Consider the following 288358-nt stretch of genomic DNA (forward strand, 5'->3'; position numbering starts at 1 on the left):
GGCAGGGGTGGCACTGGGTGGGATTCAAGGTTTCTTCCATCCCAAACCATCTGGGATTCTGTGATTCCAGGGTTCTCCAATGTGGCAGCGAGGAATCCAACTTCTCTGCAGTGGGAACACGTTTCCCTGGTGGACAGGAGGACCCATTTCAAGAGCTCAACTGTTCTGTTCTCTGACCAAGCACAATTTTAGGTCTTGGGAGCCTCAGAAAAACCCTCTATCTTCTCTGTGTGGAGCTGAGATCAAAGGGAGTTCCTCCGCTGAGAATATTTTTCTTGAGATTTTCTTTGGGTCTTTCTTGTGTCTGCAAAGCTTCCACAAAACCCCAGTGTGGATCTCTTTCAAACCTGAGGATTCCTAATTTTCTTCCAGCATGACAAATCCTCCCGTTTACAAAACAAAACTGTGTTTGTGGAACCAGTTAAACTGTAAGGAGAGATTTTTTTGTGTTGTTGTTTTGAGAAGCAAAACGATCACATTAGAGAGGAGAAAATAGAGATGTTAGAGATGGGCCCATCTTGCTGAAATGAAAAGGCTCTTGGCTAAGTTTACACAGAAGAACGTTCCCTCATGGAGGAGATGCTTGTGCCAAACCCATCCACTGCTTCAAGCTCTCTTTTATCATTTATGCTCTGTTTTCTGCTGCTGCTGCTCTGCCTTTGTACTGTCAGCTCAGCCTCTTCCAGGAGCTGACTGGAGGGCTTGGAAATCTTGTTAGGAACATAAAATCCTGTATAAATTGTCAGCAAGGAAATATTATTTGTTTGTTTAAGCATGGGAGTCCTCTCAGACAGGCAGTCCAGCAGAACCACACTGCAGCAGTTTCCCAAGCCCTTTCCCCTCTGCCACTTGTCGTGGCTGGACCTTTCTGGCTTTGCCTTGACTGCATCTCTGGCAGGTTTGGAAATGAAAGATGAACAGGAATACCTTCTTGGCTGCAGGTGGTCACTTTGAGTTTCTAATTATTGTAGGGGTTTTGCTGCTCTGGCTTTGTTCTAAAAACACTTTTCCACTTCTGGTGGAACTGGTGTGGGATAGTTCAGCTGGAGCTGCTATGGATGAATCCCAGCTTTGCTCTGAGTTAGAGCTGAGCACCAAAAACTATCTTTGCTGAGTGGCCTTGCTTCCCAGTCCCTTCAGTGAGTGACTCAAACTCTGTGTTTTTAGAACCCTCACCAATATCTCATGTTTGTTTTGCTTCTGCCTAGAGCACAACCTTTCAGATCCCAGGGCTCTGCAAGGAAATTGGAGAAAACTGGTTTTTCTTGAGTGCCATAGGTCGTTTGTTCTCCCCAGACAGGTCTATTCAGCAACTTGTAGTCCTTAACTATCAATTACTTAAGAGCTGTTACACCAAAACCATTCTCTGGTGTCCTTAGCATAAGAACCGTGAGGCCCAATACAATAAAAGACAGTAGAGAGAGTCACAAGATATAAGAGTATAGGTAGTTCATAAAAGCACAGTGGAATTCATAAATCACATTTAGACAAGTCCCCCCAACTCGTCACACAGCCAAACTCTGCTAAATGAGATTTTTATATTGGCTTGGGGGACTGAAGTTTGGAGCTTCAAAGGAGGTGGTGTTTGCTGCTGTCACTGCTGACCTGAATCCTTATTAATAATGAATACTGCATGAGGCCTTGATGGCTCTGCAGTTGTTGTTGCTTTCCTCAGAAATAAACAGGGATTTCAACCAAATGGGGTGTTTTCCTATGACAGGAGACAGGGAACAGCCTGAATTTGGGGAGACTGTGCTTCTTTGTCTTGGAATTAACTCAGTATTACCCCTGATGCAAAACGAGAGAAGTAGGAATAGAATATCTGTTCCAGGAATGAACTTGTCCATAAATATTTATATCTCTCCTTAGAGTGGCAGCCAAGCAGTTTGGTGTTCAGGAGAGAAGGTTATCCCAAAACACCAATAATTCCTTTAGAGTGGAGCCTCCCAAGAGAGCAAGAACTTGCAAAACCCAAGTGCCCAACCCAGGATTTTGCGCACAGAGCAGCCAGGCATTACTGGAGGCACTGAGGGTGATGGTACAGCCTTCCTGTGGGACTGGGAAAGGAAACAGGGCTGCTGAAAGGCTGCTAAAGAAAACCCCCCAAACCAGCCAGCTGAATTGTGCCTCGAAATGGGAGTGAGCCTGCATCATAATGTGAGTTTGTTGTCCCTTGACAGCTACAGCCAGAGCTCAGTGCAAGGCAGAATGAACTAAAATATGTAGAAAATGCAGCAGTGCCCTCAGCATCCTTTGGGCCAAAGAGCTGGAGCTGCTGCCTTGGGATGAGGCAGAAGAGGGAGAGTTTGTGCAGGGAAATGGAGAAAATGCAGCTTCTCAGAGCTCTGTGTTAGAAGGAAATAAAGGCAGGGCACATTCACATTTAGATATTCACCCCCTTTACCTGGAGTTACCTTTCTGCAGACCAGTTCCTTCAATAAATTCAGAAACCAAAAAAAAAATCTTACTAAATGTGCTCTGAGATGTGTTTGAAGCTGTTGGAGAGATTTTTTTTCCCCTTGGAAAGTTCCTCTCCACCAACAGGGAGCTGGAGAGACTGGGCCACAAGGAGTGTGTCTGAGTGCAGATTTCCTTCTCCTTCAGCAGCACTTATCTCTTATTCAATACTGTCTCCAGATCCAGTCAGTTTTATTGGCACTTGGCTGTGGAATTGCTTTGGTTTCTTCCTTTTATTGTCATGTGTCTGCCATAGGGAGCACAGAGGGGTGAGGCCATCCCTGAGCTTGAAGGCTTTGCAGGATTCACTTGAGTTTGCACTGCATGGTGTGGTCTCAAAACTCAGAAATTAAATCCATCAGATTTCCTGGAGGAGTGTGCAGAGAAAGGGGAGAATGGCAGATTAAATCTGGGGGGAGCAGAGGTCTCACCTCAAGGGATGCTTCCATTGCTAAACCTAAAGAATGTGTGCCATGTATGTGGTGTCCGGTGTTACCTGTAAGTATTGTCATGAAAAAAATCCCTGAAATCATTTAAAAAAAGAAACATAGCACAGGCAACAGCCTTTTCTGTCATTTATTTTGTGGGCATGTTAACCTGCAGTGTGCATTTACAGTCTTTCCCTCAACTGCTTCTTCCTGAGCCAAACCCCTGAGCTAAAAACCAAGATTTCAACCTCATCCAAACGGACAAAACTCAGTTTTCCTGAGGTGGCTACTGAAATTGGGAATTGAGTGGGCATTTCTTCCGGTCACCCCTGCCTTCAGCATTGGAGGAGGGAAAAACACCCTGAATTTGGGGGGAAAACACCCTGAATTTTGGGGAAACACCCTGAATTTGGGGGGGAAACACCCTGAATATGGGATGGGCCCAAAATTTGAGGGGTTTTGGGGGATCTTGAGAGGGTTTAGGGTGATTCTTGAGGGATTTTTTGGAGATTTGGGGACTTCAGAGGGAAGGATGGAGCAGGTTCTTGTTGCCTGGTTTGTGTCAGGTTTGGTTTCCTGTGGTTTTGCTGTACCAGGGCTGTCCTGTCCCTGTGACCGTGGTAAAAGTGACACTGCTGATGACCTGGGCAGGGTAATCAGGCCTGATCTCCTCCTCTAAACAATAACCTGCTTCATAATCATCAAGTGTTTTCCTCCAGGTAACCTAAAATAGGGAGGGAAATGAAAATCCTGGCTTTAAGTTATGATTCCTTAAAGAGCAGTGGGTGCAGAATGTGCAGTTAAGCTGAAGATGTGATATAGGGATAATGTTGCCTTTTTTTTTTTTTTTTTCCCAAGCAGCAAAATTAACTACCGAGTGCCATCATTTTAAGACTATAAACCAGTGTAACCTATAAAAGATTTACTGGGAATCTAACTCTTCTTTTCGATATCCTAGTGAAAGAAATAAACATAAAACTGAAATCAGATGCTTTAGGATTTATGAGGCTGATTCAATTTTTTTTTTTCCTAGTGACTGTTTTAACAGCCTATTAACATCTTCCCCACAGCAAATATATAACAAAATTGATATTACAGAATCAAGTTGGGATGGGTCCCATGAGTGTACTTAAATATACCGTAAACATCTAGAGCTATTCATCTGGATTATGGACTGGGTGTATAAAGTACATCTCTATAAATTCTCCTCAAGCAAATTCTTCCCAGTTCCTTTTGCAGAATAAAAAATTAAAGCTCCGATTCTGCGGAGGGTTGAGTGCTCCTGCTAAATTCCCAGCTCCCTTGTAAAAGGATGGTTCTCACTCGGTGCTCTCAGGGCTGCTCACAAAAGACTAATTTTCTCCCTCGCAAGCTGAAATCAGTTGTCACCGTGTTAAAAAGTCTTTTTTTACAGATGATTTGTGTCGCGCTAATTTCTTAAGCGTCAGCCGTGAGCGGCTGTAACTCACGGCGGAAAGTGGCAAGGCCATTAAATGTTGCTAATAAAAGGAACGCGAGGGGTGTTGTGCCCAGCCTTGCTTTGCCATTTATCTGCATCCTGCCAGCTCTGCTGTGTGACAGCGTGGGCTCGCCAGGGTGGGTCAGGTTTTCATCGTGCCTGTTGGGTTTGTGCCTCATCCCTTAAAAAGGCAGGAGGAAACTTTTTAATTAGATAACCCAGGACCTGGAAAACTGCTGCTTTTTTTTTCCGAATTTCTTGCTGGAATTTGAAGAGGTTAAGCTTAGGGACAGTGTGTTAAAATAATGCCAAAGTGTTGTTTGCATCGGTGGATGATTCAGTGCCTGCCTCGCTGCTCTCCTTTACCTCCCCTGTTTGTTCTGTACCTTTTACTGAGCTCAAGAGAAAACAACCAGAGAGCACCAGAGCTGTTTGGAATAGAAATTGCTGTGCTGCATCCAGAGTGGCCCAGTCGAGTGTTTGGAGGAGAGGATTTGTACAAAGGATTTAGCTTTGGCTTAGCTAATTCTGGCATTTCCAAACAGTATCTTGATTTCTGTGCAATTAAGGCAGGATAAATTCTGAATCGTTCGTATTATGATGTCTCAGTTCCATTTTATAATTAAAATTAAACTGCATGGCTGAAGGTTTCTGAACTTGGGGTGGTTTGTGTAGTAAAGCTGAAAAACTCCAGGTTTTTCTCTGAAAGTAAATTCTGAATGGGAATCTTTCCCTGTAGCCAAAGTAATTCCATTAATTTCTTCAAGTGTTTTTCTGTAATACCCTGTTAAATTTGAGCATGGCCTTCCAATGAATTCCTTGCAGTTCAGCTCTGATCCGTTGACCATAACAGAGTGAATTTTGAGAAAAGATTAACTTGATTTGACAGAGTAAATTAGTGACTCAGTTGGCACCAAAGTCTATAAAGTACCCAATGAGGTGATTTTTTTCTGTGCAGAGTAAGTGTAACTATCCTTGCAGCTTCAAACAGCGAGAGAAAGACACTACAACTTAAATAGAAATTGATTTATTCACTTAGGGCAAAAAATTGGAGCCTAAAAGCTCCATACTCTGAATAAATTGAGATTTATTCTGGGTTTTGAAGTGAAAACACATGGTATTTAAAACCTGGGGACTTCAGGGAAGTGTTTATAATGAATAGGGTAGAGTAAAGTGTATTGACAGCAGAGAATGCATCCAGTGGGGAAAGGCTGCAGGCCATGGATCTTTCATCAGTTGTATCCTCATGCCTGGTCCCGTGTGGAGTTTCCTCGTGATGTTCAGCCAGCTATGAAAAGGTCAAGCAAACCAGAGGAAGGAAAAGAAAAAAAAAAAAAGCTGAAAAGCTCCAGCTGTTTGTTGTCTCATTCTTTTTGAGTTTTAAGTGGAGAGAGCTGAGTAGTGGGACTTGATTTCCTCACATCCGTCTGGTGAGGCAAGGGAGCCTTTGCACCATGAATACTTCAGTACAGTTTGGCAAAGTTACCATGGGAGATGTTGTGAATTTAGTTTAAACCACAGGATTTACCCTCCGTAAGGTTTGGATTAAGCACTGTACCTTGGGAAAGGACTTTTGTGAGACTGTTCAGCAAGGAAAAGTTAAAACGAGCCAAGTTCTAGAAAAATACTTCACAGTAATTCTCCAGGTATTGATGCCACAATTTTTTCTGCCTGCAGCTGATACTTTAGCAGCACCTGCCCTATTTTCCAAATGCAAATTTTTGTGCCATTGCCTCAGAATGATGTTATTTTGCAGAGTCTAAAAATATTGTGATGTCTCAGTATTCACTGCAGCACAAAACACCCCAAATTAAAACAGCAGTAAAATGGAGATAATAGCTCCGATTTGACTATTCTTAGTGCTTGAGAATGCCAGAAAAAATGAAAATTCCAGTAACAGACACAACCTGTGATTGGATTGAATTTCCCCTATTCAGAATGTTCAGGTGTTTTATTTTGGCAGTGATCACATTCTCACACCACTGCACTGTGGCTATGACAAGGTGCTTTAGTTTCAGGGCATTTCCATGGAATCACAGAACCATTACAGTTGGAAAAGACCTCGAAGATCATTGAGTCCAACCATGACCCCAACACCACCGTGTTCACCCCTAAATTGTGTCCCCAGGTGCCACATTCAGGGATGGTGACTCCACCACTTCCCTGGTAGGGCTGTTCCGGTGCCTGACCATCCTTTCAGTGAGAAAATCTTTCCTAATATCTGATCTAGGGGAAAAAAAAGAAAAAAACTGAAAGGGTGGTCAGGATTTTGAGAGTCTGAAATCCTCCTGGATTTGGTGGCAGCTGGATTTTGGCAGGAAGGGTGGGGAATCCCAGGCTGTTTCACATGAGGTTTTGAGAGATGGAGTTCTAGAGATGTTGCAGGCATCTTTTCATGAAAATCCTTTCCTTAGGATTTTTTCCTCGTGAGAAGCTGAGAGGCCTCAGGAACAAAATGCAAACAATGGTTATCTGCTGCTGTGGGATGCAACAGGTGCATCTGGGATTGGTCTCATGTGGTTGTTTGGAATTAATGGCCAGTCACAGTCAGCTGGCTCAGAGTCTGTCTGAGCCACAAACCTTTGTTATTCATTCCTTTCTATTCTTAGCTTAGCTAGCCCTTCTGATGAAACCTTTTCTTCTATTCTTTTGGTGTAGTTTTAATGCAATATATATCATAAAATAATAAATCAAGGCTTCTGAAACATGGAGTCAGATCCTCGTCTCTTCCCTCATCCTAAGACCCCTGTGAACACCGCCGCATAGAGACACCTGATAAATTCCTGTCCACCACTCCTGCTCTGCAGCAAATGTGGAATCACTCCCAAATCCATGGAGTTTGCCCTTGACCCCTTCCCATGGATCATTTCTCAAAAGCTTGGGAGATCCCTCACTGAGTAAAAATGTGCGACCAGGGTGGCATTATTGTCACACTCGAGCTGCCTGTGCTGGCCATTCCCACTCCCCTCCAACAACAGAGGGTTTGTAATTTGGGATTACAAGTTGGGACCCAGAAATAGATTGGAAAACCAGGCAAACTAATCCATTTGCAACATGTACTTGCAATCACTCTGGGAGGGCAGGCCGAGCTGGATTGCAGCAGATGGCTCTGAGCGTGGTCCTGGATTCACCCTGCATTGCAAAACCAGGTTGTGTAACCACTCCAAGGTCACCAAATGACTTCTTCCCAAAAGGTAATGAAGGATTTGCCTCCTCCACCCTACAACATTTATTTATTTACAGGAGCCAGCCCTCGGTGATTGGAGGCTGCAGGGGGAGGCAGAGGGGGATTAAAGCTTCGGGAAGGCAGAAGTCCAGAGGGATTAATCCTTCATAACCATCATTTCTGTTATCCCTAATCTCTCATTTGCTCTCTCAAAGCAAGGTCTGGGGGAGATCTGGGTGGATACAAGGTGTGGTGCTGGTTTGCCCTTGTTCCAAAGACTTTGACAGCTTCATTTCATGCTCTTGTGGCCAACAGGAGAACTTGGAAAAAGCCTTTACTGGCTCACTTGGAAAATCCAAGGGAGGAAAGCTGCAGCTGTGTCAGCAGTGTTGTGGAGGAAGGACAAAAGTGGTCAAAATAATGGTTTTACTGCTGTTAGGAGAAGAAAGGGCCTGACTGAAATCCATTCTGTTAAAAACATAAATTCTTGTTTAGATTTTAATGTTTTACATTTCAATATGCCAGATTTGGCAGAGAAATGAAACTATTCTCTTCCCAATCAGAATAAACTTCCAGTTCCTCCCAGTTTTCTGAAGCCTGTGATGTATCAATTCTTAATTTCCCAGAAAGACATAAACCCTAACACGATGAAGTTTTCATTTCTGATGTCTTGTTTCTGATCTTTTCAGAACACACCTTTTACTCTGCTATCTGAGCACGGCTCAGTCTTTAAATGTATTAATTTTTACAACAGTCAGGGATTATCTTTATTTCACAGAGAAGTCCATGAAAACACCTAAGATCTACATTTTCAAAATAATCATTGAGCTGAACATGAAGAGCTGTCAGCTGCAAATTTCAAAGGAGCTCTGGTGCATGAGACCTGTCTGGAGCCCTGCAATGACATTTATTTGCATACGTGGTTGCTTGTGTATCTTTAATTATTTAACTTTTATTACTTAAATAAAAGCGCCGATGCTAAAATGAGTTACTCAGGGAGCTCCTTTGAAAGTGCTTTTTGCATTTCTAGTGCCAGGATTCCTTGGAAGATTAGGCTCAGATGATTACTTTGAATAGAGGTGACAGAATCCAGCTTGTTGTAAAACGTGGAAGGAATTCAACTCCCATGCAGGGCTGCATTTCAATGTTTGATGTGCTTTCTGCTAAAATTAAGGCTCAGATTTTTTTTTTCCTCCAAGATTTCTAAATGATTTCAGACAAAAGGAAATAGCTCATAGAAAATGGAAAGTCTCAGTGATGTTACCAGGAATGTTTCTGCACTGTGGATTAAGGGGTTGTTTGTTGTTTATCTCATGAAATTGTAGAATCCCAGAATAGTTTGGGTTGGAAGGACCTTAAAACTCATCCAGTACCACCCTGCCATGGGCAGGGACGCCTTCCATGTCCCAAGCCCCATCCAACCTGGCCTTGAGGCCATCTCCTACAACCATCATTGTTTTAGCAGCACATTGATTGATAAAACACACTCCAAAGACACTTTGGCAAATTCCAGCAAATTCATAGTGGTTCTTGTTAGGTTTTTTTGAAAAAACAAACTCAAAAACTTTTCATTATTTCTCATTAGATTTACCATTGACTCAATTAAAAAAATTAAATCTGCTGCTTTTTAATAAGCTTCAGTACATTCTTGGAAATGATATCACCATCAAATGGGCTTTATTTCTTCCAAGTAAATGAGAATGCTTTCTGTGAGGAATTATAAATCCCACAGGCACATTCCTGGTTTCCACAATGGCTGTATTGTGAGTCCAGGACAACATGTTAAATCTTTAATCACTGACTGCTTTATGTGGCTGTAACTGCCTCACTTTATTGTGAGTGCTTCCTGAAATTGTTGTTATGGAGTGTCATAAGCTGCTTCATCCTAATTTCAATTATTAAATCCAGGGAGTTCTGTTCTGGTTGGAAATTTATCATGGTACAACCTGAATGGAGCCTTGGAACAGCGCAAAACTCCAGAACACTCTGAAGCACATATTGAGATTATTTCTGAAGGAAAAACTGAATCTTAGCTGGAAATCAGGAAAAAATTCTTCATGGAAAGGGTGGTCAAGCATTGGAACAGGGTGAAGTGGAGTCACCATCCCTGCAAGTGTTCAAAACCTGAGCAGATGCAGAACTTTGTGATGTGATTTAGTGTGGGTGTGTTGGGTCCAAGGCTGGGCTTGATGATCTGGGAGATTTTTCCCAACCTTAACAACTCTAAGAACTTTTATATAAAAGATTTTAGCCAAGGTCAAACTGAGCAGCCTTAAGAAGCAGATCTTTAATTTCTTGTTTATTTTCCATGAAGGTAGCAAACATGGCTTTATTTTATCCCTGAAAACAGAGATGGGCCCCAAGCTCTCCTGCCCTGAGGTTGCTCCATACACTTTCCTAGCTTTTTGGGTTGCTTTGTGATGGAAGCTTTTCATACAATCAGGGCATGTTTTTGTTGTGGTAGCAGTGAGATGGACTTGACAAAACATTCCTTGGTGCTGGGAGTTGTTTTGAGGAGAGACTTTAAGGTGGTGATTGCATGAGCAAAATGCAAGCTTTTGAGCAGCTCAGTTGAAGACCAAGGGGAAAGTTTTGGGGATGATTTGCAGAAATACTGAAAGATTAGCCAGATGAAACTTGTAAATTTAAGGCTGTTTGCACTTGCAAAAATAGACCCTGTAAATGCAGCGTGTGAGGAGAGCTGTGATTCATCTGCCTAAAAGGTGATGAAGGATTTTGGTGCTGTGGTGAGTGCTTCATTAACCTGCCCTGATCTCCTGTCAGCGTCTCAGGCCCATCACTTTGTCAGCCATCAGATTTTTCTGAGGAGATAACTGCCCATCATCGTCCAATCCATCAAAGTTACCCTTTGGAATGACAAGGATTGTTTCACATCCAGTTTTTCATAAGGCTCCAATTCCCTGAGGGACTTGGGGCAAATCCCACAGCTAATCCAGTCCTTGGAGCAGCTCTTGCCTGTTCTGCCAGCTGCTGTGACACTCCCTGCCTGCTCCTGGGGAGGGTTCCAATGCAAATAATCAATGCAGAAGCAAATAATTAATTAATAGCAATAATTAATTAATTAACCAGCAATAGCATAATTAGCAAATGCATAATTTCCCAGGAAGCTGTGGCTGTCCCATCTCTGGAAGTGCCCAAGATCAGCTTGGATGGGGTTTGGAATAACCTGGGGTAGTGGAAAGTTTCCCATGACAAGGATTTGGGACTGTAAAGTCCCTTCCAACCCCCAAAATTCTCTGATTCTATGAAAAATGTGTAGCAATGAGGAGTTTGGTGTTTCCTCCCAGAACAAAGCAATCAGCCAAAACTCCTGGTAGCAAAAATGATTCTAGTTCACTTGTAAAATCAGAGCTGCTGCAGTTTATGTGAGCTGAGGATGTGGTACATAAAGAATGGAAATTGGGAAACTGAAGGCAATTATAAAATATCTTCCTTTCCAGTGGAAGGTGTCCCTGCCCATGGCAAGGGGATTGAAACTCGATGATCTTTAAGAATCCTTCCAACCCAAACCACTCTGGAAAAGGACAGGAGAAAAGGCCCAAAACATTTTGATATAAAAGCTGTAACAGCCACTGTAGTCACAGCTCATTTATAAAGAACTGCAACACTGAGCGCACCCTCTAACGTATAAACCATTTAATTTTATTTATGAATTAAGCTTTTGAGCTGTATAACAGCCATGTTCAAACCACGTTTTATGTGACTGAAATACAGAAATACAGGCACTGCTGGTTGGAATGCACTTGCCTTTATCTGAATAAAGAACAGGATTGCTGACAAATCCCCGTGTAGTTAGGGTAGTAATTAGCAAAAATACATGTAATTTAGTTACCTTTATTTACCCAACTGATTGGTGCGAGTGCTTCTAACATATTTTGCTTTTTAATCTGCAGCCAATTAGATGGAAAACAAGGTATAAGCCACAGCTAAACATGAAAGAAAGGTTTTAAGTTATCTTTTCCTCTCCAGTCTCCCATCTCTCCTGCAGAATGTGTAAGAATTTGGGATTTTGCCCTGTTTTTTGAACTTGTTTGTGCCAGATTCTTGCAAACCTTTCTGAAATTCATTGTTAAATGGAAATTAGAGAATGATTTAGGGTGGAAGGGATATTAAAGTCCACCCAGTGCCACCCCTGTGGAGTAACAGAAACATGTCATTTTTGGGCCAGGAAACAAATTCAGGATGAAGCCAGCTTCAGAATTAAGATGTGGACACCAATCCCTAGAACACCAGGGTCTGGATAAACACCGAATTTGGGAATAACTCTCTTTGTTATGTGGGAATTTTGGGGTTTATACAGAATACCTGTAGGTATTAGTCAAGTTTTCTTCCAGATCAGACCCATCTTCTAAGCACAGAAATTAACACTTCTAAATTTGGTGAAAATCTTCTCTCTTTCCCCAACATATTAAACAAAGCACCTTAGAAAATGGCATGGAAAATCACAAACTTACTATTTGCCCTCCAGATTATAAATATCTTTTTCCCATTCAGTGCAGGGGTTCAGGGCAGAATTCTTTGCTACTTGCTACTTCTGTTTACTTGTTTTTCTTAAATCCAGCAGAATTACCAAAGCCCCACCCAGTGTTTTATTTATTTTTTTCCCTGGCAAATTCAAAGAGAAATTTACTTTTAATAAGTAAAATTAAAAAGTTTTTATCATCTCATGTGTGGCTTGGATATGGACAGTTGCGTTTCTCCTTGCTGAGCACAACTTTCTAATTTAATTTATCTTTATGTTGTTAAAAAAGTACTCCAGCTGTTGAGGGCGAAATGCTCCTGGAGGAAACAAATCCCTTTTTCCAAGGACAAGGAGAACAGAGAGCAGTAATCTGTAAATGCACACGCTGCAGGTCTTATCTCTGCTGTGGGAAATTGGCCAAAGAATCAGGTGGAAAAACTAATTTCCTCAAATATTTTTTTTTTTTGGGAATGGGAGCTGCTCTCTGAGTATCCATAAAGAAAGGAGACAGGTCTTGCTCCTGGAGTGGGTCCAGGGCTCCTGGATTGTTTTATTTACACCTGATATTAAGGTGCTTTCCTGTGAAGAGCTCTCAGCTCTGCTGAAATCTCTGTAATTAATTCCTTCCACCTCAGCACACGGAGGGGAAGTTCAAGCAGCAGGAAGAAAAGGCATTTGGAGGTGTCCTGGTCCTGTGGGAAAGGCAGGATTCCCCACCAGGCTGCTGCTGCCTCCCTGCGCCCTGTTTGGGGGACAAAGGGTGGCCAAAATCACAAATTTTCAGATTATTTCTGACCCATGGCTCTGAACTGGAGATTCAGGCAGCCAGACCTGCCCAGTGAAGCTTCCCAAATTTTAAGGCACACTGTTGTTTCCTTAGAATAGAATTATACATCATCTTTTTCTCCCTTGGGTACTACAGCTCTGGGGATTTTATCAAAATAAGATAGAGCTAAATATGGTTATTTAGAAAGTCACAGAATATCCTGAGTTGGAAGTGACCCACAAAGATCATGGAGCCCAATTCCTGGCCCTGTTTATTGCTCTGCATTTCATGAGGTAATGCCTTAAATTCAAAAGATCTTAAACTCTTGTGGGGTTGTTTATTTATTTTTTCATTGCTGAGCAGTAGAAAAGTGAGGTAGGAGCCAGTGTGGGCTGGAACAGGAGGTAAATTTGGATCCATGGAAGATGCAGGTAGCTGAGAACACACCTGTGATGGGAGGGCTGTGAAAACATTGAATCAAACCCTCCTTGTTCAATCCTTTCTGCAGAGGAGCTGGGATATGATCTAAAATATCAATTACAATATCTCTGACATGGGGCTCCAGCACTCACACCAGTGCATAATTCTGTGTTATGTCCATCCCATTGTGTGTCAGGAGCTTTACCCTCCCAAAAGTTGAGAATGAGAAGGAGCCTCTTGAGATGGTGACCTTGTCATTTTTGGGGTGGCTGTGATCCACAGCCCTTTCTGGGTGAATTTGGAGATTTTCAGTTGTTGTGCTGATAAATCTGAGATCTGTGATCTGTCTGTGCACATCCAGCACAGCTGCAGGTCCCACTGGATATCCTGAGCATTGAGACAGACAAAATGTTTTGTTACAACACTTATTAAGGATAATCCTGATCTTTCTTTTGCCTGTTCCATGGAGTGGCTGAATCATAATAATGCTTTTAGGCTCAGAAACACAATTTGTAAAACCTTTTGTGAAGCTTGCGGAGTGCTGCAGGGTAACTGCATGATCAGCATCGTATAAATGTTGGTCATTAGGGAAAAAGAATAATAATAATAATAATGATCAGCAGTAAAACAGCAGTTAGCTGTGGTACCTGCTCACCACTCCTGCTCAATAAGCTGGGGATGGGACAGGGGCTGAGGCTTTGTCTGAGCTCCAGAGCTGATCAATAATGGGAGCAGAGCAGTGGCTTGCATTGACTCCAGCAGGTAATTTGTGTTCATTGGGCAGGGCTGCTGCATCTGAGCAGCAGGCAGAGCAAAGTGGCAGCACATCAACTCCTGCTGCTGGCTGGGGCCAATTACTGGAATTAAAATAACCCCTTTCAGACTGCTGCAAGATGAGCTGTTGACCCTGCTGGCCTAATGCAGGTACTATTATACTTATTGTTATCATCAGTGCCTTTGCTGCCTGAGCTGCTGAGTCTCTGTCATTGAAGGCACGGGCTCTTGTGTTTGTTGTTGGTGCTGCAGCCACGTTCCGGGGGTTTGAGAAGTGCCAGGAACCCCTTGTAACAGAGCTGGAGGATGTCAGTGCACAAAACAAAGATAGCAGCTCAAGATTTAGTGGACAGAGGAGGAAGGCCACGCTAAGGCTGCACTCAGTGAGTCCAGGAAGTACAAAAATCTGAATAATTTCTGTGTTGTCTAAGGTTTAATTAATATATTTTCCTCTGTTTGTAACACTTTCTCTTCCTGCTCCATGCTGAATGATTTGCATGTAACTGCTGAAATTTAGCACAGACCATTTGAAACCCTGCAGAACCAGTGCTGATCCATGTTCCATCTGAGGAGTCTGGAATGTGGAAATCCATGTTAATTAATGAGGCCCCTCAGGGACTCCCTGGCTCAGCCAGCCCTGTTCAGAGCCCTACAGATTGATATTCTGGATTGAGCTAAACCCACTAGGAATACCTTTCTCTTGGAAGCTTTTGCTGTGCTATCTATTCATTATTATTGTTAATTTGCAGGGAAGTTTTGTCCAAGGTGTTCATCAGCCCTGGCCCAGGCTCACAGTGGGATTGTCATGGCCATGGCACAGCCAGAGCAATGCTAATCCCCAAAATCCTGAGTTCCCATGGTTTACTGACCCGGGGACATGCTCATTGTATGGCTCCAGTGAGGATGAGCCACCTCGATTGCCTTCATGTAGAAAATCAAATGTGTGTTCTCATTTCTACAGCATGCTTTGGAGTTGAACAGGAGAGGATTAGGGATTTAAATAAGATTTCCACAACCACTCCACAAAACCTGTTAGGATTATGGTGTGGTATTTTCAGAGTTCCCAGGACAAAGGAGGAATTGAGAATCTGACTCCGTGTTCTTAGAAGGCTAATTTAGTAATATAATATAATATAATATAATATAATATAATATAATATAATATAATATAATATAATATAATATAATATAATATAATATAATATATTGCTGTGTCTTGGGGACACAGCAATAGTTGGACCCATGTCCTGTGGATGATGAGTTTTCCCTGCAGAGGGAGTGATGCCAGCTAGGACTGGAGCCTGTGCAGAGGGCACCAGGAGCCACTGATGCCTCAGGATTTCAGATTTTCCATTTTCCATCTATCTGTAACCCTGCAGTTCTTCAGTGTGTAACTCCAAACCCCACACTCAGTGTGTGCTGCTGCTTCCCCATTTGGGGCAGACACAACAATTCCTCTGCAGGCCTGGCAATCAAGGACACCTCACTGCCTCAGGGCCCAGAGATGGGAACAAAAGGGAGTTGGGGGAGCAAACTTGGGGTCAATGACTTCATTACCTGCAGCTGGAATTGGCAGATGAACCCCCAATATGCAAATGGACCAAACTTATAAAAGTGTGCAAACCCTGACCCATCATCCATTTTTGGATGTAGCCCCTGGGGGACTTTGCCCAAAATTTGGCCCTTCAATAAATAGAACAGCTTTTTACTCTATTAATTCAGTCTGGCCTCTGCTTTTAGGCAATCCCAAAGGCATCACTGGGAGCCTCTGCAGAGCCTGTGATGTGAGGCACCTCTGGGAAATGAGTGAGCACAAGTGCCAGAGGGGCTGGGAGCACCAGCAGGAGCTGGAAACTCTTCCCCAAAGGGAGCTGCAGCACGGCCCACTCCTGTAAGAGGAATAAATTCGCTGTGCACAGCACCCAGCTGCAGGGAACAGCCAGCTCCTGTGTCATTAGGCTTGAATGGAGTGTCTGCTCTGCTCTTGGAGGATTGGATGTGGAATGTCACTGAATGAAATGTTGGGTTCTGGTTTTTTTTTTTCCTTTCCTCTGCAAGAATAGATTTCTGCAGAGATGTTTTCCCAGCAGGAGTGTAAAAGCCTTTTAGAAAAAAAAAAAAAATCATAGCAAATAATAACTATTTATTTTCTGACTCACGTAACTCTTGCTGTTTCCAGCCTCTTTGAAAAAAAAATTGCATTTAGTTGAAAATGGAGGTTGTAATTAATTCTAGCACAGAGTTAGCAATGTGATTTGTAAAAGAGGGTCATGCACTTGTAGCAAATTTATCCTGGAGTATTATTTCTTGAGCCAGATTCCCTGAGAAGATGGAATGGAGCTGTTGGGGCTGCAGAAATGTAAATGCAGCCTGAGTGAGGGCTGGCACTGCAGCCTGGGATGCTGTGCTTACGTGGGGTGTTTGACAGAACAGCTACTGAGGAAAATAAAGAAGATGAACTATGCAGAACAAGCAGATGAGATTAAGAGTACAAGGTCAAATTTGATGAAATAACTCAAGTCAGGCATAATAAAAAGGAAAGACAGAGAGCATAAAATGCTTTGGAGGGACAGGATGTTGGAGAGGACTGGATGTGTGCTAAGCAGAAACCCAATAAACCCAATTACTCTGGTTATTACTGCCTTCAGTACTGCTACAGAGGCAGCTCAGTGCCTCATTAGTCATTCCTTGCAGAATTATCATCTATCATGGCCTCATCTTTTCCTTTCTCCCTTGGGAATGCAGGAAGGAAAACAAATCCATAAGCTGTCCCCTCCCCCTGTCCCCAACGAGCTTTAGAGAAGCTTCCTCATCCTTCAGAAGAACAATCAATATTAAGCATCTTTTACTTTGCCAGCGATTGATTCTGTCTCATTGCCCATTACTCATAAAAAAAAGGGACATTTGGGCTCAATTTTATTTGTATTTAAGAGATGACAGGGACGCAGGTAGCTGAAAAATTCATGGAAACTTCCCTGGTGTTTCTTGTAGAGCAACCTCGAGGGACAGGAGTGCCTCAAGAATGAAAAGTTCTCTCCAGATCATCCTCTAAAGCCCACGAACACAAATAAATATGGCAAAAGCTTAAAACTCTTAGAGAAATGCTTCTTCTACAGAATGTTGCAGTTATTCTACTTGTGGGTTGAAATCTTAGGTACTTTAAAAAGTATTGCTTAAAAACCCAATCTTTTGGTTAAAAATATGCAAGGAGTGTTGTCTTATTATTTATAATTTTTATTTTAATCAATACTGAAGTATTACTTGAAGTAGAGCTAAGCTGGCTCTTGAAATTAGTGTGATTTTCAGATGGTTGTTGTGTCAGTATCACCACACAGACACAGGCTAAAAGAAGTCCTTCAATTCTAATTATTCTGATTTTGAAATTTCTCCCCCTGGAAGGCCAGGGCCACAGAGCTGAACAGAAAACCTGTGTGCAGCTCCTGGATAATTCCAGGGGCTTGACAAAAGATGTTTAGTTCAGAACATGCCCAGAGTCAGCAGAATCCACCCCAACATTGTTGAGTAATGTCAAAACCTTTAGTAAGTCCTGACAAACGCCACCATAATTTGTCACAGGAACAAGAGAACGCCACAATATCAAAATTCCCTGTTCAGGCAAGAAAAAAACTGCCTGTAAATTGTAAAGAGTAAACTGTACCTTGCTATTGAAAAGAAAACAAAGAGCTTTGAGACAAACTCTGCTTTTCTGTCTTGAGAGGAAATTCTCTTTTCATCTTCGAGCAGCAATAATAAAGATAATAAAGCAGGATAAGCAGCCTGCTTTTATTGAACTGCTTCAGAACAGAGTCCTTAACAACATGTTTCCTTCCATCCTGTGATTTCTTCTGACTCCAATAAAGTTAAATCAGAGAGTCTGGAATGTAGTGCTGGGGCTGTGCAGTTATTTCCTCAGAGTGTCCCTGTGAGTTAATGCCGTTTGAGGGAAGCAGCTCTTGAGCGCTCGCAGAAGATTTGTGTTCACTTCTGCTCGTTCAGACGCATCCTAGCAGATGTCTGATTAGACTGATTTGAAATTGAATGGCGAGGAAGGAGGAAAAAAAAAAATAAAAGTTTGCATTCATTGAGAATGATTGAACAAAAGATGAGAAGCGTGTATGTCTTTGTTTGCTGAGCGTGGGGGGTGTGTGTGGAGCTGCTGAGCGCGGCTCCCTCCCATCCCCTGCTCCCCATTCAGCAGAACCCACCCAGACACCAGGCTGCACATCCCCATTGCAGAGATTTATTTTAAATAAGCAAACACTCCGAGTTAAACAAACATTTGATGAACGCAGCACTCTGGGATAATCAGAGGAATTGAAAATAAGGAGGCAAAGATGCTCTTTGCTCGTCCTCCTCAGGCTGGAATCCCAGCTGCCATCGTGGGCTCGAGTTCTTTGGCAACATCAGAAGCCTTTCCATGTGTTTTGAAGGAAATCTGTATTTCCTCATGTTGTATCTAATCCTTTTCTGGAAGATGTTTCTGTGACTTGGAATTGTTTGGGCATTATTTGGGGTTTTCTTCTTCTTTAGTGTTGAGCTTGGTTTGAACAAGTTCTGTCCTACAGAGAGCGCCTGAATGAGGAGTGGAAGGTGCTTGGAGTGCTCCACTCTAGATTTGCCTCTTCAAAGATGAAGAAAAGGTACAGGAAGTAACATTCTAAACAGGGCAGATATTCTGGATAATTTAAAAATACCTCAGAGTTGAAGTTGGGGTTGGGTGGTGATGCTGATGGTGATGATGATGATGATGATGCTTTGGAGTTGAAGTTGGGTTGGATGATGATGATACCTCAGAGTTTGAAGCTGAGTTGGATGATGAGGATGATGATAATAATTATTATTATTATTGTTGTTTCTTTAAAGGGATTAATGTATGTATTTAAAAAAAAAAAGGGCATTTTCAAAAGTTCCTAAGCAATGTAGCAAATTAATTGTGTCATTAAGCACAAAGTTCAAGAGTTCCTTTTAAGAGGATGATTCTCACTAGAGGTCAAATACTTCTGGTGCTGGGTGATGTGGTGAGGGTGGAAAGGTGAAATTTTTTGTGGCAAGGCCCATATGATTGATGCGGCACTCGAGCAGCAGTTGGTGTGAGAATTGGGGCTTGAGAAATGCCACCAGCTTTTCTGTGTGCAGCAAACCTCTGTTTGTGTTGGGGCAGGGAGGGGTGGTTTGGATTTTCCAGCAGCTTCCTTGGATGCTCATTTTCCCACCTCAGCTCTCTGCCCCTCCTTTGCCCTGGGAACAGGGTTGGGATGGGTACAGAAGTGTTCCCCTGCTTGAGAGAGACCCAAAAATGCATTTACAGGGGGAGCCAAGGTGTCCAGAGTCTCCAGACTGAAACTGAGGAACCTGACAGCATTTCTGGTTACAGGGAACACGGCTCTGGCTTTACACAGCTCCTTAGGCACTGGGGAATTTTGATCTTTTGAAACCCTGATTTTGAATACCTTGATGTTTGCAGAAAGGCAGGTGCACAGGAAGCTAAAGGAAGTCATTACTGCCCAGCAAATTTCCAGCTCTTTTGGCACAGGACTGGAATTCTGATTATTTTTAGCTTAATTTTACAATTTTTCTGCTTAATCCTGCCAAAGGATGGAAGTGCTCACACAGCTGACCTCCTCCTCCACCACATGAGACAGAGAGGAAGTGCTGTCCCATTTAAATGTTTGGACACATTTGATTTTTTTTTTTTTTTTTGGTAATACTTTTGAAGGAAAATGTCTGATATTTTTCCAAGCACCCATATTGCAGCTTGAAAATCCTTCTATTTTTAATCTGGTGTCTGTCAAGGGTGGACTCAACAATGTTTTCATGACAGCCCATATGCTTCCAATGTCCTTCCTACAGCTCAGACTTTGGAAATTCCCTGTCAACAGGCCCAAACCCATTGGAGTTTCACTCAACAGCCAAAAGTTTTTAGTTTTCCAATCTGCTTTCCCATGGTTACCTCTGGAAGTTTCTTGGAGCAGAATTAAATGGCTGCTCCATGCTCTCAGTATATTGCAGGAATATTAAAGATCTACCTGCAGTACCTAAGGCTACAAACATAATGTATGCAATTAAACCCTAGATAATAACTTTTTAAACTTGCCTTTAATATCCAGTAAGTTTCAAATTAAAATGGAATTTTAGCCAATATAGCCTAATTTAATATATTAAAAAGTTCTGCTGTATTTTATTTTATTTTTTTTTACTGTAACAGATGCACATCTCAGCTCTTATTTTATACCAAAAGTGCTGAGATTCTGTGAGGAAGAGATTTTTATGAAGAGCAAATGTTTCCTTTGATTGCTTTGTGGGCTGCTGGAAGAATTAGGGATGATCCAGCAGCACCAATTCTTGTGTTGGCAGTTTTCTGTGTGGATGCACAGGATGAACTGTTATTTGAATTTTCTCTTCTTTGCTACCTGTTTTATCCAAAAAACAGGGATTGCAGAGTCCTTATTCTCCAGCTCTGATGGTGAACTGGGGTCATTCTACATGAGCGATTTGAGGAAAACTGGGAGTGTTGTCATCAGAGGCACAAATTGAGGAGAGGGAGACTTGGAGAGGTGAAGGTTTATTTGGAGATCATTTCCAAGAGATGTGGAGGGCAAGACTTGTGCTCTAAATACGTTCATTTCCTTGTGGTTAATTCGGGGCTGTGATTGCTGGGCTGGGTCTCCTGATCCAGGCTGTGGGAGCTGAGCTGGCTCCTGCTTTCCCCTTGTGCCAGCTCTGATGGCAAATGGAATTTTTTTTAACAGAGGGAGCACATTTTCCCTGAAGGAGAATAGTGGGACAGCTAAAATCCACAAATCCACCTGTTCCTTCATCAGGCAGAGCAGATCCTGCTCCATGTGTGGTGCCCTTGGTTAATTTTAGCAGTAACCCAGGTGGCATTTTCTAGGGGAGACAGAGTTCATGGATCAGCTCTGCAAACTTTCCACCCTCTTCCATCGGGTTTGAGCTGCTGGATTAGGAACAGCTGGCTCAGGCTGGGTTTGGGGAAGATGGGAGTGATGAAGCTGAGGGAGGAAAAGTGTTGGGACCCAGGACATTCCTCTGGGTGATTCAAAACACTTGGCACAGAGTCAAAACCACCTGTACCTTTGATTTTAGTCCATAGAAAAAAAATATCAACTTTGTGTGAGGATTTACAAGCCACAGAAGTTTGAGTAAAATAATACTTAATTCGTCACAGGGTAAAAAGGTAGAATTTTAGAGTTTTAGAATAGGGGTTCAAGAAGCAAGATGGAGGAATCTGGGTGTGTCCTGTCCTTCTTCTCCTTCTTGTCCTCCATCTTCTGCTGGGATGGTGACACTTTTGGATTGGTTTAGAGACAGACTGTCTAATGTAGGTGATAGGTATTGGAAAATTATTGTAAATAAAGTACACGTTGTTCTTAGTATAAAAAGCTAACACCACCCCAAGGGCAGTGACTGTGCCCCAACCCGACCTGCTGGACAGAGCTCAGCAGGTCAGAGAAGGAATGGATTAGATAAGAGAAAAAATAACCTTGAAAAGCAGAACTGACCAATCTCAACTACTTCTTCAGTCGCAGGGCTAGGAAAAAACAGACTTTCTAATATCTCAGGAGTGATCTCAACCACAAAAACCCAAAGAAAAGTGCTTTGGGTACTCAGCAAAACAGCAGAGCCCAGGCTTTGCTCCTCGAGGGCTGGGAGGGATTCTGGAGAATTATGTGGCACCAGGTTGGATAAATGCACTCCAGGAAAATTTCACCTCTTCTTCCAGGTGGGATCTCTGCACAACCACCCACAAATTCATCATCTTCAGCCCTCACCCAGCACTTTGGGATCACCAGGTATGATTTGCTCCTGGTTTCTGCAGCCCCAGCTCCACGTGCCTGAGGAGAAATTGAGCTTTTCAATCAGGCTTTCCATGGAGCTCTGGGGTAATTCTGTGTGACACGGTTTGGAAATCCCTCCTTGGGCACATTGGAGCAACAGCCGGGTAATAAACTGGACAGGAAACATAAAGAGTGAAATAGAGTTCAGTTTGAGAGGAAACAAGAGCACTGCTCCACTCTGTCCTGGGAGAATCTGTATTTATGTCTTTGAGGGCTCCTGCAAAGCCAGGAATGGGATTTGAAGCTTGAATGGCTAAATGCAAATAGGGGGTAGATGTTCCTCCAGCTGCTTTCCTTCTGCTCCCCTCTCCTGTAAAAACAAGGCATCAAAGCTGCAGTGATCCCCCAGGCCCCCAGTTTTTAATGCTCTAGGACAACTGGTGCCTAGAGAAGACAGATCTGTTTGGCAGCAACAGTAATGATTTTTAGTTTGCATTTCAGTGCCCAGGTTATTGCATATATAAAACTTCAATTATGACTTTAAAAGGCTGTTTGGATGTGGTCCAGTGCTGGAGGAGAGGGAGCAGCCCTTGCCCCAAACCTGTTGGTGCTGCAGGTGCTGCTTTCCCTCAGGAGCCAGCAGGAGGCAAATCTCGGTGTTCCTGGGATTTTGGGATCAGATGTTGGTATCTTGGATGTTTTACAGGAGAAGGAAATGTTGTTACCCAAAGGAGGAGGAGGAGATTTCCACTTTACAGTTAAATGCAGGCTATGCCTTTCCAAGGTGGCCTCGGCAGAGATAAAGTGCTTTTTCTCTTTTTTATTCCCCAGTGTCATTTGTTACCACGTGCTCTAGTTTTGATATTATAAATGCCTCTATCTCCCCTTCCCCTTTGCTGGGATTGGATTCTAATTTGAGATAAGTGGATAACAGTGAGACCTCCTTCTTCTTAAAGGCTTAGTGAATCCATACGTGGGTATCTCAGCTTTCCAGCACATCCTCCAGCGTATCTGATGGACAGCAGAGTGTGCAAAGCTATTTTCCAGAAAAGCAGGGAGCAGGGAAAACATCTTCCACTGGTAGTTGTGGCACTGAACACCGATATTCACTAAAATAATGCTGATTGCAATGGAAATGTTTTTATTAAGTGGAGGAAGATCACAAGGTTTATGGGTTTTTTGAAAGCTAAAATGTTTTGTTAAAAGGCTTTTTATTTTGTGTCCATTCTGCCACGTGTGTCTCAGATTTCACAGATTTTATGCAGCAGTAAAAATCAAAACAAAACTCCATTGTGAGTTCCCACATTGTTACAAACACCACCCTAAATAAATAACTCATGAGGTAATTAATACAATTAGGATTTTTCATAAAGCAATGTAAGACTAAATCTCGATGCTAAATGAGGTGAAGATATTTTTATTTAGACTAGAACTGCAGAACTATCAAACTCCCAAAACTCAGGAAAATAAACTACTAAAATCTAAGAATATTTAAAAAAAGAAGAAGGGGAGGGGTATTAAGATGATAATTTCATTTTTATGTTTGATTAGCAGGAAGACCTGGAGGAATTTAGGTCCTGATTGAAACTCATTTTGTGAGCTGCCCATCAGAAGTTCATGGAGTTGTTTTTATTATTATCATCACTGAACTTTGACTGTCCTTCAGAACCTGAGGCAGAATTGAGTTGGGATTTCCCTCTTTTTATATAGAATGTGGCATTTTATTTGTTATTTAAATATCACATGAAACAAAGCTGAGATGACCAAAAAATCATGTCCAGATGCAAGTTGCACTTAAAATTTAATATTTTGTTTGTATCTACTACATCCACATCCATTACATTCCTGATTTCAACTGTTTGAACAGGGAAGGAGTACAATACCTTATTTTTGTGCTGAAAGTAATTATTGGCTTGAAGTTTCAACAAAACTATCTAATACACAGGTCATGCTGTGTAATTAGTAACTACAAAGAAGTAGGGTGGAGATGTGCTAAGCAGCAGTGAGCTTGAAACACATTATTCATTTATAAAAAAGACTATTCCAGACTATTCCATTATGTAACTGGAACCAAAAAAGAGGATATTTAGTTTTTTTTTTCAGTTTTCATACTGAGCTAATTCATGAAGAAATTTATTAATTGAAAATTATTATGAAAGACAGGAAAGACTGAAAATACTGGGATTTAGAGCAGTGAAACACAGTGTCCTATTTTAAAAATATCTTTTAAAATTAATTTCTGGTTAATAATGGCATATTTCCCTCTCAGAAGCTGTTTGTGTACTCCAAGTCTGTGACACACAAATGGAGGTTGATGTGTCAATATGATTCATTAATAAAAATTATCTTGTCCGTGGGTACAAATTGAGGCTTTTTGCAGGCATCTCTAAACAATCCCCATCTGCCCAAATGGCTGCAAATGTGGCTGTGAACGGATCTTAAACCTTCACCACTCAAATCACAGGCTGGAAAATTCCACATTTTTGCATTTAATGGACTTGTAGCAGATGGGGAACTTTTCAAAGTTGTGCTGTTCAAGACATCCCTGTGGAATGCACTTTTTCTGGATATTTTTTCCTACAGATAAATGGCAAAATTGGCTTTTGAGAAGCCCAACTCAGCAACAGTTCTGTTTATCAATATAACAGCAAGCCTGCAAGTGAGCACAATCAGAGTTCTCACAGATGTTTTTCCTGAAGGGCAATAATAATAATGGTAGACTTTGAGCAGCTTCCATACCTGGGAGCTTCAAACATCCTTCCAGAAAATCTCCTCAGCTGTGCCACAAGTGCTGTGGCACCTCTGCCAAAAAGATAAGCATAAAAAGAAAAGATAGGAACACAAAGCAGGGACTTTGTGAGTGAATTCTGGAGCAAATTCAACATTTGAAGCTTATTCCATCCCAGCTGGATCCCTGACCTTTGGTTTGTGTAGGGGCTGTGCTGATGGAAAACAGGGAATCTGGTCATTTATTTTACCTTTTCCCAGTGTTGTTTTCCCAGTGCTTCCCAGATTGCCACCCTCTGCTCTGCCTAATTAAAACCAGGTGAGTTTTTTTGTGAGGGTGAGTGAGATAAGGGTTTGTTCTGTGCCTCCTCTGCAGATCACATCTGCCCTGATCTTTGGAGCAGTGTGGTGCTTGAGTTACTGAAATTATTTTTGTAAATAGTTTTGCTCACCTGTGTGTTTGGGGAGGGGATTTCTGGTTGCTTTTGTATTTTTCAGGTTCTGTGCTGCTTTATTGTGTGGGTCTGGGATTCACATCAGGGCATGGTGAGCTCTGTGCACAGAGCAGGGACACAAAACAATTCCTACTCCAGCTGGGCACCAAGGACAAATGATCCAAATCTCAGCCCAGGAGCACAAACCCCGTGGGCTGGAGAGAGAAAAACAAGCAGGGTGGGACTGCCTGGGCTAAAGCTGCAATGGGACAATGAACTGCAAGGTGCAAATGGAGCAGAACTGATCCCAGGGACAGAGCCCGTGCCCGGCCGTGCATTTTGGGGCCATTTTGGTTCATCTTGGGAGCAGCCCTGGCTGGGCTCTGGTGCTGCCCAAGGTGGGTCCGTGGAGGAGATGCTTTCAATAAATCCCTGCTTTATTCTGTGACTCTGCCCAGCCTCTGCTCTAGGCCAGCATCAGAACCATCTGTGGGCAACGACCACAAGTTCCCAAAGGATTTTCCTTCTCCAAGCAACTCCAACAGAAAACAAACATCTCACAGAGAGCCCTGAATGTACAGGAGGTGGGGATGAGGCATTTGGCACCTGCAGTAATTCCCTCCATTTGCTGGAGAGGAGTAAGCCAGCAATATCCAGGTTTTTCCTAGATTATCACTGCTGCAGTAATTTCTGAGGCAATGCAATTCTTAATAAATTTCACAGATTTGAGCAGTTTGGGGCTGCAGTGGCTGTTCTCACCCAGCCCCAGGCTGAGCCGCTGTGCTCTTCACTCTTCCGAAAGTGAGGGCTCTGGCACAGGAGTTGTTTTTGCTGGAATTAGACAAATGCAGGTGGCAAGGAGAGTTAATTATGTAACAGTGGGAATGTGAGAGCTCCTAAAGGATTTGAGCATTTTCCAGTGATCCTAATCTGCTTGGGAGCAAGTAGCACCTGTGACGGAGCATTTCACAGGAAAATGGGGCTTTGGAGATACACGTGGCCTTGTCCCAGAATTATTTTTTGTACTGAATTTGAGCATAAAAGGGGGAGAAAACAGGTGGACAAGGACTACAGAAAGTGGTACCACAGAGAAAAGCAGAGAAGCCTTTATGTCTGCAGGAAAATAATCTAAAATTAGATTGGGAGTGTCCAAGGCCAGGTTGGACAGGGCCTGGAGCAGCCTGGAGCAGTGGGAGGTGTTCCTGACCACTGGATGGGGCTTTATGGTCCCTTCCAACCTAAACCATTCTGGAATTCACCTCAGCAACTGCAGAATCAGCGCTCCAAAAGCTGCTGTGAAATAATCAATGTTAAAGCAGTAAAAAACAATTTTCATGTGTATAACCTTGATAAGCAAAAGCCAAAGGTGATCAGAAAACAGGAGCTGGCTTTTGGTACAGGTAACAGAAGGGTGGTTCCACCTCTGGAAATAAAAACACCTGGAAGTTTGTGACACTGACAGGAAAAAGCCTCTTGTGCCAGTGCTGGCTGCCACTGTCCTGGTTTGTTCAGGGTCACTGAGTGTCCTCACCCCAGCATCCACTCCCTAAATCTTGTGCTGTGCAGCACCCCGTGTTTTATGGCCCCAGCTCTGCCCTGGCAGTGGCTGTGTGTATTTGGAGTGTATTTACAGCTCTGGGCACTCTGTTCCAGCAGCTGATGAATGGCTGGGTGCCAGCAGGACCCTCTGGGGTCAGCGCTGATTGAAGGGAGTCCCTAAATTAACCTGGCTTCAGCAGCTTTGGGACATCTTGCTGCATCCTGGTTATTCCTTCTGCTTGGAGATCTCAGACCTTCCATCCTTGCTGCTGCTTCTGACAGAATCTCCATTAGATATGAAAATGAGTGCAGGGGGATGCTGGGCAGAGGTGCCCCATGGGCTGTGGTGTCACTGGGGGCTCAGGGTTTGTGTCACCTGCCAGGGTAAGGCTGCCCCCCTTTGGAAAGGAAATAGGAAATTATCCTATTTCTCTTAGGATAATTGTCTGGTTTCTGCTTTGCCAGTACATAATAATGATGGGAAAGTTGCTTTTTTGGATTATTTTTTGTTTGGGGAAGCATTGCTTCTGTTGCCTCAGCCTGTCAATGACAGTATGGCACATAATTCAGCTTTTGACTTTCAGAAAAGGAGCATCTTGGGATGCAGAGACAGAAATTCAGAATTAGACCTTTTTAACCCATTTATCATAGAAATGCACTTTTTCCTTCACTGCTATTTTTTTTTTTTTACAGAAATCATCCCCCTTTTGGCACCTGTTTTTCATGCTGGAAGGAAGAGTCGCGCCAGCTGAAAGGGAGTGTAAAGTCACAGCTAAAAAATGGCTCTGCCTCCTGTTCAGAGGATCCTGATCATCAAAATTCTTCCCAAGAGCTCTCCCTGTCTTTAAAACACTTTTTTTGAAAAGCTGTTGAAATCTACAGTGTTTTTTCCTTAGACCCACTGGGGAGATGGACCCTTAATGGTGTTAATTTCATTATCAGGACTCAAAATGCATTCAAATCACAGAATCAATAAGGTTGGAAAAGTTCTCCAAGACCATGAAGTCCAACCTTCAGCCAAACACCATCATTCCCACGCAGAGATTGGGAGCACAGGGTGAGTTCTGCCAGCAAATTTGTTGTAACTTCTTCTGAACTGTCATTTTTCAGGTGCACAGAACAAGGACAGAGGTGACCAGCACTTAAAAACCACTTAAAGCCTGTGCTCAGCCTTCTCCTATAGATACCTCACACTCTGTGTCAGGTTTTTTTTATTTATTCACATTTTCCTCAAAACTTGAGTTTACTTCTTGATCAAAATGAGTAATTTGCTTTTTCTGGAAGCTCTTGGAAAGCTCTTGATGTCTGTAGCCCTTTGGGAAGCCAAAACCTCCACACAGCCTCTGCAGAGGCAATTCCAGCAGCTCTCTGCCCTCACTCATGAGATTCCTTCCAGTTGGATCATTCTCCCATTTTCACAGGGAAAGAATATCCTTCAGCTGGTTCCCCAAATATCTTACAATGAAAAAAAAAACAACAAAAAAAAAATCTTTTGTTGATTTTTCTAAAAGTTTGAGAGGGGTAAACATCCAAACTGGCGTAGTTTGAAATGGGCTAAAATAAATTTTCCTCCAGCACTGTTTAGTGGTGGCACATTGTGAGGTCGGGACCCCAAAAGGTCCCAGATAAGAAGTGGGGGACACCCTCCCCGAATGCACAGAGCCAAGTGTGCAGTAATAAATATTAGATGATATTTCTGGCTAGGAGATGATTTGTATTCCACGGCTGCATTTCTTGTATTCGAGACAGAGAAGTGAATTTGTATCCCATGGAGATGTTTTATTTGTGCTTCCTTATTTCCAAACTTGATAAACACACACCCCAAACTCAGAAACGTAGAACTCCTCGTAGTTAATCCAGCTTTTAATGTAATTTTGCTAGAATTAATAATTTGAGGTGAAAATAGAAAAAAATCCCCAACTTCTTGAACTTGCCATAGTTAGGACTGGAAATCTGTGGGGATTTTAGCATCCACTAAAGACCAGACAACTGGAAAGGCCAGGAGAATTTTTAAAATTCCATACTGCAGAGAAATGGGGGAAATCTTCATTAGATATGAGTCTCCTCACAGATTTTGGGTTCATTGTTCAACTGAAAACCTCAATGGGCTTAACCCTGTGTTACCATATTGCAATTAAGAGCAAAACACATAAAACCAATTGGGTCTGGCATCCATCACTGGATGTGCTCTTGTTTTAAAGGACATCTCTGTTTATAATATGTTCACATGGACATGATGTTCATCCCTGGTTTTCAGGGAAATCCTGGGGAATATTATTCCCAGTGCAGCCTAACCCAAATATCTGGCCCCATCTTTGAAACTTCGTGGTTCTTGAGTTACTCTGAATATTTTTGTAAATAATTTTGCTCACCTGGGTGTTTGGTGAGGGGATTTCTGTTTGATTCTTCGTGTTTGAGGTGTTTAAACCATCTGTGGACAATGACCACAGCAGGGCAGGGACGGACATCCCAGTTTGACCCGCTCCACTGGTTCTGTACGATGGGAGAAGTGCTCAAGGTTGGACCTGGAATAGTGGAAGGTGTTCCTGTCCCTGGCTGGAGTTTGTAATTAGGTGATCTTTAAGGTGCCTTCCAATCCGAAGCATTCTGTAATTCTGTGATATGAAGAGTGTTTAAGGGATTTCTTGCTGTTGTAAGCTGTTCCTGGTGTTTGGGGGTGAATAATGACAAATAAACTCACTGGAAAAGAGGCTGGGAGCTCAGGGAAGGAATGCTGGCAGAGGCTGGAGCAGGAAAACCTAGTGCTTTTTTTTTTAAACTTTTTAGGACCTCAGATTTGAAGATCTGGCACCCCTCAGCTGCTGGAGACCCACAGAATCACCTCTTCCACATTACAGTTCTCCTGCAAAGTGCACCAAGCACGGCCTGTGTGCCTCCAGGTTCTGTGGGCTGGCTCTGAGAGCTCTCTTGGCTGCAGGGAGAGGCCATGGCTGGGACTCAGCTGGCCCCTGATTGCCTGCAGGTGGCTTGTTTTCCAAAATATCCTCGGAACTGGAGCCTGCAGATGCCTGATACAGCTCCCCAGTTCCAGTGATGCTCTTTGGATTCCCATCCAAGGTGAGGATGTGCACAAGTAGTTGGGAGGCTGGCCCAGCACAGAGTGGAGATTACTTGGAAAATGTTGAACCATTGGTCATGTGGAATCCATCCCATTCCTAGCAGGGAGAGGCAGAACAGAGAGCTCCAATTAGCTGCTGCTCGTTTGCAACCGTGTCAGTTAATTAGCTGAAGCCCGAGCAGATGGGGAGGGATTTCTCACAGAGCTCTCAGAGGCACTTCTTGTTGCCCAGTTTCCAGCACTTGGGATTTTAATTTTTTCCATTTCTCCAGGAGGTTGGAGAACACAGGAAGGGAAATTGAGCTCCCAATCCTTTGTTCCTTTTGGAGAAGGGTTGGGTTCTCCTCAGGCACTGGTGGAACCCAGGTGACTTTGTGTGAGCAGAGATCCAGCTCTGCTCTGTGTCATCATGGATGGGAACTGGGAGTGGGTGGGAATGAAGTCAGGCCATGGATGGGAGCTGGGAATGAAGTCAGGCCATGGACAGGAGCTGGGAATGAAGTCAGGCCATGGGTGGGAGGTGGGAATGAAGTCAGGCCATGGATAGGAACTGGGAATGAAGTCAGGCCATGGATGGGAGCTGGGAATGAAGTCAGGCCATGGATGGGAACTGGGAATGAAGTCAGGCCGTGGATGGGAGCTGGGAATGAAGTCAGGCCATGGATGGGAGCTGGGAATGAAGTCAGGCCATGGATTAGAGCTGGGAATGAAGTCAGGCCATGGATGGGAGCTGGGAATGAAGTCAGGCCATGGATGGGAACTGGGAATGCAGTCAGGCCTTCAGGTCTGCCTCTGCCCAGTGCCTTGGTGATCCCAGAGGCAGACCAGGGGTCCATTGTGCATTCCAGGGCCCCTCTGTGATACAGGTGGGCACAGAGCTGACCAGCAGCACTGGGGCAGGATTTGGGGGTTGCAGAAGGAGCTGGAACTCTGTCTCCTCTTTCCTATTCCAGCACAGCTACAAGGACCTTGGAGGAATGGTTATCTTGGACTGTGGATGCAGCTAGGTGAGTCCATGTCCTAAATTATGATGATAACATGAATCGAATGTCACATTTGGCAGTGGCACCCACTCTGATAGGAGTCTCCAGGAGCACTGATCAGGCCTTGGCCCCCAGGCAGAGACCACCTGCACCTTCCTTCCCCATATTTGCATTTTTAGAGATCTCTGTTTTGCAGTCTGTGCCCTGCTTCCCCAGACTCTCGTTTGTGCCTCCCTCGTTCAGGCTCCTCCACTATTCCTGCTTCCTTTGACATTTCTTTTATTGCTCTCCCGTGCACCAGCTCACGTTAACACGTGTTAGAACAGCAGCATCTTTTTGTAGCACTGCTTTTAATTAGCCTGCAGCTTCCCCTGGGATGGCTGTTTGCTCCAAAGCTTCCTGCAGGTGCTGTTCTGTGCTCTGTGACTGCATTTCCTGGAGGTGATACAATACAGGAGGTGGTTGTGTTTTAGGTGACTCCAAAAGTCCTCCCCAGCGTGCAGAATTCTCTGATCGTGGCTGATGAAAACCACTGGCAATGTGGAAGAATGTTTTTAATGCTGAGGGAAGGGAAAGATGAAGGTGAGCAAAGCCACTTGTTCAGAACCCACTTGTTTGAAAGGGAACCAATGTCTGAGTGCCATCAATGTCTTTCAAGGATTCTTTGTTTCAAAATACCTTAAGAACAGGACTGGAGGAGCAGTTTATGGGATCAATAAGGCAGGAGCTGATACAGTGCAAATGGGCTGCTTTATCCACATTTACAATGACTAATCCAGGAGTAGCTGCAATGAAGTTGTATTAGTTGTGCTACAAGGACTTGCACTTCTCTCTCTGAATCTGCCACACCACATTTTCCTGTTATCATACCCTGCACAGAGCCTTTGATAACTTCCCAGTTGCCTGTGTTTTGCTGGTGGTCTCCATAAACCCTGACTAATTATTTTTACATCCTCCATCTCCTCATTGCAGCATGTGCCTGACTCTGTGCCCTGCTGCTCACAGTTCTGTGAAACACATCACACCATCAGGAGCTCTGCTTCCCCAAGCCATGGAAAATCCAAAACCTGGCCCTTCTTCCTCAGTTTGCTTTCTAGCACCTGGGATCTTGAGTTTCTTTCTGTGAGCTGCATCTTGGCTCATTTAATTACTGTTTGTATGGAGCTGACGATCAGAGTATTATTTTTATTATATATATTATAATAAATACTCAGAGTATTTATTATAACTGACCATTTATCCCAATTCTGTGCAGGATTCCAGAATGGTTTGGGTAGGAAGGGACATTAAGCCCCATCCAGTGCCACCCCTGCCATGGCAGGGACACCTCCCACTGTCCCAGGCTGCTCCAGCCCCAATGTCCAGCCTGGCCTTGGGCACTGCCAGGGATCCAGGGGCAGCCACAGCTGCTCTGGGCACCCTGTGCCAGGGCTGCCCACCCTGCCAGGGATGAGTTTCTTCCTAATATCCAATCCAAACACGATGATGTGAGATGCTGTAATATCTCATTATGCCAAATTCCTGTTGATTTGAGCAGGATTTTCCACTGGATTAGATGAGGATACACTTTCTGCAGTGAGTATGTGGGAACAGTGAAGCTGAGTTGTCTCTAACAGAGCTTGAGTTGTCTCTAAGACAGAGCCACAATGGCCAATATTTCCATTGAATTTTTGCCTTCATGAAGATTAAGGGTGGTTTGAGGCAGCAGTGCAATCCTGGTTTGTTTCTGGTTTAATTCCTAATTCACCGTTCCTTTCTTGCCTGGTGGTGCCTGCTCTGTCCTCTTGTTGCTTCCATGAAAAGCCGATGTGAAAAGCAAAGCCTGAGGCTGGAATTTGAGTCTTCACTGCTGCTCCTCTCAGCATTATTGATCACTTCCATTAATGCCCTTCCAGGAATGAGGCCTGGAAGGGCTCAGAGCAGCAGGGACGAGGCAGAAATGCCCATCCCCAGTCCAGGAGCTTTGGTCCTGCCCTCCTCTAGGAGAAGGAAACAGCCCCACATGTGAAGCATCCCCCAAAAAAGCATTTTGTTCTTCTCATTTCCTTGGCATTCAGTGCACACATCACGTGGGGAATGTGCATTGAGCTGTTGCCTGCACAAGTGCACCTTGGAGATACTCATTCAGGAAAATCTGCAATTTAGGACCCTGATTCCTGAACCTACACTCTGACAGATTATTCACTTTGGATGTGTGAATTAACTGTTAATTTATCAATTTAACTATCAATTTAACTATTGATAAACCACCAGAATGTGCTTTGGGCTGGACTGGGGTGCAGGGAAGTTGTGAGGTTTGTTATGAAATTCAAGCACCAGCGATTTTCCTACATCCTGCTGTGTGCAAGAGCATTCTGGCTGAACTCCTGTGCCCGATTTCCAGGCTGGCTCTCCTGGCTCTCAGGAAGGTGGCTTAGCTAAAGCTGCATTGTGTGTCCCCTCCACAGAGCTGGAAAGAGAAAAGGCTGCCAGCAGACAAAGAGTGGAACAAAGAATTAAACAGTTGTGTCATTAAGCCTTCAGCGTTTGCAGACAGGGCTTTGGCACAGCTTGGCTTCCCAGTGCTAAGCACTAACTCTGGTTTTGGTCATTTAGTGACTTATTAAAGCCCTCAAAGCTTTTCCAGGATTTCTTCTTTTGTTAACTTCTGTAGCACAAAGTGTTTCTAATGCATTTCTCTCGTTTCCCGTATTACAGCTCTGCAATATTCAGATTAGGTGAGTGGAGAGAGCAGCGATTTAATTATGGATGTGGAAAAAGAGTTTGCAGGAGTTCCCTGTGACAAACAGACAGAAATTTTCCTGACATGAGTGGAACATTTGTCAATCTGCTGTTATATTTAGAGGTAACCAAACCTTTTCAACTCAGGAAACCTCAGCTCAGCTCCACAATTGTTTTTGTGGGAAATAATCTGTCATTTGAAAACCTTGCAAGTGGAAATCAGTCCACAGTAACCCACCCAGAGTCCAAAGCAGGTCTGTGGCTTTTTAAAATACCATTTAACTCTTTCTGTGATGGGAATTGATGGGATTTTGTCTTTGGGACAGTGCCCACCCACATTATTTTTTTCATTCATACAATTAAACACCATTTTGCTGGGACAAGAGTGCAGCTGAAAGACTTAGGTGGTGCTTCAGTGATTCTTCATTAATAAATGCAGTGATTCATTAATAAATGCAGTGATTTGTTAATAAATGCAGCTGGGATGGGCCTGTGAGGGAGGTGAGAAGCTGAGAGGAACTTTGCCTGTCTGGGTTCAGTGGGAGCAAAGCCAACCTCAGGTAATGGAGAAACTCTCTCTTCCTGTGATTTCCACCACAAAAAGCTTTGCTCCCGCAGCTCTGCTGCTCTCCAGGTGAGGAGGGGTGGCCCCAGGGAGGGGTTTGGATGGCTCAGGATGAGTTATCCCTGCTCAGGGATAACCATGGATGGCTCTGCCTCCATCCTGGTCCATCCTGGGTTTCACTCTGCTGGGACATTGCAGCCACGTCCCTGTCACTGCCTGCTGGTGGCCACCACCAGGTGACACCTTTGGAGCATCACCCTGCTGGTTTAATAAGGATATTTCACAGATCTTGTTCTGTGGTCTACAGCGAGCGGAAAAAAAAAATTCACCTAATAAGTCCAGAAATATGATATACTAGGTGTTTTAATTAAAATTTTTATTTATTGCATTTTAGTCCATTTGAAGTGTTGAGAGTAGCTCTGGGTTTAATGCAGGAAGGATTTTTTTTAATCTACATATTAAAAGGAAAAGGAGCGTGGTTGTTCTAACATTTTAACTGCATTTATACCAAGTATAAACTAGAATCCTGGGTTTTATTTTTTAATGAAACTTAATTCAGCCTAGTTAGGAAACCAATAACCATATCTCCTAATTCAGTTTATTAAAGTAATAAACACAGCTATTCCAGGAAATGAAAACATTTCAGGGGATGAAATAGAGAGTTCTCTGAAGAAGATACTCAAGTGGGGGTACCAGGCATTTCACAGCTATTCCGGTGCTAATCAGAGCTTTCTATTTCTAAAGATGCTGGGCATCACCTGGGGCTGTGGATGTTGGAGATTTTCAGCATTTTGAGAACTCCTCTGGCTTACTTGGGTGTGTAAGGTGGATTTAGGTGTCTGATTTTAAGCAATGAGACATGCAGGTGCTTGTCTTGGGCCCTGACTTTCAAAGCTGCATTAAGCCTGACAAGACAGAGCTGGAATTATGTTTAATAATGGACTAAACTCCTCCCAGGCTGCAGAGCGGGAATAGCAAATACAGCAGGGTGGGTAGGAGAGGCCCTCAGTCACTGCAGCAGGGTTTGCTCTTCATCCTCATCACTGGATTCCTGGAGATGGAGGAAAGGGCAAAGCCGAAACCACAAAAATTGGTCTTTCCATCAAACTGGAATAGGAATGTCTGGGTTCTTTCTCAGCTCATGAACTTGGAACCATCAAGAATGGGTTGGAAATACCTTAAAAGTCACCCAGCTCCTGCCATGGTGGGGACACCTCCCACTCTCCCAGGCGCTCCAGCCCCAGTGTCCAGCCTGGCCTTGGGCACTGCCAGGGATCCAGGGGCACCACAGCTGCTCTGGGCAGGTCCTTTGCAGATTTTGCTTCTTTATCTCCCAAGTCACAATGGTGTTTAACTCAGGCTGGGATCTTGGAGCTCAAAAAGAAAGGAGAAAGAAGTCCAGGGCTAAGGATGAGATGAAAATGTTTCTTTAGGAGCACAGGCAGTTTTAACCTGCTTTCTTATAAATCAGCATACTGATAATGGAGATGAATCATATGGCTATGGAGATATCAGACAGCATTTATGGACCCATATTGATTTTTGAGCATTGATCCCAAATCAGCCAATTCTTGCTATTTCCTCCCTTCTTTTCCTCTTTCTCTCATTCCAGTAATCCAATCATCCTCGATGGTGACGCTGCCGTTTCTTCTTCATCAGGCACTTTACACAAAAAAATACAAAACTACAATTAAAAGTGAACTATGAAGAGGGGGATTCCGTGGTTATTGAAGAAGCTTGTGTTCAGCAGAGGTCACTTTCACTTGCCTTTTCGTGTTTTGAGGAACTGCAGCACAGAGAGACGTGAGGTTTCCCAGGGAAGCCGTCCCAGTGCTGCCGTTCCAGGTGGCTGATCCTTCACTTCTTGTCTCAGCAACTGGGCTGGCCTTGACAACCTCCCATTCCCCAGGACCTACAGGAGCTGTGCTTAATTAATCTCCTCCTTTTTTCAGAGGTAATTACTCTGATTTGTCATGAAGGATTTTTGGAATTTTTTTTTTTCCCCGACGTGGCAGCGTTTGATTCTGGGAACCCCAGCATGGGAAGAACAAGGGGCACGGCTTCCATGTTACAAAGGGCAGGGTTAGGTGAGATTTTGGGAAGGAATTCCATCCCTGTGAGGTGCCCAGAGCAGCTGTGGCTGCCCCTGGATCCCTGACAGTGCCCAAGGCCAGGTTGGAGCACCCTGGCACAGTGGGAGGTGTCCCTGCCATGAGTCATTTTTTAGACCCCTTCCAAACCAATCCCATTCTGGGATTCTCTGGAGTTCTGAGCTCCCCATTCTTTTCTCACTCATAAACCTCTCTTGTTTGCTCTTCTGGCTCTCTAGGAATATTGGTTTCCTTTAAAAAAAGAGAAGAGGGAAAGGGAATGAGCAGCTCTTGCCACAAGGCAGCAAAATCTGTCCTGGCAGTGCAGGGTGGCTCAAGAAACCTTTTCCAGCTGCAGGGAGCAGAAGAGCTCAGCAGAGCTGTGGATTTGGATCATCCAAGGAGACTTCAGTTATTTCCAGAGTCAGTTACCAGCCAGGAATTTGTGTTTTTATGGCAGTATTTAGGGATTCAGCAGCTTTCTCTCCCCCTCCAGGCAGAGCAGATCACTTGAGTGTGCTGGAGAGGAGCACTCAGAGGGAAGTGGGAGCAGAGGCAGTCACGAGGAGCAGGCACTTGGAGAAAGGCTTTGGAGAGAGCTCCCAGGGTAAATGATCCTTTGTCAGCAGCTGCTGGATGGCTCAGCCCTGCTGCCAGGCCCCAGCACCTGCCCTGCTCAGGGCTGTGCCCAGCAGTGTCACTCCTGTCCCTGTGCAGGGAGGGGATGCTCTGCTTGGACTGCACCAGGAATTTCATCTGGATCTGCCTTTTCCTAACCGGAGCTGTCTGTGAGCTGAGCTTTGCCTTTAACCCCAGCACTTTCTAAAGCCCCACACTGAGGTCACTCCCTGTTTGTATTTGGGTGTTTCTGGCAGTTTATGCTCTAACAAACAGCATTAACGTGCTGTAATACCTTGGAATAAAAGTGCTTTATTTCCTACTGGAATTTCATGCTGCTTGTGGACTTATGAATTGGATTTCCAAGGGATAGTGCTAAGCTCAGAGCCACTTTCAAAGGGGCAGGCAAAAAGTCATTAGCAACACTTGGATAATAAATTCTTCCTGTTCTGCATCAGTGAGATTTGTGATCCCCTTTACATGTATTTTATTATGATCATTCATTGGTTATCTTTCTGGCACTATTAAAGTAATCTGGAGAAGTATATTGCATATTATGACCACTACTTTTATTATAGCAGGCTCCTAAGTAGGAACACAGGAACACTGAAGGGGAAATAGAAGAGGGAAAAGATCTCCTGGGCTGGCACATCCTGTCTCCTGCTGGCACATCACATCACATAATTCCTGTCATAAATACAAGTAATCTACAACTCTGGGGTTTGTTCACTTTGAGAAGAAAATGTTTTCCTGGCGTGTCTAAAGAAGATTAAAGTAAGCCAATCATAAATGTAATTATTGTGAGTTATAAAAGATGATAAGATTTTAGCCCTGTGGTTGCTGTCTTTTGGGGTTTGGGGAGGAAAGAGTTGGTTCTGTGCTGTTTGGGTTTATTTCTTTCTCTGGGAGAGCTGTGTTGAGGGTGCTGCAATAACCTGGATCATTTTCTTTGCACAGGCTGGCTCTGGTGCAGTCAGGTTCCTGCAGGGCTGCCTGGGGAGGTTGCAGCTCCAGCCCTGCTCTGTCCCATGAAAAATGGAATTTCCTAGGGAAGAATTCTTCCTGTGGCTGCCCCTGGATCCCTGGAAGTGCCCAAGGCCAGGTTGGACAGGGCTTGGAGCCACCTGGGACAGTGGAAGGTGTCCCTGCCCATGGCAGGGAGTTGGGATAGGATGGATGATTGGATTAGGTCTCTTCCAACCCAAACCATTCTGGGATTCTATTATTCTATTTCTTTCCTATTTTCTGAGATTATTTTTTTAATCCAGAAGCACAAGTGATGTTTATTACCAAACAAGCATTTTTTGCCATTTTTTGCTGTTGCCATTTTAGAGATGTTAATAACATTAATTATAATTTTACTTTGGTGTGCCCTATCACCTCATTTTCATTCAAAAACACAACTTTTTTTTTTCATTTTCTACACAAAATTCAGGTGCTGCCTGCTAAGCAACATCCCATCCTGAAGCTGAAATACTCTGTGCCATTCTGCAGAAGCCTGAATGGCAGCAGGAAGGCTGAATTCATTCTGTCACCACACAATGCACAACACCATCCTTTAGCTTTTCACAAACCTGATAAATCCTTCACAAACCAGCCCAAAATAGAAGCAGCAATAGAATTCTCTGAAGTTGTCAGCAAGATTTCTTGAATGAATTTTAACACATCTCTCCTCCAGGAAAAGGTTTCTACAGCAAAGGTTTCTGCAGCAAATTCCAGCTTTCCACTGCCTATTAAAAATAACTTGTAAATATGTATATTTATATATGTACACACTTATATATTGACATGTCATTGTTGAGTAATTCACTTTTTGTCTTTTTTATTAGAGTAGCTTGCACTTAAAAAGCCAAGTCTGGATGATCCCAGTGCAAATGCAGAAATCCAGGAGGTGAAGAGTTACAGAAAATATCAGTTGAATTAATATTTTTCACGTAACATTAACTCCAGCTGTCGGTTAGCATTTTAAAAATAAGTTTCTGAGCAGCCAAATGCTCAGACACACAGATAAGCACATGAATAATTCTGGTGGTTACAATAAGGAAACTAATTAAGGATGCCCAAATCCAGGCTGTAACAAGCTGGAGCAGCAGTGATCATTACTAAATTAGTGTTGCTTGATGGGGTTACAAATAACTCAGTGGTCACCCTCCACAAAACATGAAGGGAGACACAAAATTCAAGAGGAAATTAGCCCAGAATGGGGGATATTTTTCTAAATTGCTCCTAGAAGCAAGATATGGTAAATCTGAGCTCTTAGGTGCACTTGAGACATTGAGCAGCTGAAAAAAAAATCAAAATAAACCAACACTAAAGTTGCAGCTCCACAGAAATTAGAAGAAAACACAAATTTCTGCATTTCCATGATGTTGTGGTGCTCCATGCTGGAGTTACCTTTTCTGGTGAAATGTTACAGCAGACCCAGGGTTTCACTGCAGGTAGGTCCAGCACAGGAGTTAAATTCACCTCAAGGCTCGGTTCTGCACAGGGATTGTTCTTCCAGCCCTTGTGTGTGGCAAAATCAAGTCAAAAACTCTTGGGATGTGTATGGAATGTTCAGGGACTCCCTGGTTTCAGGGTTTTTCAGGATCAAAGCAGCTGCTGATTGCTGAGAGCAAATTGATTGTTCTTGATTTGTCATTTCCCATTCAGCCTCCAAACCTAAAGGAACTCAGATAAATCAAATTAAGGGAGAATTTTTAATACATTTAAGCTAAATTTCCTTAGTGCAAAGAAGAATCAGCCAACATTCTTTTCATAGCATTAGGAACAATATTTGAAGCTCCTTTCCCATCAGCTGCCTTTTCATTAGCAACACTTGAGCCCAGTTCTGACCAGCTGGGATTGTTCTGATCTCACAAAGTGGGTGCTGTGTTTTTCCTGCTGCAGCTGCAATTAAACTGCTTTAATCACTTGATGAGTAACCTCAATATTGGGGGTGACAGAGGCCTTTAATGGTTTAATAACTCAGAGGAGCCCTGGCTTTTGAGGGAAGTTCAGAAATGTGCTGTGGAGTTGGAGAAGTTCCTCCAGATGAATGTAGGCCATAGCCTTGCAGGATAAGGAAAAGCAGCTTGAACAGGGAGATGCTCTGGAGAAATAAAATTTTGCTTGGGATTGTTTATGTTATCACAGCCCCAGATGCATTGCTGCTCACAACAGATCTATTCCAACCTGATGCTGAATTATTTTGGCTTTTCATGCTGTCAGAGGAGACAGAAAACTCCTACCATCAGAAAAACTGCTTTTCTATCCCCACGTGTGAACATCTGAGTGCGTGTGTACTCCAGACTCTGAGTAAGGATGAAAGGACATTTCTGAGTCTGCATTTCTAGCCATTATCTATTATTTAATTCATAAATTATGCAGCCTCTGGGTATTTTGAGGATGTTGCTGCTGCTGGTGCCGTGGCACAGGGAGGATGTTCATGGTACAGCCACGTTGGGTTGGGAGGGACCTTAAATTCATCTCATTCCACCCCTGCCCTCTGTTTAAATAATAAATGCAATTTCTAAGTTCAAATGAAACCCTTCACCTCTCTTTTTCCATGTTACTGTTCCTTTTCCTTGTAAATCTCATCTTACTCCACCCAATCATCTTGATCTTGATAATTTTGTCAACAAATGGAATGGTCAAACAACCTCTGTCCATGATGTGTTTCTGCTCTGAACAGGGCTGTGCTTTGTGGGGTTTGCTGATCCCATTTGTTTCAGTGTCAGCACTACAAGTAGTTCTGCTTCCTCTTTTAAAATAATTTAAAATATTTTTAATTTTTTAATATTTTTAATGACGTATCAGAAACCAGATCACAATGATTGTGCTTAGTGACGTTTTGTTTCCTTTTTAACAGGAATTTTTCTGTTTCATTGACAACCTGATCTCTTTAACCTCCATTTGCTTAAAGCTTCTGTTCTCTTTTATAACACACTGTGTTTGGTTCAGTGTGTATTTGCAATCTCAACCTGCGTACACATATATTTATATAAATACACATACAATGACCTATGCATATGTTCATATATAAATGTTTTGTACAATTTCACAGCACAGTTCTGGAGAAGGCCAAGCACAGAGCAGCAGAGCTGAGCAAGGTCAGAAAATTGGATCCTGTGAGGCAGCTCTGCCAAGCTGCAGATGGGGCTGGACCTTTGGATGAGGGGATGGGTTTGGAGAAGACTCAGGAGAGGTGAGGTGCTGCAGGGGATCAGCTGGGGCTCACCCTCTGGGTTTGTGGCTTTCTCTCCCAAATGAAGAGGGATAATTCCCCAAATCCCAAGTTTTTCAGCTCTTTCTGTGTCCGATACACATCTTCAGTTATGCTATGTGCACCCTGTGTTTTACACACCCTGCATTTTACACACCCTGTGTTTTACACACCCTGTGTTTTACACACCCTGTGTTTTACACATTTTACACACACCATGTATTTTACACAACCTGTATTTTATACACCCTGTACTTTACACACCCTATGTTTTACACCCCCTACATTGTACACACCATGTATTTTAAACACTCTGTTTTACACCCCCCTTTTTTTTTACACACCCTACATTTTACACACCTTAAATGTTACACCCCTGTATTTTATGCACCCAATATTTTACACCCTCTCTATTTTACGCTCTGTACTTTACACACCTTACACTTCACACACCCTCCGTTTTAGACACACTACATTTTACACCCCCTATGTTTTACACCCTTTGTATTTTACACACCTTACATTTTACACCTCTTGTATTTTACACTCTCTGTACTTTACACACCCTACATTTTGCACACCCTATATTTTACACTCTCTGTTTTACACTCTCTGTATTTTATACCCCCTACATTTTACACACCCTATATTTTACACCCTTTGTATTTTACACACCCTACATTTTACACACCCTATATTTTACACTCTCTGTTTTACACTCTCTGTATTTTACACCCCCTACATTTCACACCCCCTTTATTTTACACACCCTGTGTTTTACACCCTTTGTATTTTACACCCCCCACATTTCACCCCCCCTGTGTTTCCCCCATCCTCTATTCTCAGACAATTTTCTGTCCCTTCCAGCTCCTCTCCACAGGCTGGGACACTGCAGCACCTCCCTCCATCGCTGGCTGCGTCACTTTGCTTTTGAATCTGCATCAGGTGAGTAAAGAAACATCAGAGAACTGGTTCTTTTCTGGCATTGCACCAGGTTTTATTGCTAGGAAAATGGTCATTTTATTGCTTGTAGGGCTGTGATTCTGCCCTAGGGATTGTCCATAGGAAAATCTCAGTTAGCCATGGGAGTTTTGTAGCCTAAGGACAGCTGGTTTCATGCCCAAAAGACCCCAAATTTATAATTATATGGGTTGCAAATGTTGATAAATGCCAGTATTCCGCTTTCCCCCTCTCTGAGGTGTTCAGGAGAAGATCTTGTGGAAGTCAAGGGATGTTTAGTTACTCCTTCCATGATTGGCTCCCAATAAATGGGGATGCATGGAGCCACTTAATTGGGAAATCTGAAAATTAGACATGATCTCTCCTTTAACTTCCTCATCACTCCAGCCCTTCTCTAAGGCAGACAAAGGGCTGGATGGGGGCAGGTGGTGTTGTCATTGCGGTCTTTTTTTATTATTTGAAGGGCCCAATTTCCATAGGTCATTGATAGGAAATCATCCTTTAAAGTGTGGGTATTGATGGGTGAGTAAAGTGAGTGTTCAGGTGGATGGCGATGCAAAAAAACCTCATAACTTTAAAAAAAACCAAATTATGGGTCAGATTCTGGTCTCACCCAGGACACTTTAAATCTGAAGTCATCTGGAGAAATCATTGGCTCCAGGGTAAATGAGTTCCAGGGTTTTATCCTCACAGAGCAGAAGAGAGCAAACCAGAATTAACCATTACTCTGCCACAGTCCTGATGGAAGCAGAGAGAAAAGATCAGATCTGTTTGAAAAATCCCTTTGGCAGCTCCCTGCTTCACCCAGAGAGCAGGGATTGTGGTAGGGATTATTTTAAGGTATTTCTGGAAGTTCAGTATTGTAGGGATTATTTTAAGTTATTTTTGGGGGTTTAGAGACAGGGACAGAGGTGAGCTTTTCATTTTTAGTTTTGAGACCCACTTAGATCTAAATATATAATTTTAATAAATACATAATTTATCTAAATATCATTTTAGTGCTTTAAATACATTGGAAAATTGCATATCCCCAAATAGGTCTGGCTGTTTGATATTCAAATATCATTTTTACATGAGAACAATCCCCTGCATAAAAATAAGACCAATCTGTACTCACATTTATTATGTGCTTCTATTATTTCTGTGAGACATTTGTGCTTCTGTGGTTTCTATTAGGCCTTGAGAATATATCAATATATTTTATTTGCACATTATTAATAAGTATTTATATAGATATCATGCAGATTTATAGAAATAATACCCTCAACAAAATCCTACACAAATTTTTAGAGCAAATGTTTATGGCTACTGGAAACTCATGAAGGATGTAGTTTGTAATATTCTTGTGACACAGCCTCAGCTGTCAGAGCACGAAAAATCACCTCCCTTGCACAGTGAGACAGAGACAGAGAGAAAAAATCAAGGAGAAAAAAAGAGGGATACAGAAGTGAGATAAAAAAGAAAACACGACAAGTCAAAATAAAATTTAGCCAAAACAAAAAATTTAACCAAAATAATGATAATAAAAAAAGAGTAGGTCGAGTTAATCCTGAGAATAATTTATAGCCCCAGCTATAAATTATATATTTTATATATAATTTGTATTATATATTTTATAAATATATATAAATTATATATTATATATAATTTAATATAAACTATATGTAAATTTATGTATTTTTAATATGTTATATATTAATATATATTTATCTATATTTATTTATATTTATTCATATATATATTATAAAAATAAATATATAATAAATAAATATACAATAGATAATAAATATATAATATATAATAAATATATAATTATATATAATAAATAAATATATAAGTATAATATATATGAATATACATTATATTTATATATAATATTTATTTAGATGTATTTATTTATATATTTATTATATATATATATAAATAAAAAATATATATCTATATATATATATAAATTTATATATATAAAAATTTATATATATAAATTTATATATAATTTTATATATAAATTTATATCTCAATTATATATAAATTTCTTCTCCTCTCCAGGCAGAGGAATATTATAAATGTGCCAACCTGCTGGTATAAAATCTTGGATCAGTGATGGGGGTGATGCTGCTTGATCGCAGTGCCAGGGGGATGGAGGGCAGGGTTTGGAGTGGCACCATCAGGAGAAGCTGGCAGGAGCAGGGATTGTCACCCTGGCGAGTGGGGACAGCTGGGACAGCCTGGGAATGCTGAGCCAGGAGCCACCAGCCCCAAAAGAGCAAAGAGAGGGAGCTTGGCAGGCACTGAACTGATTATTCAGCCAGCAGAATGGGTGCAGATGGAGTTAAAGCAGAGATAAAATCCAAACCTACACCTCCCCAAGCTCCTCCTTCCCAGGGTGGGTTTGGAGCATCTTCCCTAAGAAAGAAAAGCAGGAATTATTTTAATGAATTATATCTTTCACCAGTTTGTGGCCAGGGATAAAATCTAAACCTGCACTTCCCAAGGCTCCTCCTTCCCAGGGCGGGCTTGGAACAACTTTCCGAAGAAAGAAAAAAAACCACAAATTATTTTAATCAATTCTCTTTCACCAGTTTGTTGCCACAGAGAAAATTTAAACCTTCACTTCCCAAGGCATCTCCTTCCCAGGGCAGGTTTGGAACAACTGGGCTTGGTAAGGCAGGAAAACATGAATTATCTTCATGAATTGTTTTCCACCAGTTTGTGGGAACTCCTCAAAGACAAGCAGGGGATGCTTTCAGGATTATTTACTACAGGACATTTCGGTTTGATTCTTGGAGCAACAGATTGTGCCAATCTTTCAAATAGTTTTGAAGAAAAACTCCAAGCTTTTCTAGAATGCACTAGTTTTATCAGCACTCCAGTGTTTCCCTTCCAGTAAAACTACAATTTCTTATTAATGTTGAGCAAAAACCTACACAAAACTCACAATTATATCAGGTTTTTGCAAGTCAAAATTTACTTAGGCTTAAAAAATGCTTCCCATGTAACAGTTGCTTTGCAGAAATTCACTTCTCCGAAACAGAAATGCTGGTTCAAATGTAAATAGCTTTTTGTAGTAAGAGGGAAAAATAAATATAGATTGACTGTTTTACATAAATGTCTCCCTTTTACTACAGGGATGAAATTTTCCCACAGAATCTGGTCAAAGAGCACCCTGTATTTTATACCCTAACCCTGCACCTTTGTTGTTCTTAGGAAATTTGATTTTGGTTACTAAAAAGGATCTTTTGCCCATTATTGTGCAGAAATTCTTCTGTTTTGTAGCTGCTGATGCAGAGCTTGTCTGAAAAACAGGAGTGACTCAAAATGTAACAGGGAACTGAACTCAAGAATTGGATTAACAGCATTATAATTTTAATTTGATTGTGAATTCAGACTTACCATTGTTTAACAAAAGTAAGTAATATTTGATTTTAGCTTTCTGCCCAGAGGAGATTGCTTTTGGTCATGATTTTGGTGCAGAATCACCTAAATTTGGGCTGAGCTCACTCATCACACACTTAGCACAACACCTGGAGACAAGCAAGGAGCCTGCAAGCTCCAGTTCATTTACAACGTGACTAAATCTGCTTTTCAGGCACCTGTAAATGTCAGCAATCTTATTTTGCCCCAATTTTGAATATTTCTGTTTGAATTAAGCCAACTGAGCCCTCTCACAGGACCTGGGCTGGCAGTGGCTGAGCTCTCCAGTGAGAGCTGAGCTCGAACAGATTTTGCCTCCCTGAAGCCTGTCTGGAATGCCTGGATACTGATTATTATTTTTATTATTCTTGGGCTGTGTCGTTGGCCTTTTCCCACTGACACATTGCTGGGAGTGCAAATAGAAACATGTGAAATGTTTAACCTCCTCTCCAAGCAAAACTCCACAGAGCTGTCTCCCATTCCCACCCAGCTCTCCCAGCCTGTCCTTCACACCTAAACCATCTGTTTGTCATCTCTTGGCTCTGCCACAAACCAACCATCTGCTGGGAGCCTTTCAACTTCTATTTACAACCCAGGCTCTTTTATCTATCTTACAACTCCTTGCATATGTCAAAATTTTAATTACACAGCCACACATTAGGATGTCGTGGGCTCAGGGGGCTTTTTCTATCAGTGATGGCTTTGGAAATGTGGTTTTATGGCTTGTTGATGGATGGTGTTCCTGAAGAGTGCAACTGGTTTGGAAGGGAGGGAATAGCTGATGCATGAAGTCAATAATTGTTCCAAGATACCTCCAAGTAATTGATGTCTGCATAATTCCATAAATGCCGTGGCTTTATTAAAATACAATAACAATATTAATTTATATGAAAATTCGCCCTGGCTAGCAGCTAATGCATTTAAATTTCAGATAATTTAATGCAGTCCTTTCTCCTGTTGGGGTAGGGGGGGAAAAAAAGATGATTCTCAGTAGAAATTCTCTACATGCCTCAGATCTCATAAAATAGAAGGTTTGAATGACTTTTATAAATGCTATAAATATGATTAAGATATCCCCCTCCCAAGGCAGGAGGGTGAAATGGATCTCACTGAACAAAATCCAGCCAGGAACGTTAAAAATTACCATTTCAGTTATGAATACTGTACATAATACACAGATAAAAACAAAGCCTTGCCTCTCTCCTGCCAGCTGGAGGGACAGAGGATGAATCCCCAATTTTTATCCACAATTTGGATGCAAATTGCTGAGGAGTGTTCCCTGTTCTTTCAGGGTGAGTTTGCTGAGTCGATACCATTTTAGGACACAGATTATTTTGCATGGAGATGGAGGATGGAAGGGAATTTTAATAACACAAATGACAGAGGAGAAAAGAGCAGCAGGACTTTTGCCACATGGTCCACAAGAAAATAAGGGAATTATTGAGGATTAGCAGAATCAGATCCCCTTTCCCTGGAGCTCCAGGGCTTTGCTTTTGTCTCTCTATTCTGCCTTTTCTGGTCAACTTCTCTGTATAAACAAGGATTTTCCATGCTGAAATCCAAGAACACATGGAAAGCAGATTGGTGGGGAAGTGTTGTAATCTCTGGCTTTGAAAAAAACAAACTAAACAATTTTGAGAGAGCCCCAAGGAGGTTCAGCACCATCAGAAGGCTGGAGCTGGGATTCTGGAGAGGGACAGAGGCAACAGCACAAGTAAATCCCTGAGCAAAGTCCATCTCTTCCCTCTCACTTCCATTTTCCCCTTGGCCCTTTGCTGCAAAGCCTTTCCTGGTTTTTTTGAGAACAGGGGGAGCTTTGCTCAAGGCAGGGAGAAAAATGAAGCATTTTGATGCTTTTTTTGCCTTCACCCACCTCTGCACGCAATGGGATGCTTTTTCTTTGTGAAATTTTATTATCTTGGTTAGAATGAAGAGCTGTCCTAAGTCTCAAATTACACAGAGTATTGGAGCAATTCCAAAAGATCTGTTGGAGGAGACAATCCCACCTTTTTTCTTTTTTTTTTTTTTAATTGATTAAGGTAAGCAGCTGAAGCCTGCTTTCAGCTGAAGGAGCCCCTTTCATTTTAATTAAACCTCTTTTTAACAATGAAATCAGTGCTGGAAAGTTTTCTGCGTGCACCTGATGCTGCTGTGGAACATCCCTGCGCTGAGAGCCTCTTTACAGAAACCAAGGTACCCAAACTCTGAGAATATTTAAAAAAAATCCTTTATGAGATTAGCCCTCGTGATCCCTCAATTTACCAACTGGTCTTTCTCCACCAAAGCAGGGCTGCACAAACTGAGAGCAGCTCTGAGTCATCTCCAGGCACTGAGACTGCTCCTCTCCACCTCGTCCAGCAGTGGGGATTATGCTCATCATGCAGATCAATACTGGCTGCTTTAATGCTCTGTGTTCACTTGCTCTCAAATCCCCAAATTTAATCATGCAGCCTGAACGAGCAGCTTCGTTGTTTTGGAGGAATTTCAATGGTTTTGAATAGACACATTGGCTTTGGAAGCAGGCTTGAGGAACAAGACATCACATAGAAGTTGTTGTAAATTCTTCACACAGAAGTTGCTGTAAATTTTCAGCTGAAGGGTTTTAATGTGGCTGTGGTTTAAGTGATTGAGCTGGAACTGCTTTCCTGGTTTTCACTTGTTGATAAAGAATAGGAGACAACAATGAAATTTGATTTCATTCAAGGTGGAATTGTATGTTACAGATCCAAATGGAGAAAACCCATTAGACAATAACTCTTCCTGTGGTCAGCATGTTACCCAGTGCTTTTTGTGCTGTTCCAGTCCCAGAAAACAGTTTAGAATCAATTGATCTATATTTTCTCACCAAAGATGACACAAAAATATGATCTGCTGTGATATATCTGTTCTCCTTTTGCTGGGTGTATACAGTGAATTCATACATATTTTATGGAAACCTTTCACCAAAAGCTCCTGCAATCCTATAAAAATTTCTGGGGGATGCTGAGGTGCAGGAAGATTGATATTTGGAAAAATGATTGACTTCAAAAATAACTTTGGGTTCTCTGAGCTCCTTCCTTAGTTCAGGGAGGGGGCAAATTCCAAGGACGGGAAGGTGGAGGGATGATAATGGAATGAGCACAACCCTGGTGAGAGAACATCTCTGCTTTTAGAGCCTCTGTCTCCTGTTTTCTATTTCAATCATCATTTATTAGTTTTCCTGCTTTCCAGCACTCTGTGATCAGAGAATCATTTGTTATTAATGTTTTTTTTTATTCCCAGACATTCAGGTTGCCACAATAGCTCCATCATCGACAGGCTTGAAGGAGGAACAATTAGATCCTGATTTTCTTTAAGCCTGTCCCTGCCATCACAAAAATCCAGCTGTGTGAACAAAATACAGAATCCTCTTGCAGAGCAAATGGTGTTTGCAATCTCACAATTTGCAGACTAAAAATTTAAATGACTATTTTTATCCTTCTTTTAACTAAATTTGTCAATGTTAGCATGCTTAGGATTAAAGTTTTATTGACTTTCTTTATTTTATTTTAAGGCAAACTTTAAGATACAGCACATAAAGTTTTCCAAGCTGCATTAGAAGAGTTCCTGGCCCAGATTCCAGCTTCCAGTTCTGCTCCTGATCCCAATCCTGGTGACAGCTTCAATCTGCTGCTGCCTGGCTCACAGCTTGGTCACAGCACCCAAAATTTGGGCTCAGGAAAAAGGAGAAGTGAGAGAGACAGAGCAGGAGAGAAACTTCTCTCATGGGAAAAGAAAATCCAGTGGTGGAAATCATCCAGTTTGATGGGAATGGTCCCCTGGAATCATTACTACAGCACAGGTTGGAATCGTGAAGGAAAATTGGTCCTGGGTTTGTTCTTCATGCTTCCTCTTCCTTCTTCTCCATGGGTTTGGGTGGCATTTTGTGGTTGAGCAGAAAAGTCCCATTGCAGCTCTGTGGGATCAGTTACTGGATTAAAAGGGAAAATAATCCACGTGTCAGCTCTTCATTGGGTAGTTTAGTCTTAAAAGACCTTATAACAAGAGATTGTTGGCCATTTTGTGCCTTCTAATGAAAGGCTGCCCAACTCACAGCAGTGAGACTGTTTTAAATAATAAACACCTGAGTCCAAACATGAATTACTGTTTTAAGTGCCTTCAATCCAGACCCAGAGAAACCCACAACTGGAACTACCACAGGTTGGGAAGGGAACTTGCCATGAAATGATCCCAGTCTCCATTTGCAGCCCTGCATTTACCTCCTGGTGCAGCTGGGAGGGGAGCAGGCAGCTCTCCATGCAGCCACAACATGTCAGGAGCACATCCTCAGCCACAAAGCCATCGTGGAGCCTGTTTGATTTCCTGGCTGCCTTATTTGTTTACAACAATGCTCTTAAAATCGTCTCTCCCATCTGTGTAGTTCCTACTTGTCTGAATGAGAATGAGATATTAAAATGCCATCCAGATGTCTGGATGCATATCAGCATTAACATATTATGCAAATTGTCACCAGGATGGGTTTTTTTTTTTCCTTCCTTAAACAAAACAATATTTGGAGGTGGAATGTAAAGAAGGGAAGCTGTGAAGGATGACAAGTGAAAAAAAAAATAATGCACTGAGCATATTCAGCTGAACTTTTCAATCACTTTGGATGAAAGGGTTATGCACAAAGTGTCCTCAGTTGTTTTCACTGTAAATCTAGAGAAGGACAATTGGATGAAAACAATCTTGAAAAGCAAAACACATGATAAGCAAGGAAACAACACCAAGCCTGAAGAGTTCATAAAATTAATTCAACAAAGGAAAATATAAAAGTTGCCTCTGATCTCATGAGAACAGGACTTTATAAACAACAGAAACAAATATGTGTTGGCTACTGGGCATTTAATTTAAAGAAATCTTTGGCTCTGCCTCTGCAGAATGAGTCCATGGAATTAACAGTGTAAGATCATACCTGAGCCTTCATTTTTCTAAAAGTAAGAAAATTAAGATCAATATCTTTAATTGAGGTTGGGTTTGAGGGGATCCTTCCAACTAACAATAAACATGGTGTCTCTTGAGTTTCCCCTAACAAAACATAAACCACCAAAAATTTTAGATTTATTATTTGGCCCCAGATATTTTAATTACTCCAAGCTTAAGCTGGATGTCAGGCAAAAAATCAAAATGGAAATGTTGAAAGCAGGGATAATGGAAAAAGATTTTGAAATTAAGTCACCCACATTATATTTATCTCAAGGTAACATAAATGAGACTTCAGTTGTGTCTGGCAGGTGTCTGCCTAACCTGTCCTTCCACAGATCCTACACTATTTACTCCAGACCCCATCTGGCCTGTAGGTTGGACATTTCCCTGGTGTTTAACCTGAATTTCCTTTACAGTTTCATGACTGAAATTCTCCTATTCCCTCCTGATGGCTGGACACTTCCCAGCCTTCCTCCCACAGAGGACAGAGCTGGAGATGATGCTGTGGAGGTTCTAAAAGAACTTCCCACATGTGAAGATATTTCCCCTCCCTCACCATTCCCTTTAGCTCCATCCTTCACCCAGCCAGGCTTCCCTCATCTCCATTTTTTCTGTAATTTTGTCCACATTCCCCCCAGAATTCCCTTCAGTCCCAGGCAGATATTCCAGCTGTAGAGTTAAGTAGCCTTGAAGAATTGCGCCACATTGAAGATGTGCTGTTCCTGCTCATTTCTCCTGATTTTCTCTCTGTTTCTCTGTGTTTCTAACCCACCAGCACAGCCCCTGCACACATCTCCCCTCCTTCCCCACCCACCTTATCTGCAGAAGGGAGCTTGATATGATTTGTTCTCAGAACATCCATGCTGTTTCTTCTCTTATCATCCTTTATCTTCTGAGTGCTTCAGTAGATTGGCTGACTGTTTATCCTGGCATCTTCCTGGGCACAGAGCAGGAAATGATCAGCCTGTTATTCTTCACCATTTTTAACAACATATTCCTTCATTACTGTCATTTTTTTGTCTACTACCAGAGGCACATTATCTTCCCAGAGAGTGTCTATTATTATGTGTGTCCCAGGGTTTAATCCACAGAGGGATGGAGAAGAAAGGATTGAATTTCGGCTGCTCCTGAGTGAGGATGACAATCCCAGTGTGCAGGGGATCAATGATATCACAAAAATTGATCTTTAATAAATAGAGTGAGAGTCTGAGTGTATCCTGTAGCAGACAGTGCAGGCAGAGGCTCTGTTATGTTATGTACATTATGGCAGGGGATATGCACAATCCCATGCTGAAAATAGATTTGATACCTTTCATTTTCCTGCACTTCCTGGGCTTCAGCTCCAGAGACTTCTAATGATAATTCTCAAATGCCTGTCCAATGGCACAAGAGAGCAAAAAGAAGGAAATCTATTCACATAGTTCAGTTCCTTCAGTCATTAGACCAGGAAAAAAAATTGCTGTTTTGAGGATTGCTAAGCAGTCAGAGAATAGATCTGTTTGTGGATTATTAATTGCAAAGTAAAAGCCAATTTTGCAATGGGTGAACAAGATCTGCTTTTTGTGTTGGTGGTTTTGGAGTGCCTGGAGCCAGACCTACAAACATTTGTAAACCAGCCCTGCATCCTGCTTTATTTTGAATTCCTGAGAGTTAGGAACTAACACCAAGAGGATGATGGCATCAAGGGAAATGAAAGATTTGCTGTAATCTGGAGACCAGTTTAGCTAAAGGTGGACAGTTGGTGTTGGAGCCGTGCAATATCTGGATATTTTGAACACCTGAGGTGATATTGTCTGTTTCACAAAGCTGTGAATCTGCTCATTTAAGCAGATCTGGTAATAGCAATCATTTTAGTGGCATATTAAGAAATATTTAATTTTTAGTTGGCCCTGAGTCCTTCACAATGACTCCCCTCAAGCACATCAGTGAGCTTCAGGTGCACAAAATGTTCCCAACACACTGGTTTTAGCTATAAATATTTTCTCTGAAGCTATTTCCTAAATATTTCTCAACTGCCACCTGGGGAGGTAGTATGAGACTTTCTCAATTTGCAGCACAACCCGTTTGGATGGAGTTACCATGAGCAGATAAAATATCAGCTGGTTTGCTTCCAGGTACCATTCAAGAAGGAATAGTAATAAATCTAGTCAGGAACATTTCACAGAGTAAAAGTGAAGAAATTAGGTTAATACATTATTTATAATGAGTGATTTGCTGGGCTCTATGCAAAACAGAGGAACATTTTTAACCAGTTGAATCAGGAGAGGTGAAATCCATTGTTTCCCTCGTTTTTCTCATTTTCCTGGCAGACTGTCTTAATTACTTATTAAGCTTTAGCTTTGCCACTTGTCGTGTGGCAGCTGACAGTAAAGAGCTGTGCCTGAACAGATGAGCAAACATCTGGCCAGCCCTGGGAGCAGTGGCTCTGCTGCCTGCTCTCACTCCCTTTTTTCAGCCACAAACTCCTTTCCTTGAGGTTCTCCTGTCTCCTCTCCCCTCTCACTCCCTTTGTACACGGTTCTAACAAAGGAATTGCAGCTGGAGGAGCGCTGGAGTGCAGAGTGGAGAATGGATTCTCATTAATCATGCAGGTACAGCTCACTGGATAATTCATAGCACATCTCCCTGCCACATGCAGGACTTCAGAAGTGATTAACCAGCCGCTCTCGCTGCTGTCCCACCACATAAGAAAGCGTGGCAATAAAAGAGGATTCAGCTTCACAGCACCACAGAAGCTTAAATTTCCCTGATAATAACAACAACATGAGCATGGAAATGGGAGAGATGGGGAAAATATCTCAAGGAAGGGAAAGAAGAAAAAAAAAAAGAAGAAGATAAGAAAACAGTTCTTCAAACCTGAAAATAAAAAAGCAGGAGAACATCGTAGCAGGAAATGTAACAAATTTCCAAAGAGACGCTGCAAGAGAAAACACTCCAATCCCACAAGAAGCAATTAGAAGATCCTGTGGAAATGGTGCATTAAAAAGATGAGTCTCCAAAGGAATGAGCTGCTTTTTCCTCATCTCTTTTTTTTATTGTTGTTCCAATGGAATTCATCTGCCTGCACGCTGTCTGCATTGTTGGAACAGTGCTCTCTCCTTCCAGAGGATTATCTGGCCTCTCTTATCAGGGGCTGTGAATAAGCAAAAGCTTTCAAGGCTGCTGAAGGGGATGAAGCACGTTTTTATTTCTCTTTGTAGAACACAAAGCCTGTAGGAGGGAAATTGCAAAATATTGTTCCTCTCCAGCAGGCGTTAGAAGCTCTTGGTTTATTTACTCGTCTCCCACCTGAGCCAACCTCCAGCTTCATTTCAGTAAATGAGCTCCCACTTCATGGTTTTTTATGTGAGGAGTGGGGCAAAGAGAGGAAGGGAAATGAAGGGAAATTGTTTTGTGGAGTGGATTGTACCTCTCCCTCTTTCTCCTTTTTTCCTGCTGTTTCTCTTGCCTTGCAGAAGGGCTTTGACCTGAAGGAATTTGGGTATCTCAGAAACCAGGGCACTCACCCCTTGGGCTCAGACATCCATCACCTTCTAGATCAGTTCATGTTGGTTTAAAATGCAACTTCCCATTGCAGTTCTTCAGCCCCACTCGCCTGGAATCTGAAAAGGCCTTTGCAGAGCCCTGCAATCCTCGGTGATTCCTGCCCTTCCTTGGAGGGAACTGAAGGCAGCACAAATCTGAGTTAATGGCTTTTATGATCAATCAGCTCATACCTGTCCTATTAATAATGCAAATGGGATAGGATTATTGAGTTATGAGGAGCTTATACACAAATATTAACCACTAATACATTCATTAAGCTGACTAAAGTATTAATTAGCTTTGATGCTGCTGGATTGCAGACTAGCAGATAGTTTTACTGAGGCCTGCTCAAATTGATTAGAGTGATCCCATGCTGTGCACTGTTTCCACAACAGAATTGATCTTCCTCCTGGATGTAGACAAACAACATTCTGAACCACATCTGGGGATCTTTGTGACTAAGCTTGGCTAGGGAAGTCAGGGATGGAAATATCCTGCTGGAGTGGTTTATCTGGATGGGATCTTACTCTGAAGGTAATCACTTTAAATTCGATGTGATTGGGCTTAGATCCAGAAGAAAAGCAGAATAAAAGATTTTCCCATTTCACTGGGTACTGTAGAGATTTAGGCCCATGACTAAATGAGCTTTAAGGTCCCTTCCAACCCAAACCACTCTGGGATTTTTGCTCTCATCCAGGAGAAATGAAGGCAAAAACCCTACAAGGAAAATCATCATCCTAATGAGGTGGGCACTGTGGATTTCTCTGCAGGTGAAAATCAGAATAAATTTGCACTCTCGCCACAACTTCAATGCAGGCACTCAGTGAGAAAGGTGTAAATATTGATACTTTTACATTACAGGGGTTTAAATAATCATTATTGATTTTTCATGTATCTTTGAAAGGGTCCAAGACAAGCCTATGCAAGATATTTTAAAAATACCACTGGCCTAAACTGCCATGGGGTCATTTTACTGCATGTCTGGAGGGTTAGGAAAGTCCTTCAGGGCTTGATGTGAGACAGATATTCTCAAAAACATCATGATCAAGGCAAATTTCAGTTTCCTTACAGTTTTTCTCCCCAACTCTGGATGCTGTTTGCCTCTGTGATATTTTCTAATTTCTCTGACTTTTGAAAGTGCCTTTTCCCTTGCATCACTTCGCTGACAGTGAGTGGCAGTTGTTCATTAACCATTATCTCTTCTAATTTTCTGTGAACTAATTACAAGGAGCATAAGAAAAGCTATTAGAATAGCAAAGCTCTGAGGGATAAGAGGAGAAAAAGAGCAGGTCAAGATCACTGCAATTTACAGCAATATTTCTTTCAAGAAATGTGGGGGTCTGAAAGTCAATTGTTAAAAAGAAAGCAGAAAGAGACCTGAAAATATCAATTCAAAAATCAATAGAAATGTCCAGTTTGATACGAAGTTTTACAACAATTTCTAGGGAAAATACTTACCTGATGACATGACAAGCACCTTTATTGCATGGGGTAAATGAGCCAGTAAAAGCAAAAATATTGGGAGCATATTGGAGCAGAGCAGTAGGACAGAAAAACAGGAATACTCAGGCACAAAGATAACAGAGGGGATAAAAAAACCAACCAAAACCAGCCCACAAAAGAAACCCCATGTGAGGTGATTCTTGCAGTCCAAAGCTGTTTTCTGAAAGAGGGAACAAGCTTGGTAATCAAAAGGCATCATTATCTGGATAATGTTTCCCAGTATTTGGAAAGAAATAGAAATAAAATTATTAAAACTACCACAGGTTATGAGCACAAAGCAATTTTGCTCCTGTCTGCGTTGATGTGTAACCCCAGCAGGAGATTCCTTACAACATGAGCTGCTGATGATTATAAATCATCAGCTTCATTTCTGTATCACTCACGGTTAAAATTCACTTTGGATAGTAGGGAAGGAGGGTGGTGAAAATTGGAAATTAAAATATCTGCTCGAGCTCTTGTGTCAATACAACTCATGATTAAAAAGGTAGAAAAACTTCAATGAATGTTGCAGAAAGAAAAATTTCCATGTTTCTCTGTCCTAAAATTGTGACTAATAGGTGGATGTAGCTTGAAAAAAAAAAACAAGAATGGTGAAAAAATATCTGCACTGGTCACATGCAGGCAACAAGTGAGATACAGGAACCCTCATAAATCACACGTACAGCCCGAGCACAGACGGATTAACAGGTGGTGAAACAACAGCTGACACATCCACTGTGATGGGCAAGAAATATGGCCAGGGTGAGGAGTTTGGACAAGCTTTAATTCAGCACAGCACTCCTTGGGAAATGGATGGCTTTTCAAATAACCTGAGAAGGTTTCTGCCCTCCTTTGGTGCCCCCTGGGGCTGGGGATGAATCCAGAGCCATTGTTGGGAGAGCAAAGAGTGAGGTTGAGCAGGTGCTGGTGACCAATGGAACCAGCCTGAGATGGTTCCCATGACCAGTTATTGAATTACTCAATCAGAGCTGTTCTGACAACACCACCAGCTCAGGAGTTAAAATCACATAAGGGAGAGGATTGATTAGCATGAACAAATCCTCCTGCTTGGGTGGGGGACAGCAGGGAGGGTATTCCTGAATTCCTGGGGGATGAGAATAAAAAACCCACCTCAGTTAGCCTTGGAGCAGCTGAAGGGCAGGTAAACAGAGCACCAGAGAGATCTGTCATCAGAAGGACACAGCTCTGCCAGCTTGGTAACCTTCAGCACAGAAATGCAGGATGAGGTGGTTTGAACACAGATTGGAAGAATTATGGGATGAAAAGTTAGTTAAATAAATCAGCAGGCGTGCCAGGTGATGCTCTGCAGCAGAGATGGATGTTTCTTTTTTAATTTACTGAAAAGGCACAATCCCTTGGCTTGGACTCGAGGCTCTTGAAGGTCTTTTCAGCCTCAACTTTTCTGATTCTCACAGGGACTGCAGGTTCAAGCAGCCACCTTGAGAAAGAATGAAGTCTTTTTCTGCCCTTACTCCAAAGAGTTTATGAAGACTTTGTAGCAGCTGAATTCATGGAAATTTAATAACTGTGAAAGATCTTCAAGAAGCTGATGGTGACCTGGTCCATGGAGGACACCCATGGAAGGAATTCCACCCTCCCATGAATCCATGGGTTGGATCCCTCAGGAATCACAGCTGGGGCACTCTTGCAATGGCTCAGGCTCACCTACATGGCCATGTAACACCCAGTGACTCCAGGGCTTGGTGGCATCTGAGCTGAGGCTTTGATTCCCTTAATTGAAATATGAAAATAATTGAAATATTGAAAATATTGAAATATTTATTACTGAAAAATTAAAAAACCCACAGTTAAAATTACTGAAATCCTCCAGGGGATCTAGCAGGTGGCACTTAAACTATAAAAGTTTCTCTTCTGGTGATGCAAGTAATACAGATAAAAATTAATCCAAGAGAAAGGGGTGGGAAATCTGGCTGGGTTATTACAGTTATTTTCCAAGTCCTGCTGCAACTCCACATTTTTATGGAGTTCATTTTATTTTCCACAATCCATTGTCAATGAAAATCCAGGCTAGCAAATTAAAATAAACCCACATTATCACTCAGATTTAATGATTTCCTGCTGGCCCTCTTTAATGTTCAGGACTGACCTTTTTTTAAATACTTATCAGCAAATTTGCTGTCAGTCTTTGGTTTCTTCTCCCCTGGAATGGTCACCTTTTCCTGCCAGGTGAGGCTAAGCGTTGCCAGCATGAACAATTTCTGCCTCTCCTTGAGCTTGGGGTTTGTAGCTCTGTGCAAACATTGTCAGCCCTCAAGTCCTGCAGCAAGGGGAATATTCAGCTCCAGAAATTTCCATTCCAGGTGGTATGAACTTGCTGATTAGCCCTGTGAATGAAAATAAGTGTTTTAGTGGAGTGCTGAGATGACAGCAAATGAGAATATGCCTTAAAATACAGCAAAACCTGCAGGAAATTCCAGGTACCTGCTGAGGAAGCAGCGTTCTCTTGAGCTGAAATGTTTAAATTAATATTTTTGACTCTTGCCTTGTTCTTCTGGGGTCCACGTGGTGGCCATGGCACCGAAGTGCCCCTATTAATCTGGATTTTCTGCTGCCTGGCTGCTGGCAGTGAGGACAGTTAACATCCCAATATCACTGCCCCTTCAAGGATACTGAAGAGCATTGGAAGCATTAAGCTCTGAGGTCGGTAATTCACTAATGAGAAAACTGATTCAAAGAGAAATTAGGAGCTGATTCTCTCCTCCACTGAAGCCAGTGGAAATCACTTTGTGACCATGTGTGGCTTGGAAAGGTCACACAAGAAATCACGGGAGAATGGGACCTAAATTCCAACCCCTTTTTGCTTGTTCAGCACAAGAATAATTGTTCCTTATCTAGAGTCTGAATCCTTTGTACTGAACCCCTTCTCCTTAAAGCAGTTCAGAAATATTTCAATAAATTCAGATTTTCTAAGCCTACATTTTCAAGATTTTGGAAGTAGTTGAACTTCATTAAAAAGCTGCTGCTCTGTATTGCTGAGACCTTTCTGAGGTGCTCAGTTTTACTGAAGAGACACAACTGAATTCTCCAAACTTGCTGCTTTAGAGGTTGTGCTCTCCAGGGGGCTGATCCAAAGTGTTCTGTACTCAGCAGCCTCGAGGATCCCTGAGATGTTTTCCCTCTCCCTGGCAATATTTCCTGGAGTTGCTTTTCTGTTTTCATGCACTGCTTGTGTGGCTGGAAACGTTTTTATACCAAGAGTGCAGATAAATGCCAGTTCTGCCATCATAATACACCTGAACACAGGTAAGAACCACAGTGTTGTGTTTAGAAATCTGATTCATGCAGGGCCTGGAGCTGCAGTAACTCAGGCAGAGGGGAGTTTATGCACAGAATCAGCAGAGCATACACAGGATTATTTATCAGCATGGCCTGTGGAGAGAGCTGGCCTGGGGCATTAGCACCCACTTGACAGAACAGGAATAAACATTTCCTGAAAGGGCTCTGGGAAGGTTTATCACAAACACAGCTCTGTAATGAACCCATGGAATATTTATGCTGTACATTCCACATGAAATATGTGAGAGCTGGCCAAGTAAAGCCCTCCCAAAACAAGGCAAGCAGGACACTTTTATAATGGTGATAAAATTGCAGCAGCATTTCTGGACTTTTATGAACCTTATGCTTCCTATCAGTGTTCCTTCAAATTATTTATCACTTAAACACCATTCCAGCACAAATGAAATTAATGTATTTCCATGGCAGACAGAGCAGACTGGAGATTTTGCTCTGCTCTGGGCTTAACAAATTCCAGTGTGCAGTGAGTGGCAAAAGTATTATTCTACTGTGTCATATAAAGGATTATTTCAGATGTTTGAAATAATGCATACAGTTAAAGGTTATGGGAGAATAATGTTAAAGAAATTCATTGTTTCAGGCTTGGCTGGTAATCTGAATGATAAAAAGGTGATGACTGTTACAGCCTTGAAGCATTACAGTCATTTGGCTATGATAATAGTTCTCAGATTTGGTTATGGCCCTAATATGTTACCTGAAAGTTAAAATCAGATTCTCAGCTCTGTTGGCACATAATGATCACTTATTGTCTAGAATGTAATTTCTGAAAGAGAATAAGAGTTGATCTTGAGGATAAATCCTGGTTTATTTTATGGTTTTCCTTTTCTTTCCCCTTTTTCAGAAGAGCTAAACATGGAGTTTGTATTTCAGAGGAGGAATCAATTCAGGATCATCATTTCTTGAAATACACTGAGATAAATCTGTCTCCTGCTCCCTGCTTTTATAGCCCTTTGTTCCAAGCTGTTATGGACCATGGGCAGGCAATGTTTCTGCTGCTGGAAGCAATCCCCCAGAGCTGGGAGATGACAGAGCTTCAAACCAGACCCTACAGATGCTTTGGGATTTGCTTTTGGGGTACTTTAAAAACACAAGTACAAAGGAGCAGCTCAGAGAAATCTTCCCTGGTTCTTGGTTTTGGATGGGGGCTCAGTGGGAAGGACAAAGCTCCAAGGTGAGTTTGGTCTGAGTGAAAGAATTTCAGAATGGTTTGGGTTGGGCAGGACCCTAAATCCCATCCAGTGCCATGGTTTGGGTTGGGAGGGACCCTAAATCCCATCCAGTGCCACCCCTGCCATGGCAGGGACGCCTCCCACTGTCCCAGGTGCTCCAGCCCCAGTGTCCAACCTGGCCTTGGGCAGTGCCAGGGATCCAGGGGCAGCCACAGCTGGGAATTCCAGCCCCTCCCCACCCTCACAGGGAGGAATTCCTTCTTTACATCCCACCTAATCCTGCCCTGTGGCACTCTGAAGCCATTCCCTGTGTGCTGTCCCTCCATTTCTGCTCTTTCAGCCTTTCCAGGAGTCCAAACCTTCCCCTTCCCTACAGAAACACAGCAGGAAGGAGTCAGAGTCACAATTTTCACTCCTTTCCTGTAGCCATGATATCTTCTGAAAAACCCAAAAAACAAAAAAGGAAGCACAAAAAAGCCCTCCAAAATCAAACCCCAAAAAACCCAATCAGACAAAAAAACAACCAGAAAAACAAAAAAACAACCAAACAAAAAAGTAAAAAAAAACCCAACCAACAATGCCAAAAAGTCCACAAAAACCAAAATCCAAAACAACCCAAGAAATTCAAAGAAAAGGACAGAAAATAATGGGAATAATATTCCAGGAAAAGCTGCTTCTAGACAATCTGAAAAATAAATGAAATGCTGTCACAATTATTACAATCCAAACTTTAAATTCAGTATTTATTCTGCAATTTGTTCTGTTTTGTTTTATGGGGCTGGGAAGTGTTTGATCAAAAAGGGGCTGTGTTTGCAGGGTGTATTACTCTTTTCTATATTATTCTTTCCCTTTTATAACTCAGGGTAGCCCAATAAATTTCTTAGCCCAGAATCTTCCTTATGTCCCTGTATTTCTGGAGCATCACAGGGATGATGATTGGAAATCAAACATTCAGGGGAGATCCTGCAGTTAAGTATTAAACCTGACAGCTTTTATATGGTGAGTACAATAATTGATTTCATGTTATGCTAACCTGCTCGGCAGGTTAGAGCAGCCAGGAGAGCTCCATCTCGTAGAGTAGGCACTGAATTATCATTTTTTTAAGGTTTTAAAAGCACTGAGTCAATTTACATTTCAATTTTCCTTTCTAAACACTCACATAGATGAAGAATACAGCAGGCAGGAGGACAAATTCAATCCTGAAATTTCCTCTGAGGGAAAAAAACCCCACTGAAGTAGTAAACAAATCAGGAAAACACTGAAAATAAGTCAAATTCTTGAAGGGACTGGTTATATCTTTATTTGCTGTCTTTGTTCTGGTCTATTTAGCACCTGCTGGTGGCATTTTGGGAGTGGAAAAAGCCTGAGGGACTCTTGAGTTTTCAGAGTTAAAAAACTGACACTCTTGAAGAATATGGCACCAAAATCCACTGGCATAATGTCAGTGCTGAAAAATTGTGAAGTCACTGACTCTAAATTTGCTCAGAAAGGGTCCAGGGAAAAGCTGATACCTTCAACACCCTTGGTAATTGTCCTGGATTACCAAGAAATTGTATGCTATTTGCTATCTGTATGGCAGCTGTCTTCTGTTCAGTGGGCAGTTTTCCTTATCTCTTCCACAACTGGGCAGACACCTGCTGATAACAGCTATTGAATGTCCCTGCATGGCTGATAAGAACTACAGCATCCCATTGGGAGATGTGAGCCCAGAGGGAGGAGCCAAGCATTCCTACCTGGGTATAATCTGGAGATTCTGGAACACCAGCCAAGCATTCCTGCCTGGATATAATCTGGAGATTCAGGAACACCAGCCAAGCATTCCTGCCTGGATATAATCTGGAGATTCAGGAACACCAGCCAAGCATTCCTACCTGGATAGAATCTGGAGATTCTGGAACACCAGCCAAGCATTCCTACCTGGATATAATCTGGAGATTCTGGAACACCAGCCAAGCATTCCTGCCTGGGTATAATCTGGAGATTCTGGAACACCAGCCAAGCATTCCTACCTGGATAGAATCTGGAGATTCTGGAGTACCAGCACGGCTTCTCCACTGGATTCCCCAGAGGAACAGCAGCTGCCTCTGCTCCTGGATCTTCAGAGGCAGAGACTGCACCTTTCTCCAGGATCCCTGCTCCAGCAGAACCAGCCCTGACACTGCAGGAGGGCTGAGCCACAATTCCAATGGGACTGCTGCCAACACCCTGACCCACAGGGTGTCAGGTTGGGTTCTGACTCTGTCAATATTGTTTTAGTTTACTGCACTGTTTATATTTTTAATTTTCTTCCCTATTAAAGAACTGTTATTTTCTACTCCATGTCTTTGCCTGAGAGCCCCTTAATTTAAAATTTATAGCAATTCGGAGGGAGGGGGTTTACATTCTCCATTTCAGGGGAGGCTCCTGCCTTCCTTAGCAGACACCTGGCTTTCCAAACCAAGACAGCAATGCTCAGACTGGAGTGATCAGTTTGTTATCATGGCCCCAAAATGGAAAATAACCTGTGTTCTACACCAGTGCTTTTTTGAGCACTTATATTAATATAAGGAAATAAAGGTGGGACCCACAGAGTGTTGGTGGATCTGAAGGTTTTCCTACTTTCCCTCTGCTTCAGATCATCTCAGGCAGTCAGCACAGGCATTTAATATGTCTCTTATTTTTCAGGAAGTCCCTAAACTGGAAATAAAGAGCTCTGGGTTGAAGTGCCTGTGACTTTCTCTGCTGTTTCCCTTCATTTACACATTTTACCCCTGGAACAGGGAGGTGTCTCTTGTGGGCAGCTCTTCCAGGATTCACATCCTGGTCCCACTCCAAATCTGTGCTATGCAAAATGGAAAATCCTCAACTTCAGGATAAATTTAGGAGAATCCACCTTTTTACCCACCTTTAAGGGTTATTGCCATGCCCCAGTGCCTGTTGAGGAACAGAATTTTCAGTAAGGACCTGCTCATGGTCAGAGTTCTTTTTCCAGGCAGTTTTTGCAGTATTTATGGCGAGAAATGAGTGTCACTGCCTTGCTGCACATTAGGGCTGCTGAGCTGAAGAAAATGGGTATAACTTTTCTCTTAATTCTATAATCTTATTATCCCAGCTTCAATAAAAACTGATAATGAAATCTGAGGATATTGAGAACTTGGATTTTTTCCATCAAGTTTAACTTGGTATTTTTTTGAGTGCTGTGGTACTTACCATAGTCCAACTCTTTTTAAGACCATCCAGGGAAACATAAACCCTTGCAGCGAGCCATTTTCTGTCAAAATTACATCTGACCTGCATATTTTTGCAATTCTCTGATGCATTATACAGTCAGATCAGGTTGTTCCTTGACCACTTGTTCACCCCCATCAATTGCATTAGCATTTAACGTGTCAGTTTAAATTACAAAGGTAACAAAGGTTTAGGAAGGTTACAATAGATCCAATCTCATGCAGAAGTGGGGGAAAATAATCTTAAATCATCCTTGCATGGGAGTGTTATTTTTTTTCCTCCTGACATGCATTTACTCACCTTCAGAGCATCACTGGGCAACTTTTTATGGTGAGGACTCCATGGGATCAGCACAGCCTGTCAAAGGAGAGGAGCAGGGATATTTTATTTGAACTTAGATTGCATCTCCTGTGTCTTTACTAATTTTCCCTTCTATTCTTCATCCTTTTTCAGGGCTAAATTCCCTTTTTTCTCTATCTGGAGAGAGTCTGCTCTTCACTGTGGCTGATCAGTAAATTAGGGCCTATTCTGCAGGCACATAAGAACATCATCAAGGATTGGAGTCTTTTAAATTCTTAATCCTTTAGCCTTGAACAGAATCAGGGAATCATTAAGGGTGGAAAAGACCTCTAAGCTCATCAAGTCCAACCATCAACCCTAATCCCTGTCCTCAGCTGCCACATCCCCGTGTTTTCTGTGCACTTCCAGGGATGGGGACTCCAGCACTGCCCTGGGTGGTCTGTTCCAATCCATGACAAATTTTACAGGAGGAAATTTTTTCCTGGGATCTCATCTGAATCTCCAGAAGGGACAGCAGTGCTTCTCCTCAAGCACCCATCATCCTGTACTGTGGATTTTTACCACTCTACCACATCACGGTTTGGGGGTGTATCAATAAAATATCAACCTGGAATTCCAATAAATTTAGGGAAAACCTCTCTAAAATAATTTCATACACTTGCGAAGATCTGGAGGTCATGTTAATTTTACCTGGGATTTTTTTCTATTTCTACAATGGCTTAGTAACACATGAGCAGTGATATCAGAATTCCAACTGAATTCAAAATATGACAGAATTCCTCCCACATGCACTCATTCCAACCTTTCTGTGCCCTCCCAGCACCAAGCCAGGCAGCTGAGCAACATAAAAACACTGCATGGCCTTGTGGAAAAATAAATCAGCACATGATGGGCCAGAAATGCCCCTGAGTGAAGAGCTGGAAAAAATCACAAAAGCAAAATTCTGATAATTTATAAATTTATGTATTTATTGATTATGTATTTCTATATAAATGCATGTGTTTATAATACACTATGCTGATGTATTTATACATCATGAAGTGCATTACAAATACAGGTATTCCTTTTTTTTTATAAAGGTGGAACAAAGAACTTCTGCCAACAATATTCACATGCACAAAGCTGCCATCAAATTTGCCTGCATGGAAACTGCAGCTGTAAGGTGTTAAAGCAGCAAAATTAAAAGTAAAGCCAGATTGTGGCTGTAACTGAGCTCAGGAAGCACAATTATCAATTTAAAATAAGCAGATATTTTTAAATTCTTGATTCCAGTGTGGCCGGAACGTGTTAAAAGGCCCTAAAACAACAGTGCCTGCATCTTAAGTTAGAGCAATAGCTGAAGGCTAAAAATGCCATTGAAAAAGGAGTTTAAGGAGATGTCTTTGCTGCACAAGCAGCAGCATTTCCCCGTGCAGCTGTGGCCATGGAGTGTGCTGTGATGAATGGTGTTTAATAAGCACGAGAGCAGAGCTTGGCCTCCGTTTGGCTGGAGTGGCTCCTCTGCTGGGGTTGGGATGTGCCACTTGCATGTCCCCAAATGTGCAGTGCAGCAGCTGGGCTGCCTCCCTGCAGGAGGGGCTCTGGATTGCTGGAACCAGCTGGATAGAACGAGCCAGATATGCAAATGTATTTAAATGTGTGACTGAGAGAAGTGCAGGGTGAGAAGGGACCTCAAATCCCACCCAGTGCCACCCCTGCCATGGCAGGGACACCTCCCACTGTCCCAGGGACACCTCCCACTGTCCCAGGCTGCTCCAGCCCCAGTGTCCAGCCTGGCCTTGGGCACTGCCAGGGATCCAGGGGCAGCCCCAGCTGCTCTGGGCACCTGTGCCAGGGCTGCCCACCCTGCCAGGGAAGGATTTATTCCAAAAATCTCACCTGAATGTACTTTCTGTCAGTTTGAAGCCATTCCTTGTGTCCCATCGCTCCGTCCTTTTTGAACAGTCTCTCTCCATCTTTCCTGTAGCTCCTTCAGGTCCTGGAGCTCACCCCAAAGCTTCTCCTGTGCAGGTGAACAATGCCAGCTGTGCCAGCCTTTCGTGCCAGCCTTTCACCCCAGCAGAGCTGCTCCATCCCTGGACTCACCTTGGAGAAGATTCCTGAAGTTCATAAACTTCGGTCCTGATCTTTAAATCCCAGAGAAAAAACAAGACATTAACTAACAAAAACCAAGTACAAGCATATTCAAAAGTTGTGTTACCACATTTTGGCTGAAGCAACAAGAATTGCTCTGCCTGATCAGAGAACTCTTCTAAGAAAGGATGAAGTACTTCTCCTATTTCAGATAATATTCTGGGATATTTCAAAGGAAAATGAGAATTTAAATAGAGAACAGGCCTTGTAAAATAATCTCTAAAATAATCTCATCAAGACCTGCACCATAAAGTACTTCAGGACTTTTTGAGCCCCAATCTGTGTCCAGCTTCTTTAAATATCTTCAGCAAACACATGTGGAGATTCCTATACCTCCCTTTGAAACTCTTAATTCAAACTACTCCTTCCAATATTATATTTTCATAAATAAAATCCTCAGTTGTTCCATTTCTTGTGGCATAAACCCAAACACAGCCCCCAGTGCTACCAAAAATAGCCCTCAACACCATTTGGCCTGTTTTCCCAATGAATATTTATAGCAGCTCAGGTGTCAGAGGCTCCTTTCAGCTTAAGAAAGACCTTATTCAGATTTTATTGATGGAGCTCACGATGCTCCTGCTCCTGCAGAACACAAGGTCAGGCTGAATTTCGATGTCACACTTCATTAAAGTGTGCACTGGGCACCCTTGGCTCCAGGTGCCCCCTGACCCCAGCACCCTGTAGTCCATGAGCATCAGCAAGCCTCTCTCCTGCCACATTTGCAGCGTTTTTGCAGAGTCAGCCAATCAATATTTTTTAAAAAACGACCCCAAAGTTGCCAGCCTGTGATTATCCTTGCAGCATTCCCAACCTGATGGTGCTGGCAGCTCTGGGTGCAGCCTGCACCTGCCTCTGATAGGTTGAAGTCTTGCTTTGGCTTGATTCACAGCAAGAGATTGAAAACAGATCTTTCCTGCCTTATCCAGGGAAATAATCCCGTTTGGAGGATGTTATCTTTTAAGCAGAACCCATGAAATCATGGATCAGAGAGCTGGACTGTGAAACTTCCAGCAAAGCTGAGAAATTTACACAAAATGAAACGGTTTTATTTCAACTATGTCCTCTCCCTTCCCCAAGAAATAAATAAATAAAAGGGGGGAAAATTTTTTCCTGTATCTCCCATTGCTGCTGTGTTCTCAATGCCCATGGAATGAGGTGATGGATTTGATTTGGCACAATTTATGGGTTGCAATCAAGCTGCAAGCTCAGGAGTTCAGTGCCGCTGTCTGTCATCGAGTCAAACTGAGGCTAAAGAACTTCACATCCTGAAATTTGGTGCCCTCCAATTATTGCTGCTTTGGAGAGCAAGGCCCCAGCTGAAGGCTGCAGTGTCATCTGTGAGCAGTGCTGACCTTCCTTTGAGGCATTGCTGGCATTTGTCACCCTTCTGTTCACCACTGCAGACTTTTTGCAAAATCAGAGAGTCCCAAGATCGTCAAGTCCAACCTTGAGCCAGATCCCACCAAATCCTATCCCAAAGGGCCACATCCAAAAACCAAAAGGGGTTTTCGAGCAGCCTCCACCACTGCCCTGAGGAGTCTGGAATGGAGCTGGCAAAGGGGGAAACCCGGACGGGATTCCAGCTGGAGTCCAGCTGGAGCCGGAAAAAGGGAAAATCCAGAGAGGATTTCAAGCAGAATCCGGAATGGAGTTGGCAAAAGGGAAAATCCAGAGAGGATTTCAGACAGAGTCCGGAATGGAGTCAGCAAAAGGGAAAACCCGGATCAGATTTCTCCCAGAGTCCGGAATGGATCCAAAAAATAATGAAATAGTCTTATTTTCTTAATCCTCCTGGTAATCTGAAGTTCCTGTAGGCTGTATAGAAACTCCTCAAGCTGAAATTCAGCAGAGCTGATGTCTGGAAATGCCTGAAGGGTCCAGCAATAAAATCAGACAACAAATTTAAATATTTTAAGTGATTTGGGATGTCTCCATTGACAAGTGTCTATCAAGTCATCCAAAACCTTTTTCTCAAAAATACCCCTGTGGGTAAAGAAGATTGTGCTTAAAATAAACATAGAGATTATTGCTCACAATTTCAAAAATTCATCGTGTTTCAGAGAACCACAACTCCCAAAACAGAGATCTATTTCTAGTTAAATATATAAACAAGTTTCAAACTGACATACCTTGTATGGAATTAACTGAATTTGGTGGATTTTACACCTCATTAATGAACCAATATAAAACATGGTGCAAAACTCCTAATTCAATTCCAAGCTGGATTTGTTTGTTTTAGGAGATGTACAAAGATCAAGAAAAAACACCCCTGGTCCTCCACTCTGTCTCCAGCTGATATCTTTATATTAATTAAAGTAATTGGAAAAGGAGATTCAAATAAGTAAAATTCCATTTAGAAAAAGGCACCATTTTTCTATTAAAATGTTTCAGAGAAATAAGAATAATACTGGGAACAGAGAACTGATCAATATTCCTCTCAAAGTGGACTGGTGAAGTGCACTAATTAAATTAAAAATCCTGAATTTTAGAGTCTCAATAGCAAAACAGAGTTTTGTCCTCATCCAGCTGCCAAGGTGTGATATTTCTGGGTAACCTCAGGGATCAGGTGCTTTAGTCTCTTGGGAATGGTAAAGTACAAAGGAAAAAATAGGAAACTAAGGAAAAAATAGGAAAATTGTGAAAAGAGGCAGAGAAAGTAAAGCAATAATTTCTGCAAAGGGGGAAACAACTGTTCTCAGGCAGAACTGAAATAGATAAAACACATGTTGGCATCTTAATGCTTAAGTTTTTCTTTCTTCCCTTTTCTTTATCATCAAAAGAAGGAAAGCACTTCTTCTCCCATCTCAGATCAATCCATCAAACAGCAGAGCAGGAAAGCTGTGTCAAAAAAGAAAAAATATTTCCAGAGCAATGGAAATTCTTGAAGAAATACCTATATATTTTTTGCTTGATAAATTATTTCTTCATTTCTATATCCATACAAAGCACATGTATTTTCCTGCTCTGTTGAACAGAGAAATCCTGTGAGTTCCCAGGGAAAGCTGCTATTAGGTTATTTTTCTCTGACTGAAGAAGTTATTTGCTGTGGTTTTCAAACCCTGGTAAAAAGCTTTGCTGTTCTTCCTGTGCCCTGTTGAGCACAGGTGCAAATTAATTTTTTAAAATGTTATTTTAAATGGAAGATGGTTTCAAACTTTAAATTCAACCAGATTGATTTCAGACTAACTTGATAGGATCCTGATGTTGCAGCAATGCCAATTTCAAGCAAGGTCATGATTAGAAATGGATCAAATTATTAGAAATTATATTGCTTAGCACAAAAATTTGGTGTTCAGTAGGATTGAGGCAAAAAAGGAGGATCTGAGGAAGATCCCAGCAAAGCTAAACAGGATTGGGGATGGGCTGGAATTTGCTGAGAGGAGATGAGAGACAAGCAGGACCCCAAGCTCGACTCTGCTGATGGAGACAAGCTGCTCTCAGGAAAGCAGATGACACCAAAAAGATTTAAAAATCCAGGCTGCTAGTGCTGATTTTCCCTTTAAACCCCCCAGTTTTCCCCAAGTTTGGAGGATATCAGCAGTGCAGCAAGGAAGTTCCCCACTGAGTGAGGACTGAGCCTGGTTTTCCCACAGGTTTTCAGCAGTTTGCAGGGAAGTTCTGCAAGAGACAGGGTGTAAAGCTGTGATCTCACATTGCCACCCTCCAACACTCCTCCTGTTTTGTTGGGGTTTTTTTTTTTTTTTTTATCAGGTCACTCAAATTAATTGGTTTCAACTTCCCTTTTTTTTCAAGTGGAAGTTCATTAAAATGTTGAAAAATTGCCATCACAAGGAAAAGCACAATCTCCTGTTAACAGTGTCAACCTGCAACTGCTCTGGCTTCTTTTTCTTCTTAATTGGATCTGTTGAATCAAATTCTGCTTAGCAAACAGCTTGGATTTGGGCAAATCAGCACTTTTTTCCTGTGGGGGGGACAAAAAAAAAATTATGGAGAAATTCCCAACCATCCCAAATAATTTTCCAGATGTGATATCTTAATAAAGTCGTAGCCTATTTAAAACTTGTTTCTTGCATGCTGAAGTTCTTGCTGAAGTGCCAGGGGACAATCAGTCACCACTTGTACTCAATAAACTGGGAGATGATACTTCAGGAATCGATGCAGCTCTGCAGACTTTTGAAAGATGTGCATTTATTGGAGGAAGCAGTAAATAAAAATAAAACCTCGCTGGGATTTCATTTCAGTGCCCAATGGGTGAGTTTGTACTTCTGTGCATGTATAAATAACTTAATTATAAATAAAGATGCAAAAGGAAAAGGAAAATTGTAAACTTAGCAACTATTGACTAATATGCAAAAAATAAGACCAATGTCATCAAGCTGCACTCTGCTATTCTAATTCTGCATTCATTTGCATAAAATCCTTGCTGATTTGATGCAGATAATTCCTGACTCTCTTCTCCATCAAGAAAAATCGATTTGTGGCTATTATAGACTAAATCAACATTTTCCTGGTTTTTGTTGCCCACCCCAAGCCCCACTGCTCTCACAGGTGAGTTCCAGAGGTGAGAGGAGCAGAGCCTGGCACTGTGAGTACACAGAAAGCACAAGGAATAATCTCATCGCAATATTGAGTTAATACTATTAAAGCTATTAAAGCATTTTAAAGACTTCTTGGCCAACTCACAATTAACGCTTCTTCAATCTTCTTAAATTATCAAGCACTATGAAAATAGACAAGGTCATTGTTTTATCTGCAATAAAGTCAAAGGAATTGCCAGAGACTCTTACACATATAATTAACAGTGTGCAATTTATTCAATAAAGCTCTCATTTAATTACAGGAACCTATTACACTGAGTGATGTGTTAGGGGTGATTTATATCTCACATGTAAATATTCAGAAAGAGGCCTCCCATCACGAAAGCAGCTGCTCCCTGCTCTCCATCCACGTTCAACTTCAGTGTGTTGGTACAATATAGAAATTAAATTGGTACAATATAGAAATTATTAAATATTGGGAAGAAATTGTTGCCTGGGAGGGTGGGGAGGCCCTGGCACAGGGTGCCCCTGGATCCCTGGCAGTGCCCACAGGGTTGGACATTGGGGCTGGAGCACCTGGGACAGTGGGAGGTGTCCCTGCCATGGATGGGGTGGCACTGGGTGGATTTTAAGGTCCCTCCCAACAATTTCCCCTGGGACTCTGGGATTAATATTGATACCAGGTCCTTACAAGCTGGCAGTGATTATTTTGGGAAGATTCAGTGTCACCTGTTGGAATCATGGCTGACGCCTCCTTGGTTTTCCTCAGGAGTGTGGCCTGGAGCAGCAGCCACAGACACAAGCAGCTGCTGAGCTGTGCCAGATGTTTCATCTCCTTTTCTTGGTGTTCCTTCCACCAACAGCAAAAAAACTGAAGTCTGACAGCAAGCCTGTGCTCTTTCTGCATCCATAAACTGGGAATCCACACGAATTTGCACTGTTAAAAATACAAAAGTCAGTTTGGTTTTCTTTTGCCTTAACATAAAAAAAAAGAAATATTCCTGATACCTAGTAATAAATTGTTCCTTGTTGGGATGGGATTATGCACTTGTACCTTTCCTGGGCTCCCAGGGCCTGTCTGCCCTTGGGTTATCCAAAATCCAGAAGACATTCTGCACAAAGCTTTAAACCCCAGAGCTTTTAAACTGAGAGACATTCAGAGCTGCAGTAAGTCACTGCCTCTGTGTGAGCTACACCTGTGCTGTTTTAGCACCCAAAGCACAGCAAATCACCCCATTACTTAAGTATTTTCCTCCACATATCTCAGAGCTTTCACAAAAAAGCGGCTGAATGAAGCCGTTTATGTGTGAACAGAAAACATTTTTCAACATCCATTCCTCAAAAAGCTCTCACTTATGTTATCACAAATTTAAACAACAACAAAAACTTCAAACCCAGTCAAAGGCAGCGGTGTCAGGCTGACAGGAGTTGATGACACTCATAAAAGGAACAGCTTTCTAAAGAGACATCTCTCTCGTGGAAAGTGTTAGCCAATTGATAACACGGGTAATATTCAGCACTCCAGATCTATGCTGATGTATAAAACTGCTGTCAAAACCACTGCCTTTATTGACATCAGCATGAATACTTTGCTCCTGAGGTAAAGACATTATTGTCAGGAGTAGCTGAAAACATTAGAGAAGCTATTTCTCAGTTTAACTATGTAAAAAGTCTGTTGTTAAAAATCTTTACGAGTCCTTAACATCAGAAAAATTGTGGAAGAATCCTGTTTACAATAGAATGCCTTTCTTAAAACCTTGAAAGGGTATTTTAAGTGGAATAAACACTGTATTGGTGGCACTGGTCACTGGCAAACCCAGCTGTGCCTGCCCACACCACATTTCATGCCCTGTGCAGCCCTGCCTGGGGCTCTGGCAGGTTTGGAGTCCAATGGATGGAAATTTCCTCAATTTGTGAGGAAAATACTCAAGAAGTGATTTCCAGGGGCCACAGTAAGGAAGTCAATCCAGCTGCATAGATCCCATCACATGGAATACTGCAGCACATCCAGTGTCTGGGAGCAACTGGGAACTGTGGAGGGACAAAACAAATCCTGCTGTGCCCATCAGAAAATGGATTCATTTTCACAATGGATTCACTAAATTCCCTGAATTGGAAGGGACCCACAAGGAGCATCAAAATGCAACTCCAGGCCACCCCAGGAATCCCCAGCACATACCTGTACATAAAACATAAAAAAATGAACCATTTTAAAGCCTGCCTCTTTAACCTTGCTATAATTTGGCAGAAAAAGATGAGTGCCTAAAGACCAAATCTACAAAAACATTTCAATTTGCCACTGAGTGGAACCAATACCCAGAGGCACGGGGATGAGCTCACGTCCCTCTGCTGTCGCCCTGGTGTCCCTGTGCCCCACCCAGAGCTCAGGGCCAGCACCTGCTGCCCTGTTTGTCCCCACCACTGTCCCCAGGACATCTCACCCCGCTCAGCCCTTCCCTCCAATGCAATGAGACCGAGATGAGGGAACCTCCTGCTCTGCAGAGATCGATTCTCCTCAAGCGCAGCACATAAATGAATATTTTACAAGCCATATAAATATGCTGCCCTCTCCATTTTTCCTGTCCAGTTCTGCTGTTCCAAGGCAGACCCTGGGGCCAATTCACAAAGTTCCCATCTCAGGAGCAGGCAGAGATTCCAGCCCCTCACCGACCTCCTCCTCGGAGGTTTCCCTCACCAGCTCCAAAAATAACACATTTGGGTAATTCTGACAGAATTCCAACTCCTGCTGAGCTGTAACAGCTGATTATTAAAAATGTGAGATATTCTAGAAAACGCCTTCCTGAGGTCCTGGGTGTCGGAGACCTTTTTGTTGGGAAAACTCAAACTGCACCAGCACTGCTGAGTGTGAAACCTTCTCCAAGAAGAAAATCCTCTCTATTATGGTTGCATTCTTCAGCACCCAGTGGTCAATAGCTAACATGCTGTCCCTTAAATGTGGCTATAGGGAATTAACACTGGGCACCTCCAGATCCTGCTGCAATGGCCCTTTGCTTCGGACTTCAAAGGCAATAGAAAAGTAATATTGAGATCAAAGGCTCCCAGCACAATCACACTTTTTGAAGTTTGCAAACCATAGAAATTGGAGGCGTTTTAGTTCGCTGGCTCTTGTCATTTTTTTTGAACTCCTGAGCACTTTGAGCCACTGTTCAAACTTTTGATATGCACTCGTGTTTTGATGCACAAGGATCTGAAGATGGCAGGGAATTCCAGATTAATCCATGCTGACAGCAAGGGCCCTCGTTACCTTTCTATTGATTTTGCAAGGTCTGGAGAAAAAAAAAAATAAGCAGCAGAGACTGTTTTAAAGCTTTCCTGTGGCACAGGCTGCATCACACATCCAATCCTGGCTCAATTACCATGACATGTCCATGCCTAATATTCCAAAGTATAAAACTTCAGTAGCAAACATTTTGATCAGGCCTTGAAACCTGTTTTATTTAGAGATCCAAAATCACATCAGACAGTGCTGTAAGGCCTGAATGAGTCAAATTCCTCTTGAGAAGCAAAATATGGGCAAAGCAGAGAGCCGGGCCCTGAAGTGTGTGGAGCAAAAGCTGTCAGCATTCCTTGTTCAGAATTCCTGAAAATCACATCACACCCCATGAAGTGCTCAGCTTGGAACCTAAATTGCTTTTCCTTTAGGAGGGATAATTTTTGCACATGGCAGAGATCACTGTTAACTCTGTGCAGGGGACTGTCCTGGGCAGGTAAAGTGATTTCAAGTCTTGGCAATACTCTGAATATCCAGGGTGCTGGAGGAGGGCAGCATCCTCTCCCTGCACTGCAGGGCCCTGGTGAAGCAGGCTCTGTACAGCAATAAATCTGTTTATTTTTGTTATGGTTCTCCCCTTGCTCTCTGGCTGCTTCTGTTTTCTCTTCAAAAGCACTTGATTGTCCCATTCTCTGTCTGTTTGCAGCATCATAAAGTGAAATTCACTTCATTGATCAGAAGATGACCTCCATCCAGTGCCTCTTAGATTAGAGATAACAGCAGGCTGCTGTCTCACTGAGAAATAATTTCTTTGGCTCCTTCGGCTCCTCTTTATTATGATTGCTTCCTAACATATCACTTAAAAGCTGGAGTGGAAAACAAATGAGGATATCTTCTCCACTGTTTGTATTTTGACTTCCCAACAAACACAGATGCACATACACTGCAGCACTTGGTGCTCTAGAATAATTCATATTTTCCTGTGGAAGATGAAGAAAATATTTAACTGCAGACAAATGAGCTGAGGAAAGGGGTAAAAATGGATTGACATAAAACCTACATTTTGCCTGAGAGACTTTATGCTTCAAACCAGGAAAAATGGGAGATGTACACTCATGTGAAATTTAAACTGTGCATATTCAGGAACAGGTTTTTAAATATCAGCAATAAAGATCATGTTGGAATACATTATCACATTCTGCACTGGAGCATGTGTTACATATTTATAACAAGGAAAGCGTGCAAGACTAATCATACACTATGAATAATGCCATGTTTTTCCAGGCAGATTTGCAAAGTGTTATCCCAGACATTCCCTTCTGCTGGGGGCAGAGGAAGCAGAGGCTGCTCAGCATCCTCTGCAGAGGATCCCACAGCCAAGCGAGAGGTGTGGTGGCATTTAGCTGAAAATAGGCAGAAATATCTGTATTATTTGGCTATTTCAGGCCTGCTGCTCAGCTCAGGAGAGCTTCAGTTGGCAGCATTTGTTCCCAGGGCCCTGCATGGCACTGCCTTGGCAAAGTGCTGGGATTTCTGGAGGGCTTGTCAGCCTCAGGAAAGCCCCCGAGCTTCAGTCTCACCATCCTCCACTTCCCCAGGCTCTTGAGGAATAAAATAAACTGCTCTTTTATCCCCTCCCGCAAACAAAACTTGGAGTGCCTCACACACTGGAATGGGCTTTTGACAGCTGACCTTATTATACCAAGTAATTTATAATTAAAGCTCCATAAATTCAATTGTGTCAGACACTAATACAGCTGCAATACTACACGGAAAAATCACCCAAACCATTTCAGTTTTATGAGCTGTTTGCCCTAAACACGAGCTACTCAGCACCAGCCCTGTCCAGTCTATTGAGCTTTTCCTCCTTTATGGAAGCACAGGGAGCTTCCAAAAGAGGGAGAGTGGAGAGGAAAATGTGTTTATTCCTGGCTGTGCTGTGTGCCAGGGCTGCTTCACGGGGTGAAACTACCTGCTCCATTCTCAGGCATCCACATGGAGATTCCTCTGCAAGAAATCTCAAACTGGGATTAAAATTCCAGTTCTAGCTGGGATTAGAATCCCAGCCTCAGACTGGGAATAAAATCCCAGTTCTAGTTGGGATTAGAGTCCCAATCTCAGGCTGGGATTAAAAGAGTGAGCAGGAAGACAAATGCTGGTGGTAGTTCTGGCCCTGGGTTAGTGGAAGGTCCTTGCCCAATGCAGGGGCTTGGCATGAGATGATCTTTAAGATGCCTTCCAAACCCACCCATCCTGTGATTCCATGGTGAATTCTTTAGGAAGGGGATGTACTCAGTGGGATTAAGGATCAGATACCACAAAAGTTGCCCATAAAGATCTTCAGTTTTTATCAATATTCTGCACCAGCAGACAAAAAAGCTTTCAAAAACATTGATAGCACACCTAAAATGAGCCTTTTGCACTTGGCTGGCCAGCTGTGACTTGGTTCAAACTTCAGTTTTGTAAACAAAATTTAACTCACCCAGGCCTCAGGACCCAGCACATTCCCAAGAGAAAAGAGCAGCTTTTACCAAAGGTCGTTCTCAGCCATAGACTGGAATGGAATAAAGAAAGTCTAAGCATCCTCCATCTAGGAAAACACCATCTGGGAATCAACATTTTATTAAGAAGAAAGGCCTCTCCTATGCTGTGGGGTTGAGGCTCTGCTGTAGATTTGTTCCCTGATATCTTATGGAGCAACACCAAGGTTAATTCAGGAAATGTTTGTGTTCAGCACAAACCTCTCTGTGCCCTCAAGCATGGAACGGAGCCCTTGTGCTCCCTTTCCAATAAGGGATGGATCAGGGCCACCTCCACTCCCCTTTGGGTGTGAGGAACCCAAATTCTCCCATGGCCAGAGCTGTTTGGAGCTGCCCAATGCACAGGGCTGTGACAGACACGTCCCAGTGCAGCCCTGCTGCAGCTTCAGACAATTTTACCCCATCTGTGATTTTCAGAACTCCCAAAAACACCCAGCTAAATTGACAGACACATTTGCTGTGTGACAGTGGCTCTGTGATGCTAATATTGGCTGTTGCCTGACATTTTATATAACAACATTTATATAACAATTTCGAGGCTCTGTGATGCACCACGCAATTCCAAACCAGCCCTTCCATTTGCTCCCCTTATCAACGTAAAGCTGGTGCTGTATCAAGTAATATCAGAGAAGATAAATTATGCCACTGTTTATTTACAGTTTACATCGCTGCAGTCAATGTACCTGATGCAGGAATTGACCTGTGGAAGAACTATAGCAGCACATTATTTGTGCAGCAGTAAAATTGATGGAAATTGATGATGCCTGAAAAACACACAATTATAGTGTCTTGATTAAAAATGGAGCACATTTCAATGAACTTTTTCCCTTCTTCTCATGATTATGATACACAAGTACTAACATTAATGGTATTTTTTTATATAATGAACCATAAAATTACAGTTGGCAGTCAAGAGCACTCTAGCAGATAAGTAAGGCAATTTTCCTCATCATTTTTCCCTTTGTTGTCAATCTTGTTGCATAGCCCATTGCCTTTTCAATGAGCTGTAATGTGAATATTCAAGATCTTGCTTTTCCCCAGTGTATACATTCCAGTTGAAATAATTCAGTTTCATGGCACCTATTTTAATATGTTTTATTAAGCAAACTTCATATTTTTTTAGGTTTTCCACTTGTACCAGAACTTACCTGAGCATTGACAAAGAGAATAATGGCATTTAGATTGTCCAGGTTTCAGGCAGATCAGCAAAAGTGTTTATTGAGCTTGCTGTGCAAACAGGCCTAAAAGTTTGGGTTTTGATTTTGCTCTGACACTGCCTGTCTCTCTTTCCAGGAGGTTTTATGAAGTTTAGACATGTTTGAATACTTACCTGTGTAAGTATGACAATCCAATTAACTCTCAGTTTAGACCAAACCAAGCTACAAGGCACACACATCACAAGTATTAGCTCTCTATTGAAGCGTTTCAGGAAATATTTATTTCATGCTATTTCCTGTGATCTGGCAATTTACAGCTCTTGACATAAATTATTGTTGCTGTAGGATGAGAAATAAGTGAAATGTTGTATAGCCTCCTCTGTGTCTTACTTGACATAAAAAGGCAATAAAAATTAATATATTATATAGTTTTGAGCTAGGAAAAAGAAGATGGGAAGTGCTCTTGAGAGGAATTATCATTCTCATTTCTCACATGTAAACAAGGGACTGTGGTCCCTGCCCATTAGTGTTGGGACTGAATAATCCTTAAATTCCATTCCAACCCTTCAACTTTCCATGATTCCATCAGATACTCACAGCTTCCTCTGGCTCCAGCATGAAGGATGAAATCCAGGTTCCACTGAGGAGGGTGTGGCTTCTCCAAAATCTGCAGAGCTGGGTGAGATGGATCTTTCCAAAACAAGTTAGAAAATAGAATCTTTCTGTGCCTTTACTGCAGGATTTGCCCAGAAGGCTCAGCAGTCAGGGAAGGAGATTATGCAGATAGCTCAGACATGATAAAATCAACATTTTATCCTCACAATGCAGGCACAGTCATGAGAAACTCCACTTGTGGACATGCCCAGACTTTGTGCCCTTGACTCTGATTTTAGGCTCCTACAAACTGATCTGATTCCCATCAGGTCTCTCCTGATCAGCTCACTAACCTTCTTCTATTATTTGGGATTCATCAAGGGCAGATATTTTTTGTTTTTTATCCATTTAGGGATGAAGAACCATAAAGGTAAATAATCAGTGGAACAAAAATCCAAATTTAGGAGGAGAGCCTTATTTGCATTTTGGGTGTCTGTCACCATGTGAAACACAACATTTATCCCGGGGAGAGAAAAAGCCCTCCAGGGACTCCTACGTGGCTGATTAAAGTTTTTTACAGTTTTCAACTTGATTGATTTAGGACTAAATTCTGTAATATTTAAACATATTAAAACATCTCTGACTTCAACTGCTTTAAGCTCTACTTGAATAACCACACAGAATTCTATGGCACCCAAAGATCTCTAACACAGGACAAAACAAAAAGAAAGAACCAGCTTTAAAAAAAAATAAAAATTATAAAGCCATGAAAATAATCTGCAGAGTGAAAATGAGCCATCAGGAGTGAGCAGCAGAGACTGGAGGGTGAAGTGCTGCGTTTTCAGGGCTGCAGCTGTGATTCCCCCATTCAAACCAGAGCATCTGGCAGGCAGGCAGCTGCTGAGGCTGCCACGGACCTCCCTCCCCTCCACGAGCTGCTCTTCACCCCAGAGCTCAGCCAGGGACGAACCTCCCTGCTGGGATCAGCTTTCTCCAACGCAATCAACATTTCTCTTTTCACGTTCCCTGCGAGCAGCTGATTCCCAAATGCTTTGGGTTTGCGCAATTTACCCGAGACCTTTCCAGGCCAGGACGTTTTTTCAGGTTTGTGAGTTAGAATGGAAAATGAGCCGGTCTGGGATCCCCTGTGAGCAGGGTCATTGTGAATTTGGTTTATTTGTTTGTTTCTTGAATAATGTGGGGTTTTTTTCGCCCCCCATAGGTTCCTACCTGCAAGAAAACCAGACAGGCAACTTTTAGTGAGGCACAGCATCATTCCTTTGAAGAGAAAACTGCTGTTAGAACTTCCTGGTGCCATTAATTCCCATTAGCAGCAAAGATGAGGCTCAGCCTTTGAACGTGCAAAGTTTGCAAGAAATTGTTGTGAAGAAGTGAAGCCACCTTCCTGCTGAAAATAAAACAGATGCCACCATGCTGGTGCCTCCCCAGGAGGCTTTGGAACAGGGGTTACTTTTATCCAATTTAAAGTGAACATGGAATAAATTCCAAACACTCATGGAAATACTTACACAGTTGTATCAGCTTTAAATTCCTCAGTTTTCAGCTCCAAAGCTGCTTCCTTTCCTAAAATGAGGCCAATTTTTAGAAGAAGCCACCAGGATGTCCTTCACAGATAACTTCTAATCATTGATTAGCAAGAACTCACTGCTAATTTCAATGGCCCAGATTTCAAGTGTAAAAGTTGGTTTTAAGCCAGACCAAGTCTATGAAATAAATCAGAGTTAAGACAAATAGCAATTAAATTTTGTTATGCGGTATTAATGGTGAGATTTCTGTTTCTGATCTAGACTACGAGCTGGTGCTAAGAGGGAGCGTGAGAAAGAGAGAAAACCCTGTATGATGGCTTTTGATACCTGCCCACACAAATTTCACAAGCAGCTGTGGCTAATCCAGGCTCAGAGAGCTTGGAGCAAACCGTGGGGCTGAGAAATGAAGAGTGTCAGCTTTGCAAGGAGCTAATGTGGCACAAGGTCAAGGTTGACAAACCAGCCCCAGCCTAATGCCTCAAATATGTCCAGGGCTGCGTTGGCCGAGAAAGACAAATGAAGAAACTGTCAGCCAGCTCCAGTCTAAACAATGGAACAATTTCAACTGGAGGGAATCATAATCCGAAGCAATTTGTTTCATACTGTACCATCATGATAAAGAAAACCTCAATTTTTCTCCATCAATTTGGGGTGTAAATGGGAGTCTCAAGCAAAAAAAAAACCTTTCATCAGAAATAAAAGTCACATTTCAAGGTATCCATAAGGACAAGAGCCACGTTTAAAGCACAGTGGAACAGCAGATGTGAAAAAACAATTTTGGTTTGTGAGGCTAAATAAAGTACTGCCAGTTGTGCTGTTTGGAGGGAGACAGGAACATGAAACACAAGATGTGGTGCTCAGTAACAATTCAGGACATTCTGGAAAACAAAATCATGCACATCCCCTGATGAGGTAAATTATAGTTGAAATTTGTTTCTAAGAGGAAGAGAGGGACTTTGAGCTTCTAAAGGATCCCTAATCAGAATCTCTCCTCTTTTGGGGACAAAGTTAATGAAAGAGAGGTCAAAAATCATTATTTCTCATAGATTCACTAGCACTGGTTCTTTTCTCTCAAAGACACCAAAGGGGCTTCACCTTGAGCTGCACAAGTAGAATGAGAACACACCCAAAGAGAAGACCTTGCAAAAATAAATTGGAATAAATAGGTTGTAACATGTACATTTCTGCTCCATAAAAGTGGTAAAGTAACAGTGTGTGATAAAGCCACAAAGTGAAAGAAATTGAAAGTTAAAATTCTCCCTGATCCACTCTCATTTCACACTTCAGTTAGAGATTTTTATTTCTGCTCGTTCGGGAGTCTCATATCTTGAGATTTTTCTCTCCCATTTTCCAGATTTTAATGAGTCTATCAAGACATTTGTATAACTCTGAGGAGAAGGTTATGCAAAGTTTGAAGTAAATTCAAATTGATTTTGAGTACAAGGCACTTTAACTTAATATCCATCTCCCGCTCCTAAAATGGTGTTTTACCACCTCACATTTCTCGTTATATTTAAATAAAACAGGTTCAGGTCATGTTATGTTATAGAATGGACTTGGTTGAGGGGATTTTAAAGCTCCCTCCCACCTTCCACTATCCCAGGGTGTTTCAAGCCTCAATGTCCAACCTGGCCTTGGAAATTTCCAGGGATGCAGGGGCACCCTGTGCCAGGTCCTGCCCACCTCAAAGGGAAGAATTCCTTCTTAATATCAAATCTTTTCATCAAATCTAATATTCATCATAGAATAAATAATCCTGGGGATGTTGAAATGCCAATCTCTTGGGGTCATGAAGGGTGACACTCATGTGCAATGTTCCTGTTGCTTCTCTTACATTTAAAAAAACAATAATATTTTTTAATTCATATTTTATCTTTTCACTGCTCAGGCACTCCTCAGTACTGAAGCAATATCATAGGCACAAATATTTTGGAATCTGGTATAATAAAAAAATACAAGTAACAATTTCTTATATTATTTTCAATATTTGTTTCATTTCAGCTTCAAGCATAGGTCAGAGAATGACAAAAACAATCCTTGACAAACCTGTACATAATCACCAATGTTTATGGTAAAGTTCTAGGTAGTACTAATGAAATCTGTGAAATTACTCACATGTTTAATGAGATGCATGAAATTAAGCAGGTTTTTGGATTGGGGGAGCTCAGATGTGATGGAGAGAAACACCACAGTCAAGTTCAGAGATGCTAAAATTAAATTTCCAGTCCCCAGCTGACAAAGCTCACTCATCCTTGGGCTCTGACCTAACTGACATTTCCAGGTGCAATATCCATGCAGATTTTATAATTAATTCTATTTTCCTACGATTCTTCAAGGAAATTGCACAAAGGGCAAAAAATCACTGGCAAAACCCAAAACAACAGAAGCAAAAAAGAGCACAAAAAAAAAAAAAAAAAAAGGAAGACAGAGGAGTCTGCTGTGAAATCAGCCTGTGTTCTAAGGCACGTCTCACAGAATGATTTGGAGGCTGTGGTGGTGTAAACCAAGCACCAATATTGACAGAAGGATGAGAGATGATCAGCTCGGGCAGGGAAGGATCCAACCCCTGCACATCTCATCCCTCTAAGGTTACAGAGAGTGGAGTCTATAAAACTCAACCTAAAAAGCTTATTATTTCTCAGAGGACACAAATGTAACAAGCTTCTCCTGATGGCAAAAATCCAATTATTGTGGTAAAGGTTGTGCTCAGTTATTTCTCACTTCATGTCAAAGCAAATTGTAAAATGAGGTGCCTGGGAACTCTACTGCTCTACCTTTACTGGTACATAAACTTACACTCTCCCTTTTTTGTTGTAGTTAGAGGAAAACAGAAGGAAAAACTGAAGGGGAATGTCATCAAATACTGGCCAAGAATGTGATATATAGATTTTTTTTTTCATTTTTATTTCTCAAGAACTGCAAAGAAAAGTTTAGTGTAGATTGGATCAAAAATATATTTTTCTTTGCTGACAGAAATAAAGTTATCTTCATCTCTATTGGATTTTTTTTCCTTAGATAGGAGTATATGTTAAACCAGTCCAAACTGCTTTTTCTATTTGTTTGGCAGAGGAAAAGAAAAAATTCCACTCAAAACTAAAGGCTAAAGCAATTATTCCTGGCTGTATCTTTGTTTTCTGGGAAATGGCAGTAGGGCTGGCAAGGAAAAATAAGTTATTTTTTAGGAAATCACATACAGTAAGAATTGGTGCATTTTCTCCACTGGGCATTGAAAATGATGGATGCCACAATTCTCCCCTTCAAACGTGGAACCAGTGAGGTTGGAAAAGATCTCAAAGATCATCCAAAGAGTCCCAGCTGTGCCAGATCCACACCTTGTACCCAGCCCAGAGCACTGAGTACCACCTCCAGGATGGGCACCCCAAACCTCCCTGGGGTCTCTTTGGGCACCTCCCTCACATTCCCAACTTAGAGACATTCCTACAGTTGCTGTAAAGTGCCTTTTTCCCTTCTTTTTCTCCTTTTTTGCTTTCCTTTCCTATGGTATGAGGGCATTTCCCATCTGGTGCTTCCAGGATGGGCTCCCATACCTGAAACACAAAGTTCTCTTCTTTTCGGATAATAATAAAGATTTTTTTATTGCTTTTGGATTCTGACATACAGAACGTTGTTCCTCTTTCTGCAGCAGCAGATATTTCAAGGTTGGATGGGGCCTGGAGCAGCCTGGGCTGGTGGAAGGTGTCCCTGCCCATGGCAGGGGTGAATGAGATGGGCTTTAAGGTTCCTTTCCACCCCAAACCATTCCAGGGTTCTGCTGTATCTGATAAACCCCTCCCATGCATCTCTGCTCTTCAGGATTTCATGTAGTGTCTACATTAAATTTTCTGCTCAGGCATTCTAAAGCTGGGCTCCCTGCCTCACTCACACTAATCAAATATGGAAATCCACCTCAGGAGGGATCTCACACACACTTTGGGAAAGTCCAGCCCAGATCCTGCATTTGGAGCTAAGCTGGGGAGCAATTCATGGTCACAACCAGTGCCCAGGAGCAGCTGCAGCAGCAGAAAATCCTGGGCTGCCTCCCTTTGCCAGGAATGACCTAAAACACTGCTTAAAATCAGGGATTTTTCTGGGCAGTCCACTCTGACTGACCTCACTGGAGATGACCTAACTCAGTGCAGGAAATTCTTTTTTGGCATTTGCTAAACAAGACTAAATCAAACAAACAAATCAGAAAGCCACCACATATTAAAGTCTGACCTGCTGCCTGTCAGACTGAGCCAAAGCCAGATTCTGCTTCACATCCAGACTCACGAATAAGTTCTCTGTCAAACTGGCATTGCTAAGCCACATATAAAATGTAATTAAACACAAAATCCAGCTGCCTTCATATTGAGGGAATTAAACAGCATCCAGTGTAAGAAAAGACAGAAAAAATGGGCCCAAACCCTACATTTAAAGCAGTTTACATAAAAAAGTTATTTCAAGAAATGACCATGTAATGTGAATATTGTATTTTGAAAAGTAGTTAATGCTCACAAAGCTTCACTCCCATCAACAGGGAAGGTGCTACATCTATATTTGAAAAGAATATGTTTGAACATATGAAGTGGGCATCTGTCTTCAGCTGGAGAGCACTAATTTGGTTTTATTCTGTGGAAGCTGGCAGTTGTTTGCTGCCTGCTAACAGTATGACCTGTATTCAGACAGGAATTTCCCAAAACAAGCACTGAACATGTTGCTTTTAACATGTTTTGGGAGGTGGGTAACCCCTTCCTCTATTCAAGATGTTTTCCCTCTTTAATTGTGATTAGGAAACGGCAAGAAGGGCTTAAGTGTCTTCACTTGGGTTTAGCTTTGGGGTTTGATCCCAAATAGCTCAGAGCGAGATCCCTTTCCTAGTTTGAGCCTCGATAATCTGTAACAAACCAAAATCCACCTTCAGTAACAGGATTTTCCCACTGAAAGCTCTTCCTAAACCAGCGAAGCAGCCAAATCCCAGGAAGCTCTGCAGGGTGCAGTCACACCTGCCACGATGCTCTCAGTAACACCAACACAGCACTGACAATAAACCACAGCGTGCAGGCAGCCAGGCCTCAAGGCTACCTCCTCACAAGTGTCCTTTGCTCGCCCTGAAAGGCTTTTAATAACGCTGTGACACTGCAGACGTGCTTACAGCAGCTGATATTTATTTACTGACCCCAATCCCGTGACACAGGTCGGGGCTCTTTGTCAGACACGAGACGGGGCCTTGCCCACCGGCTGCTGTCACACTCCTTAAGTCTGTTTTCATTTATCTCCGCAAAAAATCTCGCCCAAGTCACGAGCTGCAGGGCTCGACTCGCAGAGTTTAGAGCAGGTTCATTCCTCAAATTAAAATTTTATAGGGCCCTGGCTGTCAGAGCAATTTGCAGACACGCCAAGCTCCATCAGGGCTGCTGACACCCTCTGCCCCCAGCCCTGTCTGCAGCCCCAGGGCTCCCCCAGCCCTGCTCTGCCCCGGGCTGGGCAGCACCAGCAGGAGCTCCTGGCCCTCTTTGCCTCCTCCTTCACCCCAGCACATCCTTGCTGGCCTTCTCCTTTGCATTTCTGCCATGCATTTTATGCAGCCAGGTTTATGATGGCTATTTATGCCAAGTCTCCGTGGTGGGTGCATTTATCAGCTCGGCTGACAACAGGTATAAACCATTCCTTAAATACACTTGTGAGTGCAGAGCCTATAACAATACTGTAATCCTGAGAAGAAAGCATCTTTTTGGAGGCAAACAAACCCAAAGGAAAGGGACAAGTTGATTTGAAAGTAAACTCTGAAAAATAAAATGATTCCCGTAGAAAACTCCAATAATCCGGTTTTAATATTTAGGCTGCTTTAAACAGCATGCAGATTAAATTTGATATAGATGGAACTGCAGCCTCTATTTATTTGTATTCATACATACAAGAGCAACATAAAACCCTCAGGAGTTTGTGGAGGAGTCTGTAGCAAATTTGCAAATAACCATATCTGCAGCAGCAGACTATAATGGACCAGTATAATATACTGGGAAACTTGTCACTTGTTTGGCAATTAACACTGATATAGGAGGGAAAGGAATGAGAGGATATTAACAGATTAATCTTGGGGCCGTTTAGACTGCGCTGAAGTGAAAAGATGATTTTTCTCCCACTCCTGTTAGATCAGTGCCCTCTGCTGCTCAGTGCCTGGCTCTGGCAGCTCCACTCTGCAGCACACAGCTCAAACCCACACGAATTCAGGCTGGGATTTACACTGAGGAAAGAAACTTGCAGGGATTTGTGCCCTCAACACCATCTTTCCAAGGAAATACACAAAACAGGGATATTTAGCCACAACCTCTCCTGACAATATTGGAACTATTATATTGGAAGCATATATTGGAAATACATTGAAAATAAAACATCTCTCCATATCATAAAATAATTTCATCATTTTATATCAGAAATAAAACCACTCTGGTTGCTGCTAAACTTCATATTTTTTCTCGGTTTTGATCAAGTGGAACGTTTTTAATGCATTATGAAAAAGAGATTTGCATGTTCATATTGCAGCTGTACACTGAGATAAACGGTCTCACTTTGAGCAAACAGCCCCTGCCATGAGACTTGGCTGCTCCAAGAGTGAGGAGATTCTTCAGGAGGGCAAAACCAGCCCAGGGATTCATAAAGAAATTGTCCCTAACTTGCTTTCAGCACTTCTTACTCACAAGTCAGGATCTTACCTGCAATTGAGTGATGTCACAACTGGAAAAAGTCTGCTGTGATGAAGATCCTATTAGCATAAAAGCACACAAAAACCTAAAAAAAAAGCCCCCAAAACCAAACTACAAAAAAGCATAACATTTACAAAAAGAGAAGACAAACAAAAATAATTTAATTAGGAAGTTTGACAGCATGCTGAGTTTAAACACTGACTGGAAAAAGAAACACTACTCCATAAAGAATACAAATGCACATAGGAATTACTGGAGTCTATTAATAAACTTTCTATTTCATTCCTTCTTTTTAGATTGAATTTTCACCTTATAAGCTCTCTACAACTCCCTGAAAGGAACTTGTAGGCAGGTGGAGCTCAGGTCTTCTCCCAGGTAACAGGGGACAGGATGAGAAGGAACTGCCTGAGTTGTGCCAGGGGAGGTTTAGATGGGATATTTGGGAATATTTCTTTACGAAAAAGATTTTTAAATGCTGGCAGAAGCTGCTTTGGAGGGTTTTAAAGCATGGGGACACGGGGACAATGGTAGGATTGGCAGTGCTGAAGGAACACTTGGGCTCAGTGACCTTGAGTGGGCTTTTTGAACCTAAACAATTCTGTAATTCCCTCCCAAAACATATCTAGAAAATAGAAAGGGGCTTCATAATTGTTTTTCCCAAGCTTTGCTACTTCTCAACTCCTCCTGTGCAGGGTCCTGAGCACTTTGTCACTGTTGTGCCTTCTGTAATATGAGAATGGCTTGTGCTTGCTCCAGTGGGGTGTTGATATTGCTTAGGAAGCAATCAGGAAAAGAATCACTGTCCATTAGAGTGAGGGGTGGAAATGAGGAGCTGACAGCTTCTTTACCTGTCAGGAATTCTTTTAAATAGAGGGAACACATGTAGCAAGGACATTGGGATGCAGGGATGAGTCTCAGTTGAACATCACGAAGAGCAGGCCCTGACCCACCTGAAGCATCCCAGCATCAGGGAAAACTCAGCAAAATACAGCTGGAGGGACAAAAGGAAAAGATCTTACACTTCTGGGAATAAATGGGAGCTCCACATTGGGCTCTGAGTGTCCTGGATGTCACCAGCAGGCAGGAACGTCAAGGGCAGGGCCACAGCCTGGAGCCGAGCCAGCGGCTCCCAAATAACACATCCACAGCATCTGTGGGGAAACCTCAGGAAAACACAGGAAATTACCTCTCCCCGTGCTCTTTTGTACAACATGCCACTTTTCCCTGCTCTTCCATGCTAATTAAGCTCCTGGCTGTGCCTCTTCCTCCCCGATCCTTCCCCTTCCCTGAGTGAAATGTCAGGATTAGCGCTGATTCAGTGGAGCCGCGCTTTCGGGAGCTCACATTCAAACACAACCCTGCTGCTGGCAAGGCCCTCCCTGGCACAAAGAGAGCCAGAAGTTTGGCAATTCCAGGCCAACATGGGCAGTAGATGTTTTTAATGCCAGCTTCCCTCTAATTGTAAAGCAGCAGCAGCACAGCGGGAAGGGAGAGCACAATAAATCTCCAGCGCTGGAGTAGCCCACGAGCACATCAATTGTGCCACTTGTTAACAGGATCTGCTGCCAATCTCCGTGCCCTGTGGAGGAGTGCAGGGTGTGCAGCCCCATCTGGCTGCCTGAGGACAGGCACAGCCAGCTAAGGCTGGGCTGGCAGGGCCAGGTTGCCATGAAACTGTTCCTGCCCCATGGAAAATGGTTTGGAGCACATGGGTGAATCCTACAAAGAGCAGAGCCTTGGTGCCAGGCACCTCTGCTCAACAGCACAGGGCTGGCACATGGGATCCATATTCTGAGGATGCAGCAGCCCCAACAGCTGCTCCTTCACCAGCAAATGAAGCTCCCAGTGCTTCTACAGCTGTGAGGATTGAGTTGATGGAAAAGTGTTCATCCTACAAACATGACTACATAATTCTGGCTTTCTGCCCTCACTTCCTCCATGCAGCTCCTCTCCTCCATCCCACCGTGCAAACAGAAGCTGTCCTGGGCGCACAGAGGCGTCCTGGACCCACAGGAGGCTGGTGTGGCTCCTGTAGGACCAGCCAAGCCACCTCTGCTCCTGCCCCAGGGTGCAGACCCTGCTATTGATGTATTTTCACAGGGGTGGGAAACAATTTCCTCAGATTTTTCTACAAAGTAAATCGATGGGATGATATTCCTCATCCTCAAGATTATGGCATCAGCCTTGCACATTTTTTTTTTCCTGGCTGGAGACATTATTGCAACTAATGCACAACTCCTCTCAGGAGCACAGATGTCCAGGAACATTCCCTGCTCCTTGTGCTGCTTTCTCTAAACATTAAGGGTTAAACCACCAACACAAAATCATGGCTTGGAGCTGACCTGGAAAGCAAAGTTTATGAAACATTTATTTGCTGCTCTGACATCTGGAGGGAGATGCATCATTTAGGTCATGAATTTTTCTCTTTGGATCCAAGCTGATTGCTCACCCAGCCACACTCCACCCTCTGCTCCCCTGCACCTTGCAGCACACAACTAATTGTAAAAAGAGGGGAGAGGTTGGCCCTTAGGAAGGCTTGGAAAATAAAGAGTTTCCTTTTCTTTTTCAAGCAGCAGGAAACAAGACTGCTCACTGGAAGAGAAAAGGTAAGGAATGAGCATTTGAAGGGTGAGGAGTCAATAGGAAGGAAATAAAATATTGTAAATTTATGAGTAAAACGACAAGGTGCCCTTTAGAACCTTGCAGCAGAGGAATCTGAACTGAGTTAATCAATCACCAGACTATTGATAGGTTATAAAAAAAAAGATTTATCAGTAAGCAGGTGGCAAAGGAGGCAGAGGGAGAGTGAGACACACTAGTCTACCTTGTCCAAACTACCCAGGATACATCCAGCCAATTTAAATCCACATAGCAACATCCTGCTCAATACAGCTAAAATCAATCCCTCAGGCTAAAGACATTTTTTGTCCCACTTTTATTATCCTTGTTTATAAAATTGAAGGATTAGGACTTATCTTGCTGTGGTCATTGTCACTGCGAGACGTTCTCTCTTTGGCAGCAAGGCACTCCCAGCCCCCATAAATGTTATGGGAAAACTGGAAGGGTGTTTGCAAAGGAAAGGGTGAAAACTGCCAAAAAAGTCAAATCCCATCCACTTCTGCCTATTACAGTGCTTCCCAAGACAGAATCCCCTCAAGGAAGATACTGTGTGAAAACAGGAGCTGCTTCTCTGACAGAGAGCGGATTGACAGATTCTGTATTTATTTTTAAAAAACGCCTAACTAAGCATCATTAGTCACCCATCATGCATATTTCTCTCCCTAAATGAGAGTGCACAAAGTTACAGAGTCCCCAGAGAAAGCAATTACAATATTAATTTCAACTAAATGACAACTAGGAGAAAGAAAAAAAAGAATCAGCTGGTTTAAGGAGTTCTCTTAGATCCTGATTAGGAAAACAACTTTAGCACTGAAAACCACCAATAACCAATTTAATCTTTAAATGAGCTCCCTGGGAGGCACTGAAAGGTGCAAGATCCATGTAGGAATACATTTCAGTGGGAATGAGTGTGCAGGTTTTTGAGTCTGAGTCACAGGGTTTGAGCAGAAAATAGGCTGATCCTGGAGGTGGGGACCAGGCACATGTGCTCAGTCAGGCTGGTGATCCAGGGAGTTCTGCTGGAATCCTGCCACTGAAATCCAGGGAAATTTAATTTATACCCTGCTCCTGGGTCTGTGATCCCTTCCATGCAGAGTCTCACTGAAATCCCAAGTGACTCTTGCCATTAAAATCCATAAACTCACAGAAATCGTGGCTGGAAGGGACTTCAGGAGATGACAATTTCCCCATTCACAGTAAAGCTCTTCCTGCTGGGTTAAGTGCAGCTTTTTTCTAATTGAATTGTGAAATTCTCCAAGGATGGAGGTTCTGCAGCTCCCTGGGAGAAAATCTGGAGAAAGGTCTTCCCATCCTTTCCTAAACTGGAGATCTCAATAATAAGAGACAATTCTATACCACCAATATTTCCCTTGTGAGTTTTCCTTCTCAAATATTTCTGTGGTCTCCCATCCTCAGAACAACACCAAATATTTATCCCAAATTTTTAGCTGCAAAATACACCCTGAAATATGTTCCTGCAAACATCAAGACTGATGTGATGCTGTATTTTAACAACACTGACTGGTTCTTGGGCTTGCTGTTATTTTATTTTTCCCCCTGGCAAAGTAGCACCCACTAAAACCAGGAATAATTCTAAAACAGTCTGGAAAAAAAAAAAAAAAGAAAAAAACCCCAATAATTTTGAAATAATTCAAGGTATTTCCCATTTCAGACCAGCCTCTTAGATCACCAAGGTCTGCTTAAAAGTTGTCTTAAAAAGGAAAAGCCAACAAACGAAAACAGCCCTCAGCCTCAAATTATACCTATAATTTGTTGTGAAACTCATCCTTCTTTCCAAAGACTGCAAATTCCTCAATTCCTCTCTCTGCTGGGTTAAATGACACCTGGTTGAACACAATTTCTGGGACACAGTGCAGCTGGGAGAATTTCAGGATTTTTGCAGGAGCTGTGTGTTATTTGCTGTTGGCTTGGAAAAAATAAGTGAAAAATCTGTTTCATTCCCCATCATTGTCATAGAATATCCCCTAAATGAAGGAGCCAAATAAGAGCTGTATCCTATTTCTTAAAACTTCTCTCTGTGCCTTCAGATGTGGCAAATTCAAGCTTCTGACTCCAATTAAGCAGCTTCATCTCCACGTTTCAGCCCAGGAAACAAACAGGTAGAAGGGGCCACCATATGTTTGGGGTTTCAGTTCATTAAATCCTTGATCGTGCAAAACATTTTGAGAGCTACGACCCCATAAAATTCACGCAAAGCTATAGTTTGAGTTGTTTGGGAGAATCTTATTAAACATTTTCTCCAAAGAAATATTCCAGCCTTTTGAGAATCAGCACGACACTGCCATGAATTATTCACGCAAGGCTCTGCAAGATGGGCAAGTTCCCTGCCAAGACGTGCACAGTGAGGCGTGGTATAAAACTGAAATTGGAATGTGGAGAGAACTGATGGGGAAGATTTCAAAGATCATCTCTTTTGAAGCAAAAAAAAAAAAAAAGAAAAAAAGAAAAAACAAATCACAACTTCACACCTTTAACCTTGTTCCTTCACAGAGCCTCCCAAATGTGCTGCTTCACATCCACTCCCAAATTCCTCAGTTTTGGGCTGTGCTCACACACAGATGCTGTTAAATGGTGCCACAGAGTGATGGAGATGGGATTGCTGAGATCCACTGGGCAAAATTCATTCCAGGGATTCTTATTGAGGCTGAATCCCAGGAAACTCTGGTGAGGTTCCTTCTATCACCTTCATGTCCCAGCTGTGGGTGCTGACCCCAGCAGGAAAGGGGGGATCCTGCCCCTGTGCCCAGGTGAGCCCCCACCTGCAGAGCTCAGAGAGCCCAGAGGAGGCTCCAGGATGGTGCCAGGGATGGAGCAGCTCTGCTGGGAGGAAAGGCTGGCACAGCTGGCATTGTTCACCCGCACAGGAGAAGCTTTGGGTGAGCTCAGGGTGGCCTTGCAGGGCCTGAAGGGACTGAAGGAAAGCTGGAGAGAAACAATTGACAGGGGATGGAGTGATGGGACAGGGGGGAATGGCTCCCACTGGCAGAGGGCAGGGCTGGATGGGATATTGGGAATTAGGAATTGTTCCCTTTGAGGGCAGTGAGGCCCTGGCACAGGTGCCCAGAGCAGCTGTGGCTGCCCCTGGATGCCAAGGCCTGGTTGGACGTTGGGGCTGAAGCACCTGGGACAGTGGGAGGTGTCCCTGCCATGGCACTTGGTGATCTTTAAGGTCCCTTCCATCCCAAACCATTCCATGACTCCCTGATGGCTCCACAGGGCTCTTCCTAAATCACCCCAGCCATACAGATGGAGAACCAGAAACCCAATCAGGCCTAAATCCAAAATCCAGTCACATTAATTGAGCCTAACAAAAAAACTAACAGCTAGAAAGAACCAAATGAAAACTATAGTCCCAAACTATTATTTTTAGACTGATATGTCCAGGTTTAGATGCTGATGCAAACAAATCAGGGTTTACTTTGTCCCCCCAAATGCACTGCACTGAATAACTGATGAAAGGCACACTTTAAATAATACAGGAGGCAGGAGGAGGTTTGGCCATCACTGATGCAGAGCGAGCCAGCACCACCTCTCTTTGTTTTGGTGGTATTTGCACGGGGAGAGAAACAGCCCTGTAAGCACTGAGAGTTGATGTGAGCGATTGCTGAGCACATTTTAATAATTAATTCCACAAATAAGTGAAGTCTATTTTAATTTCACCTTAGACAGCATTGCTGTCTCAGTGAAGGAAACTGCAAACTCTCCTGTTACTGTACCCAACACTGACACTTTGGAAACAGCAGGAAAGTAATGAAAAATATATATATATATATAGTGCTGAAACTTCTGAGCTATCCAAAGTGCTCCTGAAGATCCTGCAGATAATCTTTAGGGAATAATCCCAACGGCTTTGTTGTACAAAGTTACATTAAATGACTGAACATCACGCTGTGATTGAAAAGTCATGCCCAAAAATGCTGATCAGTTTGATTGGACATGGATTCTGTTCCAGTGCCTCAAAAGGCCTGTAAAGAACAGCTTAGTAAAGAAAACCAGAATGACTAAAGCCACCAAAGTGATCATGCTTGCATGTTTCAAACAGCAATGTAATGGAATTATTTATCTGTGAAGGAACTGCTGAGAGGATCGAGGGGAGAAAGAGTTTGGAAAACTCTGTTTTCCTTCAACTCAGATAAAGCAGGTTTGTCCTGTGCTTTGACTTCTGAGGAGTTTCTATAAAGGCCTTTGGCATCATGGCTAAAACCACAACAGTGCTCTGCAAAGCCCTGACGTGTCCACATTTTGGTCAAGAAGGATTTCATGCCCACTGAGTAGCTGAGGCGAGCACTTCTGAAAAGAGAAGGTTTCTACGTTTTCCCAAAGGGGAGTTTGGAACTCACAATTTCCAAACGTGGGCCCTTTTCTTATTTGGTGAGGAATGATTTTTTCCCCCCCTCCTTTCTCCCAAAGGAAGTGGAGTTCATGTTGGGAAATTGCACATTTTTGGGGGAAAAGCTTCTTCACCAGAGCGAGTCCTGCTTCCAGAGGGAAGGGAATCCACTTTTGGAGAAAGTATTCAAGTATTTGATAAGTATTCAAGTATTCAAGAAAATACTTGAAGAAACTCAAGTATTTTCACCAATTTCACTTTTCAATGAAAGTATTTAAAGTATAAGGTCACTAATATTGTTTCTCTGATACCTGAGAATTCCTGGCTCTCTTCCAGTTTCAAAAGAAGAGTGTCTGTGTACTCACCACCCATGAGCTTTTCTTATAAGAGAAAAGCTGCATTTTCTTACAAATTCTTTGCATTTTGAGCCAAAGGGATTTAGAAACTTATTATTATTGTGTCAGGTAAAGATAATATTCCCGCCACTCTGAAAAGTTGCACTTTAAATACTCAGATTGTACTGGGGACCCTTGTCCTTTTTCTGAGCTAAGACCTCTGGCATTTCTCTGAGATCAATCCACACAAGCCAAGGATGTTATAAAGGTGTTACTGAGCACTCCCAGCCCATAATATATTCTGCAAATACATCTCCTGGTTCTGTAAATAAGGTTACTACACATAATCCCACAGGTTCCAGCATTATATGTACATAATAAAGCTGCAGATCTTATTCAATTTCCAGGTATTTTGTGAGGAGAGCTACTGGCATATCCTCAAGGGCCAAATATTTCATTCAAAGGCAAGGAGATATTATCATACTCTGAATAGATATAGTAGTTAGTTTGTACAGCATCTCATAAAGGGGTAATTTGCAGACTTGAAGAAAAAAAAAAAGAGCCGCTTTAAGGAACACAGGGAATATTTATGTAGCTACACAAATTACTTGGTTGAGTATTATTCTAGAGACTTATTTTAGAAACTGAAATTACTCCTTACAATGTAACTTTCGCCATTATTATTATCTCTTGCACTTAAAGATATTAAATCCTTGCCTTGAAGTTTGGCTCTTGAACAGGCAATTATGATTAAAGCACTTCATCTTCTTGGCCCCTTAATTCATCACAGCAACTAGCCAAATTCCTCACAAAGTCTGGGATAAATGGAGCTGGCCCAGGCAACCTCAGTGCAGCACAGCAAACCCAACCACAAGGTGAGCACATCCTTGTTTTTCTTCCAGTGACAACATCCCTGCTGCTTAAAATGTTCATTTTTGGATCTCAAGCACTACCTTGCAAATAGCTGATCAATCAGGTTACCTGGAAAATGAAGTCATTTTCCCATTTTTCAAACCAATGGTGAAAATAAACTTAATTATTCATGTGAAGGAAACAGGTTTTCCTCAAGCTTAGTCCAAATTTTCATTCCTTCTCTGCTTCCCCGTCTCTCAGAAGAGCATGGAAAATATTATCCTGAAGGTTGTATCATTGGAAAACTGGAATTAGAGCTCAGTGAGTACAAGATTGAAATGCTGCTGCTCACACAGGGAGGCAGAGGGGCTGCAGGACTCAGTGTTAATATGTTCACTTTAATAATCAAGTTAATGAAGGCCATTGCTTCAGACAAGATGTGCCTATCACAGTTGTATCTTATCTATCTTTCATACATTTAGTCAATATACAATGATGCTGAACATATCTGGGCAAACGTAGCTAATTTTTTACCCTGAAAGCTAATCAATAATATTTCCTTTAGCAGGTCTCAGTTAACTCTTGGAAACAAGAGGCTGGAAACACATAACTGCTCCCTCCTCCCTGTCTGGCATCTGGGGGTTCTAAATCCATATTGAGATTGTTGCTGAGCCTCGTGGTGACACCTCTGCATCATGCAAAAAACCCTAAAGCTGTTCTGAAGATATTATTGGGGAGATATTTTCTCTGCATGAGGCATTTTAGAAGATTGGGATGACCCAAAATGGTTTTTGATCAGCTTGCAGTGCCTCACCACCCAGGAGACAGCAGGATCAGTCCACAGGCAGCAAATAAAACCCCAAAATCTTCAGCCTAGAGAGCAAGAAAGAGAAGGCTCTCCAAAAATACCTCTGATTTGCATGGGAGCTTGGATTGGGAATCTGTGTCCTGGGCTGCAAATCCTCTCAGACCATAGAGGTGAAATACCCCAAAATCCAGGTGGTGCCATTATTTAATCTGTGCCACAGCATCCATGGGATGCTGGAGAACACAACCTGGGGAAGTGACTGGACTGAAACCCAACAAAAATCCTAAAAATGCCTTCACAGCTTCCCCCTCACTGCTGTTGTGCTGGCCTCAAACAGGAATTGCAGGACAGAGACCCTGCAGGAATTCTTGTGTGAAGAACATGAAACGATGCCATCGATTGATAATGACTGGAGCAGGACCATGGAATAATGACCCCCATGAAATAATGACCCCGATGAAATAACGACCCCCTCCTAGGCAAAACAGACAACAGAAATAGTAACTGACAGGGCAGGAAACAGAAGGAATATATCCATGGGTGAACGAGAGCTGTGGCTGGAGCCTTTGAGCCGAGCTCACGGCCCCGGGTGTGCTTTGATCAGCAGCATCCCAGCCCTGGGAGCCTTGGCTCTGCCTCGTTTCAATGCCACATTTCTTGCTCAGCTCTTTCCTGGCTGAAGCAGATGATGAGTTTGATCATCCCAGCCCATCCCAGCAAGCAGCAGAGGGGCCGTGGTGGGACGTGCTGCAGGTGGCCAGGACACAGACAATGCCCCGCTCCTGTTCTCCAGTTTACGGCTCTGAAACGCCACAGTTCCACAGGCAGCACCACAGAGATGCTGCAGGATTGGCGTTCCTCAGAAATCCCTTCCTGGTGATCAGTGCACCCTGGGAAATAATTGTGTTTTATTCATTTCTCTGGGTTGCACTTCTCCATGAGGATAAATAGTACCCCAAACAAACAAATAAACACAACTAAACCAGGTTGCATGATTAAAGCTCAGTATTAAGTTGCTGGTAATTTCCTCCCAAGTCACTCAAGTGGAAACCAGAATTCTTAAATAAAATTACACCTCCTTGGAATTAACAGCCATTTACCAGCTAATGTTTTATTGCACAAACACCAACAAAAACCAACCAAACACTCAAAAATATGGACATATTACAATAACAAAATTTTCATTACAAACCCTATAAAAAGAGCTCTCTTTATATTTCACAAGAACTAGGATGTGTGCTCATTGATCCTGTGCTTGCCCAGTTGTAAAAATCACATTTGGAAATATTAAGAGTTAAAGAGGACATTTTCTCTTCTTTAGGACTTGGAAACTGAGGAGGATCTGTCAGCTGATCAGTGAATATTTTTTTGTCCACAGTAACCCAAAGCAGCCCTGATTTGACAAAATTCTCTCCAAAAATAACCTTGAAGGTTGCTGCTCTCATTGGGAAATGCTGCAGTTGCAAAGGCACTGACTTTTGGCAGAGCTTTCTTTAGTGATAAGAACAAAGAAACACTCATTAAAAAACCAAGCCAACAAACCAACCACTGCTAGATAATTAAAAGACTGCTTGTTTTCTTAATTTTAACACTAAAGAGCTGCAGAGCACACTAAGAAAAACATTAACATAAGATTTGTAGGGTGGTGAGCAGTCAGAAAAAGAACAAAGGTGTTTGATAATGGCTTTGGATTAAAAAGTAATGTTATCCTGCCAGTTGTACCCCATTGAGCTGCATCCTGTGGATTAAAAGTTAACTTAGAAATCTGACTTGGCTCCACCCAAATCAATAGAATTCCATTTACTTGCTGGTGAAATATTGATAATCAGGCTCATTAACTTGAAATGAGCAGAAATTGATTAACCAGGCAGGAGGAGGAGCCAAACCAGACTCCCAGTCCTTGGAACCCTCCTCAGAGAATTAAAATATTTGTTGGGTTCCTCCTCCACATGGTTATTAAAATATTTTAATAACCTGACTATGAATTAAAATATTTTAATAATCTGACTATTAATAAAGTGGGGAAGCTTCAAATTATTATTTCCCTGGAGAGGGGGAAAACTGGAATTTGGAAGGGAGGCAAAGAAAGAGTCAAAGGAGAGTCTGACAAAGTGAATTTTTGGAAGCCAGTATATCCTAGAGGCTGCAGCAGATGCCAGCCCAGCGCAGCAGAGAAAGGAAAGGGTTTGGCAAAGCCTGCAGGAGCTGTTCCCTCATCCAGAGATCCACATTCCAACCCGACTGTCTGCTGCTCCCAGGGAATTCCACCTCACAGAGTGGTTTTTACTCCTAGCTAGGTCTAGGAAATAAATACTGGCCTAGTTTGTGAGAAATGTCAATATCAAATTTCAGCTGCTGAGGAATGAAATGAAAGGTTAAAATCTTAACCTGGGGGGAAACGGGAAAATGGAGTGGGAAAGTTCTACTGCAAACACTGCAGCCTGGAATTTTCCCCAGTGAATGGTTTGATGGACTTCATTTAGGTTTCACCATCCAAAAGACAGATTTAAATTCCAAACCAAAGTTGCCATTTAAACCCTGAAAAGCAGATCTTAAATAGAAAGTCAAACAATAATTTAAAAATATGGGGTTTTAACAGGGAAATTTGCCAAGAGCAGCTTTATTCCCACCACACCATTTCCACATTTCCTTAACTCCTGGTGGGAAATCAGGGTGAGAGTACCCAGGAAGATCCAGCTGCTCTGCAGTCTGCAGAAGCCCTTCCACACTCAGTTCCTACCGGACTGTAGGATTTTAATGTCTTTTTTTCCATAAAGTCATTGGCAGTTTCTTTGAAGCACAAACAATTTAAAAACTCAACATTAACTTGCAAATTGTATTGGTAATGCACAATCCAAGTTCCCAAAACCCATCAGCAATTTCATTCAGAAGATCCAACAGCCAATTAAAGGGGAAAACCAGGGCAGATATTGTTGTCACCAATGTGGCACTCAGGGTTTAGTTGAGGTGTTGGGGCTGGGTTGGACTTGATGATATTTAAGGTCTCTTCCAACCTGGTAATTCTGTGAATTCTGTAATTTTGTCAAATAAGAAGTTAATCTGGAAAAATATAGAGACAGCACAAGGTTTTGATGGTTGCATTAAAACCATGCAGCTCACGAGTTTTTGAAGAGAAAATAAAATTAATAGAACCTTTCCTCTGTGGCTTAAGCAGACTCCAGTTTTATATGGTGGACTACAAAATCTTTCATCATTCTGGTGAATTTTCTCTGAATTCCCAAGTGTTTTTGTGACCTGCAGACACAGAACCAGCCAGCAGCATCCCTTCATGGAGTTTCCCATCCCGGAGTGAGGGATTCTCCCCAGCCCTGCTCAGCATTCTCCTGTTGCTCCTCAGGATAAGATCTCCCCTGCTGCCTGCACCAGCTCCATTCATTATCGCTGGATAGATGACCCTACATTTGGTGCTATCAAACACATATTGATTGCACGCTCATCTGACAGCCTTGTAATTACTCAGGTCAGCCCATTTACCCTCTTTGAATAATGGCAGAGCACCAGCTTTCCCCCAGCCTATGGAACTTCCCCTGCGAGACAGGACTTATTAAAAATAAACATTAACGATCCAAAGAGCAGCTCAGATGGCTCTTAAAAATTTTAGGTGCCAGTTAGGCAGACTTACTGATTTAACAGAGTCTGATGAGAGGAGCTGCTGTTTAACTGCCTCTTAATCACTGCTGGGAGATCAATTATTGCCTCCTGTGAGGCAGCAGCATCACCCTCCTCCCTCCAGGGACACCAGCAGCCCTGGCTCTGCCTAAAAATGGGCTGGTGCACTTCTGCTCTCTCCTATCACACTCTAAGGGCATTATTTAATAAGTTTAAACTTGTTGATCATACGTTTTTTTCATGCTCTGTATCCTCAGGCTTACCCAGCTCCTCACTTCCCTTCCCTGCCATGGGCTCCTGATCACCCCATTTGCCATTTACAGAGTGTTTTGCCAGGGACAGGAGAAGGGTGGAGGAATTAGGAGAGTTGAATTGTTTTCCTCAATGTGAAATTGGATCTTTGGGAGAACAGTAAATAGAGAATTTTTTTCCCTGTTAGCATGGAGCAGACACAATCAAAGCGAGCAGCCACTAATTTTCCATGCATTGATCAATTACTCTCTTGCTGTGGAGGTGGGAATCTAATCTGGGGCTCCATCCTGCTGGATGTGATGCACCTTCAATTAGGAGAATATTTTTAGAATATTTTTAGAATATTTTCAGAGTATTTTCAGAGTATTTTCAGAAACACTCAGGGCAATCTCCCACCAGCTGCTCCAGACCTTCTGTCTTGGCTTCCCAAAAGTCCCATGGTCCTTCCCCAAGGACCAGCTCCTTCCACCCTGCAGAACCAAAGTGAAAGCCTCCTGTGGGGATTATTTCCCAGCAGCCATGGCCCAGTGCCCCATCCTGTGTTCCAGCTAGCAGAAAGCTGCCCTGGAACGCTGATGGCTCATTTGTATTAATTGTCTGGGACTGACAGGGGCACTGCAGGCTGCTCCAAGTGCCATTTCCCTGGGCCTGCTTCCTACTTGCTGCTCCCAAAAGGGCACAGAGAGCCACTAATTGTGATATTCAATACTCTCTCTTTCCGGCAAGCAATAGCAATTTAATTAAATTTACGTGGTTTTAAGTGACCAGCTACGACTCCTCTCATCTGTTTATGCAGGTCACTAGAATTGATAAATCTCCATTTCATTGCTGACATCTTCTTTTAAGTGCTCCCTTATTCCCCTCCTGACCTTTTAAAGCTGTTTGCCACCCTTCCTGCCCAGCTGAAATAGAGTTTGAAATAGAGGTTCTCTCTTTCCCTAGGAGGCAGGACAGCAATCCATAAACCCCCAATCCCATTGTACACCAGGGGATTTTCCTTAACACTTTGAGTGTGAAGTGTCTTTGAAGAGAAAATTTGAATATTTCCCTTTTTTACCCATTTTAATTCCCTTAGAGCCATTCACAGGTGAAACCAAAACCCACATTGCCATTACCCTCTACAGAACCCATCATCATCATCATCTGGCGCTGGTGATGTCCAGCATGGCAAAAGCTGAAATAACAGCACAGAATTCTATTACTGTGAGCCCCAAAGCAGGCAGGATGGAGCTTTCCAACCCAAACCATTCTGGGATCACAGTGCCACCACCTGAGACCTCCATGACTCCTGCAATTTACAGGAACAGCATTTTCTTGGGCTGTTTTGACATATTTTTCACAAGATTCTATGTTTAGGTTTTGGTTATTTTGGGGCATAAGGGAGAAAACATCAGCAACACTTATAAATCGCTTTAATCTTCAGGTTTTAAACCATTTTTGCAAATCTCTGACCCCTTTTCCCTCACCTGCGCAGGGAGATTGAATTCAGAGTTCTCCACCAGCCTGGAGATGTGTTTGATACGGAGCAGACTGATCATCCCAGTGCTCCATATGTGCTCAGGCAGAGACAGAACTCAAAGCAGCCAAAAGGCAAATCTGGCCCAGTTTCTCCTCTTTCCCTCTGGGGAGAATTCAATCAAGAATTGATTAATGCTTGAATTCTCATCAAGAATTAATAAGTTCCTGATGTGGTGAAAATGAATAGTCTCAGGGAAGCAGCTAAGCTTGTTGTTTTGTACGGGGGAGAAGAAAAAAATTCCATTTATTTGGTAACTGATGCAGTGGGGAAGTTAGAGACGGGGAACTCTGAATTCCCTGACTCCTGATGACATTTTAATAATCTGATGAATGGGTTGACTGAAGGCCAGCTCTCAGAGATGACTCGGGCTGCTCCCACCACTTTCCTCAAGCTTAGGTGCAATTCTCAAGCTCCACACCAACACATCAGATGGGGAGCACTGGGGGTGCAGCAGCTCAACACCACCACCACAAAAAATCCATTTCCTTGTCCCCAAAAAGGTGTCCCCAAAGGCTAAAAGTAAGAAAAAGCACAAAGCCAATCCTTTCTCATCAAACCCCTCCTCAATGTATCTGTACAGATTGATAAAATGAGACTCAGCAGGTACTTATAGTGATAAAGGTAAGGAATATTTAGTGACATTTTTATAGTTCCTTTGATGGGCTGGAGAGCTGAAATACCTTTAAAAAAAAAAGAAGAAAGAAAAACCCATGATGCTCTAAGACTAATTGAACCAATAATCAAAGGCTGTCTCTAATTCCTGGACCAGGAGGTCAATTACAGAAATAAATCTGACAGCAGAAAGATGGGAACAGTGTGCAATTACCAGTTAAAGACTTGATAATTATGGCAAGAATTAGTCTGCATTTCCAATGGCAGCAAAACCCATCAGTTCTTTGCAGTTATTATCTTGATTGGAAGGAGAAATGGGCTCAGCTCTGTCTCAGGCTGACACAAAGCTCCAGGAACAACGGGAGATGAGAAGGGACTGATGAGCCCATGGAGCTGGAATTTTCCTTAGCTGCAAACTTCAGTGGCAGAGGTGAGAAAAAATTAATATTCAGCAAGGAGAGATGTGGAGAAATTTAAACTCAGACAGAATAGGGCTGAGAAATGTGTATTTTTATGAGGTTTGCCAAAATGAGCCCAAATATGGCCTTTTCAAATACTCAGTCTTAAAAGGCAGAGTCAATGGGAGAGTAACAATCCTGAATATTTAAAGAATTAGCACATTGTTCTTCCATTCCCCCATGGCATTATGTAGCCAAAAGGAAGAGGTTTTGTAACTATTTCTTTTCAAAAAGTGATCTGCAACGTAAAGCTCTCAATAAATCAGACTAAACTTGATGACCTTTACTCTTGAGGTAGGCTGTACATATATTTTCTCCTTATTGAAACAATCTGAAAACACAACACCTGAGTTCTTCCTCCTATTGTTAATTCTGTCATTCTGGGGCTCCAGGAGCTGGGAAGTTCAGAAAAGTTGGAGCCAGGTGAAGCCAAGGAGATGCTGCTGCCCTGGGACAGTGAAAACCTTGGCAGGAGAGTGACTGAGCCCAGCAGAGGAGAACAACACCCAGAAAAAACCCTCAGAAAATGAATAAAACCTGGCAGCCAAGAGGCCTCAGGACAGGAAATAATCTGCAGCCTTGGAGTCATAAAAAATGCACTAAAAAAGTGAAGATGTTTGGGTTTTCAGTAAATGTTTTCCAAGAAACCAATCAATACATTTTAAGTTCTCAACAACCGATAATTGTGGGAAATGAAGCAAAGGGAATATTTCCAGCAGACAGTTTCCTCCTCAGCTCATCCTGATGAGGAAACAATGAAAATGAGTGGCTTTAGCAGCTTCCAAGGTGCTCTCCCACCTCTCAGTATTCCAGAGCTATTCCCACTCCATTTGTCACTGCCACATCCCTCTGCTGACACCTCTCTGCAGCAACTCTTTTCCCTCATGATTTTTTTTTTAAATTAGGTGAATTACTGTGTCAAATGATCTGATTTCACTACATTTTATGTAAATTTATTTACTTAGTGGCCTCTGGGCTCCATGCTGAGCTTGGAAAATGTACATTTCAAAATGATAAATAATTAACCAGAACTCCGGCACCACTGGAAGTTGCTACTCCACTCTCATTTTAAATAGTCCAGGAATATTTTTTTAATGCATGTTTCACATAAATTGCCACTTAGAGGAAAATAAATGCTCAGAACGTTGGCTGCCTGAAGTCATAAAGGCTTACACATAGCAAGGTGATTTTTATTAGAAAGTGCATTTATGCTTTTCATTATTTAATAAATAACCATAAAAGGAACTCATTTGAAAGCAGCAGCAGCCCCATGTGCCCAGCCCTCTGCAGGGATGCACAGGAGGGAGCAGCAGCAGCAATTCCCAGGATAAATCCCAGCCCAGGCCCAGGACCAGGCAGGTCCCACACCAGAGACACACTGGGGAGGGCTGAACTCCTGCCCACATCTTCTCTTCATCACCCAGAGGAGCAAATGGGAATTTCTTTGGACAAATTGTTGTGTTTTTTAAAAAAACAAAATTGAATTTTTTGTTTTTTGAGAAAGGCTGGAAGTTCAGACACCTCCATCCATGCCAAATTCAAACACCCAGGTGCAGCTGCCAATGAAATACAACTTCCCCAAAGAGATGAGGGAGGTACAGGTGATGAGAAATATTCACAGGGAAGAAGAATCCTGAACACGGCTCAGACACAAAACTGGCTGGAACTTCTCCAAGGCCAGAAATGGAAGAGTTGAGGGACCAACCAACACAGATAAATCCTGATGGTCAGGAGGGGGAAGAAAACAACCAAGCTTGTGCAGGAGAGGCAGCCTGGCTGCCTTAGGGACAAAAAAAAAAAAACAACAAACCCTTTAAACATTCTAAAAGAAAGACAGCAGAGCAGCCATGGGAAAAATGGGGAAAACCAGCCCTGGGACAGCAAAAACCACTGGGAGGGACCACAGCCACCCAGATCTGTTCAGCAGGGTCCTCTGACATCCTCTTCCAGGTAAAGCAGCACCAAAGCCCCATTCCCACTGCTGGTTGCTCTCACCTGGTCCATCTTCCCATGGAGTTCCAGCAGCTCCAGGTCCATCCCAGCCCAGGAAAGGTGTGGGAGCCACAGCCTCTGCTCCTGCTGCCACATCAGGAGCTGCAACACCAGAGCTGCCCCATCCCAGAGCTGGGGAAAAGTCACTTCTCACCGTGAAGGTCATTCCATCCCAAACTGGAAGGAAAAGCTGATTTGCCCCCAGGATAATTAACAAAGAGGTTCCTCCTGTAGCTCATTTCCTGCAGGAGGAGGGATTGGGACTGACCCAGCTCTGGTCCTGTGCCACAGCTGCCCCTTGTTCCTGCTCCTCCTCACATCCCTGCTTCTCACCCCATCCCAGCTGAAGCACAGCCACCAAAAACATCCATTTTTAGAGTTTTAAGTCAATAAAACTACTGCAAACAAGTTTTGGAACTCTCAAACCAAACCAGATGTTAAAAGCAAAAAAAACCCCACCCAAGCTCAAGGTACTGCTGCATGCTTTCTGGTTTGAGATACTCCTGCCCCAATGCTCCAAACAAAGGGTGAAGAACATGCTGTAACCCCAGGCTGGGAGGGATATGAAGCATAGAAATACAAATTCTACAGAAAAAAAAAAAAAACCTGAAATGCAAAGAGTGGTGTTTTTTTACAGAAATGCCCATTTCTACATCCAGGGCATGGGTGGGGCTCCAGCTCTCCTGGGTGGGTTCAGCCACATCATGTGGGCTTCAAGCACAGTGAAAACACCTCCCAAGGCTCGTTAAGTGAGGTTGGAAATGTGCAGAGCTGAGACATTTCAGCAGAGTGAAATGCTGGTGTTTCCCTGAGGGGCTCCTCTGCGTTCCCAGCTGATGAACAGATGCTGAAGTGGAGAAGTGATGACATTTCCTTGTGAACAGAGTGAAATGTTTGAGCATTAGAAGGAATGCTCAGCCCCCAAACCAGGTCTAATAATGACAACTTTGTCTCAAAAGCAAAATATATAATATTTATTAACATTAAATCATAATTAACCAGAGCTCCTGCACCCGTGGAAGTTATTTTACTCTCATTTTAAATAGTCCAGGAATATTTTTAAATGCATGTTTCATATAAATTGAATTTTATCCCATATTTTATCCTTAAACTTCTGTGCCATCTGCTCCCACACACCTGCTGGTGGCAGCAGCACCTTTATTCTCACTCCAGTGAAGCACATGATTGTGGGACTTTCTCCTCCCCATTATGCTATTGAGAAAAGTGTAAATCTCATTATTCCAGGATATGAATTCTAATAAAACCTTCTTGGGATGCCCTTGATGCCTCCCTGAAAGGTGAATGCCTGTTAGCACAGGCCTGCATTCCCAATGAGGGTATTCAGTTCTTGCAGGTGAAGAATGCATGAAAAACGTCCTGAAGTGAAGCAGCTAAAAACATGTGGCAAAAAAAAAGAAAAAAAGGAGAATTTCTTTCACTGAAATACAGTGAAATACACTCAGAATAGCACAGAATGAAATGGGGCTCCAGCTTTCCTGGGTGGGTTTAGCCACATCATGTGGGTTTCAAAAACCCCACTCAAGTCTTGTTAAATGAGGCTTAGAAATGTGCAGAGCTCAGGTATTAGTGAATTATGAATTATATATTAAATTATATTCTATTAATATATAATAAATAATAAATAATTATTATTTATATATTATATATATTATATATTATATATTATATATTATATATTATATATTATATATTATATATTATATACAAAATTATTATTATTATTATTATTATTATTATTATTATTATTATTATTATTATTATTATTATTATTATTATTATTATTATTATAAATTATACAGTGAGATACACTCAGAGCAGCACAGTAGCCACACCAGCATCAAGGGTGATGCTCTTGAGCATCAACCAGATTTTTCAGATTCCTGTTAAATACATCAAAAAATGGATTTTCCAGCAATATCAGCTGCCATGGATTTGTCTGCTGTCTTTTCTTGAGTCCTCACTTTGGCTGTTCCAGGTATCAGGAGAGGGAATTTGTGTTTACCTGCAGAACCTTCCCATGGACAGACAGAGTAGAATTAATCCTAGAACAGAGTATTGGTGATGGGCAGAGGGAAGGGATGTTTTCCTTGGCAAACAAAGCCCATTTGCTAAATTCCTGTAAAATTAATACATACAGATTCCAGACTTTAGGCACAAGTGTAGTTTTCCCTAAAAAAACAACAAAATAAGGTATTATTGGGTTGTGTGAGCCTGGATATTGATAAGATTACCAATATTCTGGTGACCTTTAATGAAGAGGAGTAGAAACTCTGTGTGCTGGGAGGTTTTGTGCTGATTAAATGGTGAGTAAAGCCTGTGAGAGATACTAACAGTGTACAGGGTGAGTAAAGTCTGTGTGAGATGCTAACAATGTACAGCGTGAGTAAAATCTGTGAGAGATACTAACAGTGTACAGGGTGAGTAAAGTCTGTGTGAGATGCTAACAGTGTACAGGGTGGGTAAAGCCTGTGAGAGATACTAACAGTGTACAGGGTGGGTAAAGCCTGTGAGAGATACTAACAGAACACAGGGTGAGTAAAGCCTGTGAGAGATACTAACAGTGTACAGGGTGAGTAAAGCCTGTGAGAGATGCTAACAGTACACAGGGTGATAGTTTGGCCCAGGAGAGGATCTCATGGAATCAATGAGGATTTAAATTCAGGCTGTTTGCAGGCCAGCTTCATCCTGCTTTGCTGTCATATCTACAGGGCTGGTGATCCATGGTGTCCAGAAATCCCAGTGAAAGCCAAGGGCAGCTCAACCTTGGTGTGAAACCAAAAACCCCCAAAACCCCCACACGTCACAGCCCAGAGAGGGCTGTGAGTCCCAATTCAATCAGATTCCCAGCAAATAAACAGAGTCAAGTGAAAAAAGAATCAAACAAAACCCCCAAATCAAACAAAAGAAACTTGCTGATTGCAGCCAAGGCTTTTGAAGATTACATCAAGTCAAACTTTTATTAGCAAAGTTGTATTTCATGTAAAATGAAAATATCTTTTCAAACCGTACGTGCACATCTGCGTGGTACAAACAGCAACTACAGTACAACACGTTTCTCTAAACTTTAATCAATGCACACTAACATTTAGCTCCCAAAAAAGTAACATTGTGATGGTGACACCACATTTGCTTTGATCTTTTTCTCATGAAATTACAAAGTCTCTTGTTTAAAGTCAGAACCATAATAATAAAAAACGAACAGACAGAATGCTTTGGCTCAAAGCCCCCGAGGGGCTCCTGCCTGAAAACAAAACAAATCAGTGCAGATCGCTTGAGATTTGACATGAGAGATCCAGAGCTGCAATGTAAACATGTCCTGCTACTCCAGAGTGGTTTGTACCTTGATTTTTTTGTCATAAACACTGACAGAGATGCAGCTGAGGGTGTGATCCATTGGCAAACAAAGGGAATTCTCCATGAAGAATTTCCTTTCTTTCTATCTGTTCTTACAGATAAGCAAAATAACCTAAACACACTTCTCATCTGCAAAACAATGGCTGTTAAAATGATGCTGAGGTTTCCTCTCAAAAGCTCAAGGAGCAGTGAATGTTATTCTAACTTTTCTTTACAAAATGTGGTCACTGTTAAAAACTCTACCTTTATTTTTATATATATAGAAAGATTGTGCTACTATTTGCTTTCATGTCAAAAATAATATTGGCCTGAAAACTTTGATGAAAACCTCTCATGGTCTGGATTGAAGCCATTCAGCCAATGGAAGCAGTTCCCAGGAAAAGAGCTACTCACTGGAATTTGTGCAACATCAACACAGCAGAACAAATACCCATCATTAAAAAAAATCATTAAATCACTTGCTAATTAGATCCATTTATGATGTGAGTTACAAGAAAGGTTTTAAAATTTTTTTCTACATGAACACATGATTTTATCCAGAGGGGGAAAGTAATTTCCTGATTTGATTTCTAATTCTTTTCCTAAAGATTTGATTCCTAATGCTCTTCCTACAGATCCAGCCCCAGCAGGGCTTTGATGCCCAGGGCTGTGCTTTTATCCTGCTGGAGTGCAGAGCCAGAGGGTTTCTGGAGGTTGGATCCTCTAATTTTGACAGAGAGGGAAGATGGGGCTGTTCCTGCAGGTACTTGATAATGTAATTAAATTTTAAAATATATGTATGTGTATATGTGTATATATATACATATATGTATGTCTGTCTCTGTGTGTGTATATGTGTATATATATATGAAATTACAGAAAAATTATCAATATTATGCTGCTCTGGGAATCCAAACAGCTCCCCTGGGAGAAAGGACAGAGGGTTTTTCCCCTTTATTTAGGAAGAGCTGATTTTATTCATTTAATCTTATATTTAATCTTATGGACAGTCAAAACTGCACAACTTTTTCAGCAAGACCCATCCCTCTCTTCTTTCAGAGGTTTTTAAATCCCCAACCCTGGATTTGTGGGGCCAGGGAAATGCCTCCTCCCTGATGGGTGGAATTACATCCTGGCCTGATTTAGGTATCAAATCTGAAAGCGCCATTTCTCCTCTCATTTGTTCTGAGGCAAAATGTGCCAGAACCAATTGGCCCAACCTGGGATGGGATAATTAACAATTCCCTGCTCTGCTCCCATGGCTGGACTCCCTCCTCCCAGCAGGCAGGCTGGAATTCCCTTCTAGGTGTTAATTAATGAAATCCCCATGGATTTCCAGCAGGTAATTTTAATAAACACCCCTGGCCAGAAAAAGAAAAAAAAAAAATCCAAAAAAATCCCAAACAAAGCAAGGCAAAGATTTAATGCTCAATGCACTATTTCAGAATAGGGTGTGATTTTGGGGCTGTTCTGTGCAGGGGCAGAAGCTGGATTTGGATGAATTTGTAGATCCTTTCCAAGTCAGGAATTTTCTATGAACTGCAGAGCAGTTGGTGACACTTTTAGTGAGCTACATGGTCACACTTCCTCTCAGCTTACACAAACCATGACAAAAACACAGCCCAGCTCCCTGCAATGACAAAAATCTCCTCAGGAAAACCTCAGCTTGCTCTGTTAATATACTTTTGAAAAAAAAAATCTCTAAAAAACCATCACCAACTAGCACTTTTCAGGGTACCTTTACAGCAGAAAAAAATCCCAGTGCAGGGAAAAAGGGAAAATAAATGACTGGGGAAGAGAAAACAGCTCAGTGAGTGAGATTTCCTGGGAGTTTGAGCCACTTGTTTAATATTCACTGGGCATATTCCTCAAAACCCATGTTCAAAAATCCAGGTTCCATTGCACATCTCTTCCTCCCTGTTTGATTTTTAGGTCCTGAGGCATTGTGGAACACCACCATCAAGATTTAAGGCTGTGAATTAAAATCTGAGTGGAAAAAGCAGCACCACCAGCACATCACAAACACCTCTGAGCAGCAACAGAGCAGGAGCTGCACGGGGGATTTATATCCATTATTGGAGCATCTGACACTCACTAATATGGCCTGAAACAGGGAAATTTAACATTGTTTAACACAAGCATTTTCTGGGATGAGGGATCTGTTTTATCTGCAGTGATAATGCAGGAAAAGGTGATGGGTGTGTGCAGGAACAGCCCCCCAGCCCAAAGTCAGGATTTGGGGGAGCCCACCCCAATTTTATTCCCTAATTTTCAAAGATATTTGATCACTGCAGATGATTCCCAAAGGAAATACATGAAAACCAGCCTAAAGCAAGCAGGTTGTCACAAGCCTAATCAGTCCTTAGATTTTATCTGGTTCGGGCTGCAGCAGACACGAGTCAGGAGATAAAGATGCTGCTGGGAAATGTCTCTGTTGATGAAATGCCAATTTTCACATTTCTATAATTGTGCACTCCCTTTTTTGGAAAATTACTTTTCCCCTCCAAAATTAAAAGGCTTTTGGACCTTTTTTGGTGTTTGGATTGAGTGAAATACAGAAAATATCTATAAGTAATAAAAAGTGAATAATGTGGGTCATTGATATGAGATGGGATAATTTTTAATTGAGGGCAGATTTCCACTCACCATTTTATACTCATATCCTGAAAGGGGCTTTTGGGGTGGCTGTTTGGTGTTTGCTTTTCCCAAATAGAAGTTACACAAAAAGCTCCAATAAAACCCCAAAAAGAGGCACAGATAAGCAGAAGCTTTAGCACCAAAGGCTTCCAGAAACTGCCAAGCTCTGAGGAGCAGCCCCAGCCTGGGGGGAGCTGTGTGGGATCCACTGGGAAAAATCTGAATTTCCCTGGGCTTAATTGTAGCCCTTGCTGGAAACTCAGAACCATGGGAGTAATTCTTGCTTCCTCTCTTTCTTCCACTGAAATTGTGGAGGAGCCATTTGGGGAAATTTGCCTAATTGCTATCAGGATGCCAAACAGCTTTTAGGGTCTATTCCTCCTGCAGGAACTACTGGAAAACTTTCATAATGGGAGTGACAGAAGAAATGAAGCCACGTTGATGCTCTACTCAAGCAAGCAGATTGAAAAATACAAATGCTGTTAAAAAGAGATTCAGGAGATTCCAATACAAAAAGACCAAAAAAATGTGCTGTACAGCTCGGCTGAGTTAGTGTTGGAGAGGCAAAGAACCAGATTTAAACCAGCATTCAGTCAACAAAATAGGAAAACAAACTCTACCATAATGTTTTCTCTTTGCTTTTGTTGTTTTTTGTTTATTTAACAGTGAATAGGCTGAAAAGAAATGAAGTCTTGAAATTCAGGTAGGTCTAGTTTAGGTGCTGCTTGAATGGTGAGAGGTTTGGATGATTCCTATACACACAACTCCTTCTGGAAACTAATTCTGCTGGTCCAAATCCATATTGAGAAGCAAATCTACTCATTCCTACACAGCTATACAGACCCATGCTAGCAACATGTCTCAATTCAAAATAAAACCAGGCTGCTCTGGACTTGTGTCAATATTAATATCATATGTACAACGTCTCCATGAAATGTTGGCTAGCTCACAAATATACAGATATGAGACAGACACCAAGGAGTTTGCTTAGAAATGCAGCTTGCAGCTGGGAAAAATTAAAAATATTTCGAGTGATGGTGGATGGGAACCCTGTTTTGCCTTGCCACAGGAAAGAGCTGCAGCTTAACATATTTAAGGAAATAGTGCCAGCTACTGGGCAGGAGCTTCACCCACACTCTCCTGTGGGTAAAGCTGCATTTCTAAGTATTGGAATTGACGTCAGCTGTAACCACTAAAACAGTTTTGTTTTTTTTTTTTTTTAATATCATACACAAAGGGATTTAATTCTTTAGGAAAAAAATTATACAATATATAGAATATATTTCTCTGGTATTTTAAATCCTAATTTTCCTCGTTGTGTCACTTTACAGAGTAACCTGGTTTTGTTGGTGCCATAACCTTGAGGTTGTAACCAAGGCCATGAGGGAATTTTAAACACATACCTGTGACAACAGCCATACAGGGCAAAAATACTACACAGAGAAACATATTCCAACCTGGAGCAGCAGGCAAGGACACAGATGTACCACCAGAGCAAACTCTGCTCAGACTAACACATCGTGTAGAAAAAAGAATTACTCTGTTTTATTCAGAAGAAAACACATAGAAATTAGGATGGAAAAATCATCTTTTAGTGGCAGTGACTTGTTTTTATATTACCTGGATGTCAGGATTTTCCTGGCTGGCTCAACTGGCCCCCAGCTCCCCAGCACAGAGGTAACTGTGGGGAGCTGACCAGGACAACACCACAATTAAACACCAATTTTAGGCGTGGAGAGGAAAAGTCGCCGTAGAACTCCCAGTGCTTTCCACTGATCCTTTTTCCTTAGATCCAGAATAAGCTCCAATAAATGAACCATCTTCATTGAACATGCCATGCTCCCCTTCTCCATAATCTACCAGACTATCAGCACTTCCAGTGGCTTTAATGTCCCCGTTAAGTGACTGGAGGCTGCCCTTCAGCGGCTTTTCATCGCTGTCACTACAAAATAAAGAGATGCCTTTCCAAAAACCTGCCTTTCCAAGCACCTGCCTTCCCAAGCACCTGCCTTTCCAAAAATCTGAGTTCCAAAAACCTGCCTTGCAGTGCTCGAGGGACACTCGAGGGATGTGCTCCCGCCTTGGGAAGGGGAGAGAGAGAGGGACATGTGGGTGGAATAGTGAGGATGATCTGATCTCTGAGTCCTGCCCTGCTCCTCACACATCTGAGCTCACCCCCACATGGGGTTCTGTCATGATTCCAACCAAATTAAATGGTTAATGGGAATTATCAGTACTCATTTATTTGGATTTTTTCCCCTTTTTGCCTTGGGCAGACAGAATGGACAGAGAGGGAAGGGGAAGGAAAAGGGAATGCTGGAAAGGATTGGAGGGGTCTGTTCCAGCCACCAGGGCTGATGGCAAATCTTTGGAACCTCACTTCTCATTTTACAAAACACTGGAAAACATTCAGAGCTTATTTATTTAATTTTCCTTTTGAAGTGGGTGGGTTAGGTGATATCACTTCAGGGGTAACATCTCATTGCTTTGGGAGCATCCCTTTGAGTTTAAATGACCAATAAAGGTGCTTTCCTCCCTTTTTTTTTTCCCTGCTGTTATTTTATTTTACCAGAGTTTATCTCACTGGAGTTTGCCCCTGGTAAGGGGGAAGAACTGGGAAAAAAACAAAGTAGAATGAATGTCTGCATCTTTTTGTCTTTGCAGTTTTTGTCCAGTGAAAATTCCAGGGAAAAGGGGAAGAACTGGGAAAAACCAAAGCAGAATGAATGTCTGCAGACTCTATTCACTGAAAATTCCATAAAAAAGGACAGGCCCACCACAAAAATTCTGGGAAAAAAGTGGAATTTCAGTAGCCATTCCTCCTAATGGCACCACAGAAGAGGAACAAGAACAGGACATTTGGGGGGATTGGGGGAATATTAAAAGATTATATTAAAAAAAATTAAATTAGGCCTCTGATTTAGGGACATAATTACTCAAGGAGAGCCCTTGCTGCTAATGCCAACTCAGGGTCAAATCTTTGGCAATTTTATCTAAGGAGGGACAGAGAAATGAACCTGAGCTTCATTTCTTCAGGATGGACTCAATATAAGTAATAATATATAATAATATACTCTGTGCATAAACAACACAGAAAAGAAAATCACTACTTTTCTGCACAGGGCATTTCTCCTCAGAAAAAAAGACAAGTTTGGATTTCAGGGGGAAAGGAAGGGGTCAAAGTTATTAACCTCAGGGCTTTCTTACCTTTCTAAATATTTGTCCCATTAGAAAGCATTAAAAATTAAATAAAGATGAAATTATGCAGAAAAAAAAAAGCCCTACTCCAGTACAAATAATGTAGTATATATAAGTGGGATTTCAATAGCAATTTTATGCCCTTAAGGGCAGCAACACCAGTTTTCCAGCATGGTTCTTATAATTATGTATTTTCCTTCATATCACAATTACATATTGCTAGAAGTTTTAGTTATTTTAAAGCAACCAAAGTGGTTATTTCAATTCTCCTACAGGGATTTCTGTAGAGAGATGTTTGGTTTTTTAATATTCTTTACCATATTCCAAACTTTTCTTTGTTTTCTTCCCCAAAATTCCCCATATTACATGATTTGGGTCTGTGTTTCAAAAACCCACTGAAGACATAGAATTCAATCCATTGACTTCAGTGGGCTTTTCAGCAGCACCCCAAATTATCCTATATATTTACATTATTCATACAATGCTAATTAAAAAAACAAAAAAGTGAAAAATAACCATCAATACATCAGCATTTCCTTATATCCCAGCTTGGATGGATTGAAATATACTGGATATACCTTTATATTCCTACTCTTATCCACTCCTATGAGGTTTGCTTTGAAAATGAAAAACAGCATTAATTGCATGCCATAAAAATGTCCCGAATAATGATTTGGAAACAAACAAAACCCCAAGAAACACAAAGCCTTGTGAAAGCAGGTCCTATTTACCTATATTCCCCAAAGATTTCATCTTTTATTGATTGAGCTTCGGGATCTGGATGCAAATCTTCTTTTTCTTTCACTGTGCAAATAAAATAAAGGACAGATCTCTGTGTTGTGTTCTGCCATGGATTTTTCTTTTCCCGGGGGCAATGGGAAAACAATCTGCACTCACCTCCAGGCTGGGCTGGAGCTGGCTGGACACAACCTGGGAGCTTCCACGGGTTTGGGACCATTCCCTGATTTATTATGAGCAAGTATTTATAGAATCATGGAATAGTTTGGGTAGGAAGGGAACTTAAATTTCATCATTGCCACCAGGGACACTTTCCACTGTCCCAGGGTGCTCCAAATCCCGTCCAACCTGGCACTGAATGTTTTCAGAGATGGAGCAGCCACCACCTCTTTGGGCAACCAGATTTTGACCTTAATACATTTACCTAAATCCTTACTCACTGCCTGGAAGGTGACAGAGGTAATTTTTAGCAAAATATTCCACTGTTAATGTGCCTGTGGAAGTTCTGTCTGTGTGTCCAGCAGCAGTTCCCAGGTGGAAAGTGGGGCAGCAGCAAGGATCTTGCTGGATTAAATGCTGGAATATTCCAGGAGTGCTGGGAAAGGCCTTTGCAGGCTCTGTGAGCAGCACACAGCACAGCTCCACTTACACTCATTACAACCCCTTCCGTGGATATTTATCAAAAGCTACAAATCCTAATTGGATGTTTGTGCTCGCGGCCCTGCGGCCCCCAGAGAGGAACCTCTGAAGAATGCTAGTTATTAACATGTGAGCAGAGGGAAAGGACAATAAATCCATTTACCTGAATATTTGCCTCCTTTATTTCTTCTGACAAAGCAAATTGTCAGCAGCAGCAGGGTGAGCAAGGCGATGGCACACATCAGCCCGATGAACCAGCCCTGGGTGGAAATCCCCTCGTAAATGCCAGCGTAGGCTTGGGGAGATGGGTGAGGAGCAAAAAGGGAGAAAATCAATCAGAGGGAAACGGCAGCACCCCACAATAACATAAACACATCATGGTCCTCTCTGGATTGTAATGGAATCAGCCTATGGCTACTGATGGTGCTCAGCTGCAACAGGAATGTCCAGAGTGAGACATTTGGGACTGGAGGGGAGCGTGTCGGGGACAAGGGACAACACAGACACTTGGCAAGGTGGCTCTGAGAGAGCAGTTGAGTCACAGGATTAGCACCACACAGGAAAGCTGAGCACAGAGCTGTTAAGCCTCTCATGCAAAAGCAGTTTTGTGAAAGAGAGAGAGGTAGAAGTGCCCCCAGTACATGCAGATCACCAAACTGGCCCCTTATGGGCTTTATCCCACTGCCCTCTTACATTGCACAGATTTGGGATTGTTCCAGGCTGTTGTAAAGCACAGGGCTCAGCCAAGAGCCTGGGATGTGTTTGTGCTGCCATGGGATTCAACTGCAAAGGGCCAACCTCAACCCCAGAGCACAGAACAATGAGTTTGGGACACTCACAGTGCACAGGAACCTCAGCATGGATTCACATGGAAAAACAAACGTTCAGCGCCTCGAAGGGCTTCGTGTCTCACCTCTCCCCCTGGTCTCAATTACATCTTCAAAAATGCTATTGTTATCCACCCAGTTCTTAGTCACTAGGCGGATTGTGTACTCAGTGCCAGGCTCAAGGGCCTCGCTGGGCTGAAACTTTGGGGTGGGCTTTACCGCGTCTGCAATCCTGCCGCTGCCTTTACCTACGGAATGCACACAGCCAAGGCACAGGGTTAATGGCATTCGTGGACAAGGAGCCTAGGAAATGCACAGTTACAAGTAACACACGAACACAACAAGGAATTTTAAACATTTGGCATCGGGCAATCTGATTTTCCAAACATTCCCCAAACATTCCCCACTGACTTTTAACGTTCCGTCAGATGAAATCAACGGCGGACCAGAGTAATCCTGATGTTCAGGAAGGGGTTTGTTCATCTCCCAGGATGAAAGTTAATATTGATGGGGGATTATGGATCTGCTTGAACTAATGCCTGCTTAAAAAATTACAACTTGCAAATGGGCTTGCTTTGTATGGATAATCTGGGGTTTGATGCTTCTCCCATTGAACTGAACTCAGCAGGGAAGCACAGACAGCTTGTTAGCTGGATATGGATACTTATATGTCTCCCAGAAAAAATTAACAGTGGGATTTGTGCTTGCTTCTCTCCTGACAATGATTTTCTGTGTCCTTTTAAATTCCACAATGACTGCACAAAGCACTGGTTTAGAAACAACTCGACAATTTGCCTGTAAATGGACATTTAGGCATTTAAGTGTTGCTGATGAGTTTAATATTTGATTAGGAAAAGGTAAATTCCACTACTTCTGTTAATGGAACCTTGTTATTTGCAAAACACCTCCTGTAACCCCATCTGCATTCAGATTGTGGGCATTAAATGAGATTTTTCAGAACAGCTTTTGTGGAAAGCAGGAGAAAGGACATTACAGGAGTTGAAAATCACTGCCAGGACATGAACAGCCCACTCAGCAAATTCAGAACTGTGTGTGACATAGAGGGATCTCTTACAACATGTAAGAAGTGTCCTCAATGGCAGGAGAAAAATTTGAGGGGGGCTGGACTTAATAAAAATAATTCCTGAATTGTTCTCAGTCGCCTGATTTGCCTGTTTTGTCCAAAGCCATCTAAACTAAGGCTTGAGCACAAAGTATAATCTGAAAACTGCTCGGCCAATTAGCACTGACAGGGGAACAATGCTCATTAATACTTCAACTAGTAAATAAGCAAAGCAAGAAGCTGCTGGAGATTAAGGCTGAGTTGACAGCTGAAGGGAAAAAAAGAAAAAAAGAGATTAAGATAAATCCAAGCACAGTCAAAGCAGCGGTTCAGGATAAGTTTTTAAGGCAGCTCTCCACGTATTACAATAAGCAGTTAAATGAGCAGACCACTGGGACCAGAGAGAACACATCCAGCTGAAACACTGCTGATACTGAAGCACAGCTCATTAGCATAAATTAATCCATCTATGGGTAATTTTTGCTAAATGAAGTATGTGAAACCCAGCTATAGTTTTTAATCAAACCGAAAACTAGGCAACAGGATACCACAGGTACATTTTAATTACATGCTCTAAAATCAAGGCATCAGAAAAATGGGGATATTATCCATAAAGGAACAGGAATGAACACAAACCTTCAACCCAATGTCTGTTAAATACCACTAACACTTGTGCATGACATGGAAAATACATGACCCAAAGTGTTCACACCAGCAGCCTCCTAAGGAAGAATTTCTCCTGAATTCCTGGGAAGTAAATCCTAAATCTTAAGCTCCTGCCAGGTGGTTTGTGATGCATGTTCTTAAGCCAGCATTACCAGTCCCTCTCTGCCTCCTGTTTATTCCCAGCTTGTGGGAGCCTTTTCTGAACCATCAGCTCTTTAGAGAAGCAGAAAGAGGGAAGTGAAAAAATCCCTTTTTCTGCCCACTCATTGCTCAGCTCTGTCTGATGCTGCAGCTGCCCTGGCACATGGAGCAGCCCAGGGCTGGGATGGAGCTCTTGGGATGAGGATGAGCCCAGCCTAACCTGGCACTGGGGATTTACCAACAGCTCTCCATCTAGCATCTCCTAACCCAAAATACTTTTTTTTTCCCTTTAAAACTCAGAAAGGTGTCCAGAGCTGGGTGATTATGAGGTTTCTTTCCATGCCTTTTCCTCCTGGTCTGTGTGGGACAGCCAACAGGGGCCCTACAGGGCAGAAAAATTTGCTAATGGGGCGGGTATGGTGGCTGGAATAGAAAAAGCAGTGTGACCTCCTGAAAAATAAAAGCAAAGTTACACAGATAAGGCAAAGCTCCACATTCTGGAAGGCCAGGAACATCCTGAAAGCTGCAGGAATTAGCTGCAGAAAATTGAAAGCAGTTGGGTTGGGTTTTTAATCTCCAATAAGGGAGAAGGAACATTAGTAATAAAGGCATATCACCAGCACTTCTCATCTTCCCCCACTATTTATCAGCCACACCATGGGACTTGCATGAACATTAAACACTGAACTGCAATTTTACAATATTCCTACTGGGCTCCAAGATTTATGAGGAGAACAGAACACACATTTTTTATAGAAGCTTATGGTATAAAGGGAAAAACAATAGAAACCACCCCCAAAGATTTTCCAGAGTGTTCTCCAAAAGTTAGCACATCTTTTATAAAATACACTTATATAAAAAAAAATCTGGCAGTCTGAGAGCTAAATACTAATTGTGGGCAGCATCTTAATTTATAACCATACCTGTCTAAATACATCTGCTGCAATAAATGCAAAGCTGAACATCCATTAATTTCCCCCTGCTGCCTGGCTGTTAAAAAATGTATAAATATGCAGCACAAGTATCCTTCACTTTCAGGGCTTTTCAGTGCAGGAGGTAATTCATGTTAAATTTGGATTATTTTGTACTACAGAGATTAGCAAACCTGTTGTATATAAATTTTATTGAGAAAAAAATTATAGGGAAGATGATGATCAAGCAATTTGCACTGATTTAATTAGATTTTCTAGATTGTGAACTAAAAATTAGGTTTGCTGCTAACAGCAGCAGTGGTTACATTTGGAAAAGTATTTTATTTTTCCTTTTCCACTGTGCCCATGGCAAAAGAGAGCTGAACCCACATGTGTTTGGTCCTGAGGGATAGGGACCTCGCCTAAGATTTTCCAAAATCCTTTGGGAATTACGAGCCAGCAGCCACTGGAATGTAATGAAATTGGTGAACTTTTATTTCCTGGCTTCTCTGGAGAATAAACCTACAACTGTGTGGCTTCATGTGGATGAATTTCTCATTAATGCTTGGATTTCAGGACACACAATGATAATTCTCAACATGTAATATGTGTTTGGTAATCCCCAAGCAGCACTGGATGAAAAGGAGCTTTGTGTTAAAGAAGGGCTGCTACATTAAATTAATCTTTTCACTTCTGGAAGAACATCATTTTGTGTTATGTTTCTGAGGGCTAATGATCTTGGGGAAATTGACATTTTCAAGGGGAAAATTAATTAGTTTGGAGGTAATTTAAGACATACTGCCTGAAAATATGAAGACAGAGATTACAGTCATTTTCTAGAAGGACAACATACCTTCTTCTGTGCAATGAAACCACAGAAATTAAGCTGTTATTTATTTTTCAGTACAATCCAAGTCCCCATTTGCTCAGGTTCAAGAGTCATTTTATCAAGAAATGATAAAGATCTTCGGTTGCCCATAAGGGTTTCATTTCTGAGTTATTTTCCCTGTACAGATTTGTTTTTAGTGGTACTACATGAATCCTCACACATATTAAATAAGGAAATTCCCTTTTCTTTCTAATTCCAGACAACAGTAGCAGGGATAGCTGCAAATAAATTAAAGCAACAACAGTGATAGAGATAAGTAAAAAAAATAAAATGTGAATGACTCCAGAACTGCCACCTCAACATCTCCACTTTCCTGGCAGATTGCGTTGTGCAATTCTGAAATACCCATGGCAAAGGCTGAATTGCAGCACTGGAAGTTTCCAAAGCCTTAAAATGAACAACGAGAGCTTTATGGGTTTATTATTAAACTGGAACAGAGTGGTTATAGAATCACTGAATCAATCCCCAAAGAAACGTGGAGTGCTCCATCATGGAGTTTCATTTCAGAGGGCACCACGTTTTATATCTGTCACTTACATGGGTCATTTGAAATGATAAACTTTGACTTCTGAAATCACTCCCCTCCTTCAAAAAGAGAGATTGTTTTAATTTTGAGCAATTGCCTCGGTCCCCAAACCACAGTTTGAAACCCCAAGGAGGTCACTGAAAAGAGTGATTTTTAATTTTTTTTTTTCAGCCTATCATGTTTAGGTGAAAAATATCTGAACAATTTAGCCAACAAATAATGACACAGAACTCTAATGGCATCTCAGTGACAGATGCAGTGCCCTAATTTAGGGTGGCTTGAGAAGCAGCAAGGAGCACACATAAATCATAGAACTGAACCCTTGCAGCTTTCATTAATTATACTGCTCTAGTCTAAGAAATATTTCACAAGAATCAGGTGTTGCCACCACTGAAACAGAGTTTAGGAAAGTAGAGAATGAGAACAAAATCAATGTCAACATCTCTAAACCATGACAAGGTTATTTCAAGGAGTCAAAACACATTATTCTGGTTGCCCAATGAAGGCGAGAAGAGGCAGCTAATGAGGGGAAATGGGGTATTTTTATCTTGAAAAAAAAACAACTTTTCTTTTCTTAATGAATAATAAATCAAGATGATTAATAGCTGCTACCAGTGAGTACCTGTATCCTACAGTGAGACTGGAGGCCAAAAGAGAGTTGAGAAAGAGTTTTGCTACTTGAGAAAACAAATGGCAGTTCCTGACTGGATGTGGAACTGGGACATGAAGGTCTAAAACACATTTTTCCTGTTTTACCAGCAACTGAAAAGAATTCTGCAACTTAGAAGTCCAACAGCACATGGGCCATTTTTCTATTTTCCATCAACATTGCTGCACACTGTTATCTTTGCTAAAAATGATGCAGTCAGGACTCTTTTGCTTATCTCATTCTCTTTTCTCCTTCCCCGGGGTAAGTGCACAGCAATGGTTTCTGATGAATAGCAAGGAGCTGCTCCTCAGTGCTGTGGAGTTCTCAGACTTGCTGAGCACAGTACATTTTATTTCATTTCAGCTGAAAGTGAAAGATGAGCTATCATAGACTGCTTGGGATTTTTTTCTAAATCACTGAACATCAGTGTTTCAGCACAGGGTGTAAGTGGCAGACAAACACTTACTCCTGGTCTCTGATAAAATAATCATAAATAATGGAGCAAATGCAGTCAACTTGATGTTTATCTGGATTTTCCATGTCAAACAGCTGACCCTAATGTTGCTGGCAGTCCCCCATCTTCATGCACGGGCAGAATTTTTTTTTACAGTATTACTGAGAAAAGATTATCTGCATTTCCAATTTTCTGTTTGTGCCTGAATGCAATTCACTTATTCCAGCATGGCTTAAGGAGTTGATGGGTGGGAACTGAAACAGGACTGCACAGCAAAACGAAACAGATGAGCTCTGCTTCCCTGAAGAACACCATGGCCACATTAAAAAGCCCATTGACTGCTCTCATGGCAAGGAAAACAAACTTACTTCCCCTAATTACAAAGGAAATGTCAAGCCTGGATTATTCCCAATGGATTTTTCTGTTACGAAGCAGAGTAATGCAGAGTCCCCAGGCAGGTGCAAAGGAGGGCTCTTTACTGCAAAAACCAGGCCTTTTAAAGCAGTTAGGCCATTATCAGCTGCACTCCATTTAAGCACAACAAATGTAATTCAACCAACTACCATAAACCACGATGTGAGCACGTCATGGTTCTAAAACTTGTTTTCCTACCTCCAATTCAGCTGAGTCACTTTCCCATAGTTCTTTTCCACTTAGCCAAAGCAGCAGGCCCTAGCCATGATTTTACAAGGGTTGCTAATTTTGTAAGGTTTTACCTACATACAGCATTTTTCCCGCTATTCTCAGAGCTCTTCCACACCAACACGGATTTTGTGAACTTACTGCCTTTGGCCAGCGTCAGCTCCAGTTCAGCCGAGTCACTTTCCCACAGTCCTTTTCCACTTAGCCAAAGCAGCGGGCCCTAGCCATGATTTTACAAGGGTAACAACACCCTCATTTTGTAAGGTTTCACTAAACACAGCATTTTTCCCGCTATTCTCAGAGCTACTCCACACGGAAGCGGATTTTGTGAACTTACTGCCTTGGGCCAGCGTCAGCTTCAATTCAGCTGAGTCACTTTCCCACAGTCCTTTTCCACTTAGCCAAAGCAGCAGGCCCTAGCCATTTTTTACAATTTTTTTGATTTTACAAAGGTAACAAGGCCCTAATTTTTTAAGGTTTTACCTACACGCAGCATTTTCCCGCCATTCTCCACACGGACGCGGATTTGTGAACTTACTGCCTTGGGCCAGCGTCAGCCCCTCCTCGGTGGCCGCCTTCCCGCAGCCCTTGGCCGTGCAGGCCTTGATGTAGAACTTGTACTTGGTGCTGGGGCTGAGCCCTGCCAGGTGCCAGCTCAGGGCAGAGCGGTTGGCCACGCTCACGTTGCTCAGGGCGCCCACCTCGTGCGTCTCATTGACTGCAAGGGAAGAGCATTCAGTCAGGATTGCGTTTGCTGGGAAATGTCCCAACAAAAGCAGGAATGATGGAGCTGCCTCTGAGACAAAGTGGAAATTTTCCAGAGCGGAAATCCATTTTGATTTAGGCAAAATGTACATCTTTGAGTTAAGTCTGTAGTTTGAAAACGTAGCTGTTTAGTCTGACTGCCTGTTCTCGTAAAAAGCCCAGGCTCAGAGAAACTGCTTCAGTGAAGGACAGAGATAAATAGAGAAAAGACAGAGAGACAGAGAAACTGCTACGAGAGCAGGTTAACCTGACCCAGGAATTCTTTCTGATAAAGAAAAATTAGCAGCAAGTGTCACACGAAATCTGTAAAAACGAATATGGATGAACCTATTGAGAAATTGCATGCATATGTATTTGAGGGGGATAAAAAAGGATCTGGAGCTCTGTAGATAGATCACTCTGTCCATAATCAGCAAAACCAAAGGGAAGATCTGGATGCAAAGGCATCTGAGCAGTTCTGCTATCAGCAGGGAGAAGTGTAAAGTACATGGGTGATTATTTTTTTAAAAATAAGGCAGACACTCATCTTTTACCACCCTCAAAGAATGTGTAAAATAGACTGAATTATCACCACACCACACAAGTGGTGTTGTGGCAGTCTGGGCTAAGTACTGGGTCTTGCCTGAGGTTGTCTTTGTTTCTCATTTCTTTCCTAGGCAAGAAAAAAAGAACTCCCCTGGTATGTGGTTGTTTTCGGTGTGATTACTCAACACCATGACTCAGGTGGTCCTTTGTGTTTCTTCTGAGGCACCTTAGGGGGGAGAAACTCCCTGACATAATGTGCAGAGCTACATTAATGTGGCTTCATAGAGTGCTCTCATCACAATGCACTGTGTATTAAATGAGCTTCACTCCAGTAAAATGTTCACCTACAATTTATGGGTCTTTTTAGCCACTACATTAGGGGTAATTTGCCAATATGAAATAATTGAATCAGCCCATAAATGTGGGACAGGGAATGGCAGCAATGGGAGCTTCCATGGGAAAAGTGCATGGAAAACTGCATGGAAATCTGCAGCCTGCCCTCTGGCAGCCTCTGTGCATATCACACCTGGGAGTTTTCCTTAACTAATCCTGCTTCAATTCTGAACTCAAAGCAAACAAGGCACATACTTATCTGGTACTGCAGAATGTAGCCAGTGAGGTGACCATTTGCCTTCTTGGGAAGCCCCCAGGACAGAGTGACTGAGTCCTGGTCAAAGTTCAGGATCCTGAGAAAACGTGGTTGTTCAGGGACTGGAAGACACAGGGATGAGTTTTCAGAGGAGAGTGAACAGGTCTGCCCCTACAAATTCTTGTTAAATGAGGATATAATTTAGCTGAACACCCACAGCTCCCCTTTCGAGTGAAGTGCTCTACAAATGGTGGAGTTTTTACTATCACCTTAAATAAGGCAATCAACTTACCTTGTCCCAAGGACAATTTCAATTTATGTCCCTCCATCCCATATTTTCCTCTTGTCTTACCTCCTTCTGGAGTTTCAAAAAACACAGGGGAGCTCTCAGGGCCGTCTCCTCTGGAGGTGAAAGCCGAAACTGTCAAGCGGAATTCACTGAAGGGATCCAGGCCAGGAATCATCCCAGAGGCCCTCTCTCCTACAAACGTCAGGAAGTGTTTCTCTGGGTGATGCCTCTTTCCATCCAGCATGCTTCTTGTTTTCCACCAGTTCACCTGTGAGGAGATTGGGATTTCTATTAACAAATTATATTGTATGGGGATGAGCATGATCACGGTCTCTCTCACCATCCCAAAAATGAGAGATTGCAATCTGGGAATAATTTAATTTTTTATTCAACTATATACAAATATTTATAGAGAGACTTGTAACCTTGTAGCCTCCTAAGTGCCCACGAACTCTGTCCCTTGGTATCGCCGACCAGAAGACTTCGACCAGGGTGCTGTTGATGACTTCCACCGACACACGCGCAGGAGCAGCATCTGGAACTGTAAAAACAAAAGTCCCAGGTGTTAAAAACACTTCCAAGAGCCCAGATTCACACTGTTCCCAGCTCCAGGGCTTGGCTTTCCAGCTTCAGCTGTGCCATTTCATGCAGTCTCACTGCAGGCAAGCAAAAAGCCATTCCACCTGCATCCAGTGGGTGGAATGGGCCAATAAACATTATTTTTCTGTATTTTTCTGCTGAGGGTTGAGATACATGTGTACTGGGACACATGAATTTCAACACCAGTATTTATGATTTCCTGTTTCAAGCAATGCTTACAGCAGTGAGAAGAATAAAAAAAATGATTAACATGGCACTCAAGAAGGCAATCATAAAGGGTTTTTTTATAATCAATTTCATTTTACAACTAAGCTCATTAAACAGTAGGATTTTAATCACTGCATAACACAGAGAGCTATTACAGTTCCCTGAAATAAAGGATGCCTTGATCCATTGACAACCGAATTGCAAGGAAGATTTTGCACTGGTAGATGCAAAATTAGACTCATCACAGAGAGACAAAGGAAATAAACATCCTGTGGAGTTTCTTTATTCTTGTTCTCACTATTCGCCACCTCTTCTGCACTATCAGACCTTCCTGTAGCCACCTCTGGGTGGGCAGTGGGGATTCTCCTGTCTGACCACCACTGAGTCATTTCCAGCACTGAAACTCCATGTGGGAGCCATGTAAAACCATGGGGCAGAACCCAGGCTGGAGAGGATGACACATTCTGCAGGGACTCATGGACAAGGTAACACCAGCACACGTGGGAATGCGGCTCTGTCTGCAAATTCACTCAAACACCCAGCGCCTGCGAGTTTGTCCCTAATTGTCAGAGTATTTAACTTCTGACAGTGTTAAACTGTTGGGTCAAGCCTCAGAGAGCCCACAGATTTTTTCCCTACCAAGTAACACCCGACTGCTACACTTCAGAGACTTCTCATGGACTGTGGCCTTCAGCAAGTACCCAGACTAAGCCAACAACTGAGATTAATGAGAGCACAAGTGACCTTTCCAAAAAAACCTCTCACACTCCAGCAGGCTGGCAGCCAGGCACCCAGCATGGGTCATGTCCATGCCTCATGGAGCCCATCAGGCTGAGCATTGGCACTCCAGCTGCTTTGGGCTGCCCAATCCATCACTCCATACCTGGGTGTTCTGCAGCACAAGAAACCCCCAATTTTACAGCCAAGCTCCTGCCACTCACCATCCTCTCCTGAATATCCAATGGTGATGTTTGGCTCCGGGCCAGATCCTAAATTGTTCACAGCCTGGACTTTGATCTCGTAGGGCACGAAGGTGGGCACGTTCCGCACGCTCAGGGAGTGCTTCTTCACCAGCTCCTCGTTCCAGTCCGTCTCCACACCCCGCTGCCTCCAGCTGACCTTGTACTCCAGCCCCGGCCCGTTCCTCTCCATGGGCTTCAGTGGCTGGGGAGAACCAAAAGAGATCTTGTCTGCCTTTGTTGTAATCACAAAACAGCAGCTGAGGGGAGCGGGGATGGTTTTGTGTCACTCTAGTGTGGTGGTGTTCACAGGGGTCCCAGGATGAGGGAAGAGATGAGAATCTTGACTCTGTGTTTCAGAAGGTTGATTTATTATTTTATGATATATATTATATTAAAAGAAAATGATATATTAAAACTATACTAAAGAACAGAAGAAAGGATTTCATCAGAAGGCTAGCAAGGGATAGAAAAGAATGATAATAAAATCTTGTGACTGCTCACAGCTCAACACAGGTGGCTGTCATTGGTCATCAAGTAAAAACAATTTCACATGCTGGGTAAACAATTTTCCAAAGCAGCAAAACATAGTGAAGCTGAAGCTTCTCAGATTCTCAGGAGAAGAGATCCTAATAAAAGGATTTTTCATAAAATATGTCTGTGACATTCTAGGACATGAAATAAAACAACACATGCGGGAACCTCCAAGGTAAAAAGAAGGGAAGTTTACTTTCTGACCCCAACATTTATAGACTTTCAAAAGTGACAGTGGATTGGAGGATGCAAGTGCTACCTCTCCAATGACACTGGACAAGACAACAGTCCATCAAGTTTCTCCTCCTCCAGAGAAGAATGTAAAAACAATAATTATTTGCATAAAGTGTGTGAGAAAATTCATTACAGAAATGTAAACATCAGAAGGCTTAGAAGAACTTAGAAGAACAGGGTGGCAGTTTTGGAATGTGTGTTTCAACACTGAGAGAGAAAAGGGGCAAAACCCCCAAGCTTTGAGTTTTTTGCTGTCATTTTAATTTGAGGATGATTGGAACAACAACAACATGACTTCAAGAGAAAGGGGAGTGAAAGGCTTGGATTAAAATCCAGATTAATTGCTAGGAGCCGTATTTCTGCCTCCTACACACATCAGGTTTTGTTTTGCCACAGGTTTTCCTGTGTGAGGTAAAACCACATGCCTTCAGCACTACTGAATTGCACAGTTTGGCATAAGGCTGTGTGTGCCTTTTAGCAGAGATAAAATTTGCATTTTATCCTAGAATTTTATGTAGCACAGCAAGTTGGGTCATTAAAATTTAGATTTGTTCTAACTACACACCAAATGGTTGAAATTACGCCTGGACATTTAATGTGCAACTGCTGGGCCACTCTGCTTTTACCAATCAGCTGGAGAATTCATCCCAGCAGGGTTTCTAGCTAATTAACAGGAATTTATAAAATATTAGGAGATGTATAGCAATAACTTGTCATGAGACATCCTCAAATTGAGTTTATTTCCCTGAAAATGCACTACTTTAATTAAGAAAGTTAAATAATCACCTACCCTACCAAAAAAGCTGAACACTGGAACAGCTGTGGGTGTTTCCCAACATATAGGCTGGTTTTAATAATATTTAAATATAGGAAAATATGAAATATATTACAGCTGGTTTGTATCCAAGAGGTCTGACAGGAAATAGCATCAAATACCAGTAGAAAGTTATTCCCCTTTGATGTTCCTCATGCACAGGGAGACCTAAAGTTGGGGGATCTGCAAAAATTCCCACTGATCTGCTCTGCTGTGAGGACCTTTGGGATGTCTGAGGCAAAGGAACTGGGAGATTGGGCAGCTTTCTCACAGGCACCACCTCCACAGCAAAGATCCCAGGAAATGAGAATTGCAAGAGAAGCTGGAGAAGTAAAAAATTCCTCCTAAAAATCTGATTTCTTGGATAGAGTTAAATTGCAGCACTGCTTGACTATTATTTTGATCTCCCTTCAAGCTGCAAATCCTTGCCTGAAAATCCCAGTCACTAAAGCTCAGCTGGTCTCTTAATCCAAAATAGGCAGATTAACATCATTCTGCAGCCTTTGTCTGTCAGAAACAGCCTGTGCAGTGCCCAGCAGTCCCTCTGAAAAGCACACAGGAAATGCCATAAATAAATGAATATCCTGTTTAACAACATTTTAATGATTCAACAGGATTTAACCAAGCCTTTCCATCCCATTCTCTCCTTTCAGGCTCAGCTTTCACTTCCACTTTTGCCCTGTCTGAGCAGTGCTCATGAAGTTCCTGGTGCTCAAATCCCAGTACTTCCCAGTAAACATACTGGGTAATAGAACTCTGCATTTTATGGATTCATTAAAGATGGAAAAGACCTCCAAGATCAAATCCAACCTTTTCTGAGAGGCAGAATTGTCTCCCCTGGCCCTGGGTTAAAAATCCCATTTGAGTCCAAGCCCATGGATCTTGAGGGCCATTTCATTTTGGATGTAATTCTACCCCAATGGGGAAAAATCTGTTGCTCTTCACTGGGAGCAGAAGATTGAGGAGTAAATTTCATGCAAATTGTGTGTAATTCCAGCCTCAACAAAAACCTGCTTCCCTCCACAGTTGTGGATATTTGTGCTAAATGAAGGAATACATAACTCAACTGCTGGCACAGAAGCTCAACGCTTAAAACCCAGGAAATTTGAAGCCTGGAAACCATCCTCAAGACTTTTACATAATTCCTTTGATGCACATCACAGGCTTTGGAGGTTTATCCACATTCCTTTAGTTCTTGGTGTAAAAATTCAAGCTCACATTCTCTTGGGCAAGGGATCTGTGGTGTTTTTAAACTTCCAGGCTGCAAGAGCAGAAGCTGTGAGCCTCCCATCCCCTCCCTGGGCCTGGCTGGTAATTTTAATTGCAGAAGCAGTTTCTTGCATAAAAGAAGCAGAGACGAACAAATTCTGGTGAATTCTCACTATGCTTTACAGGAATTCTATATTTTTTTAATATCTTCTGAAGTCAGACATAGAAACCAGGCTTTTGAACTAAAAATGATAGCGGGGTTGAAAATGCAGAATAAATTTAAGTCAAATTCATCTTTCAGAAGAATAAAGGATCATTCCTATAGGATTTGCCAATCTTGCCTTACCTCCCATTTCATCACCATTTCATTGGGTTCAGAAGCTTCAACTCGAATGTTCTCTGGGTTTTTATCTGGAGCTGAAACCACACAGGTGACGAGGTCAGTTTGCACATCCCGTTTATTTGCATTTAGCATTCAAATGCCAAAAAGGATGGGAAATTCCCCTATTAGTGACAGACACTTAAACAAAAAACGTTCATGAGATGAATGGCTTGGATCAGCAAAGCTGATGGGACCCAAGCACATTGTTTATGCAGTTTGGATTCCTAAGTGTCCCTGTTGTTTGGAGCCACCAGCTAACATGGAACTGTGACTTTTGGATTTGAAAGCACCAGATGTGGGGGGATTATGAGGAAGAGATTTTTCTCCCTGTGGGGATAGGAAACAGAAGGTGCATCATTAGAGGTGCACACACAGCTGGAAAGCTGAGGAGGGAACTCAAATTGGTGCAAATGGGGGGAAAAAGAGAGAAAATGCCAAGGAATGCAAATGCTGTGCTGAACAGTTTGCCTCTAAAATTACTTTCAGGGAGGCAACATTTTCTGCCCCAGTGAATGCTCTGTAAATGGAGATTTTTGACAAGTGCTCCTGGAAGGCTCCTTCTAAACCCAGCCCTTCTGCAGGAACTGTTTGTCCATGAAGTTCTGCAAAGAGTGGAAAATCAGCAAAGTGAGGCGCTGGAGGTGTAGGAAAACTCAGCAGCATGGACTCCTCCCTTTGGCATCCTCAGGAATTTTATGCAGCACAGCATAAAATTTGGGTCATTAAAATTTAGATTTGTTCTAACTGCACATCAAATGCTCAAAACAATGCCTGGACATTTGATGTGCAACTGCTGGGCTGCTCTTTTTTACCAAGAATTCACTCCAGCAGGGTTCCCATCTCATTAATATCTAAAATATCAGAATATAGCTTGTCACGAGACATCCTCCAGATGATTTTACCTCTCTGAAAATGAACTGCTTTAGTTAATTTAAATGGTCACCTGCCCCACCAAAATTACTGAGGGTTATTCCAGTCCACCAAACCAGCTGGGGGCAATTCCCACCACAAGATCTACTTTTAATAATCCCTGAGGCTGCCCCTGAGCAGCGCAAGCGACCCTGATTCCTTCACACCCTCTGGAGCATGGGAGGGCACAGATATTCCAAAAAAAGCACTGAAATTATGAATATTTAGGAAAGCAGAGCCAGGTTTACCAGCTGGAGGGGTCGCATAGCGCAGGGATGGTTTGCTGGGCTGGCTCCTGCCCACAGCGTTGACGGACACCACGCGGAACTGGTAATTCACGTATGGGGACAGGGGCAGCAGGGCTGTGGTGTCATTCCCTGGCACTCTGATGAGCTCCTGCCACATCTCCGGCTCCCAGTGGTTCTCTTCAAACTCTATAATTGACTCTGAGCAGGGAAAAGGACAAAAAACAAGATTAAAAATCCAACTTAGTGTGAAAGGCCTGGGGTGGAAATGAACTTGCAACTAACGAACTGTCATAGTTAAAGTGATTAAATTTGGCCATCAGAAGGGTTTGTGACAATCAGGACATGCCAGAATTTTAAACAGCTCTAAAAAGTTATGCTGGAAACCCCTTCCTACCATTCACAGGGCTGTTATGGCTGGCCCCAGCTTTCCAGGAGAGTCGGACGCTCCGGTTTTGGTTTTCCGAGAGCTGGAGATCTTCTGGTGGGTCAGGAACATCTGAGAAAGAAAGGAGAAGTGTCAGGAGCACAGCAAGGTATTTCTGTTTGTCCTGGCATTTTCTAAAGGGTTGGAACAACACAGTCTATGAAGATGGTGGTGAAATTCCTCCTGATTTCAAGATGGGCAGGTTGTGTAAAGTGGAAATTGCTTGGAAAGGTCCTGAATCTTCAGGTGCTGATTTTTGCCTTAAACACAAAATCCTTCTGGAATTCAGCACCCTCTACCCACAATATTGTGCTTGCACCAATAGATTTTTTTTTCCAAATCAACCCCAAGTTCTGCTTAGTCATTAACAGGCACTGATCCTGCTCTAGGCAGGTCCAGCATCACTTGAATTTACCCTGAGAAAAATCAGAGTGGGAGAAGGAGCCTCAGCTCTGGCAGTTACTGAACTTTGCCTTAGAGGGTGTGAGGGAAAGGAGAATGTTCAATATCCCAGCCATGGGATCTGCATTAATGGGCAACTGGGAAATTCACTACCTGCCAGCTCAAATAATGCTGTCCCAACTAAACTTTTGACTGATGATGTCATTTCTTACAGAAAAACCAGTGATTTCCACCATCACCATCTTTGTCATTCTGTAAAAAATTCACTGCGTTCTTACTGATTTTTTTTAATTACAATACTGAGTTTTTATCTCAGGATACATCAAGAAGTTAAAAAGTTTATGTTTGGATTTTTTTTCTTTTCTTTTTATTTCTTTCTCTATTTCTCTTTTAGCTGGGAAAATATCAGGAGTTTAATCTGCAGACATGTTGCTGCTCTATCCTCAGAGTACAGCTGGTTAAAATTCAATATATTAATTTAAAGATGGTGATGGTGTGTCTTAAATATTCTCACCCCTCTACCTGTTCATTAAACACACAAAAAATACTTAGAATTATTCTAATTGAGTATTTATTTTACTCTCAGTTGCCCCTAATCTGATGTCTCTATCTAGTTCTTCAGTCAGCCCACCAGTTCATGATCACAAAAACCTGAATTTTTCACTTGGAAAACAGGATGTTGTTAATTCACCAAGACCTTTCTCATATGCAATAAACAAGGAAAAGAGCACAAAACTGTTTTTCTTCTTCTGCAAAGCACCTTTTTAAAAAGGAATAAAATGCTTTATGAAATTTTCATCAGTGAAGTAACGAATCATCTACAAACATTTTGAATTATACAGCACTGAAGGACACAGCACCATAAATAATGTGCACAGCATCTTCCTAATTTACTATTTACTGAAAAATATCACTCCTTTAAAGTGGAAAAACATCTTGAAGGGCAGATTGACTTATTTCTTGCTGAATCACTGCCAGCAATAAACACAAACGTAAAATGAAGCAAAAATAAATGTAATTAAAATGATGCAAAGCTGTCAGAAAATCATAAAACCACAGAATGGTTTGGGTTGGAAAGAACCTTGAAGATTATCCAATTCTGGCCCTCTGCCACGGGTAGGGACACCATCACCTAGACCAGGCTGGCTGAAATTGTGACCACAAAGCAGAATTTTGGCTGCTGCCCTTGGGTGCAATGGGTGCACAGCACTCCACAAGTTCATCCTCTTAATTCCAAGGGTCCTTCAGGGAGGGATGCAGGTGGTGAGGATGCTCTTGGAAAGCCAAGCTTCTGACCAGGGGGTGAAGGCTCTTCCCTTTGTCCTTGGACAATAATTCATGCTCACAGATAGAATTAAATAGTTCACAGATAGAATTAATTCCTTTGAGGCGCTTAACCAGCACTGATCTTCTGAGGAGCTGCACATCCAAATATTGGCCTGATGGCCTCCAAAACCAGTCCAGTTCTTGTGAAGGACTGGCCAAGGACTTCAAAGCAATAGCAGAACAATTCTTAGAATGCTCTCACACCTTCCAGCCTGGGCAACTCCTGCAGCCTCTGAGCTGAGGCAAAAATGCTGCCTCACCTTGCTACAGCAAAGATGTAAATTAATCAAGTTTGTGTCAGCATCCCCATTCCCAGAGATAAGGGACAGCGCAGCTGAGCTTAAGGAGTGAGAGGCTCTGGGAAATTGGGTTATTGAGGCTCTGTGAAAGGAAGCAAAGAAGTGCTGCGGTGGCAATTCCTGCTGCAACTCCTTGCAGCAGGAAAATCGACCTTACCCAGAACAATCAGCTGTGCCTCTGCCTCAGCAGTGTCCAGGGCAGTGCTGGCCACACACTTGTAAACTCCCTGATCCTCCAGGAGAACACTGGATATGAACAGGGTATCCCTGTCCAGAATTATCCTGCAAGAAAAAAAAAAAAAAGAAACATAATAAGGATGAGAAAAATAAGTAAGATGAGTATGACACACAATGTTGTTCTCTGAAAAATTGTTCATAATAGAACTTGGCACGGGGCACTCTCATCAAATAGCTGCACACTGGGCCTGCTACATTAAAATGTAATTGTGGCTCTGCCCTACACTGTGCTGAGGAGTATTATTTGTATTTTGTGGCAATTTAGCCTCCGTGGCTGGAGGCTGGCCTGTCAATCCTGCTCTGAAAAGAAGCGCTGGATGAGCGTCTGGGCCATAGGACTTTGGCACGTCATTAATGAGACAAATATGTGGGGTTTGTGATGGAATTTTTGCAAGACTGAGGGAAACTGAGCATTCCCAAGGCACTTGTGTCATGTCTAAAGCAGCAGGGAAACTGCCAAGAATCCAAGGCCATGGGCTCCATGGCAGACATGGAGTGTCCATGGCACTGCCTCACCATCCTACAAGGGCCCAGCGGGATTTTCAGCCTCTCCATATTTAGGGAATCATCTCTCTCCTATGGTAATTAATAAAGACATCTGATTTCCCCCTGTGGGACCTCGCTATGGAATAAAGGCTGAGCTCCAGCCCCCTGAGGTCAATGGAAATCCAAAAATAGGGCAAAATTCAGCCTGCAAATCCTAAACTCACATGGAGGAAAGATTCATGTCAGAATCCCTGAAACTTGTTAACCATCACATTGCAAAGACTTTGTTTTGGCTAAATAAGTGCAAACTACAAGAAAATACTGGTTCCACTGAAGTGCAGAAACAACCTGCACTGGGGTCAGGGTTGTGTATTTGGATTGGGCCAACATTTATATTATACATAAAAATACAGATATGTATTATGTCTATATTAATATATAACTTTATATTCTGCTATGATGATACCAGAGTTAATAAACCCAAACCCATTTGGCTCAAAACTCACATTGCTGCATTTATATTCAGATGTGTGTAAAATGCAGATCTACTCACATAGCACATGGAGAATTCTTTGCAAACATAAATTTGCATTTCAAGCTATTAAGGCTCATGTTTAATGAAACTCCAGCTCCAGCACCATGCCAGATTATCCAGCTGAGATCAAGAACAGCCTTGTTCCTTCCCCACTCACCTGCCACCTTCTGTGCTGTTGACTGGCAGCTCAGCTCCATCCTTCCTCCAGGATAATTTAAAACTGTGTTTCAAGTGGGAATCATACTCAGCCTGGCATTTCAATAAAATGGAATGTGATTTCAGCACTCGGGGGTTCTTCGGAGTAACAACAAGTTTTGTAGCATCTGATTGATCACAGAAAAACACTTTGATTAGGTGAGAGAGGGGCTATTACATCAAATTTTCACCAAGCACTTCATCTACACAAATCAACCTCAGGAGCAACAACCATGTCTTTTTTTTGTCATATATACACAAACATTTCAAATGAAAGATGGTGGGGTTTGAAATAGATATTTGCCAAGATTTCTTTTTTTTTTCTTATCTTGAAACATTTTTCTTATCTTCAAACATTTTTTTATCTTGAAACATTTTTTAGTTCACTCCAAATCAAAGAGCTCCAGAAAAAAAATCCTCAAAAAAAAAGTTACAGGTGAAAATCCTTGTTAGCAACTTGTCATGAAATGGATGATAAAAAAAGAAAAGGCTTGAATATGATTTTTATGTCTAATTGCCATTTGAAATAAGCTTTGGCAATGATCCAAGAAAAATTACAAGCATATTAAAGTCAAGTGAGAAAAATTATTGCAATCAAGTTTGTTCTTTTAATTGACTATAATCTGAATGCAGAAACAGATGAATAAGTAAGAAGAAAGCGTTTAGCTGAATTTATTTCTGCAGTGAAATGTTGCTCTGTGACAATTTCATTGTACATTTTCATGTTTATTAGCACTGTAAAATTCCCAAAGCCAAGGGAGTGGGTGGAAATGGAACACAATGAGTGAGCTTTTTCCTCAAGTTTGTCACAGCAAACCTACATCAGAGAGCTTTGCTAATTGAGTATTTAAGGGTTTTGTTTTCTTTATTGGCAAGCCCTAAATCCTAAGCAAATTTGTAGCAAACCCACTAAATGCCACCTGTGTAGCCAACAGGAGCTGCCCACTGCCATCACACCCTCCAGGGAAAACCCCCCCTGCCAACCAACCACACAAATCCCTTAAAGCACAGCTGCAGCACCAGGGACGGATCTCAAATTTATAAGTAAACACATCTGAGGATTTTTATTTGCTCTGTTTAAAAATATTTATCAACAAACAGGCAAAAACCCAGTGCAAAATCCTTCAAACAGCAGCAACCTGCAACGTGTTTGGTGGGAGTTAATCCAGTTTTTGGGATGTGCCTTCTGATCAACAAATGGGAAGGAATTTTAGGGAAGGGAATCCCACAGCTGAGGGAGAACCTGGAGCACATCTGGACCCCACCAAGCCCAGGAACACAGGGTCAGCCAAGAGCCTACCCTGACTATAACAGGGCAGTGAAAAAAAGGAGGGGAAATCCTTTCAATATAATCTGTAAATACAAATTTTTGGTGGCTTGTGCAGCTTCTGCAAGCATCCAGAAGAAAATGAGCACTATGTGAGAGCATGGAGAAGTCCAGCTGAAAAGTTAAAGGCTACACATATACGAGACCTGTGGATAATTTCAGGTTGTAATATCCAGAGAATTCCTGAAGCCCCAGAATAAATCTGTACCCTGGACTGAATATTCACTACTTCCTGAAAAACTACAGACATAAAATCTTAGCAGCTATGAAAGTTTTTGTTCTTTTCTCACCTCTTATATCCAGATTAGCAGTGATTGCTCTTTTCCCCACAGAATTGGCAGCCCAGCAGGCATAGGACCCTGAATCCTCCTTGTTTGTGTTCCTGATCTCCAGGGTGCCGTTCTTGTTCACCTCGTAGCGAAACGTTGAAAGGGGCTCTATGCTGTCATCCTTAGTCCTAAAGGTGATGAAAACAGGCCTGGGTTACTGCAGGAAGTGCCAGTTCATGGTTAGGGGTTATTGCAGGGGAATTCCGGGACTCAGCTTTGCCACTGAGCCATTAAAGTCAGGATTAGTGAGATACTACATGCACAGGCAGCAAATCATAAAGTTTTACACATCAAACCCACAGGAACAGAGTCTAGAAAGTTCTCTAAAATGCTCTGTCTTTAATCTGTAGCTGCCACCTGCAACTTTATTGCACCTGTCATCTGCTGTGACAATCCTGTGATTTCCAACCCTATGGATGCATGTCCAGGTAAATGTGTTCTGTAAGTCACTGCACTTCCACCTCAATAGTGTGTCCAAACTTGAAGGGTTGTCAGCAAACCCTTCAAGTTTAAACTGGCGAAGCTGCAGCAGTATTTGGCTATAAACAGCATCGTTTTGTTTAATGTATGACCTGGCATTTGTCTCAAACATATATTGAGGACTTCCAGGAACTCTTTTTCTCCAAACCAGTTCTTAAGAATTCTCAAAAGCACATTTCAACAGAGAGAATTTACATTATATACAGTTTCGTTGCAAATTTCTATTCTTAACTCCATAGAAATTATAATTAGCAGACTTTTCAAACATGGGGAAGCCTGCAGGAACTTGTTTCACATGAAAAAAACCCATTTCCCAGTATTTTACCATCTGACATCTGCTGCAGGTGAGGCAAAGATGTCACAGTGCAGGAAGGCGCTGTAACCCACGACTGTGGCGTAGTTTTCCTCATCTGGGGTCAGTATCAGGGGAGCAATATCTGCAGGAGAGAATTCAGGCTGAGCAGCACTGCATTTCAGAACCAGGGATATAAATATTGGCCCTGCATCCTGCCCTTTTCCAGCAAGGGTGAGAGGCTGAGGTGTTTAATGGGAATTTCACAGCTGTTTGGAAGAGTTGCACTGAGCAGCTGAGCTCTCAGAACCTTCACTGACAGATAACCTGGGTTTCCTGCTGGACATGGCAGAAATTGAAACATCTAGAAGAGAAAATAGACCCAGTTCTGCTGCCTCTAGAGATGTCTTTTATTAAATAAATTCTCCTCACTCCCTTTCTTCAAAGAACAGACTGAGTATCACAACTGAAATCAAAGATTAAAAGTACACTTAACTCAAAACCAGCATTGTGGCCACAATTCAGTCCCCAGTGGGTTCACTGTTTTTGAATTAAAGTTTTTGAGCCCAACCACAACCACATTTTAAAAATATATCAAAACTCAGGAGTGCCTGTGCTAAGCACATCACACTGCCCATGATAAAACCTGTTGCAAAAATCTGGATAACATTTCTAAAAATCTGGGGCCAGTCCAAAGGAATCATGAGATGCCCATGACCATCCAAAGAAACTATGGAACCCAAAGGAATCATGAGGAGCCCAAAGGAACCATGAGATTCCCATGACCAGCCAAAGAAACCATGGAGCCCAAAGGAACTGTGAGGAGCCCAAAGGAAACATGAGAATCTAAAGGAACCATGAGATGCCCATGACCAGCCAAAGAAACTGTGGCACCCAAGAAACCATGAGGAACCCAAAGGAACCATGAGATGCCCATGACCAGCCAATGAAACCATGGAACACAAAGGAACCATGAGATACCCATGATCAGCCAAAGAAACTATGGAACATAGTTTCTCGGTTCTCGGTTCCTTTGGGTTTCTCATGGTTCTAAAGGGACCACGAGGAACCCAAAGGACCCATCAGATGCCCACCAACAGTTAATGAAACCATGGAACCCAAGGAAACCACGAGGAACCCAAAGGAACCATGAGGAAACCAAAGGAACTATGAGGAACCCAAAGGAACTATGAGGAACCCAAAGGAACCATGAGATGCCCATGACCAGCCAATGAAACCATGGAACCCAAAGGGCCCATGAGGTGGTGAGAAGCCCCAGGCTGCTGTGAGGATTCAGCTGGGTTGTGGATGTGCCCTCTGGGAGGGGACAGCCCGGGGCACTCACTGAGCACGTTGACGTTGGCGCTGGCCAGGATGGTGCCGTGCTTGTTGGTGGCCTCGCACTGGAACACGGCGCTGTCCTGCAGCTGCAGGTTGGTCAGGCTGATCTCCCTGGTGGAGATTCTCCCTCGGAAGGTCCTGCCTGGAAAACACCAGATTGTGTCAGCAGATGGAGGAGCACTGTGACTGGGGAGCTCCCAGGCTCTCCTCACCGCTTGGAAGGCAAAGGAAAGAACATCTTGAGGTTCCAACCAAGACCGTGCCCAAGAGCTGTGAGTTCCAGGGCTCAGCCTTTGCCAGCAGTCCCATGGCCTGAGGGAAGTGCTCCAGAGCACCAAATTCCAGTAATTTCGCCACAGAGACTTTTTGAAATTATAATATTGCTACACCAGTGCTCCCCAGCCACCTGGGCTTACTCAGAAGCACAAAGGAGCCCTCGAGCTGTCCCAGATCCCCAAAAGATGGGAGAGTTACCAGGCACCTCAAAGGTACCACAGCTCCACATGTGCAACATTCACCACCACCCTCTTCAAGCATCCTATTTAAATATTAGTTTATTTAAGTAAATAAACAATTCATATCTAAAGAGGTGCCAAACCAGATATCATTTTGTGTGTTGGGACTTGTGGGTCCCCTCAAACTGGATGATACAGAGGCACACTGTCACCATCACATTTTCTTAAAAATCCCTTTGCCAGGATTCTTCTCCTGGGAAGCTGAGAAGCCTCAGAGAAGAATGAAAACAATAATTATCTCATTTGCTTCTCCTGTTTTTTTGCTGCTTTGGAATGTGGCTTGGACATTGTTTACCCACAGGTGATTGTTTGATTGGTTTCATATGAATTCTTTTGACTTAATGACCAATCACTGTCAGGCTGTGTCGGACTCTGAGGAGAGAGTCACAAGTTTTTAATTATCATTCTTTGTGGCCTTCTGGCTGTATCCTTTCTCTATTCTTTGGTATAGTTTTAGTATAGGAATAGAATAGAATAGAACAGAATAGAATAGAATAGAATAGATATTATAGAATTAATACCATATAATGGAATATAATATAATATAATATAATATAATATAATATAATATAATATAATATAATATAATATAATATAATATAATATAATATAATATAATATAATATAATATAATATAATATAATATAATATAATATAACATAATATAATATAATATAATATAATATAATATAATATAATATAATAATTAAAATGAATACAATAGAATATTGAACATATAATATAATAATAAATTAGCCCTCTAAGAACATGGAGTCAGATTCATCACTTCGTTCCTGCCCCGAGAGATCCCAAAAATTCCCGAGCACAGCCAAGCTGGGCAGGGCCTGGAGGGCAGCCTGGCCCCTGCACCTACCATCGATGGGCCTCCCATTGAGCTTCCACTGGATGCTGGGCTCGGGGTTCCCGATGGCCTCGCACAGCAGCACCAGGTTTGTCCCCACGCTGTAGACCCCACCCTCGGGCTTCTTCAGCCACTGGGGAGGCTCTGGGGAAAGAGACAGAGCAGGGATCAGTTGATGCTTTTTGGGGCTGCCTAAGAACAGAGGCTAAACTAAATTAAAGGAATAAAAAGCTGTGATATTTATTAAAGGATCTTCAGGTACATTTAGGGCAGCCCCAAGGGCTGCACTCAAAAATGGATGATGGGTCAGGGTTTGCACACTTTTATAAGTTTGGTCCATTTGCATATTGGGGGTGAATCTGCCAATTCCAGCTCCAGCTAATGAAGTAATTCACCCTAGATTTGCTGCCCCCAACTCCCTTTTGTTCCCATCTCTGGGCCCTGAAGCAGTGAGGTGTCCTTGATTGCCAGGCCTGCAGAGGAATTGTTGTGTCTGCCCCAAATGGGGAAGCAGCAGCTCACACTGAGTGTGGGGTTTGGAGTTACACACTAAAGAACTGCAGGGTTACAGATAGATGGAAAATGGAAAAGCTGAAATCCTGAGGCACCGCAGTCTCAGCCCCTCTGCTGTTGCTGGGATTCTCCAGGAGATGGCAAACGCCACCAACACTTCCCAGCCGCTGCTCACAGCCCATCCATCAATGGCTGAGCTGCATTCCTTGTGTTTCCCGTGTAAAGGAAAGGGGAAACTGGCATCAGCACCCGCCAGGGCTGTCCTGCAGGCTGGGTGGGTGCCAGGCAGGGTGGAGGAACGGGCAGTGCCCATCCAAGTGGGAAATGGATGGGCACAGGGAGGGAATGGTTCAGCATTTCTTCAAGGACCCTCAGATGTGAGTGTGATCTATGAATTAAGGTGAGGCTATTTCAACAAGACAAGGTGGGAACATCCATCCAGCTCAAATTCCCCTCCCTAGGCAGGAGCAAGTGGCTCCCATCACCTTCCCTGGGAGCTGACAGAGCTCCAGGACAGCAGTGATCCACCTTTGATCCACCTGCCCCTCTCCCTGGGCTGAGGAAATGCACCATCACCTCCATTTGCTGTTTTTCCATGCTGTAATCAGAGCAGAGGCTGATCCATACCACATTTAGGAATGGTAAAATGTTTTCTCATGGCTGGGGATGAGTGGTTTGGGTGCCCACACGGTGGTGGTAGAGGAGCAGCCATGTGCTGCTGCATTCCCCATGTTCCGGGGAAGCTCTGGGAAAACTCAGCTCTGCAGAGCAACCCCTGAGCATCAGGTACCCAAACCTCGTGTGGAACAGACATCCATAATGAGGGAAGGGAAATGAAGGGGAGAAAACGGGAATTTATCTCATAAATGCTTAATTCTGACTGAACGCAGGTCCCTGAGCCCTCAACCGAAAACACAGCTTTGAATTCATCATTTCCCCTTGAAAAGCACCAAACTTTGAGATTTTAACACCAGACCTGACACTGCCTCTTCTGCAAGTGCTGGGAGGATCACTGGGCCTCTTTCCCTGTTAAAAAGGTGAGGTAATGTAGGGAAAACCTGAGCATTCATTAGTTAATGCTGATAAAATGCTTTGAAGATTAACAGAGCTGTTGCCTGGGAATACAGCAACAGATGTTATCAGTGAGATATGCTAAAGCAAAACATCACTGCTCACATTCACACAGATATTTTTAAAAAAACCAACCCTAAAGTGAGGTGCATTTCCACACCCAGAGCAGCAGTCCCACAGGAGAGCACCCAGGAGTGGTTTAATTAATATATAAAGACTGAAGTCAAATTCAAACCACTAAAGCTTATTTAAAATGATAAAATCATCCCACTTCCTTCACACAGCAGGGATTTTTCGACCAACATCCTCACTCAGTGCTTCTTCCCATCCCACAGTGACATGACCACATCTGTTCATCTTCCCGGTATTTGGCTCCAGGGAAAAGCTCTGCAAATACCAGAATATTTTGGTTTTGCAGCTCTTTTTTCTTCTCTCCCATATACACCATGGTTTCACCAGGAAAAGATGAGCCAAAGGCATGGAGGTGAAAAGGTTTGTAGCGGTCCTGATTAAATTGCCGGTGTGGAATTTTCCCTCTAAATCTGCCACAAACTTAGACAGGATATTTCCTTGGTTTGGAGACAACAGGCACAGGCTGAATAAAAACCACCTGAAGGATCCCTTCCTATCTCCATCTGTGCCCACACCCTGGAGCTGTGAGCTGATATTTGATGTCACTGCTCTCCTTTCTCAATTCTGGCATTGCTGTGGGTGTTTCAAGCAACTGAAGAAGCTGTGAAGTCAGAGGCAATGAGATTTTGCCAGGTGTGAAATGCAATTTTACAGAAAGGCTGAAGAACCTCTTTTCCACGTGGCAGATGTGCTATAGCACCTAAAGTATACAAAATATACACATATTTTTAGCCACTACAAAATCCAGGGGTTGGATAATCAAATAGTTCATCTGGAATGGCAAATATTTCACTGCATCATTTATTCTTCCTGGTAAGAATTATCAATTTGTTTTTACGGATTGATTTATGTCTTTATGGAAATACTGACAGATCCAGAAATGAAAAGGATCTAAAATGGGCATTTCCAACAGAATCCAAAATACCCACAAAGGATCCAAACATTCCCCTCAGCCTCTCCCACGAGTAGAACAAATTTGGGACATCTAACCAGCCTCTGCCTTGCTGCAGTTTAACTCTCCCCGGTTTTCCATCACCCCTAGGGAACTTGGTGGAGAATCTTCCATTCCTCTCAAGGCTCTTGTGCATTCCCCAGCTCTAATTTCTCATAAATTAAAGATATCTCTATTTTTTCCCCCAAATGCCATGATTTTGAGCCCTGTGACCACCCCTGCTGCCTTCTCCTGACCTTTCCTGAAGAAGGTGAAGTTGTAAACCTGCTTACTTCAGGTGAGACCATCTCCGTTCCCAACAGTCTCTTACAACAACACTTTTCCTTCTATTTTCCAGGATGACTTTTTCCTTTTCTGCCAGACCAACACTTCCCAGAGATGTTCCTCCTGCCATGCAGAGGATTCTCCCAATTCTCCCGAGCAGGCATTTCCCAGCCTGTGCTGATGAGGCCAATCAGGGCTGCCTGGTGAGAATTGCTCTGTGCTTACCGAACCCATCCTTTCTATCCCACACCACTTTCCCAATTCTTCAAATCCTCCTCCCAAAGGTTGGGAATCCATCCCACTCCAGGCCAGCAGCAGCTGCTGTTGCCACCTTGGGCTCTGCATCCCTGTTGGAGCAATTTTCCAGTGAAACAGAAAGCTTGAGCCTGATTAAAACACCCAGTTCTGCTTCTGCTTCCCATTAATTTAATCTCTTTTCTTTTGCTCCGGCTGAGTAATAAAAGTATTACGAGACATAACTGCAAAGGCCCTTAGCTATTACATTATTACTATAATTAATCATTATATTGTAACAATTATTTCTATTAAACCCCACCTAGAAGCCTCAGTCGAGATCAAAGTAACTTTAGATCATTATGATCCTGCAAGGTTTGCAGGTTATATGTTCATTTTCTGTTGGGTTTGGTGAACTACAAACCACAACCAAATAAACACCTGAAGTCAAAACAATTTGTGGGCTTGCTTTGCTGTTTTTTTAAAAATAATTCTCATTTTAATAACAACACTGGGGTTTTTGTGTCTGCTCAGGTATTCCAGGCTACATCCTCCCTTGCAAAGAGAGATTAAAATGCTCAAACAGTCAAACAATTTGCTGGCTGAATATTTTCATATGCTTGGTAATGATTGCCTGAATCTTTGCCCTCAGACTCAGTAGGATTAGGAAATGGGCTGCATGCAAATATCATTAAAACTGGTATTTAGAAGGGTGGGCTGGTTTGAGATCCTCAAATACCAGAAAGTAGAGCAGAAAACATGGCACAGCGACAGAAAAATCCTGATTTACACCCCAGCACTCCACCGAGGATGGCTGCAGGTTAATTACACATTAATTTTTCTTCCATATTTAATTTTCATCTCCCTGCGTGCATCCTGTGAGAGGAACCTGTCGGGTGTGAGGAGCCCAAGAGCAGCAGCAGCTCCCTGAAGCCTCCCGAAATGAATGCTCAGGATGTGCCCTTGGTGTGCTCACAGGAGCTGCTGCAGGAGTGATGAACGTGTCCATCTCTGATTGACGACAGCCACCTTTGCTGCTAAGCAATTGCAGAACACAGCAGAGCTGGGGCTCAGGTTTAACTTGATGCCTTGCATGTGAGGTGACTCCTAATAGAAAGAATCCCTGCTGCTGACAGGAGCCACCTTTAATTGCACAAATGGATTTAATACCAATTGGAAAAGGATTTTTTACATTGCAATGGCTGGAGTGGGGTTATTTCCTTCTTTTCCCTTTTTCTAAGTTCTTATTTGTTAATAAGCAAAAATAACAATTTGCCAGGAAGTTTTCCTTCCTCTGGAAACTGTGGGAGAAGAAGGTCAACGTTCTAAACTGCAAAATTAATGTTATTTCTCTGGTATTTTAGTTTTTGCAGCTCCTGCAATTTCTTTGAAGGAAATCGATTTGTTTTTTTGCAGCCGAGAAAATCATCGCCAGATTGTTAAAATATTCTGCTACAGCAGAGATGCTCCAAACCATCTGGAAGGATTTCTAGGAGTCAGCACTTCCCCTGCACACCAGCTGAGAACTTGCCATGCCCTGGGATCCTCCTCTGCCACAATCCCAGCAAGGGCAAGAGGAGTGCAAGGGACAAGGCTGGGTTGGGGGAATGGAGAGGATTCAACAGCCACTGGGAGAAAATACAGAGCAGGGAGCTCAAAGTGCTCCTCTCCCACCAGAAATTGGGCGACCACAGAGGGATGAGGAGCCCTGATGAAAATGAAGCCCTTGGAAGGTTAACAGGGTAAAACTGCCAGGCATTTGTTCTATTTTTTAAGCGCTGAGCAGAGGTTGGAGCGTTTTTCATCAGGCAAATGTTTTCAGCAAGTTTTTCAGCTGAGCCTCGGGGCTCTCAGTTTGTAGATATTTGTGGGCAGAAAAAATGGAAGGGAGAGTTCTTGATTCTGCAACAACTCCTCAGAGCTCTGCTGGCTCCTGGGAAAGGGCATCTCCACCTGATGCACACCTCAGGGCTTGGGGAGGAGGAGAAGGAAAAAGAAGCCTTGGGTACTCACTGAGGTGACAAAAAGGATCATGTTTCCATTTTTTAACTGCTAAAAAATAGTAGAAAGCATCTTTTTTTTACATTGTTTCACAGGTTTTGTGATACTTTTCAGGGATTCCAGAAAACGCTCTCCACTGACATTGTGCCTGTACAAAAATCACAGCAAGGGAACAGGTGAAGGATGCAAGGGGTGATACCTTGTCTGCTCACTGAATTTTCACAGATCTCCCTAAGAGCCCACTTTTGGTGGAAACCAAAGAAAGGGACTTGAGCTAAATGTCCCTCTGATCCAGCCCAGCATAGCCATTTTCACAGTTTTTAAGAGCAAAAAGAATATTTAGATCTTTCTTCGGTGCTACTTTGTGCAAACCTTCCCAAATTCAAAAGGCTGGCATCAATTTGTGGAGTTGCTCATATTAACAAAGATCCTCCTTCACCTCCCTTTTCCCACCTTTTAGTCCCAAAACAATAATTTTAGTGAAGAGTACTGAGCACCTTCCACATGCACATGGAACTCGTGCTTGGCGCTGCCCATGGGGTTGCTGGCCGTGCACTCGTACTTCCCCTCATCAGCTGCTGTCACTTGCTCAATCTTCAGGGTCTTGCCAAAATTCTCTGTCTCTGGCTCATCCTTGGGCATGTTTCCTGTCACCTTGACCCAGCTGAGATGAGGAGTTGGGCTGAGAACAAAGGAAGAAAAAGAAGATTTTGAGTTGAACACAAGAAGCTGCTGTGATGCTTCACGTGGCAGAGCTGCTGTTCCCACCCAGGGTTTGGGAGGTGCTTTTTGGGGATTTTGAGCTTTTAAAGCTTTGAAAACTCTGGGGCTACCTAAGGGTTACACTGTACAGCTGCTCTGCTGCTCCTTGTTCTGCACAACCCCTGTGAGTGGGATTTTCACCAGGGCAAAGCTGCATTCCTTGGATGTGCCTTGGCATGGACAGTGGGAAAGGAGCTCATCCCCTCCTGCCCCTAAAGGGCACCTGAGGACAGCCAGGAGGGCCAGACTCCATTGAAATGCCTCTTAGGAGGTGGCTGAAATGCTCTTCCCATCCCTAGAAAGAGCCAGAAGTGTCACAGAATTGGGGACAGACGTGGTTGGTGACCCCAACACTCACAGGACACACAGACACAGCACCAGAGCCGCTCCTCCTGTGCCCATCTGTGCCCGTGGCTCCATGCCCAGGTACCCAGAAATTCTGCTGTTCCACCAGCCCTGCAAATACCCCATTATTCCCTCCCAGAGCCCTCATGCCACTCTTGTCCCAAAGCCAGCTCCCAGGCCATGCCCTCCTGATGCTGCCACTGCTCAGGGTATAAATCTTTAAAAAGTGACAGATTGGAAATGTCCCTAATTCCCTATTTTGCAGTTGGGTGCCCCTGAGCTGAGTTCCTTGAAATCCACTTCCATGGTCTGTGGACATTTGGCAGGGTGGATTGGCAGAGATGTAGGCAAAGCTGAGCATTTTTCTGCTGAAAATGGGAATTTCAGCAAAGAAAAAAAACGTTTTATTCTAAGAGTTGGCATTTTTGAAGGATTTCAATGAAAAGGTGTGCTTGGTGATAAGACAAAGAAGTACTTTGTGTTCTTTCAAAAGTGACTGCTTAAAAAGCCACCTTTTTGTTAAAAAAAATTAATTTTTAAAGAGCTCCCTGGAAAATTTAGAGTGAAACAAAAATATTTCTTTCTTTTTACCTTTTTCCAAAGGGACAGAAAGACTTTTTGGCTTTCTCTTCTTGTATCAGATATTCATGCTTGCACATCAAAATTCATATTTGATTATGCCCAAGGTGATTTCCCTATTAAAATCCCTTGAAAAACTTCTAAAATCAGAACTGTGGCTTTGGGGGTTGGTGGGGAGTGAATTAGACAAGGAAATGTTGCAACAGGGAAGCAAAACTCACTGCAGATACCTGGAGTGAATCCAACAGAGACAAGTCATTCACCTCCTTTCAGGAATGCCAACTCCACTCCTTGCCAGCTTCCACCAGCAATGCCCTTTCAAGCCCACATGGAAAAAACAAAATGCCCCAAACATGTGCAGGCAGATAAATATCCTGACTTTGGAATTTTATGGAGGGAAGAGAATTGCAGAGCCTTTAATGGGAATTATCTGGGTGTGAAGCAGAGCCTGCAGCTCCACGTCCAGCACCAGGGGATGGTGATTTAAAGCTCTGCTCCACACAAAGCCCTGTCGCAGCCAAACCAGAGGGACTCTGCTCTCACTGGGGATGCAGGGGGTGCACAGATTCTCTGCTTTTGTGCTGGCAGCACAAATTCTGCAGTGACAGGCACAGGGCACAAACTGGGACATGGGAAGACCAAAGCAGGGCTCGTGGCTGGGTGAGCTGGAGGTGCAGCAGCAGCCCTGAGAAGGGAATCACAGCTCCTTGTCAGGGGGGAACTCAACATTTATTTCCCAATCCCTTTCCTTATTTATCCTCATTTTGGCCGGTATTATTTACAAGGAATTTGTTGGATTAAGTGATACATTATAAGCTTTTCTTACCTTATTGGTTTTTAGCACATTATGTTATAAATGTTTTAAAGCTAATCATCTAAAATTATCCTTTGTAGGTCCTACTACAATGCATCTTTCATAGTTCTATTTCTCTAAACTATTTAGTCTTATTTACAAAATCACCTTTTAAAACTTATTTCTAGCTCCATTTCTCTCTCAACAATGTGTGTCTTATTCTATAATATTTTTAAATCAGCATTTCTTAGCTCAAAATTTGTATACAAATAGATACTGTATGAACTTTTTTCAAGTTTAAGACAAGAACTGGTCTACAAGTCTTTAGGACTTCTCTACAAATTCATTTCCCACAAAAATTGTCCTTTATGATTTCCCATCATAAAGCAGCTATTTTAACCCTTCCCTGTTTTCCCTTGCTGAAGGGACTCAGCAAAGTAAAGAGAGATTATTTAAAAGAGCCTGGAGTGACAGGACAAAGGGGAATGGCTTCAAACTGAGATAAGGTTTAGAGGGGATTTAGAGGGGCTTTTAGGAAAAACTCTTCCCTGTGAAGTAGCTGGGGCTGCCCTGGATCCCTGGAGGTGCCCACGGTTTGAGGTTTGCCCTCTGCTGCTGGATTGATCAGGATCACACTTACACAGCTGGTACTCCTTCACTGTATTGATTCCTTAAAGGATGTCTTGTGTAATATCACTCAAGAACTTTGTTTTTAAAAAACTGAGATCTTACACCTGGAAAATCTTAAATTTTGAAGCAAAACTGAATTGGCAAAACCAGAAAAAAACCATTGCAGGTTGTGAACAAAAGCACTGAAGCTAATGCTGACATTATTTAGTTTCTGACATCTCAAAAGTAGCACTACTGAAAAAAAATTCAGTTTTTAAAATAGGAAAATTAAAAATAAATCCATACTTACCACCTTATGGTTTTAATTACTTGTTTACAAGCTACAGCAATAACCAACTCACTACTGTTGCCTGCACTCTGTGCTGCTTTACAGGTGCAGAAAGCTCTGCACAGGAGTTGCATTTAAAACTGTTGCATAATTTGTAATATCCCTTTTTCTTTGCTCATTTCTCCCTCCAAAGGTGATTAAGTTTGTGCAGCATTTTCATTACTCACAGCCCTTCAGCAATGCACTCGAGGAGCAGGACACCTCCCTTGATGACAGTGACTGATGAGCTACTGCCAGCAGACTCCGGAGGGATCAGCAGTTTGGGCTTCCTTTCCTTGATAAAATTTGCTGAAAGATAAAATAAAGCAGAAGTTAGGTGGCAAATCTCAGATATTCTTCAGTAATGCCACAAATATCACTGCTGGCAGGTTTGTGACAGCCATTTGTGTGCTTTCTTTTTTACTTATCTACTCTGAGGCTAATCCAGAGCCCTGATAACAGTCAGAAGGGAGGTGCAGTGATATCAACACGCAGCAGTGCTGGGAAAACCCTTTTCCTACAGTTTTATATCCAATTTTCCAAGCACTGGCCCTTCCTATCACCCTTCTGATCCTCCCAATTCCTGATCTTCAGGTCCACACCTCCTTTCTTCTGCACTGGCTCCATCATCTTTTAAACCTCAGGTGAAACCTCACCTTTCCTGACATGAGCATCCCACAGAATTGTCCCTCCTGCTCCAATTATTAAATCTACAATAACAGAGATACAATTTGTAAGGGAGACTGTAAAAATAATAAAACAAGATTGAGCTGCACTTGATTCCAACAGCCCATTTGTTCCAGCCTGCCAAACAAGGGTTTTAGGATGAAAAATGCAGGGTTCAGTGGCTGCCCAGTTATCACTATCATAACAATTAGCACACTAATGAATCAGTCCCCAAATGGTGCTAGTTCTTTAAAAAATAGCCAGTTATGGATGGTTTGGTAAAAGACCACATAGATCTCCCTGAACCATTTTCTCATTTTTAATTTTAATTTCCCCTCGCTTGGTATCTGTGCAGATCTGTGTCACAAGAGCCCTGAGTGCAGCAGGACACGTTGGTGCCTCTGGACACTCTCACACATTCCCCATCTGCCCTCCACCTCCCGCTGCCAAAGGCAGCCAGGCTCCTTCCCAGCACGAGTTCAGACATCCCTTGGAGGGAAAAACTGCTCCTGGTGGGCAGCCACAGTGCACAGACCCTGCCTGTGCTGCTCCAGGGCTCAGCTCCACGGGCAAAGTCAGGGCAGTGAGGAGAGCTCCGAGTTATCCATCCCAAAACACCCCAGAATAACCTCCTTGTCAGAAACCTCACTGCTTGGCAAAAAAAAAAAAAAAATCTCCTAGAGGAGGTTAAAATTGAGCATAAAAAAAAAATACTCTTAAAAGGTATTTAACCAAAGAAATGAAGAGCCAAGAGCTGCAGAGTCTTAATTTCATGTATTTGAAACAAAAGAAAGCAGGAGAAGAATTGCTCTGAGTTATCCATCCCAAAACACTCCAGGATAACCTCCTTTTCAGAAACCTCACTGTTTGTCTGGCAAAAAATGTATAGGAGGTTGAAATTGGGCATTAAAAAGAAAAAAAAAAAAGGACTCTTAAAAGGTATTTAACCAGAGAAATGAAGAATGAAGCACTACAGAGCCTAAATTTCATGTATTTGAAACAAAAGGAAGCCAGTGGAGAATTGCAGGAATGGGCACCTGCTGCCTGCAGGGTATTTCCAGGATCTGCTCCACAGAGAGGGGCAGGCAGAGCAGTGGGAGTGGGAATGCACAGGATGAGAAGGGCTTTGCTGCAGTGTCACCTGTGCTGGTGGCACACAGGGCACCACAGAGACAGAGCCAGCTCCCATCTAGTAATGGTGATGGGGACAGCCACCACAGGGCACCAGACTCCATAAATCCACACCCTGAGCTCATCCTGGAGCAATGCAGCCCCAGGCTGACCCCTGGGATGTGAATTCATGGTGTCAAACCTTGGCTGTCTCATCCCAGAGCTCTTTTAACAGCCAGAAGAAGATTTGGAGCATCCAGCTCTGGCTCCTGCTCTGAATTGATAACATGAGAAACCCTGAACATCAATGTCCTCACTTCCACCCCCTCACAAAGCTCCTTTCTCAAGTTAAAACCCCTGCCTTTTTCATTAAAAGCCCTGCAGATTGCTCTCAGAAACTACAAGATGAGCCAATTGTGCTCCCTGGACTGCTTAAATCCACCCCATCACAATCAAGAGGCTTTTGTGATGTGTTTTTTGAGCAGCTCCCATTTCACCTCAGCTGGTGGAGTCTCAGTTCAAAGGCTAAAAACAGATGGATTCAACTCACCCTTAGTAACAGCAGCGTTAGGTGAGCCTGAGTCATTAGCATGCTTTACTGAAATAAATAAAAATGACAACCAAACAAACATGCAGGGTTGAGACAGAATCAAAAGAAACCATAAATCAACCAAAACAAAACCATGCCCCTCCCCACCCCCCAATTTCTACCCCAAAAGAAAGAAAGAATGAAAAATATAAAAGAAAGCAACAGATGAGCAACTGAGTTTTGAAAATGCAATGAAAATGCTTTAAAGATTTGTGTTATTCTGAAAAATACATCATGGGTGATATAGTTAGCATTTCAACCTTGCTATGTACAGTAATAAAAATCATTAAGTATCCAGAAAGAGAAATGTTATAAAATGTTATTCATTCTCCTGTTTCCTATAACTTGTTTTTGTCCTATTTATTTTTCATGCAGCCCCTCACCAGGCCCTTGGCACAGGGAGGAGTGGGCAATGTCAAGCTGAGTTTACAGAACCCTTTCAGTTCATGCCTCTCATCTTTTCCTGGCCCAAGTCCTGTGGCTTTGATGACAAGATGGACACACTGAAGTGGCTTTTTGGGCCACTTCCAGGGCTACCAGCGGCCAAAACCCATCTTGTTTTTCTCTAATCTCTGTGTGCATGTGTGGGGGACTGAACCCATCTGAAAAGCCATGGAGAGCAACATTTAATTTCAGTGTTTTTCTCACAATTATTACCCCAAGATGCAGTCTAAGCAAGCATTAAACACACAAAGCCACTATTAATCCTTTTTCTTTTTATCTCAACAAGAAAACTCTCAAAAATCACATATTAAACATGAGGGTTTTGTTCATGAAGACAAAATTCTCCTTGGTTTCTGGGCTGTGTAAGTCTGAAAGATCCACAATGAACAAGTGAAATCTTAAATTCCCTACACATCATTTCATCAAGGAACTGGAAACACCTCTTGTGTTTCTGGTGCTCCAGACTGCCTGGAAAACATCATCCTTCCAACCTCACTGCTGAGGCTGGAGCAAACCAGGCCTTGCCCAGGGCAGAGGCAGCCACAAAGTCCTCAAAACAAAAACCCAGTGAATTCCCATTCCTGGGGGAGCTGCTGGACTCAAGAGCAGCAGATTTCCCTAATGCACCCTTGGCTTTCACTGTGGGGACAGCAGGAGGAAGGTCAGGCCACTTTTGGGGTCTGACTGTGATGCCTTAGGATTTTAGCTTTTAAATGTTTCAAATCCTGTACTGCTTTGGTGTATAACTCTGAACTCCACGTGGAGTGTCGGCTACTGTCTTCATATTTTGGGCAGACACAAAAATTCCTCTCCAGGCCTGGTAATCAAGGATACGTCACTGCCTCAGGCTCTGAGAAATGTAAACAGCAATGAATTTGGGGGTCAAACTTGGTGTAAATTACTTCATTACCTGAAGCTGTAATTGGAAAATTAACCTCTAATATGTGAATGGACCAAACCTACAATTGTCTGAAAAACTCGTGGCCATTGTCCATCTTGGGTGTAGCCTCTGGGAGGCTCCTGATTGCTCAAGGTGTGCCTATCAAAGGCCTTTAATAAATATCATTTTACTCTCTTAATTTTGTCCAGCCTCTGTTCTAGGCAGCCATCCCAAGGTGACCCAGATGGGACAGGAGAAACTGATGCCTTGGGATGGCCACCTAGAACACAGGCTGGAGCAAGAAGCTTTTCTCAGTGACATTTAGCCCCAAGAATGAGGTCAATAATGCAGGAAATAAACTCAGCAAGGTGCCCTGTGTTGAGAGAGCCACACATCTCCATGCAGTGCTGCCTGGGGAGCTCAGAAAGCAGCAGCAAACAGAGAGCCCAGCCCCACACTCACAGCGGGAAACCTTGAGCGTCATGGGCATCTTCTGCACGATGGTCCTGAGCCTGGGGAAGGCTGCAAAGCAGCAATAATCACTCCTGCTGTCACTCTCCTCCACGTTGGCAAAGTAGAGATCTCCCTGCAGGCTCATGGAGACCCTCTCGTCCTGTGGGATGTGCTGCAAATCTGGCAAGGGAAAGTAATGGTGAGGTGGTGTGAGAATTGGAAATACAGAAACTTGCACAGACACTGAAGGGTTTGATCTGCAGCCTTGAGAGATGCTTGGATTGATGTAAAAATACACATAGACATTAAGCAGAAAAATCATAAACTTACATTTCTATAGCTGTAGATGAGAATATGGCTTAAGTAAATGAGAAACTGTACTGATAAGATGGTGAAGGGTTTAATGGAATAAATACTGGAATAAACTAAGAGTTTAGAAGTTATAATAGAAGTATATGTGTGCATGTGAGACAGAAGCCCATGGGATAAAAGTATCCACAATGCAGCAAAATTAAGTAAAGGTGATAGGTTAGAAAAACAAAATAAACCCTGTGGCAACTGTCCATTGGGTTAGAAAGTTCTATATTGCCTTGTAACAAAGAACCTGTGACTTCTCTGAGCTATGGCCGAGTTCTTGCTCCTCTAAAACCTCTCAGCCTCTGAGACTGATGTTTATCTGAGCAATAAATCATTCTTAGCCTGAAAATAGTCTCATCCCTCCATTTCTAGCAGCAAATGATAAGGTGGGAACAACACAGGGCTGTTTCACCAAATGCTCCCCTCGTGTGCTGCCTCCCAGATACAGAGAATGAAACTCTGAAGTAAAAGAGGCAGAAAATCCAGCAGAGGCAATGGGTTATTTACCAATATTCAGTATAAAAGTGATTAAAAATATTTTTATATAGTAATGTATACCTATATAACTGATAAGGAAAAATTGATAATTAAAAAACAGAGTTGTTTTGCTTTCCAAAAGCCAGAAATTCCTGCAGAACAGAAATGCTGCAGAATAATAGGACAGCAACCCACCAGGAGCTAATCATACAAACCTGGTGGATTATTTTTCCCTTAGGATCATAAATCAATCATCTATTTATGGAAAGAGGAAAACAATCATGATAGAAATAACATATTGACATGCGATATCCTCTTTCCTCTAAATGCAGGACTCCTCATCACTGACAGACTCAGCAATATATAAATTATTTGATATCTCATATTTAATGAGATGCTGTGTCAATGCACTCAACAATTTAACTTTGGGTCATGTCAAACCAGATTTCTACTCTCCAATTTTTAATTTTGTTCTTCAATATCCAGATATTTCTCCCAAGCACTTGCATAATTACAATTCCTACCCATGACAAATCTGCAATGAAGCTGCTCTGAAAGACAAATGCTTTGAGTCCCTTTGTATGAATTGTGCAAAAACCATTTACTCACCAATATTCATCCAGTAGATATGCAAAGGGGGGATGCCTTTTGGGGGGTTGCAGTGCAGGATCACAGAATCTCCATGCTCCACATCCAGAGGCTCGATTTTCTCTTTGGGGAATTTTGGTACACCTGCACAAAAAAGCAAAGAAGTTCCTCTATTATTGGTACCTTTTGAAATTTTGCCTTTTGCTTTCTTCTTGATACATTTTTAATAAAATATTGACCTTTACATCATCCTTTGCATTCTCTGGCTTTAATACCAATTTTAATTTACACAGAGGCACAGAGAAATAATGAGTTTTACTCAGAGTAGGAAATCCCTGCATTCTGGAACACTCACAATAGGAATCTCTTCATTCACAAAGTTCTTGGAGCATCCTATCCAAAGCCAGGCCCTGAATGGAGATGTTTAACACTTGTTTGTGATGTCCTGTGCTTTGCTTTGGCTTTACTTTAACACAATTCTTTTCAAACACTTTCTTTAGCTCCTTTGTGCGGTCTGGAAGGGACCAGTCAAGGCCAGAGGGTCCCTAAGGACAAGCCTGGCACCTAGGGCTGTGCACTGATGGGGCCCCAGCTGGTCCCAGTGATGCTTCAGGTTTAGATTTTGTATTTTTCACATTTTGTGCTGCTTTAGTGTGCAGTTCTGAGCCCCATATCAGGGCATGGTGAGCTCTGTGCACAGAGCAGGGAGACAAAACAATTCCTGCTCCAGCTGGGCACCAAGGACAAATGACCCAAATCTCAGCCCAGGAGCACAAACCCCGTGGGCTGGAGAGAGAAAAACAAGCAGGGTGGGACTGCCTGGGCTAAAGCTGCAATGGGACAATGAACTGCAAGGTGCAAATGGAGCAGAGCTGATCCCAGGGACAGAGCCCGTGCCCGGCCGTGCATTTTGGGGCCATTTTGGTTCATCTTGGGTGCAGCCCTGGCTGGGCTCTGGTGCTGCCCAAGGTGGATCCATGGAGGAGATGCTTTGAATAAATCCCTGCTTTATTCTGGGACTCTGCCCAGCCTCTGCTCTAGGGCAGTCTGCACAGGGCACCACCAGGAGATCAGGAACCAGCCTGGGAGTGTGGAACATTCTGGGAAGCCTTGGATCAAACATGGTTCCTAAGGACCCACTGCAAGTCCTTGCAGGTGAGGACAAGCATCAGGCTCCTGTCACAGCTCTCCTCCATCTCCAGGGTCAGAGGAAGGCTGTTCTGAAGCCTCTGTTGCCTCTTCAGGCCTGAAAGCTCAGCCTGGATTCCTGCAGGGATAGGCTTGGCACAAAGCTCCCAGGGCTGTACCAGGGCTGCTCCAGCTGGGCTCAAACACAGGATAAATTGTTCATGGATCAGTGTTTCACCACCCACAGCACCTGATGCCAGCACTTTGTTCCAAGCTTGGAACACCTGGGCAAATCTGGATGCCCAAAACGCCACTGGAGCTGATGTGGGAAAATGAGGAGCAAAGCTGGGTTGGAGCCCACCCCAAAGCAAAGGAGGCTCAGCTTGGAGGTGATCCCAGAAAAAGCAGCCTGCAAGATGGAACCACCCTTGAAGGAACTGAGCTGAGGCAGTTTCAGGGCTGACGTCACCTCCTGCTTTCATTCCAGACAAGTTCCAACTGGCCAAAGTTTCACTTCAGACCAGCATCAAGCAGCAAAATGAGCAGCTTAATTAAATGAAATGAAGCAGCAAAGGATGGAGAAGGTCCTGGCTGTGCAGAGTCAAACTGGCACAGCCAACATCAGCCCCCTGTCACAAAAGGGACTCTAGAACTTGAGACATCAGTGGTCCAGCAGGGAACCTCCCAGCAACATCCCAGTGCAGGGCGCAAAGGAAAGGAGAGGGGGAGAAATGCAGGGATGGGACTCTGAGGACACTTAACACATCTCAGGATTAGTAAACATGAAAAGAAGCAATCACTCCAGTGCTGAATGCAGACTCTGCAGAGATTTTATCTCCATCAGGGTTATTAATAGGTTAGGAGTTCTTAGGAGAGGCAAAATGCAGCTGATGAGCATCACCCACTCTGTAGGTGAAATTTCAGGTAAAAAAAAAGAGCTGCATATTCATATCCAGTACCTTCAGCAACCTGCACTCTTCAAGCCCTGGGAAATACATCTGCTGACTGTAGAGGTGGAATATTTTCCAGCAGGAAAAAGCCAATTTCGTGATCTAAAGCTTATTTATTCCCCAAAGCACGTCACTCCCAACACAACTTTCAATAAGCTGGGTCGGGGAAGGATAAAGGGATTTCTGACCAAACCAATGGATCAGCAAATGGACTAATATGGCACCACTTATTTAGGACATTGGAACCCCTTGTTCAAACTCATTTTTTGCCTCATTTAGCAGAACAGAATCTGGGTTTCTGATATCCCAGCTGGGTGCCATAACCACTGGGCTTCTCAGTGAATTTCTGTGGCCAGTAATTTCAGAATTATACAGAAATTTACTGAGTCCCACCAGGAGACAGTGACAAGCCACAGTCCTGGTGTCATTAGCTGGCAGCACAGACATTCATCTCCAGATGTTGCCAGCTGGACTTCACTGGGGGAAGCAGCAATTTGACCCCAAATGTCCTCCACCTCCAACAAGTATTTGCACCACAGGTCCTTCCACGCCTTTTTTTTTGCTTAGTTCACCATGAAAAGCACTGAAAAACTTTGATTTTCATCCTCATAATGGATGAATTTGACTGGTTTAATCCTTGAAGCTTTGCAAGAAATGAAAACTCGTGATAAATTCCTGAGCCAAACCCTCTGACAAGCATAATTTTTTTGCTGGGGTCCCACTGGTCTCAAAGACTAGAAAAAATACCTACTTCTGAATTCAATTTATTAAAAATAAAAAGCTTCTGTCACATTAGACTTTGCCTTTTGCACATCAATCTTCAGAATGTCTATGCAGGCAATATTTTGGATATTTTTGCAGGGCTGCTATGTTCTAATTAGAGAATATTCTAGAATCAATCACCACTGATTTGTGGCTGATCACAGAAAGTATCACAGCTGAGTTCAACTCCACAGCCTAATAAAATAAACACAAAATAAATTGTGCCATGGAAGTGTTTGATATTGAACAGAGCTCTCAGTGCAGCACAGAATTCCAGCTGATGTCTCTGCAGTGACAGCAGTGACACTGCTCCAGCAATACTCCATGGAATCCCCACACAGGGATGTGATGGGAGGGGACAGAGGGAGAACAGTGGGATTTGCTGACTCTGAGAAAGCCCCAGCAGGGCTCTCACCACACACAAATCATGGGGTGTGAGTGGAACAGCCACGGGGAGGATGGAAACCTGCACTCCCAACTCCAGCTATGGAGAATCTCCCAAAATCCCACCCTGACACCTCTTCAAATACTCCTGGGAAAGGCTTTGCTGACCAAGGGTTTTTCCTGACAAGGCTGCACTCAAAAACCAGGACTGAAGTGCTCTGGCAGTGTGTGAACCATGCAAACAGAAGATTATCAGTGGCCAGAGCCATTTGTGCAAGGAGCCAGGATCTGTTTAATCCCTGGGGTGACTCAAAGTTCAGTGACTGAGCTGTGCTTGAGACCAGGCTGGAGCACCACATTTGGGGGACTGGGGAAAAATCCAGAAAGGAGCCTGAGTCTCTCCCTCTCATCCCTTCAGAAAATGCAGTTTCTCAACCTAAAGCAAACAGGGAGACACCAATACAGTGCAATAGAAAGGCTTAATTTGAGTTTAGCAGAAACAGAGATTCAGAAATACAGCAAGCAGAGCAGGGAACTCCAGTCCTCAACATTGCTCCAGATTTACTCAGGGACCCATTTAGGATACCTTGTCCTACAGATCAGATTTTGTTCTACAGCTCACTTTTTGTCCTACTGCTGGTTACAGTGGCTTCACACTAAAACTGTATCAATTATGGCAATTTATTCCAGTTTATGTGAGAATGGAGCCCATTCCATCAGGTATTTTACATGTTTTGGGGTCAAGTGTTGAGAAATGGAACAAAGGAAAAGCATTTCTCCAGGTAACCTGTCCTTGAGATCCCTGTGTCTTGTTTCTACCAATATCAGGTGCAAAATGGGAGTGAATTCAGGATGATAAATCAGCAATTAGCAAATACATTGTGAAATTATTGTAGAAAAACATCATTGTGACCTAGGTCTGGTTTTATAACTTTCCCTGTGGATTCTACTGAAGATGTCCTGGGATAAAGGAGAGCTGAGCCTGATCCATCATGGATTGTCTCATATTTTTCCTTGCAAATAAACCCTTAAAGGATGTAAAAAAGTGAGGCAAAGAAGAAATAGTCAAGAATTTTCTATAAACTCGAAATTTCCAGCTCCTTAGACACTTAAATTAGTATCTAATTATAATTTTTCATACAGATCTGTATCCTGTACAGCAAACAACCCAACATTTCAAGGAATCTGAACCATGACTTGCAGTCCCTGATGTTGATCTGCTCTGAGTGAAGCCTGGGAGGTTTCCAGGGCTCATCTCTGTGCCTCAATTGATATTCTGATGCATGGAGCAGTAGTTAAATCTGTAATTTCCAGTGCAGCCTTTGAACTGGTTATGAGATACGATCCTGCTTGTTTATGGATTTTTTAATTGCTGCCTTAAATTGAAAAAGTTAGCAAAGCCTGGCTGTCAGGGAGAGCCTGGCTGGGAGTCCACTCACTCCTGAAGATGTGGAATGGAATCAGTGACAGCTTTTTTCTGTGTAATCTCTGTTATCCTCTCCCAAATGATGGCCACAGGCAGGAATCAGAGCAAGCTCCATGATTTAGGTGGTCACAGGGGAAGTCACTGGCTCAGGAGGCAAGAGGGTTAAATTTCATCCCCATCACCTGCAAAGTCTCAGTGAATTGCTCTCTTTTGTTTTCTCTTCCATAAGGCTACACCAAAGCCTTCACAAAACCTCCTCCTTCAATATCAGCTCAGCATCTTGTACTGATTTCAGGATATTCACACCTGAGTGTTTGAATATTAACTCAGGTCTGCCTTTCTATGGAATTCTTGCTCTAACATCACATCAGAGCACAGCCTGCCATGGGATAATTTTACATTCAGCCAATTTTTCCATCCTCAGGTCTCTGGTCTTTTGGAGCAGCAGCTTTAGAAATACCAAGCATAAATCTTAACTCAGTCTGCCGTGAAGAGTCTTTCACAGCACAGTTAATTAAAGAAGTTTAAAGTGTACTTCTTCTCCTTCCTCTGGCATTGGGCCTGCTCACTAATTCAAGCAGCAGATTCCCGAAATGCTGGAGGAGGGGAGCTGAAGTCTGTGTTCTCACCATTTAAATTCATTTTCATGCTGAATGTATCTTGAAACAATCTGGCCTTTGTTAGTGCTGCAAACACATCGAGATCCTCCTAGCCCATTCTTCCCCCTCTCCTTAATGTCATCCTACATAGGGGAGGTGGGGTATTTTCATTATGTAGGTGAGATTTAATGATCATTTCTGCTGACATTTCTATTGCTTCCCTGGAATGACTACTGTGAGTAAACACTCTTTTGTTCTCCTTTTCAGCAGCAGCCTCACAGACCCAGTATTCTGCTTCTGCAGTGGAAATGTAATTTATGAAAGAAGCTGCCCTGCTCTGCCTCGCTGGGGTTTTCTTCCCTTCCCTGGCACGGTGACTTTGCCAAGGAGCTTTACATCTGCCCTGAATGCAGCTGGCACAGCTCTGCCACCTCTGCATCATCATCATGAATGCAGGGAGTGATCTCACATGTACCAGTCTGTGCTCCAAAACCTGGGGGTGAATAGAGGTGATTTATCCCCAGCCCCTCCCTGGCAGATTCTGATTTACAGAGGATCTGTGCACCAGCAGCTCTTTCACTGGGGCACAGTTGTAGAGCACTTTAGAAAATCAAAGGTGCCTTCTACTCCTCTCTAAATCCTCATTTAATTTGCAGCTTTTACATTGCACCAGTAAATGAAAGAACTGATGGCAGAGGAGTTCTAATAACAGCAAATGTGCTTCAAAAGATGTGTGAGTTGGGTAAATCCCTCTAATACATTATCTGTACCATGTATTTTTTTTTGCTGGGTTTAGGAATTTGCATATATTAGCACTAAAATTCCTCTTGCTTTTGATAACAACCATGTTTGTAACCCCTCCATAAATTTGTTGCCATCCACTCCCAATATATTTAATATCTCCTTAAGCTACTCTAGACTGTTCTTCATTAAAAGCAAAAAATCTCCTCTCTGAATACAGATTCAATAACCCCAAATACAGACATCAACTCCTTGCTTTCCATCTTGTTTAGTTCATTAGCAATGGAATATCAGAATATTCTGCTGCTGGAGGTACAAACAACACAGAGGACTTTAAGTCCCCTCAAATGTAATGAGTTTGAGACATTTTGCTTTAGAGATGTTGTATTAATCCCACTGACTCCAAAGTCAAAAACTATGTCTGAGGTTTGACTGCATCACTCTCCTGTCCCTGCCTGAAACTCCAGCTGCCATCAGCTGCCCATCTTACCCTGTCAACAGTTCAATAAACCTCAACTCATTGTCCTAAAGCTTTATGCAATTCTCCTCTGCTCTGGAAAGCTCTTCCCTAAAACACCTGCAAGGTAGAGAGACTAACCCACAGAGCAGCACCTGGAATGCTGCAAATTCCTCACCCAACACCAAGCCCTGGCATCAGCATTACTGTGTGGCACATTGTAACATGAAAAAGCTTTCCCAAAGAAAAAGAAATCCATAAAGCTGGATGGAAGGAAGAGAAACATGTCTTTCATGAGGAGCCCTCATAAAATACATTTACATGGCAGCCTCAGCTGCTTCCTCCCTCCCAGGAACCCTCCCAGCCCTTGCAATGTCTTGTTTTTAATGTGCCCACAGCACCAGGACTCTCCCAGCCCTGGCTGTGCCTGGAATGCTCCTCAGGATTATTTCCTATGCTGAAGACAGGACAAAAATGTTTATTCATGTTTCTCATAGCCCATTTCATCTGCCAGGAGTGTTTTCTGTACAAAAGCAGCCACCTCCTGTCACTGTGGGGCTGAGAAGGCTGTGGATGCATCCCCTGCCACATGGATTCCACCTGAGCATGGAGCTGTCAGTTATTTCACAACAAAATACTGAGGGAGCTTGGAAATGCAGGATCTCATCTGAAAAAATCCACTGCACTGCTGCTTTTCTCCATGTCTGCCACTGAACTGCATCACAAAACCTGCTTCAGGTTCCCACCCTGCTCCACCATGGAGCTCGGGGATTTTCTTGTCCTTTCTACTCCCTCTGGGAAGATTCTGTGTCTGATTTTCCTCTTCTCATTTCCTATGTTTCAATCCTGAATTTAGAACCAAAATGTGTGCTCATATTCCAAGCTACAGGTGATCAAATGGATTGGTACAAACCAGTTGTTTCAGCTTGGGGACACAGTTAAATACTGAACCTGGTTGGGCTGGGTTAAGGGCTGAACTCAATGATTTTAAGAGCTTTTTGCCAACCTTAATGATTCTTTGATTCTATCCATAAATTTCATGCCACTTCTACAAACCTGGTCTTTAATCCCTCATTTCCCTCTCCGCCCTTCCTCTCTGCTAATAAAGCACAAACTTCTAGGATCAGTAATTTTCCCTGCTTTATTTTTAAGCTTGTTTTCTATTCTGGTTCCACAGCTTTATTTTTCTCCCCATCAGTATTTATCCCAAACCCTGAATGCTGCTGACATCAGATTAATGAACTCACAGCTGATCAAACCATTTCCCCTGGAGTTTTCAAACATTTGCATCAGTTGCTATTTTGCAGTAATAACCTGTGGGAGTTGATAGTTCACTGGTCTGAAATCCTACATCCAGATTTAGTTTCTGTCCTCAAAACCAGGAATTTAATTAAATTATTCCAAGAAGAAAATAACATTTTTTTCTCTGAATGTTCACTGAATAACAAACAACTCATGTTTTGCCATGTGAGCTGGTTCTTTCCCATTTATTTTGAGGAAAGACAGTTCTCATCTTAATAATAAAAGTAAAAATTACAAATTCGAACCAGAAATGAAGGGCTTACTTGGAACAATCAGCTCAATTTCCTCTGACATGGCAGTTCCCAGCACGTTGGAGGCAAAGCAGCGATATTTCCCTTGGAAATTGTTGATGATTCCCCGGTTTTGGATCACAAAAGTTCCAGAGTTGTTAGTTGTGACTATCCTGGGGTCAGATGATAAATCAAATGGTTTTCCATCCTTAGTCCAGTTAAAGCTGAAAAAGAAAAGAAATGTTACAGTGGGCAGGCCTCAGGACAGCATTTTGGTTTAAAGGAGGGGCAAATATGGGGCCCAGAGGGTTTTAGCAAAATAAAAGGAAAAATTTGATGGAAGAGGAGAGAACTGAATGGCAGAGTGCCACTGTGCCCCTCTGCCTCGTGCTTGGGCACATCCCTCCTTCCACTCTGCTTTTCTTGGCCGTGCCATGACAGCAGAGCACAGAGCTCAGAGCTAGGACAGACAGAACATCTGGGAAAGACGCACACCCACAGCACCTGCAGCCTGGCAAAGGCTGTGCCTGTCATGGAATTGCTGCTTTGGAGTGGCAAAGATCCACAACAGCTTCCCCACCCTCCACCAGGGCTGAACCAGAAGAAATTGAGATGATTCCATTGAGGTTCTCCTTGCCACAGATCCATTTGTAGTTGTGATGGTGCTGGGGGGTGATTTTGATAAATGCTGTTCCTGTGCCTGCAATTCTGGATTGAAATTTGCCTAAACTGATTTAAAATCAGACAGCTGGAAACTGCAGTAACATCAATTTAGTGGCAGATGTACCTTTCTTTTTGCTTTTAAGAGAATAAATAATTAACAACAAAACCATTGTTTTGGCACTTCAATGGTCTTGGCAAAACTGCCTTGCTCCATGATGGAGGGAATATGGAATCCTCCAGGATGGAGGTAATATGGGATCCCTGCTCCAGGAATGAGGGAATATGGGATCCTCCATGATGGAGGGAATATGGGATCCTTTCTCAGAGAATATGGGATCCTCCAGGATGGAGGGAATATGGGATCCTTGTTCCAGGATGGAAGGATTATGAGATCCCTGCTCCAGGTGAAGAGAATATGGGATCCTTTCTCCAGGATGGAGGGAATATGGGATCCCTGCTCCAGGATGGAAAGAACATGGGATCCCCTCACCTAACAGGCACTACCACATCATTTAAATACACCAGGAAACTTTCCACTGATGCACTGACAAACAGTGGAACAAAGGGAATTTATTATCATGCTACAAATCCCCATTCAGAGCTCAATTAAAAACTACCCAAATCGTCTTGATCTAAACAAAAGAATGCCTTTTAAAGTTTAAATTGTATTGCAAAGAAAGGAGAAGGGAAAGATTAAAGAGGAAAAAATGACATTCAAACCAGCTATTAATTGAGCCCAAACACCATTCAGTGGTGAAAGCCTCAGGAGGAGTTTTTACTGGGTTATTATTACACTCTTGTTAGTCACATTTTCATTAAAAATCTTTCTTTTTTCCACACTGGTGTAAAATGCAAAGAGCTTATCTTTGGATATTTATCTGAATAACTCTTTCTGTGTCTGTCTGGACCATCACCATAGCCCTGCTGAGGTTAGGCATGGACAAGGTATCTGATAAAATGCAAATTGCTGGTTGAATACACAGTTTAATGTGGTTGGGATTTTTAGGGTTGTTGTGGAACAGGCAGAGGAACAGCTGGGCCCCTCTGATTACCATGACACAGCCCATCTTTTGCAGCACAACCCAGACAAGGGTTTTTTAAAACCAGGGGGTGAATTTGGCACGTGCCAGAGAAATCAAACATCCCCCAGCAAGGAAAACCATGTTGATACCTATTCACAGGGTGAGGGGAAGTGACGGAGCAACAAAAGCTGAATGGCCTGAATGGAAAGCCAAACCTTAACCCTGCTGAGGATGATGAGCAGGTTTTTGTGCAGCAGCTCCTGACAGACACAGCAATGTTTGGCAAAGGTTAAAAGCAAACCCAGCTTCTGTTTGCTTCTCCAAGCAGTACTCACGTGGGCTGGGGGTTTCCTCTGGCTTCACATTTAATGGTGAAGTCCTCATCAAAGGGGTAGGCAACCTGGGTGTGGGATTGCTCTGTGATGGTTGGAAGCTGGGAAACTGAGCACAAAGAATTGGGTTAAAACAGAGTTGCAGACAAACTGGGCTGCCCTCGAGTGGAGAGGGACAATGCAGTAATATTGCATTATTCCTGCAGAAAGTGAGCCTTGCCTTGGGAAAAGGATGATCATGGACATCACCCTCTGGCCACTGTCACTGCCTCCATGGCCAACAAAAGGCCTGGCAGAGGGACAGTGCCCACCCTTATTCCCCTCCAAACCCACCCGGGGCAGAGGGGAGCTGCGACCACACCAGAGCCAAAGGCAGAGCACGGAGCTGTGGCAAATTTATTCACAGTGAAGTCAGAAACTGGATTCAATCCAGACACAGATGCACACACATGAAGTAGCAAACTGCTGCCTCCATCCTGGATAAAATTGCCAGAAAAGCCATGGACTGCAAGGCTGGTTTAATGCCTGCCCCAGGGTGCAGCTGCGTGGTCACGCACCGAGGCTGCACCAACTTCTGGGTCTTTCTGAGGGAATTAAAGTGTTGCAAAAGCCTGTGTAACAGAGGAAGGAGAATGTTCCCTGCAGTGGAGCTGGGATAATAGGATCACCCCATTGTTATAAACAGCCAGGAAGAGAATTAAAATGCTCTTTGTGTGCTGCTTTAAGTACAGGGAGCTCAAAGCTGGAGTGAAAATCAGTGTCTTGTCATATCATATGGCCTCAAAGCTGAACACTTCCAAGCCCACCAGCTCCACTGATCAGAAATAACTTTTTTATGATAATATAAAATGCTTCATTACAGCTAATTAAGGGTTAGGTGGTTCCCTGGGGTAGGTTCATAAAAGCAGTGGATGCCCAGAGAGTTTCTCCTGTGCTTTACAGTCACAGCTCCACTTTGGCTTTATTGAAACACGAGGAGCTAATGCAGTTCCCTCCCAGAAAAAAAAAACCCAAAAACCTCTACTTCTCAATGCAAATTTGGATAGTTTTACAAAAATATCCCATAAACCTGCTTGGTTGGCTTCCTCTTTGCAGCCAGGGCAATTGGCAGGCTCCAGAGTGCTAAGAGCTCATGGCAGATCCACAGGATGCCCTGAGACTGGCCCATGTCCTACTCTGAGACCCTGAAATGAGCCTAAATTTATTCTTCCTTAGGTTTACTTCTTTATTTTTCCCCACCATAATTAATAAATCCTAATACTGTTGAGTTTTGCTTTTTGGGACTTTTTTTTTTTGTTTTTTGCAACCAAAATAACAAAGTAAAATGCTGTTTTTAACCCTTCTGTCCATTTATGACTGAAAAATGCAAAGCTGGGGAGGTCTGGGCTGTACTCCAGGAAGAGGGGTCCTCTGGCTTTCCTTGGATTGCTCCCTATGAGCCTCATGCCATATTTTACACGTGTCCTGGAAGCTCATGATCCATGTAAAACAAGCAGTTTGAATTCATCCCAGCCGGTGAGGGACGCAGGAGCTGCTCCCCAGGGCAGGGCACAGAGTGTGAAATCCTCCTCTGGGGACCAACACTGGCCCTGAGACATCCACCTGCTCCTTCCCCAGGCTGGAATGGCAGCTTGCACGGCAAGGAAGGAGGGATTTATGCACATCAAACAAGCTTCAGGGGGATTCTGAGCCAAAATGAGGAATTGAAGTGAAGGACAAACCCAAACCCTCGGAGCTAAGCATTGTGCTGGATGGCAAACACCACAGAAATATTATTAGACAACTTTACTGCTCCATTTAAGCAGGCCCAAACAGGACAGCTTAGCTTTTGATCAGAGCTGAATTTCCCAAAGGCCACATTGTGGCAAGATTAAATTCCAAATGGAACACAACTGGAAAGGAGGATTTAGTATTTTTCCTTCAGGGATTGCTGCAAAGGAATACCAAACAAAACCAGCAAAGTGCACAGCAAATAACTACAACTCACCTGATAATGGTATTTCAATAGCTGCTGCCAAACTCAATACAAAGAAAAACAGGCATATGGTGATGCCTTTTGTGCTTAATAGCATCTCCATCACTCTTCTGTAAACAAGGAGTCCAAACAGAATGAGAGATACCTTATGCTTCTGCTCACTGTCACTTCAAATCAGGCACAGGGATGTGAGAGTGGGAGTCTGGTGAGGAGAACAAACAACAATATTAGCCTGCACTATCAACCTGGGTCTGACACAGTTATAAAATTAAAGCAATGCTTCAGGTTTGCAGCTAAATTGCACTAAATGGTCCATTTTCCTCTCGTCCCATCCCCTGGCTTCAGGAGCAACCTATATTTAAATTCTAACAAAAAAACACATGCACAAAAGTACAGTTCTATTGTAGCACAGAAATATAATTTTTTTCTTTTTGCTGTTTGGCAATTAAAAGTAGAGATGGTTTAGAATATGGTGTCTTTGTAATCATTCCAGTTCATAAATTTTTCTAATGAGAGTTATGTAAGTTGGAAAGTAATGTAACAGATCTAATGAGAGAAATTTGGTACACTAATGACCTTGTTGATAAATCTCATCAGTCTTTTATCTTTCATTTATGCTCAAAGAAGGACACAATTTCATTTAGTTCATTACTAGGAAGCAGAACATGAAACCTTTTCTTTCCCTCCCAGTCCCAGAACTGCTCTATGAGGGTTTTACACATTCCATTGGACACCCTTAGGTTCTGAATGACAAGGTGAAAATGTTGAGCAGCTGAAAAAAGGAGACAGATCCAGCTCTAAGTGAAATTCACAGAGAAGTTAAGGAGAGAATTCTGATTTAGATGAAAAATCAGAGAGGAATTGTTCCCTGGGAGGGTGGGCAGGCCCTGGCACAGGTGCCCAGAGAAGCTGGGGCTGCCCCTGATCCCTGGAAATGTTCAAGGCCAGGCTGGACACTGGGGCTTGGAGCAGCCTGGGATGGTGGAAGGTGTCCCTGCCATGGCAGGGGTTGAGAGAAGATGATTTTTAAGGCCCCTTCCAACCCAAATCACTCTGGGATTCCGCAAAAGTGGGTGCACAGAGGATTCTGATCACCAGCTCCATCCACAGTCCCTGAGTGAATTATTAACCAGCACGAGCTGTGTTCACCTCTCACAGCACTAAGGGACATCAGTCCCAGGAGAATTCAGACCTCAGCTGTCAGGATAACTGTGAAAGAACAATTCTGAAGACAAGGCCACAGTGCAGCAGCCATGGATCCACCAGGCAGGCGGGCTGGCATGGCCTGGCCATGGCTGCTCCACAAGCACAGCTCACCAGGGCAACCCAGCCCAGCTGAGCCTGCCTCACACACAGCTCTGGTATCTTTGCACACCCCAGCCCGCTAATCCAGGGATCAGAAAGGCAATCCCGGGATCACAGGAGCAGTTGGCATGTGGGGACAGCAGGAGGTGGCACCACGCATGGCTGGGCTGGCCTAGCACAGCTGGGGGAGAGGCAGAGCTCAGCCCAGAGCCACACCCTCCAGTCCATGGGGGTTTTCTCCTCATGGCTGCTTTTCCCTGCAAATAGAGATGTTTTCCCCCAGCACATTCCCTCTCACAGCTGGCGCTGTGGCCCTCCCTCCAGGATGAGTTCTGTTCGCACCAGCCCACAGAAAGTTGCTGGAAGTTCACATCTGTGAGACCAAAACCCCCAGCTGGGGATTGCAATTGGCCAACGAGGGACAGGCGACAGACACCATAATCACATAAGCCTCATTTGTTTAGAAATGAGGCTAAAAACCAGATGTCTTTTAAGTATCTTAGGCCCAGAGTATTTGCTGATGGAAGAAGCTGACTAATCTGCTTAGTGCCCCGCTCTGCAGAAGGGCACTGGAGGGGACAGGGACAGGGGACAGGCTCAGCTGGCACCCCCAGGCCATCCTGGGTGTAAATCAGCCAGAATCAGGCAACACCAGCAGCTCTGTTCCCTCAGTTTGAGTTCTCCTGGCTCTGATTTGTGAGCAGTGGAGCTTTCCAAAGCTCAGCCTGCCCAAACCTGGGCTGTGTGACAGCACAGGGGACACACAGGACACGCAGCAGCCACAGCCACCTGATGGCTGCTGTCACTGCAGGATGGGGCTGTCCCCCTCCTCACCTGCTCCTGGCACACGCTCAGCCCCGGATCTGTGTCATGGCAGTAAAACAGATGCTCTGACAGAAAACCCTCTGGATGCAGAATTGCAATTTAGGCTCATAAAAACCTGCCCAGCCTCGCTGCCTGCAGATGGCACGTTGGTGGCAGCGAGAGCCTCCTCTCCCCCATCTGCTGACAGCTCTGGAGACAGGAGCAGGCAGGTCAGGATGGCAGCCAGAGGCAGGGGAGCTGGGATTACACAGGGTGTGCAGCTTGCTAAGGTCACAGCAAGTTTCATTTTAGATGAGTGTCACAAAGCGTTGTATAAATTCAGATTAAATCCAAGAAAAAAAAAAAAAAAAACAAAAAAAAAAAACTAGAGCACAGCTCGATTCCTTAACCAAACCAATTAGCTCACACCTTATTTTTTCTTATTTTTTTAAATGAAGTGCTACAGCAGAGCAGCAACGTTCCAAGTGAGCAGGATGTCCTTCATCATGTGGCACAGCCCGCCTTGCCTCTGCAGGCTGCTGTAATTAGTCGGCCTGTCTAGCACCTCACTCCTGTCCCTGGCTTGAATACTAATGCTGGGGGCTGGCAGCAGCAGCATTTGGGAGCAGGCAGCACAGGGGGACCTGCAGGGATGGACTTGTGCACACCCAGCAGGTAATTCCACCTGGGGACCTCCCTGCAGCTGCCTTGGATCTCTGTTGGTTTACTGGGAGGGGATTCCATGAGGAGCACCCCTGGGGTGATGGGAGTCAAGCAAGAGGCTCTTTGTAGAGATATTTACCTTGTGACAATAAACCTGGTGCTCCTATGTCTGTTATCCTTGGGGAAATGGCAGAGGCTGTGACAAGGATTATGGAATGCCAACACTTCACACACATCTCCCCCGATGTGCCCCACTCCCTGCTCTGTGCCCTGCTGGTGCTCAGCCAGGTGAGGCTCATCCTCCCTGCAGAGACCTGGGCCAAGCTCTTCACCTTTTTAAGGTGACATTTAGGCAGGGCTGCCAAGCTTTGGGTGTTTAGGAGGCCTGTCATGCCTTTGGCTGTCCCAGCAGAGCTCCTGATTAAATCCCCAACCTTCCCTCTCACCTCCAGCACCCAACACACCCCAAGCCCCTTCCTTAATGAGCAATATCCCCCAGACAGCCCATCCATCCTGCCTTCAGACACAGCCACACACCCAAACTCCAGGCAGAACAATCTCTCACTCCAACCATGATTAAACTCCAAACCCAAACTTCTCAACGTGTGCCAGCTCCCAGTAAATGAACAATTTCACTGCCTAAGTAATTTGGAGAAATGACTGAGGGAGCTGTGCAGGCACTTGGCAGCCATGGGCAGGTTTTGGTCTCGCTGGTGCCAAAGCACAGCTCTGTCCTTGGGGGAGGACAGAGCCAGGGACCCACTTGCAAAATCCTGACCTTGGGAACAGCATCAGCCCTGCTCTCCGAGCTGGGTCAGGCCCAGAGTCCTGCTTCTCACAGAATTACAGGATGGTTTGGGGTAGAAGGAGCCTTAAAAATCAGCTTCTCCCATCCCTACCATGGCAGGGACAATTTCCACTCTCCCAGGCTGCTCCAGCCCCAGTGTCCAACCTGGCCTTGGGCACTGCCAGGAATCCAGGGGCAGCCACAGCTGGGAATAATTCCTGCCACCCTCCCAGGGAATAATTCCCAATTCCCAATATCCCATCCAGCCCTGCCCTCTGGCAGTGTGAAGCCATTCCTGTGTCCTGCCCTCCATGTCCTTGTCCAAAATCCCTCTCCAGCCTTCTTACCCCTGCATGTACTGGTAAAATCGATAAAGTCTCCCCCAAGCCTTCTCCTTTTCCCCAAGAATTCCACATCCCCCTTTGCTCTCACTTGGACTCACTGCAGCACCACTTGCACCAGGGATGGGGCACCACCTTGCCCAGGAAAACCTTTCTTCATCACCACAAATGAGCATGGATTTCTACAACAAATGTTACATTTGCAGCCCCTCCTCTCCCTTCTTCTTCCCCCCTCCTCCTTCTCTTTCTGGCTTTCTATTTGCTTTTCTCTGCCTCAGGCTTAAGTCAAGTAATTTGAATTCACTGCAAATACTTATCTGTAGTTCCTTACCTGCAATTCATTATTTACTGTGCTGTTCAGTTAATAGTAAATACTGATTGCTCTAAGGACAGCTCATTTGTTTGTTTAATGAGCTGCCTTTAACTTACACTGAGCAAATCTTTCAAACTATCAGTATTTGCAAGGAGCAATGGTGTCCCAGATTCTTTTATTACATCCCCTTGCTTCCAGAAGGATGCCATAAAAATATTGGACAACCAAACAAGAAAAAAAAAGATTAAATTTCCATTTATCTCATCAACCTAGTGAAGAATTTCCCCTACATGTAATTACTGCATTAAAATTTCCCATAAATAGCAGCAGGATGACAGCCAAAATTCCCAGATTACTGATCTGCCACTTCCAAGAGAAATTATAATGCACTACTAAATATGGCATCAACCTCAGCTCTTTGGTTCCCTCTTCAAATATTCCTTGTTTAAGTCCTGTACACACAAATCTTGAGGAAAGTAATGTTCACAGCTGAACACTGGTGAATCCCCTGGCTGAGCTTTTCATTAGCTAGAACCAAGTTTAATTTCTCAATGACATGGATGTTACAGGACTGGTTAATATTTGTGATTAGAAATTACAGCCTCCCATGTGGCCCCAGTTATGGAACCACAGGAAAAAAATCTGGAGAAAAAACCATTTTTTTCTGGTAGGAATAAATAAAAGTTTGGTTGTTTAATGATTCCACATGGAATTGTTAATTTTAAGAGTAAGAATTTTAAACTTTCCGCATAGAAAAACACAGACCCTCAAGAAAACACTATATTTTACCTGAAGCCATGGAGAAGATTTCCAAAATTAAATAATAAAATGAAAATGATAAGTGTATAGTTTAAATAGAAGTGTGTAATATCACATAATAGAAAACTAAAAGTTTTAAAATATAATAATATATGTAAAACTAAAATAGAAGTTTTAAAACAATAACTAGTCCTTCTTCATAAGTTTAAGTAGTATTTTATAATTAAACACAAAAAAGTCCACATTACAAAACATAAGTAGTTATTAAGTTAAAAGTAAAAATAAGTGTCATTTCTTAATTAAAAAGTTCTTCCTTAAAAAAACCTTACAGAAATAAATACTAAACCATTTTATAGCTTGTGAATAAAATACCATAAAACTCACAAACTATAAAACTGTAATATAAATAAGAAATAATAAACATCTAAGTTCAAACACAAAATACCATCTGAAGAACTTAAGAACTTTCAATTCCAACCCCAACCCAAAAAAAAAAAAAAAAAGAAAAAAAGAAAAAGAAAAAAATTAAAAAGAAAAATAAATCAACACTAATGTAGGGAGGAAAGATGAGTTCAGTGCTACAGAGCACAGGGGCTCCACTGCCAAGAATTCCAGCAATTGGGGCATGGAAAATTCAGCAGGTGAGGAAAGGAAATGTCTCCAAATGTGCTCCCAAGAGTTCCCAGAGCAGCTCCCAGCAGAGGGATGGCAGCCCTGGGAGCCAGGCAGGGAGTGCACAGAATGAATCCATCCCCTCAGAGCTTTTCCACACCTCAAGGATCTCCCTACTTCACCGATTAGCTGGGAAATATTGAGATTTCTGCTGTATTTCTGCTATAAATGCTGCTCCAGCACCAGTTTTTATGCAGCTATAGATCTTTTATTCCCCCTGAAACCCCCCCAAAGTGCAGAGTCACTCAGGAGTTTGGAAAAGAGAGGGAATATTCATAAGAACCCCATTTTAGTTCAGGTGTCAATGCCACCCATTGCTTTTCCCCTAAAAGCTTTTTGACATCCCAGTGTCAGTGTGAGGATAACCTTCACTTGACTCTTCCCCAGTCACATATTCTGGGATGTTTTCAGTTCTTAAAAAAGCAGCCCATGCATATGCTGGAGGTGATTAAAATAATCACCCAAATCAGAAAGCTGCTCTTCCTTCCATGGCAAAGCATTTCCAAAGCCACTGCAGCACACAACAGGCACGGAGATATTTTTGGTTTAGATGCAATCCCACTCTCAGGAGGTTTAGTGAGAAAAGTCCATGCATTATTTATCTTACCAAGGACTTCACAAACATTATTGGACAGCACATCTAAAGGAAAAGTTTGCAGTCTAGTTATACAACTTCAACATTATTTCAAAAAATTTATGTGTTTCAACTGTGATTGCAACTATTGTGCCTCCCCAATTTTGTAATCCATCAGTCTTCCAGTTTCCAAACCCCAAAACCACTCTAAAAATAGAATGAACATAATCAACAAAGAAATATGTACACAAGGCTGTAGCACAATGCAGCAGCAAAACATTCAATTCAATACAAAGCATGATATAATTAATTCCCCATGGCCAAAGTTTTAAGGAATAAACAAGGAATTTGGGAGGCCAGCTTGCCAGGTCCTGGCTGTCTGGGGCTGGGCAGGGTGACAGATGGTGCTGTCCCCTGGCTGCACTGATGCTGTGTAAACCCAATTTCTGGTTCTGGAGATCTGCCCTGAGCTGAAGGGAATCAAGAGGTGCATGAGCATCTTGGAATCCAAAGGTGTGACCCCAGAAAAAGGCAGCCAGCACCAGCTCCCCATTCTCACAAACACTGCCTTACCTGCTCCCAGCTGCTCCCAGCAAAATCCTGAAGTGCAATCCCCTCCAGTCTCATCAGATCACAGCCTGTGCTCTGAAAGGGCTTAAAGGAGCAATAAATGATTTCTCCTGGTCATATCTGTGCCCACATAATGGCCCAGCACCTGGGAGAGCTGATTTAATTGGTTTTGTCCATCTGGCAGCTGAAGCACCGAGCACAAGCACCACATTTCTTAGAGCTTTGTATGGATTTTATACACACAGGGATGGAGAGCTGAGGAAATGGGGTTTGTAACCTGCAAAGACACAGGAGCTCAGCTTTGCCAGCACCATCAGACCTGCTGGAACCTCAGAATGCCTCTGAACAGCACCTGCAATAAGGACTCCTAAAATCCCCAGAGTGGAAATCAATACCTGCTTTAACCCCTTCACGGCCCAAAGAATAAATAAATGTGAGCTGTGGATGGGCTGTTGCTGCTGATGGACACCTCATTAAACTTCAGTGATGACACTACTGACATGGCACTTCCCAGTAAATTGAGATAACCACGTGGTCCCTCCTGCCAGCAGGAGCACACAAACCTGCACCAAGTTCTGCCCTGATGGAAGTTCTCAAATAGGTGAGCAAAGAGCAACATGTGGATTATCTGAGGAGAACAACTGGGACATGGGACACCAGGTGACCCCACAGTGGCCCATAGGAGAACAGAAATGCTCTGTCCTCCTGCAGCTGTCTGGGGACTTTCTGAGCCAGATCTGCTCTTTAATACCAACAAGCCTTTCCTCCATACCTTTAAGTACCTTTTTCTTTTAATTAATTGCTTCCCTGCCCATCCTCACTGCACACAAAACTGCTCCTTCTCCAGTTCATTTTTGGACTGGGTTAATTGGGCAGCAGCTCTGAGCACTGAGCCACCAGAGCAGCTCCTGTGACACAAGTTTAGGTCACTAGACACAATTTTTCCTGAGTGGGAATTAATCCATATTTTTACATTCATCTCCTTTAATCCTTCTTCCAGTTCTACTGTGGCGCCATCCTCTCTTTCAGGGGAAAATCTGAATTTAATGTAGTGTACTCGAGGTGGATGTACCACATCCTGCAGCACAAATTGCTTGTGGAGATGTTGTGCAGCCTTCTGAGAAACCCACAAGTATTTAATTAGGAAGTTGCTAAGGTATTTAGAGTGGAATTAAAAGTACCATGCTGGAATTTTAGACTGTATTCCTCCACTGCACTATAAAGTGCATTTTGCATAATTCCTGTACAAGTCACCATAAAATAAGGGTCTGGCTTTACATGTGCACATTTACAGATGGGAGAGCAGCCTAATCCCCCCACTGTGTCTGGTTTATCCCCTCCACCTGAAGGCTTGGCCACACATCATTCCTTCTTTAACCAATGAAAACACAGAAATTACCCCAGCACGAGGAGATAACGCTGCAGCACAGGAATGCCATGACCTACAAACACACAGTGACCATCACCCTCCCTGCTGGCCACAAACCAGCCTAGATCTGAGCTTTGCAGACACACCTGAGAGCACAGCCTGCTAAAAATTCAGCTGTTGTCTGAGGCTTTTGCCATCCTGCATTTCCTGGAGATGCTACATCTCCTAAACGAGTTTAGCACATTTCTGGCTGAAACTGGGTTTGTATTAATTGAGATTTCCAACAGCCATTAGCACTTCAGCTCATAGGTCAAGCATGAAGCACAAAGCAAAGGACAGCAGCAGGTGGGGTGGGTGATGGGGATGAGGCAGTGGCAGCCAGGCACAAAGGGGAGGGAAGAAAAAGAAATAAAAGCAGGCTGCAGTTTGTGCTCAGATGAAACTGCCAATGACAGCCTCTGCCAACAGAGGTGATGCAAATCCCCCAAAATTTCAACATGAATTTGCAAACGTGCCTGCTTCTTGTACTCTCATCCTGCCCCTTTCAAAACACATAATAATGGGAAAATCATGAGCTTTCTCCTGTTAATACAAATAAACATGAGTTCCAGGAGAGCAACACCTCCTTGAAGCAGCCCTGGCTCACCTGGAAAGGCTCTCCTGGAGCCCAGCACATGCCAGAGCCAGTCTGAGCCATGCCAGCTCCTGCCTGGAGCACAGCCTTGGCACACCCAGAGCCAGGAGAGCTGCACTGCCTGGGAAACGTGGGCAGGGAGGTGCCAGGCAGGGCTGTGCCAGCCTGGGGCGGGTGAGGATGTTCAGTCAGCACAAAGCTCAGGGAGAGCAGCACAAAACACCCTCCAAGGGCACCACAGCCAAGGGCTCCCGGGGATTCTGCCATGGGAGGAGCCCTGCACTCGCTCAGGTGGCAAAGGAGGGGGAAAATTTACACACCCAGCCCCTGATGGGCTCCAGTCCAGGCACAGGAACCATCCCAGCGCCAGGAAAACCACCTGACAATGGCAGAAACCACTGCAGGGCACCGAGGGCTTCACTTGGTGATTCTCTGATTCTCACAGCCTGGGTTTGTGTACCCTGTGCTGCTAATGAGCAGGGGAAAAGGGGTTTAATTGCAAATAAATTACCTCTATAGTAGAAAACAGCTATTATTCCCACTCAGTCCATTAAGGATCATCTTTTCCTGCTGCATCCCAGGCAGGTGAACTCACTCAGATGTACAACACTGGCAATGCTGTCAGATATCAAACCCCCTGAATCTGAGCTCCCTGCTCCATCTGTGTGATGGTGTTCACAGGGGTCTGAGGATGAGGGGAGAGATGAGGATCTGACTCCATGTTTCAGAAGGCTGATTTATTATTTTATGATATATATTATATTAAAACTATACTAAATGAGTAGAAGAAAGAATTTCATCAGAAGGCTGGCTAAGAATAGAATAGGAAAGAATGCTAACAAAGGTTTGTGTCTCAGCTCTGTGTCTGAGCCAGCTGACTGTGATTGGCCATTAATTACAAACAACCAACATGAGCCCAATCACAGATGCACCTGTTGCATCCCACAGCAGCAGATAATCAATGTTTGCATTTTGTTCCTGAGGCCTTTCAGCTTCTCAGGAGGAAAAATCTTAAGGAAAGGATTTTTCATAAAAGATGTCTGTGACACATCTGTGCCAGGAAAAATGCACAGAGCTCACAGAGCTTCTCTGCCTTAGGGACTCAGGAGATGCTCAGTGGATAATTCCCAAAACCTCAAGAGAAAAACCCTGGCAGGCTTCACACACACAAAAATATCTTAAACCCCAAGAAAAACTGACCCCAAAAGTGCAGCAAACCCCCTCTCTCAGTTTTGCCCTGCCTCTCAGCACAATGGCAGTGAAAGTCACTGGGACACTGCGTGTTCCTAATTTAAATTGCAGCCAGTGGCTCGTGACCAGGGAGAGTTTCACAGCAGGCAGGCTCTGTGCTCTCTGCCTGCCTCTGATTCTCCTCCTCCTCTGTAATAACAGAGATTAGCTCTTGCAGCTTCCTGGAGCATCTCCCCACACTTGCTTCTCCTGATAAGTCAAGGCCATTAAGCTTCCAACATTTTCTGCGTTGCCAGAGGTACAAGGGATTACTTAGAAAAGAAAAAAAATGAGTGAAATGTAGTGATTTCTCAGAGACACTGCATGGGAGTGTTTAAAGGTGCAAGTGGAACACCACCCACATCACTCTGAGATCCTGATGTGCCTGTGTGGACAGCCAGCAGCACCTCTCATTTTGGGAATCTTGCTCTGATTCTACAAGAGGATCCTGTGGGGCTCACAGTCTGCCGAGGCAGCAGCACCACAGGAATTGATTTATGGCAATAATTTTAGGGTTTGGCCCAGTTTGTGCATTAGGAATCTGAGTAGCTGGGCAAACAGGATGGCATTAGAGATTCATGGATAATTCATCAGATTCTGCACTTCCTGCTTTCTCTGTTTTCACCTGGAATCTCCAACAATTTCCTTTTTCCATGAAGAACTTCACAGCTCAACAAAACCCCCAAAAACACACATTGAGCCAACCCAGCCCAGACACTCTTGGTTCACCTGCACTTTTTAGGTGCTCGTTTTTAGAGGCTCATGAGGAAGATGGGACAAATTTCCCTCAGGATTTCCAGGGAGGAGAGAGCTCAGAATCATACCAGGAGTGCCTGAGACATTCTCCTAAGCAGCATAATGCTGCCATTTATCTGGTCATCATTTTCTTCCTACAGCTCCTGTTAATGGAAATGTTTTTTGGCAAAGCTTTCGGGGAAATCAAGTTGTTGATAAGGTGAGGATTATTTCTGAGCACAGCAGCAATTTTCTACACTTGCTCTGGTAGTTTTACCATTGTAAGGGAAAAGCAACATTCAAAACACTCCAAACCCCAATGATTTTCTAGCTGCAACAGTTGCTTTTCTCCATTAATACCTTTTCTTTTTTCCAAGGCACTAAATCAAAACATCCATCAAGCACACTGAAGACAGCTGGCTGACAATATATTGAATATATCTGCTGTAGCTGTGAAAGGAAGGGAAGAGACTCTGTAATTCTGCTTTTCTCTCCTTGGGATCCACATTCATCATCCCTTTCAGCACTGGCAGGGTGCAGAGCAGCAGCTGTCAGTACCTTCAGGTGATCACAGGAGAGCTTCCATCAGGCACACCACAAGCCCAGGGTGTGTTTTAAGGCACAGTTGGTTTTTAGAGCTACAATTTGACTCCAGCTAGGTGGCTGAGCAGAAAACAATGAGGAAGCAACACAGGCAGCAAAACACACTGTTCAAACAGCCTGAAAGCCTTGGAAAAACAGGATTGCTTGGGAAAAAATATGATTTACCTGTTTACCCAGAACCCAGGGAAAATGTTTTGAAGGAAATTGAGCAAAACTAAATCTATTCCCTCAGCTCCTGAGGGGTTGGTAAAGTATCTCCCAAGAACACACAGGAAGGTTTAGAAACAACCCAGAGGAAATCCTACTAACTAGAGGGAAATTTAGGTGCCTGCTTTTCCTTTAATTTGGTTTTTGCTTTCCTTGGCTACACCAAAATCCACTCACCTAAATCCCATCACCAAATAAGAAATCTTTGTTTCAAAAGCTGGAGATGCTGCTCATTCCCCATTATGTTACTTTCTGAACACTGAACATAAACCAATTATCATCCCCCAGTTTTGGAAAAAAACTCCATTCCACCTTGCTGGGAATTAAAGTAAATAAAATCAAATTAGAAATACAGCAAGTAAATATCAGGTGTGGCAAGTTCTGCATGAACAATTAAAATCTGCTGAAATTATGTGAAACTGCAAGGGGAAGCTTCAAGTTGAATGTCAAACAGGCAGCACCAGGCTTTCAGTGCCCATTCTGTCCACAACACCAAGTTCTTCAGAACAAGGGTGGCTTTAACCCCAGCCCACCTGCAGAATCAATGATTTGCACAGTGGGAGAAGTGCTCTCCATGCCACATGCATGAAAACTGCATCACAGACTTTACCTACAGCATCACAGACATTGCTCTGCCTTCTTCTTAAAAAAAAATTAAAGAAATTGTCAATAAATTGTCAAATTGTTTATATCTCATTTGTGTCACATCATGCATAAACTTAATGCCCTCTAATAATTATCCCACAAAAACTAATTATATTCCTTATAAAGACAAACCAGAAAGTAGCTAAAAAAAATAAAAATATCACAGAGAGCAGTCAGTTATGCACAAGTACATAAATACATTTGTGTCTGAAATTCCTCTGACCGAACTTCTGCTTCTTCCCTGCAGCCCTGAGACTGGAAATGCCCCCAGAGCATGGCACAGACTGATGGATTCACCCCTCATGGATCTGGGCATTTCAAAAGTTCTCCTGGCACAGACCATGCATGGACACCTCACATCCTTCATCCTGCCCAGCCCAACTGCCTGGTCAGAAAACATTCATTATGGAGCTGAGCTGCAGCTGGGAGCTGTGGGATGCTCTGAGGATGCTCCCAAAATTGGAATTATGTTATTATAAATAACATTTCATGGTTAATAAATGGCATGAAGCCTTTAGAAGTCCAGGAAACAACATGGCAGATGCAGAAGGTGCAAAGGGAACTCATCAGAGCTCTGGTATTAAATACAGAAAATTCCCCATGGCTGGGGCAGTGAGGGCACAAGACAGGTTTTTCTAAGGAGCTGTAAAACCTCTGAGTTTCAAATGAAATCTATTAATTGCTATGAATTTATAAGGTTAAAATTATCTGGAAAAGTCATGCATGTATAAATCCAGAATCTCAGATGATGATGCTTCCTGCTTTCCTCCTTATTCCAAGAGAATCTGGTGTCGTTTATGCCCTGCTGCAGTGGAGACACACAGATATCTCTCCTTTAGTTTTCTGAGGCTGGAAAAGAACTGATTCTGTACCTACCAAACTCTGATTTATTCTACATGGCAGAAAAGCCTTCCTCATGAGACCCTGTACATCTCAAACACAGCAGCAGGTGATGCATTGGCTTTCTTGACATTCTCCTCTGTAAAACTCCCAGAGCTTGAAGCATCTTGTTTTTCCAGACAGGCAGAGCAGGAGCTCATAGGCACTGAAGAACCAAAATGCAGAAATGAAACCCACTCCTGCAATTACAGCACAAGCCCTCAGAGCTTTCCCTTCCACTCTGCTTTTCCTCCCTTTATTTAGCTGAAGTTATTTAGAGGACAGATCTCTGTTTAAGCAGCTGCTGCCACAGCTAGTTGGCCCAAGCAGTTTTTTTTAATTAAATATTTGCTGCTGTGAGAGTTTTCTCTCCCCTCCCTGCTCTCCTTGTGGACAACATTTGTTCTTGCAAAGATAAGAGGAATCAGCCTCCGAGGCCTCCTGCACTCCAAGCCCCTGCAATGGTGTGAAATCCTCACTAAAATTAATTTTTATGATAGGCATCACGACATTTTCCTATCAAGGACAACCATCAACAATGAGGAAAAGAAATAAAGCTTGCTGGGATTTAATAATGATTATTAAATGATGTCATTTACATAATTAGACCTTAGCACTAACTATGGCATATCTCTTTTATGGCATGGTAAATTGGCAGAGCACTTCATAAAGAGATTTTTGGGTTTTTTCCCCTTCTCTCCCACCAGTTACAGAGGAGTAGATCAGGTAAATGATATCACAGCCCATACTAAGCAGGTTTACACAGAGGCAGGAAATGGAGGTGACTTTCATGACGTGAATGAGAGAATTCTTGAGAAATACGGATTTCAAACAGGTTTCTTACACATTTGCTGCTCTCAGAATTTCTTCCTAGTCAGCAGGCAGCTCCAGCAATGCCTCTGGGATGTTTTTTGGTATTTCCCAAGCAGGATCAGGGAAGCATTTGGTTTACTCTGCCACAGGTGTGCACAGAATGTTCCCTCTGCTCCTCCCAGCAGGTAACCCTGGGAACAGCATTAAAGGCAACTGCCCTGACCCAATGCCAGCAAAGCTTGACTGGCTTGGGGAGCAGCTCCAGCTGATGTTTCAATTTCATAAAGCAGAGGTGGCTTGACTCATTTTTACCTGCTCCAGGTGTGACTGGGATTCTCACCTGTTTCCATACTGGAAACAGCAGAGCCAAGTCAGTGTGAAAAAAACCCAAACACAAAATCCTCAGAGAGCCAGATTGGCACTGGAGGCAGGAAAGGGAGGCAGAAATGTGATGCTTTTTGAGCAAAGCTGTTTCAACAGACACTCAGGGTCCCTTCTCCATGCAGAAATGAGGAAGCAGCAAGGGATGAGCTCCCTGTGAGGGTGGGGAGGGGTTGGGATGGAATTCCCAGTGAAATTCACCCAGATTTCCAGTGGGCAGCTGTGGCTGCCCCTGGATCCCTGGCAGTGCCCCAGGCCAGGCTGGATGGGGCTGGGAGCAGCCTGGACAGGGGGAGGTGTCCCTGCCCATGGCTGGATGAGCTTTAAGGTCCCTTCCAAGCCAAATTCCAGGATTCCATGGGGCTGCAGGGATAAAAGTGCTGAGAAGCAGCAGCAGGGAGGAGCACAGGATCTGGAGTGTGAAATGGAGATGGAGAGAGGGAGGAAGGAAGGAAATGAGAGCAGCACCAGAGGAGGCTGGTGCAGCTACACCAGGCTGGGGGGCAAAGGGAGCTGGGAGCAGCTGCTGCTCCACATCTGTGAGCCAGGAACCCATCCTGGGAGAGGGATGGCTCTGGCAAATCTGGGAATGCAGCTGGGCAGGGAGCAGTGCTGAGCAGAGACAGGCAGCACAGGGACCTGGGGGAGTTTGTGAGGCTGAAACAGGAACTCACTGGGGAAGAAATGAAAGAGAGTCTGGATCTCAATCCCTGAGCAGGGAACTGGGGAGCTGTGATGGCAGTGCCAGTCTGGGGGGACCAGAGAGCAAAGCAGCACATTCTGCATTTGAGGGTATTTCAAACCTGCCTGAACTCCCCAGGCTGGAGCCACAGAGGGATTTCAAAAAGAAATACTAGTATCATATCACCAAGCAATTTTTAAAAATATATATAAATAAGATACATTAAGGCAGACAAGACTGTACAAACTGCTCAGTACCTGAGCACAGGAGGGCTCAGCCCTCATTTCCTCCAGGGTGTATCCTCTGAGGACAGCACAGATGCTCCTGACTGACATCAGCTTCACTGGCAACGAAGAAACAAAAATCTGAGCTTCTGTTTCCATGGGAAACCTGTCAAATTCCTCATGCACCACAACACCTCACTGCCTTTCCAGGAACAGAAGCAACTGGTGAAGAAAAACAGGGCTGGGGCCCCTCTCTGTCACCTGTCTCAGGAAAATCTTTCTTGGGGGATTGATTAATATGATTTACATGTTTATAAATATCACCACAGAAGTGCAATGCTGTGTGCTTCCTACAGAAAACAGCAGGATCCCCATTCCCTCTGCTTCCCTCGGATCCATTCACCAAAAACCAAGGTCACTGGCACTCTCCTGGGCACCCAAAAAACCTATCAATGTTTTATTTACCAGGCAGGTAAATCCACGCTGAGAATGCACAGAGATCCTTCAGATCAGTGCAGGAATCAGGGAAGCCTGAGAGCTGTTCCAAAACGCCTTTTAGCTTATGGAGCAGCCAGAAAATTAAAAAAGAAAGATTGAAATCTCCAGGAGTCCTCTCCAAAATCCAAGCACTGTCAGGCTGCACTCACCAAAGCAAAGACAAACAGGGTTCCTCCTTTGCAGGTGATGCCCTCAGCAGCTCCTAATCCAGCTACACATGAAGGTTCTGTTTCATAATTGTGTCTGCTTTTCTTTTGTAATAACAGCATTTCTAATTGTGCAACTTGGGCTTTATTAGAGTGAAAGTTGTTTCCATTCTCAGCGCGTCTAATGTTTAAAGGGGCTCCCAGAAGCTTGTTGGGCACAAGGAATACCACTGTCACACTCAGAGAAATCAGTGTTTTCAACAAATACTTTAAGCTTCTATAATCCAGGACAAGTTTGGGCATCCCAGGCGTCTGGGAGTGGCTCTCACCTGCTGCAGAATCAGCTGCAGGGCTGTGAAAGGAATCTGCAGGTGAGGAGGAACCACCCCAGGAGCTGGATGCTGTCTCTAGCACCACCTCTCCTATCCAAAGGGACAATCCAGGACTCCAGAAAACCTCCAGATTGGTGCAATTTCACTGGAAATCTGGGTGAAATTCACTGGAAATCTGGGTGAATTTCACTGGAAATCTGGCTTAAATTTCACTGGAAATCTGGGTGGAATTTCACTGGAAATCTGGGTGGAATTTCACTGGAAATCTGGCTGGAATTTCACTGGAAATCTGGGTGGAATTTCACTGGGAATCTGGCTGGAATTTCACTAGAAATCTGGGTGAATTTCATGGGAAATCTGGCTGGAATTTCACTGGGAATCTGGCTGGAATTTCACTGGAAATCTGGGTGGATTTCACTGGAAATCTGGCACTTCCTCTGCCCCAGCTCCTCAGGGATCAGGAGTGTCACCTGCAGGGAGGAACGACACCAACCTGACCCCAGAGCCACCCCAGGTCCCCTGCAGGTGACAGAGCCAGCATCCCACAGTATCACCCACTCCAGCAGCTCTGCCTGGGAACGTTTCACTAATCCTGGAGCACAAAAAGGCTTCAAATATCTGTCAGTCAGGCTGCTCCCTGCTGGCCTCACAGCCTTGCTGGGAGGATTGTTATTGAGATCACCAGCGCTGCCAACGTGCTGAGGAAAATTAAACCCCAGCCGTGGAAACAATAGCTATTACAAAGTGTGTAACCAGCAGGAGATGGGATGAATGGTTGTAATTCCACAGCATAAAAAGCTTTTTTAAAATGTCTTTGCTCTCATCCGTACTTCTTTAATATTTTGCTGGCTAATCGTGGCGTTTTATAGCCCGGCCATAATTTCAGTGAGGTACAAACTTGTGGAGTAGAATGTCAAGCTATGTGGTAGAGTCAAGTAAACATTTGTAGTAATTATATGCCCAGGAGATTTCATCACCTGGCAGAATTAACAAGCAGCTCAGTAAATCACATATCACTCCATCTGCAACTGCTGCATCCCCAGCAAAGAGCCTGGCTCCATCTCCAGCAGCCCTGACAGGACGTGTCAGAGCACAGAGCAGACCTGTCAGCCTGTTATGTGCACTCCCAGCAGCCACCAGCTCACCTCAGCAAGCTCCTTTCAAAGCTTTGGAGCACAATTCTCCTTGCAAACACAACCCTATCCAGTACAAAGAGGCAGTTTGCTCACACCTTGTGATTCACGCTAAAATTTGTTTCCATTTTGGTTTTGCCATGGAGCAACGTTCAAAGGGATGAGCTCGAGGTTGCTGCAGACATCTTTCATGAAAAATCCTTTCCTTAGGATTTTTCCTCCTGAGAGGCTGAGAGGCCTCAGGAACAAAATGTAAACATTGATTAACTGCTGCTGTGGGATGCAGCAGGTGCATCTGGGATTGGCCCATGTTGATTGTTTCTAATTAATGGCAAATCATAGCACAGAGAGTCCAAGCCACAAGCCTTTGTTATTCATTCCTTCTTATTCTATTCTTAGCCAGCCTTCTGAGGAGATCCTTTCTTCTATTCTTTTAGTATAGTTTTAATGTAATATATATCATAAAATAATAAATCAGCCTTCTGAAACATGGAGTCAGATCCTCGTCTCTTCCCTCATCCTCAGACCCCTGTGAACACCGTCACAGAGGTGGTGGTGATCAGCCCTAATTCCCAATGTGTGTCTGGGAGCCCTGGAATGCTGCAAGGCTCAGGAGAGGCAGGCTGCCTGTGGAGCTGCTGCCCAGGTTCTCAGTGCACACATATGTTCTCAAAGTGCTGGCTCTGCACAAAGCTCATTAAACCCTGACAATCATCCTGATGGAGCAGGAGCCAACAGCTCTGCCTCTCCTGCTGCAAACTCAGGCAATGAGAACGGCTCTGAAGATTTGCAAGGCAGAAAATGCAGATTGCTTTTAAATGTCTCTTCCTAGGCTCCCCCAGCCATGCCAGGGTTACCAGGCAGTGATTACAAACAAGCTCCTCGATTAGGAATTTGAGCACAGCAATAGATTGCCCAAGCAGCTGCTGCTCCCTGGCTCAGAATGAGTGCCCTTTAGCGTTTGTAAAGTGATTTCCTGCAAAATCCCTGCCATTTGTCAGGCCACTACCTGGAAGGTGGAATACACTTACAGAACTCACAGATTCATCACCAGCTAATTCTGTCCTCTGAACAGCACAAAGCAAAAAGGAGACAATGCTCGGGCATCACCTTCTTTCATGTCTTGCATCAGTTTTTAGGCAGTGGTTACAGAGAATCACAGAAGGGTTTGGGTTGGGAGGGACCTTAAAATCCATCTTGTTTGACCCCCTGCCCTGGCAGGGACATCTTCCACTGTCCCAGGCTGCTCCAAGCCCTGTCCAAGCTGGCCTTGGGCACTGCCAGGGATCCAGGGGCAGCCACAGCTGCTCTGGGCACCTGTGCCAGGGCCTCCTCAGGAGAATGTTTTCCTAATGTCCCATCTAAACCTTCTCTCTTTTAGTCTGAAGTCATTCCCTCCTGTCCTGTCCCTGCAGGCCGTCACAGAATTCCCTCTCCAGCTCTCTTGGAGCTCATTTATCACTGAAAGGCACAATCAGATCATCCCAAAGCCTTCTCCAGGCTGAGCAATCCCAGTTCTGTCAGCCTTTCCTCCCAGCAGAGCTGCTCCATCCCTCACATCCACCACACCTGAGGCTCCACGGGGGAGATGCTGCTCCCCTCCAACCTCCAGGGATGGATGGACTGAGCCCAGCCTTGGCTTTGCACCCTCAGACCTCTGCAGGGACACAGCCAGGGACGTGAACAAGCTGTAACCACAGCGAGCTCCCTTCTGAAACAGGGGTTTATCTCTTCATTTATTTCATTTCCCTGGCAAATTTAATCCTGCTTCTAACCTTGCTGGCTGCAGGAGTGATGTGCTGGAACCACATCTCTGAGCACAGCCAACGTTAGCACTCAGGCATTGTTTACTTTCCCTAAATGACTAATTTATACTGCGCATTCTCTAATACCACAGCCATCTGCCAAAAGGTGTTCAAACCATCCACATTGCAACAGACTCTATTAATATGTATTAAAAATCACATTACAGTTGACACAAGCCATTTCTGTACGTGCATATGAAAAATACGACTATTATGTTTAAAACTTTCAACTAATCATGCATCGCTGGTTTTCTCCCTCTGAGTTTATAATTTAAATCTTTAAATGTTTCATAGCAGCCTCATCAAGCCAAGATTTCTGATAGCTGCGGAGCTGAGACAGCCCATTAGAGTTACAACAAGAAAAGGAAAACAGAAAACAAATAGGAGGCTGGTTTTGGAGGGGGAAAAGAGAGAAATTATTTCTAGATGGCAATAAAGTAATAATAATTAAGAAATAATGTGCATCTGCTTCCTGCATTGTTTCCTGTGACATTGGTCACGGTGCAGGGATGGGGTGTGACATAAATCTGCCCAGAAGGACATGGATGGGCAGCAGACAGAGCAGCTGTGACACATGACATGCCCAGAACAGACAATCAGAGGTGACTTTGTCCAAGCCAGCCGGGAGCTGTCTGAACGTCAGACCCCATCCAGCTCCCCAGCCCAGAAGAAACATTCCCTGATTTCTGTTTCACTCCCAATTCCAGGACTTTCACTCAGCTCATTGCAAACCTTGGGACTCAGCAGCTCTGAACAGCTGAAGCCCAGAGCAGGGCACAAAGTCCCCAAAATCCCTGCAGAACAATTCCTCCAGGCACCTGCCATGGTGGGGACCAGCATTTCCAGGGATTTGGATGCTCTGTTCACATTAAATACCACCAGTAATCTGTGAGCCCAATCTCCAGGAGTAATTTGAAAATCCCAGAATGGGTTTTAGGTTTTCTTTTTGTTTATTTCCCCTCAAGAACTATAGAGGCAGATCCTCCTGTGGAAGCTGTTATTAGACTTGCTGAGCTTTTTCCCACCTGAATTCCCTTTTGTGAATGTTAATCACTGTCATTACACGGTTTATTGTCTGTCAAACACTCACCTCCATTACCACACATCCCCCCAACCAATAAAAACAAATTAAAACAGAATTAAAACAAAATTAAAACAGGTCAGCAGAGAAAACAAGGAACACAAAACTGGGTGCCATTTCATAAAGAATTTTTTCCCAGAGATTCAGATCCCTTCCCCCATTGCCACACTCCTCATTTCCAAACCATTTGAACCACCTTTTCCTATAAATGTCTTCCAGAACAACTCTGCAAGAAGGAGTGTAGTGCTCTTCTCCATGAGTGGCTAAAAACCTCTGGATTCTCTCTTGAGTCCAAATTTTGATCCCAGCCCTTCAGAGCCACTGAATAAAGCACCAACTACTGAAATCCAAAATGCTCCCAAATAAAGTATTGCATTTAGAGTTGACCAGGGAAAGGGAATGAAGACAACAGAAACAGGTTTTTCTAAGGAGATGGAAAACCTTTGAGTTTCAAGACTGAAATGCATTAATTGCTATGAATTTATGAGGTTAAAATTATCTAGAAAAGTTGATTTTAATTTAAATTTAATTTAGACATGCATGTTTAAATCCAGAATCTAAGATTAAGATGTTTCCTTTTCTACTTCTTATTCCAGAATAATCTCATTTAGTTTATGCTCTGCTTCCTTTGGTGACCTGGTACCTATTGCACTTTCCAAAGTTGTTCATTGCCCTTAGCAAAAAAATCCAGCCCAGTGAGGAATTCTAACCCCTGCATTCAGGTTTGATGAATAAAATACACACCAAAATTCCAATCCTCCAGGGTTGGGTTTTTTTGCAGCGTTAGTCGAAGCAATTTACAGAACTGAAATACTGCAAGGAAACTAATTTCAAATGAAAACCCGTAAACCCATGCTGAAGAACCTTTGGAAAAACAGCTGGAATGATCAAGACTTAGTAAAAAAAAAAAAAACAAAAAAACCAAATAAAATAAATAAATAAATAAAAAAGCAACCAACCAGCGAAACAAAAAATACCCCAATTTCTCAATCTCAATATTCCATGAATTTTAAGCACAGGGCTTGGAGCAGCCTGGGACATGGAAGGTGTCCCTGCCATGGCACTGGATGGGTTTAATGTCCCTTCCAGCCCAAGCCATGGTTGTGTGACTCTGAAACAAGCAGTGACAGACAAGGGGCCTTCAGGGAGGAGGGAGCCCAGAGCAGAGCTCAGCCAGGAGCCAGGCAGGGCTCAGGATGCATCCCAGATCCCATCCATCACCAGGGCCAGCCCCACGAGCTGCTGATCCACCAGCAAAGCCCCTGTGCCCTTCACACTCAGCGGCTAAAAGGGTAAAGGGGAGAGCAGGGAGAAGAGTTTTGGAGTTCCAGCACATCAAAGGCTTAGTGACATTGGAGTAATAAGAAATAATGAATATTTAACTTCCAGCTCATATTAAAAAGCCTATTAATGTTTTATTTTGTCATCCATAATTAAACGAGAAATTGGGCCAGTGGTTCTTAGTGATGTCTGTGGTGCATGAGGAAAATTGCTGGGCCAAAAGCAAGGCAGGAGAGGGGAGCTGAGGGCCATGGCAGCCTGGGCTGGGACTCTCAGCCACAAACCAGAACCTCTCTGCACTCTGGGGAAATTTGGGAAGGTGGAACAAGAGCTCAGGGCAGGATGATGTGGATTACAAATCTCAAATCTGACCCTGTCACTGCAGCCCTTCCCTTTCCCCAATCACTGTGGTGTCTTTAATTAAGGAGATAGTTTTGGAAATTGTAAGAAATTCAAATTCCAGCTGTGACAGATACCTATGATCTTACTGAACTTTTCTATGTCACGATGCTCCTTCTTCCAACTCTTGGACCCCTGCTCATGTTCATACCATTCTCAGGATGGGACCTGTGTGCATTGAATGTAATCCCTGGAATTCCCACGGATACACAGGTCTGTTATAATAACAGTAGATTAAACCACAGCCTTAAAGTACTATTTAAGCCTTACTTCGAGGTGCATTTGTCCCAGATTTGCCAGGAAATTCAGAGTCAAAACTGTCCCTATTCCTCATTTCTTTGGTGCTTTTCCCTCTCTCATTGCAGGACCCAGACAACAAAACTCCATCCGTCCATCCATCCATCCATCCATCCATCCATCCATCCATCCATCCATCACTCCATCCATCACTCCATCCATCCATCCATCCATCCATCCATCCATCCATCCATCCATCCATCCATCCATCCATCATCCATCCATCCATCCATCCATCCATCATCCATCCATCCATCCATCCATCCATCCATCCATCCATCCATCCATCCATCCCTCCCTCCCTGAGGATGCAGCAGTGTGTGTAACCAAGCCTGGGGACACACCTGACTTTCAGAGATCACTTTCACCAGTCCAGGTTTCACTTTCCCTGCTGTAACTCATTCATTACATCCAGGCCCTACCAGAGCAGAGCTGCTTTGCCCATCCCATTCCTGATCCCATTCCTGATCCCACCACTGAGCTCCAGGAGCCCCTGGAGTGCATATTACCAAAGATTAGGGACTAATTTGACCAAAGACTTCCCTGGGGAGCAGCAATGCTCCCCAACCGCTGCTTATCCCAAGTACCAGGGATGAGAAGGGAAAAGGTTAAATCTTCCTGCTTTGGGTCCTCTCCAGTTGAAACTGGCCACTAATCCCTAATAATTTAATTTATTTGTATTAATGGAGCAGGGAGTCAATATTTGCGTTAGCTTATTGCACAAAATAATTTGAAATATTTCTTCTAAATCTGGTTAAATTTCATTTCTTAATGCTAAAGCACCTCTATTTCACAAGATACCAGGAGCCTAATTAATATTTCATGCTTATTACTTAGGCTCAGCCTCACAATAATCAGTTCCTAAACCCAGCTTCCACAGGAGTATTTAATCTTTTGGTATCTGCAGTGCACCTCTGATTTGCAATGAATTTACCTCAAGCTGATTTCTCTCTATTCTCATACCTGAACCCTTCTTGTTAATTAAAAGACAAAAATCAGTGTATTGTTGTCTCTGCAGTTTGGGGTTTATTTCCTCTCCTCCTTCTCATGTTCTTCCCCTGCACTTTTTGCCTACAAGGCACATAGCACTGAGAGATTTCCAGACACAAAGTTCCTGAATTTAATCTAAATTAAGCCCCACATCCAATTTGATAACAAATCTCTGCAATGGAAGTATTCACACTTGGTAAATACTGCATGATTGTAATTACAAAGCTAAAAATCATAACATGAAAGTGTTGATTAATGCTTCAAAGCAGATTTCCAGCATTCTGTACATGGAATCCATCTGATTCATCCTATATGTGATTGCTCTGTTTGGCCTCAGGCTAAAAAATCAAATTTTTCAAACTATTTCTTCCCACTATAAATGTTTCTGCTGGGAAAATTGGCCACTTTCTTTCTTGCTTTCTTTCCCATTTAAAGATCTTTGAATTGAAGCCATACAGCCAATAAATACATTTTGAGTTCATTATGTTCTGGGAGCACCAAGGTGGTTTTTACTGCAGCAGACATCCCTAGGTGGGAATTGTGACTTTGGGAAGTTGGGTTGCTAAATTTCAAAGGATTCTCCTATAGGAAGGATCAACAAACTGAACCCCTGGTTTCAGTCACTGCTTTCATCAAATTTTATATTTTTGCAGCTGCAAAAGTCTGCACAAGGAGAATTAAAGCTTCTTTTATGGGAGCAGGAGTGGAAAAAACCCCAATCACCCCAATGCTCATGGAAAATAAGGTGAATTCTATTAGAAAAGCCAAATCCATAGGCACTAAAATTCCCCCCTCAGTGGTATTTGCCAGGCATTCCACAGATAAATGGGAAAAATTCATTGATCTAATGCACAAAATTATTGTCATTAATAGGAAAACCTAAACATGCCAATGGGGGGCATTCCGGAGTTTAACCTCCTGATATTCCTGTGGAGAATATTTATCCTGTTATTCCTTTGGAGAAATGCCATCAGAGGACTGAGCAGAAAGGAAAACTGGAGGACTGATTAAACCACATTGAAACCACGAGAACATGCAAAACTGAGTATTTTCCAGGCTCATTAAAATAAAACTTAATTACAGAACCCAGTTTATCTGTGTCACCCAATGTCACAATACTTCAAGGCAGGTGATGAGGAGAAAAAGGCAAAAACCCCCAACAAGTGCACCCAGCAGCAGAGCAGTATCTGCATTATTCATCATCAGTCGTGCAGTGACAGATCCAAAATAATTAGTATTATTCACATTAACTTATGCAATTCCCCTGCCTAGAGAGAAGCCATACAGAAATGTAAAGTAATTATAAAGCAGAGATGCTCTGCATGGGCTGGGAAGTTCTGGTGGAGCAAAGCTTGGAGGGAGGAGGAAGAGCAAAACTTGGACAGGCGAAAAATGCAGTTGTCAAAGGAGGAAAGTAAAGTGGGTGAAAATGCTGGTGTGTACCTCAGAGATTAGGGAAACCTGCAACTTTGCAGTAAAAGGGGAAAAGAGAAAGGGAAACAAAAAAAGGGAAAAAGAGGAAAAAAAAAACACTGGAGAAGAAACAGAAAAGAAACAAAAATCAGCAAGATATATAAAAGGACATAGAAAATATTTTAAATATATCTATCTTATTTATGTTCTTTTAGTCCAAGCTTTCATGACAAAAAGCTACGACAGAGTCCTATTAAACATGGCACAGAATCCTGGAATGTTTTGGGTTGGAAGGGACCTTAAATCCCCTCCAGAGCCACCCCATCCATGGCAGGGACACCTCCCACTGTCCCAGGTGCTCCAGCCCCAATGTCCAGCCTGGCCTTGGGCACTGCCAGGGATCCAGGAGCAGCCACAGCTGCTCTGGGCACCTGTGCCAGGGCCTACCCACCCTGTCAGGGAACAATTCCCACCCAAAATCCCATTAACCCTCTTCTCTTTCAGCCTGAAGCATTTCCCCTTGTCCTGTCACAGTTATTTCCTGATGAAAATCATAAATTTTTATCCCTACAAGGTCCTCTGTCTGAAAAAATAATTGACATTTGCTTTCTGTCCATACAGAGCCAAAGGTAGAATCAGCACTAAAGTAACATCAAAGTCTGCAAGAGATGCCAGCAGAGTTTGAGTCTCACCTGCAGGAGGAATTGCAGCAAACTCCAGCAGAGTTTGGGTAAATCCTCAGAACCTGGAAGGGCACAGCCTCGATGTGCAGCTGTCCCCATTTATTACAAAGACAGAAAGAAGCTGCTTTGCCTCAGAAGGAGCCAAAAAGAAAAGGAAAAAAGCTGCCAGGCAAAACCTGGCACACCCCAGAGCAGCCAAAAATCTGGAGCTCATTAGAGCTGGGACTCTGCACAGCCCTGGGATGCACCTCCTCGTGCCAGCTGGGAATGTCCAACCTTCCAAATGGTTGTGGTGGGACACTGAAAATCCAAGCAGAGCTGGAGAGAATCTGATTTTGAGCAGAGGAAGGCAGAGTTTTCTGCACGGTCCCCACAAAGCACCTGAGTCTGAGTTTTTTCAAAGCTCAAATGCATCAGAAATACACTCAGCAAAGGAAACCCGGTGCATCTGGTCAGCAAACATGTGGCTAAAAATCTCATTTATGAGCCAGAAGACAGAAAAGGTAAAAGGAATTGTTCCAGGAAAGGTTGGTTTAGATGTGATTTAAGAAGCAGAAAGTACCAGGCACTAGAAAATAAACTGAGATGTCTCAGCTCTGCCCGTCAGCTCTGAGGGCAACCAGGCACAGCTGAGAGACTGAGAAACAGGGTTTGTTATGAGACAGAAGAAAAAGAAAAATCATAACAGCAACAACAAAACCCACAAAAGATCCAGGCTCAGAGAGGAACTCAGAAATCCTGCCTTTGCAGACGAAAATCCTGACCTTACACCGAGATGTGCAATAACCAAGGCTCTGAGTTGCACAACTGCAAAGAGACCAAGGGAAGGTGGGGAGACAGAACCAAAAAACACCAACAAAGTTTTGTGGAGACACCTCACAAACATCTCCCCACAGTGCTCTGACACCACCCCAGCTGCCAGAGCCTGCTCTGCACACCCTGAACCAGACAACACCTCTCACCTGCCCCTTTCTGGTGACCCCAACCAGCCCTAAGATCCCCAAACCAGCCTGCAAATTCCAGACCTTCCTGGGGCAGCCTCTGTGCTCCTCCTCCTCTTCCTCACTGCTCTGGGTGGCTCTGGGACCTCTCCTGTCCCCTCATGCTCCTCCTGGGTTGATGCCACCTCCTTCCCTCCAAGGTTTCCTGAGCAGCTTCCGCAGGGGATCCTGGCAATGCCAGGGGATTCAATCTGAGCTGCTCTGCAGATGCTCCCAGTGGCCATTTAAGCAGTGACTCATTTTTTTCTGGGAGCCTTTTAAGGAGCTGGGCTGGCACATTTTCAAGGCACATTTCTTAATCCCGAGTTTTGCAATTTGCAGGGTGATGCATCCTGGAGCTGGGAATATGGATCAGATGGCACCAGAGCCACTTTTATAGGGGAAAAATGTTTAGCACCAGATTTTCCTCTATGTGGCACTTGCAAAGGGTGATCCTAAAATATCTGAGTTTGTCCTTCTGCCCTATCTCAATTAATTCCTCTTTTAAAGAAAAGTCAGCTGAACTTGGCCAAGAAATGCATAATTTCTATCTTCTGTTACAGCAGAGCAATGATATTTTAAATATTTTTTTAATTAATTCCTTGATTCAGCTCATTTCTGTCTCTGACTTTCAGAGTTATCTGAAACTTTTCCAAATATTTTTGTTTGTTTTGGTGGGTTTTTTTGCAATTACCAGCATCTTTCCCCTACACCTGCCTTCATTTTCTGGCAGGTTCTGTTAAGATCAGCTTACCAATAAATTTTATGCAGCCAAATTACTGAAAGTAACATCAAACTCTGAGTAATTAGTGTGCAAATAATTAGCATTTAAGTGAGATGACTTCAAACAAGTCCATCCTAAGCTATGAAGGCCTCTCACACAATTTCTCTTAGATCATCATGAAATATTTCTACATCTTCATTATTCCACCCCAAACCTACAAATTACAGAGAGCACCAGGGAGGATCTCAGAATTCACCAGAATTCACCAATTTATGGTGTGTGGCACCTTTTTTATCAATGGCATTTCCCAACAGTAAATTGGTTTCTGATTATTCTGGATTTCCTAGCAGAAGTCAGTGTGCACCTGCCTTGGTGCCACGTCACCAAGCTGCTGCTCCTCTGCAGCTTCCTGGTGAGATAAAAGCCTGTGAGTCCTTTTATCCCCCTTTTCAATGGATTGCAGATGGGTGAAAGTGGCAGACTTGGAGACAAAAAAAAACCCAACCCAACCGAGTCAGAGGAACCTGATGATTCATCCAAACCCGAAGGAGGAGGAATGAAAGAGATTTGGTTTCATATCTTGCTGTAAAACAATAAATAATGTCCAGTGCATCCAGGTCAATAATCTGGACAGCTCAGCAGGGAACTGCACAACCTCCTGCACAGAAAGAGTCACAAATTAACAACTAATCACTAATTAAGCTAATGCCTTAATGAAATGAGGTATGATGGAATTCTGGAGGGTTTAATACCAAAATAAGATTCCAAAAGGAACTTCCAGGAATGGAGAAGGGATGAACTTTGGTCCCTAAGGATCAGGGTTGTGCTCTGATGCCAGAGCTCCTACCTAAGCACGTGGAACACCAGATTTATTCTTTCTTCATAGAAATACACATCTGTGATCTGCAAAGGACACTTAACTCACAGCAAGGTGAAGAATCAGTGATGTTAATTAGATATTTTAATATTCAAAATCTCTGTTTTTAGCAGTTCTACCACTCTAGAGCAAAACAATCACTTGTTTTGCAAATCCCTTTCACACGCACAGAAAAACCCCGATTCCTTTAACACACTGATCCTTTCCTGAGGTATTTCTCCCCAAAACAGTGACACACCCTCCTGTGCTGCCTCGTGGCACAATCCCCCTCCATCAGCAGCATCCAGACCTTGGTTCTTGCCTGCTGTGGGATGCAGAGGAGGATCTGACCTCCCTCAGGCACAGCTCTGAATTCCAGCTCACCTTTCTGCAAGTGGGACAGTGACTTTGAGCAGAACCAGTGCCACGAGAAACCCAAGCTCGGGTTAATCCTAACACCAGGCAAACTTCTCTCACTGATCCTCAGTAATTCCAATAATTCAGGGCTGGCCAATGCCAGCAATGCTCAGGGAGTCCAAAGGCTTGGCAAGGTTAAATACAGAAAGATTTGGTAAAGCCACTCCTTCCCAAAAATGCTGGCTTTAAAAGTAAAAATGCCTCTGTTAGCATCTTCAGGGGGAATTATCATTGACTCAGTTCCAGGCTGGGTTTCAGAGTTTTACTGGAAATGCTGAATTATCCAATCTCTGACCCAACCTCACCCACCAGCCCTGGGGACAGGACAGCAGCACCCAGAGGTGTTGGGAGACCCCAAAATCACCCCTTTCCCAGGATGTCACCAACATTCCTGAAGATAAAATCTCAAATATAAACCCTTCAGAGATGAAAAACTCCAATATAAACCCTTCAGAGATGAAAATCCTGTGTGATGAGCAGGGGTTTGGCAAAAAGTGCACACTTTGACTGGGGTTATAATGTTGAAATGGGCTAGATTCATGAGAACTGTGGTGTTTTTGTTTTTTGTTTTTCCTTGGCAAAGGGGAAAAAAGAGAAATGCTCTTTTCTGGGACAGCCTGTTGAGGAAATGAGGCTCCTGCCACTTGTCCCAGCTCTCCAAACCCCTCCACCACTGGCAAGCAGGGGAGCTGCAAAAGAAAGAAACTCCAGCCAGTGCTTCCACTGAGAAAAAAAAAGACATTTTGCAAATTCACTTTGAGAGCAGCTGACTGGCAAATCTCAGGGCTGTGAGTAACCCAGGAGTAGCTCCTGCCTGCACCAGCCCTGCCCTGTACAGGGACTGGGGATGGCAGCAGCAGGAAACCAAGACAGCCTTTCAGGCTCACAGGTTACAGAACATCTCGTTTTGTCAGAAAGGCTCTATTTTTAATTACCTGGAGAGAGAGTTGCTTTCCCTGTTATTTTGTGCTCCGGGGTTATTATTAACTTTTTAACATAAATCTGCATTGTAGAACTGTAAACCCGAGTTGCTTAATGAAAACAACCACCCTGTGGGGGCACAGCAGCTCAACAGATGATCAAAAAGCCCTTTTTGCATCATTAATCTGCAGGATTCCATGAAGGAATTAAGAAAAATAAGCGTTTCTCTACAACACAGGCATGAAGCATCCTTGAAAATATCAGTCCCTTCCATACAAACAGGTTGCCCAGAAAGATTGCATGGCAACAAAGAGTCCCTAAAACACAAAATGAAATCATTAAGCAGCAAGAAGTGGGTGGAGAGCTCTCCTTGCCCACTGGAAGAGGTTTCACAGCCCTGGTGCAGTTCATTAATTCCCAAATGAGGGATGACGAGCACAGACAGTGTCCCTTTGTCTCCTGGCTCCGTCCCTCGTTAGTGGCGTCCCCTCAGCCCTGTCCTGAGCCCTGGACATTCTTCAGCAGCCTCTTCCCAGGGAAAATCCTCCCTGGCCCCATCCCAGTGCTCTCAGCCCATGCAGGATCCCCTCAGGATTCCTCTGGGAACCCAAAAATTCAGGGAAAGGAGCCTTGGGGAAAGCTGAGCCTGGTAAATCTGGGTTTCCTCTGGGATTCCTCTGGGAACCCAAAAATTCAGGGAAAGGAGCGTTGGGGAAAGCTGAGCCGGGCAAATCTGGGGGAGTCACAACAGGACCCAAGTGCTTGAATTTAATGAGGCAACAGCACTCATGTTTGGTAAAGCCACTCTTTCCCAAAATGTGGGTTTTAAAAGTAAAAATGCCTCTGTTAGCACCTGCAGAGTGAAATTATGATTTACTCAGTTCCAGGCTGGGCTTTCAGAGTTTTACTGGAAATGTTGAGTTATCCAATCTCTGACCCATCCTCACCCACCAGCCCCGGGGACAGGGCAGCAGCACCCAGAGGCGTTGGGAGACCCCAAAATCACCCCTTTCCCAGGAAGTCACCAACATTCCTGCAGATAAAAACTCAAATATAAACCCTGAAAGTCCTGTGTGATGAACAGGGGTTTGGCAACTGAAATGAGAGGAAAAGGTGTATCAGGCAGGAATTCATTGTCCTGCTCTGCCATGCTCACACACAACCAAGGATTTTGTTCTAGGTAGGATAAATAACGCTAAGCTTGGCATGGAAGTGTTAAGAAAAAATTGATTTTTTTTTTTCAAATGGAGTAGTGAGGAAATATGCAAAGTGAGAATTCTCCAAGAGATGGAAATCGTATTTGCAGGCAGCCACAGGAGATGGTGGAGCCAAATAAACAGATTAAAACCCACGGGCTGTCAGTACAACTGAGCAACCATCCATCTTCGAGCTGCTCAGGAATAACTTCTGCTGCAGCAATTTATGATGTCGCCTGACAGGAAGGGTTGGGAGGGAACATGTCATTAGCTCAGCAGCATTTAAAGAAAAGCCCCAAGTCATTTGTCACATCTCTGCCAGGCCAGGCTCCGTAAGGAGACAGCAGCTTAGAGAAACAGGATCTGCTGTGACTCCCAATCTCCTGCTGCTGCCAGGGCTGATTTGGGCAGGCAGGGACAACCCTGGGAGTCTGCTCAGCCCACACTAATATATATAATATATATAATATATATAATATATATAATATATATAATATATATAATATATATAATATAATATAATATAATATAATATAATATAATATAATATAATATAATATAATATAATATAATATAATATAATATAATATAATATAATATATAATACATATTATACAATATAATATATAATAAATATAATATATAATATAATAAATATAATATATATATAATTGGTATATATTCTATATATAGAATATAAAATATATATTCTATATAATACATATTCGATAATATCTATGATACATGACACATGATATATATGATATATGGCATTTGATATATTATATTATATTATATAGATTGCATATATAATATATTATACATTGTATATATTATATAATATGATATATTAATTTTATATTATAATTAAATAATTATTAATATTTAGAATTAAATTATCTTCATTATTTCAGATTGGTTTTTATCTTTCTGACAAAATAATTATAATTAATTATATATTATATATTATGATATATATAATATATATAATATATTTTATAGAATATCTATAATAAGGTATTTTAAAATATAAAAATATATAATAGTTCTATATAATTAAATAATTATTAATATTTAAAAATATAATATATTATACATTTTATATATTATATAATATGATATATTAATTATATATTATATTTAAATCATTATAAATATTTAGAATTAAATTATCTTCATTATTTCAGATTGGATTTTATCTTTCTGACAAAATAATTATAATTAATTATATATTATATACTATGATATATATAATATATATTATATAGAATATCTATAATAAGGTATTTTAAAATATAAAAATATATAATAGTTCTATATAATTAAATAATTATTAATATTTAAAAATATAATATATTATACATTTTATATATTATATAATATGATATATTAATTATATATTATATTTAAATGATTATAAATATTTAGAATTAAATTATCTTCATTATTTCAGATTGGTTTTTATCTTTCTGACAAAATAATTATAATTAATTATATATTATATACTATGATATATATAATATATTATATATATTATATAGGATATCTATAATAAGGTATTTTAAAATATAAAAATATATAAATAGTTCTATATAATTAAATTATTATTAATATTTAAAAATATAATATATAATTTATACATTATATAATGCCTAATATAAAATAATAATATATAATATGAGATATATAATATATATAATAAAATATATTATATTATATTATATTATATTATATTATATTATATTATATTATATTATATTATATTATATTATATTATATTATATTATATTATATTATATTATATTATATTAATATATATAATAATAATATATGTAATTTAATTAAAATATCTATATTCTCTACTTATTTTGGGCATAACCAAGGACAACCTTTCAAATATGGGGTTTTTTTCAGACAGGCAGTGGGAACAAAGGTTGGAAAGCATAAACCCAAGCGTGAGTCAGCAAGGAGAGGCTGCTGCCAGACACAAGTGGTGTCTGGGAAGATGTTACCAGATGTTAAGCACAGGACACAGGAGGGAATTATCCATGTGAGATTCAGAAACATGGCCTGGAGAGGAGGAGCTTTGCTCCCTCCATGAAGGGAGGGCTGCCAGAGGGACATGGCAGCAATATTCCAACACTCCAAGGCATGGCAGGCTTTCATTAAGAAGGCTCCAATCACTTGTACTTTGGGAGCACCACCAGTGGCTGCCTCAATCCACTGAGAGGGACACTGAGGACAGACAGTATGGAAAGCTGTCTGAGCTTAATTAATCATTTTCATACATTTTCTCCAAAAAAGCTCTCATTTCTGGGAGCTCCTACAATGACCTTGGCACCACCACCTCTGCTGGAGCAGGAGTGCACTGGGCTCCAGGGGGCTCAGCTGGTGACCCCTTAAAATTTGTGTCAGATTTGCATTCTACCCGTTATTTTTTAGCGTCAAAACCCAATAAATAACATTTATAGAAATGTTATTATCTCCTCTGGAAGAAAACCATTTAATCTGGCACAACTAACTGCTGCAGCACCAGCCTTGGAATATTTTCATTTTCAAATTCATATTGGATACCTCCAAACCAGATCAACTATGGACAATAAATTGTCCATTCCTGGGAGTTCCCAAGCATCTCTCCCTAAAGGCAGCTCTTTATCCCAGTGCTCTCAGTTTTATCTTTTCCAAACAAACACAGTGATATAAAACCAAAAGAGGAAAAGCTCCCTGGTGACACTTCTGACCCTCCTGTGTACATTGGGGTTTAACATGATCTTCTCCACATTATCCTCAGGGAAAAGCCTTCAGGAGGAAAAGGGTGCCAAGCAATAAACTTCCTTCACTGTGATGTCTGTATTATATATTTTTACTCATTTTTCCTTCATTTTCCATACCTTTGCTGGTCCTATATAGCATTTTGCAGTAAAGCAGAATTTCAGCATCAAAGCTGAATTTTATACTTCAATTTACTGAAGTAACAGATGAGCTTTGCTGATGCTGAACCTAACTTGGTATTTTTATGTGATTTTATTAACTCGTTTATATAAAACTGGATTACACTCTATTACCAATCTATTTTCTCTGTGTCTACAAGGAGCTGGTAATACAGCAGATAAATCTGAAATAATAGGAATAACAAAAGTACTATTGTGCACAATTATAGCTTGTAGCACCCCAAATCAGACATCATTACTAATGAATGATGATATTATAGAAAAGAAATACCATCTGAAAACTGATTTTACACGGCATATTAAAGACTTGATGGCTCAGGAGATGGGTAATAGAATAAAAAGCCTTTTATCTCAAGGTCATCAATTCAAATCCAAGTCAGACTGATAGCAACTGAAAGCCACTTGATGAGAGTGCTAATGAGCCCGGCCTCGTAAGTGGAAATTTAACAACACCTCAGCATTTAGCTCCTTGTGCTGCCCTGAGAGCAGAAATTGGGAGTTTGGAGGAGCAGATCCAGCCCAGCTGTGCTTCCCTCCTCACCCAGTGCCAGCCCCCTGCTCTGCTCCTAAATTCAGAATTCACTGCTCAGTCCTTATTGTGGGAAGGCTGGGAAAAGTGAGAGGAATAGAGGATTTGTCTTTCTAAACGAGCTGTGGGTCTGCTGGTGGATAAAACCAGCATTGGGAGATAAAAGAAACAATGGGAAGAGTTCCACTGATTGATGAATGGAAAAAGGTATTTGCTTTTACAAATAAACTTTAGGTTTGCTGATAAATTAAATTAGACATTGAAACATGAAAGAAACAATGGGGAAGAAAACCCCCCTAAATTCCTTAAGAATTAAAAATTAAAAGGGAGGGTTATACATTAGAGGGGGATCTTTGGTATCAGGTGTTTTGGGAAGTCTGAACCTCTTAAGTACCTCAGAAACGGGGAAAAACCCCTAAATTTCATAAGAATTGAAAATGAAAAGGGAGGGTTGTACATTAGAAGGAAATCTTTGGGATCGGGTGTTCTGGGAAGTCTGAACCTCTCAAGAACCTCAGAAATGGGGAAAGAGAGAGGGAAATGTGGCTGGAAAATGGGATAAAAAGGAGGCTGTGTCCTCCAAAAATCTGAGAGATCCCAGGGGAATGCCCCATGGCCTCTCTCTTTATTAAAATAAAGTAATATGACTCCTCTGTCTCCTTTTTGGACATAAACCTCTGGTGTTTGTGGATTAATTTTCCTTCAAAAGGGATTGCACTTCCAGCACCCTGAGTGACCACTTTAAATGTGCAGAGGCAGCTCTGCTCTGAGCTGTAACAGCTCCAGCATTAATGGACATCTCACTATTTTATTTGATATCTCACTATTTTCCCAGCATGGATGCGATGATGTGCCAAAGCAAACCAGTGCAGGGAGAGAAAAGAATCCCTGTGCAAACTCCAGCCACTGCTCAGCCAGCAAACAAAGCAGAGCACATATTGCAGGGCTTGACAAGCAAACTCAAAATACTCTCTGATAAAATCCCTGGAATCATTTCCTTTGTTCTGGTATAATACCTGCACAACTCACTGCTGGCTCTGGTATTAACATGATGCAAAGCACTGATAAGAACCCCATTGATGCTGTCCTTTTTATGCTGAATGAGATTTTTATTAAAAAATACCCTTCCAATAAAAGCAACAAAACACCAGAGATGCATTTTCAATTATTTTCAAATTAAAACTAAAAAGCATCCCAGGAGGAATTTGCTTTCATGTGTTTCATAGGCAAAGCTCAGTGTTGAATCAACCCCTACAAACAGCAGTTTGCAGTGGAACTGGGGACACAGAGAAGCACCAGTCTGACATAATCACTGTAAATTGAGCAACCTGGGCTGGTGGAAAATGTCAATGAGATGATCTTTGAGGCCCCTTCAAACCCAAACCATTCCATGATCCTGTAGGAACAGGGCAAGTGTTCCCTGTAATCTCTGGAACCCACAGATTCCTCTTTGAACCTCCCCATGTCCCTTCCAGCCTCAATTATTTCAAGATTCTGAAAATTAACCACCTCATGGCTCATGTGAACTCCATCCTCAGCAGTGCCTGGGTTTAGAGGAGCAGGTTTGGGTTTCAGGAGTGAATAATGGATTAATTTTAAAGGTACCCAGGTGCCTAAAGATGCATTTTACAACCTTACTATGTCTGGATAACCAATTCCCTTAATTCAATATTTCCCCAGTGTAATAACCATTAGAAACTCAGCCCTTACCCAGGGGAGACTGCAGAAATCCCCAAACTCTCACTTTGCTGCTGTCTGGAGATGCCTCAGCACCCCCAATTCCTCAACTAAACCCCTCTGGATGCCTCTTATTTCAGTGCTGAATTTGGTAACTAATTCCTAAATCTTGATGATCTCATCTTTATTACAGTGGGAACAAACCCTTCAGATTTATGGACGCTCCCCAGATGGAATCCCAGACTGGTTTGGGCTGGAAGGGACCCTAAATCCCACCCAGGGCCACCCTGCCATGGCAGGGACACCTCCCACTGTCCCAGGTGCTCCAGCCCCAATGTCCAACCTGGCCCTGGGCACTGCCAGGGATCCAGGGGCAGCCCCAGCTGCTCTGGGCACCTGGGCCAGGGCCTCAGCATCCTTACAGAGAAGAATTAATTCCAAATATTTGATTTAAACCTACTCTTTGTCAGTTCCATCTGAATTCTGTATCCCACATCAGCCCCAGATGTTCACCTCTGGTGCAGATGTGCAGCCCCCAGCCCTGGATTGCCAATTTTTCCCCTTCCAAGAGCTCAGGATTTCCCAGTTCTGATGACCTGAGGTTAAAAGCAGAGCTTCCTCCCCAGCTACAGCACCACATGGCCCAACTTACTGCAAGTCTGTCCATCAAACTGTCAAAAACTCAGAAATATGGGTTTGAGTGGATTTTGGAGTGTGGAAAAACCCCAAATCCATCAGTTAAGGCCATTAGCTCATGTGACACACCTCGCTGAAGTCAATTTTCAAGGATAAGCGTGTGACAAGCTGACTGGAGGAATTCTCCTTTAATGCATTATTAATTCATTTATTATTACAGTTATTATAATCTTTATGCAGGGCACTGAAGTTTAATTTGTTCTCTATGAGCTAATCTTTTTAATGAGCCCTTTCTTCTCCTCAGGTTGGGAGCTTCCTCAACCACTTATGCAGCTTTTAAGCAAGTAGAAAATGACAGGACCATGTACCCTCCTCATAACCACAGCTTCACACACCATGCCCTGAATTTTAAATGAAAATGAACGATTACCAACTTTCCCACTGCAAAATATCTCTTAAAAGGTTTCAGATTCAGATTTTAAAAGGTTTCAGAAAGGAAAAGATTCACCAATAACGCTCTAAATATAGGGAGTTCATCACTCAATGAAATCTTAATTACGATTCCTCTCTCTGACAAAGAGGAGAAATGCATTTAAATAAAAAGCCCCTGTGTGAGTAAATGCAGTTATGTGTGGGGCAGCACAGATTAATCCAGTCTGGAGCCCCATCTGAATGGCTCTGGGTTCATTCTCTGGTCACCCAGGGCAAGGAGGTCACAGGGCTGATCCCTGCCCTGGGAAATGGGTTCAGACAGAGAGGAAACGGCACAAAAACACAGAAATGGTGCTTGGAGTTGGGATGCAATGGGAAAAAACCACTCCAATTCCAAACACCCACACTGCAGGCACAGCCAGGCCCCAGCTCTAAGGGCTGCAGCACTTGGGGACACCCTTGGTATCCAAAAACCACGTGGATGTGGCACTTGGGGACACGGGGACATGGCTGAGCGGTGGCCTCGGCAGTGCTGCAGCACCCAGTCAGATCTGATGGCCCTAAAGGTCTTTTCCAACCTCAGTGATTCTGTGATTCCATGATCAAGTCTGCACCTGGAATGCTGTGCCTGCATGGCCAGAGTTCCTCACTGGAAATGGAACAGCTCATGGGGCACCTCCCAGAGAGAAGGTTTGGGGATAAAAGGTGGCAGAAGGTTCTGGAGGTGTGCAAGAAGAAACAACACGGACTGCCCACTAAGAAAAACAGAATAAATCCTCAAGGAGAAGGTTGGAGGGATAAAAGGCAGAAGGTTCTGGAGGTGTCCAAGAAGAAACAAAGATTGTCCACCAAGAAAAACAGAATAAATCCTTCAGGAGAAGGTTTGGGGGATAAAAGGTGGCAGAAGGTTCTGGAGGTGTGCAAGAAGAAACAACAAAGATTGGCCCTCAAGTAAACAGAATAAATCAATCAGAGAGAAGGTTTGGGGCATAAAAGGTGGGAGAAGATTCTGGAGATGTGCAAGAAGAAAAACAAAGGTTATCCCCCAAGAAAAACAGAATAAATCCTTCAGGAGAAGGTTTGGGGGATAAAAGGTAGAAGGTTCTGGAGGTGTGCAAGAACAAGCAACAGAGATTGTCCACTAAGAAAAACAGAGTAAATCTTTCTTCTTTTTCATTCATACCCAAAAACCAGCCAGCTTTTCATGACGGTCTTTCCAGCTGGATGGGCTTGAGAGAGGGAAAGTTTATCAGCTAGCTCACAAGCACACAAGGAAGTCAGCTTTTCAGGCCAGAGCTGCCCCCACAATGAGATAAATGAAAATATAACCAGATTTTATGGAGATCTGGACTTACACAGCAGCTGGATCTCATTGCCTGCCTGAGTAGCTGGGGTTAATCAGAAATTAGTAAATCATTTTCTACTTGGAACAATTGCTGGTCGTAATGGAAAAATCCATTTATCAGTAGGTATAAGAAAATAATAAAAAAAAAATAATAATCCTAAAACATTTTAAATGCTATTCAGACAAACTACATTTTGTCAATAACTTTATCATTCTGATTTTTACAGCCCACCAATGTTCACAAAATGAAATTCAGCAGCAGATACATAAGAAACCTGCTTTCTACAGTAGTCAAGCAAGCTGAACACAAAATTCTAAAAACTGGCAGCTCAAAAGGAAGTTATGGTGTAAATAATTCCCATTCTAGGCAAAGCTTTCACCTTGAAGCTCCTGTTAGTAAAAGTCCATGGGAAATGCACACATTGGTAGCCAAGACTCCCTTTTCAGGAGCCACAAACAGAAAGAAAAGAGAATTACAGGAGGGTTTGTGTTTTTTGGTTTTTTGTTTTTTTGCGTTTTTGTTTTTTTTCTTTTTTTCTGAATAGGATTTAAAAATAGTTAAATAAACAGACAGAACCCCCTTGCCAGTGTGATTATTTCCTCCAGGCACATCTCCCTACAGGAAGGGCCCACGGGCACTGAAATCCCACGGAAACAAACTGTCCTGGAGAAGCCCAAGCCATAAATAACCCCAGGGCTCCAAAGGCTTTTTTGCCTGTGAACAGTTGCTGGCAGTGCCACCATCAAGCCCCTGCTCTTCCGCTATTTCTCTTCAACTTTTAGGAAATCCAAGGAAATCCATCCAGCCCTTCCCTGCCCTGGAGAGCAGAATGGGACACTGACCTTGAAATAATCAGGGTAGAACGATCACAGCACCTTTTCCTCCAGAGCTGAGGGGTGTTTTTTTAAATGTAAAATCACAATTTCCTCACCAATTAGTTGCTACAACAGGATAAAGCCTGGCTTAGGGCTCAGCTCCACACACAATAACAAATGAATGTTTGCTTGAGCTGCAAAAGGAGAAGACAAACAAGCTCCATCTGAGCTGGGAGCTGTCAGGCTCTGAGAGCATGTCCACACCCTCCAGGGAATTAAAATCACAGGCAAGCATTCCAGAGCCTGCCTACCTGCACAAACACATACACACACACATGTTTGTGCTTTTATAAAGAGCTTTGTCCAGACAGAAATGGTATCAAACAGGCCCAAAATTATTAAAATTACTTCAACTGTGATCATTCAGACAGAGAGGCAAATCAAATCACATCCAAAACATTTAATTGAAAAGAAAAATATTGTATTAAAAAGAAAAATATGCATTTCTAACCAGTACATGGGGCTGTTTCCTCATCACTGCACGGTCAAGCTGTAGTTCTACATCTGAATCCTTGTCCCCACTTTACTGCATCTAGAAATAAAGAAAGAGTTGTGAGTTGCGTAATGGCATGTCATATGTTCAATTTATCTAAAACCAGCACCTTTATCAGTACAATTCCTTTGCTTTATTTTGTTTTCCCCTGTATGCTGAGTTTCTGTCTGATCTCATTCTCCTTGCCCTTCATTTACCTGGAAAAGGAGAGGTTTTTCCATATTTAAATAACAGAAGCAACATACCCCATGGAATAAAGGAAAAAGTGGGCTGAAGTGAGATGATCTGATTTTTATTCTAAACCCGGTTTGTGGCCTTGGAACAAGGCACTTTTCTGCACATTTCCCCTCTCTTGCTTTGCCTTTCTTGTCTGCTTACATTACAAGCTCTCTGAAGCCTGTTAGGTGTTTATACAGCACCAAACAGATAAGATTCAGCTTTCCTCAGAATCACAAGATAACACGAACCCAGAAACAATAAATCTTATCAATCACCACCTACATTGTTGCTCTCCTAACATGAAACACGTTTCAAAGTGGTTTTCAATAGTTACCTTCCTTTAAAGGAAAAGAAATAAAAACAGCTCGTGGGAGAGAAGTGCATCCAAGAGGAAACAGATCCCTTAACTGTTTGTTTGGGTTTTTTTCCCAATACATTCCACCTGTTTTAACCACATTGACCAAGAGCTGCATTTCTGTATTTTAATACAAGGACAGGACTCATCTCTGCCATTGACCTCGCTATTCCCACCTAGAGCTGGGTCCCACGATGCTCCACAGGGTGCTGGGAGCAGCAAAAGCCTGGAAAAGATTCTGGAGCTCTAATCCCACTTTTCCTGCTTTCCCAAATGTTACAGCTCACACAGTGCAAGCACCACACCAATCCCTGTGGGCAGAAGGAGCACACAAGCACCATTTTGGTCTGGTTTTACCTCTCTGGGTCACCTTTAAAAGTGATTTTCTTTCCAGCCTCTCAGTGTGAATGACAAGATATTCAGAGAGTCTTGAGGGAGAAGAAGTGATAAAAAGGAATCCATCTAACCTATTTTATTTCTTGTCACTGCCTGATAATCTCTTTATCTGCTCTCATCTCACCAGGTGCAGACAGAGTTATTTATTTCCCCATGGACAGGGCCAATCCCTCTCCCAAAGTGCCCACATGCACCTGGACTTCCTTTCCCAGAGTGTTTCAAATCCACATTGCAAAGTGCCCCTGAGCTTTTGGGGTAAGCAGAGCCAACCTCAGCACACACAGGTGCAAACACATAAAATGCCAGTGCTTATTGCCACACACACATCTTTGGCCTTTCAGGGAGCTTCTGTGGCCATGGGCACGCAGGGAACATTTGCAAGAATCTCCCCATCAATAGAAGTTTGCAGTTTCACTGAAACACAACCCACTAGCACATACATTTTACAGTTTGACCCCCCTGTCGATAAATTATGGTTTTGGTGCGAACAGAAAACATTTTCTACAGCTCCGTGGTGATTTAGGAACCGCAGCTCTACTTTCAGCTGCACCTTAATCCTTCTCGACTCCTATTGAGGCTTCAGCCCAGCAATGTTTGCCGTGCTGCTGGTGCTGCACCCGGCCTTTCAGAGAGCCTGCACCTACCCAGAGCAATGTGACTGCAATTTGTAATGCCAAATGCAAATCTCCCCGGGCACAGCCTGTGCCAGCTGGGCACAGCCCAACCCAGCTCTGCCAGCCTTGCAAGACATGCCTGGGCTGGAAAAGAGAGCAAACCCCAACCCAGCCCCGTGCAGAATCACCAGGGCTGCAAAGCAGAGTGGAAAAATCCTTCTGCCACCAAGCAGGGCAGGACAGAGGCCATTTTCAGGGCTTCAGTTTGTCACAGGGCTGGATTCAGGGGGTTCTGGACAAGGTGCTGTTATTACATCCTGCCATTGCACTGCCCCTGTTAGCTCTGGATTAAGCCAATTCCCCTGCAATTGATTAAAAGCTCTCCCCTGTCGCAGACATCTTGTCATGAAAATCCTTTCCTTAGGATTTTTCCTCCTAAGAAGCCTCAGGAACAAAATGCAAACAATGGTTATCTGCTGCTGTGGAATGCAACAGGTGCATCTGGGATTGGTCTCATGTAGATGTTTGTAATTAATGGCCAACCACAGTCAGCTGGCTCAAACTCTCAGCCCAAGCCACAAACCTTTTTTGTCATTCTTTTCCTTTCTATTCTATTCTTAGCTAGCCTTCTGAGATGAAACCTTTTCTTCTATTCTTTTAGTACAGTTTTAATGTAATATATATAATAAAATAATAAATCAGCCTTCTGAAACATGGAGTCAGATCCTCGTCTCTTCCCTCAACATAAGACCCCTGTGAACACCATCACACTCCTCCATATAAAATAAAAATAAAAAATCTCCTGTTTGTTTAGAGACATGGGAGGGAAAAGAAGAAATTCAGCACTCTTTCAACCTGGGATTCTGAGGGAGGAGGAAATGATGATTTGTATCTCTCCCTCCTCCCATTTTTTAATCTCTCTCAGAAATCACAGCAGAGAACAGTAACTCAAATGCTTTATAGCTGAATTCATTTCCATCAGCTGTCTCCTATCTTTGCCAGTTGTTTGTCTGCTTCTCCCATTTATGCGGTGCAGCTTGGACTTATCGATCTTGTAAGCTTTAAATTACAGCTATCCATGGAAAAAAAAAAAAAAAGAAAGAAAAAGGCAAGAGGAAAACCACAACAGGAAAAAGCAAGTCTGATAAAGGATTTCTGAAGGGCTGCTCACTTTTGGTAAAAGAAAATCTTAATGGCATTTCCTGGAGAGAAGGTCTGTGGGGCTGAAGTTATTAGGGGACTGTATGGACAGAGGACAGGCAAAAAAAGCTGTCAGATTGAAGGGTTTATATCAAAAACATTTCCAGTGAAAAGTGTAGGAAAACTTGGGGGGAAAAAATACAAGATTTATACAAGTTTCAATCAGCTGATTTATAGCACTGGGTTTATTTGAACTAGCCAATTTACAGCAGCTCTTGTGGTTTCAGGGTGAGTTTAAACACTAAGAATTCACTGCTCACCAAAACCCACTGGAAATATTTCTCATGACAAAGGCAGAGCAGGGGCAGAGCTGATTTCTGTGCCCAAGTGCACCCACTGCAGCTCAGAGCCCCTCAGGGGCTCCCTCCGGAATTGTGGGGCTGCCAGAGAATCATGGAATCACAGAATGGTTCAAACAGACCAGGGGAGAATTCCCTGCACTCGGGTGGTCACTCCTGCCTGGCAGTGTGGCACAGAGGCGCCTTGGGGACATCCCTGATCCCCGTGTCCAGCTGGGGCTGCTCGCTGTCTGAGCAGAACAGGAGCAGGGCTGGCATCACCCCCTGCCCCTGGCCATGCCACAGATGGCACCAGCAGCTTCCCAGGCTCCTGCACCTCCAGCTGGCACAGGAGGAGCAAACAAAGAGGGATGAGCAGTCCCTGCTGCAATGTGACCTTCACATCCCAGCCATGCATCGCTCCTGACACACACACACGAGTGACAAAGGCAGAACCTGCCAGTCAGCCTCTGATAGTGCTCTGGAAATGACAAATAAATATTTAAATATCACTTGAGCTGTGCCTGCTGCAGATCCCTGCAGAGCAGAGCAAGGTAATTCACAGATTTGTCCTGGAGGACTTGAGGAAGAGGAATGGCATCAGAGGAGGGGGATTCTGGCCAGGATGGAGCTCTGGCTGCTCCTGGAGCCAACCTGCTCCCCCAGCCCTGCTCTCACATCAAACCTGCCCTGACCCTGCTCTCAGGGCACTCCAGCAAGGCTGATCCTATTTCAGGGACCTGTGAGTGGCAAAGGGAGGCAAGGACCCAAATCCCAGCACCCAGGGCTGGGCACTGTCCCCATCCATTGTCCTCACCAGGGAGGCACGAGCTGCCCTTGTGCATTGCTGACAGCTGAAGGGTTTGCAAGGAGGAGGTTCTGACAAGCAATAAAAAGATGCTTTAACCAGCTTGGAAAATAGCACAGGGTGAAGTGGATAAACTTTGCCAGCAAAAGGCCAAGGTCCTTACAGCTTATGGATGCCACAGCAATGCAAATGTGCCAAGGGGAGCATTTACAGTGATGTCTGACTAACAGCAAGTATATTAAATTAATATGGGTTGAGGAAAAAAAAAAAAAAAAAACAATCTCTTTATTTATTAAAGAAATAAACATCCTCAATGTAATTTTACCCATGTGCATTTTGAACACAACCAGCAAAGATGCAGTGTGCTGAGAAGAGTCAGCACAAGCATTTTTCTGTTCCTTAAATAATATGATTATTTTCTTTTTAGCAACAGTAGGAGATATTAATTGTACAGGAATAAAATTAAGGATTCTAGTTTAGTAGACATGCTTTGCCCATATTTCAACTTTTCTCACCAGGAAAAAGAAATTAATAAAAATATGTTTGTACTCTGTGGGACATATAGAATAAGGTGGCTAGTAATTACTCCAAACTCAGTGCTACAAGTTGCTCAAACAACTGTTTATTTATTACTGGAATATGAAGAATATGAAGAGAGCCTTGCAATACTAATCCCAGCTGTCTGGGCCCCCCTCATGATGCTGGCTGACAATTCCTGTGATTCACTGCACCAGTAAAAGAAGGCAGCCATGAACACATTTTTGTAAATCAAGTCTATTGGGCCAGATTTGGGTCCTCGACTGCTCAGGCATAAGAAATGTTATAGCTCTTTGCCAGTTCATAATTCAGGTGCTGAACTTAATAATATGGATATATGGCATTAAAAGCTGTTAGAATAGTTACCAGGAGAAAATCACCTTGGCTCCAGCACCCAGCAAAGGCTCATTGCTGCACAGGCTCTCTCTGAGCCCTGTCATTACCCTGCCACAGCAGAGCCATATTTTCCCTAAAGAAAATGTCAAGGTCTGTGCAGAATCACCCAGGTTTCATGTTCACACCTCCAGTGAGTGCTCAGCACTTAAACCCAGTGCCACGACACGAATGAGTTGAGTTTAAATTTACAGAGCGCACCTGGTGCTCCTATTGCCCCCTGAGGGCACCTGGGCCTGGGGCAGGGTCGCCTCTGTCGCTGTTCCCCTGCTGGCTCCATAAATCCTGAGAGCCCATAAAAGCCAGCGAGCAGAACCGGCAGCCCCAGCAGCCTGCCAGCACTTTGGGGTAAAATCCGGCACGTTCAGCACCTGCCCATCAGTCAGAGTGGTTCTGCATCCAATGGCCCCGAGGTTCAGGCAGCGCTCACGCTGCTTTAACAACCTCCCGATGCTCAAAGCTGCGCTACTGAGAGCTCCTCACCGCGGAGGATGCGCAAACCCGACCGCACACGGGCTGGAAAAAGGATTTCCCCAAGTGAAGGCAGCACCCTGAGAGTCTGCACAGCAACTGGGAAATAGCCAGCATTTTCCAGGAGACCAAGGGAAGCTTAGCACAATATTGGGGTTTCAGGAATGAAAGCAGCCGGAAAACTTTGCCCTGTATTTTTTGAAGATATAAAAAAACTAATGTTTCAGCTGTTCACGCCCAAAGTCATGGTTGTTCTCAGGCAGTCTGGAGCAGCGCTCAGCACAGAGAAACAGAATCCCCAAAAGATTGGGGTTGGAAGGGACCTTAAAGCCCATCCGGCCCTACCCTGCCATGGCAGGGACATCTCCCACTGTCCCAGGTGCTCCAGCCCCAATGTCCAACCTGGCCTTGGGCACTACCAGGGATCCAGGGGCAGCCACAGCTGTGCCAGGGCCTCAGAACCCTCCTAGCAAGAAATTAATTCCCAATATCCCATCTAAACCTTCTCTCAGTTTGAAGGTAAATAGCACTCAAATTAATCAGTGTAGCTTTTTGAAGTTAAAATTTATTTACCCCATCTGACAAATCATTTCCTTGTTTCCTGGTTAAAATTTGTATGCAAATTGAACAGAGGATGTTTTTTTACTCTACAAACCAGAAGTCAATCCCATGCAAGCTGTCATGAGCATGAACTCAGAAAGATCACAAGGACCTAACCCATGGCACTGAGTGAAAATAACAGGCAAAGAAGTTTGAAAGTTTTTTAAATGATCCGTTTTCTGCTGCCCTTTTCATAAGAGATTTAGAGCACAGTTTTAATGAAGGATGATTTTTTTTCCTGTTACAAAGATAGTTCACTGTTAAACTATAATTTTCACTTTTTTTTTTTCCCCAGGAAATGCCCTTTAAATGCACTTGAAAATTTTCCAATATTGAAATTGGAAACTGAACCCTATAATATGTGATTCTATGCTGAGATTGCTAATTATCACACAAACTAATAAGTAACTTATTTGGCATCTAAAATGATAAGCAAATGACAAAAGAAGCAAATTAAGATTTCTACACCAACTGGCAAATAATTTACAGACTAAGAATCCTCTACAGACAGACATAAAAAAGTGGATGACTTTCAAGCAGAAGGAAAAAATGAAGTCTGTAGTCTGAAGTTGCTCATTATCCCTCATTTGTTCAATTCTTATCTTGATTTGGTCATCAACTCCCTGCTTGCTTGTTAAGATGGTCAAGCCATGCAAACAAAGCGACATTTGTTCCCATAACAACATTGAACCCTTATATAGCATTTTTCATCATCAAATCTGCGAGCCTTCTGCGAAGAAGGAGAGCTTTGTTATTTATCCCCAACGCAGATAAGGAAATTACAGCAGGGGGATAATTGCAGAGCCAGAAATAAAACTTCCGAGCCCCGGCTAATGGCCCAAGCAGCAGCACAGGGCATTTGATTAACACAGGAGACAGCCGAGGTCAGGATGGGCAATTTGAGCATCCCAACTTGTGCTCTGCTGAAAGCACAAGGAGGAAAGAGCAACTGAGAAAAGTCATCAATTCAAGGAGTGCTTCACGCTGGCACTCCAGGCTTCAAGTGTGCTGTTAACTCCTTCTGCCCACACACAGGCACCAAGACTCCACACCAGCAACCCCTCAGCCAGAAAGGTCATCAAGAAGATGTTTAATTTATTATGGTACTCCAAGTACTTGGAGTCTAATAGGATTTCTTTTTTTTTTTTTTTTTTTCTATCAGAAAAAAATACGTGTTTCTGCTGGAAAAGGAATTCTATAGGAGTAAAATTAGTTTAAAACAATGCCAAGACAACAGAATTTTCCTCAGAAGGGATTATTGAGTCAGAATTATTCCTCAGGAATTTTATGCTGTTAAACAATTTTGTTGGGAGTGCTTTACACTGGCACTCCAGGCTTCAAGTGTGCTTTAACTCCTTCTGCCCACACACATGCACCAAGACTCCACACCAACAATCCCTCAGCAAGAAAGGTCATCAAGAAGATGACTAATTTATTATGGTACTCCAAGTACTTGGAGTCCAATAAGATTTCTTTTTTTTCTATCAGAAAAAAATACATGTTTCTGCTGGAAAAGGAATTCTATAGGAGTAAAAGGAGTTTAAAACAATGCCAAGGCAACAGAATTTTCCTCAGAAGAGATTATTGAGTCAGAATTACTTCTCAGGAATGTTATGCTGAGAAACATGTTTGTTGGGAGAGGCCATCAGGAGGGGGCTTTGCTGCCCATCACCCAGTTAAGAACTGGAAGTGGACAAAACTTGAGTCAGCCTTCACAAAATGGGGCCACAGATGACTGAGATCTCCTGGCAGCACTGAAATTCAGGAGCAGTTTGGCCTGCTCGGGGAGGTGGGAGTTGTAAGGCCACGGCTGATGGCCCTGGGGGCAGGAGGGCACAGGAAAACTCCCTGATCCTCATGGAAAACCTCCCCAAAGTACAAGAACAGCCCACAATCCCAGTGAGTGGGAAGTGGAGCAGACGTGGCAGAAGGCTGGCTTGGCTGGACACGGAATCCCTGACCGAGCTCCAACACAGAAAGTGAACAGAAGGTGGGAGTGGGGACTGCCCAGGAGAGCTACAGAAACCTGGCCCAAACTGCAGGGGAAAAGGAGGAAAAGCAAATAAAATCCAGGTGGAGCTGAAGATCTGTGGTTTTTAACACAGGAAGTTTAAAATTCTTTGTATCTAGGGTTCTAACAATGCAGCACATAACTTGGGAGGAGAGCTGGGAGAACTGGGTTTGTCCAGCATGGAGAGAGAAGCCCAGTTCCTGTTTTCAACCCAACAAAGCCCAGAGCAACCAGATTTAAGTTCAAAGTCAACATTAAGCTCAATGCCAATGTTCAACAGGAGGAACTCCAAAGGTCCTTTCCTACTTATCTTCTTCCACAATTTTAATGCTTTCTCCACTTCTGGTGAAGGAGAAGGCTTCTCCTTCTTCCTCCCCTTCACCCTGCTCATCAGAGTGCACTCACAGCAAATTATAGTTTTAAATAATTATTCTGACTTGGTGCAGCGCTCTCAAACGCAATACAAAATTCCATACATATTTGAGAAGCGTCCAACTGCAGGTGAGCACCAGCATGGCCCAAAAGCCAGTCAGCTGGAGCCAATTACAGCCTGACCAGCCTCCCCTGACACCACAAGGCCTAATTGAACTTCTCCCCTCTGTGCAAGGCGGAGATTTTTGCCTTTTGCACAGAAGCCCGGAATGAAGGGTTTGCTGCTCTGAGCCTCTGCAAAGCAGGATCATTATCAGAACATAACCATCAGAACAGGAGATGTCTGCGCTGATTAAAATAATGCTATTCCACCTTCTCAGAAAAGAAAAAAAGACCCAAACCACTTCCTCTGCAAAGATGTTTAGTCCCAGACACCCATTTTTACCCTCCTGGCAAACAGAAAACGTGAGCATGAGCAAGTGACACACAGGCAGATTTAAAAATAAGCTTCAAAAGCAAGTGGTTCATTAAGACATGTCTGAATGATTGTTAGCTACAGTCTAATAAAACCTGAGCCTGGTTTTAAAGAGGAGGAAAAAAAAAAATAAGGCTAAAAATGCATGTTGACTGAAATATATAAACTTACAGTGGAAATCAATTGGTATTTATAGCTGCTGAATAATGCACTCATTACTATTCATTCTCATTACTGTGCATTTTGCAACTGTCACAAAAAATACAGTGACTGACTGACTGACAGCTTTTAAAATATTTTTATGCCTCAAGAACCAAAATAGCTGAAAGAGAGCTGGAATTACAAATTCAAAAAGACTGGACAAACTGCCAGTAGTGCAGCAATCTAACCATCTATTAATTCCTGGTTTTAAGTTCAAATCTCCCCAATATTCTATGTTAATTAGAATAATCATTTTGCTCTTCTGCCTTTTTTGGGGGGTGGAATCATGTTTCACTTCTATGTGGCTTTGTTATATGAAAAATCCCTGTATATCAGGAAGGGTACGAGTAACATTTTCCCCTAATTAGTCCATAAAAATGCTAATTTCTCTAATGAATCAGATTGAAATATCACAGGAGTAGGTAATAGCACAAATACAGAGTTTGCTTATGGGGTAGGCTTTTGCTAATCACTACCACAGCACTGGGCAGCTCACAAAGCCAACACTCTAATGAGGTTAGAGAGGCAAGACATGCTCATCTGAATTTTTTTTGGTATAAAAAAGAGACAGTTACTTGCCTGTGCAGTCACAGCACCCTTGAATTTGTGTCTGTCTGTGAAGAAAACCAGATCCCAAGCATTTACAGCCCGGCTCTTCCATCCCCACACACTCAGGTCCTCTCTGCCTGTTTACTCAAGCTGAGGATGGGGCCATAAATCTTTATCCTGCCCAATTTCATTGTTAACATAATCCATTTCTGAGACAGATAAAATAATACTGCCCTTTTTTTTTTCATGGACCAGTAGCTAATAATGTCACCAGTTTGAATGATACAAGACTGAGATCATTGTCTGTCTGCCCCACAGCATCTTTCTCTCTGATTTTTTTCCTGCCCTTACGCTTTGGCTCCTGCCTTCTGTGCTGGCACATACTGAGGCACTTGTATCCAAGCTGCAGATCTAGGAAGGAGTGGTCTCTCTCCTAGTCAAAAATCGAGGAGAATCAATGAGCTCTTAGAGGAAATCTCCTAGGGTTTGACCTTCAGGGTGGCCTTTTACTCTTTAAACCTCATGTAAAACAGGGACTCTGCCAGTCAATCCTTAGTAAAAGATTTAAAGAAAGGGACTGTTGCCTATTGGTGACACCAGCAATCTAAGCAGGAATTAAGCAGCTTGAAAAAGCCTTTAAATTCAACTCACCATTCTCCCCGAGCTCTCCATATATTCTTTATGGGCCTGTGTTCCCCAAGCCCTTTGATCATTTGATATTGAAGCAGTCTCTTGTTTAATACGCAGCTAAGATGACTGCAGGATAACATCAAAACAGGGGGGAACAGAAAGAACATGAAAGAATATGAAGTCAATGGCTTTGCCAATCACAATCCACAAACAGGGCTGGTTAAAAGGCTCAGCATTACAGAGCTGCCTTTATGCTCTCACAAAGCCTCATGCAGCGTTAAGGCCAACGACAAACTGAGACTAATGATTAAAACTATGCTGGGCTGCCTTTCTTCTGCTTTAATTGTTGCTTGCTTTGCTCAGAGGTAGCAGATCTGCAAAGCCAGCACCTGTCTTTGTCCCACAGGTTCTCTGCACCAGCTGGTCTCACCATCTTTCCGTCAGCAATCATAGTTTCCAAGCCAGGGTTTCCAATAAAACGTGGTCCATCATCCTTGTGCCATCACAGATTGGTTTTGTTTGGAAGGAGCCCTAAAGTTCATCTCTTTCCAAGTCCCTGCCATGGGCAAGGACACCTTCCACTAGACCAGGTTGCTCCAATCCCCATCCAAGCTGGTCTTGAACACCTCACAAAGGAGCTCCTCTAACAAATTCCAAAGGTATTTTTGACAAGAAGCAAAAAGGGAGAAGAGCGTTCACTGAAATCTCCCTCATGCTCCTCTAAGAACATCAACCCACTTCCACAAAAAAATAAAGAAGAAACAAATCCTAGTTACACAAGACTTTGACTTCTTGATCCCCAACAACTTCCTGGTGCAGAATTAACACAACAACAACTTCCTGGTGCAGTATTTACACAAAAATCCCCAGCGTGTTTTGGACGCCAGACAGACGGAAAAGTTGATGTCTTCTGTCTAGAACTCCTCTCACGCTTGGTTTTCATGCCATATTTCTTGGCTGCCTACACTCATGTTAATCTGCTAAAATCACTTTACCCACTTGGAAGGCAACGTTTCAGTGGTAGTCAGTTCTATTATTCATCAGACAGGCAGCTCCATGACTGACTGACTGCTAATTATCCTTCCCTGCACCGCACCGACAGGCGCAGTCACGGCAGCAATTTATCCCTCCTCCCATGGAGCCACGAGGTGGGAGCTGAGCCCCATTGAAGCTGGTGACAAAGGCCCCAGAGGTTTCAGCTGTGCTGGGAATTCATCTTTTAATAGGCAGAGACCTGCCTTAGGTGTTGTTTAGTGTGTGATGTCACCACCCCGAGATAACAGCTGACAGGAGGAGACCGCGCACGCTGCCAGTGGGGGGACACGGCTCTGGGGGCTCTGCTCGCTGTCACATCCCTGTCACAGGGCCAGACAGGATTGTCCCACATTCCCTCCCAGCAGGGAACAGCCTCAGGTCTGCTCAAACCCAGTGTGCAGTTGCTGGGAACTTTGGGGTGATGGAGAAATCCCATTTACCTTTTCAGTTTTTCAGACCCAGGGAGACACAATCCTCTCTGCAAAAGGAGTTTGGGACAGCTGGGGCAATGTAAATTCCCGGTGTAAATTCCCACTGCTCCTGAATTTCTTTAATAGAAGCAAGAGCCAAAAGGACAATAAATGAAGTGGCAAAGCAAACTTTCCCTGACTTCTTTTCTGTTCACCATTCGAGACATGCTGGCAAAGGAGGGAATGCAGAGAAGATGAACATTGTCCAAAATGCTCACTTCTTCCACAACAAGTTGTAGTTTTCACTGGGAAATATTTTGTGTATGTAAATGAGAAACAGAAGATGAAATCCTAGCATTGATTAACACATTTCTGAATCACAACAGGCTTTAAGGATAATTTTGCTGCTTTGTTTGGGTTTTTTTTTCGCCTTCCAAATAAGCTATCCTGACTTGTCCTTTCACCTTGTTCTAGTGCCTCAATCTCCCTTACTTACACAAAAAAAGTATCTCATTTTTGCATCTTTTACTCCTATAGGGAAGGGAAGGGAAGGGAAGGGAAGGGAAGGGAAGGGAAGGGAAGGGAAGGGAAGGGAAGGGAAGGGAAGGGAAGGGAAGGGAAGGGAAGGGAAGGGAAGGGAAGGGAAGGGAAGGGAAGGGAAGGGAAGGGAAGGGAAGGGAAGGGAAGGGAAGGGAAGGGAAGGGAAGGGAAGGGAAGGGAAGGGAAGGGAAGGGAAGGGAAGGGAAGGGAAGGGAAGGGAAGGGAAGGGAAGGGAAGGGAAGGGAAATCTGTCTCCTGAGTGCAGCAGAATGAGGAGCCAAGCAGTCTGGAGCAGGTATTTGGGAGCAGCAGGTTTTCAGCAGCCACCCTGGCCAAAGCAAGCTGAGGGGTATTGTGAGTAAATCCATCTTTCTCATGTGGTTAAAAACCACAGGTACTAAGTTCAACTTGATGAATTTAAAGGTCTTGGTCAACCTGAACAATCTCTGGTTCAAATGAAAAAAATCCTCTGTGTGCAAGTTACATTTCAAGAACTTTACCCTAAAACAGATCCTCCAAATATATTAAAAAACTATTCAAGCCAAATTCACAGCCCAGTCCATGAGATTTTATTCAAATGTATTTTTCTGTTCTCTATATAAACTGATTTCCTCTTGCTCTCCTTTGTTCTGGGCAAGGCTCATTTTCCCTGTGCTATTCCAGTGCCACCAAAGCAGCCAGGCAACCTCTGAGGACAAGGAAAATCCAAGCTCCTCATTCAGGATCAGTCTCTGGAGCATCTAAACCACTGAAGCCTTAAACAATCTGAATTTCCTTTTCTGAAATCTCCTTATACTTGTTTTTTTTAATGCAGAAAATTATTGCTCAAATTACCAGCAATTTTTATATATTGGAAGGACAAAAAGAAGAATGATAAAAATAAATAATGATTCCTATTGATATAGGCTACAACAAAGTGGTGTAAGTAGAGATGGGTTGTCAAAACTTCCTTGAAATACAAAGCAGAATCCACCAGAGCAGCAGACCAGATGAAAAGTAGACAGCGAAATAAATAAATAAATAAAAATCAATGTGCACTGTACTGGTTGTTTGCGAAATTAGACAATTAATTCTGTGTAAACTAACCTATCAGGAAGGCACACTGTGGGGATTCAGAGAGCTGATATTGCAGTACACTGGATTAGGGAAGAAGGCTTTAATGAGATCCCTGGAGAGTCTCCATGGACTTGGACCGTCCTCTCCAAAAGATCATTTTTACCCCATTTAACTGCCAGTGTGTTGTGCCTCTGATACACACATGAACAAAAAGAAAGCAAAAAAAAAAAAAGAAAAAAGAAAAAGAAAACCCTGAAGAAAACCTGCAAATAAAGAGCACTATTAACACAATGACCAGGACCAATGAGAATGGTGCTTTTCAGGCTCAAAAAAGACATTATGTCATTTTCAACACATAGCAGCCATCAGAAAGAACATCTGTGTATTAAACCACTGCACTTAAAGCCATTTACAGCCAGAGTAGCTGCAGCATAAAGAAAGCTTTTACACACAGGAGGGTGTAAAAAAAAATCTATAATAACAATAATAAAAAAATAAAATCACATTGTGCTCACCAGAACAATCTGCAACCTGGCTTTTATTAAAATTTGATTTTTCTTTAAGTAAAGACCTAGTGTGGAGCGTGCCAAGTGCAATAAATGCCCCAGTTCAACGTGATTTTTTCAAATAAACTGGAGAAAACAACCTTGAGCCCCAAACCCAAAATGGTTGTATTTCAAAATGATCACTTGCTGTAAAAGAGCAGCTGGAAAGCAGCAAGGCAGAATGTTTTGGTAGGGAGCTGAGCAGTGGGGTTAGAAGCTGTTCTTCTGTTTGCAGATTCTCTGTAAAGACATGTACAACCACATTTATGCCTTCAATCTCAGCAATCAATACTCTCAGCTTCCACAAAGCTTTTCCAGGGAAACCTGTGGATTTTTCTTACTCTTGTCTGCTTTACAGAGGTGTTTCTGCAACGGAGGCCTGAGATCAGAGAGGAAAATACCCTGTAAATTCGAAATGAAGTGCAAATAAATAAACAAGCCAATAGAGAAACCCTTGGAAACATTTAGGCCAGCCTGTAAATTAAGATGAATTCTTTTCTCTCAAACTGTACTGTCGCAGACACCTTTTTATGGAAAATCCTTTCCTTAGGATTTTTCCTCCTGAGAAGCTGAGAGGCCTCAGGAAGAAAATGCAAACAATGGTTATCTGCTGCTGTGGGATGCAACAGGTGCATCTGGGATTGGTCCCATGGGGTTGTTTGTAATTAATGGCCAATCACAGCCCGCTGGCTTGGACTCTCTGTCTGAGACACAAACCTTTGTTATCATTCCTTTCTATTCTTAGCTTAGCCAGCCTTCTGATGAAACCTTTTCTTCTATTCTTTTAGTATAGTTTTAATGTAATATATATCATAAAATAATAAATCAAGCCTTCTGAAACATGGAGTCAGATCCTCATCTCTTCCCTCATCCTCAGACCCCTGTGAACACCGTCACACTCCTCTATTAGACCTTATGCAAGGACCAAATCTCTGCCTCAGCAGCACAAAGTGCTGGACAGCTCTAACTGAGAGACCAAAGTTTATTTCCAGCAGTGCCGTGTTTTGGAAAATCAGCAGGTTTGGGAGTTGGTGGGTTAAGGCGTTGACAGGAACACTCAGGGCTGAAGCATGAATGAATGCAAAGCACCTGAGTTCTCATTGCGCTGCTCCCATTCCACATGGCCAGCTGATGGGACACCCCAACATCCTAAAACAAAATCCAAACTCCAGGCTGGGAGAGGCCAACAGGAGAATTCCCATGGACAGAGAATTCCCACCTCCAGAGCCCGCTCTCCTCAGGGCAGCGCGCTCCAGCCTGCTCTCATCACCCCTAATTGATTTCACACCACCAGCAAACCCAGAAAGGGTTCAAACACAGTCTTCGAGTCCTAATGTTTACACGGGCAAACATTTGTTTATCTGTCAGCTGTGTAATCCCAGGGCCTCCGCAGAGCCTGGGACAGGCTCTTAAGGAGCTTTCTCCAGTTTTGATTAGCTGGCTGCGGAGCCAGCCCTATAAATATTCCTAACATTTGCACCCCATGGACCGAGTGTTTTGTCGAGCACACTAATTGGTTCACAACCCCTGCTAAGTATCAGCCCTATCATCCCCCGCTGCCAGGGGCTACGATCATCATTAGCCAAGCGACAATCTCCGGGAGAATTTGGGCTCCTTAATCTCCCTTCTCCCCGAGGACATCGGACTCATCGTGGGTTAAAGCTCTCCGAGCTGGCTCTGCTCCTTTCCGAGGCTGGATGCTCAGCGCTGAGGGAAAAACCACCTGAACGTGGGGGCACAAAGGAAATTTGTGGCCACGTCTCAAAAAAGGTGATCCAGAGGGAGAGATTTTGGTGCGGGGAGACAATTCCTGCCTGCACGCACATTTCTGCAATTTCATTATTTCTAAAAGATGTATGAATTAACAGATGTCAGGTGGAAACAGTCCTTGATCAGCATCAAACCACAGAGACCCCAAAACATCCTGGATGGGAAAGTTCTGGGGGCTGCAGAACCCTGAGAGCCAGCAGGGTTGGGGACAGGAGCATCAAACCACAATGACCTCAAAACATCCTGGATTGGAAAGTTCTGGGGGTCCCAAAACCCCTGAGAGCCAGCAGGGCTGGGGACAGGAGCATCAAACCACAATGACCTCAAAACATCCTGGTTGGGAAAGTTCTGGAGCTGCACAGCCCTTCAGGGCCAGCAGGGCTGGGACAGGAGCATCAAACTACTCTGACCCCAAAACATCCTGGATGGGAAAATTCCAGGGGCTGAAGAACCCCTGAGAGGCAGAAGGGTTCAGGACAGGAGCATCAAACCTCAGTGACCCCAAATCATCCTGGATTGGAAAGTTCTGGGGGCTGCAGAACTGCTGAAAAGTTCTGCAGGGCTGGGGACAGGAGCACCAAACCACAGTGAACCCAAATCATCCTGGATGGGAAAGTTCTGGGGGCTGCAGAACCCTGAGAGCCATCAGGGTTGGGGACAGGAGCACTGCAGAGGGAGGAGCAGAGCAAGAGGTGAAACGCACGCCAACTGCTGGAAGAAAAGGTGAAAAGGAGAATAAAGGTGGGGAAATGAAAGGCAGACTGTGAGGAGATGTCATGTCCTCAGTCAGGCAGAGCCCACACAAAGAGGAGCAGCTCCAGACAAGGCAGACCTGACCTGCTCAGGGCTGGGACAGGAAAATGGAGATTTAGGCAAGGAGGTTCCTCTGTGCTCTGTTTCATCAGGAGGAAAGTTCTGCTCTTAAACTTGGGACATCCTTTCACACTTTAGATCCTTTCATGTTCTTCATCCTTTCATGTTTTAGATCTGGAGTGTTAAGGTTTGCTTTTTTTTTTTTTTTTTTCCTTTAAAAGCCATACAAATCTCAGACACCAATTTCCTGGAATAGCTGAAAAATCCCCATCACGATGAAGAGGGACATCCTCTCCTCATTGCACCTCTCCCCATCCAACATGGGAGCAAACACCTTGGCAGGCACAAAAAGCCTTCCTGGCCCTCTGAATTCCTGCTTGGACACCAAATTCTTCCTCTTAAAATCACCTGTGCTACTGATGCTGGAGACTCACCTGATAAATAAGATGTTAAAGCACCAGTCACCATCTGGAGGTGAAGGGGAAAAGGTAGAAGGGGAAATCCAGCTTGGCCTTTCTGAGGTTTCCAGAAGGGAAAGGGTTGTTAAAGAGTGAATGAAAGCAGCTCAGTGATGGACAAAGCCTCTCTTCTGTCCAAATTTGTACAAGGCAAACTCAAGCTTTGGTACCAGAGCTGCCCATCTGCATGGAGAGTTTTATTTTCCTTGAGCCACACTGAGAAATCTCTGCAATTTGGAGCTTTGGAAAGCCTGCAAATTCACATTTAATTTGAAATTATATCCTCCCTGTTAAAAAATGCCTGGGGGGCAAGTCACTTATGAAAGAAAAAAAAAAAAAGAAAATATAAATCTGAATCTTCTTGTCTGCTCTGAGTGGTAACATCTGCCACTGAGAGTGCCAAAGACAGGATGAAGTTGTTCCTCAGAGAGGAGCACCCAAATAAAACAATATCCTAAAACAAAAGGAATCTGAACCCCCTCTCAGGCAACACCTAATTATTAAATATTAGGAAGAAATAAACTTTGGTGTAGGAGCTTTCCAGCACTTCTCATGTGCCCACACAATGCAAAACCCCTCATCTTTATTTATAAATAGAAGATATAAAAGTAATTGTGTGGGAACATTCATGAAAACACATTATAGGTGTGTAATATCAAATTTCAAAGTTCATAGCTCAGGAATAATTCGAAACATTTCATATGCTCCACATTGAGCTGCTTCACTTGTGTTTGTTTCCCTTTCAGGCACATCAGATGTTGATGTACTCTGATTATTTCCAGGGAAGATAAATGTGATATCAGATTCAAGAGCCCAAGGCTAAAACCACTGCCTGTTGCACAAAATGGTTTTGAAACAAAAACAAAGCTATATCTATAGATGTATCTCCCAAATGATTTTATTTTTCCATGTACTGCCACCATGGTTAAACAATTCTGTGCAAAACCATGCAAATATAGTAATTTAACTAATTTTGTGCACAATTAATGCAATAAAAGCCCCAGTTTAAAGAGACTTTTCAAATAAACTGGAGAAAACAACCTTGAGCCCCAAACCCAAAATGCCTGTATTCCAAATATATAAATGTATTCCACATTTATATGTTCCACATCCAAATATATGTATTCCACATATATAAAAACATAAATATACAACCATAAATATATATATTCATAAATAAACATTTCATAAACACTTTATCCACTCAAATTTCAGCCTGCTCAGAAATGCCCAGGCCTCTCAGTTCAAAGCAAACAGTGAAAACCCTTGCAGGAGACAGTTACAGGATCATCCATCCAGGGAGACATTAATTTCCCATCCTTATATTTAGAAGCAACCTATGATCTAAAACATGAGGCTTCCTCAAGGGTCAGAATGGATTTGTTTCATTTGATGTAACTGAAGTTAAATTCCCCAAATAGCCCCTGGCCTTCAGGAGGAGAGGGATTCAATTGGATTCTCTGCTTTCCACAAAAATGAATAAAAATCACCTCAATTGGAAGCATCTGCTCAGCAGCCCAAGGTGCTCAGGGTGCAACTGAGATGAGGATTCTGTACAGAATGCCTCAGAAAGGGCTGAAAGAATTAGTAATAATAATTATTAGCAATTCAGATGCGCTGATTTATTTTTGCCTTTGACACAAAGCAGAACTGCACTCAAAAATTAGAGATGCAAAAAGGACTAAATAAGAAAAAAAAAAGGAAAATATTAAAAGTCCCTTTAAGAAAGGAATGAGAAGAATCCCCAGGATTTCATGCACAGATGAAGTGTTTCAAGGAATGGACATGACAGACACAAGTATTTATGAAAACAGGTGAGACAAGGTCAAGGAGCCACTGCAATGATCACACTGGAATTAAGACACAGCACATTTAAAACAAGAGAGAAAATCACCATAATTACCTTTGTGACCTGTCTGACACAGGAAAAGTTATTGATACAAAGGGCAGGATGATTAGGAGAATGATTAGGTATTTCAAGTGCTAATGATGATACTTCCTCAAGGCAGGAGAAGAATTTATAAGTGCTATTGATCTCATGTTTCAGGATGGAAGTCATGCTGGAAGTGCTTGGGAAGAAGGGAAAATAAAATAAAATAATAAATAAAATAAAAATTAAAAAATAAAATATAACATAAAAATAAAAATAAAATAATAAAAAGTAAAATAAAATTAAATAAAAATAAAATAAATAAAAATAAATAAAATAAAATAAAATAAAATAAAATAAAATAAAATAAAATAAAATAAAATAAAATAAAATAAAATAAAATCTTTAAGGGACAATTTGCTCCTTAATTGTGATGAGGGTTCAGGGAAGGAGAGAGGAAGGTTTGGGGCTTTTCCCAGGGTGTTGAGTCATGTGGTATTGGTTACTAACAGGGAGAGGATTCCAAGTTAATTGGATCTTTAATCGGATTGAATGGGGTAATTCCTACCTCTCTGCATTCCTAGTGGATGTCACAATGGCAGGAGTTAAATGCTGAAGGGCTGCTCTGATTTGAGAGCAGCTTCCAGGGGATCCTGGGGCAAAGACAATTATTGGGATGTCCACTGAGAAAGAAAATGATCATCAAGGTGGATATATTGCAGCAGGATTTGGGAATAATTACTGCCCACTCAGCCAGTTCTTACAGGTAGGGCACACATCCTTTGCTTTGTATTTTTTTCCCCAATAAATCAGTTTATTCCCATTTAGCAATTTTCCTAGTTCCAAGAAGAATATGGCCATAACCAGAACAATTCCACACTCTGGTACTCAGTGCGAAATGTGCAAGGCAGAAACAGAGCTGCAAGTAATTGGAGCTCTAATTGATTCCAAAGAGTTGATGGTTTTGTTAAATAGTCCAAAGAAAACCTGTTCCTATTTCCACTGAAAAGATCCTGAAATAGTGACTCTCTTCCAGTCTGAAAACAATGCAGGGAATGTTGTTAAATACAGGTAACACCTTTGGGGTGGAGTTGTGAAAATCCAGCATTATGTGAGTGATTTCCCTCCACACAACCATGGCAGAATATTCTCTGCTCTGAAAGAAAAGAAGAGTTTTGGAAATTTTTCTGGAAAAGTGATTTCCAGTCCTGGCTAAAGAGCTCCCATGATAGCAAAAACACTGACAGTGTTTAGGCATCTGTTTCACTTCCCTTATAGCTGAAGATCCACAGGAAAAAAACAGCAACAAAGTCACCTGGAGCATGACTGCACTGCCCCACAGAAAATACACAATATTGGGTGTAAATTAATGATTATCTCATTATTAATAGAGTAATAGAGTTGTAATAGAGTTACATGTTTCTTGGAAAAAAGAAGTCTCAATCACTGCTCTGGTGAAACAACTTCGGAGGACAGACAGACAAAGAGAACACATCAAAAATCCTGAGACCACTGAGATTTTCCTGTGGGATTTCCTTGGTGCCTTAAATTTCAGCTTTCATATTTCCCAGACTCTGCACTGCATTCTGTGGCTCTGAACTCCATGCACAGTGTCAGCAGCTCTCCTCACAGCTCAGTCCCACAGAACAATCCTTGTCCAGCCCAGAACCAAGGACACCACTTCAGCTTCAGCCCAAAAAGTGCAAACAGCAGGGAATGGAGGGGAGCAACCTGGGAGGGTGGGACTGCATCACCTGGAGCTGGGATTGGACAATGAACCCCAACATGGAAATGGAGCAAAACTGACAAAAGTGTGAGAACTCCTGACCCTGATCCACCTTGGATGGGGCCATGTCTGAGCTCTTGCACTGCCCAAGGTTTATCCTTTGAAGGACGCACCTTCATTTATTTATTTTAATAAATCCTATTATCTTAATAAATAAATTATCTATTTACACCTATTTATTTTAATAAATTCCTACTTTATTCCTTTAACCCTGTTCCAGGCAGCCTCTCAAGGCATCATCCTGAAAATTTGGTCCAATGGCAGAAATATAAAGTTCTTAATTTCCTTTAACTCTTGTGTGTGTGACACCGATGGCAGCAAAGTGGGGGCACTCAGGAGACCCCAGTGATGGAATGGGGACATCCCACCAATTCCCAGGGACACAGGGCATGCCCTTTGCAACCTTGGTGGGACCCCATCCTCGGGTCCATCCCTGCTCTTGGCAGCTCCATCCTCTCCCCCAGCACTGCCAAAAGCCCAGACCACAAAGAGGAGGTTTCTTTATCATCATTAACAAAGCCCAGAATCCAAAATTGCTGTTTTGACTGGGAGACAGATGACTCCAGCTCTGCCAACACCCAAGGTGCTCCCAATGCCAAAACTCACTTTGCTCACACATATGCTGCAATACTCCGAAACAGAAGCTCTGAAACTCCTTTCTTTGTCCTTTCAGTGGTTCTGTTCCTCCTTTTTGTGCTTCCCATATCCCTTTTCTTTCTTCTTCCTTGACTGCCCTTTGAATGCTCACACATTTTAAGACCTTTGCACCTTTCTATACAGCACAAAACATATCCAGCAACTCATGTTTGATTGTCACACAAGGTATCCAGTCTCCATCTGAACACATCACAGTTCATTACAGTGGTTAATCACAGATAAAACAACAACAACAAAAAAGTCTTTAATGTCTAATTTAAAATTGTCTGGCTCCAGCTTGCAGCTATTGGATCTGATTTTTCTTTTCTCTTCTTGATTAAAAAGCTGGATATGCTTTCCCCATGAAAATACTTGTCCCTGTAATCAAGTCCCCTCTCAATCCTCTTTTTGATGAGCTAAGCAGATTGAGCTCTAAATCTCTCACTGCAGGGAATTTCCTCCACTCTTCAAATCAATATTGTGGTTATTTCCTCGACTCTCCAGGTTTGTAAACCCTTTCTTTCAGCTGTTGACACCACAGCTGACCCTGGCTTTCCAGCACTCTCACGGATTCAGATAAAATCCCTGTGTGAAAGGATCCTATTTGCCCTTCATCCTGCTGGGCTGCCCTTGATCCCTCAAGTGTCCAGGGCCAGGTTGGACACTGGGGCTGGAGCAGCCTGGGACAGTGGGAGATGTCCCTGCCATGGCACACTGGATGGGATTTAAGGTCCTTTCCAACCCAAACCATTCCATGATTCTGTGAAACAAGATTGATGCCAGTTCCACACACCAGCCTTGTTGGGATTGTTTGGTTTTAACTGAGGTTTACAGCACACCACATCCAACAGCAGGAAACCCTGACACAAACCTCACTCATCCTCATTCATCAAACCTGTAACTCCTCCCGTACCAGAGAGGCCTAAATTATCTCCATTCTTTATTTTAATTCAATCCTCTATCAACTTTTCCATTATTTTTCTGGGATTGGTGCCAAGCTCTCCAGACAATCATCTCTGCCCTCTTCTGCTTTCCCCCTTTGCTCATGGGCTTCTCCTGCATTCCTGCAGAAGATACACAGGATAACGGAGCCAAAACCACTTTGCCAACATTGTATGACCCAGTCTTTTCCAAACACCATAACCAAGACTTTTCCCAACAGATACTGACAATCTGGCCTCTCCCTCCCACCCATCCCAGTTCAGCTGTCCCACAGGTACAGAGATGCCAAATCATGGGCTGAGAACAACACACACCAAAAAGCCAGCAGCAGAGCCTGCTCAGGAAAACTTTCAGAAGCCTCAGTGCTCTTCTTTAGCAAAATTTTGTAAATTTTATAAAATTTTGTAGAATTTTACTTTTAGGAGAATTCAGCTTTGACCCGTCTATGTATTTCATCCGAAACTGGAGTGATAGGATTCAAATTGAAGGACTAATGGGTTCAAACTGAAAAGAGGGAAAATTTAGGTGAGATTATCAGGAAGAAATTGTTCCCTGTGAGGCTGGGAGACCCTGGCACAGAGAAGCTGTGGTTGCCCCATCCCTGGAAACGTCCAAGGAGAGATTGGACACGGTTAAGCTACAACAAGAAGATCTTTACGGTCCCTTCCACCCCAAACCCCTTCGGAATTCTGTATGACATCAGCTCAGTGGGAAGTTTGTTTCCCAGGAATTCCCTGCCCCCAGGAGCACATTTAGGATCAGGAACTGATTGAATTTCAGAGGCAGCCCCTGGCTGGGTGATGCTGAGTGGCCTGGACGGGCTCCCCTCTCCAAGGTGTGCTGCAAATCGCGGATTAGCGGCTCCGGCAGCGCCCGCAGCCTCGCCTGTCTGACATCATTTACCTGCCCTGAAATTACAGTTCAATTACTGCAGCAATATCTCATTCAGGCAGAACAAAGAAAGGGAAAATATGCAAATGAGCACATTTAAATTCACTTAATTTAAAGGCTTAAAATTTTTAAGGGCACTTTCCCTCTCCGGGGACATTTGGGTTCAGGGATTATAAAATACATAAAGCTATAAATGGTTAAATGGGTTGTCATTGCCTGAGCATCCAAACTTTGCATACATTATTCTTTTCAGTGACTGCATTATGTAATTAGCAGGGAAAATACATAACATTCCTGACGATATCCTAGCCAGGGATAAAAAATTTGGTCTGACCACCCATTTCAGGGAGCTTTGTGCACAGACCAGCTCAGCATACATTCTGGAGGATCACAGTGGAAAAGGTTTGTAGGGAGAATACTGCTTATCTGCTGAATGCAAAGATTATTCCAATTTTTTTTGTGGTGCACATGATAAGATTGTGAATAACCCTCCAGGTTTGTTGCCTGTTGTGGTTTTCATGGTTGTTTTTTCATTAATGAACACTGAGGCATAATTTAATGCGCCAGAGATGAAATTTTCCTCTTGCTATGCAGCTGGAATTCTGTGAGGTTTCACTGCACAGGGATGTCTGACAGGGGGAATGGCTGACAGGGAAAATGTGCTGCTCTGGCAGGATAATGAGGTACAGTGCTCCAAAAGGCAGCATCCTGCTCACGGGGAAGGAGATGGCAGAAATTCCCTTTTCTTTAGGGGCTGCATCACCAAATTATTATTACAAAAAAGATAGAGAGGGACTGCTTGCAAGGGCATGTAGTGACAGAACAAGGGGGAATGGATTCAAAGAGAAACAGCAGGTTTGGATGGGATTTTGGGTGGGAATTCCTCCCTGAGGAATGGTGAGGGTGGTGATGCCTTGGCACAAGGTGCCCAGAGCAGCTGGGGCTGCCACATCCCTGGAAATGCCCAAAGCCAGCCTGGATGGGGCTTGGAGCAACCTGGGATAATGGAAAGTGTCCCTGCCATGGCAAGGGGGAGGGATGAGATGATCCTTAATGTCCCTTGCACCCCAAGGCACCCTGTCCCTCTGTGATTACTATCTGGTGCCACCACACTGACTGCACTTCACCTGTAGCAAAGCTTTGCTCTGTAATCCCCTCAAACTGCTCCATTTTCAGCAATTCCCTGGGATGTGATGCAGAGCTGCAGAGGCAAGCCCGAGCCTCTCCCAGCAGGTAAGCACTGTCTGGACAGGAATTAGCCAAAAATCGGGGTGAGCAGAGCCCTGGGCTGAGCTCTGCACACACACAGACAGCAGGGAGGCTGCAGTTCCACAGGCTCAGCAGAGATCATCAAAACCCCAGATTTAGGTGAGTCCAGCCCCACGCAGCCAATAACAGCAAGGTGCATTTGTCATGCAGGTGGTAAACCCTGAGCAATTACTGTGGATTTCAGTGCTAGCCCTGTCAGTTTAATGGAGCAGGTATGGCTTAGCTCTGCACGGCTGGGACAGCCCTTTAATCACTGCTCCTCCTCACCCTGCACGCCACTGCTGGCATTTGTGTGGCTCAGAAAACAGGAATACTCAGGGCTGTTTGCTGGGTATTTGTTCCCAGCCAAACCAGGAGACACCTGAGAGAAGTCACCTGAAGAGCTCCCAACTCTGCTGCCTGCAGAGCCCACAGCGATGGTGGAGTCTCCAAAATCCCAGATGGCTCCAGCCAGGGAAACTCAATCACCCTCAGCTGAAGCAGCCTCATTTGTATCAGTCAAGGGCCTGAGCCATTGCACCTCCTCCTCAAACTGCTGAGGCTGTAAATGAGATTTTCATCACTCCTGGGACAAAAAGCTGACTCTGCTGAGGTCACTGGGAGTTTGAGCATCCATTTCAGTGGCGCCATGACCTCACCAGTGCTCTCTGCCTGGGCAGTGTCCAGCCTGGAAGTCACCGTGGATCATCCTAAAATATGTTAAATAAAACCTGCCACTAGAACTGGCAGATAGCAGCAGTTCAGTTCTGTGCCATTTTCCTCTGGCCAGATGCAACAAAAGGAATCTTTATCTCGAAGGAATGGGGATGGTAATGACCAATATTGCTGCAGTTGGACCAATGGCTTGGCAGATCTCAAAGCCAAACTGAATACAGCTTATTCCTGTAAAACTGAGTAGTAGTAGTAGTATAGTAGTAGTAGTAGTAATAATAATAATAATAATAATCAGACAGAACCTCCTCTGACTTAGAACAGAAATCCTCTAAAATCTATCCTCTCAATGAAGTTTTTCTGGAACAAAGTCATTGGTAGAGTGATATGAAAGTGAAAAATAAAACACTGGGCCCTTATTCAGTACAGCACTTGAGCAATAACCCAAATTTTAGGTAATAAGTTCACTGAACTCAGCAAACATATTGTGGTTTGGAGTATTTTGCTTACAAAGAAGTAAAATCAACAAATTAGACAAACAACCATGGATGCAAGTGTACATACAAACCTGGATCAATCCACACAAACTGCCCCAGAGGGAAGGATTTCAGTGATGGACAGACAGACCTACAAGATCAACCTTGGCAAAAACATGTGCCTGCTTCCAAATCTACAATCTCTTCTTATTAACCATCTCTGATTTCAGTAAACTGCAAAAACAACGGTGCATTCTGTAAAAAGAAAATAACCCATTGAGTTAATCACTCCCTTAGCTGAAGGAATTGTTGGGGATTTTTCTAACAGAAAAAAAAAAATCTGCTCCCCAGTAATAATAATTTCCCTTTCCCTATCAGCAGAGCAATCTTTCATCATCAGGACTGATTTTATTGGAAGCACTGGGGGTGCACACTGGCACCAGGCATTTTTTCCTGAGACATTGTTCCAGGTTTGCGTTGGGTTTAATGCTGGAGCAGCACGTGACAGGACGGAGAGCTGCATTTTTCAAACCTCCTTTAAAGCTGTGGGAAGACTCTCCTTGAAGGCAGCCCTCTCTCCTTTCAAGTGCCACACAAGCACAGCAGGCAGCATTCAAAGGCACCTCTTCAGTGTCAGCCAGCAGGGAAGGCTGACAGGGAATTGCTTGTGTCACACTCCAAAAGTCACCAAAGCAGACACACACTGAAAGGTGGATGGGCCCAATCCTTCCTTTTTTGCTTTTTTTTTTTTTTTTTTTTTTTTTTTTTTGCTTTTTTTTTTGTTGTTTTCCTACTCCTCTGAGTGGATTTCTGCCTTTCCCATTCATCCCGGCCAGGATGCTGTTCTGAACAGTGACTTCAACCTTGCAGAGTCATCCCATGGGCCTCCCAAAAAACAGAGAAGCTTGAAATGAGATTTCTGAAAGTACCAAAATCATCAAGCTGAGCTGTAATGGGAGGTCAGAGGGCTTTGACTCACTGCAATATTTAGAGTTCTTAGGGACTGCAGCCTCATGCTCTCACTGCTTGCCTTGTTTGTAGCTACACTTTGTGTCCTTCTTACACGGACCAGGATCTGCACTTGGAAATCACACTGAAAACCACAAGTTAGTTAAGCTGTAACAACAATCACTACTTTTAATGATAAGCTGTTCTCCATCTGCATTTTTTTTTTTTTTTTGATCTTCACACGTCCAGGTGCAATGAGGGAAGAAGGGAACATCTGCTAGGGAGTGCTGAAACCCCAGAAAATATCATCAGCCCAGGCATCCCTCACTGTGTGCTTCATGCAGGGTGCCTGGACACGCTGGGAGGAGAAACCTGAGGCACCAAATATCACCAAGCACCTTCATCTGTTTATTACAATCACTAATCAGCATCTGGGAATGCAAATGCACTTACACAGGTCAATGAATAAAACGGAAGAGAGTAGCTAAGGGAAAAAAAAAGATGCTAAATACAACAACCTTGAGTTTTGAGCACTGACTTTGGTACACAGAAACAACAGGGGGAAAACAACCCACAGCAAAGTCAGCCAAGCTCACAGGTCTTCACCTAAGCTCTGCCTGAGCCTAGAAGGGCAATTAATTACAAATACACAGATTATGAACTGCAATAATGTATTATGAAGTACAATAATCTAATCTACAATAAACCTAGGAACAGTGACAACGAGCTGGGATTTGGTTCAGTGTGGTCTCAGCAGCTCCTGTGGGCAATACCACAATGCCCATCTAGTCCTATACACAGTAAAATATTCAATAGTCAAGTTCTACAAAGAGAAGTACCTGGATTCCTTTTTCCCATTCAGAGGGAAGAAATCTTCCCTGCTATTTAACCAGAGTGAATGCCATGACACCCTGCAGTTCTCCCAGCCCCAGCAGCCTTTTCCTAGGCACACTTTCAGCAGGATGAGGATTTGTCTGAATGAGCAGAGCTCAGAAGGTTGGAGATAAGCAGAGCAAAAGGGTGCTGGGAGCCCCAGGTGCACCCACCCACACTGCAGAGCTTTGCTCCAGCTCAGGATGAAAAGCCACTGGCAGCTGCAGCGCACAGAGGGAGCTCCTGAATTATCCAAACTCACCCTGGGGGTTCCCTGGCCCTGGAACCCCAAGAGAAGCACAGAGAGTGGGCATGGGGTGATGCAGGATTCCCTCCCAAGGTGCAGCACGCCAGGGGGAACAAAAAAGAGCCTCTGACCAAATTAGAATTCATTGAAGCCCACGTTGGCACTCCAGGTAGATCATCACGATAACATCGATCTTCCCTCTGCTCTTTGAGTTATTCCCTCACCCAACAAGACCTGCTAAGGACTCAGGGTGTGCTGTGAGGGGAATCCAGCAGAGCTCCCCAGCCCTGTGGGCCATGGGGTAATTCAGACCCCAATCAAAGCACATATTCCAGGTTTCATTTCAGAGTGGAGCTCAGGGAAACCCCACAGACCTTGCAGGGTCTCACGGCTCATGACAGCACATTCAAACAGCACCTGGTGGATCAATTTCTTTGAAAGAACTCGTCCCACTAATGATTTGGAGTTTTTTAGGAGTCTAACCAAGAAAGGACAATTGAAACTTTTTATAAAACACTGAGCACATCACCACCAGAATATGGTACAAGATTCCTGCTCTGTTTTTATTCCCCTGCTGCTCCCACACCCTGTGCTGGGACATCAATTTTCATTCTCCACCATTTAGGGTGGTTCTAGGGTGGGCTTTGTGCCAGCAAAGAACCCACGATCTGTAACAAAACTGAATTTCTACTTTGCTGGACAAATACACCAAAAGAAATTGTGGCATCTTGGTGGGTTGCTAAGCAACCCAGAGCTCCAGTGTCACTTGTTTGTGATCAATTCAAGTCATTCACAGGGCTCTGAAGCACCAGCTCAGGAATTCCAACAAAATCTGTGCCTTGGGAAAGCCAGGGGGACTTCCTGACACACAATAACACTTTCTTTCCTCCAAGATAAACTTTGTAGATGTTCTTTTGATCTGTGTGATGTGTTAATCCATTATTCTGAACGTACTGCTAATGGGAAAAGCTATAATTAACCAACTACAGCATTGTAATGCGTGCAAGATAAACTGATCTAATTAGTAGTGTTTAAAGTAGTCCCTGTCCTCTCCCACCGGGGAAAGGAGCAGATCCTTTCTGATCACAGGAGCAACTGTCCCCGGCATCGTTTCATGTAAAGAATAAATTCCTTTTTGTTCCATTTCCCCCTCCCAAACAGAAGTGATGAAGTAAATTTTTACTGGCAAACAAGGTGGCCCCAGTCCAAGGCACTCGAGGTACACATGCAAGCTGTGAATAATGCAATCTTTCTTTTAAATAAGGCTTATCTGTTGGCTTTCTTGGGGTGAAGAAGTGCACTGTTATACTTTCATGCATGAAGTTTAATTACTGAAGTAACTCATGCTAAATGCCCACAATGGTTGCACTCACTGAGTTAAATGTATATTGCTGAAGCAATATACATTTATTATGTACAAATAATAAAGTCTCTTTATTTCAGCATTATATTCAAGATTCATCCCATCCCTATTTTGATAAAAAAACTATAACAAACAGGAAGAGTTTAAAAACAAATTGGTTTCCAAGCTGTGTGCTGCATATGGCAGAATTTCAACTCCTTGATTGCCGGCAGGTGTTTTTTTACTGAAGATATTTAATGATAATTTCATATACACTGGGCAGTATTTCTAAAGAAATTACCTCCTACAAATCTCGGTGTCCTATCCTGTGCATCTCATTTTAATGTCACATGATCTGGACTTGTAGTTCCTCTGCAAGCCAGACTCCACTGACAGCAGATGCTCAGCCTAAATGAGCACCAGAAACTGGTGAACCGGAATTTCCTAATTTTTGATTAATTTTTAATGACCCATTGAGAGAGAGAGAGGGCTTTATTTGGCTTGGGTTTTTTAGAAACACAATGAAAATCTATTAGTTTTAAGGCAGGGAGAAGTGTTAACACAGCAGGAGTTGTGCACTCTGGTATCTCTTATCAGAAGATAAGCAGAGGCACGTGGGAAGCAATGGCCAGAGGGTGGCAAGCACAGCTCCAACGAGGGAACATTTCACGTTCAGAAACGGCCAAAAAATACATATTTATTTAAAGTACAGCTTTTCACCTCCTCTCCTTTCCTCGGACCTGGCTCTAAAGTCATAACATTTATTATTTCTTGCTTGTGGAATTGGGATTTGGGGGAGCTACACAGCACTTATGAACTCAGTCACACCGAACCCTTGGCAATGACACAGAAATGCCACCTGTCACCACACTGGTGAAATATTCCAAACCCACATTTCAAGCAAAAGTATTCCCAGGTAGTGCTGAACACCTAATCCAACAAAACAGAGCTCGGCTCCATCCTACCCCAAAGGAAGCCAAGCATCCCCAAGGATGGAAGCGGCAGATGCAAAGCCCACGTACATTTGCCGTGTCTGACCACAGGAACGCAGAATCTCCTTGGGCTGCGTTGCCAAGCTCGCCGATGCTCTCCGATCGTGCAGCACCAATCGATAACGCACACAGCCCAGCCACCGAGCCCAGCCATTCCCGCAGCGCTGCACGGGCAATTACAGCGCTTCCCAGGGAAAAAACACCAACAACCTGGGCACCGCGGGAATTATTGAGGAACTGCAGCGAAAGCACCGCAAATCCTCTCCGAAACCATTTGGGAAGCTGAAACAAGTGTCCGCCAAGATGCAGGACATCAGAATGGCAAACTTGAGCCCACCTAAAGCAGGACGGGACTGACACAGCAACCCCCAGGCGAGCCCACGGACCATGGCTCTGTCCCCTGGACCCTCCGTGCTGTCTCCTGGCCCTGTCCTCTGGTCAGTGGGTCTGTGCCCTGGTCCGTGGGTCTGTCCCCCGGTCCCTCCGCGCTGTCCCCTGGACCATGGCTCTGCCCCCCGGCTCCGTCCCCCGGACCTTCCGCGCCATCCCCTGGCTCTGTCCCTTGGTCCGTGGCTCTGTCCCCCGGTCCGTGGCTCTGTCCCCCGGCCCCGCAGGGCTCCGCACCCCGAAACTTCCCGCGGGCAGCGGCTCCTCCGCCCGGGGACCCCAGTGCGGGGAGAAGGGGCCGGACCGGCTCCCCGGGACCCCCCGATCCCCCCCGCTCGCCCCGAGCCCGGCTCCGCTTCCCATGGCTGCGGGACCAGGTGCGGTGCCGGCAGCAGGAAAAGCAGTTTCCGAACCAGAGCGATAATAATAATAATAATAATTAAAGAGCGCTTTGGGAGCCGGGCAGGGCGGCCCCGAGGCCGGACACCCCCGAGCCCTCCCGCTGCCCCGCCGTACCTTGAGCCCGAGGGGTCCCGGTGGCGGCGGCGGCTCCGCAGCCCCGTCCCGGCGCTCCGGATTAATCGCTCCACCCCGAAAAGGAAAGAAAAAAAAAAAAAAAAAAAAAAAAAAGGGGAGGTAGGTGGGGAGGGAAGGAGGGGGAGCGGAAAAACCCAACGCAACCACCCCAAAGCCAGCCCCGCTCCACACCCACGAGGAGGGAGAGGGTCCCTCCGTGACTGGCATCGCTATCTCCTCCGGCGGAGCTTGCGGGCAGCCATGGCAACGAGCCCCGCGCTCCCCACGGCCTCCCCCGGGCCACGGCCACCCCCGCCCGGCCCCGGCCCCGCTCCGGCTCCCACCTGCCCGATCCGAACCCCTCGGCCGGAGCCGGCGGCGCCTCCGCTGCTGCGGGCGGCACCTGCGGGTGCAGGAGGGAGGAGAATGGAGCGAGGGGAGCCCCTGCCCGCCCCCAGCCCGGGGGGCCGTCCCGCAGCCGGGCAGGTGCCCCCAGGGCCGGGCAGCCCAGAACCGGGCCGGGAGGAGCAGAACGGAGCGGCCGAACCGAGGGGAACCGGGATGCTCGGATGCTCTCGCTCCGCCGAAACCCGGGCGAGGAGAGCGAGGCGCTGCCGGGGAAGGGACGGTCCCCGCCTGCTCTCACCCCTCTCTGGGGTGCGGAATTGTCGCTGCTTTTCAGAGGAAAGGATGGAGATTATGAAAAGCGCAAGAGGGTTTAGCCCTTCCTCCCTTACCCCTACTAAACCCTCATGTACCCCATCATCCCAGCAGCAAATCTCAGAAAAAACCCTCTTTTCCTCGGTTTGTCTGGTTTTTATTTTGGCGAATGCCCCCCGTGTGCAGTACATGACCACAGGCCCAGCTCAGGTTCACGTGTGTGCTTGGGCACCCGGACTCTGCCTGGGCGCTTCGTGCCCCGAGCCCCGCGTGGAACGTGCTGAATATTTCAGTGATTGGTAAAGACAGTCGTCACAAACCTGCCAGTCATTGTCTTAAGCACCCCGTCCCAGAGGTGGGGAGGGTCAGACAGAACCATTTCCATGAGGGCTCGGACTCCTCAGACGTTTCTTGACCTTTGGGTGCTCCTCTTTTCTCTGAGCCTTGGCTAATGCAATGAACAATTACCACAGAGTAACATTCACGGGCATTAAACCATAAACCCACCCTACCGAAGCACAGTGGCACTCCCGGGGATTATTAGCATTTGGGTTAAAGATTTTTGGGGCAGTGGCAATTGGAATTTGTGTGGATGTACTGGCCAACTGTGTTGTTTATCTGCTGCAGGTTTAAGCAGGTGAGCTTGCCTTTTGGAAGAGGAGTAAATAATGAAATTTAAGGGAAGGCGTTATAAAGATGTCAGTAAAAGAAAAAAATATCTGAAAAGTAGAAGGGAAAAGGGCAGAATAGTTTAATGTATTTGTTAAGTAAATGCAAAACAGTTCAAGCAATGGCAAGTTTGGAGTCATGCAGTCAAGCAATTAATAGATAGAATTTTTATATTCACCTATGCATGAGCGAGCTGGCACCAATATAAATGCATGGAGCAGAGCATGGAAGGTGCTGAGGAAGCTCTGAAGTTGGGCAGATTTCTGTGTGGCAAACACCCAGACCAGGGCACACCAGAGGACTGGGAATCCTCCTTTGGATCCTGCCCTCCATGCCAGACCCTGAATTGAGTCACTGTTCCATCCAAAGACAGTCAAATGTTATATTTACAGCACATTGCTTTCCAAAGCAACCAACAGCCAAGCAACAGACCTGTGCCCTGTGAGGGGAAACTCAGGAAATAAAGGACAAGGAGGCAGCTCCAGAGGAATGTCTGAGGGCTGCCCATGGATTGAAAAGCCATTTGGGCCAGCAGAGATTCACTCCAATCCAGAGGTCTGGGGATTCACTGCAGCCTTGGCAATCAATAACTGGAAGTGCCAAGGGTGGGAAGCTGCTTGTCTGGGAGCAGAGATAAGAGAGCTGGGAGAGCCAGGGAGAGCTGGCATTGCCCCTGCTGCCATTGCCAGGAGCATGAAAAGTACAACCAGGGACTCTCATTCACCCTGTTGGAACCCTGGCTGCTGAGAATTTTAGATTTTCTGTGTTGAAAGGCACCAAACCTCAAGGGAACACTGCATTTGACCTGAGGCCGTGGAGAGGGCTTCCAAAATTGATAAATCTGGGATTGTGGGTGTGGAGTTTGAATAGAAGTGTGTAATATCACATGGTGGAAAACTTGGAGTTTAAGGTTTTAAAGTACAGCAACTAGGCCTGATCAAGAAGAGTTTAATGTAGGGTGTGAAAGTTTGAGTATTGGGAAGTATAGAATATATTGCTATAGTATAGCAATATATAGAGAGCTAAGATGGAGGTTTTAGGGTGGCTGATCCTTTTCCTTCACCTTCTTTTCCATGGGTTTGGGTGGTATCTTTAATTGGGCAGAAAAGTCCACATTGTGAGACATGGGTGATTAGTTGTTGAGTTAAAAGTAAAAATAATTTGGGTGTCATTTCTTAATTGGATAGTTTTTTCTTAAAAGACCTTGTAGAGATTAATACAGGGCCATTTTGTAGCTTTTTGTAAGACTGTAACATAGATAAGAGATAACAAACACCTGAGTCTGATCACAACATCAACATCCCCCTGCCCTGGCAGTGCCGAGCCCCACCTGGCATGCCTGAGCAGCCCCAGGAGTTTCCAGGCTGATTTTTGCAGCAGAAAGAAGAGAGGCACCAATTCCATGACCTGCAGAGGCTGCTGCCAAAATCAGCTTCCAGCTGCCCATCCCAGTGCCACACAGGGAGGGGAGCTGGGCTTGCACAATGCAGCCACCCCTCAGACCTTCATCTCCCTGCTTGGCTGGGCCAGATTTTAGATCCTCCCTGTCAATGGGATCCTCCCATGTTCAGGTTTGAGGCCATAACATGGAAAGCATTAAATGGTTTTAATCCTTCACAGAATCATGCACAAAGTTTTTCTTCTTCTAGGAAGCCAGCTGATGGCAAAGCCCTAGAGTGCAGCAGCTTCCCCAGAGCTGCCCTACATTGCAAAATAAAATAAAATGTGTTCCTGTTAATAATAATAATAACATGGCACTAGTTAAATCTATTTGAGAATAGGGTTTGCCTTAAGTAAAGTGTAAATAGACACAATCAATCGTGCCTCACATCTCACTGGGCTATGAAATGGGGCAAATGTCGTGGCACTTAAGTCTGCACCAAACAAAAATAAAGACAGAGAAGCTCAGTGTGGTCCTCTCTGCATCTCACAAAACTGCTCTTTATTTTGGGATTTCCTGCTGAAAATCAAGGCGCCTTTTCATCAGACCCTCTGCTTGATGTGAGGATGAGACAGCAACACTGCTGGAAACACTGGAAAAAATTAATTCTCTCTAGGCTGGTACAGATCACATATTTAAAAACACACATTAAGTTAATAACATTGTCTGAAATCAAGTGTGAGAGAAGCCCTCAGAATATTTACCCCAGGCATTGTGTGAAGGAGTCAGGAGGAACAGCAGGTGGGTTCTGCCAATCCCAAATGTAACTTGGTACCTGATTCCTGAGTGTTCTCCCTCAAGACACACCCACCATCTCAAACCCAGCTCCAGCGTCTGGTGGCAGGCTCAGAAGATTCCCAATCCTACTCTAAATGTCATTTAAGACACATGAAATACTCAGGACAAAAGAACAGATTGGCCAGGTTTTCTGTGGAGGAAATTAATTTGCTTGTAATTGCCAGCACACGTCCCATCAGCAGAGCTCGTTAATAAAGATGCTGTAATTTTCTGAATAGGTAGATATGCAAAAAAGGGGAATGTATTTGAATATCAAGAACCACAATTTGATATGGACCAAAAAAAATAATAAATAGACTAAGCTTCTGGAATCTGGTTTGGTCCTGGACAAATTAAGTGGCTAAAATAATTGACATGATGCCATCTAAATTTTGAAATTATGCCCTGCTTCATGATTTTGCAGCATTTTCCTTAACTTTTGTATTTTTAAAGTATTTAAGTTATACCAGCTGAGCTGCAGCTTGAGAAGCACTGAGCTGCTTTAGAAGAGTGAATTCACAGAAAAGATTTGGACCATTAAGGGGAAGACTCAGATGAGAAAGAGGATGATGCACATCCTGCTAATGGTTTATTAAACACAGATCTGATTGTAAACACACCTCATCAACACTCAGCCTTGAAATACTGAAAGTTGGATGGGTCCTGACCAGAGAGAAACTCCAGACATGCCAGAAAATTCTCATCCATCCCTTCCTAATGAGAGTCCAGGAGAAATCCACGTGGTCAAAGGACAGCAAGTTTAAAGAGAATTAAAGGAACTACCACTTTGCACAGCTCAAAGCAATCCCAGGAATTCAGGCTTTGAAGAACCTGGAGTGAAATGTTGGGATTTTATTTTTTTTTTCTCCTAATCTGATTTTTTTTTAAGGCTGGATAATTTTACGACTGCTAATAACATTTGTAACTATGCTAGCTAAGATAATAACAATGGTAATCAAATCTCATGCTTCAGGGCATAAATTGATTGCTTGGAGGGGTTATGGAGAATTTTCTGGTTTTCCCACCACTGAGTCCATGATTTCACAACTGACTAAGTGCATTACAAGGGGGGAATTTGCTGCTGCAGCCAGACAATTGATCTGATCTGTAATAACAAATCTGACACCAAAATACAGCGAGCTGCCTGTCTGCTGTGCAAACACCAAAAGATTTAGGCTCAAATTCAGGGAAATATTTGGTTCTTATTTTCCAGTTGGTTTCCTACAGTCCTCCTGTAAGAAAGCAGCAAGATCTAGGCTGAAAACAAATAAATCCAAAAAGCCCCAAACAACTCCACAACATTTAAGAGCAGGAAGGTAGCAGTGCATCTGAAAGATCATTTAGGCAAGGGGGCTCATCCACAGGTTCAGGGCCAAAGATCAGGATGGAAAACAATTCACAGAGTGGGCTGACTCGTGTATCCTATGGCCAAGCACATATTTCCATATGTTTCCATCAGAAAAGGAGGTCGTGGTCTCTTTTCCTTGAAAAACAGGCACAGCAGGAGATGAGAGCTCAGCCTGGGGATGGGGATTTAGGTTTAATTCCCAGCTGGAGCAGCAAGCTCCATACAAGTTTGTACTCTGCTTCAGGACAGACAGATCGAGCTCTGGAGAGCATTTCATCCAGCAGAAGTTGGAGAACTGAAGAAACAGCAGAATTGAAGGTTCCCTTGAGCCAAGCTGGGGCAAAACTGGGCCTCACTTTTGTTACAGAATTTATGGAAGGATGGTTTGAGCCCCAGTGATAGAATTTATGGAAGGATGGTTTGAGCCCCAGTGACGCCACAACACAGTATTCCTGGTTTGCCATAGAATCTCAGAATGGGTTGGGTTGGAAGGGTCTTGAAGCTCATCCAGTCCATGGGCAGAGACACTTTTCACTATCCCAAGGTGCTCCAAGCCCTGTCCAACCATTTCTAGGGATCCAGGGGCAGCCACAGCTGCTCTGGGCACCCCCCAGATCCTCCCATGGAAGGATGGAGAGCAGCCCCTGTCCAGGGCTCTGCCATGCAGAGGAATGAGGACATTTATTAGGAAAAGCGAGTGCAGCTCACAAAAACAGCTGTGTGAAAACACATCTTTGGTCCCTGCAAGAGCTGGCACAAAGCCCAGGAGGAGGAAGCTGCAATATTTAGAGAAATGGAAGCGTGACTCACGTCAGGACAACGGCATCGACCTTGTTCGTTTGTGGAAGAGATTAAAGGGGCCCAGGAATAAAGATTTCCTATTTCTCAACAAAAGCTGCTGCTCGCTGGACAAACCCTCAGCAGAGAGGTCCTGCAGTGGCTGTGATCCCTGCCCAGTGTGGAGGTGGGATTTGGAGAGTGCAGCCTGTGTCTGGGCAATCCATGAGCACAGTGGTGTTTTTGCAGTGATGGGGATGAGACCCATTGCTCACCAACTGCTGAATAAAATGCTTTGTGGATTGAAAAGCCATAATTTTTTTTTTTTTTTCTTCCTGTCAAGGTCAACTGACGTAAATTCCACAAAATTTCTGCTGCAAAAACCCTATGCTGTTAAAGCACAAAAATTAAAGAAATTGTAAAGAAATGGTTTGTGCAGGTTTTCAGCTGAGAATCAAACCTGTTCGGACTGCAGTAACAGCAGGCATTTACAGAATTACTGCAGCTACCCTTGAACCCCAGCAGTCACAAACAGCTAAACCAGAATTACCAGGCACCCCCTCCCAAACTGGACAGGATGATTGCCTTGGGCTTCATTTGCTTTTCATGAGAGAAGAGGAAATGGGAAAGGGACACACAGTGGAAAGGGACACACAGTGGAAAGGGACACACAGTGGGCTTGGCTAATGCTGCCATTTCTATTCCCCCATTTTTTACATCCACGGAGCTGATTTTCTGACAATGACCTGCATTAAAACCCACATGAAAGCCCCCAAAACAATAGCTGGGTGTTTGCTGAAGCAGTTGGTGCTGCCTGTGCTCCTGTACCAATTTAATGTGACCGGTGGCTTGCAGGGTGTTCAATAGGTCACCTGCATCAGCAATTTCAGCCCTGACAATTTGCCTCTAAATACTGCAAGCTATGATACACATTTTCCAATTACAACTCAGCCTGATTTTAAATTCCACCAGACAGACAAAGTTCTGGAAGTCTAGAGGGCTCAGGAAATAGCAGCATACAAATAATTCAATATTAAAGCAATTTGTTTTGCACAGTCAGGCTATGAGCAGTTATACAAAATTATTATGCAAGCAGGGAAGTGGTAGCTTGACCAAAAAATGTAAAGCTTCTTTAAAAACATTGGCAATTCTCACGTAACAGAGCACATAAATGATTTATCCCTCTTCAGTGTCCTTCAGAAAAGACATTCAATAAGAGAAGACTCCTAGTAATGGGAATATCAAATAGAATAATTGGGAAAACACTGTTAAAAAAGCAAACCCTTCAACTTTTTTTGCATATATATATATATATATATAAATTCATGTTATGGGAAACCAAGAAATTTTAATTAAAATAAGAATCACCCAGTAAATACTGAAAATGTCACTAAGGCGGGATGATGAGTGTGGGTCAAAAATTATATCCTTGCAAGAATGAAAGTAAGGACTTAAAGTGCTGGGGATTACCCAAATAAATTATATATATATATGATTCAGAATTATATTTATTACAAATGCTAATATATAGTAATAATTTCAATAGACTGTGCAGGCAGTCTAGCTTTTTTTTTTTTCAGTATTTAAACAAAAAATAAATATTTCTAAAACTTTCAGATCAAACCTAAGAGGAAATGAGGTGGTGCAGAGTGACTTTAACCCCTTGGTCAGCTGGCTGTGAGCAAGCAGGAGATTTTTCCAGAGTATCCAAAAAATGCAATGGGATGGAGCAAGGACAAGGAATTCAAGTCATGGGATCTCTACAGAGATCCTACACTCTGAGTGGGACATAAATCAGAGGGATTAAAAGCCACAGGTTTAACCTTATCTCTATGAGGGCTACAAAATCCAAAACTGAATGAGCAGAGGATATGAAATAATTATAAAAAGTCTCTGTAGCTTTTTTATTTTGTGACTTTTTTTTTTTTTTAAGCAGAGAGTTAATTAAACTTTCTGCTTTGAAAAAATCTGCATTAGCAAAATTTTCTTACTTGCGGTAACTCATTTGTGATGGGCCACTATGACAGCAAGACGAGATATTTTTCTCTAAAATACTTTTTAGCAAGAGCAAAAAGATTGGATTGGAGATGTAGAACATGAGAAGTTCCTGTCAGTTGATCACAAAGGTTGATGCTCAGCAGTGGCAAAATCCCAGCTCAGCAAAGATCCAGGCCAAGAGGAGCCAGGAATGAGCCAAGGATGCACAAAGGTGACCTCAAAAGAAACCCATCAATCCAAGTCCTGTCAGCAAAAGGAAACTGGGTTTGGGACTTTCCCAGCTCTGAAAGCAAACTGTGCATCCTATCCCTGCTGCATTGTCTAGCTCTGGGATGGAGCAGGAAAAATCCTCTTACAGCAGCCACGTCCTGCTTGGGGGCTTCAAAATCCCTCAAGGAGGTGATTTGCTCCCTCAGAAATCAAAGGAGATAGATGTCATCCTACAAATGCATCCTTGTCTGGGTAATTCCAGCGGGAGGGCAAGCAAAACCAGGAAAAAACCTCCAAATCTGTCAAACCCACCTGTGTTGAGTTCCTGCTAAAGTACACACTTATTTAATGATTTAAAGTTTCCATGAAGTCCAAGCTGAGCTGACTTCCAGCTCCTTGAAGTTAATCTGCCTCTGACACTTCCCATCAGCTGGAAATCCATCCTGGATCCTTTTCTAAGTGTCTCTACCATCTCTAACAGCTCCCACATTTCAGCTTTGGTGAATCTGCTCTCTCAATCCTTCTGCCACCTGCCTTTTTTGCTGGGCTCACAGGAGTTTCTCTGGCAGTGGCTCTGTAGAACACACTAAAATACCAAAAGGACATTTTGAAAGTGTCCTGCTAAATGCACATGTAAAACAAATGGGTAACTGTCACAGACATATTTTTATGAAAAATTCCTTCCTTAGGATTTTTCCTCCTGAGAAGCTGAGAGGCCTCAGGAACAAAATGTAAACAATGGTTATCTGCTGCTGTGGAATGCAACAGGTGCATCTGTGATTGGTCTCATGTTGGTTGTTTCTGATTAATGGCCAATCACAGTCAGCTGGCTCGAGCTCTCTGTCCCAGCCACAAACCTTTGTTATGATTCCTTTCTATTCTATTCTTAGCCAGCCTTCTGAGATTAAACCTTTTCTTCTATTCTTTTAGTATAGTTTTAATGTGATATATATCATAAAACAATAAATCAGCCTTCTGAAACGTGGAGTCAGATCCTCGTCTCTTCCCTCATCCTGGGACTCCCGTGAACACCTTCACAAGCAACCACTGAAAAATGGCAGATCCAATAATCTACATTAAATTTCTGTGCCTGCTGGCAGAACCAAGCCTTCCCAAGGCCCATGGCACAGCCCTGCAGATAATCCACACCGAGGAGTCACACACACCCCTTAGGGAAGCAGCAGAGAAAGAAATCCCCATGCCAACACCCAACCTCTGGGCAGGAATGCGAGCCAGGCATCATTTCCCCAGGATGACAGCAATCCCCACTGCACCAAAGGAACTCCTCTGAAAGGAGCTGTTCCCAGACAGAGATATTCACTGCTCTGAAAAGCTCTGAACACTCAAAGTGTTGGTGTTTCTCCTACCTTTGCTAAAAGGAGTTTGCTTCCCTGTGCCATCTCAAATACATTGAAAGCCTTACACGTTTTCTTGGTGGGGGAGTAGGAAGGGTGAAGTTACCATTCTCTTTCAAATTATAAATAAAACAAAAACTCTTTAAATGTGACTTTTTTCTGACTTTGCTACCTGGCTACATCTCATTCCAATCCAAATAGCTGCAGCATTCACTTGTTAATTATCTTCTAATTTATAAGGGACTCAGGGACTGTATTTTCTCTCCTAGCAATAGTCAGTCATATGATCTTAAATATTTCTTGAGAATCAATTTGTTCTCCACCCTTGTTGCCAAGAGATTGAACTGACTGAAAATAAAGAGAAGGATGTTAAATAATGCAGCTGCAGCAAAAGCAAAGCCAAAAACCCCTGACACAAACCACTGAGAAAGGAAATCCTTGGAAGCTAACCTGTCTCTCCAAAGCTGGAATAATCAGGGATCAAAAGACAAAATAAGACCTCAGAATAAGCAGGTCCCTCTAATCAGAATTGTTTCACTCATACAAGTTTTAATTCCATAGGAAGATGCCTTTCTGCAGACCCAGCAGTTGAAACACTGCAGGGCCCTTAGGTGGAAAATTAGAATATAAAGGCAATTAGCTGCCAATTAATCTTGTGAGGTCAATGGGAAGCAGCCTGAATTGCTGTTTCCAGATGGGCAGAGGGACACGCTGGAATTTAATTTCTGCTGTCACCGCTGCTCCTTGGCACGGCTCCGAGCTCTCAAAACAAGGCAATGGGTTGGCAAAATTTGGGGGTGTTTCAGCTCCTTCTGGTGCCAGACAGAAGAGATTTACATCTGGAGATGTAAACCCACCCTAGATGGATTTTTTAATTTTTTTTTTCTCCCACTGTGCCACCCTTAGCATGGCCTGAAAAGTGCCACCACATGTCCAAAGGTGATGTGTTGGTGGCACAAGAAATCCACCAGAGAATGCTTTGCTGCTTAATGTTATTTAAATTTAAATATTAGCAGTGCTGGTTAAAAAGCTCTAAGAGTTAGAAATATACTCCAATTTCCCAGCAGTTTATGTGCTTAAAAAGAAGATAGTATTGACTTACCTTTTTGACACATTTTTAATGTTCCACATTGAAATGTAAAATGGGATAGGGAGTTGTGTTTATCACAAGCAGCTGAGACAGAATAAAATAAAAAAAAATCATGTCTTCAAACTAAAAAAAAACAAAAATCCCTGAAATATTCAAAGCAATGGTTGGAGGTGTGAATGCTGCCAGTGATTCATACACTGGGGAAGAGGAAAAACCAAAACCCAGTGAGAAATACTCACGCTTCAGTGTTTTGACTCATGTTTTCTCATTAAAAGGTGTCATTTGGATTTAAAACACTGGGCAAGCTGCAGATTTATGGCTGTGGATCTCCAGAGAGGGTTTTGAGGTCTGTGACAAGCCCAGTGCTGACAAAGCCTCCTTTAAACCAGGCCTAGATGTGGTCACAGACCACTCAAAGCTGGGTTTAAATCCTGATGTAATAGAGCCAAGATAACCCCTGAGGGCACCTGTGATGGTTCCTAACATTTTAATTGAACAATGCAGCTCAAAATTGAGTAGCTTTAGATAGGAACTGTTTTCTCTTTAAAATAAGCCATGTTTTAACTCATTAGAAACTGATCTTGACAAAAGTAGAGGTGAAATACAATATTTTCCCTGCAGTTTTATGGCAAGTATTTATCCTTCAATAGAAATAATTATCTTTGTCCTAAGCATTAGTTCCCTTCATGGCCAGGGAAAATTTGCTTATGTGCCTCCCAGAAAATCTATTTTTGGTCCACCAAAGAAAATGAGGTAATTCAGTGGGAAAGTGAGACTTCCAGAGAGTTCCACTCACTCTGTGGGGTGGCTGCAGTCAGTGGGATAAGCTGGGCAAGGCCATGGAGGAACTGCAAGTTCAGCACGCAAAAGGCCAGAGAAAGTAAAATATGGCTTCAAGTGTGATGAAGGGGATAAGGAAGCTTAAGGGTGTTTACCCTGATGAGGTTATTGGCTTGGAGTGTGACCCAAGGAGAGGATAAATGGATTTCTGCCACTGCAGGGCTCTCTCTGGGCTGGGGAGGACCATGAATTACAGGGAGTTAATTGGCAGCTGCCTCCTCACCTGTGCTGAGTAAGTGCTCTCACTTGTGCCTCTGGAGTTATGGGTGCCACGAAGGGCAGAGACAAGCTGGAATGAATAAAAAAAGACAGCTGAGTAAGAGAGGAGCATGGTTGGAGTGCTGGGATAAATCAGGAGTGATTGCCTGTGAAACTGGGATGCATTGATCAGAACAAGGCCCCTGCTCATTAAATGAGCGAGTCACTTCTGAACCAGGGAAAAAAAATCAAACTGCCTTATATTAAAGCTGCTGGAGAGGCATCTTCAGTGCCCAATTTGCACGGGGTTTGTTTTGCTTGCAGAATCATTTATTATTATTTCTGTTGCAGTAACGACCACGAGTTCAGCATTGTGTGGGCTGTGTGCTCGCTCCTGAGACAAAACCCAAAAACACAGAAATCAGACAGGGGCTGGTGCAAACAACGACAGTGGAATGGGGAATGCTGGCAGTACAAATGTGTGGTTTATAGAATAAAGAGGGTTTTTACCATGCTGTGGTTCTGTTCTGTGACTGGCACTCAGAAGGTCTCAGTGGCCAGAGAGGTTTGTCCTGGGGGCTCCCAGACACCTCCTGGTGCTCCTTAAACACAGCTCAGGGTCCCCAGGGAGCCCTGGAGGGTCTGCATGGGGGGATTGAGTCAATATTGCCCTGGGGAAGAGGATGCACAGCAGGAGGATAATGGCTAAAACTTAACTGATGGAGCTAAAAGGCATCAGCCCCGTGTGAGGGTCAGGGCTGAGCTGCTCATTCCAGTTCCCACCTCCACAGAGGTGAAGTTTCCCTCGAGGTGGGAGGAGAAGGGAACTCTCTGGGGTCTCCTTCCAGCCTGGGGGGTTCAGGGGCCTGGAGCCCCTCTGGAGGCCACTCCAACCAGCCCTGCATGCAGGCACTGAGTGGTTCTCAGGTTTTTCCTCCTCTGTTGTTATGGAAACAGGCTGTCCAAGGGATGCTGAATGCTGGATGTGCAAGGAGGGCAGGTAGACAGGGAATCCCTCTGTGCAGCTTCAAAGCTGAATAAAGATGAGGATGTGATTTTGGAGGTAGATTAAATAAGCACAGAGAGCCAAAAGCACCCTCACAGAGGCATTCCAGGATGGAATAGGAATAGAGGAATGGATGGAAATTCCATTTCCTATGGAATATCCATAGGAAAGCTGCTGGTGTGAATTCCTGTACCCACCTGTGGGCATGGGCAGCATCACCCTGCTGAGTGAATGGCAGAGGTTTTGCCTCAGGGGATGCCTCATTACACCCCATTTTCCCTGGTGCACATTTTGTCAGGACACTACTTGTGTTTCTCCATTTCATTTTCTTCATTTCCTGAAGGATCAAAGACCTGAAGATACAAACCCATGCCAGGATGACAGGGGTGATTTGGAGAAGGACGCCTGAGGAAATCCAACAACTCTCAGCGCTCTAAGGCTGGAGATAATAATTCCAACATAATAATTCCAAGTGTGTTATTTTATCTGGGATAACATGCATCCTCCAAACCTCTGCTTCCAGCTCCTTGCTTGGCAGATCAGAGTGGTTTTTTGGAGCTGCAGCCCAGTGTGGAGTCAGTCTGATGTTCTGAGCCCGTGAGCCAAGGCAGTTTTCTCAGAGACACTCAATGACTTCTTTCAGAGCTTGCAAGAGGCAGCTGGCAGACACATGGGCTCGTGTGAGCAGGCCAGGAAAATGTGTCTGATCGCAAAAAGGGCAAAAGAGATGATGAATGTCTCTGGGGGCTCTCCACCCCAGCTTCTCTGCAGTCCATGCATGGAGCAGCTCCTCTCTGCCTCTCCCCAGCATCCTCGCTTCCCTCCCTGCTCCCTCCCTCTGCATTCAGCTGCACAGTTTGCCTCAGCCCGCTCAAAGGCTGTAAATCAGATTGCAGGATTCAAGCAGGGAACAAAACCATCACGAGGCAATTCACAGAGCCTCACAGGAGCAGAGAGGAAAGGCAAATTCCCCGGCTAATGGAGCTCACACCTTTGTGCAGTAGCGGGATTGTCTCCTCTCAAGGAGCTCTTCAGCCCTCTCCTAAAGCTGCTGATCAATGCTCTGGTAATGCCAGCCTGGAATGGCAGCCCCTGGAGGAGCATTTGGCCACTCCTAATGCCTGCAGGAAAGTCTAACTGGCTCAGGTAAAACCCCAGTACTTCCAGTCAGGTCATGGGAATGAAGGAAGGGAAAGGGTTGGAGTGTGGGAAATTCCACCCCTGGGCCACACTGGGACAGAGCCAGTGTCACCATGATATTTTCTGAAAAATCATCATTTTTCTGAAAAAATCTTCTCAGGATTTTTCTCCTGAGAAGCTGAGAAGCCTCAGAAAGGAAATGTAAACAATAATTATCGGATTGCTTGGGATGTGGTCTGGAGGTTGCTGATCAACAGGTGCATCTTTGACTGGCTCCATGTGAATTGTGTTGACTTAATGACCAATCCCAGTCCATCTGGTCAGCCAAGGGGGTTTTTTATTATTCATTCTTGTCTAGCTTTCTGAGGTCTCCTTTCTCTTCCTTTAGTATAGTTTTAGTATATAATTTATTTTAGTAGAAAATAATGTAATAATATAATAAATCAGCCTTCTAAGAACATGGAGTCAATTTCTCATCTCTCACCTTGTCCTGGGGACCTCCCAACACCACAAGTCAGGGCTCGTGGTGCCCTCTCCTGGTGCCAGAGCCTCTCCATGGCAGTGGCACCGCCAGCAGGGTCACTGGTGTTGGACTGACACCAGGTGCTGATGTTTCTGTGTCTGTGACAACTCTGAATTCAGAAACAAAGCTCCCACGCTGGGAGAGGAGGATGTGACCAATCCACCAGGGGTGTCACCGTGCCAGGGCTGGCCAGGCAGCGAGTGAGGCTGCAGTGACACAGGAGCTCATTGTTTCCTCTGGAAGCACCACAGCCTCACGTTCTGCTCTGTGAAGTGATCCTGGGGTTTCCAGCTGGCAGAAATTCTTTGGATGTCCAGCTGGATTCTTCCAGGCTGGTTCTGTGCTGCTCTGCACTGCCTGAGGTGGATAAAACCAAAAACCCTTTCTAGGTCCTGTAGAAGGAGTCTCATGAACAGCAGACCTGGCTCCATGGATGAAGTCACTGTGGGAGCTTCCCAAATAAATCAATCCACATTCATCAGACCCTCAGAATAGATATCAGTGTCAGAGCTGTCCTGGGAACATAAAACAAAACCCAGAGAAGACCTTTCTTTGCAAAGGTTGTCCTTCTCTACAGGATACACGAGCTCTTCCCTCGAGCAGTGGTCTCAGTCTGGAGAAGACACACAGGTTTGGTGAGGTCAGTTAAAAGCTTGACCATAACTCCTAAATTCACAAAAGAAGCATTGGTGCCTGTGGCACAGTGACAGAACAAAGCCCTGTGATGAACAGACAGCTTTTTGTTACTGAACACTGCATCAGACCTCCAATTTCAGTGCAGAAAAGAAAAAATCTGGAATTCTACGGTCTGTACCTTCACCTAAAAATTAAATTACATTGTATTTTTGGACTTTATATTTGCTCCTGAAGGTTACATCACTTCCAGTTACCCTGAAGCAACTGAAGGCCAGTTCTCTTCTAAGTGCACTTCTCAGAGCTGGCAGCAGCTTGGAGAAAAGATTATCATGCAGGAGCAAGACTGCACTAATTGCAGAAATAGGTGGTTCAGCTGCTGCTGGTTTGCAATATTGGAGTGAATTAAAACAAACGAAGCTGACATTAAATAGATATTTAGAAAAAGTACCAAGGCTGGGGAAGCAGAGCTGTGCAGGAGATGAAGGAGGTGTTTTATGATGTGCAGTGTTTCGTCAGCTCATTGCTGTTTGTGTCACTGAGGGCACAAAGTGACCTGAGCCTTTCCAAGAACCTGCTGGAGGACGTGGGATCAATGTCCTGCTGTCCTTCTGCAGCAGAACCACGGACAATCAGCCAGTCCTTGGGTCAGCAGGACGCCTAGAAGAGAGCAGGGTCAGGGAATGCCAGAAGGGTTTGGGTTGGGAGGACTTTAAAGCTCATCCAGTCCCACCTCCCACCTCATCCATGGCAGGGACACCTCCCACTGTCCCAGGTGCTCCAGCCCCAGTGTCCAGCCTGGCCAGGGATCCAGGGCAGCCACAGCTGGGAACAAAACCATCACAGGGAGGAATTTCCTCCTAACTTCTGATCTAAATCCCTCCCCTTTGAGTTTAAAACCATTCCTGTTATCCATCACCGCCTGCCCGTGTCAAAAATCACTCTCAGGTCTCATCCCCTCCCCACGTGCAGCCTCCTCCAGTGCTCCTCACACACAGCCAGCCTCAGAGTCCACCAGGAGCTCTCATCACCCTGAACGAGTTTCATGCATCACCTTCTCCTGCAGGGCAGTGCCTCACCTTCCAACACACCCAGCCTCGTGTGCACCACTCAGGAGATGCAGATTCGGTCTCCAGCCTACAGCTGCTCCAACAAAACCTGTTGGGATGCAGGGAATAAATAAACTGACAAAGCAGAAATCCAAGATGATGCAAAGTATTCCTCTCCACAAGGCTCTGAAAGGCCATGACTAAGCTGCATCTCTAACAAATATGTATTTTTGCCTTTATCACTCAGACTTGAAGCAAAACAAACAGACTGGTGTTGCATGTAAACTCCTTTTTGTATCAAGGGCAAATTCAGTTGGGGGCATTTTCCAGAAAATATTTTAAAAAATGAAATTTACTGATAAAATAAAAGCATCCTCAGGGAGCCCTATCCCCTTCATTCAGCTGCTCATCACACATCTTGCTCTAACAGTTTATCCAGCTGAATTCTGAATCCCAGGTGTTGATGAAGACTCAAAAATTTTGCCAACTGTTTTAAAATCGGTGCCCAGAAATTTTTCATCAGTGTGTAACATTTGTGAGGCTCAGTGAGGTAAAGGCAGAACTGGATCCAAGTAGGCTGAAAGGTGTTACATGAAAAGATTCAGAGGATAAGTTGTTAACAGGGTGGGGGAGAGGGGTTTCCTCAGCACTCTTGCTTATAATCTTCCATTTACATAGTGGAATAATCTCAAAATAGGGATTATTATAATGTATGAAGGCCTAATTGAAAGAAGGTGCTGTGGTTAACTCAGGAACCATTTAATTTCAAATGCTTTTATCATCCCCTGATGTGAATCCACATTTAAACATGGAGGAAAAATGCGTGGTATATTCAGGAACAAACAAAGGTATTGTCTGACATAAGAAGCTTATGTAAATGTGGGATGGCAGAGCTCCTTTTGCCATAAACCTTTCAAATACCTCAATAAATCATGAGGGAAAAAAAAAATAAATCTGTCTTTTAAGGAGGTTTGCCATGAAATTTCACCTGTCCGCAACTAAGGACAGCAATCTTCAGGGTAAAAAAATAAAGAATGAAAATAGATTTGCTAGAATCTTCCTAGACAGCAAATTGCAAATAAAATACCAACTTTTGGGTGCTTCCACTATGGATCCACTGACAATTTGCTGATTTTCAAAGCAAGGTGACATCGTGCAGGGCTGGATGCGCCTGCAAGGGTGTTTGGCATCCTTTCAGTCCCCCTTTACAAGCCAGTAGATTTAGTTTTGCTTTTAAATGCAGAGAGACATAAAAAAATAAATTAAAAGGTGCCTGTACTCCAATGGCTTTGAATGCCTTTGAATGTAACACATTCAGAGAAAAACACAGGACCAGAAATCCTGGATATTTCCATTCTACCCAGTACAGCAGCTATCCTGATGTAATCTCAGGAAAATCCTTCACCTCCTTCTCTCCCTTGCTGTTCTCACCTTTTAATTTTCCTTTTAGACCAGGAGTACTTTGGAGAAGGAACCATTTGCTCCTAAATCAGAGCAGAATCCTTTAGTTGCCAGTGCTCTGCTCCCAGTTGGAAAACCAACAATTCTAATTACAAGTAGGCAGGATGCATGTGGATGCAACATTACTTTGTTCAGCCTAATCAGCTCAATTCCATCACTGGAATCTCTCTCAATTATAGGAGAATCCATGTGTGCCACAGAGACAGCAGGAATCAATCCTAATTAATCCCCACTGCCTGCACCATTCTCCTGTGCAAACAGAGAAGGGACGTGAGGTGCTCCCAGCATGGGTGGGAATTGTGAGTTCCTTCTTCTGGGAATCTCTTACTGCTCCATCAGGAAAGGCTTGTGCTGTGCCAAGCAGGAATACCAGCAAAAGCAATAAAATGGGTGTTTCAAGCAGAAAAACAAGTGGGAAAATCATCAGAGGCCTTTCTAGAGAGAGCAGGGTATGACCCACCTCCCTTCTGAGCAACAGATCCGTGGGTTCATTCTTGTCTAAGAAAAAATAAAGAAATGTAGTTCCCTGGCTTCTATACCAAATGAGAACTTCATAAAATCATTTCCTCTTCCAGGCAGAAAAGATGAAATGTTGTAATTTCAAAAGGAAATTTGCTCCTTCTGAGCAATGCATCCATGGATTCATCCTTGTCTAAGAAAAAATAAAGAAAGAAATTGAGTTCTTTGGGTTCTATATTGAGTGAGAACTTCATAAAATCCTTTCCTATTCCTGACAGAAAAGATGAAATTTTGCATTCTTAGTAAAGAACACAAATGGGTACCAAACCAAATTCCCCTACAGGTGAGCAGTGGGTTTCCCCGTCTCTCATGGAGCAGGATGGAGCTGTGAGCAGTGGCTGGAAGGGACACGATCAGGTCACCAGCAGTGCCCCACACCTGGCAGGACCTCCTGGTTCACCTGCAGCCATCCCCAGGCTGCCCAGGGGGACAGGGAGCTGGTTTGGTCCCAAGAGCATCAATGATGAAGTGCACAGACAATTTTAGAGTGCTCCAAGTACCTCTTGAGCATCCCTGGCAATCAAGCTCCAAGTCTGTGTGTACTCTTACAAAATGAGGGAGTGAATGGGTTGCAGTTGTTCCCTTTAATCATCTTTATTTGGATATTAGGCCCCTGAATGTGCTGCTACCTGCACTGAAGTCAATTTGAGCTGCAAAAGGCACGGAGCACTGGCTCCCCAAAAGGGGAGACCCCATGGAAAGGGGTCTGTGCTCCCAGCTCTCACCCCAGCACACAAACCTGCTCTCAGTTTTATCCTCCCAGCTCTGAGTGTCTGATCTGCCACAAACCCACACAGGAATTAAAAAGCTGCTGCATCTCAGAGAAGGATTTTTGTCCGCAGCGTTGACACAAATCAGAAACGAGTGAAATTATTCAGCAGAGTTGAAAAGTCAGGGGAAGAGGGCAATGAACCAGAATGGCACCCAAAACCCTGCAAAGACAGAATTCTGCTTAATCCTGGCAGGAATTGCACTTCCAGGACTCATACCCATATATCAAAGAACACAGAAGGAAATATAAAACAAAACTGGAGGAGACAATCAGCAAGATGTTGTTTCAAACTTACAGTTGAGATCAAAAGGTCAATTCAGATTTCCAGCTCTCCTTGTCCTGAGGATAAGCTGAATGATGCCACTCTTCTCCAGGGCCAGATCTGGAAAATATACAAATCCTTTGTTATAATTCGACCTTGCAAAGATCTTTCACAATGGGGATTATGGTGTTGGCAGAAGATTATTCTGCACCTGTTTCCCTGACATTTGTCCCTCTCAGAGGAAGTGCAAACACTGGTGACATCAACCCTCAGCAGTGCCTTGTCACTCCTGTGGAGACAGAGCTGGGATGCAGACAGAAGGAATGGAAAAAGTTATGAAGAAATAAAACCAGGACCAGAAACTAGAAAGCTTTTTTTCCCCATCCACCACTTCTACCAACAAAGCAAAACAAAAGATGCACAGGAAAAATCAATACAAGCCAGTGAAAAGAAAACCACGTTGGAAACGTGCACAGGGAGAGGCAGGAACGCCCTGGCATTTATTCTAAAGTCACATAAAAACCTGCATCTCTCTTTAAAATATTGGGAAAGCCTGGATGAAACACATCTGATATAAAGGGTTGCTGAGATGGAAGTGACTGGCAGCATCCAGGGGGAAAAGAGACAGATGAAATCCAGGCTGTTGCAGCCGGATGCTCTGACTGAAGTTAGATGTTTCTTAGCAGGAGAGAAATGTAATAACTTTGGGAAGAAAAATGAATAAAGCTGGAAAATGTCCTCAGAGGAATGAGTGAGAGGCTGGTGTCACAAGCACTGACAACAAAGCTTGGGATCCCACTTTTCAAGTGGGGTGAGGCTCTTCCTTTCCTCCCTGTAGCTTCCAACCAACCATAAATGGGATTAAAGGACCTAATAAAGTTATTACCTTTTTCTGGGTTTGTTACCTGTATTTTCATACCAGGCTATTCCTGGTAGTGCAATATTAAGTTCTGTCATCCCTTGCTGCTGATGGGAAGTGGGAACTTCTAACAAGTAATTTTGCAGGGCTGTTATTAAAATATCAATCTGTCTCTAATGAATACTGTCTTTAATATGGATCACATCTGTAACTCTCCAAAAAAAAAAGAGCTCTCCTATGAGAAAAGTGGGCTTTATTGACTCAACAACACAGTGTGCCACCAGCTAATCTCCAGCTTGAAAATCTGAAATGGACATATTTCTTTTAAATAACCCTGAATCTTTTAATCCCATCTCAATAACAGCAATATGAAAAGAAATAAATCTAAGTTTTGTACCTATGTGATACCAAAATCTCCTTGGCTTCAGCTAGACCATAAACACATCAGTGACCCAAATCCCTGTTTCTGAAAAGACAGGTTGAGATTGAATTTACAAAAAACATAAGCTATTTTTAAAATGCTCCCCAGTTTTTTATCTTCATTCATTCCGATGCACATATTTATGCAGTTTCCAGTTTTTCAGTTTTCTTGGCCAAGCAGAAATATTTATTATACTTGTAAAGTTTATATTACCCTGTAGCAAAGCAATTTATCATTACTATACATGGGTGACTTTGCTGATTATTAAAATACTGTTAAAGTGAAAACTGTTCAGCTCACCACTCGTCTCTAATTTATTCCCGTTGTTTGACTTCAATTGGAATAATTCTGAAAAAATAATACATCAGAGTCAGAAATTGAGACAGGGGATGGACAGACAGGAAGGTGAGAAGTGCCTGGTTGGTGGTGATGAGATGTTCTGAGAGGTTTGGGGGCTGGATAGGAATGGAAAATGGGAAAATGAGGCTCAGGGGGGACCTTGTGGCTCTCCCAAATCCCTGAAAGGAAAGGGGGGTTGGGAACAGGAACAGGGACAGGAGGAGAGGGAATGGGCTCAGGCTGGGCCAGGGGAAGATCAGGGCGGACACAGCAGGAATTTCTCCATGGAAAGGGTGCCCAGGAATTGGAACTGCCCAGGGAGGTTTGGAGGCGTCCAAGGAAGGGCTGGAGATGGCACTTACCCATTAATGTGGGGATCAGGCACAGCTAGTGCTCGATGGTCCTGTGGGGATTTTCCAACCTCAGTGATTCTGGGAAAAGTCACCCAGGGATGAGGGAACAGGGAGGGACTTAGAGCTCAAAGTGTATAAAGAAGAAAAGAGTATAAATATTCTCAATCTTTTTTCCAATCCAGTAAAAACCAAGGAGCCATTAAAGCTGGGAAAGCCCTCTGAGATCATTGAGTCCAAGCACCCCCCCAGCCCTGCCAGGGCCACCACTGACCCATGTCCCCAAGTGTGTCACATCCACATATCAGTTAAATCCCTCCAGGGATGGTGATTCCACCACTTCCCTGGCAGGCTGTGTCAATGCCTGGCCACCCTTTAAGTGAAGAAATTTTTCCTAATATCTAAAATTCTCCTGGTGGAACATTGAGGCCATAACAAAATGTGTTAGGTTCCCATATCCCCACCGAATGCAGGAATAGATAGCACAAACTCTTATTGTTTAAAACACCTCCTTTATGACTCATTTTACAGCCCCTGAGGCTGAATTTGAGCTGGGATTTTGCACTCCAGGTTTCCAACCAGCAGGGATTATTTATGGCTGAACCAACAACATCTCCATGCAAGGGATGGTGATGGCAGCCCTGAGAGAATGGCCCCCAAAAGCTGCAGCAGCTTCTGCTGCAAGTTTTGGGTTAAGCACCGTCCCTCCTTTGGTCTGGGAATCTTGTAAAATTAAAACATGACAAAATCCAAATGCTGGTAAGCAGATAAGAGCACTGAGCTCATTATTCTGGCCTTTGCATTCCCCAGCAGTTACATTTTCCTCTATCGTTTGCTGTCTTTGTAGCGATAACTCACATCGTTTTCGAGTTGCACAAAATGAGATTTTCAACAAAACACTTATTTCTCAATCTGAATTAACCATGTTTTAGGTAATATTTCCACATCCTCTCTTTTTCCTGGAGTTGAACCTCAGGTCAAGTTGTAGACTGCTCTTCTCTGACAACAATTGCCCCAATCAGAGTGGTCGCTTCACTTCTTAATGAGCTGATTTTTGTTCTGTTTCTTCCTCTGCGTTATCTTAAAATGCAGAAGATGGTAATTTACTTTAGTGCGCAGCAAATCCCCTCCAGTAAGAAATACATTCTTCTGAAGCCAGAGTGGCCAATAGCAAATAAAGTTCAGTTCTTTGGGTGATGTCAAAACAATGCCTGATGGAAACAAAGGCAGCTGCTTTGATTTATATTGCCTTCCCCCAGCACTACAAGGCAGCGCTCTGCTTGCCCTTTTCTCTGCAGTTGCACATTAAGCTGAATGCTTTAGAGATTTTCCCCAACAACTCCCAGATCTCTTTCCTAATCAGTATTCGGCACATCTTTCCCTCAGCAGATGCGCTGAGATTTCCCCCCTTTGTTCCAGGATTCATTGTTCTCTATTAACTGCACTTGCCATTTATTAGTCCAGATGCAGGAATGATCCAACGACCCCGTGTGGGTCGGGGTGTTCACACCCACCCATCCACCCTCCTGTGCTCCTGGGATCATCACATATTTAAATGTATGCACCCAAACCAGGGGCTGCTTACGTGAGATTTATGATGTCCCCCAAACGTACATATGATGGCAAAATGGGATTTTTCAGCTCAAAGGGAGCCATCTTCAAAGATGGGTTTTGAAGATTTGCTCTTCCCCGGCTTTGAGAACACAAAAATCCACAGGAGCAGATCCTCAGCTGGTGAGAAATCTTGTTAGGATTAATGCTGCTTGGGTTGATTTACACCAGGTAAGGGTGCGAGCAATTAAATCTATGCTGTGGACTATATCATTTTTTAATGAAAATTTAAATGTAGTCATGTTAGGACACAATACTCATTTTAGGGGGAAAAAGGAGACAAAAAATTAAGTATGGAAACACTGGGAAAATCCATTCTGAAAATACAGACAAATTGGTAGGAAATGGAGTGTCTCATGCTTAAATATTCAAACTACTGATAATATAAACAGGTGGCAACCATATAATATAAAGTACATTAACTTGGAATTCTGCAGACATTTGGATGATAGGAAAATAGGATTTCACATCATATTAGCCCGCTGGTCCATGAAATCCTATATCCCTCTTTCTACACTGGCTAGTAGTTAATTCCTCAGTGGAAGACAATCCCACCTCTCATAACGCCCCTCAGAAACACAAAATGCCAAAAGACACAAGAAGCAGGAAAATAGTGCAAGAAAAGAAGTGCAAAAAAAGTGCAAGACAGCCCTTGAAAAAATTTGGGAAAAGCCAAAAATGAGAGCTCATAGTTTAATTAAGAGCCAAGATTTGCTGTCGTAGAGCCAAGCTCAGCTGGGTGTGGGGTGGCTGGAAGTGAGCTCTGCTTTCCCCCTCAGGTTATAACCCAATTCCCCATCAACCCTGCCTCAAATTTATGATCCCAGTGCCCTTTGTAAATAAAGATGTTTCCACTTCATAAAGCCAGGGGTATTACTGGCAGTCACTCTTCCCTTTCTCCAAGGGGGGCAGTGAGGGTGGCAGCTCAGTGACCCTTCCTTGGTGACAGTCCCTCAAGCCAGAGCTGGGAGTGACTGTGAGGGACAGGTTCAGATAAAATCTGACAGATAATGTCAAACCCAGTGAAGATTTTCTTGGCTACCGCAGAAATAACTCTGGGTTTAAATTAAAATAAATATTCTGGCCTATTTCTGGCTGCATCCCTGGGAGTCTCCAAGGCCAGCTGGACACTGGGGCCTGGAGCAACCTGGGATCCAGGGGGGAAGGTGACACCGTGGGAAGGTGTCCCTGCCCATGGCAGGGGTGGAATGGGTGATCTTAACTTCCCTTCCAACCCAAAACATTCTGGGATTCTGGGATTTATTGCCTTAAAGGTGTGTTCACACTGAGAACCAAGCCTGGAGCATCATCAGAGGAGTTCAAAAGGAACTGCTCCTCCTTCAGGCTCCTGCATCGTGTCCCACCCTGCCCCACACACAGTTTGGGGCTTGCACCCTCTTTGAGAGAACACAAACCCCCACAGCAGCCAGGGGAAGTATCTCAAGAGCCAACACAAAATCCTGTCATGGTACCTGAACTCAAACCACACCTTTTTCCCACTAGATCTGGTATGGATCCTATAACACAGCATGGGCACTTCCTTCCTTTGTTCCCAAATGATTTTTTTCACTAATACACACCAATAAAATGACAATTTTCAATGAAATGGTTTCAGAACTGTAAACTGTTCTAAAAGCTGAACTCAGGCTGGAGCTAATGATGCAGTGGATTTACTAAGCCAGGTCTAAGCACACAAGAATGATGGGAAAAAATATTCTGTCCGATACTTTTTTAATAGACTTTGGATAACAACAGTACACAAAAAAGCATCATTTAATATCTTAAATGATCCATCTTGTCATGCTATGGCTTCATCTCACATGATCTATTGCTTTACAGCATGCTATTATGTATATAGAAAAAAACAGCTTGTAATAAATTACCACAGCTCTATTTACTCCTCCATATCTGCTTCCTTTCCCATTTAACCCATGCCAGGGTAAACCCATTTCCAAAAACATGGATCCTTCTCCTAATCTTTGTGAGCCCAGATATTTAATCTTAGGATATTTAATCTTATTTTATATTTTCAAGCACAGATATTTGTGATATATCTCCTGGATAGCAAATATTCAGGGTGTGGCCACTAGGCCTCAAGTCTTACTGATAAACACCAGAATTATAAAGAATTTTGATCCATTTTTGAAGATGATGGGCAATTCAAATCCTACAGCTATGAGGAAAGGAACAAAATACCTTGGAGAAGCTGTCTTAATTCTCTCATGTGTTTTGGAAACCTTCTTGATAATACTTGCCTTGAAATTTCTTGATGTAGAGCTCAAACCTGGATCCTCTTGGTGCTCTTGGTGCCATTCCTGCACCTTGATATTGCCAAGAGCAGAGGGGTTTTCCAAGGTGGATATTTCTCCTTCCCATGGCCTGAAATTGCACAGTGAATCCTGGCAATCACAGCTGGGCAGAGATCAAAGGAGATCTGGAAATGCTCTAAAAATGAAGATCCCACAGAAGTGCCAGAATAGGGCGGGCACCAAACCCTTCCTCGTTTGTGGAGCACCAATTCATGCGCAGCTCCAGATCAAGGCTGTAATCTCCTGCATTTGTCAGTCTGGAATTCCTAAACAGCTTCCTCTCTCCCTTTATAAATGACATCTTTTGATATGTGTTATCACATTTTTCCATTCCAATTCCATTGAAACCGTAGAGCAGCATAACAAAACACAGAATTATTGCTGCTAGATTCAGCAACTGGAATTAAAGAGGTTTTTTTTTCTTTCTTCTTGAACATAATTGTAATAATTCATATACCTTCTACAAAGAGCAGGATTTAATGGCTGTTATGGATTTTTCACCCCCTTAGAGAATTTCTGAAAAAATCAATTATTTTTGGGGACTGCTTGAGTTTCTATCTCCCAGTGATGATGAATTACCTATTGTAGCAGCTGACTTAAAAACAATACACAAAAATCAATTGTTTGACAAAAGGAAAGACACAGAGAACCTGGGACTGGCACACACTGCCTGTGCCCTGAGTTAAAAAATGCACCAATTTCTAACATTTTACCTTTTTAAACATTTTCTGCAGCAGCATCTGATTACATTGCAGCTTTTTTGCTTTCCTATAGAGAGTGACTTTGCCAACAAGATGATTTGCCATCTAGAAATTGTAATTAACTTAATGAACTTTGTCTTTTAAACAGTTGGAGATTTTAGAGCTAAGAGTAATGATTATTCACAAGTAGCAGAGTTTGGTTTCAAACATACATATTCAGTGCCAGATATCAGCAATTTTCATTTCAACATTTTCATGTTCAGACCTGCTGACTGTCGAAGGAATAATGTTATGCACCAAATAATAGCTTTAGAAATAACAATAAATAACATTGAAAATGGAATTGAAGTAATGCCCCTTGTAATGAAGAGTTTTAGAGCTCAAATCAGATGCTAAAAGAACAACATTGCACCAGACCACAGCAAGAGTCCTTCTGTGGAGCCCTGAGATCCAGCTGGAAGCCAACTTTTCATTCTGTCCATGAATCTACAAATTATATCTCTTACTTTGGGGTTAGCAGCATAAATTGTCAAGAAAAAATATAGCCAGCCTGGAGCTATCAGTACAAATTGTTGGGATGCCAAGTGCTGGGGCTTTGAGAGCCAGCTGATCTTCCTTCTCTAGAAGTATTTTATATTAATCTCATGCTAAAGAAATCCAAAGCATTGCATTGGTAAAGTGTGACTGAGTTCAGTGCTGGGATTTCTCACTGGACACACTCAGCCTGGTCTCATCCCCATATCAGATTTTTGGGGTTGGGTTTTGTGGGTTTGGCCATAAATTTCTCAGCAACTTGGAAGAAAATTGTGACTTTTCACAGGGAGTAAAGGAAGTGTAAGAAACACCTGTCATGTTTTCCCTCTCTTAGGAAGGCTCAGCATCTTCCCCAGGACAGACCCAGCTCCTTGTCTCTAAAATTCAATATAGGGAAGTCTGGTTCTGAGCAGGACACTCTGCAATATCCCCAGTGGAAAAGGAAAGGTGTGGGTGTTTAGAAGTGGGTTTAGATGGGGTATTGAGAAGAAATTGTTTCCTGTGAGGGCAATGAACTGTGGCTGCCCCTGGATCCCTGGCAGTTCCCAGGCCCAGGTTGGACATTGGAGCACCTGGGACAGTGGGAGGTGTCCCTGCCATGGCAGGGGTGGCACTGGGTGATCTTTTAGGTCTCTTCCAACACAAACCATTAACTCATCCTATAATTTATCATTCCTCTTGTCGAAGCAGTGACCAGTGTACATTTTTCCCATTGGCAGAACCATTTTAGGCAGAGCTGTAATTTATCCTGCCCTAAAGAAGCAGCAAATGAAAAGCAAGGAAGTTAAATCTCAAAGCTCTTACTCACTTGAGTAACCTCAAAGCAGGGGGATCCAGCTCCTCATTACACATCCCTGAAAGGAATTTTGTGACAAAGCCCCTGTGTATCTTCACTGAGGACCCTCCACGACCTTCTCCTGTCGGAGGGGCTTTACAAAACCTCCAAAAACCCCATAAATGAGGGGTCCTGCTTCCCTTCCTGCAGAGAGGAACCAACGCTGCTCTCCAACCCTTTAAAAAGGAATCATCCCCCAGTGGTTTTCACCCTGCTGAGCTACAAAAGGGAAATGCTGAGCAGTTCCTAAAGTACAAAAAACAAAAGTTTTCTCCCTGTAGCAGCTGCAGGGTTTGGATCCCACCATAAATTGTAGATTAAATTGTGAGCATGAAGGCATGAAATTCTGGTAATACTATTAACTCATCATTTTTATGTAAGGGCTGTCTGAAATACAAAACCTTGCTAAAATATCTTCCTAGCACAGATAGGACTCATCCCAGCTACAGTTCAGGTACAGTCAGCTGCCCAAATTAAATTCTACTAAAGAATAACTTCATTTACATGAAGATATAGAAGAAGAATAACTTCATTTACATGATGAAGGCCTTTGCCAGTACAAACATGCAGATTTCCATGTGTGGCACACCCAAACTCCAAATTCCTCAGCATTTTTGCCCTTTGCAGAATTAAATGTTATGTGAAGCCCTTCAAGAGCACAACTGCAAAAAGAGTTCCCACCTTTGGAGCAGTTTGATCTGCAGGAGCTGATGGTAAATCAAAACATAAATTGCTCACCTGTAAAAATCTACAGGGAAATGGTGAGGGAATTCTGTTTAATCAACAGCAGAGCTCACCTCCAGCAAAACAGGAACGAGGGAAAGGCATTATTATGGGTGGGAAAGGCAAAGGAAAAAGAAACAGAGCTACAAACCAGCAAATATTCTCAATAAAAAGCACCCTCCCCATCACATTCATATTTTTCTTCTGGGAAGCTGAGAAACCTCAGAGAAAAAGGAAAACAATAATTTTCTGATTTGCTTCTCCTGTGTTTTGCTGCTTTGGAATGTGGCTTGGACGTTGTTTACCCACAGGTGATTGTTTCATTGGTTTCTGCTGTGAATTGTTTTGACTTAATGACCAATTGGGGCCAAGCTGTGTTGAGGCTCTGGAAAGAGTCACATGTTTTCATTATTATCTTTTTATCCTTCTGTCTGTATCCTTTCTGTATTCTTTAGTATAGTATAGTATAGCACTCTTCAATATAGTATAGTACCATAAAATAATAAATTAGCCTTCTGAGAACATGGAGTCAGATTCATCATTCCTTCCTGCCACGTGGCACCCCACAAATACAATACCCTCCCTAATAAAAGCACCAGCACAGATACAGAAGTTTGTCTCAGCAGCAGAGAAAGTGAAGAGCTGATGGTCCCACAGGACACCCAGAGGTGCCAGCAGGTTCATTAAACCCAGACCTGGCTGGTGTGTGACCACAGCCCAGCTCCAAATCACCTCATGTCTAAAGGCTCCATCTGGGCTCAGGCAACATTGCTTCAGTTGCAATCTTCATCCAAACAAAACCCTGACAATGAACAGAATTGTCATTTGTGAGCTAAAATACAATCGTCCATCCCACTTTAAAACACAGGCAGGCACATTATTTGGGGGGAATATAGACAAATCCTGTCACTGCAAAGTGCAAGCAGCTGACAGCATCGCCTGACAAGTTCCTTGGGGGCAGAAATCAGTTTATAGCAGCTGGGTTAGCTCCCCCTGCTCTCCCTCACCTGCCTTGTCCACACTGCACATTGAAACTCTTCAATTTAGATTAAATTCCACCTGCAAATGCCATGGCTCAGTTACTTCATGTGAGGCTTTCTAAAAACCAGGACAGCTTTGATGATCAGTTCTGGGCTGGAGCTGTTATTAAGAGTTTCTTGCCTTTTCCTGAAGCCAAATCACAGAGAAAATGCTCTGTACAGATATAATTTATGAGGGCAAGCACACGTAGGGACATTCAGAGACTGGCTGACATTCAGCCCCTCCACGTGCTGAAATAGGAAAGATCAAGAGTTATTATGCTCAGGAGGTGGAGGACAGCGTTGTCACCATTCAGCAACATCCCCTGCATTGCCAGGGGCAGGAACATTTCCATACAGCTGGAAACAGTAATTAATTAAGGTTACCTTTTAGGGAATTCCTTAAGGGATCCTCACTATCCCCTAAGTTAGGCACTGCCTGAGCAGGGCCATGCAAACAGAGCAGTTTTTAAAGCAGTGAGGGAGAACAGCACCTCACCCACCCCAAAATAACAGAGATGAAAGAGAAGAAATGAAGGGATAGTGAGAAAAAAAAATATTAAAATATTTTTCTTTTAGCACCATATTTAGTGTGTGTACCACATTTACAATGTACACCAGCTTTATGGTGCTGTAAATGCCCCAGCATCTACCTGATAATTATCCTTGATTTGTGCACAAGTGAAGGAGAGCATAATTCTGAAAATAAAATAAAATAGCCCTTGGTGAGCTCAGGGATTGCCCTGCAAGCAGCATCCACCTGACAGAGGTGATGGCTTGGGACACCCCCAGTTTCAGTCTGCAGCCCTCCACATTTCTTATTTCTGTTTCTCACAGAGGCTTTGATGCCTCCTCCATTTCCAGTTTCTCATTAAACTCCAATTTGGCAAATATTTCACCCCAGTGTGTTCCAATGGCTTCCAGTTTTTGGAAATTTGGAATTTCCACAGGCTCTATACAGACAGCCAAGCTCAGGAAGGGCCTGCAGCCCCTCACAGTTTGCTGCAGCAATTTTGCACGAGCATTGCTCATGGTGATGAACTGGAAATTCCATGTGTTCCTCATCAGAATCACCCTTAATTGCAGCTAATTCCAGGGCTATCAGAGGAAGTGTTTGCACATTGCCTTATCACAGCCCCACTGGCAGCCACTTGCACTCAGTTTCCCATTTATTTCGTATCCAGTTCAAAGCTGCCTGCCTTGGAATTCTCCACGGGCCATTTCCAGCCATCCTCACAGATCTGGTGCCCACGTTCAGTTTCCTTGAAGTCCCTGGGAAAATTTCCATTGATTTTAATTGAACAGGCTGTTCAGCTTTTTTTTTTTTTTTTTTTTTTTGCCTTTTTTTTTCCCCCTCTGGCAATGAAACATTCCAACCACAAAATTCAAGACCACGGGAGTGTGGGTCTCCTGTTTTGTGGTGAAACTGAAAATCACCCTGGATTCTGTGAGATTTGCAAAGAGGAAACATTTGGTGTGTTTTCCTCCTGAAACACACACCAGTTGTGTAATGGGGCTGAGTGTGAAACTGCTGTGAATTATGCACTGAGGTTTGCTAGAACAGGACTTGGGAAAACGCAACTTAATTTGCATTTTATGTTAAATTGTCGTTTTTTCTTAAGTTTGTCTGTTGCTTTTGTCTTCCCCAGGAAAAAAAAAATCATAATTTCCACATGATTACTAAAACAGTGGAGATCATACCATGATTTGAAACAGGATTTCAGGCAGGGCAGATTTATTCCTATCTGGCCTATTACTGTTTGCATAGACTCATGGAATCACTAAGGTTGGAAAAGACCTCCGATATCATCAAGTCCAACCATTGAATGAACAGATACCGGAATATCTGAGCCCCTAGATCTGCTTTCTCTGCAAAACAGAACTATTAAAGATGAAAAAGGAACATTGGCCACGATCCTCATCCTTTTTGAAGCAGTTGGGCAGAAAAGCACAGGATGTGGAGGCAGCCAGAGAAGACTTGTATGGTGACAGTCAGTGACAGATGCTCAGTGGTTCCCAAATAATTGTGCTCCAATTCCAGGCATCCCCCAGGGCTGGCACTCCCCTCCAGGGATTTCTTCCCTCTTGGGCAGGAAGATTCCTTATCCTGGTCAAATCCTGTGTCAATTTTCCTTGCAGCATTAAAGGTCTGCTTCCCCCCAGGTGCCTGTTCAGGGGCACTGGCCAACAGTGAGATGCCTCCCATGGCAATGAAAAGAAATCCACAACAAAAGGAGTGCAGAAAGTTCAAGTCTACCTCAGGTTCACTGGTTCCTGCTCCATTCTTTCATGCTATTCATCTCCTCACAATTCAGGGCTGCAGAATTCAAACACATTTTCTCCAGCCTTCTTTTGCTGTACAAAAAGAGGTTGATTCAATTAAAAAAAAACAAACACAACAAAACCCCACCAAAAATCCAAAAGAAATGAAAGAAAACCCCACTACCAACCAGAAAAACACCAAACCTCCAAAATTTTACCTGTTTTTCCTCCAAAAATACCCCCAAACCATACCAAATCCACCAAGCCCAAAGCCAAACTGTTTCTTTTACACTCAAGTATCCTAACACAGAGGTTCCCCACACCAACAGCCAAGTGAAACCCAATAATTGCCTGGATTCCTTACAAAATTAAGTCCTGAAAGCATCAAATTTCAAAATTTTTACCTGTGACAGAGCAAAAAGCAACCCCTCCTCCAGGCCTGGCCAGGACAAACAGGCTTTGCCCAATGATTGGTATTCCCCTCCAGCCACCAGAGTGTTAATTGAATGGATTCCATTACCATAGGAATAGCAAAAACCAGATTAAAAACCAAGCCAGCTGTAAACTGAGCCAATGATTTTAATGGGAAGAAAATAAAGGCTGGCAATTGCGTGGTGAAGTGCATCAAAATGTTAATTGCTTGCAGTCACATCCTTCTGAACTAGTGGAGAGGGTGATGGAGATAAGGTCTGATAAAGCCCAGCAGAAGTTCCAGGCCTTGGTAATCCTGCAGTGGAAATGAATGGGTAAAATGAGGAATAAATATCTGCAGCAGAGTGGAATTAGTGCTGGAGTAAGTTCCTAAACAGCATGTTTTGCTTTTGGTTTTACATCTGCGTAAATCCATGTATTTCAACTTGGCAGTTGAAATAGATATATATAGATTTTTATCCTATGTACTTGATTTATTCTTACCTTGATTTTTAGGCAAGATTCATCAGTGCAGCCAAGCAGGGCCAACCTGAGAACCAAACATGACTGGTACCACTGGTTTCTCCCCAAAACACAGTTCCCCTGACCAAAATTTGTTGCAGATTACAGCAACACACCTCAAAACACATTCCCAAGTGCAGAATGATCCTTCCCAGGATCCACCCTGGATTCCCCTTAGAAATCCATGCTTTCCGTGATCCACAGAAAATTTTAGCCAACAGCCACCTGAGGCAGAAGAAGCTGTGGAAAATCTGGCCTTAAATACAAATTCCAAGTTGTTCCAAAACTTCTCACCTTATGGTACCCAGGGGTTTTATAAAGGGCTGGGCACACCTTGAGCCTGATCCTGGCCCTGTTTGGTTTTGGGAGCTGGCTGTAGGATAAATGTCCCGCTCACTGGCAATGTGAAACAGGACACAGGAAGAGGTTGATTAAAGAAAATCCTACTGCATTCCTGATGGAATCATGGCTCTCACAGCCTCCCTAAATGCTAAAAGATGGAGTATTGATTTTAGTCAGCCAAATCCCAAAATTACAGGAGGCTCTGCAAGTCACACAGAGCACCCTGATGAGATCCCCTCAGCTCTCATTCCTTACTCATAACCACAGAACGTCCTCAAAACTGCCCTGATGGGAGCAAGGAAGAATGAGGGTCTGGGGAATTTTAAAATGTCAGAAATATGCAAATATTACGGATTAGTATTCCACAGAGAGCCATAATTTCCAGTGTTTGCACTCATTTTAGCATTCCTTTTAAATTAAAGGCACAATAGGTAAGCTGGCAGCATGCAGATGGTTTAAAGGGTTTGAAACGTCCATATTCATAATTTTGATTTTTTTCTACTAGGAGCTATTTAGAACCCCACTTTTTGTGCTCTTTCAAAGGTAACAGGATTTGGTCTGGGAACAAAATTCAGCAGGAAACCAGCAGGTGACTTGACTTAATGGGTTTGCATATTTTAAACACAAATAATACAAGTTAATAACATCCCTTCAGAACTTCTAACACACCTTGATACACAGGCATGGAGATGTGTGGGGGTGATTACAAGGGAGCAAAGCCCTGAAATCACCAGGGAAGGAATGTGGCACTTAGGAGAGCCCTGAGGTGGGTCTGAAGAGCAGATGAGGGATGTCACACTGCACTGCCAGTGATGCCCTAGAGCAGAGGCTGGGCAGAGTTACAGAATAAAGCAGGGATTTATTCAAAGCATCTCCCCCATGGATGCACCTTGGGCAGCACCAGAGCCCAGCCAGGGCTGCACCCAAGATGAACCAAAATAGACACAAAATGAACCCAAAATGGACCCAAATGATCACAAAAGGAGTCCAAGATGGACCCAAAATGGCCCCAAAATGAACCCAAGATGAACCAAAATGGCCCCAAAATGCACGGCCGGGCACGGATGGGCAAGAACAATCCAGAAAAAAACTCAGAAAAAATCCTCCAAGATGGGCAAGAAAAAACCCAGAAAAAAAACACAGAAAAAAACCCCAAGATGGGCAAGAAGAAATCTGGAAATAACCCCCCAAGACTGGCAAGACAAAAAAAAAGAAAAATCGCCAAGACGGGCAAGGAAAAAACTGTGGTAAAAGGTGCCGTAAAGCGCGACTGTCGTAAAAGATGCCGTAAAGCGCGACTGTCGTAAAGACTGCCGTAAAGCGCGACTGTCGTAAAAGGCGCCGTAAAGCGCGACTGTCGTAAATACGGCCGTAAAGCGCGACTGTCGTAAAAGGTGCCGTAAAGCGCGACTGTCGTAAAAGGGCCGTAAAGCGCGACTGTCGTAAATACGGCCGTAAAGCGCGACTGTCGTAAAAGGTGCCGTAAAGCGCGACTGTCGTAAAAGGTGTCGTAAAGCGCGACTGTCGTAAAAGGTGCCGTAAAGCGCGACTGTCGTAAATACGGCCGTAAAGCGCGACTGTCGTAAAAGGTGCCGTAAAGCGCGACTGTCGTAAATACGGCCGTAAAGCGCGACTGCCGTAAAAGGTGCCGTAAAGCGCGACTGTCGTAAATACGGCCGTAAAGCGCGACTGTCGTAAAAGATGCCGTAAAGCGCGACTGTCATAAATACGGCCGTAAAGCGCGACTGTCGTAAATACGGCCGTAAAGCGCGACTGTCGTAAAAGGTGCCGTAAAGCGCGACTGTCGTAAAAGGTGCCGTAAAGCGCGACTGTCGTAAAAGGTGCCGTAAAGCGCGACTGTCGTAAAAGATGCCGTAAAGCGCGACTGTCGTAAAAGATGCCGTAAAGCGCGACTGTCGTAAAAGGGGCCGTAAAGCGCGACTGTCGTAAAAGGTGTCGTAAAGCGCGACTGTCGTAAAAGGTGTCGTAAAGCGCGACTGTCGTAAATACGGCCGTAAAGCGCGACTGTCGTAAATACGGCCGTAAAGCGCGACTGTCGTAAAAGGTGCCGTAAAGCGCGACTGTCGTAAATACGGCCGTAAAGCGCGACTGTCGTAAATACGGCCGTAAAGCGCGACTGTCGTAAAAGGTGTCGTAAAGCGCGACTGTCGTAAATACGGCCGTAAAGCGCGACTGTCGTAAAAGATGCCGTAAAGCGCGACTGTCGTAAATACGGCCGTAAAGCGCGACTGTCGTAAAAGATGCCGTAAAGCGCGACTGTCGTAAAAGGTGTCGTAAAGCGCGACTGTCGTAAATACGGCCGTAAAGCGCGACTGTCGTAAATACGGCCGTAAAGCGCGACTGCCGTAAAAGGTGCCGTAAAGCGCGACTGTCGTAAATACGGCCGTAAAGCGCGACTGTCGTAAAAGATGCCGTAAAACGCGACTGTCGTAAAAGGTGTCGTAAAGCGCGACTGTCGTAAAAGGTGTCGTAAAGCGCGACTGTCGTAAAAGGTGCCGTAAAGCGCGACTGTCGTAAATACGGCCGTAAAGCGCGACTGTCGTAAATACGGCCGTAAAGCGCGACTGTCGTAAAAGGTGTCGTAAAGCGCGACTGTCGTAAATACGGCCGTAAAGCGCGACTGTCGTAAAAGGTGCCGTAAAGCGCGACTGTCGTAAAAGATGCCGTAAAGCGCGACTGTCGTAAAAGGTGCCGTAAAGCGCGACTGTCGTAAATACGGCCGTAAAGCGCGACTGTCGTAAATACGGCCGTAAAGCGCGACTGTCGTAAAGACGGCCGTAAAGCGCGACTGTCGTAAAAGGTGCCGTAAAGCGCGACTGTCGTAAATACGGCCGTAAAGCGCGACTGTCGTAAAAGATGCCGTAAAGCGCGACTGTCGTAAAAGGTGCCGTAAAGCGCGACTGTCGTAAAAGATGCCGTAAAGCGCGACTGTCGTAAATACGGCCGTAAAGAGCGACTGTCGTAAAAGGTGCCGTAAAGCGCGACTGTCGTAAAAGGGGCCGTAAAGCGCGACTGTCGTAAAAGGTGCCGTAAAGCGCGACTGTCGTAAAGACGGCCGTAAAGCGCGACTGTCGTAAAAGGTGCCGTAAAGCGCGACTGTCGTAAATACGGCCGTAAAGCGCGACTGTCGTAAATACGGCCGTAAAGCGCGACTGTCGTAAAAGATGCCGTAAAGCGCGACTGTCGTAAAAGGGGCCGTAAAGCGCGACTGTCGTAAAAGGTGTCGTAAAGCGCGACTGTCGTAAAAGGTGTCGTAAAGCGCGACTGTCGTAAATACGGCCGTAAAGCGCGACTGTCGTAAATACGGCCGTAAAGCGCGACTGTCGTAAAGAGGGCCGTAAAGCGCGACTGTCGTAACCTCTGTCTTGCAGGGCCTGTCTTCAGGTACAGAAGAAAGAGAAATCACTGAATAAATTATGATGAGCATCTGCCCTGCATAAATAAGGACGATTTCAACTGAAACTGGATAATTTTAATTGCAAAAGAATTTTACTCTCAGTCCTTCACCCCTCATGCTGGGTGATGTGAGAAAGTATTCTCACAAAGAGTGGGCTCATGGTAAGAAATGCAGGCACCAGAACAGAAGGAAAGGGAAAATATTTATGTAGAAAAATATTGCATGTCTGGTTGACAAGAATCTACTTGTGCTTATTACAAAAAGCTACAACGCAGTTTTAAACTGACAATCCATTACTAGAAATCCATCTCTTGCTTAGGATGATAAAGCAAGATTGAATTATAGATTTCACAGCAGCAATTCTGACATTCTGCATTTCAGCTCACACCTTCTGCTTTCCCAAAGCTTTTTTAATCCCTTCATTTGAAATAAATGGTCATGCTCAAAAAATTGCCTCAATTTGTGAATGTTTTCATTACAGGAAATGTAGGAACCCAATCCCCAAAACTCCTCACAGACCTTGTTAAAAAAAAGCTTTCTCATCAAAACCTAATTTTTAGCATTTATTCAGCTTTTTATGTTTAATTTGATTTGTGAACAAGCACCTTCCCTGAGTGCATGGCTGCTTTTCCTATTTAATTCAGATTTGCAGAGAGGGCTCAGATGTAGTTCCATGTTGGGCAGGATTCTGATTTCAGACCACTGCCATTCATACATGAATATTTAGTCACACATGAAATCCATCTAATCCACGGATCACACTGCCAGTGAATAGGGCAAGTTTGTTATCCACGTTCTTCCACTAAATTAAACCTCTCTGTCTTGTGTGAAGCCATTTAAATTGACATTCCCCTTCACTGTCCCTTGCTCAGTGCTGGGCCCCAGAGCTCAGCAGCTGGAATATGGGACCAGCTCCCCCAAACTGGTGTTATCCCAGCCCTTTGGGGGTCACTTTGATAATTCAGTGACAAATCAGTTAAAGCAGCCAAACATCCTGTCCTTCCTCTTAAGGACCCATCCCCTGCGTGCAAACTGATGTGTGGGTGGGAGAGTATCACAGACATCTTTGATGGAAAATCTTTTCTTTAAGATTTCTCCTCCTGAGAAGCTGAGAGGCTTCAGGAACAAAATATAAACATTGATTATCTGCTGCTGTGGAATGCAACAGGTGCATCTGGGATTGACCCATGTTGGATGTTTGTAATTAATGGCCAATCACAGCCCAGCTGGCTCGGAGAGACTGAGAGCCTTTGTTATCATTCTTCTCGATTCTATTCTTAGCTGCCCTTCTGATGAAATCCTTTCTTCTATTCTTTTAGTATAGTTTTAATATAATATATATCATGAAATAATAAATCAGCCTTCTGAAACATGGAGTCAGATCTTTGTCTCTTCCCTCATCCTAAGACCCCCGTGAACACTGTCACAGGGGAGGGAAAGACTTCCCGACTCAGCCCTGAAATCTGAATAAAAGTTCAATATTCCAGCTCCACAAATGCTAACGAGGCCGAGTTTTTGTCAGAGCAGCCATGAGGCAGCCAGGCTATTTGCAGCCACTGATGCGTTCAGCTGCTCATTGTCAGTGCAGGGAGGGCACCTCAAATGAACCATCCCCCCTTCCCAGCACGGCACACAGACAGAGCGAGAACTTCATCTGCCAAAACCTTCTCCCAGGCCAGGTTCCTTCAGAAATTAATAGGGAAAAGGAGGAGAGAGGAAACTCAAGGGCTGAAGTGGGTTTTTCTTTATCACCCAAAGCTGCCATCGTTCTGTCCTCACACGTTCTCTGAGTTCCTGCCCAGGGGAGAAGGGTCCTGTGTGAGTGAGAAGCTGTAGCTGCTCTATTATTCCTATGATCAACATAATTTTACACAAATATTCCATATCTCAGACTTCTGGCTCCCTCTTCCTCTTGTCTGCTCACACAGGGGCAGACAAGCCATCATTTCCACAAGTGTTATTCTATGTGCTAGCAAACCTCTGCCTCAGCCCTCTACAGAAATATTTAAGTACCACAATTCCAGGATTCATAAAGGATTTTAGCCTAAACAACCAGCCCAAATAAAGGCCACAGTTTCATTTGCAGAGTGTAAAAATAAGTGTAGAAATGAGCCCAGCCACATCTATTTGCTGTGTGAGGCAATAACTCAGTGGATGCTCTGTGTGAGTGCAGGAGAACACCTGGCCCATCCCTTGGAAGCCAACACGACCATCTGCAGGACATGATCAAATATTAAAAAGTAAAACAGCCCCCAGGGAAAAGCCATGCATCACCAGAAAGAGCCACAGAGCTGCTTCAGGTTAAACCCCATGAAAATAAAACAGCGCTGGCGTCCCTGGGCATGGCAATTTCCTTCACTGCTTGCCTGTGAGGATTCCTTCTTTGTGTGCAGAGCAGGGGGATGGAACAGACCCCAGAGGCAGCACCAGCACCTGGGAGTGATGCTGAGCTCAGCCTGGAGTGGGAATGGAGCAGGGAGCTGAGCTCAGGTGATGGGGAGCTGAGCTGCACCAGGGGGACAATGCCAATTCCAGCCACGTCCTCAGCTAATGGCACACAGAGCTTCTGGAGCCGTGGAACAGAAGGCTGAGGCCTTGGGGATCCACAACAAATATTTATCCTGAGAGCAAATGCCCAGACCCAAACCCAAATTGGTGCAATCTGGACCTGCAGAGTTTAGAGGCTTCAGCTGCAGAAACAGCAAGGACAGGAAGGGGTAATTCAGCCAGGCCCAGTGGGGCTCCAGAACCCCATGGATCCACCCCAAAACTGGCCAGGGCTGTCACACCTATTTCATCTTTATAGCATTCCAAACCCTGTCCCATTCAGCCTGTAGTTTTGGGGTTTGTTTTTAATTTAAGAGAATGTGGCTGAACTCCATTGCCCTGAAAATGGTAGAAATACACATTTTCTTGATCAAATTTTCTTTCTTTTTAATTGGAGCCACACTCAGGATCTGCCTCATGGCTCCACTGTGAGCACACACACAAATATCCTCAGCTCCTCTTTCAAAAGCACTGCAAACACTGTTTAAAGGCAAAATCCATAAGAATTGTGATTATTTTCTGGCTGTTGTTTTAATAACAGCTTGGTTGCCTCTAATCCCCATCCCTGGAAATGTCCAAGGCCAGGTTGGACAGAGCTTGGAGTGACCTGGGAAAGGGTCCCTGCCCATGGCAGGGAGTTTGGATAAGATCCTTTCTAATCCAAACCAATCAATGATTTTATGATTAACCAACACAAAAGCAAAAATAATAATGAGGGATTGTAGCAATGTCACTACTGCTTTGAGAAAAGTGCCATGTGCCTTACTGGAGAAAAACCCTAGAAAAGAAAAGTCACCTCTCTCCATGTTCAACAGATTTCCAATTTTTTTGAAAATTGAATTGGAATCTATTTTGTCCCAAAATGGAACTTTATCATAAAGAACCCAAACTCTGACTTAAAGCTTCCTTTTGTAAAAAGTCCACTAAAGATTAGTGGAGGAAGGTTACATTTGTATCAAAAAGAGGATTTTTAATAGGCAGCAGAATGAAATAAAGAACAGACACCAGTTTTACCTCCTAATCATTCAAATTGAGTGAAAGATCTTATCCTGCTGCTGTAGATGGAGTTGGTTTAAAGCCTAAGCAACCAGATTTTATTCCTAAGGTATTTTTGCTCCATTGGCCGTTCTGTCCTACACCTTTGGGAGACACTTCCAGGCAGCAGCACTCCCTTTAACATCAAATTTTGCTCTTCTCACTGAAGTGTCACAATTACAAGCCCTAAACCCTGGCTTTCCATGCAGGCTGATTTAGCAGCCTCTGTTCTTTGAAAATCCCAAATTCCATTACCAAAGAGACCCTGGCAATGACATGATATTACACAGCATGAAATCTCTCCCACACCTCATCTTCCAAGGGTCTGACACGACAAAAAGAATCACAAAATCTACACACTCATCATATCTTGAGTTTTTTTCCAATTTCCAAGCCTAAACAAGACACGAGGCTGCTTTCTGAGCCCTGCATGCATCAGCATCATTCAGCACAGGGAGCAATTTTCTGTTTGAAAAGAAACCACACTGGGATTCCAAATTAATATTAAAACCAACCCTCACACTCTTGTTGTCTCCCCAAAGAAGCAGAGTTCTAAGCTGGGAAAGGAGAGGAGGTGGGTTCAGCAGATGCAGACATTCCCCTGAATATTGCTTTGAGAAAAACTGAATAACAACAAAGCCCTGAGGTATTATCTGCTTTCTGCCTGAAAGAACTGGAGAGTGGCTCAATCTGCATTCTCCTCACAATATTTTCTTTCCATTTCCAGTGACACAAGACCATCACAACAGGACTGACAGGTGACAGTGTCAGAGCTGCAGACCTGGCTCTACAGGTACAGAGAGGGTACAGTTATCATTTGTCTAATAAAAAATAGTGAAGGAAAATTTAGTCATGGAAAAGTGAACCATAGAAAAGCAAAAGCAGATCTCACCTCCTTTAGCACACACAGCCAGGATGGTAAAGTCAGTGTCTGCACTTCAGCACAACAGAGCAGGGATTTCAGGAGGAAAAAAGGCCAGAAAAACACCCACTGTTCCAGGGTGTGTGGTCAGGTGTCTGTCCATGTGCCTTTGGTCCAGCTGGATCTTTCCTCTTGAATCACCCAGGAACTCCAGCCCTGCTGGAGCCAGCGACCTCCAGACTGAGTTTGGGAGAAGTTCATCCTCCCCAGGCTGAGTTTAGGACAGGTTCATCCTTCCCAGGCTGAGTTTAGGACAGGTTTATCCTCCCCAGGCTGAGTTTGGGACAGGTTCATCCTCCCCAGGCTGAGTTTAGGACAGGCTCATCCTCCCCAGGCTGAGTTTAGGACACGTTTATCCTTCCCAACAGGAATCGCAGCTCTCCACCATCACCAGAACGCAGGAGAAGCAGAGTCTGTAGAACAAGTTAAATCCAAGCCCGTCAAGTTTCAGAAGAAAATTTTTACCCAAAAAAGACCTCACAACCAGCCTGAAAAGGGCCAGGCCTTCATCTCCTCCTCATCAGCACCTGCAGGAGCTCAGCTGACGTTGGGACAGCTCAGCATCAGCTGTGACACTTTGAGCAGCTGCTGACATGAAATGCAATTCCCTGAGACAATCCAAACAGCCACAGTGCCAAGATTGCAAGGAAGGAAATTTCAGCTTTTCAAGTGAAAATGAACTGATGGAGGGAAAGCTGAGGCAAATGGATCACAAGTCACTTATTTTCAATTCTTTGAGCCTGTTAACTCTGAGCCAAAACTCATAACAGGATGTATTTGACATGGATTTTCATAGAAGAATGCAATATCCACAGAAATTGTACTGGGAAATAGTTTTGAAAGTTATTCTTAAAATTTCTTTTGCATTATTTTCATCCACACCAAGTAGATAAATAAACCAAGAGTGTAAATAATAAAAATAACCCACTAAAAATGAAATACTACAGGCAGCTTGTTGCTTGGTTACAATTTTCTGGTGCACACACCCATGGTTAGCAGCGATATTGTCTGATCCAGCTCTTGGGAGAATATCTAAATCCCAGTAATTCCCCAATAACTCCAGCCTGCAGTGAAGCCTGTGCAATGCAGAAGCAGCCATGTGATGGATGCCAGGCTGGAGCCTTGAATCCCCAGTAAATTCATCATTTTGCAGGGCTGATAAATAAACTGTGTCCCCCTCAGCCTGGAGGGGCTGATGGCAGCGAGGGCAGGGCCAAGGACACCCCCTGCCCCAACAGCTGCATTTGGGATTTAAAACACCCCAGGTGCTGCCCTGGCACCTTCCTTTTGCAGAAGCACAAAGGAATAACTGGAATCTCATGAACAATAACGTAAGAGAGCAGAAATTCCATCGGCAGATTGCAGCACCAGCCTTTAATCTTCATTAAGGATTCAAACACAAGCATCTAAAGGCAAGATTCAAGTGGGATGATGAAATTCCTTTTGTTTAATGGATAACAATCAAGGAACACATAATCCCTTATCGCAGTGATTCTGCAACTCCTCTGTCCCCTTTATGTGCATTACACACCCTAATGGGTTTTACAGCAATTTAGGCCACAAGACAAAGCATCTGGCAAAGACTAATTTACAACAACGTTGCTCTAAGAGTAACAAATCCCACCCACAACACTGAAATATTGGGTGCTGCAGGCAGTTCATCTCCCAGCCCTGTAAATACTCCTCAAAAAGAGAATTTCTAGACAAGAGTGCTGCTACATCCCCTTTTAATTGCTATCTTTTTGAACAGCAGGCTGGTTTCCTTTCACTCATTAATAAGATTATCCCCCATTAATAGAGATATTGTCCATGCCCTTCCTCGATGTCCTTGCAGGATCTCAATGCCACGCAAAGTGCTCACCCCCTTAAATGGGATTAATGGGATTTTGAATTAAGAGCGATTTCAAAGGTAAATAAATATCATAAACAATACAGAATAGAGAATATAATACAGAATAAGCCTCTGAGAAGGGAGATACAAATAGATTCTATTTTAAATAAATAAATAAATACAAATAGATTATACTATAGATTTCAGAGAGGAAATGTAGAGGAAAATCACGATCTCTGTGTGTGTGGGCAGGCAAGGCAAGCGAGGAAATGATGAATTTATGGAAAAATGGGACCAGTGCTCCCTTTTCCCTTTAATGTGAGGCTGAGCTGTGTTTGTTTTAGGAGATCTCTGCTGATCACAGTTCTGTTCTGTCAGGTAAAACCCTGCAAACACAGGCACAAGCAGCGCCTCCCACCACAGCACTATTCAGATCCTCCTGAATTTAAAGGATTCCTTTCCAGTCTTTCCTGAACTATTTTCAGGAGCACTGATAAGTTCTCCAGCACTACAAGTGGTGTAGAAACCTTGCTGATATCTACACTCAGTCATTAATTTCACCTCACAGGCTCTCACTGTTCCCTGGAAGATTTTTGAACAAATTCTTGCTGGAGCAAAGCAGATCTTATGGGAGGTGGAATAATTTTCTCTAAGAAAAGTGCTGTGGAGGGAAAATCCCCAAAAAACATTCAGCAGCTGAAATGGTTAATTGCCTGCTGAGACTATGACTCCTTTTTTCCCCCTGACAAGCATCTCACAGTAACTTTTGAAGGAGCTGATTATCCACATTTGGGTTCTCCCAGGGAAAGGCAGAGACTCATTGGGTGAATTGTTAATATTCTCTTTGCACCTGCAGTCTCCTACTGACAGACAAATTCTCCAAGCACTTCACCATTCTCTGAGTCTTCTCTGTACTCCCTGAAATTTCTAAATTGCATAAATTGTGTGAATACTACCCTGCTCATAAATCCTGGGATGTGTGTGACCTTTTGGTCACTCGCTTTCATGGGAGTTATTTTTCCACTGATTATTAAACAGCAGTTTTCACATCATTTTGTGACTATTCTGCAGGTCTTAACCAACTGTCTGTCACTCACATTGATCTAAAAAGACCTGTCAGGAAATTAAAATGAAAATTCAAAGCACTGTTTAAAGGATATTAAATTTCCTGAGTGGATCCAGATGTTGTCCTTGTCTCTTGATTGAGAACGACCTAAACCTGAAGAGGCCAATCCAAAAAATCAGGAATGCCAAATGAAAATAAGAGCTCAGGTTTGCCTGCATGGTTCAGGGACAGACACCAAAAAAAGTGTGTATCCCACAGATTCCATCATTTTATCCAAGCCTTATTTCACAAGGATTCTGTGGTTTTCTCCTTTTGAACTGACTAAAACATCCCAATGTTATTTTTATTCTTTTTTGCATTATCATTTTGCCCTGCTGAACAGCATTATATGGGAGAAATCTCTGCAAAGAGACATCACTCTATGGGAATTGTGTGTGTGATTGTACCAGAACTACTCTCTCTGCCTTCTACCCTGCCTGCAGAGGATTTAGCAAGGTGAAGGTTGAACAAAATTATAATTTATATATATAAATATATATAAATATATAAAAATATATATAAACATATATAAACATATATAAATATATGTCTATATACTTATATTTTATATATATTTATATATAAGTATATAAAATACATAAAATATACTAAAATGTATATAAATATATAAAAATATATAATATAAAATTCATAAAAATATATAGAAATTAAACATATAAATATATATTTATATACAAATATATGAAATAATATATAAATATATAAAATATATACATTTTAATAGAAATATATTTTAATATATTATTCCTTATATTTAATTATATTTTTATATATTTATATATGTATATATACATATATACATATAAAATAGAATATATAAAATATATAAAATATATTTTATTATCTAAATGAATATAAATATATACATATATAAAAATTATAATTAAATTATAGGTTTTTTGCCAGGAGAGCTGAGACTGAAGAGGGGATTGCAGGGTTTGCCATCCCATCAGCAGGAGCAGGAACTGGGATCTCATTCCCTTTGATCCCCCTGGATCCAGCACCCAAACCATGACTCTGCTGGGCCAGACCTCATCACTCTGCATTATTTGCAGTGTGGCTGCTGGCAGAGCTTTCAGGGCTAATTTCAGTTAGAGTTTCATTTTTATTTCTTTAATGGCTGTGACCAAGCACGCTCCCCCCTCTCTGCTCTATAGATTTATGTTGTGTGGAGCTACATCTGTTTCAGTGCCTTAAACTGCTCCAATCTGAGCACTATTGACATTTTCATTATGTGTGAGTTGACAGTACATGGCTGTATTAAGGGATTTCCAACCCTGGCAGGGAGGGGGGTGATCTCTCTTTGCAGAGATTTCTCCCAGATAATGCTTTTCAGCAGGGCAAAATGATAATGCAAATTAAAAAAAAAAATAAAAGAAAAAAATAGAATTGGGATGTTTGAGTCAGTGTAAGAGGAGAAAATCAGAGGATCCTTGTGAAAGAAGTGCTGGCTGCAGAGCAAGGTACGTGGCATTAATATATATCAGTATCTATATTCCAGAAGGAGAGAGCCAAGGACTATAATTAGCTCTGAAGCTAAAGTATGAGTAGCATAATAATAACTATTAGTCTAAAAAGGAATATAATGAATAAAAGCTCAATTCACAATGGACCACAGTGTTAATATTTAAATTTGGACATGGGGAAATGGTAAGCTGTAAAAGAGGAGCATTTAATGACACTTTGTGTCTGGGCAATTTATTCAGGATAGATAAAAAAAAGGAACAATTATCATTTACAAGAACAAGGAGTGTTTTAAACATGTTTGGTCATCGTCTACCAAATCAATCATTGCCTTTGATGTCTCCAGTGTGCACAACCTGTGCTGCACAAACACACACACACACACACACACGCACAAAATACATCTATAAACACATTAAATCTGCTATTTTCCCACAGCAGTTAAAAAAATGAGTGGAGAAAAATGCTGGAACAGAGAAAAATCAAACTTCACAGGAGATCTCTCTGGTTGTTCTCCAGATCTGACCTTGAAGGCTCCTCAGATGATTGTCAGTAAGTGCCTCCTCCTGTTATTGACCAATTATTTACACATTTCTATTCAAACCTAAGGCTTGAGAATAGGGGGAAAGGGAGGGAAGATAATGTGGCTTTTAAAGCTCCCTCTTGTCCTGGATGCAGACAATGCAAGTTGGTTAAACAACACAAACAAAACAAGACAAGGAGTGTTGCCTGTGTAGATAATCCCTCAGCGATCCCAGGTTTGTTAGGAGAAGGCAAGATCAAAGATTGGGATTTCTCAGTCCAAGCCAACATCCCAAAGGGTGTCAGACCAGATTGAACATTTCCAGTGAAAACAGTTGTTTTTTATAAGGTTTGTAGTGATGCCTCAGGTTTAGCTTTTATATTTTTTCAGATTTGTGAAAAATATAAAGTATGAGCTCCATATCAGGGCATGGTGAGCTCTGTGCACAGAGCAGGGAGACAAAACAATTCCTGCTCCAGCTGGGCACCAAGGACAAATGACCCAAATCTCAGCCCAGGAGCACAAACCCCGTGGGCTGGAGAGAGAAAAACAAGCAGGGTGGGACTGCCTGGGCTAAAGCTGCAATGGGACAATGAACTGCAAGGTGCAAATGGAGCAGAGCTGATCCCAGGGACAGAGCCCGTGCCCGGCCGTGCATTTTGGGGCCATTTTGGTCCATCTTGTGGCAATTTTGGGTCCATCTTGGGCTCCTTTTGTGATCATTTGGGTCCATTTTGGGCTCATTTTGTGTCTATTTTGGTTCATCTTGGGTGCAGCCCTGGCTGGGCTCTGGTGCTGCCCAAGGTGGATCCATGGAGGAGATGCTTTGAATAAATCCCTGCTTTATTCTGTGACTCTGCCCAGCCTCTGCTCTAGGGCAGCCTGCTCAGGGCATCAGCAGCAAAATCAGTCGACCCTTTTCGATACAACAAAACTTTTCCTGAGAATTCAATTCCTTCTTGCTGATTTAAGGGGAGAGATTCAGACAGAAAGGGAATTACTCCAACCCTGAGCTGAGAAACCAGTCACATTCCTGCCCTGTGGCTCCATCACCTCTCCTTTGATTCCACCAGTGCCTCACTATTGAGCACATTCAGACATTTCTGGCACTGCACTAAAGGCTGCCATACTCTCAACCTGACCCACATGTCTGCTCTTCTTCCTCCCTTCAACTCTTCCCATTCTTTTCGCTGCTTCTGCATTAATACCTACACTAATTTCTCTGTGTCATGTAGTGATATGTAATTCTCTGTCATCTTGTCACCTGCACCTAAAATAATCTGGTTTTATTGTTTCTCCCAGTTATGCTATCTCACCAGACAAATATCTCCTTAAAAATAGTAAATAAACAAACTAATCTCTTTCATAAATGGATGCTCCTCACCAGTGATAACAATAAGCGTTTATGATTTACATGGCAGCTTGCTAAAAACTTTATGGATAATTTTCTCTCACATCTCACATGGAATATGTATAATTAATACTTTTAAAAATGGCTCAAACACAATCCATGCAGGAAGGTTGTAGAGCTGCAGCACTACAGAATGGTTTGGGTTGGAAGGGACCTTTAGGGTGATCTAATTCCACCCCATGGGCAGGGACACCTTCCACCATCCTGTCCTTGGGCACTACCAGGGATCCAGGGCCTGCCCACCCTCACAGGAACAATTTCTTGCTAATTTAAACCTCCAAGTTTTCACTTTCTTTCAAGCCAAGAGAGCTTTTCTAGAGGTGCTGATGTTGTAGTTTCCATCAGGTTGGAAACAAGTGTGAATTTCTGGCTGTTTATTAAAATAAGTCACTTTAAACCCAGAGTCACAGGAGTTCCACACCCACCAAGGCTGTCTGACCCACACTGACCCTACAAAAGCAATTTTGTGGAACCTGTTCAAATGGAGAGGGTGGAATTACAGGGAGCAAGGATCACCTGTTTTCTACACAACATTCTGCCAACACTTCAATAACACAGAATGCAACAGCACTGACTGATCAAATCTGGTTTTATACCAGCAAAGAGCCCGAAAACTTCAGATTTTCTCCCAAAGGTTGTGTCAGTTGAGGATAAAACTTACACATATAACACAAAACAACAAAATTAATTTGGATTTACAGCATATTTGGAGAGTTTCTCAAGAGTTCACACGACAGTGAGGTGCAAGATTGACAAGGGGGACTAAAAGTGAGAGTAGCTGTGGACAAAGCAATTAAAGCAATTAACATCTCTGTTCTGTGCCATTGATCCAGCTGATCCCTTGCTAACAAACCTCCAAAGCCAGCCCACAAAGTGTTTGATAATCATGCAAGATGAAACAGATAACAGCCAAATAATCAATTAAACAGAGCCTTGCAAGGCCTGCTTTGAGGATCAAGAAAGAGCAGGGAGATCAAATGAAGAAAAAAAATTATAATTTACAGTCAGGGAAGCTCTGTAAGATGTTCATTTGAAGTCCAAACTGATAACAGAACCCCACAAAAAGGGGAATTCAGCATCCTGGGGGATGAGGATGAGCCTTTCCTGCTGGGGAAAAACTTCAGGGCAGGACTGGGTGTGAGCCTCAGCCCAGCAGGGTCTGGGTTCAGTGGTCTGAGAAAAAAGAACTGAAAAATGGGGTTTTACCGGGGAAAAAATGGAACACAGCAGCCTTGGACTTGTGAAAGCTGCAGCAAATCATGGTGGGGGAAAAGGAAGTTATGGGAGCAACTGGGGAGGAAAAGAGTTGAAGTATCCTTGTCTTACTTCATCTTGTAAACTCAGGAATATCTGATGGAAGCCAGCTACAAACAATATAAAACTTGGAAATAAATATTATTCTATTTCACTTCACATCCAGGTGTTTTGTGTGTTGGGATAAGCTGCTTTTTTTCTAAAGGGATGAGATAATGCTCTTTTTTAGTAGTTAGAATAATTAGAATGAGTCATAATAACATTTCAATCAATACACAAAAAACCCCTGAAACAAAACACACACCAAAAAAACCCCTAAACAAAAAAAAAAAAAAAAAAAAAAAAAAACAACCAAAAGAAACCCCAAAACCAATCAAAAAGCCTCCAAATCCAAAACCTCTTCCATCATTCCTGATGGCTGATCACATATTTCAATTAATAAACACAAGCATGAGATTTGATAAAGAACAGAAATGAAGAATCCAAATCTTTTCACTGTCCTTCCCTTTTCTGCTTGATTCCCAAATATTTAAATCCTATTTTTTTCATTCAGCTGGGACTTGCAATAGTCATTACCCCTTAGGAAGTAATTCACAGACAAAGCATGAAACAGAGCATTAAACAGCAGCCCCACTGGGTCTTTTTGGTCAATAATACTTAAAAATTTCAAATTACCACATTTGGGGATCTTGGGTACCTCAGGTGAGCTGTGAGCTGTCTTTAGCCACAGAAATACTTAAAAAAAAGAAATAACAATGAAGAATTTATGGAGTAAAACTGATACATTCAGTATCATGCACACTATTATGTCCATAAAGGGTTAAAGTATCCAGTCTGAAATGCTGCTGCTGTTTTATTTCTTCTCTGCAAAATACTTAACTATTAACAGTGATTTGAATATCTGCTCTGAATTCCAGAATGGCATAAACAAAAGTAATTCTATTTATTTAATTACAAGGGTCAGCAACTTCTTACAGAAAATCAAGTCCGAGGAGTAAAATACAAATGAGCTTACTCAGGCTATTTCAGTGATTTTTTGTTTTTTAATTATTATTTTTCCCCCACCTTCCCTCAGGCAAATGTAACACCACCACAACACTTGTCCCAACAGGATTTCTGCCACCTCCCAAGCTGGCTCCTTGGAGAAACATCTGCTGTCCCAAAACGGGACTGGAAGGTTTGTGCAGGGCAAGGAATGGAAGTTTGGGAATGGTGGTGATGTGGAGCACAGGAAAAGTGGTGCCACTGCATCACCCTGATGCTCAAAAGCCTGAAATCCTGCAGGAATTGGTGCAAAAATGGAATAGAGGGATGAGAAAATGCAGGAATGCTTTAATGAGACAACATCCACCAAGTGTGGCAATCCAGCCTTAGAGGGAAAAGTCTCCCTTTATTTAGAGAGTTGATATTCGTGTTTTTAAATGCACCCAGTGAGGAGAAAAGGATTTGTAAGTTAAAAAAAATAGGAAAAAATTAATATAAATTATCTAGGAATGTATTTATTGTGAAATAAAATTACAGCCTCTTCCCCATTATTGGGGAAAGGTTACAGAACAGAGTCCCAAGAGGAGAAATATTTAATTAGTTTTCAAGTGGCACTCGAGCACCTGATGGAAGGTTTTCCATGGCATGGATATCTCCCAGAGCAGAGGACTGAACCCATGACCCAGCAGATCCCATTCACTCCTCAGCATTTCTCCCTAATAATTTACATGCACCACCAAAACCTGACCCTTCCTCCTGCTTTTAACACCTTAGGTTCCATTTAATGCCCAAAACCTGACCCTTCCTCTGCTTTTAATACCTTAGGTTCCATTTAATGCCCAAATTCATGGCTTGGGGAGCTTAATATATATATTTTAACGTTTTAGAAAAACATGTTGTGTTTTGAAAGCCCCCCAATGAAACGTGGCACTGTGCTGCAGCTCCTGATTGCACAGATCCCGCTGTGGCGTTATTTAATGAGTGTCCCTGGAGGGATTAGCATGTCAATGTGTGGATATTGATTTCCTAATCCAGCCCATCAAAGCTGCTATGATCTGGCACAGCACAAGAAGCAGGAGTTCAAGGTTCTTCACACAGCTCCCACAGTATGTTCTCATGCCTCTCGATGTGAGAATTAGCTCACTCCTGAAGTCCAATTAATCTGATGAGACTGTCAACAAAGATGTCATTTCTCATCACATTTTTGGGGATGTGGACACCTGTCTAAAATGGAGGATGAGATCATCAGCTCATTAGCATTTTCCAGCAGATGGCAAAAAGCTGCATTTTGTGTCATTTTTGGGCTGCTCCACGTTTTGTGGCCAGACCTCCGAGCTGTGGGACAGCAAAGTCAGCTCTTCCCATTTGAGTGGCTGGCAGGCACATATGGAACCACCAACAGGAGCCTGGAATCAGGATCACAGCACAGCCAGGAGGAGTTTGCAATGTCAATCCAGACATTTCAATAAATAAATCAATAAAGTGGAGAAGAAAACCAATCAGAAATGGGGGAGGGAGATCAGTTAAACAAAAGCTTTTCCTGACTAAATGTCACAGACACATTTTATGAAAAATCCTTTCCCTAGGATTTTTTCCTCCTCAGAAGCTGAGAGGCCTCAAGAACAAAATGTAAACAATGGTTATCTGCTGCTGTGGGATGCAACAGGTGCATCTGGGATTGGCTCATGTGGTTGTTTCTAATTAATGGCCAATCACAGTCAGCTGGTTCAAAGTCTCTGTCCGAGACACAAACCTTTGTTATCATTCTTTCTTTTTCTATTTTTAGCCACCCTTCTGACGAAATCCTTTCTTCTGTTCTTTTAGTATAGTTTTAATGTAATATATATCATAAAACATTAAATCAAGCCTTCTGAAACATGGAGTCAGATCCTCATCTCTTCCCTCAACCTGAGACCCCTGTGAACACCGTCACAACTAAATTCAAATTTCATCCAGTATTCCCTCCCCTGGGGTATTTCAATGTGGGATGTTTCAGTTTTCTGTAGGGTCATGATCCCATCCTTTTAGGATCTGGCACCAAGAGCTCTGCCTGGTCCTGCAGGGGACACTCCCATGGCACACAGGGGTTCCTGGAGGAGCTGGGAGCTCCACACTGCCTGTGCCACCAGCAGGAACCACTGGGACAGGAACCACTGCTCCTACAGCAAAGCTGTGTAACAAAAGTGGAGCAAAACCAGCTTCTAACAAGTTTCCAGCTGAGATAAATATGGCAAGAAGAAAACTCGTAAGTGCACAACCTAGTCAGGATTACTAAATTCAAATTTCATCCAATATTCCTTCCCCTGGGATGTTTCAGTTTTCTGTAGGGTCATGATCCCATCCCTTTAAAGACTGACACCAAGAGCTCTGTCTGGTCCTGCAGGGGACACTTCCATGGCACACTGGAGGAGCTGGGAGCTCCACACTGCCTGTGGCACCAGCGGGAGCAGGAACCCTGTGACAGTCCCTGAGCAGCTGCTGCTCCTCAGCTGGGGCCTCTGCTCCTACAGCAAAGGTGTTTAATGAAACTAGAGCAAAACCAGCTTCTAACACATTTCCAGCTGAGATAAATATGGCAAAAAAAGAACTTGCAAGTGCACAAGCCAGTCAGGATTACTGCAAGAATAACCAGTGGCGGAGTTCTCTCAGCATCCAGAGAAACTGCTGTCACGTAAAAGGAATATTTTTGAAGGCTTGATGAGGACTCCCCCCTTTTTTCTTTAACCACACAACTCTCACTACACAGCCCCCACATTGCTTTGGCTGCTCAGACGTGTCACAGCACAAATTGGCATTCTTCCTATTTTTGATATTGTCTAATTCCCTGGGTCATTAGTTATGTAATCATAATAATTTTTCTGCTGGGCTGATTGGTGTGATCCATCTCGTCTCCTTCTCTCATCTCACCTCTTTAGTAGTGTTGGAGCATGGATGGGAACATCCAAGTCCCTCAGGGCACCATCTGCTGCTACCCTGAGCAGGGAGGGCTAAATGAATGACATACTGTACAGTACTTCCTACTCATTAGTTACTGATTCCTTATGGTGCCGAGGCTTTTCCATTCATTCCATTACAGATTCGTTCACTAATTTGTTCATTTCTGTCCCCTTTCCCTCCTGCCCACATCTGAAGGCTTCACAAAGCAGGGGGGGGAAGCCTAAAGGGTGAGAAAGTGGTGATAATGTGAGCATGGGAACAAAGGAGAGCGTAGGAGATCAGTGTTCAAACTACGAACAGGAACAAAAAAACCATGAAAAATACTGCCAGGCATCACAAAGCAAGAGGGATTGAATATAAAAGTGAATTTATCCAGGGCTGTGAGTCACCTGCCTGTGGGTAAACCTCCCACAACAGATGAATCTTTTATATGTAAATAACACCAACTCCAAACGCTCCCCCTCCTTTCCCAAAAGGATCAGAATCCAGGAAAGAAGGAGGAGATGCCTTCCGAAGTTGTGCTGAAGGTGTGTGCACCTCCCATCGAGTACCTGCTCTGCTGCAGGAGGCACTGGCCCAGGATAAAGGAGCATTTGCATTTTTATGTTTTATGTTCATCTCCCCAAAACAGATTGCTTCTTTTATTGTTCTGTGTAGCACCGTAAATGTAGATGGCCTTTGAAAGCCAAATATCACTCTTGCTAAGTAATTGTCAATTAAATTCGGTATTAATTATTCTTAATAGCCCAATCTCATCTGCTGTTTTCCATGTGTCTCATTTTTGCACGGTTCTAATGTCAGAGCAGATGAGTTTCAGTTTGGAGGTTTACTTAAAGGCCCTGTTTAATGAAATCACTCTATTGTTGGGTGAGTGTGTAAAGCTCTGGAATGAAACTACCAGAACTGCTTACAAAATCTCCCAGCCTCTGCAGGCACATCCAGGTCTTGTAAGCAAACATCAAAGGATGACAGAAAATGCAATAACTTAATAATCATTCTGGGTTATAATTATATTGCCAGTCAAAGCCTTTGTTTTTTTAAATATAAGATTGTCACTGCGATACTTGATGAAAAATCCCTTCACCAGGATTTCTTCATCTCCTGGCAAGATGAGAAGCCTCAGCTTCTCCATGTTTTGCTCCTCTGGAATGTGATTTGGAGAATTGTTTACCCTGCACGTGACTTGTTTTAACTTAATGACCAATCACCAGCCAGCTAGCTGTGTCAGACTCTGGTCTGTCACAGGTTTTTATTATTCATTCTTGTTCTAGCCTTTTGATGTCTCCTTTCTCTTTCTTTAGTGTATAATTAAAAAAAATACAATATAATAATATAATAAATCAGCCTTCTGAGAACTTTGAGTCAATTCTCATCTCTCACCTTGTCCTGGGGACCCTCACAACACCACAACAATTGGTGACCACATAAGATTGGAAGAATGGCTTCCCATCCCCACTAAGACAGAAAAATGTCAAGAATTCCATTTCTGTCTAAACTTCCACTCTCCACCATGGGACAGTGTGCCTGGAAGGATGCAGAAGTGGTGCAGGGCTCCCTGAAGCTGTGTCCCATGTCCTTCCAGCACAGCAGGACCGAGGGCTGCCCAGTGTGGATGGATGGGACAGACAGAGATAAACAGCAAGCATTTCTCACAGTGGCTTGTGAGAACATTTAGGGAGTTGTAAAGATGTGATAACTTTTAAGTATAAACAATCTGCAGGTGGTGTTTTTCTATTTCTTTCTGTTCTTCTCAAGGACAGTGTGTGAGGAAGATGTTTTTGTTCATTAGCCAGTCAAGTAGAAGATATCGTACCACTCTATAAAACCGTGTGGTTCTCTTGAATAAAACCTTCTTTGCTCTTTCTACAAAACTGCCTCCCACCTGTTCCTGTGTCATTCTCAGCTCAAGAGTGACAGCCCAGGAATGTCTGGAGCAGCCAAACCTCCAGGAGATCATTCCATGGCTGCTGGACAGTCCCTGTGCCCATTCCTGAGGGCAAGAATGTCACCTGGCTCCTCTCCTTGCTGCAAACCCCTCTGAGAGCAGCCACAAACACAGCCTCAGGAGGAACCTGGAGAACCTCAGGGGCTGCTCCTGAGGCCTTGGCCTGCAGGATGGATGTGCTGGCATGGCTCCCCAGCCCTGCTGACAATCCCCCTGCAAGGCAGGCCTGAGCAGTTCTGTGCTCACAAACAGCCGGTGCCTCATTAGGCAGGAGGAGGTGGAAAGGGAAAAACAAAGGTGATACAGCTCACCTCTGCCCCCAGCCCTGAGCAGCTGCTGCTGAGGGTTTGTGCTGGGGCAGGGTTTGTTTCTGCCGCTCCTCTTGGTCTCCAAATTGAATTTTTAAAATTTTGCGGCTTAGACTTTGCCCTTGTTGCAGCACAGAGGGACCTGGTGCACAAACAGGGGGTCAAAGATAGCCCCAGTCAATCTGTCACTTCCTCAGCAGGATGAAAGGAGACATTAAGCAGTGCTAAGATCCATGAAATCCCAGGGAATGATGGCAGCTCCCTCAAATGGGGCTGTATTTTTCACACAACAGCCTCGCACCAAACAGCAAAACAGAACACAGGGTAAAACTCATAACAAACAAATTTAAAAGGATCCTCAGTTCAGACACTGTAAGAGGCATTCTTCAAATGCCTTTCAGCCATTCATTCCTCCTTATATCCATGTGAATGTTCCCCCTTGGCCTTTTGTTTTCATTTTAGCTTTCTAAGCCTCTGTGCCATTCCAGAAGCTGTTTCCCCCCTCTCCCTGTCCTTCTCAACCTTTTCCTCCCAGCCCTTCTCATTCTACCTCTGCAGGACCCTTTCTCCTGTGTGATTTGGCATTCATGCTCTGCTCTTTCTAAATTCTGTTTTGCTTCTTAAACCTTTTTTATATTTCCCCCCTCTGGACTAATTCCCCTTTTCCATGAAGCCAGACTTGTTGTTTTGTTGGGGTTTTTTTTTTTTTTTTTTTTTTTTTTTTTTTTTTTTATCCCCCACCCTTAAAAAGAGCATTTTATCGTGGCCAAGGCCAGGCCTTGCCATGCTCTCATTTGCAAATGTCACCGCAGCAGGGCTGAAATCCTGCTCGGGCCCTGGGAGCTGTGCTGGCACAGAACAAAGGCAGCGCAGTGCCTCGCACACCACGGCGTTGTTTCCCCTCATTCCTCCTCCAGGAACAGCCTGCAATGACATTTTAGCAAAAGTCACGCTCTTTCCACAGCTCCTCCCCCTGCTGACAGCAGGAATCCCCAGTCCTTTGAGGAGAAGCCATGAAAGGCTGACCCTGAGCAGCAGAAAAGGAGACAGAGCCCCTCGTTCCTGTCTGGCTGCCTGGATTTCAGTCCACACCAAGGTCCGAGATGTTTTTTCCCCTCATCATCAAATGCTTAATTGTAATTTGTAATCTTTAGCTCAGCACATGAACTCCAACAGGGAGATCTCTGTGGGGACCCCAGAAGGGTCAGAGATAACC

At 43.2% G+C, this 288358-nt stretch overlaps 1 protein-coding gene across 6 annotated transcripts; it reads right to left on the reverse strand.

Annotated features, from left to right (window-relative positions):
- Nucleotides 1-108871: 108871 nt before the first annotated feature.
- CHL1 (cell adhesion molecule L1 like) lies at nucleotides 108872-234045 on the reverse strand. 6 transcript variants are annotated; one of them, XR_009115062.1, is made up of 29 exons: nucleotides 233816-234045; nucleotides 202868-202948; nucleotides 163641-163830; nucleotides 161657-161762; nucleotides 159670-159860; nucleotides 151679-151801; nucleotides 150245-150415; nucleotides 148420-148467; nucleotides 146282-146402; nucleotides 143175-143359; nucleotides 137523-137654; nucleotides 136138-136275; nucleotides 134826-134937; nucleotides 133982-134148; nucleotides 132327-132492; nucleotides 131069-131193; nucleotides 128855-128956; nucleotides 128461-128658; nucleotides 127268-127338; nucleotides 124113-124335; nucleotides 122790-122905; nucleotides 122428-122632; nucleotides 122075-122197; nucleotides 120735-120914; nucleotides 114342-114503; nucleotides 113592-113723; nucleotides 112783-112855; nucleotides 112061-112667; nucleotides 110709-110795 (listed from the first exon to the last, which is right to left on the reverse strand). XR_009115062.1 is itself a non-coding variant. In XM_058031957.1 (28 exons), the coding sequence occupies exons 3-28, from the start codon at nucleotides 163729-163731 to the stop codon at nucleotides 110579-110581; spliced, it is 3678 nt and encodes a 1225-aa protein (XP_057887940.1). In that variant the 5' UTR covers nucleotides 163732-163830; nucleotides 202874-202948; nucleotides 233816-234045; the 3' UTR covers nucleotides 108872-110578. The 6 variants fall into 6 exon arrangements, 5 of the variants coding, with proteins under 5 accessions (XP_057887940.1, XP_057887939.1, XP_057887943.1 ...); XM_058031957.1 differs by lacking the exon at nucleotides 112061-112667 and having other exon boundaries at nucleotides 108872-110795; nucleotides 202874-202948; XM_058031956.1 differs by lacking the exon at nucleotides 112061-112667 and having other exon boundaries at nucleotides 108872-110795.
- Nucleotides 234046-288358: the final 54313 nt, after the last annotated feature.

The sequence above is a fragment of the Melospiza georgiana genome, chromosome 11, assembly GCF_028018845.1.
Source record: "Melospiza georgiana isolate bMelGeo1 chromosome 11, bMelGeo1.pri, whole genome shotgun sequence".
Taxonomy (NCBI): domain Eukaryota; kingdom Metazoa; phylum Chordata; class Aves; order Passeriformes; family Passerellidae; genus Melospiza; species Melospiza georgiana.

What these genes read in the sequence shown, in the direction of transcription:
- CHL1 (XM_058031957.1), bottom strand. Translation starts at nt 163,731, where the DNA reads ATGGAGATGCTATTAAGCACAAAAGGCATCACCATATGCCTGTTTTTC. An exon ending in TAAAGGAGGCAAATATTCAG is followed by an intron (nt 112,856 to 113,591) that starts GTAAATGGATTT and finishes TTATTTGCACAG; the next exon opens with TGAAAGAAAAAGAAGATTTG. An exon ending in GAAATCTTTGGGGAATATAG is followed by an intron (nt 110,796 to 112,782) that starts GTAAATAGGACC and finishes TTTATTTTGTAG; the next exon opens with TGACAGCGATGAAAAGCCGC.